The sequence below is a fragment of the Hippopotamus amphibius genome, chromosome 3 (assembly GCF_030028045.1).
Source record: "Hippopotamus amphibius kiboko isolate mHipAmp2 chromosome 3, mHipAmp2.hap2, whole genome shotgun sequence".
NCBI lineage: Eukaryota > Metazoa > Chordata > Mammalia > Artiodactyla > Hippopotamidae > Hippopotamus > Hippopotamus amphibius.
The window spans coordinates 178,453,228-178,741,585 of NC_080188.1; the positions used below are offsets into that span (position 1 = coordinate 178,453,228).

Consider the following 288,358-nt stretch of genomic DNA (forward strand, 5'->3'; position numbering starts at 1 on the left):
ACCCTTTACCCCATCTTGCTCCTGCCCCCAAGTAAATACTAGCTTTTTCTCTATATCTGTGAGTCTGTTTCTGTTTTATTATATTCATTCACTTACTTTTTTAGGTTCCATATATAAGTGATATCATGCAGTATTTCTCTTTCTTTGTCTGACTTATTTCACTTAGCATAATGCCCTCCAAGTCCATCCATGTTGCTACAAGTGGCAAGATTTCATTCTTCTTTTATGACTGAGTACTATTCCTTTGTATGTATACACCACATCTTCTTTATCCATTCATCTGTTGATGGACACTTAGGCTGCTTCCATATCTTGGCAATTGTAAATAATGCTGCTATGAACATTGGGTGCACGTATCTTTTCAAATTACTCTTTTTGTTTTCTTCAGATATACACCCAGTAATGGAATTGCTAGATCATATGGCAGTTCTATTTTTAGTTTTTTGAGAAATCTCCATACTGTTTTTCACTGTGGCTGCACCAATTTCCATTCCCATCAGTGTATTAGGGTTCCCTTTTCTCCACATCCTCACCAACACTTGTTACTTGTGGTCTTTTTGATGATAGCTGTTTTGACAGGTGTGAGGTGATATCTCATTGTGATTTTGATTTGCATTTCTCTGATGATTTAGTGATGTTGAGCATCTTTTCATGTGCCTAATGTCAAAAAGTGATAAAACTTCTAGAATAAAATATGAAAGAATATATTCCATGACCTTGAAGTAAGCAAAGATTTCTTAAATTAGATGCAAAAAGATTAACCACAAAAGAAAGTTTGATAAAATGGACTTCATTGAAATTAAGAGCTTCTGCTCATCAAAAGGCACCATCAGAGCATGAAAAGACAAACCATGGACTGAAAGAAAATGATAAGAAAACATATTTTTTAATGCCCACCGCCTTGATTAGCATTTCCAAAACAGTGTTTCAAGGCACACTAATGTTGCATGGGATGTTAATTAGTATATCGTATAAAAGGGATTCCATGTTCAAACAGGTGAAAACTTGTGTTAAGCAAAAATAACCCCCAAAGAAGTATTTATTGCAAGACTTCTCAGAGCTTTTTTACATAAAACTTAGGGGAAATAGATCTTAGCTCTAGCGTGAGTGTAACATAGTTGTTCTACAAAACAGTTTCAGAGTTGCTGACTTGAGATAACACAATTAAAAGTATAACTAGATTCCAGGAAATCAAGGGAGTCATGATTCTGATATTGTGTCTATGGGGTCATTCTGTGAAGCAGACTCCAAGATGGAGTTAGAAGTGCAAGAGGTTTATTGGGGGTGATGCCTGTGAAAGACATAGAAAGGAAGGAGCAGGAGTGAGCTTCCCATCACGAGGGTTGTGATGGCGAGACGAGAGGAGGAGGAAAACAGACGGGTTAGGAAAAACCCCCAACTGTTGTGCAGCTCCAAGAAAGTCTTGGCCAGCCCAAAGGGGAGCTCGGGTGAAAGAGTGCGTTTAGTAGAGTCCCAGGTTGGACAGAAAGAGCCATTCCCTGGGACACTGGCCTTTCTCTGTCATTGGCTGGGGGCTTCCAGGGAAGAGCATGGCATTAGCTCAAACACTGCAGCTGGAGGCTGAAGCTGGCCTCAGAGCTGGTTGGCAAGTCCTTTCTTAGAGGAAGATCCAAGTGGCTTATTTCCATGGTTGTCACAGGAAGCCTCCAAGGTCTTTAGGAAAGATGAAATTTCCTACTACTAAATTCTAGGAAGAAAGTGTGACATGAGCCTTTTATAAGGAACAATGAAAAATACAACAGATACAGAAGGAGACATTGGAGCAAGGCGTTATTTGGTGGTTTAGTATAGAATTTGTTTTCAGCTTTCTAATTCACCTTGCCAAGAACCGTGTCAAACTGAACGAAGGATTCCCTTGCTATCAGCTAGGGCAAATCCTGTAAATGTAGTCCTTGACGTCAATTTGGAAAATCCTTCCCACAGATCCTTTAGCACCTTCCAGCACTCCTGCAAGTACAAAGCCTTCCAAAGAGGACTTACGTGACAGGGCCACCAGCCACATAGGGCTTGGGGCCAACACTGGCTTCCTAATGTCACAGCTGGGGGTTAATAAGTCCATGGGAGCCTCATGGGTTCTGCAACCTCCAGTCTCCAGAGCCTCCACTATACATTCACACATGACCACTCACTTCTGAAAGAAAACATCTGGAGTCCAACCCTCACACCCATGGTTTCCATCTTCTATCTGATGAAATCTTTCTCTTTCTTCAGGAAAATTGTCTCCTTTCCACCTTCTCTTACATCCCCAAACCATTATTCCTCAGAATAATATCTATATTATATGTGGAATGAGTCCTGGGTAGATAAGATTATGATGCCTCATGTAACTGATAAAAAAGAATCCTATTGAAGCATAAAATAAAAAGAATGATACGAAAATAGAGAAACAAATGAATACTTGAGAAATAGAGCATTTGGAATGGTAACTGAGTATGCTGAATGGAACTTAATTACAGAGGTAAGGTTGTGAAATGTTCAGGAAAATTTATTCTGTTACATGTGGAAGTAATGAACCATGAATCAAAGAACATGTGATTTCCGCTTCAACACCAAATTTCCTAATATATCCCTCAAACGATATGGTTTGCTTCTTAGACTTCAAGAATTAATCCAAGTTGGGCTTCCAAATGCACATTTTGGAAAAACTGAATAATAAGGAAAACCCAACAAATTGCAAGTGTTCCTTTTCTGGCACAGGAAAACATATCCACTGCTGAAAGTCACCAAGTAAAGTCCCCAAGGGTTCCACCACCCACAAATACTTTTCAGTGTTCTCATGTGGGTGTCTTTCCCTTGGGGTCCACCCATATATACATCCAAGAGCACTGGGACACTTCTCCCCAGGGGACTTCCTCTTCTATGTGGAAATGTTCCCAGGCTACCTGATTTCTTGTTTATGGACAGGAGGTCATCTTCTGCATATGCAGGATGCCAGCTGACCACCCAAGATGCTGCCACTGCCCCTGAAGCATTAGTCTGGAGTCCAGAGGTGTCATTTCCTCTTGGGGTGCAGTGGGAGCTGAGCAGGTATTGACTGGGAAGGGGCATGAGGAAGCCTTTTGGGGAGCTGGCAGTGTTGAATGTCTTTATCTGCATGGTGATTATATCTGCACAATGTCACTGAGCTGTACACAAGATTCATGCACTCAAGTTATGTGACTATCTCAAAAAAAAAAAGTCAGAAAAGAAAAAAGCAAGAGAATGGGAAGAGATGAATGGGAGATGGTGGCAAGGAAAGACTCTGTTGTGAAAATTTTGCTCTAACAGGAAGCAAAGAAATACGTCAGTGGCTGGAGGCAGATATAGATGGGGTTAAAGGAAAGTTGCTTAAAATGGAAGATACTCTGGCATGTTGCTATGCAACTGTAAGGATCCAGGAGGGAGGGGATGGTGATGTTGAAGAAGAGAGTGGGCTCAGTTGCTGAGCAGAGAATCCAGAACAGAAATGCTCCACTCCCAGGGTCTGGCCTAGGAAGCCCATTGGAACCCCCCCCAACCCCCCACCCCTCCACTGCCTGGTACATCCCCACCCCTGCCAGGTCATCGCTGCAGACTCTGCCCCCTATTCCTGCAGCTGTGGGAGAATGCCATGCCATCTTCCCTTTCCAGGCCTTGAACAACAGCCTGCTTTTCCTGGGGTTGAAGATCTGACATAGTATATACTCTTATCAGCCCCTCCCTCACCCTCGAATAGAGGCCAAAGGTGAATGTCTCCTGATGGGCCCACTAGGGAAGCAGATTCTATCCCCTAAGGCTTCTGAGGTTGTCTGGCATAAAAACAGTAGAAAACTGGTAGTAAAATCCTTGTTTGAATTATGACCTTGGGCCACTCACTTCTCTCTCCGTTTTCTTCTCTGTAAAACCAGCTGGTTTCCAAGGTCCTTTGAGTTCTGACATTCTGAGTCAGTGAGTCTAGGAACAGATGTGCTTGGGTGCCATGGAGGTAACAGCCTGAGTCAGCTGGTGCTGCATTTCTTGCCTCTCTGGGTCTCTTTGCCGTGTGGGGTTTGCCACACAAGGAAGACCAGCCCGCGCTTCTCAGAGGCCCCTTCAGGGCCTCCCAGGTGCGGAATCAGAGCCCAGGATTTACTAAGCATAATAACTAGTTGATAGATTAAGAGCAGGGGACTCACAAGTGTTTGTGAATAAGGCGGGAACCTGGCTGAATGCTGACTAACGTGCTGGAGGCCTACGCGGTGGAGAGAGCCAGACACACGACACAGCCGAGGCCCAGAGAAGGCTGGCCTGCACTCAGGCAAACACACCGAGAGCCAGTGAACCTGGGCCTGCCAGGTGGGGAGGAAAAGTGAGGAAGAACTAAATGGGGACTTTATTGGGTGTTGGGCTTAGGGACTGTTTTTGTGTGGGATCTTGTCATAAATTAATCCTCCACGTAAGTGTTCCCAAAAGAGAACCCAGGAAAAATATTTCAGTTTTAGGCAGCAGGATAAAGCTCTTGGTTTCCAAGGCCCGGCCCAGCTCTCCTCCCTCTCAGGCTCCACTTCACCCACCCACCCTCCGTCTCTCTCTCCCTGGTGAGATGCCCGGAGTGTGAAGACAGGACCCATTGTTCCCGGAGAGAGAGGAGGTTGGAGCAGGAAGATAGGCAGTGATTATGGCTGAGGGAGGCAGATAAACCCTCTGTTGGATCTGGCTGTGCTCGCTCAGCCCTGGTCCCTGCCCAGATCCTCCAAAATAGAACTGTCAGACCCATGGAAGGAAAAGGACAAACAGTAGAAATGCGTGTAAACAGGTTGAAGGGAAACCTGAGGGAGGAGAGATGGGTTGTGCCAGACTGTGTGGCGAGTCCTCTTCCTTCCTGCCCCTCCTCCCACGAGGCCCAGAGGGCACCGAGCACGGGAGCCTCTCTGGCGTGTCACAGACCCCACAGTGGGTAACATAGGCTGGAGCCACGCCAACTGGTTGGAAGTAGAAGCTGAAGTGGAGGAGTTTTACGAGTGACATCCCAACCAGGGCCTCCACCCTGTCCCCGGGGGAAGCCCTCTGCAGGGTGCATCAGCCACTGCCCACATCACAGCCACTTTCTCTTTGTGCCAAATGAGGCCTAGTGTCCCCACCACCTTAGACAAGAGGGCTTCCTGCCCTGATACCTGTGCTGTAGAGGACCCTCCCCTGGGCTTCCTCGAGCCGCAGTCCTCCCCATGGTGCAGCGTCAATTTGACCAGCGGGATGACCCTGCCCAGAGCCGATGACCCTGCCCAGAGCCGATGCCCTTTTAGAAGCTAGATCATGCTTGGCGGACCCAGGACCGCCCCCCTCAACCCCACATTTCCTACTTAGATGGTCCTGAGCTTCTTCTAGGACCTGCGTGGGACTCTTCCCCTGGCCCATCTCTCCCAAGGAAAGGCTAAAACACAGTTATTTGTGGGAGATGGAAACAAGGTAAGACCCTGGGCTGGAGTGGAGGAGGGAGCATGCGTGTACCTGCAAAGCCCCACAGTGCGGGACAGGAAGAGGTTGAGAAGGGAAGGGGATGGGCTTGGCCGGCTCTCTGAGCAATACTCCTTCTGGCACAGACACCAAAGAATTCAAAATTCAAAATCCTGGCCATCCAATTGTTATGAAGGTATATTTGTCAAGGTTGGAAGCTAGAACACATTATAGTTTATGGTTTGTTGGCTTCTCATAACTTTAAAATATTTAGACCTATGGTATGTGGGCCTCAGTGTGTGAGACTCTTGCCCTGGGTCCCACAAATGAAAGAGTAAATCTGCCTAAAAATGAGTAAAAAATCTTCCCTAGAGTCAGTTACACCCCTTTGTGTGGTTCCTCCTTCTGCTTGTTCAAGGTGTCAGATTAAGACAAAAGAGATTCTTCGAGTATGAGTTTGTGTGTGTCCAGAGAGACATGAATTTGATCGCGTCGTGGTGTGCTTACAAACTTCCAGTGCCCCCCGTGTCCAGACAAAATTCTTTGGAGTAGCATTAAGGCCCCTTTGTGTCCGCTTTACCTCCTCAAACTCCCCTGTCAGCTTCCTCTATACACACTCTAATTCCCCTACTCGCTGCCCTCACTGTCCTGTTCCCTCTTGCTTCCACAATCGGTTGGGTCCTCTCCCCCTGTTTCTCCACCAGGCCACTTTCTCTTTGTCCTTCCTGACTGAGCTGAAATGTCACCTCCTCCAGAATGCCTTCCTGGGTTGGGTGCCCTCTCTGGTTCCTACAGCACTTCTCGCCCAGTGCCCCAGAAGTTTCTCAGTCTTTCTCTCTCCCAAGACAAGTGCACCTGGGGAAACCATGTCGTTATTCCTGCACACCAGGCCTGAGTGCACAGAGCAGTCATCCAAAGCCTGCTTGTAAATGAATGAACACATACCTGAACAAATGTCTGGGGTACATGTGCACAAACGGACTGGGAGTTGGGGGAGTTCAGTTCTAGATTCAATCTGCGACAAAGCTGGAGGAGAGTTGCATCTTCCTAGGCCTGATTTTCGCATCTTTAAAATGGCCATAACAATGTGAAATGTCTAACATCGAAGAGTATGGGTCTCTTGCTGTTCTCCCTGCCCTAATGAGCACTTGGCTTTCTCCCTTGGAACAGTATTGTAAGAACCAAAAGAGATCAAAGCAACATATCAAAAGCTCCATAGAATGGTCCCAAATGATGATCTGTGTGTGAAAAAAATACTCTGATACCCCACCCCTCACCATGGGCAACATCCTTCATTCCACAGCATTCAAAAACCAGGAGTCCCCAGGGAACAAGGGTCACTCCAATGCACGGGAAGCTGTCTCACCAAGAGATAGGGCTCTGGCATGCTCTTGGGGAATTTATAATCAGAAGCACCAAAAAGATCTCCATTAATTGATGTGAGCTGGCTAACCTGGAAGGCACCATCAAGCCTCCAAGCTGAGGAGCATAGCAAGACCCCAGGGTACTTTGAATGCATAGGGCTGGTCCCTGCTTGCTTCTCCCAACATGTCCAACCAGATCACAGTCACTCTAAGGATACCCACTACCTGTGGCTTCCATACAGACTCTAGCATGGGGAGTGGCATGATCTGTTAGGCTGAACTTGAGACAATGCCATCATATGGTCAAAGAGTACTTCAGTCACCAGAGGACATGTCCCAAATTGGCTGCCATGTGGCCAGTCCCAGAATCCCCTCTTCCACACAGGAAAGACCCCAAATATTCAAGCCCAGTTGTAGAAATGTATGAAACAGGTAGGAATGCAGAAAAATGGGAGAAAGCAATGCCAAGGAATTCCAGGAAGAGTCAAGAGTCAGAGTCACTCCACTGATGGTTGATTGGCTCATGGGCTCCCAGTGGCCTTGACAAGCCTACCTTATACTGCACAAGGTCAAGGACACTTCCATCCAACTTGCCTTCCACTCTGCTTCACTCATGGTCACACTTTCATTGTAGTCTGATGACTTGCCCAGCCTTCTCACTCCCCTCCTTGTTTTCTCTCACAGGCATTCCCATAATAAAATATATGCATGGCTAATCCCATCTTGTCACATGCTTCTCAGAGGCCCCAGACTAACACTCTGAACTTGGGTAAGTCATTAAGCATCTCAAGACCCATATCTCTCATTTGTTGTGTCAAGAGAGGGTATACCTCTAATTCTCATACTGACATAAAATGAACACAAAGGGTATGTACCAGACATTTTATTTAATTCACTAACTGATGAGGGAACCAATATGATGCTACTGGTTCAATATGCATAGGCAGCTAAAGGATGCTGAAATGAATTTACAAATAGATCCAAAACAAGTCAATAATCAGTTGTGTCCTACGGTACACAACTAATTTGCTTTTTTGTAGACAAAAAGAAAATCATTTATATATTAACAGTTTTCTACAATTTACAGAGATATGAAAGGTACAGGATACTCGGTAATCATTTGTTTACTCATTACAGTCTTTCATATTTTTTCCTGATAGGAAAGAACAGGATTGGATGACATGATCGCTGAAGTTCTCTGTAGCCTATGTGACTGTGCCCTAAAGGCTCATTGTCATAACTGAAATCTGGTCATTTTGCAGTCTCCCAACCTGGGGAGAATCAACGAGTGCTCTGGCTCTGAGCATGGTCCCCTAATTAGGAACTGGCACTCTGTGGGTTTGGAGTTAAGTGTTAATTGGTAATTAAAGATAAATAATATGGAGAGTAGTCATCCTTTAAAATTGAAAGGAACCTTACAGGTTGTAAAGCACTGGTCAGCGTTCTATGTTCCAAACAGTAGAAATGACCTCCACTTAAGTAGAGAAGGGCCAGTAGCTCACAGAATCATGGAAAGCCTGGAACACATATCTGCCCAGGAAATTAGAGGAGGGGGAGATCCAGCCCAAATGTAGTACAGCAGCCAGCAGGACCACCATAATCATCCCTGCATGCTTGTCTTAACACTGCTGGCATTAGCTGCTAAGCTGTTAGACTCTCCACAGCCACCAATAAAAAGAAGCCTCTAACTGATCTGGAGTCTTTATTTACTTCTTCAAAATTCAGATGCAGCAGCAGGAGTTTATGAATGACTGTGCTTAGGGGACATCTCCACAGTGAGCCCTTTCCTAGTTTCTGGTGGTTTGCCAGCAATCTTTGATGTTCCTTCATTATAGGTGCATCACTCCAATCCTGTCTTCCCATGCTTCTCCCTGTGTCTCTCTCTTCATATGGCCATCTCATTAGGACACCAGTGACTCACCCTACTCCATTATGACTTCATCTCAACATAACTAATTTAATCTGCAATTACTCTATTTCTAAATAAGGTCATATTCTGAGGGACTGGAGTCTTCAATACTTCTTCTTTGAGGGCACACAATTCAATACCAACAAGATTTTCCTGTTATGTGTTTTTCAATCTTTTCCACCCATGTCCCATTTTGACAAACATTAAATCTCACACCTTCTTTTTTTTTTTTTTTTTTTTGAGAAACTTTAAGCTAATCAGTGACAACCTCAACAGCAAGTTGAAGCCTTCTCCTAGATCACTTTTGCAAACTACAAACATCCCCACCTCCTTCATTACACACACTTCTCCTGGTTAGAAACAACTTCTTTATTAAGAAAACAAAGCCCAGAAACCAAGTGACAGAACCAGGACCTCACCCATAACTTCTGACTCATTTTGATCGCTGTCTTTTCATTACATCACAGAGCCTATGGCAAAATCACACACCAAAATCTCTTAGAGACAGAAAATGAGAGAGAAAGAGCTATAAGACTGACTCATCGATGGCTTAGTTCTTCCTCAAGCAGAAGTGCCTCCTGACTGTCAGTTCCCTGCATCAGTGGGAAGGCAGGTGGTGAAGGCTTTGGGAACTCAGGAGGGGCACTTAGCATGCACTGATGCACTAGTAATGAATTTCTCCACAGTCAAACCCACTTGAACATCAAAGCCTGAACAGGAATAACCAGGCCTATGGCCAAAGTAGCTGAAGGGGATCTATCTTTCATAGCCCCTGGGCCCCTTCCCCCACCCCTAGGGGCAGCAATTTCCAGCTGAGGCAGAAGGCATCTCCAGTTATCCTGGGACTGAAGGGCAAGTTTGGATGTAATTGACCTTGCATTCTGGGACCCTTCCCACATTGAGGACTCTTCTCCTTCCAGCCCCCATTTAATAGCCTCTAGAGTTCAACTGACTGTAGAGTTGGAGTAGGCTTCCAAATCACTTTCTCCTAGGAGCACAAAGTGGATAGGTTTGCAGTTAGGAGACCAAGTGTTTAGTCTTCCATCTGCTGCCAAGCAAGCTGGCCCTGAACTAGTCCCTGGATCTTCAAATGCATCTTCTCATCTGTCAAAGACCTTACCTATGACATCTTTATAGATTATAGCTACTAAATACTTTGAAAAATAGAAAATGAAAATAGTGTATCCTTACTGTTTATGCCATTACTGCATTTAGCACAAGAATAAAAAAGGACATGAGTAAGACTGAGGGTCTCCCCCATAGAGTTTCACTACAGTGTATCCCAAAGTAAATTTATCTTTATTTATCCTGCTTATGATACATTATTTCCTGAATCTAAGGATTCATGTCTTTTATCAATTTGGAAACATTGTCAGAAAAGCAAAAAAAAAAAATCTTTTAGAATATTGCCTCTCTCCCAATCTCTATCGTCTCCTTCTCGAGCTCCAATTATACATATGCTAGATCATCTCATAACCTCCTCCATGTCATTAATTTCTTTTTCATATTTTCCATCTCCTTTCTTCTTTGCACAAACTTTTGAGTAATTTCTTCAGATTTATTTTTCTTCAGTAATTGTCTTTTTATTTATAAATAATTTATTTTTGGTTGTGTTTTTAAATTCCCCTGGCTATTTATATTTATTTATAGAAGTATTTTTTCCTCAATTGACCTGATATATTTTTCAACATAGTAACTTTGTTCTTTTCTCATAGTTTCAATTTTATTTTAAGTATTTATAATAATTTTAAGCATATCTATTTTATAGTCTACACTTGATAATTCTAATATCTGATTTTCTTGGGGATTTAATTTTTCTGTTTGTTGTTTTTGCTGATTCTTGTTTTTGGTGGCTTATTTTTTTAGTTTGAAAGTTTTGAGCTCATATTTTTAGGCTTTCTCCAAGGGACTGTTGGCTTGGGGTGAAAGCCTCATCCTTCAGAAGGGGTATGTGTTTGTTTCTATCAGGCACCCCAAGAGCATTACCCACCACTAACATTTTTAGTTTTAGTTCTTAGAGATTAACAGACCACATCTTCCCATTTCTCTCATTTCTTAATGACTGAAGTGGAGTCTTTGCTTATGTCACTTTTTAACTTTATATATGTTTTTGCACATGTTCATTGATTTGATTCTTATAGCATCAAAGAACTTAAAATAACCTAACTATCCATTCTAGGAGACTAGTTAAGTAAATTGTGGTATATCCATTGGGTGGATTACTGTTCAGTCACTGAAAAAGTGAGATGGATCTATATATGCTGATGTAGAACACTCTAAAAAGTTATGTGAAAAAAAAAGAAAACAAGATGCAGAAGAGCCTTATAGTTTGCTGACATTTGCATTTCAAAATTATATTATATTACAATGTTATATACTCTATTATATTATATAAATGTTCCATGTATATGTATGTATATATATTTATGCATGAAAAATTTCTGGAAGAATGCTTTTGTTACTGGTAGTTAAATCTGGGTAATGAGATTGAATGGTTGTGGGATATTTGAACTGACTGTTTTTTTTAAATGAGAATATATATTGTCTAACCTAGGGATTTTTGTTCATTTATTTGTTTGTTTAAAGATGAAAGGATGAGAGGAGAAATATCAAAAGAGAAAAAAGACCCGTTTCACAGCTATATCACATGGTTGCTTCAGTCCAACATTCGAAGCCAGAAATGAAAAATAGGAACTGGTACCAAAGGAAAAACCATAACACATCTCAACAGAACACCTGTTCCCTGTACCCCCCCACCCCTGCCCTCACCCACCTCAACATCTTTACCAAAAGTTTTATTACTTCTCTAATCATTCTCCTCACAAGATGTTGAGAATAGGAGTAAGAACAGGTATTCTCCCTCTTGGGGGGCGGGAAAGCTTTTACAGCTCCACCTAGACAAATATCTCACTTGGGGCTTTAAGAACTTCTGAGAACAGGCTTTACCCTGTCAGTCATCTTGTGTCCCACACCTTTGAGAGAAGAGCAAGTCCTATTTCCAGGGCAGCCCTAAGCACCCTTCCACTCAAAGCTGGATGGCAGAGAGCTCTCAACATACTCTAAATTCTTGCATAGATGTCAGGCATAATGCCTGTCTTCAGGACAAAATTAACCCCCTGACCTTCTCAAGCTTGCTCAGATGCCAGTAAAGACACATGTCAAAACCAGCAGTAATAAACCCCAGTCTCTGAGCACGTGGCAGGAAGCAGACAGATGAGCCCTCTGCACGCCACCCTCCTCCTCAGGCTTTACCACAGGCCATGTGTTCACTCCTCCAGGTGAAGACAAAAGAGTGTGAGGGAGACAGAAACCTCAGCCCTCATCCTGCTTCATGAAGAATGACCTCTTAGGAAAACTGCTAAGGAAATAAATCTCTTGTTATTTCCATGTGGAGATATTACTGTCCAGGTTTTCATGGCATTTGGACCTTCTCAAGGTAAAATCAAGAGTCATCCTTGATGCCTTTGTTTTTCACCTCCCACATCCAATTCATTTACAATCTCGTCAGTTCTGTGTCCAAACGACTTCCCCAGTGTATGTGCTTCTCCCCATCTCACCACCACCTGAATCAATTCACCAGTCTCTCTCTCTCTCTCTCTCTCCTGCACACACACAATCAAGTCTCCCACCAATAGCCAAAGTAAGGTTTCAAACAGGTAAGTCAAGGTACATCAGAGTAGGTCACACTCAGGGTATAAGCCCTCCTAGGAGTTTCTCAACAACACTTAGAGTCACATCCCAACTGGGCACATGGCCTCCCATGATCCGCCCTTGCTGCCTCCCTCCAGGCTTGTCCCCCACCCCCCCACCCCCAACCCAGCCATTGCTTTATGACTCTCCAGCAACACGTTGGGCCCTTTCTGTTCCTTGAGCATGACATACATGTCCAAGGGCCTGGGATGCTCTTTCTGACCTCTTTTCATGGCTGGCTCCTTGTCCTGATTCCAATCTCAGCCCAGGTCCCCTCCTCAAGAAAGGCCCTCCTCGGCCACTCTTTCTGGTCTTCTGTTGCCCCTATACACCCATTGCCCAGTTTTCTCTTCCTCAAAGCACTTAGCAGTGCCTGCAATTAATGCATTATTTTCTGTACCTGGGTGTCTGGGTCCCCACAAAGGTAAGCTCCAGACAGCAGGAAACTGCTCTTGTCTGCTTGTTCACCTTGGTGTCCCAGAAAGCTGGATAGTGCCCGGTCACACCATAGGAATTTGTTCAGTGAGTGGGCTATCATTCCAGGAGGGGAAATGGCAAGAATGGAGCCGTCCACCTCCTCTTGCTGCTGGGTCGGGATTGGTATCTGCACTGGGATGGGATGACCTCTTGTACAAAGCTAACCAGCCAATCAGGATGTGGCCTGATTACCCTCCACCCAGGACATTGTACCAGTGAGAGGTCTTGTCTATGTCAGACACATACAGATCCTCAGTGTGGGGCAAAGAGAGCATGGAAAATCATGTGCTGGCTTTGGAAGCTTCTGCCTGACGAGACACAAGTCACCTCCACTGACAGCTCATTGGCCAAAGTAAGTCACGTGACCACATCTGAGCTTCGCAGGGCCGAAAGGACTAATCCTCCTTCTATTTTTCTGTACTTTACTGTGTTCCCTGTTTATTACTTTTATAGTCAGAAAACAGAGCTCAGTTGGATAAAGAATTGTGTGAACCCCTCCCCCACAAAGACCGGGCTTTGTCCTTTCCTTTAGTTTTCAAGTAGAGGAGCCGCAGTGGGGAGATGCCAGATTTGGGATTTAGAAAATCCTCGCTGCTGATTGGAGGGAATGGATGGGAGTGGGAGAGTAGGAGATCAATTAGGAACTGACACAGCTGTCCCGGTAATAAGGAAGGAAAAGGCCTCCAAGGATCTGTTTTTGTCAGTTGAGTGAATAGACATTGCCCTTCCCTGAGATGGGGACAAGGGGAAGTAACCATGTGGGTGCATTGAGAGGTTCCACCAGCACAGGTGCATAAAGCCACCTGCATTGTCGTGTGGAGCCAAAGGAGCTCAAGGTACAGCCAGCAGGGCCAGGATCGGGATGAGGTGAGTGAGGTACAAATTTTAAGGAGGTGCTCACTCCTGGGTCTTAAGGTCCTATGAGTGCAGAGTTGGCCCTGAGCGTGACGCCTCCTTAAATTTGGCAACCACTCACCTCCCCCTAATCTCCACCCTAGCAACCAGAACACGATGGGCCTGAGACACTCTTCCCAGGACCCTGTGAGCACCATTTTCTACCTGCCATGTCAGACTCAATCTCCACGGGACCCCCTGTCTAGTGGGGTGGCTGGACACTGACCCAGCCTTCCCGGTCCCCACCACCGCTCTCTCCAGAGTCCTATTTCATCCACCTCTGACATCTTGTAGATTCTTGTGCCTACCTGCCTGGTCCTTACTAAGCAACCTGGACATTACAGGTCTCTACCAGATGCTACACATTCCTCTGGGCCCCACAGACCCGGCCTTGCAGCTGTTCCAGGGCCCCTGCCAACCATCACAGGTGAAAGAGCCCTGTGGAGGCTGCCAGCCATACAACAGCCGTCTGTGAGCATCTCAGGAAATTCTCAGGGGCAGCAGATGCCGAGCTGGGCCCTGGGGCCAGTCCCTGTCCTGCAGCGAAGGCAGTTACATGGGTGAGCTGCCATCCTTTCCTGAATCTGGAAATAGGTCTGTCTGGTTACAGGAATCCCACAAACATAGCAGCGCAGAGGGAGGTGGGACCGGGGGCGCAGAAGCCTCCCAGTTTTGTCTGAAAGCAGAAACACCCAGTTGAAAAAGCCACAGGGCAAAACCTGCAATCACTCCCTAAAAAGCTGCAGAGGCTGGGTTTCCAGGAGAAGGAGGAGCAAAGAGAAATTTCAGATGATTCGAGGGTAGAGGCTGGAAGTGCCCTGATCCCCTCCTCCAGGGCCCACCAGAGGCTGCTCTGGCTCAAACAAGTAAAAGCACCAGGGGCTGACATCTCCAGTCTAGACGCTCAGCCCTCCTTCACTGGCCCTGCTCTGTCCCTGGGACTGCTTCCCTGGCAGGATGTGGGAGGCACACACAAGGCCTGGGCCCCCCTCTTTGGGTGGCACTAACTCCCTGGCTCACCCGGAGTGCACACCCCAGAGGTCAGCCGCTGGACACCCCCTCCTCCATCGTCTCTCTGAGAAGGGACCCAACTCAGGGGGCGGGGGGAGGAAGAGGCACTCTTTCCACCCCTGGCCCTGCCTGCTGTGGGAGCTCAGCCCCCAGCTCTCCTGGCCTGTGGGTAGAACTAGACCAGGACCAGGCTGGACATGGGGGCCCCCCTCACCCTCCTCTCTCAGCCCTCTCTTCCCTCCTCCCCTCCCACCCCAGCAGCTCTCCTTCCCTACTCTCCTTTGCTTCTTCCCTATCTTTCCCTGAGGTTCACCTCCCCACTGGACTTCTGGGGCCAGGGGGAGGGGAAGGGGAGGCAGGGCCAGAGGGGCCAAGTAAAAGGCAGGACTCCCAGTCAAATTTGAATATCAAATAAACAGCAGATTTTTTTTTTTTTTTTGGTCCACATATGGCTCAGCATATGTGTATTTGCTTGTATTTACTAATCAGGACCTCAGCCCCTCTGCCCCACTCAGCCAGGTGCTTGGTGACAGAGGCTGGATGATGTCTGTCTACCAGTGGACCTTCCTAGGCAGCTTGTCACGGTGCTCTTTCCAGAGACGAGTGAGCAAGGAAAACAGGAGTAAGATGGGGAGGGCAGGAGGGCGGGGGTGGGGAGAGGAGCACCTGCAGGCTTCAATGTGGGAGGCGGGGGGGGGGGGAACCCTATGAGCCGTGCACACAAATCCAGGTGCAAAACCCAGCGCTGGCTCTGGTTGTTTCTGTCTTTAAGGAAGTGGTTTAACCTCTCGGAGCCCTGATTTCCTCATCTGGAGATGGAGATTCTGTTGCCTAGTTGAATAATTAGAAGCAATGACTATAAAGTGCCACGTGCACAGAGACAACGGACAAACAGTCGCTACCGTCGTGTGGGTTGTTGGCTCGTTAGCGGTCACGTGTGATGAGCGAGGTGTCTGAGACCCACCAGCACTGTCCCTTCTCTCGAGGAGTTGACGGGCAGCGGAGGCATCAAGCGAGTACCGCTCTATACGGTACTTTGCTGGGTAAGCAGCCCTGGAGCCTGGCCTCGGGGACGGAGGGTGACCAGACCTTGCTCTGGAGCCGGCTGGTGTGGGGAGGCAGCCCAGAGCCATCGTGATTGCCCGGGAGACCCCGGGAGGTGTGGGTGTATCTTTCATGCGGTCCACATGGCAGGTGCTGCCCTACACCCTCACACCCCATCTCTCCTGACCCAAGTGTTGGTCTGGTCACCAGGGAATCCCAGACGCACGGGAGCTCCTAGCAGGCTGGGAAAGCCAGCCCTGGGCTCATGGATGGAGCCTGCTTGGGTCACAGCCGACCGGACTGTGTCTCTCCCAGCCCGAGGCCTCAGGGAAGGCAATTCCACCACCTAGAAGCTTAGGGAGAATGAGGAGAAATAGTTGTGATGGCGAACGCCTCTCAATGGGGTGTCCTTTTGGGGTCCTGGCTCTGCCTTTTGCGGGGAGGGCTGGCCCTGGAGGTGAAGGGTCAGGCCAGCCTGCCTGCTCCCACGCCTGGGGCTCCTAAGGGGTAGCGGAGGTGAGGTTCCAGTCGCCCTTGCATCTGTTTGCCCCAGGACTAGATGTGGTATTTGCAACAGTGCTGAGAAGGGGCTGTGCGCCTGCCCCGGCGGGTCCACGGTGCTTTCATTCCTGTTTCTGTGGAACATGACCTCTGTGCCCACCAGCCCTGCCGGTGGCTCTTCTTGGCAGTAGCTGAGGTCATTTCCCGATAGAGCAGCCAATTTGAACTTAGACAAGCAACCTCCCCTCAAAATGCTTAGTTATTATGTTCTTTCGAAATGGGGAAGAAAGTCTTCCCAGCCATCTGAAGTCCCTCAGAGGAACATAGAACAGACCAGCAATTTAGTGCCGTGAACTTGAGTCCTGGAAAGTCTGCAAGGGGCCTGGGTGTGCTCAGCCCAGGACTCCACCTGGGAGAGCCGGGTGCCCGCTTGGAAGTCTCGGGCAGGCTGACATGGTGGACGATGTGGCTTGGGTCTACAAGGCACAAGAATGTGTTTGTCCCTGGGCGCCCTGCTCCCTGGCCACCAGCTCCCTCTCTCCACACCCCTCCACCCCCCTGCCCCAGCCCCAGGGCAGAGCTTGACTTTCACTTTCCACAATAGGGTGAGATCATTTCCTTCCAGGAAGGAAGGGCCACCAGGATATGAGGTTTAAAAACACAACCTTCCTCCCGTCCCCAGGGAGGAAGAAAAATCCAAGGAAGTTACAGGAAAGAAAGTGATCAGACTCCGTGGGCCACTTGAATTTTTCCAACAACTGTTCGTGACAGGCTTGGTCTGGGCCCTGGAGTCAGTGGCGGATTCTCTGTGACCTGAGCACGAGGGGCTCTGCAGGAAGAAGCAAAGAAAGGCAGTGCCCTGGAGTGGCCACGTCAGCCACGTGAGGCCTCACCGCCCACATCACGGCCTGAGGACGCACCGGACACTCAGGGATGCTGAGTGTCAAGAGCAGGCTGATCAGTCTGAGGGGATTCTGAGCCCTTCTCTGCTGCTCGTCGCCAAGGAGGCAGAACATCTTGGATGTGGAAGGGAAACTTCCTGACCCCCTCTGCCAGAGAAGTGAGCCCATGGCTCCCAACCCACGACCGCCCTGCTCCATGTAGCTCAGGCCAAGTCTGGAGACCTTTCCCACTGGCCAGTTCCGCTCTGGTGCCATTTCCCATCTACCACAGGCTCGAATAAGTGGATCCCGTTGCCTGCCCCTGCCCCAGCCTCCCAGATCCCAAACCCATGACCGTGCCCATGCTGCCCCAACTCCCTCTGTGCCCATGACCCTGGCCTTGAGACACAGCGCGCCCTGACCTCCCTCCTGACCACCCCCACTCATGAGGCTCACTGCATTGCTTTGGGGGCTTTAACCTTTCTATGCGTTGTGCCCTAAAATCTGTCCCCTGCTTCTGTTCTCTAGTCGTTTCTGGTGATGCTTGTGTTCCACGCGTGAGTGTGAAGGATTGGAGTGTTCTGATCTCCCTCCACCCTCTCGCTGCTGAATCAATGGTACTGTTCAAACGAAGGAGTAAGAAAAGGTACAAATGAGTCATCCAGCATGAATGTCATCTCCTCCAGAAGGATTTTCCTCTAGACCAGTGGTTCTTGCCTTGGCTTCATGTTAGAATCTCCCCAGGATCTTTTAAACACCCTGATGCCAGGGCTTCATGTTGACCAATTCGGTCAGAATCTATGGGGGAAGAGCCGGGCACGTGTATGTTTCCAAGCTCCCGGGCAAGATGGAGAACCCACGAATCAGGCAGGTACTTCTCAAATGTTACAGGGTGTGTGAGAATCCTGTGGGGATCTAGTTAAAAGGAAGATTCTGAATCAATAAGGAGGAAATGGGACCTGAGATTCTACACTTCAAACAGGCACCAAAGGGGTGCTGCTCCTGCCAGGTCCTCAGGTGCACTTTGAATAACAAGGCACTAGATCATACGTGCAATTTGGGGGAACTGCCGTGTGTACAGCGCCAACCCTCTCACACTCGGATTGCCGGCAAGGTCACAGCCTCGCTCACCACTGCGCTCCCCCACTTGTAGCACAAGGTAGTGTTCAATCACTGCGTGCGCGCAGGCATCAAGCGATTCACTGAACAGAATGCATTTCAAAGTGCCCAAATCCATAGTCCTGCATGTGCTTCCACCCCAGACAGACCCGTGTGCCTCTTGAATGTTGGCAGCACCCAATATCCTCTCCGTGGACAGCCCAGAGCCCACCTCGCCGCCTGAACCGCTGGCCACGTGGGGCCCAGAGCTTCGAGGATACGAGACTCAGAAAGGCACGTCCTACAGCTGGAACCCACACCAGCTGCGGCAGCCTGGGTCTTTCTAAGGAAGGGTGGGCCCAGCACAGATGGGAGAGAGGAGAGGAGCCGGAAGGAGGAAAGGGCAGGGCTGAGGGCTGGCCCTGGGGGAGATAAGCCTCTAATGACGGCAGCATCTGAGCCGCCTCTCCTTCCTGCGAATCCTAAATCATAAGAGTGTGAAATCTGAGCAAGTGTGAACGCCTTAGGCTCCAGCTGTTTTTTGTGTCAAGCCGCAATCCCAGCCTGTCACAGCAAGAAGCCCCTGCTCCGGGGATGCAGCGGTGAGATGCTGCAGGGCTGTGGCCCCATCCCTGCAGCAGGAGAGGAAGGACACCCCGGGCTGGGGTACACTTTGGGGACCCCATCCCGGTCTCTGTTGCCTAGCTGCCACCGAGGCCCTGGGTGGGCCCCCTGTTGCTGTCCCTCTCTTTCCCCTTGGAGCCTGAGGACCGGGCAGGAGCAGCACCCCCTTGGCACCTGTTTGAAGTGTAGAATCTCAGGCCCCATTTCCTTCTTACTGATTCAGAATCTTCCTTTTAACAAGATCCCCAGGGTACGCGCACGGTAACATTTGAGAAGCACCTGCCTGAGAGTGGGTTCTCCATCCTGCCCAGGGAGCTTGGAAACATGCATGCCTCCTCCTGCCCCTGGGGGCCCCCAGTTCTGCCTTCCAACCCTTGTGAATTTCCTGAAGCCTCTGGGATGCCAACCACGCAGCGGGGGATGGACCGGGCAGCCGCCTCCCTGGGAAGCGGGGACCCTGAGGAGACGGCCAGCCCCAGCAAGTGTGCGTTCTGAGACAGACCCCGGCCAGGCCAGGTGACAGGCCAGGGAATCCCCTGGAGGCAGCTCAGCTGCTGGGGCTGGATTTTGGAGAGGCGACAACCAAGGCAGTTTCAGGCGGATTCGCAAGCACACAGATGGCCTGGTCCCTGAACCAGCCCGGATGACCCTCTAGGAGGAAGTGCTTGGGGACATGCCTGCTGGCCCCAGGTCAGAACCCAGTGCTGGGAGTGCTGGAGGCCGGTGACCTGTGGTGGCATTCAGTCCTTGAGCAGGGGCTGGGGGAGTAAGGGAGCAACAGGCCAGGGCAGGGCGCTTCCTGCTGCCCATAAAGAGAGGCCAGGCGGGACCACCCACCTGCTCAGCCCCCGTCAGGGCCCAGCCGGTGTGCTGGCAGGTAGATGCAGGTAAGCGCTCTGTGATTTTAGAGCTGAAAGGACGTTGGAAGCTTCTGGTAATAGACCCCTTTCGGTGTCGCCGCCACAGCCCTCCTTCCCCTGCTGCGCTCCCCCACGCTGCCCGGGCAGAGGCCAGCGCCACGTCCTGGTGACCCTGCTCCCCTCCGTGGTGCTGCTTGAACACGAGGGCCCACCTGCCCTGGAGGCCGGGCTGGCCCACCAGGCTGTCAGGTGTGCAGTTTGACCCTGGGACTCTGGGAGCCCAGGGGAGGGAGTGGCTAGAGCTGTGGACTCAGGGCAGAAGGCCCCGTTTTGGAGCATCCCTGCTCGGCCTGTGCAAAGGGCAGAGGAAGAGGATTCACACCGAGAAAGAGGAGAGATGGAGAGAGGCCGACACAGAGACGGACGATCGTGTCGCCCCACAGACGGAGGTAAAGATGGAGCCTGGGGGAGAGCAGTCGTCTGGTTGCCTGCCCCCGGCGAAGCCTGCCTGAGGGCTCTGTGAGCCACCCCCCCCCCCCAGCCCTCTCACAGAAATCTCCCCGCTGAAATTTTTTTTTAAATAAATTTTATTTTATTTATTTTTATTGTCTGTGTTGGGTCTTCGTTGGTGCACGCGGGCTTTCTCTAGTTGCGGTGAGTGGGAGCTACTCTTTGTTGTGGTGCGCGGGCTCCTCATGGCCGTGGCGTCCCCTGTTGCGGAGCACGGGCTCTAGGCGCGTGGGCGTCAGTAGCCGCAGCGCATGGGCTCAGTCGTTGTGGCTCACGGGCTCTAAACTGCAGGCTCAGTCGTTGTGGCTCATGGGCTCTAAAGTGCAGGCTCAGTCGTTGTGGCGCACGGGCTTCGTTGCTCCGCGGCACGTGGGATCTTCCTGGAGCAGGGATCGAACCTGAGTCCCCCGCATTGGCAGGTGGATTCTTAACCACTGTGCCACCTAGGAAGCCCATCCCCACTGCATTTGAAATCGATGGAACTTCTGGTCTGTGCAGGCATGTCATTCCCTGAGGTCAGGTGTGGGGAGCAGCCCAGGCCTGGGGAGCAGCTTGACAGCCCTGAGCCAGCGGCCTGGCGGCTCCACGATGCCCAGGCGGCTCCACGATGCCCAGGCTTCCTCGGTTGGCGGGCGACCTCTCATCCCTCTCCACGTAGGTGCTGGGAGCCGAGAGGAGCGCAAGGATCACAGGCTGACCTGACTTTGGTCCCAGCTCCAGGGAGGCGTCTGGCTCCCATGAGGTCTGCAGGCTGCCTCCTCCCTCAGGAATCCGAGGCTTCCTTTGGCCCCCTGACCTCAGCACCTCCCCAGTGATCAGAGGGATCAGAGGAACTCGTGAGCGGTGAGGCCGCCTGCCGCCTCCCGGTCCCGCTCCTTCACCACATCAGGGAACAATTGTGCTTTGGCCCTGGACTAGGCCAATATCCAGTTTCCAGGAAGGTGGACTGCATTATTTGAACCTGAAACACACCAGGGGTAATAAGATCACTCTGAGAAAGCTGAGAAGCCTATAATTTATTGAGAAGCTCTTGGCAGACAGAAACAACCAGCCTCCACAGTGACCCTGGGGAGGGGGCGGCGCTGGGATTAAAGAGTCTTCTCCTCACTGCAAAGTGATTCTGTCTCACTTGGGAAGCAGGGATCTGGGGGCCCCAGAGCAGGGCACAGATGGTTGTCAGACTTCACGACAGGACCCAGACTAACCCCACAAACTGCTGAGACACTGCGGCCATTTCTGAGGTCCTGGGGCTCCAGACAGTTGCTGCTGGATTTTGAGGACGCTTGTCACCCCGACCTCATCCAGATACCCTTGTCGAATGCCTGGGGCCTCTCCAAGGCCTTCGGGGGTATTTCAGACTCCCTCGATCTACCGTGGTGAGGGCATGCTCTCCAGCCTCCTGGAGAAAACCCAAGTCAGGACTTTTCCCGGTGCAAACCCTCAGTTTACCTGCTAAGCCCTTTCTTATGAAAACCTCGAAAGTTCAGAATTCAAAGATACTGAGGGGCAAGTAGAGACAGTGTTCATAATGGACTAAAAGAGGATGCTGAGTGGTGGTTCTGTAATCTAACGAGAGGTGTGTGGGGAGATGCTTAATTTGCAGGGGTGCTAGTGCATGGGAAGGGACCAGAAGGGAGCAGGGGATTGTGGGAAGCAAATAGGAACCTGCCGTTATTGGATTCCACCATGTGTCACTGAACCCTTGCAGATGTCTCGGACTAAATGTTACTACCCTCCTTTTCAGATGAGGAAACCGAGGCTCAGAGAATCACTATGCCCATGGTCACAGGTCTGTCTGACTCCACCACCCAAGGCGGAGAGGCCACAGTCGGACCTCCCCACCCCAGCCCTCCACCATCAAGCGTGCACCACAGCCGTTCAGCACTCATTGGCCTGTTCGGTTAGATTTGCAGAGAAGAATGGAAATTAAGTGATGGAGGGGAAGGAGAAAGAAGACAGCGACAGAGAAGGCCGGGGCCTGGGGAGAAAGGAAGGAAGGAGAGGGGCAGATGGACGGTGGCCCGAGTCCGTCGGACGGCTCATCACCACCCCCTCAGGGCCTCTCTCCCAACCTGCAGAAACCCAGCATTTGAGAGTCTGCTTTTCACCGAGCTGCTTGGGTGCTCATGTTTATGAAAATTTTTGAAACATCGAGGCCTGGGCTGGACAGTCCACTGAGGCAGCTGCTAGCCATGCACAGCCATTTAAGAGGAAATAAATTAAAATTCAAAATTCAGTTCCTCAATTAGCTGAGCCACGTTTTTTGTTAAAGATTTATTTATTGATTTATTTTTGGCTGTGTTGGGTCTTCATTGCTGCACATGGGCTTTCCCTAGTTGGTGGCGAGCGGGGGCTACTCTTTGTTGTGGTGCACAGGTTTCTCCTTGTGGTGGCTTCTCTTGTGGAACGTGGGCTCTAGGCGCCCAGGCTTCAGTAGTTGCAGTGGGCTCAGTTGTGGTGGCTTGCGGGCTCTAGAGCACAGGCTCAGTAGTTGTGATGCACGGGCTTAGTTGCTCCGCGGCATGTGGGATCTTCCTGGACTAGGGCTCGAACCCGTGTCCCCTGTATTGGCAGGCGGATTCTTAACCACTGCGCCACCAGGGAAGTCCCATGAGGTATGCTTTAAGTGCCCAATAGGCACCTGGGGCTGGTGGCTATCAGGCCTCGCTGTCCATTTCCAGCTCTGCCCTGTTGCCCAGACACAGTAGAGGTCTTGGGGTCCAGTGCCAGGCGGTCCTCTGGGTGTCCTCAGAGGGTCCTTTTGCAGATTTGGCGGGGGTCTGCGTGTGTCTAAAAGGGACTGGTGATGTGGGCCGACTCCCAACTGGTGTTCCCCAGCTCCACCCAGGCTCCAACCCAGACCTGCAGTTCCTGGTCACCAAGTGGCCACTATGTCCCTTTAGGCCCTGTGCTCCAGGGTCTCTGCAGAACAGGGACCAGTGTCGAGAGACCAAGTGCCTTGGAACAGGTGGCCCCATTCCTGCCCTCACAGTCAAGCTGTTGCTTCTGAATGACAGGGGAACGAGCCTATGGGGGTCCTAGAGGAGGTCCACCTGAGGCCGAGGTCACACACAGCCTGAGAAGGCAAGCAGCCGTGTTCCCGCTCACTGTCCAGACCCAGGTAGGCAAAGCGATGGGCTTCAGGTGTCACTGGTGGTGGGGGAGGGGGCGGCCTGTCATTCCCGTGGCTGGGGCTCTGCTCCTCCAAGCCTGGCCTGGGAGCATCCTGGCCTTCGGGTCACAGGACAAAGCCTGCGTCCCAGCCCTTCCTCTTGGGGGTCTGGAAAAGATGCCTAGCAGGGCCCATCTTGCGGATCAATGTCAGGATATCCCTTCCTTCCAGTTAAAAAGAAATACCGTGCTCAGGAATTTCCAGGGCCGGGGCGGCCTCCTGTTTACTCCTCTCAACCTGCTCCGGACCACAGATAAGGAAGAGCCGCCCATTCTCTGCCCACGCCCTGCGTGTTTCCTGCCCGACTCCAGGCAGCCACCTCCCGGCGGGTTTTTCTCAGGGGGTGCGGTGGGTGCCACAGGGCCTTCAGCATGAGAAAGCAGGGGACAGGGGTCCGAGGGACGTACCAGAAAGCAGGGTGGTGGCGAGAAAGGGCCGAGGCTGGGCTGGCCCTGGGCACCCTGTGAGATTGAACACACAGTAAACCACTTAACTTTCCGCAGAAGACAGGCCCCTTCTCCCCATCCCATCACCTCTGCACTTGACGGCAGCCCGGATAAGAAGCCAACCAACACTGCTGGCCACCCAGCCTGCGGACACCGTAGCAGAGAAGACCAAACCTGACTCGATATTGGATCTATTCCATTAGCTCTGACCCTTGTGCTCTGTTGACTGTGCCTAGTCATGCTGCCTCTGCACCTTTTGTAAAAGAATGTTGCCTATAGCCTGAAATATACATGATAGCCCATTGTCAAGGCTCTGACCTTTAAAGGTATAACACTTTTCCATTCCCATAGAGATAATAAGCTGCAGAAAAGAGAATAACTGTCTTGTTGCAGGTTTATAGGAACATTGTGACCAGATCTAAGTGGACAGCCGCAAGAACAAAGGATTCCTGCACCAAGAAGTTTGCAACAACCAACCACACTCCATCCCCTTTTAGTATAAAAGAAGCCTGAACTCTAACTTGGGTAAGATAGTTCTTTGGGACACTAGTCCACCATCTTCTTGGTCTGATGGCTTTCTGAAAGAAGTCACTATTCCTTGCCCCAACAACTTCTCTCTTGATTTTTAGGCTTATGGTACAGTGAGCAATATTAGCTTGGACTCAGTAACAACACCAGGCAGACTCGGGCAACACCAGATGGCCTGCCGGCCTGGCGCCTCCCAGATGCAACAGAGACAGATCCCCCCCACCCATGACTCCAGGTGGACACTGAAGGCTCTGCCTCCTCCGGCCAGCCCAGTGCTGCCCCTTAGGCAAGCCAGTGATGCCAGTCTTTGCTTTCCGAACGTGGCACAGAGATAGGTCACACGCTGTTGGCCTAAAAGATCTACCCCATTTCTTGTCCTCTTACCTTGTCCTCCAGAGCCTCAACTAATGAGTTGGGTTCCCTACTGGACAGTAAAACTGTCCCACTCAACATTCAATTGTTGGTCTCTTAGTCTTTATTTTTGTTTTAACAAAATTTTGCTCATTGTGTAAAGAAAAATAATTCTGCCTCTAACTCCAAAGAGGACTGAGATCTAGAGCATCATTTACTCACAAGACTGGCCTCACGTGGCCTCTGTGGGTTAATCCCCCCTCCAGGCCCAGCAGACAGGCTCAGCTCTTCTAAATTGTCCTCGGCAGAGGGGAATCTATCTCAGGGTTTTTTCCTTAAGACACAACTCCCCTAGGGCACAGAAACCTGCAATGAATCTTCTTTGTATGTCAGGCCTCTGAATGCACCTCCTGTTATTAATGTGGAGGAAGAAGAGCCCAGGACAAGCCCAGCAGGCATTGTGAGCTCCAGCAGGACGAGCTCCGTGATGTTTTCCCCCAGCTCCTAGCACTAACAGATCATCTTCTCCAAAGGAAATCAAAGGACTTTAATGGTGTCTCTCATCCCTCTGCCTCCCTTCTCCTCTGCTCACATTCTTCTTTTTCAGGTGAGCAAGTCTCACAGGGAAGTTGCTGGGGGAATTAGGCACAGCCCTGCCTTCATCCCAGCAGTTATGCATTTGGGTGGAGTTGTTTCCACTGTTAGCATTTGCTGAGGGAGTGAATGTTTCAGAGCTCTATGAGGTCCAGACATTATTACTAGAATATTTAGAATACTTGTAAATATATAAAAGACTCAATGGCTTCTGGGTAGAACTTAAAAAACACCAGCGTAAATCCTGAACATGATTGGAACTCACTGACCTCAGGGACATGAAGACAGGTGTTGGCAGAGAGACTAGTACACCTTATGTTTATTTCACTTCTTGCTGTTTCCTTATATGAAGGTGAGACTGATGAGATTGTAAGAAACCTTTTCCTCTCCCCTTAGAGTTCCCATGTTATGTCGATCAGGGTTGGTTCTGAATTGCAGACCACAGAATCTATTCTAGCTGATTTTCAGCAGGTGGGGATTTACTGAGGGATATTAGAGAACTCACTGAAATGTTGCAAGGGCTGGAGGTACTTGTTCCAAGCTCCCAGGAACAACTCCTGGGCGCTCACTGAAGAATGGTCCTGGTAAGGAAGCTACTGTCATCTACCAACCCAGAAGCACCTGCATTTGCAAATAAATGTCCTGATCCCTGCTTGTGGCATCACTTTCAACCCTAAATCTGATGTGGTTACATTGGATTGGTAGAACCTGTCACGTCTCTGCAGCCTCGTGGCATGGGAGGCTGGGAATCAGTGTTTTGGATGCTATAATAGGAAGCTAGACCCACAACATGGGGGAAGCTTTCAAAATATAGAAATGCTGTTAAAATCTGGGGTACCAATGAATGGCCGAAGTCCACTACACATGCAGAATTCCCCTTTTTACTAATCACTGGGAGAGACAGGAAGTCTAGATGCAGATTTGCATTTTCTTGTTCTGCCTTCATTTAGAGGCCCCTTGTTCAGACTTTAATTTTCAAGGAAATGAGGAAGTCCATTGAAAAAAAGATTTTGATTTTGTTGTGACTTGTAGATTCTGCCACTCGTTAATAGTATTCCTGTATCACGTGTGAGAAATTTTAACAACCATCCTCAGTTGTTAGAGATGGTCCCTTAATCAGACTACATTCTTTTAAATCAGCTCTTGTCTGTGCAGTTTCTTCCACCTAGGCTGTAGCTGTCTCCTCTGGTCACCACCCACAATATCTGGACCAAGCGTTCCTGTGTGGGTCTGGGAGCCTGCTAGACAGACCTGGTTTAAAATTCTAGTTCTGCTGCTATGTAGCTGTGTGACCTTACAAAAGTGTCCTGATTTTTCTTCTCAATTTGCACATCTATAAAATAGGGATAATATTGCTGACTTCAAAATGTTATTGAGGGGGACTTCCCTGCTGGTCCAGTGATGAAGTATCCACCTTCCAATGCAGGGGACATGGGTTAAACCTCTGGTTGGGGAACTAAGATCCCACATGCCACGGGGTAACTAAGCTTGCGTGCCACAATTACTGAGCTAACCTGCCTCAGCGAAAGAGCCTGTGCACCCTAGAGCCTGCGCACCACAACTAGAGAAGAGAAAAACCCTCACACCACAACTAGAGAGAAGCCCGAGCGCTGCAACATAGAGCCCGAGTGCTGCAGCTAAGACTCAACGCAGCCAAAAAAATAAATTAAATACATCAGTATAAAAAATAAATGGTTATTGAGGGATTAAATAGATAATGAATGTAAAGGGGCTACATAGAGAGTAAACCTTCAAGATTCCTTTCTCCTTTCCTTTCTTCTATTTCCCAAGACATTTTGTACACACCTTGATAACAGCACTTATGCTGAACTGTGCCATCTGGACACAACGATTTTCTTTTCTTCTTCTTCTTTTTTGCCCTGCAGCTTATGAGATCTTAGTTGAACCCACACCACTGCAGTGAACACGTGAGGTACTAACCACTGGACCACCAGGGAATTTCCCAATTTTCTTATTTTAAAAATATTTAAAACAAAGTTAAAATCACCTATATTATAAGCATATTGAAAAAAGTATATAAATAACATGAAATTACTCCTTTGTTAATAATTAGTCCCACATTAGACTCTACTCCCCAAAGGAAGCCTCTGCTAAAAGATCTGTGTATATCATTCTAAATACTTTATTTGCAACTCTTTTTTTTTTCCCCGCTTAACAATATAACATAGTTAGCTTATAAGTATCAGCATCATTTTTTTAAGGGCAATACAAAGAATTCCATAGTTTTGTTTAACCAGGGATCTATTGGTGGACATTAAGTTTGTTTCAGTTTCTTGTCACAAACATCTGAATACATGTTCATGCTGTCTTTTCTGGAGAAAAGATTCCTAGAATGGGACTCTTGTATCACAGACTATAAATATTCACAATCACTGTCAGAATCTGCTCTTTCAAAATACTGTGTGGATTTTTCACTCATCAGAACAATGTCTCTTTCCCCACATTCTCTCCAACACTGGACCATCCATCTTTAAAATTCTGGCCAACCTGATATGTTAACATGGTAAATCATCTAGTGAGCAGATTGTCCATTTATATTCCTCCTCTGTAAAGTGTTTATTTATATCATTTGCCCATTTTTCAACTAGGGGGTCCTTTTCGATTTGTATGATAGAGATAGTCATCCTCTGTCTGTTACAGGTGTTGTAAAATTTCTTTTCCTCCAGGCAGCCACTTGTCTTTTGTAAAGATTTGTTTACTCCTCTGGGCTCTTGGAAGGCAGGGACCTTGTGTCTGCAGGCACGGATCCTGAGACAGTAGCTGGCTCAATGCAGGATCTCAGCAAGATCTGTTGCATCAGTGAGTGAATCTATTGCACAATGGATGGCAGGCAAATCAAGGAAAAGTCAATCTGTGTTACTAAAAATTCCATGTTTGGAGATTTTAAAATAAAATGTGTCTTCTGAAAAATCTGAATAGTGTTTGTCCATTTTTGGAAGTTTTCATCTTCGGTTCAGTTCATTGCAGAAAATGGATCTTGAGTTTTGTTTTTCAATTCCTCAAAATAAATATGAAATAAATTTTATGTGGCAGTATTTACATGTATAGATAGTAAATAAAAAACTACCTTGAATAAGAACTAAATAAAGATTAACAGGCTAATGAATAATTGCATGATAAGACTGGTCATACAGACTGTTGAAATCAACATAATACCAAGGGATGATTAGCTATTTGAAAAAATGACTTAATCATAGTAGGTTGATCTCCTGGAAAAAACCCTGGACTCCTAGCTTGACATTTGTCAGTTGAATGATGAAGTTAAGTCCCTTAACCTCGAGTTCATCTTTAAATAGGGAAAAAATATCTGCCTAGACTATTTCAACCACCCATCTGTAATAGGGAAGTCAAAACTGACTTCATATTGAATCTGTTTCTTTTACTTTAAACTTTGTATTCTATTGCTTTTGCTGCAAGTTAAGAATGTTGCCTGTAGCCTGAAATATACAGGAGAGCCCATTCTCAAGGCTCTGACCTTTAAAGGTATAACATTTTCCATTCATATAGAGAGAAAAAGTTGCAGAAAAGAGAAAAACATTTGTCTTGTTAGAGGTTTACAGGAACATCATGTCCTGACCTAAGTGGACAGATGTAAGAACAAAGGATTATTGCACCAAGAAGTTTGTAACAACTAAGCACCTCCGCCCCTCCCCCCCCCCCTTAAGTATAAGAGAAGCCTGAATTCTAATTTGGGTAAGTGGTTCTTTGGTACACTAGTCCACCATCATCTTGGATATGATTTTCTGACTAAAGTAACTATTCCTTGCCCCAACAACTCATCTCTCAATTTACTGGCCTGTGAAGTGGCAGGCAATATGAGTTTGGATTGGGTAACCCATGCATCCAACCGACCATCCATCCATCCATCCATCCTTTCATCAGTTTACTTATTCATTCATTCATTCAAAACTTAGCAGACATCTCACAGTGTAAGTTGAATTAATTTAAATGAGGATCATGCAAAGGTAAGTTACAAACTATAAACGAATACTCTGCAACCATAATATAAAAGATAACTTTAAACAATATAGGTTATAAAGTTGAGGTAGAAAATGTCTCTGTGGTATCCTAAGAATATAGTGGATGAAAACATTGATACAACTTTTGGAACATAAGTAAATACAGTGATGGTCATAGTGAGACAGAGTGGAGTGAGATAAAGTTTTTATTATATTGAAGAATTTGCCCAAATATATACACTGAAAACATGTATGTACACACATTTATATACTCTACAATATACACAATAGTTGCAGTGCAGGCAGGTATATAGATGGCATCTGTGTGACACAGAATCAGCTCACCAAGGATGGCGCTCAGTCTTTGCAGGTTGTGCTCCAATGAGACCAGAATGACATGATGGGCATAACAACACCTGGGACAGTGATGTCTACAGGTGGTACCTTTTCCAGGTCTCCTCTTATTTCATCCTTGCAACCCTGTGAGGTAGGTATTATCAGCTTTATAGATGGGGAAGTTGAGATATTAGAAAGTGGCTGGTCTTGTTCTTCAGCCTAAGCCTTTGGTTTTGAAACTCCAAATCCCTTGATATGTTTTAAAGCCTTGCTGCTTCATACCAGGATGATTCTAAAATGCTTGAGACTATTTGAATCCTAGTTTCAACATTTTTCATATCTCCTGCTAAAAAAAAAGTCTTACTTGTGCAATTACTTGCTTTGCAAATTCCTTTTTCTTGGGGGGCATCAATTTTGCTTTTTAAGGATTGTAGCTTTCTTGAAAGCAGAGGTTCTATATCATTAGAGGCCCTCCGCTGTGCCCTGAATGCAATGGACTTTGGGTAAAGTTTTGTTACTTCAGCACAGCAAGGTGCTGAAGAATGCCTGATCTCAAGAGCTTAGTCTAGTGAGAGAGACAGATATCAGACAATTATAACAGCAAGTGATGGGTGCTGATGGCGAACCGTGGTGTCAGAGAGACTCCCTTACTCGAATGGAACTGTGTATTTCGAGCGAGGTTACCTGTAGTTCCTTTCAGAATGGCCCAAACTACTTAAAAAGATTGATTAGTCTGATTTCCCCAAGATGCAAATATGACATCAAAACACAGAATATAAAACCTTCCCTCCATCTCTGAAGGGGCTCAAGATGAGTTCTCCCAGCCCAGTGTAGTTTTAAAGAAACAACCGACAAATGAAAAAAAATCACAGTTTTTGTTCCCAAGGCAGGATTTGTGCCTAAATTAGTTTTCTGAATCATAGTGATTTAGAGGAAGGATTGAATTTTGTTTCAAAATGGGCTTTTCTAACCTCTGCTTACTCTGATGGTAGCGTGTAGATATTTACCAAAGTGCTATATAATTTGTCATGATTGGCAGGGAAGTCATTCACTGGAGGACATTTACCATACCTGCCAATCACAGCCTAGGGTCCTTTTCAGGGTAGGGCAAAGAAATTCAGGTTGGGATCTGTGAAAGGATTATTCAACAATTCAAGATTATTCAGTGTCTATCTATCCCACCTGATATATGCAGCTAATAACACATACACTCTTCAGAAAACCAAAGGTAAAGGGATCAAACTGCAGAAAAGAACAAACATCAGTGAACTTCAATCTGAGTGAGGACGTTGCCAGAGATTTGCGTGTTTCTCAAAGCCTTTCCTCACATCTCTGCAGGAAAGGAAATTGTGCCGGAGGGAGGACAAAGCTTGTGGCTTTACACATCCCATCCTTTAAGGCTACATTGAATTAAGCACTTGCTTGCTGCCAGAATGCAGAGAACTAGGTCACTGCACAGACCAGAGAGCTTCCCAAAGTAGAACAATGGATCTCATTGGAGTGCGGAGCATCCAACTAAGATCACATTTAACACTATTTAAAAATAGATGCTATTTGATAGTCTCAACTAGTATTGAAAACATCTGGTAAAGTTTTGCCTAGAGATACTCCTACTGGACCTTGTTTTTTTTTAATCAATGATATTTGTAGATGATCATGTGATATTGCAAAGGCAGTAACACTACAGCAGTTTTTAAACTCTAGAGGTTTGTTTTCTTAAGCAGGCTGAACAGGCTCTTTGCAATCTTGTTCAGATTACTGATTTATGTAGCAAATCCTTTCCCCTTTACACAGTGGAAAGCTCAAGTCCATTCATTGATCAAAAACGGCTAACTAGTGGATACAGGTTGAACAAATTTTACCCTGATTGTTACTTTGTCGAAAATTAAAACCAGCTTTTATAAAAACCTTACCCGGTTCCAAAGAAAAATATCTCTTGCTGCAAAGAAACTACCCTTCACTTTTTAGGAAGGTGTAGATTACATTACAGAAAGTTACGTGGAATAAATATGATGAGAAGCGTAAATGTCACAGTATAGCTCTTCCAGTTGATTTGAGGATATCGAGTGTAACACCAGTTTCACCGTGATAGTCATGGGATCGGGGATACCACATAATCATTCATAATAAGCACAAAATCATGAAATATATCCAATTTTAGGTGTCAGGCGAGAACGGTGGCAGTGTTGACCAGCATTTCAAATGTTAGCTTAAATCCCTTAAGAAGATGGCATGTGCTATACAGTGTTCCTATCAACAAGTTGGGCCACTGACTCATCTTCTTACTCAAGTTAAAAAGATATGGTTCCCAGGGTTCCCTAAAAGAAAATCCTCGAGGAACGTCTAGGCTTGGAAGAGCCATTTCTTATACTGTGACTTCTGAACTCAGAACATCATTGCTTTCTTTCCTGTCCCCACCCCTAACTTAATATAGCACTTTCATGCCCCAAATCTCAGGAAGTCAGTCTTATGGGCAACAAACATCCATCAGGCTCTGCTGAGTTAGGAAACCATGTCCTAGTTGGCAGTTGGCACTTGTGTTGTCAAGTTCACGTTCCAACTGATAGATTAGGGGAGTTGAAAGAAACTGTGTTGATCTTGGTTACTTAATGAGTTGTTTTTAAGTGTGCATGCTGTGGTTTCTAAAGCTGATGAAAAGAGAAATGACACCTTTCTTTTTTTTTTCCAACGAAAAATCCAAATTTAGGGCAGTTAAAACATTGTTAAGAACAAAAGGAACAAGAGTGCACTAATCAACCATGGATATTCATTACTTGTCTTTTTTTTCCCTTCTATGTATTTAATGCAAAGATAGGAAACCTCTTAGTGTACAAAATCAAGCGTTAACGAAAGTGGCTGTTTTACAGAAAAACATTGTAGATTAATATAATACCTGGTGATAAACAAACTAAATGCCAGCAAACATTTTGGAAAGATCCACTAGGGTATAAACAGTATTTGAACATGATAGTTCTTTCTGCATTAAAAAAACTATCCCATGATTTAAAAGATTTCTACTTTCATGGCTATGTCTGAATCTTATGAAGAAATTCCAATGGAGTCTTTGGATTTTTTTTTTTTTTTTTTACCATAGGCTTAACTTTTTCTTCTAAAATGACTCTCCTCATTATAGAGAAAAGACACAGCTGTTCTCAAAGTCATTGTTTCCTCATATTTCCTTCAGAATCTGTCCTAACTGCTGGCGGAAGGATGGTTTCCATGTGAAACAATGTGAACAAGGAACATTTCCTAATCTCCTCTAAAACCACATTTGTAAAACTATTCTTCAAATCACCCGTTGCAAAAGTTTTTTTAAAATTGGGAATGATTAAGGCTGGGGCATAGATTATCATAATGAAATGTAACATAATAACAGCTTAGCAAAACTTTAAAGAACACTGGTTTAGGACGATGTGCATTTTATAGCAATTATACACAAGAAATGAATATACACAGATAAGGCTGTGTAGTTTATTTCAAACAATACAGCTCTTCTCCATGAAAAACTGTGCTCTTGGCTTCTTCCACTTTTCAATCAAGTAGGGATTTAAAAACTGACCTTGCAAGGAAGAAGTTAGGAACAAATTTGGTAACAAGGAATCAAACCTCAAAGGTGTGTTCTGTTGCAGTAACAGAGTAAGAACATCCTTTTGATAAGCAAATACCTTCCAAATTACAAATATTTCACAGAGAAAGGACTGTTTTCCCCTACGTACAATTTAGCTTCTTCTCCACTTTGCAGTCTCTCTAGAATAGGACAGTGGATGAAATGTCTCTGTGAAATGGAGCAAGAAATAGTAATTCTTTGCTGCCAGCTATAAGGAATAATTTTTTTAAAAAAGCTTTCTAGTCCCCACTAACAAATTCTTTAGAAAATTCCTGCATGAAAAATACGGTCAATTCAAAGTCCAAAGTCTGTAGATGAAATCAGCGTAGAAAGGTCCTAGCCACATTCAAGAGTGTAATTAAGCAGAGGGGGTGGGGGTGGGAGGGAAGACAGGCCCACCTGGCCTCTTGGAACCAGAGCAGGTACAGAGCAGATCAAGAGCAGCGCCAGACTGAGGCCCAACAGAGAAGACAAAGGACTTCTCCTCTCCTCCTCCTAAGTCCCTTTCACTCCAGTTTTTATTTTCTAAATGAAATGACAGCTCACCTGAAAGTTTTTCAGGTTGGACTCTCTGTAAAGAAGTTTGCTTCTCCTGTCGCCCTTTAATTCAATCTGTGTCTATGCTCAGGAAAAAAAAAAGTGCCTTTGGATCGCTATATTCTTCACTGGTCAAGTTTATATTTACGTTTCAAAAGAAAAGAAGAAAAATAAAGAATCTAGTGATCTAGTGTTGGGGATTGTGAATCCTTTTTCAAGTGTTCCCTTCTCTTGGATTTTTCTAACAGAATTAAGTGTGCTAGGGATGCACATATGATCCCAAACGTCAGGGTTAAGAAGAAACTGGTCCAAAAAGGCAGCTTAGCAGCAGTATGTACATGTGGGAGAGACCTAGTGGGTTGAGTTTCCTCGAAGCTGCATGAGAGGCAGCTGTTAAGGCTTTAGCCAAAAGGTTTTTCCATCTCTGAGTAAAATACCAGAAGTACCATCCTGTCTCCCTAGGGCTGGTCCTCCGTCCTGTGCTGTATTGAAGTCTGTTTTGGGTATCGCACTTGGGGAGGGAATTTGACAACCTTACTTATCCAGAGACCATAATTGCTCAATCAGTGTTTGAATTGCTTAAAACCTGGTCATGAGAAGAACAGTTGAGTGAACTTGGGATGTTAGTGGGAGGACACGATTACTGTTTTCAAACCTCTTTAGGACACGATTACTGTTTCAAACCTCTTTCTGCCATCTGGCAGAAATCTGAGAGATGTGTGTTTTCACTTTAGAGAACAGAATGAGGACTAAGCAGTGTGGAAAAACTACAGGACAACAGTGTTGGGTTCACCCAAAGTAGTCAGGTAGTAAGTTTCTTGTCACTGAAGTATTCAAGCAAAAGCTGGAAAGCTACTTAACAGAAATGTGGTTTGGTGGAGGTGGGCTGGAGTCGAAGACCCTTCCAAGTCTTGACAGCTTTTTGTAAGGTCCTGAGTAATACGTAGACCTAAGCTGGAAAACCATTCTTAGAAAATAATATAACTTTTGGAAAGAATATTTAGAAATATCCCCTCCAGTTTTCTTCAGAGGACCAAACTGGAGACAGAACCGAGAAGGAAGCAGAAGGCAGTGGAACTCTCCCTCTCTGGGGCAGGAATGCACACAGTCAGATGACACCCTGTAAGGAGGCTATGTCATCTGAAGAAGTACCCAGATAGCGTGCTCCAACAGCTCCAAGACTGGAGCTTGATCTAACGCAAGATATACGAGTGTCATTTAAGATGCTGCCTGCAGGCTTGGCATTTACAGGTGTTAGCTGCACAAGAAAATCATGCATGCACATCCTGAGACACTTGAACCCAGGAGAAAGCAGCCATCTGAACACGTCCCCTGAGGGGCAGAGATGGAAACAAACCTGCACAGAACAAGTTCTTCTACTCTGACTGCTTCAAGCGGCTGGGGCTTATCTGACTTGGGGCTGTCTTGGTCACGATGCAACAAATCTTAAGAAGTGTAGCATTGTTTTAGGTGATCACTTCTTTGCATCTGTGCTCTTCCTTCTGTGGCACTAACATCACCGTCACCTGACACACATGATGCCCATGACTCCTGGGTGAATAGATGTAACCGTGGAACAACTGTGCACTTTGGCTACCGTGAACAGAAGACACCAAATTGGATATAAATGGGTCATTGGCTTCATGTAAAGTCTACCCGTGCAGACAGATGGAATCACTATTTAAATGCTTGGTGATTCATTTCTGAATGAAGCCTCACCCACAGTAGAAATTTTAATGTTGTTTAGTTCCTGGAGCCCAACTGAAGTAGCTCTCTTAAAATCAGTATTTGTTTTGAGCCATCAAAAGTCTTAATTACTGACAACCAAAGGCACCTGAATAAGAGAATCAGGTAAATACAACTGCCAGGGAGAAATGAAAGTTCTAGACAATTCAAACTTTAAATCTCTGACTCCCTGCTATGAGAGGGGAGAGAGAGAGAAAGAGAGACAATAACTTTTCAAGCTGGGTTTAAATGTAAAAAGACAACTGTACTTTTTGAAAATATCAAATCCAAAATGGCCAACACTCATGAGATGAGCTGGTTGATTGTTCATATGCAATCTAAAAATATTTCATGGTTTTTGACAAAGTGAAACATGCTTGTTCCTGTATTTTTGGACTCCCTTTCTAAACTTCTGGATTTTACTTCCATTTCAAAGGAACAACTGAGGCACTGGTTTAATACTATATTTATTAAAGTGTTTTTATTAACAAACTTTCGCCAGAAAGTTCCGAGTGTGTTAATACAGCAGGCACGTTGGCTTCAATGTTTGGTATTTGACAGTCCACAGAATTGCACTTAACTCTCACCATTCTGCCACAACTTGGTGGATTATTTGGGCAGGATCTATAATCAGCCTCCCCCATTAAATGGTTAAATATACATTTGGGTTCATTCTGATTTAAGTGTTCTGAGTTCACAGTGACGTCAGACTGCGACAAGCTCGGCTCCCCCTGTCTTTCTGCCTTGTCGGTCTGACTCCCTGAACCGGAGTCCTTGTTTGCAGCCCCTCCACTGCCCTCCACGTTCCCGATGTCTCTGTTTTTACGGAGTCCCCTTTGGTGCATCTCAGGATCACAGCAAGCTTTGTGTAAAGCTCCAGCGCTTCTGCAGACCAAGGATGATGGCTCTGCCGTCTTTGGAAGATGCTCTTCTAGGCTCTGAAGACTGTGTCCGCTGGTCTTACCAATTTTCTCTTGGGCCTGAATGTGCTGCACCGAGTGGAGGAAAAAACTCCTGGGCAGAGAATTCTGCATTCCAGGCGGTTTCACTCTGCCCTGTAGGCAGGGACAGTGGTGGATGTGTGGGATCGGATGTATGAAGCCCTCGGGGGCTGGGTGTGCAGCCTTCAGAGGGGCCAGGCCATTCTGGACGTGCACAAAGCTGCTGGCAGTTGGAGTGCACTGGTGGCACAAGCAGTCACCCATCTGCTGGCAAGAGGGTGGCCCGTATTTCAAGTGTTTGTAGGCGTTTGGGCAGCTACATCTCTGATTCAGAGAGAAGAAGTGACACAGGGTGTGCGGTTCAAGAGACGGCTGCAACAAGGCAGAGCTAGTTTCATTTTTGGTGCTTTTGTGGAGTTCGCTGTTGTAAGCTGCATGTACCGGCATCCCTAAATTCTTTGCCTGGCTGTTGAAAAATTCAGAGCAGATGTGGGTCTCTTCATAAGTGGTCTTCTCAGAGGCCGTGCAGCTGTGGGCTGCCAGAGGTTCTAATTCGTAAAACTCGTGCTCCATTTCAGCTTTTTGGCTCCTGGGATCTAAATGATAAGCATTCACGGTATGTGTCTTGCTTTGTCCCTTGTCACCGGGACTTGTGGACAAGGCATGGGAGAAGGCACTGCACTGGAGCTTTTTAGGTAAAGGAATCTGACCACAGGTACCCTGCGGCCCAAGGCACCGGCACATGCATTGGAAAAAGAAGGTGGCGAAAGCCCAGCTGACACACATGATGAGCATCATGAAGGTGCCCAGCTGGGTGTATGCCAGAACCGTGGACGGCATCATCATGGCCCCCGCCACGAAGGTGGTCAGCGCGGCCATGGCGATGGCAGAGCCCATGCGACTCAGAGAGAAGATCACCTTCCCTTCTCGGTCGGCATCCGGGGCCAAGCGGTAAGCCACCCCATAGTGGACGGCGAAGTCTACAGACAGGCCGACCGCAACTGAAATGGTGACGGACTCCAAAACGTTTAGCTCCCAGCCTAGCAGGACGAGAGAGCCAACAGTGACAAATATAGTTCCGGCGATCGACATGATGGCGTAAAGGCTGATGATGATGTTCCAAGTGGTCAGAAGCATCACGCTGAAGGCCACGGCCACCGAGAGCCCCATGGCGATGAGGGTGCCGTCAGAGAGGCTGTCCTGGAGGTCGTAGAACTCCAGATTGCTGACAAACCAGCCGTGGCTGAGGCCCTCGGGTGCGGAACTCAGCTCGTTGGAAATCCATGAGTCCACCTCTTTATAAAACTGATGCATCTTTTCATAAGCCAGTGTGAAGAGGTAGGTGCTCTGGAACTCCAGCACGACTGCCCTGATGGTATCATTGATGTCAAACCTCGGCCCTGGGGTTTTGCTGTCCAAATGGTAGCCTGTGCTCCTCTCCAGCTCCATGATGGCTCTCTTGATGCACAGTTCGAAAATCTCCTGCTTATAGGGGAAGCTCCAGTGGCTGCAGCATGGGTACAGGGCAGGCTCATCGCAGTCCTGGTTTTCCATCCACTGCTTGAAGGTCTCAATGAAGCAGCTGGTGAAGTCCTGTTCGTCGGTCTGGTGAAAGAATGTCTGATTTCTCAGTTTTTGACAGAAGTGCAAAATCCAGACCTGGGAAGCAGGGCTGGCGATGTTAAAGCCGCCGTCTAAGGTCAGCCTCCCTTTGCTCTTAGGGTTTAGGGGGTTGCCGTTGTCTTCGGGGGACACCCCCCAGATCACCGTGATGGGCATGTGCAGCTCCTCTCCGTGGTGGACGCGCTCGAACATGAAAAGCTTTTTGTACTCGGCGTCGTAACGTTCGAAAGGGTGGGACGACCTGAACACCTGGAACTCGGACAGCTCCAAGGAGGGCAGCTTCATCTTTGGGTTTATGCAGACGATGTAGGCCCCGCCCACAGTTAAGGCCAGGAACCAGACCAGCCACAGGTAGCGAAACTTAATGACGACGCACGGCAACACCTTTTCGAAAAAAATTCGAGACGCTTCCGAAATGGCAAAAAGGACTTTGTGGCACTTCTGGCAGGCCACCGTCCAGCAGCTTTTGTTATCGTATATTTGCTGCTGGGGCTTCTTGAAGCAGCTGAAGATGTTGAGAAGATACCGCTCGTGCAGGACAACCACCGCCGGAAGCCACGTGACCATCAACACGTAATTCACCAGGATAGCCGTCCCCGCGTACACCCCGAAGCATCTGATGGCCGTGATATTGCTCACGTAGTTGGCGTAAAAGGCAGCCGCCGTGGTAAAACTGGTGACGAACATGGAGAGGGCGGCGTGCTGCAGCGTGATGCTCACTGTCTCCGAGGTTTCCGCGTGGGGCTTGTCAAATTTGGTGTAGTTCCAGACGTCGCAGAGGACAAACGCATCATCCGCGCCGATGCCCACCAGAATAATGAGTGCGGTGAGGTTCATAAAAGGGAAGAACTCAAAGTTAAAGACCACGCGGTAGAGGAAATAGGACACAATCAGGGAGCTGATGATGGCGAACATGGTCATCAGAGTGATGAACATGGACTTGGTGTAGACACACATGACTAAAAGGACGATCACGATGGCGATGGCAGGATACACGGTATCCATCAGAAGATAATCCTGAAACAGGCTGTGTTTGATCCCAAACTCAATCCCGGTGATGGTGGTGACGCCGTCGGAAGCGTTCCAGTTTTCGAAGTTGTCTAGGTAGATGTTCATCATGCTCTCCCCTTTCTCTGTGGGCGAGAAGAGCATGCTGTACTTTAACGCGGGCGTGTAGTCGGCTGTCCTTGGGGCCATAAAGTCTTTGTCCACCAAGTAGTGGAGGATCTGGTACACGGCGTTGTACTTGGTACATTTCCGCGGCACGTTGGTGCACTTGAGCTGGTCCTTCCTCCGGGCTGCCATGTCCCAGCAGTCTGGCTCCAGGGTGCCGTTCTGGTAGTGCTTGGCGCAGGTCCGAAGTAGCTTCAAGGTATGAGAGACATCGCGCTCCACGATTTTCTGGCAGGATGATCTGTTGTTGAGAATTGCGATGTAGTTCCCCAGCGTCCAGCTGGGGCAGCAGGAAGCAGCCGTGGTCCTCTGGCAGAGATCGCCAAACTGGGGATGAGATCTGATCTGCAGAGACAGAGACACGCGGAAGGACTGACGTTTAAAACCAGTTCAGGGAAAGGTCTGAATGCGGGTGGCCTTGAGGGACAGCAAAGTTACAGAAGTTATAGGATCATCCTCTGAGTTAAGTATCAGTTTGAATACAAGGTGAGATTTCCCCCCAGATCTGCTCTTTTCTGTTGCAGAAGGCTCATTAAGTTACTTCATTTTGAACAACAAACACCTATTTGGGGATGACATATAAGTGTGAAACAATTTCAATCAATGTCACCTTGGTTTCAAAGAGGAGGTAAAATTAACACCTCTTTAGTAAACAAGCCTTTTCAAAGTCACTTTAAAAGGCAATAAAATGGATAGGCTGTGAAGCTTATGTATGTATACCTAGGGGATTAATTAAGACAACAATTGTCCAATTGATATATAAAAAGACTTTGTGGCTTTGCCTAAAATTGCTGGTAATCAGGATGAAATTTTTGGTGACAAAGGTACTATATATATTTCACTTAGTTGGAGGCAAAGATGATATTCTCTAGAAAACTGTCGGTGAATCAAAAAGTGATTCTGGTAATATCAGAAGCAATGATGCCATAGACGCATGAAAAACTAGGAATAAAATTGTTTCCTGATATATGAGTAGAAAGGGGAAATGTTTCTAAATTAAAATTATATCTATGATTTTAAATTAACATATACAAGTAGTAAAATACTTAAGTAGGAATTTAATTATTTCTTCTACATTCTTCAAAGTTTATTCAAGTTGGCAAACTCTCGTTTTGGGGGAACTTTCTGTTTTGGTAAACCGGAGTCTGCTGCATATTAGTAAATATAACAATTCTGGATTTAATGTGGATAACATTTCATTTAGGACACTATACCTGGAGAAGGCTTTCCTTCTTATGACTATTCTTGTTATGGAAAATTGAAATTTGTCCCAGTGTCAAAGCTGCCATTGCTAAGATTAGAGTGAAGCCTGCACGATTCCATCCTCTTAAAAACTATAAATTACATGAACGGCCCCTCTATCCTGAGGGAGAGTAAGAAATATCTCCCTGCTCTTGAGCCTATCCAGAGACTTCTCTGGAAGCGCCAGGGCTAAAGGCGACTCACTCTTATCACTTTCCCTCATCTCTGTTTACCAAAGGTTGTTACAGGGAAGAAACTCCAAAGTTCAAGAAGGGTGTGAATGTTCTTTTTTTCTAATGAGATTAAAAACACCCTTTCCCTCTTATTAAAGTAGGCTTTATCAATCATGCATTGAAATATTTTCTCAAAGGAAAGATGTTGGCAGAAATCATCTCTTTGGAACTTAGACTTATCCAAGAACCAAGTTGCTTGTAACTCACTAAGCCCTGGCTATTGAAGACAGTTTACTGAGACTTTATCCTGCAGGAGCAAGGTGTAGATGAAAGGAGACTGGCCACATATTGGGAACTGCTGAGGTTGGGTGACCTGCATATAGGGATTTCTTCTACTATTTTACTTTTGCATCTGTTCGAAAATTACCATAATAAAAAGATGGTTTTTTTTTTTTTTTCTTAAGATACTCTATTGGGGGTAAAGAAAAATGAGTCAAAGGGTTATTATACAAGTGTACTAAAATAACGTTGATTTTAACAAAGGCTTACTTTTTAAGCTCATTTTTAAAGAGCAGTAATTACTTGACATTTCATAAAATAGGATAATTAATATTAAATTGTTTCTAGGTAAAAACATTCACATATACTAACTCAGGGGAAACTGAACCACCTAATAAATAACAGGAAACCCTGGAATAGCATCTCTCAGATAACCAGTTTTACCCTACAAAGAAATGATAGGCAAGTCCCTGGGGTCAGCCTGGTGAATTGAAAGAAAGGTAATGCAACCCCAACGTCTGACAGTTTTCAGATGGAAGAAAATGAACTGTATCCATTACGTAACCCACCATCAGCTGGAAGGAACATATTGGTACTTGCTCAAATAACCAAAAGCCAAAGATAAAGGAAATAGGGCTGCCAGCTAAAACTGGAAAAGAAAGCACAGACTTCTGTCCTTGAATAACCTTTTCAAAGAATTGCAGGGGTTTTTTATGTGTGTATCTGACTAAAGATTAAAAAGTTGGACATGACAAACACAGACCAAATATTACTTTGATGGCTGCTGTCAAAAATAAATGCTAATGAGCCTCTGGAGGGCCAATCCTCAAATTCAAAGCTGATGTACAGCCTTTGGAAAACGTTTTTTGAGGACTCTTTTACAGAGTAAGAAATAAGGACAGATAAAAGACATTTATCCTGAGTTGGATGCCAGTGCCTTGAATCTAAAGGAATGGAATTCAAGGACTGTCTGGGTTTTCAGGGAGTATGTCTTCATCTATCCATCCATTCATCTATCCATCCATCCAAAAGGAAAAATACTTATTGAGCACCTATCAAGACAAATAAGGCAAAGTGGCCCTGCCCTCAAGTTGCTCACAGTGAGGCAGGGAAATCAGATAAGAAAACAAACCATTACATTTCAACATGAGAGGCAGCATAGTATGTGTAAGGATCTATGTGAACTTGTGGACAGAGTGCCAAAGCCTGTAAGTGTGATGGGGTAGCGGCACAACTTAGTCATCTGGGACTGAGATAGCTTAACACAGAGTCATATATCATATCGTGAGGCTTACAGACCTTGGGAAGCAGGTGTATCTTTATGCAGAAGGCAGCTGTATCTTTGCCATATTGTTGGGAAAGGGATTGACAGGAATGATTTTGAAAGCTTTGAAGTTTATAAAAATAAGGATGGAGTTAATGAGAACAATTTCTTGCAACCTTTATGAGGAATGCTCTTTTCATTCTAGGTATTCATGAACGGATTTTTAGGGATCATTTTGCTTATGTGGTGATAAGACGTCTTTGTACACTTTCCCCAGTTAGATACCAGGGATGGAGTTGGCCTCAAATAGGAGTAAAGGAAGAGGAGGGAAAAAGAAGAGACCAGCAGAGTTTTAAATGATACCTTAACTTTCAAAACTAATGGCCAAGTTGGACATATGTTACAAGTTTGAGAAAAGAATAAAGGGAAGAAATTTAAGCCCTTAATACCAGGTTCAGTCAACTACTGGACCCTCCTTCCCCACGTGACCAAGTTTCTCCTGTATTAAAAGTTGAAGGGAGCCTAGAGAGGAAAGAAAAAGCAAGGGCTCCACAGCTCTCTTTAAAACAAGCAGCAGGAAACACATCTCTGGGGTCCTCTAAGCTTTGCGGGGAGCATTCCAGCTGTCCACAGAGCTACCCGAGTAAAAAGGGTTTTAGGCACCACATTTCACACCGCGTCTACAAGCTGATTCCTCTGAGCTCCAACTTCTACAACGTGCAAAGACTAAGCAACAGAGTAAAGGGTTTCCAGCAGAGCCGAGATCAGAGACACACACTTCTTTGTTACTAATGACTCTGGGCCAGCGCGTCCCGCAGGAATGTCAAAGCGCAGAAAAAAGTAATGAAGAAGATCAGGGAGTCAACTGAGGCTCCCTTTGAAAGAGTCTAAGAAAACAAGCATTTCTGTGAGGAGGTAGACGCAGCATCAGAAACAGAAGCTCTTCACTCTGGAAACCAGTGACAGTCTGAAATAGGAGTGTAAGTGATTCATTTAAACGGGATCTGGTGTTTGAACTCAACGTGCTATCAACACAGGCAGGCAACAATTGAAACACCTGGTCTTGTGGCGACATTACACTGATTACCAGACACTTTCTGGAGTCAACCCACCAACAAATTGAGCTCTTCTGCTCTGTATCATTTGGTATGTGTCCCATTCAACTTGATCATTGTTAATAACAAAGTGCTTACTTACAATAGCTAGAATTTGAGGGGGGAAGAGGGGAAGGACTGCCAAGTAGCCTCAGGACACAGTTTGCTCAAATCAACAAATAAAAATCTTCAAAGGCTCCTGCGCGGGGAGACTCAAAAAGGTACAGTAGGGGCTTCCTAGGTGGCACAGTGGTTAAGAATCTGCCTGACAATGCAGGGGACACGGGTTCGATCCCTGCTTCAGGAAGATCCCACATGCCCCAGAGCAACTAAGCCCGTGCACCACAACTATTGAGCCTGCGCTTTAGATCCCATGAGCTACAACTACTGAAGCCCACGCGCCTAGATCCCGTGCTCCGCAATAGGAGAAGCCACAGCAATGAGGAGCCGGCGCACCACAACGAAGAGTAGCGCCCACTCACCGCAACTAAAAGAAAGCCCGTGCACAGCAAAAAAAGACGCAACACAGCCAATAAAATAATAAATAAATAAATAGATTTATATATTAAAAAAAAAGTACAGTAATAATCTGAAACCTGAACTGTTAACCAGTAAGTTATTATTTAAGATGTCACTGAATATATTATCTCTATGAGAAACATATGTTATTCTGGGTTCATTAGCTGAGTTTGAGGCTAGAATACAAGGGCATTTGCAATTGGCAAACAAAAGTATTTAATTTAAAAAGTTAAAAACAAACAAAAGAACTCAGACAAGCAGAGTACATCTATTCTTTTCAATAGTCTACATTTTGCAACTATATCAAGCCAAACCATTAGAAACTACCTATTTAGCTTTCACTGCTTTATCCCTTTTAGAAATGCTTCTGTGATAATGTTTTCCTGCTACCGACCTATGTGAGATATGGTTAACAAACCAACTAAGAATCAATACTGTACCTTTCGTAAACCTGCTGTTAAGAACTTTCTTCACAACATCACACTTTTTTTATGAAGCCTATGGGAACAATCCTTTCCTGCCTTAGTAGGAAGAAAAAATGGGTTTCTTCTAAAAAACAAACTTGTTACTCTATTTAAGTGACTTTTGTCTCTGATCATGAATTCCTTTTTGGAACTTCTGGCCGCCAGGAAGGTGAGAGACAAGTCTGAAGCTCACCACCACTCAGATACACAGAACTGTGGGGTATGCATTATTGTACGTTCAATCTCAACCTCAGCTTTATCATATTCTTCCCATTATTGTCCCTTCATGTAATTCATTCAACTTATCTTATCCTTTCTGTATACCTGTTTGTAAGCTACCTATTGATGCTGATTTTTAGCATCTGAAATATATATAAAATAATACACTGTGTTCACCTATGAAAGCTATAGTGGCACAGTACTGCTTACTGGCTTTCGAGTCTTTGAGTCCATTAAGAGTCTAACACGTACTCACAGAATAAATTGCTAGCTTTTTTTTTTTGAAGTACTTATTCTAGGCCATGATGATTCTTTGAGGGCCACCTGAGTGGGAAATGGCATATACAGAAAACAAGGCAAAACACAAATGGCAGAGGGAGTGACATTCTGCTTCATGGAAGCATGAAGAACGGTGGGTAAAGGCACGCACTCTGGAAACAGACTTGGCTGGGTCCACATCCTGCATCTGCCACTTACCACTCGTGTGAACTTTCCTCATCTATAAAATAGGCAAAACAATAGTGTTTCATTCCTGACACTGTCATGAGGATTAAATGAAATAATTCATTAAAGTGTCTTCCTGACAAATAACAACACTCAGTAAACATCAGCTATTAATCACTTGAGTGAATTCAATCACTTTAGTGTCTTCAAGGGAGGGAAGGTCTCAAGATGAACTGTAAGAGCAGAATAACAAAGTCTAAGAGGTAATAGACGTTAATGAACTCTTCTCATCCAAGGTGTGATTATAAAGTAACCAGACCGGCTTAACTTCTCTAAGCTTAACTGCTCATCCATTAAAAGGTGCTATTCCAAGGTCACAGGCCCATTGTGAGGGATGTAAAGTACCCAGCATAAAGCTTTGCACATAGCAAGTGCTCTACATGTACGCTACTTCAGAGTTAACTTTCTATGTGAGAAGGGCTGTAACCCACAACAAGAAGTATGTTCATAGCTTCGAAATAATCCACCGACAGATATAGAACAGAAGAAAATATGACTAATAAAAATTGACCACTGATGAAGAACCTTTGGGCTGTTTGTAGACGGTTTGTGACTTTGGTCTACTTGGAGTTGCACACAGACAAGATGGCACCCACAGAAAATCCTGGTATCCTAATCAATGCAAAAGTTATTTTCAAAATATATAAATGGTCTTGCAGAATAAAGAATAAAGTCAGGAGATCTGGGACGAGCCAACTAGGTGACGTGGATAAGTCACTCAGTCCTCAGATGGTACTTCTAGCAGCACAATGAGAGTGCTGGTCTGTGGTTACCTCAAAGAGCCCTTTCTATCTCTTATTCCATTAAGAAACCCTATTGATAGAACAAATAATTACACTGGATTGTCAGGCTAGCTCTTAGCAGGGCATGTGACTAGATTTTCAACTGACCAGTGGTTTTACGTTTTAGAATTATTCTAAGAATACAAGTTCCTCTTTTGCCTGGTTACGGTGCTTGGACAAGGCCATTAGTGACATCAGACAGCAGTTTCTACTTGGAGGGACTACCTCTGAATACATGAAACTGACAGCTCTTCCAAGCCTGGTAGGTGACTGTACATTTTCTGGTGCTGACAAATTTGGCTCCAGAGGAAAAGCGCCTGTTTTCTTGCGTCCTTCTGTCTTGTAAAGCAGCAAGGTGTTTAGAGTTCAGAACAGCCTGGATTGGGTTACTTTGGCCATTTCCATAGATACTGTATTTATGCCCTTTGATGTCCCCTTTCCTAGCCTATGCCCTAAATTTTCCTTTGAGGTCATCAGCCCAAATGACCCATTGATTGCCAGAAAGGTGAGCATTTCGTTGAATAATTAAGATGCTGACAACTGCCTCAGGAGGGAAATGGAGTGAACAATGAAACTAGATTAGGAGGAGAAAATACCACAAAAGAAGAAAAAAAAAAAGGCTTAACTGTTATCCTGAAAGGAAATAAGCTGTGAAATAATACAAAAGACTAACATGGACAAAGAACGTGAGTGGGAAAGAAAAAGAGTTCTTTATTAAGGAAGATGGTATGTTTTAAAGGTGGGGAAACAGACACTTTGATCCTGGAATCCGAAAGAATGCAAAGCCACTCTGCTGCTGTTTACTCCTCAGTAGGTAAGCCACTTACGTGCTTTCACCTGATCAGGCACCAGGGTCAGCAGTAGAAGGAGTTGCAAAGGTATAACCTTATTTGTGCTAAACATATTTCAGTTTTACTTTACATACCCTTGAATTATCTACATTGCACATTGATTTAATTGCAGGTAAATTCCACAATGTCTCCCCTCCAGCTGAAGTAAACACCACTCTGGAATATCGGTCACCTGGTGATAGGAGAAGAAAAAAAAAAAAAAAGAAAAGAAAAAGGGTTATAAATTATTCATTTATTTCAGAAGACAGCATTCAGAAATAATTCAAACTGGGAAACTACATGGGCAATTCATTAGCAGTAGGGAATCCTGTCTTTCATTAAATTCCAGGAGAAAAAATGTAAAAAACTTTTTAAAAGTAAAGCTATAATATTGCTTTAGCTCAAAGCCTTTGTCTACTTGCTATATCTTAAAAATCGTGGCAGTTATGTAACAAATCTAGTTCTGATCAGACTGTAATCAGGAGTAACGATCCATAAGAACTTTCAGCAGAGAATCAATTGAACGCCTCCCTCTTAATTGCACAACACAGCATGCCAGTGGTATATAAAATCAAAGAATGGTACACCAGGGACTATCAAGAATGGATTATAAGGATGTTCTCTTTGGCAGCTTACTAGAGAGCAAAGATGGCAGGTGATAAGTTTAAAAGCACTGAAAACAGTCAGCTAAGCACAGAATGCTGGCCAGGATCACAGACAAACTCCTCATTCTGGTTGAGTGTTCAGAGTTCTAGAAAAAATACTTTTAAAATCATACTAAGACAAAATATATTTTTGAATACAGGAGGTTGTGTGATATGGTCTTTAGAGTGAGAACTGGGTGTAACCAGGTTCTGTCATTTACTAGCTGGGTGATCTTAGGCAACTAATAATTTCTCTGAGCCTTGGTTTGGTTCCTCATCTGTAAAATTAAGACAGCAACACTTTCTCAAATAGGAATGAGAATTAACAAAAGAGGTGAGAACTGAAAAACAGATGCTCAATAAGCACTGTTTCTGTTTCCTCAGCCATTAAAAAAATTAATGTGAACCAACTGAAACAGAGTAGGTTAGTTTTATATGATCTAAAATGCCTAATGGTGCTAACAAAGAAAATTAATTTGCAAATTTATGAATAAAGCTTTATTACATGAAAAACTTCATGATCACAAAGTTTTCTTTAGTAAACTCTTATCTTCTAGACAAATAAAGACCCTGAGGTTTGACAAGATCTAGAAACATCAAAGACCCAATCAGGTCCCCTAGTGATCTAAGAAGACAGGAAAAAACATGTTAGAAGGATTTTCAATAACAACAACAACAAGAAGCTGAAACCAAAAGAGCTTCAATGTCAATATTCACTTAATCAGAAATTGGAGTTATCACAATTCCTCATTCGTAACCATGCGGGCTAATCAATGGCTTACAAACTTAAACGTTTCCTTGAGGCTGTGAACTCCTCCTTTCCTGGCAGCTGCAGAGAGACCAGGCTGACTCTAGGCTACAGCAAATTTTGTTTAAATGCATTTGCTGCTAACATTTAGAGATCTGGTGATTCCACATTGAAATCTGGATTCCTGGCCTCTGGGAATTTCTTAAATATTTGGGCCCTCATTTTTTCAAGGCCACATGCTGCTGCTTTCACCCCAGTCACCATCATTTCCTGCTGTCTTAACCCAGCTCACTTTTCTCATTCATATATGAGCTAGGACCCTGAGGCATTCAAGCTTTGGAGCTCTGAACTTTATTTTGTTTCTCTCTCTACCTGTAATGCCTAATGACAAGGTAGGCACAAGAAGGCTATTAATATAGGTTTTTTTGAATTAATCAAAAATTTAGAAATAAGAATTTTAGAACCAAAAATTTATTTCTAAATTTTTGATAATACAGTAGATTATTTCAGGGTTCAATCCAAAAAATGTGCAAGGAATTTTTTTAAATGCCTTGAGATTTGGGGCAAGGTCAAGAATTTTCTTAGATTTATATCTTTCTTAAAACCAAATACAACTCAATCATCTCTTTCTTATTAATTTTAAATTATAGGTAAATAAATTCAGATTAGTGGTTGACTGACCTAGAGAAGTAAAATTACAAGTTAATTAAGCTAAACTCTCTTTGAGCACGACAGAAACAGTGAAGCTGTGTGACCAGCCACATACTCCTGACAGTCCAGGTTATCAATCACGTTCAATCCCAGGAAACTCTGAGAGGTTTGTCATCCACGATGCCACTCACTTGGAACGTCGCAGAAAAAGCTGTCCTTGTGGAAGTTCCAGTCGACGTCTCTTTTCTCTCTTTCATAATGATCGTCTGACCATCTATCATCCCGATGGCTGAAACGGAACACAAGTTGATCTTCAATCAAGTCCTCACTATTTCAAGGCTGAGAAACCTACTGGTAACAACACAGCCTCAAGGTCATGACCTATTTAGCGCTTGATATTATTAAGTTGAAGGATGAACATAAGCAACCAACATTTATCTTCTCACTTCTGAAAAAGGAAAAAAAATAGAAAACAAAAACCCCAAACCCTCACTAATATACAACAGAATCTTAAAAGACAGTGACAATTTCAACAAATTCAGTGGCAGAGACTTTGAGCCACACATTTTAGATGTAATCTTTTTGCTCAGGCAATGTTTAAAAGTGGAATTCATTAGCAGTGTTTTGTCTAAAAGTTAATAAATGATTACCTTTTGGCTTGTTCATCTGCATATTTAAAGGGGTAATTTGCTAATGTTGCTTTGTATCCTGTATTTTTCACCATGTTATTCCATGTGACCAGTCTCTGGCCTATTGCAGTCCCTCTTGGTTCAAAACCCTAAGGCAAAATATTACAAATTCCCATTAGTGTACTTCATTCCAGGCCACATATAGTTGTAACAGCTTGGGAAGGCAATGTCAGGGTGATGTATAGCTTTCAACAGAAAATATACACGTTCCTCACAGATACTCCAGAGGTGAACTGCATTTAAACAAGATGACTTGACATAACAATGATCACCTAGTGACTGTGCAAAATAGTTTGATTCTTTGGTATGTTACATGTCTCAGGAAAAAGGAAAAAAAAAACTTATCTGAAGTTTCTCTTCCAAGTTCATACCTGGCATTTAGTAAATACTTATTTTTATGTTATAAAAAAATCACAGTCAAATTAAATTATGTTATGTATGTACCAGTGTTTTACAAAGAGTTTATCATTATCCTGATTCATACTTTCCTCACTATTCCACTCTCGAGGGACATTTACTTAAAAACAGACCCTGCTATCTCTGAGCAATACTGAAATTCCTTTAACTTCTTCAGGAAAAAGGTGACATTCAGTCTTCAAGGGTTTATGAAGATGTTTTTACAGTCTGCAGATTCTCCAGCTTACTGCTTTTTAGTTTAAATATGGAGACCAAGAAGCAAATTTCTAGATTTTTGATGGTGAGCAAGTTCCTTGGCCTCTTTTAAGAACCTGAGAATACAGACATGTCTTTACTTTTCAGAAAGAGCGTTGTATACTTACTGATGGCTTGAGGAGGTTTTAAAAGAAATGGGATACGATATAAATAACAAAATGCAACATGTCTTAAAATACTTAATCTTTTCAGACGATTGCGGGCTAAAGAGAATAGATAAACAAATTCTACTGGTTCAATTCTCCTTACCAGCAATGGATCAGAGAAATCAGGAAGCTCTGGCACTAATACTCCAACCAAGGCACAGACCACGATGAACACTGTGCACATGCCCAAGACGACCACAGGCCAGTCTGCTATCAGGGCTGCATAACTACAAAAGCAGAGAGAGATCACAGAGAAAGCCTCTTAGAAGTAAAGTTTTTTTGCTATCTAAGAGAGCAATTTGTTAAATCTTCCTATTTCAGACCTACTACAGGTATTTATCAAGAAAAGATCTAATGAGATTATAAGTATTTATCCAAAATTGTAGTAGAAAAGTAGAATTTTTTTATGATGAAGTAGCAGTGGTCATATGCTATAGGCTATTGCCCTCTCATTTTTATGATAAAGTAGCAGTGGTCATATGCTACAGGCTATCGAGAGTCAGAATAATGTTCATTTCTGACAAATAATATTTCATTGCTCTATCTGTGCCTGGGAAAAAGAAGATCTTAACTCTATACTTTCTAATTGGAAAGAAATATATTTTAACAGAGGCTCCATCCTCCTTGCAGTGTCTTCCAGAACTTTTGTTTCTCTAGTTATTCCTTTCTCCTTACTTTTACTCCATCACTTCTTGAAAAAGAACTCAGTCCATAAACAGGTTCATGTAGTATAAATCTTAAGAATAACCAAACCAAACCAAAACCTCCCCATATGTGTATTAACCTTCCTTCTAGCTAAAACTATAATGAATTTATGCACTAGACTGTGAGCTCCACTGAGGGCAGAGACTTTTGATTGAGTGATTGATTGATTGGTTGACAGTGCAGTATCAGTTGCCTTAACAGTGCCTTTTAAAAGGTGCTTGGGAGGGGGCTTCCTAGGTGGCGCAGTGGTTAAGAATCCGCCTGCCAATGCAGAGGTCATGGGTTCGATCCCAGCTCCAGGAAGATCCCACATGCTGCGGAGCAACTAAGCCCGTGTGCCAAAAAAAAAAAAAAAAAAAAAAAAAAAAAAAAAAAAAAAAGGTGCTTGGGAGGGACTTCCCTGGTGGTGCAGTGGTTGAGAATCCGCCTGCCAGTGCGGGGGACAGAGTTCAATCCCTGATCTGGGAAGATCCCATATGCCGCGGAGCAACTAAGCCCGTGCGCCACAGTTACTGAGCCTGTGCTCTAGAGCCTACAAGCCACAACTACTGAGCCCACGTGCCACAACTACTGAAGCCCATGTGCTTAGCGCCCGTGCTCCACAACAAGAGAAGCCACTGCAATGAGAAGCCTGTGCACCGCAACAAAGAGTAGGCCTCGCTGGCCACAACTAGAGAAAGCCTGCACTCAGCAACGAAAACCCAATGCAGCCAAATAAATAAATATAAATAAAATAAAAAAAAATAAAAGGTGTTTGGGGGACTTCCCTGGTGGTCCAGTGGTTAAGAATCCCTGCTTCCAGCGCAGGGGGCACAGGTTTGATCCCTGGTTGGGGAACTAAGATCCCACATGCCACATGGCATGCTGTGTGGTATGGCCAAAAAAAAAGAATAAATAAAAGGTGCTTGGTAACTACTGATTAGATGAACAAACACCTACCCTCCCTTCACTCTCCAATCACCACCACCTGGCTTTAGTTTCTTACTACACCTGAGAAACTCCTCCCTGTTACCAAATCCTACCATTAAGCTATTTCTTCCAACACCCTTCCCACACCCTCATTCACCACCTTCTTCTGAAAGATCTGTTTCTGGGCCCTTCCATAAGATCCTGGGCCATGCCTTCCTAACCTGACGCTTCCAGATCTCGCTAAGAACCGAGTGCTCCATAGAGGATGACTAAACTGAACTTTCTAAAAGTCAAAATGTGTTCTCCCAATGTCAGATTTCTTGGATTTTTATTAGAGAAAAAAGAAATATTTAACTTGTGGACAATTACTCTCAAATTCTCAACAGTGTTAGCTTGTTGGGCTGCTGTGATGGCTATTTCTGGCTCATTTGAAATAGGCTTCTTGCTCATATATTTTGAGTTTTTCTTTAAAGTCATGCTAGCAGTGTAAGAAAGCTAGTGGCTTTAACCATCATTCTAAAAAAAGCTATTATATGTCTCTAAGAATAAACGGTTGATTTTTATATTCTGATCTCTCAACTTATAGATCTGGCTTTGTGGAGATATTCACATTAAATTTTAATAAGGAAGTTAAAATATAACATAATTATGCTTTAAAGGAGCACTTGCACAGACATTTTTCATTATTGTTCTTTTAAAAGCAACCTTAGGAAAATAAAGAATAATAGCCTGCACCTACTAGGAGTTCCAGTTGCTCTCATGCTTTACATAGATTATCATCTCATGTAATTCTCACAACAACTTTATGAGATGAAAGTGAGGCACAGGCAGGTTAAATAACTTGTTCAAAGTCACAAGCTGGCCCAGCTCATAAAACAAGTACGTCTTGGGGATGTAATGTACAGCACGGTGACTATACTTAATAATACTATACTGTACATTTGAAAATTGCTAAGGGAGTAGATCTTAAAAGTTCTCATTACAAGAAAGAAAAAAAATTTTGTAACTATGTGTGTTGATGAATGTTAACTAGACTTGTGGTGATTATTTTGCAATACATATGAATATCAGATTATTATGTTATACACCTGAAACTAATAGAATGTTACATGTCAGTAATATCTCAGGGAAAAAAAAGTCACAAAGCTAGGAACCCAGGTAGTCTGGTTCTTGAGTCTGGCCTCTTAACCACTATGATATCATCTCTTGCTTCAAACACAAGAGAAACAAAAGACATCAGGAATAAGTCAACAAAAAGATGCCTCCCCAAATTGTCATTTAAAAATTAAATTCTGAAGCCACACTAATAGTTAATTTCTCTATGCAAAATCACCTAGACCCAAAGGACTTCAAGTTTGAACATTATTCACTAGACTGTAAATTCTGCATTTAAAAACTCATTAAGGAAAATTTATGCTAGATAAGATGGAATAACTTTTTAAGAATAACTCTGAACATAAGGAAAACACATAAATCACAATATGCTGATTGTAGTTGTTCAAATGTAAACACCAAGTGGTCATGAGCATTCGTATTTCTAGAACACACCCAAAGCTTATATTCTCTATACTTTATTTCCTCCTCCACCAAATGCAAACTAAGATGAAAGTAACTGGTTTGAAGCAATAAAGTCTTTTGTCAATAGCACATTTGAGACTTTCTGTTCATTGCTTCAGACTTAAAAAGAGTCCTTTACATTTTAGACCTTTAAAATATCAGCCCTATGAAATGAAAATGGCCCCAGGCTTACACAATTACTCATTATACTTTATGTTAAACAGATCAATTTTCTTTCAAATGAACCAGAAGTTATGCATTTTTACCTACAAACATGTTATCAATAGAGGGCAGTGGGCCCCACATTGCTTAGTTTTCATACTGTGGTTTAATTTACTCATATAATGACTTTTTGTTTGTATTCTTGAAAAATCTGCACACATGCATAGCGACCTTAAAAACCTTGTTCAATAATTGCTTTTTCTTGCCTTTGAAAACATTTGGTTTTGATTTTACAGCACTGCTCTATACTATATCCGTGCATTGACTACATATGGAAACTTTATGGCATTAGTGATTTCAGCACATTTCTTCCAAACACGTTTAACCTTACTATATTACAGGTCTACTTCCTCACACAGCAGATGTTTCACATGCTAGCCTTTCCTAGAGACAACTGTTGGCACTTAAGAAATGGAATCACCATCCTGAGGACATAAAGCACCATGGGGGAAAGCCCCAACTATTTTGAGTAAAGGTCACTCAGGCAAGGGTTTCTCCTAAATACCACAAAATTGCTGAGGCTATTTCTGCTTCCTGCTGTCTATTCTAAGATGTCATGTAACTATGGGCACCACATGGGAAACAAAAGTTTCATGTATAATACGAAACCCAGACAATGGTTGTAATATTAAGACAAAAATCTAATAAAGCAGGAAAACTGGAGAAGAAAAGGAAATTAAAAATGACCTATAAATCTTACCTCTATATTTTTTTGCTAATTCCCCTTATGTGTGTCTGGGTTTAAGGTACATATTCTAAGTTTAAATTCGAATAAAGTACCTGCACATTCTCTTCTTTGAAAAGTCAACTACATGTGCATTGGAAGAATTTTCCAAAGGATCACTCCTTTTACTATAATATGTTCCTCTGCCTACCATGCAGTACTTGTCTTTCATCTGCCTGATCTAATTTTGTAAATCTTTAGACCACACAACATAATTGTAAATGTAGTCCACTTCTGAAACTCCTGGGTGACAGCAGGCAGTCATTTTCCAGTGACTGACCAGGTGACAGTTTTCCTTGAGGCCCTACTGCTGCACGAGCTGCTTAGGTTAGGCCTGCAGTCGCTACCCATTGCGCTGCTGTATAAAAGTGCATCCATGGTACTTCTCAATAGGTTAAGTCTCAAATAGCACAGAGATGAAGGACTCAGAAGGAGCAGGGTGAATGGATTGTGTTTATGGGTGAACCGTGGATCTGAGTGAGTGGCAGGCTGCTTGGTACCCTGGTCCAGGCCGTTCCTGCCATGATGGATTTTCATGAGGATCCAATGGGAAGTCCCTCAAATATACTCATAGATGCTCAGCCACCTTATTATTGGGTTTATTCTGGAAAAAGATCAGAAATAACTGTTAAAACAAACAAATGAAGTGTCTTAACAGGGCTCACTTATGCCCTAGTGACATTATATGGGGGCCTGTTTTAAATGGGCCATTTGTATTACAATAAGACCCCCCACATAAATTTTCCTCTCTTAGCTTACAAAGATTTTTTTCTTTTGCCCTTTGCAGCCTTTCTGGAAACACTCTCCTCTTTCACCCCTTCCTTTCTGAGCAGAGAGCTCGGCTTCAGAGAGTATGAGTACCTTGGACCTGAGGCCTCCTTTTCCTGACCAACCACCCAATCCTTAACCCCCAATAGCCTGGCTTTTGCTCTCATGACTCTTCTGCAACTGCCAAAGTCAACTAACTGTCTTGGATTTCATCTCCTTTGACCTGAGCAATATTTAACATGTTAGCTACTGCTTGCTTCCTAAAAAATCTCTTCTTCTGCAGTATCTTCCTTTCCATTTCCCTTAATATCTCTTTCTTATTCCTCTTGTCTTTTAAGCATTTCTAAGTGTTATTAATCATAACTTTTCTAGTGACATCAACTATCAATATAGTGGGAGGAATGATCGAAGCTTTTGGAATTTCTAGAAGAAAACAGTACAGAACCCTTTCTTTCTTGTGAAGTAATATACTCATTCAATAATTAGCATTACATAGTAAGGAGGCAGGCATTCTGGGAATAAAATAATAGCAGACGTGATTATTATCATCAAGGAATTTAGAGACTAACTCAGAAATCAGACAGGTACACAAATACCTACAAAGCCAGGTCAACACAGGTGTGTTTTTAGAGAGATACAGATAAAATGTTTTGTGAATTCAATGAAGGAAGAGATTACTTCCAGTGAGGGGGGAAAGGGGAATCATAAAATGCTCATTTTAGGAAGAAGTTGTACTTATGTGTGTACATATTGAAAAGAAGAAATTCAGACTTTTAAAAATACCAATCTATTAACAGAGACAAAGATATATGAATCGTAAAATATAAAACTTCTGGTCACTTAACAAGACCCTATTATTGCTAGAAAAATGGAAATTCATTTTCTCCATATGCCATATTTACTTGTAAAACCTCTTTTCTTCATCTTTTTCCCATATTTTTTTGCAAAATTAGGTAAATAAAATGTAGTATATACATACAATGGAATATCATTCAGTCTTAAAAAGGAAGAACACGCTACGACACATGCTAGGACATGGATGGAACTTGAGGACATAACGCTAAGTGAAATCAGCCAGTCACAAAAGGACAAATACTGTACTCTTCCATTCATATGAGGTATTAGAGTAATGGAATGCATAGAGACAGGGTAGAATGGTGGTTGCCAGGAGCTGGGGGGAGGAAGATATCAGTAGGTACTAGTTAATGGGTATAGAGGTTCAGTTTTACAAATTGAAAGAAGTTCCGGAGATGAATGGTGGTGATGGTTGTATAATAATGTGAATGTACTTAATACCTCAGATTTGTACACTTTAAAATGGTTAAAATGGTAAATTTTATGCTAGGTCTATTTTATTACAATTTAAAAAATAATATTTTTAAATGTAAAAGGAATTTACTAATTAAAATTTATGCAGTAACTTTACTTCAAAGAAAGGATAACTCTCCTGAGGTAGGCTTCAGAGTTATTAGCATCTGAGTTTCTTTAGCAAATGAATTTCAAAAATCACTAACAATTTCTCAAATAATATCATATCTGGAACCACAATGTACAAGGAGATGTGATGAGACAATGCTTTTTCTGAAACTCTTGTCCATTTAAAATTTTGCTTTTCTACTAAGAAACTAAAAATTTCCACATGAAAGAAATACCTCCAACTTAACACGACAGCAAAATTTTTAGAAACACAGACAACGCAGCTGAAATAAACTGCCATGAATTCAAGTCATGGCAGGTGGCAGAACAGTTTCTCTCTTATCAGTAAGTAGGACACTGAGAAGCCAATCCAATACAGGAAAGAATTCAGAACAATTATACAAATATAAATGATTAAACCCAAATAGCATTTAAAGGCTAAACGTCTACCTTGGGATTAAAACCACTTCTGGAGATACAGGATTCCTTAAGCAGCCAACTCAGAGGAAATTTAGTTTTCCTTCACAAAATTACGAACGAGGAAGGCGAAAACAGCAGCAAAATGTAAAGAAAATACTAAAAGGGGAAAGCATATACTTATTTAATAAAATAATCCAGACTACTTTACCTTTTCGGTAACTTGAAAGGTCTGGATGATCTGGAAAAAAAGCAAAGGAGAAACAATCAGAAACAAGGCATCGTAATATAAACAAATGCGTTATATATATATTTAACATTTTACTTGTATCTCTCTTTGTGAAAGAATCCTGGGAGGATTAAAAAAGATTCTATTTGAGAGATTTTGGATTTAGCAACAAATGTTGACCATCTTGTACACCAGTAGGTGGCATCTTCCCAGACTCTTATCACACCCTCCTAAGGGAATCAGTCTTACCTTGTAACGTTCCCCAAACCTACAGCTACAGACTCCCTCATCTCTCTCACAACAGGAAGCCACATACCTATCTCCAATCCAAGCTGCTTTTTACTTATCAAGGATCCCCAACATCTTTTTTTTTTTTTTTTTTAAAAGCAGGACATCAACAACTCCTTCAACTAGAAATATTATATTCCTTCTCCAGCTACAATTCCCTACTCATGTTTCACCATTGTGGAATACAGCGGTTCTCACAGTGTGGGATGAAGACCCCGGGAGTTCCTGAGATCCTTGACAGAGTTTGTGAGGACCTCCCTTCTCCAACTCCCATACCAGTTTAAGGCTGTGTGTTCTCCATAAATTTCAACAGAACATCAGACGGCAGTAGATTCACTGCAGAAGCAGGTATAAGAATCCTGCCGTCTTCTATTAAGCCACACATCAAAGAGACTTGCAAAAATGTGAAACAATGCTAATCATCTCACTGAACTTTTTTTGGTTTGTTTTGGAAACGATAGTATTTTTCATGAAAAATATTATTTATGTTAACATGTGAGGGCTTATTGTCATTATCTTAAGTTAAATTAAAAATTTTAAATTTCTGTTTCAATTCCAACATGGTACATATCAGATATAACCCACATAAACAAAATACCTTTGAATCCTTAATAATTTTTGAAATTGTAAAGGGGTCATGAGATCAAAAACTCTGATCACCATTACACAAATACTGAGAGAGTACTTAAATATTTGCTGAATAAATGAATAAATTTCCTATCTGTGTACTCTCTCCTAACCTGAAATCTCCCACCAGGCTGTCCCACACTCTGAGGAAATAAAACAAAATGAAAACTCTATCTTCTGGTCTTTCTACTTCAAGCTATTACTCTTCTAGTAGTGAGAGCCCTATTTTAGAATTTCTTTGAGATCTAAAGTTTCCTTTCATATTTTCCATCTCCATTACGTCTCACTAATATACATGTATTCATTCTTAAAAAAAATATTTAACTCCTGTGATAGCCATGAATGACACCAACAGGGTTCCAAACTTCATGGAACTTACATTCTAGAATGCCTGTTGCCTTAATCTGTTTACATGAAAGATGCATATGTTCTAAATTTCATGCTTTATGTACATGTCCTCATTAATGAGTGAAGCCCCTTAAAAATACTACACTCAAGGAGCTGGAACAACCCCAGGGACTGCAGGTACTGGTAACAATGTTAGAGAAGACACATTCCAATTTCATCCCAGTCCTGTTTTTAGAGATGGGCCTCAGTTTGCCTTTGGTCATTCAGGGTCTTAGGAGCAGAGCTGTAGAGAGAACTCATGTTTCTTGATTCCTAATTTGCTGTTCTTAGTCCTGTGTGTGTCGGTCTGTAATACCACAGGGGAGAAAATGACATAGGGATAATCATAAAGTATTCATCTCTCATACAGGAAAAGAAGTATTATTTCTTTTGGGAGATGTGGAATTGAAAGTCAGAGTTTCCAGTAAGAAGAGCATAAGAGAACTTGTTGCTTTACGAACAATTATGAGACTGAATATTAATAACATTACTAAAGAAATCCCCCCAAATTGCATTCTTCTTATATATGTACAATAAAGAGAATTCATTTTTAAAAGCTAAAAACTGACATTAAAAGCATACGCAGGGACCAAATCTAATTTGTGTTCACATCTCCATAACCTAGTAGAATGTATGGTCCTTTGTGTGGATGTCAGATCAGAGTTTGCTGGATTAATGAATGAGCATCTTTTATTACTTTTCTCAGGTTCAACAGCTTTGAAGTCAGTAGTCAATGGATAGCAAGAAAATAAGGACATAAATATCAACATAGGTAAACTTAGTTTTATTTTCTATTTATCTCTCTGTTATACACACAAACATGTGCACGCGCGTGTACACACACACACACACACACACTCTTTGTAATTTCAGCCCATTCCTATCTGCCAATCCTAAGCTCCTTTACCACCTTACTACATTTTCGAAGTTTTCACTTGCGCCTCTAAATCCTATAATAGAGGCCCTCTTACTCTTCCGTGCTGCAGGAATCATTAATTTGATGGCTAATCAGAAAGGTTAGGGAATTCCCTGGTGGCTCGGTGGTTAAGAATCCACCTGCCAATGCAGAGGACATGGGTTCGATCTCTGGTCCAGGAAGATCCCACATGTCGAGGAGCAACTAAGCCTGTGTGCCACAACTACTGAGCCTGTGCTCTAGAGCCTTCAAGCCGCAACCATTGAGCCCTCGAGCTGCAACTACTGAAGCCTGCACACCTAGAGTCTGTGCTCCACAATAAGAGAAGCCACTGCAATGAGAAGCCTGCGCACTGCAATGAAGAGTAGCCCCCACTTGCCGCAACTAGAGAAAGCCTGGATGCAGCAACAAAGACCCAACATAGCCAATAAAATAAATAAATAAATAAATAAATAAAAATAAAATAAATAAATAAATTTGTTAAAAAAAAGTACCATATACACTCCTTAAATATCTAACTGTAACTTAAATTTAAATGTATACTCAGCAGCCACTCTTTTCTTACTTATCACACTGCGTTGTCTATGATTTCCAGTTTTGGAGGATTGAAGATACTTGTGAGTATCCTGAGTACACACAGTTACAATATATAATCTAAGTTTTGGTGATTTTCCCTCAAATCTTTTACAGTTGTTTCTCTCATGCCTAATTCAACATCAGTTTTGTGGATGTAGTAGAGCCAGGCCATCTGAGCACAGAGGGAAGGACCAGGCCCACAACCCCAGGAGCTGGTGAAGGACTTGCAAACATGTTCTACACAAATGGGGCTTTCAATAAAAATGTCTGCTACTGAAGAACTCATGAAGAACACTCATTTTGGGAAGTAAATCTACCAAGGGAAAAACCCCATAATCTTCTCAAATATAACTGTATACTGATTTTTAAAATATACGTTTTATTGAGATATAATTCACATACCATATAATTAATCCATTTAAAGTGTACAAGTTAGTGCGTTTTAGTACTTCCACAGAGTTGTGTGTCTATCACCACAACCACACACTACTTTTTTTTTTTAACCAAAAAAAAAACCCAATTTATTTTCATTCTTCTTAATTCACCTGTTAATATGAAAACTCAGTAGGCATTTAGATGCTAATATTGATTTTAGTTTTCTATACAATGCCCATTTTAAAACTTTATATTTTAGATTTATTACATGATATATTTACTTGCTTTCAGTAATTTCTAAAATTCTGTAATTATCTAATGTCTGCTCAAGTGGAAGAATGACTTTTCATTGGAACAGGTTAAATGTTATATCATTTTTAAAATGTTATATCATTATAAAAAAGAACCACATGATGGAGAATCGATTTTTTTTTAAATGAAATCAAGTTTCAAGGTATCTCATGTTACGTAGGTAGAAAGTAAAGAGGCTGGGGATCTACCCCAGGTAGGCCCTCCCGATTCCCAAAGACACTATGCCATGTTGCCTTCTCCACAGAGGTTTCCTGACATAAAGCACATCACATGAAAAGTCTGCATTTTTTGCGTGAAATTTATTAAATGTCATTCTGGGAGTACCCCCTTCCCACATAGCACTCATCATCAAAACGCCATAATAGTTTAGTAATGGGATTGAGTGCTCTCTACTGATTATCTTTTCAAATGAACCACACACTGCTTTTTAAAGAGCATGCTATCTGAACATCAATGACGAAGCTAGTAATGAGCTTTGCAAGAAAATTTGTTTTTTACAGAGAGGCAGAGTAAGACACTGACCAAAGAAGCCGATCACTTACCTTGTACACAAAGCCCTAATTTTTTATTCCCAGTTTTCAAGTTATACATCCTCAAAGCTACCTCTTGAATTTTCACAAGAAGTTAATTAATAGATTTTGCTGTCTTTAGACCCAAGGTGACCCCAGAGCCATAGCTCTGGGCTAGATCATACCAAGCAGTTGCAAAAAAAAAAAAAGAAGAAGATATTTTATTATATACATTTTGGGTTGTAACAAATGTAAATATTCTTTTTCCTCCTACTCACCCCCATTAACATTTTTTTTAACTGAGAAATTCATGGATCTATGACTAGTTTGCTCTCAAGAGACAGAAACAACTACATATTCATCACATTCTTTCTGCTTGAGTAAAGACCTCATTTTATGTTAAATTTGAGACAATAAGTAGAGATTGTTGACATCAGTTGAAAAAGAAAAATTGAGGTTACCACAAAGATACCTCCTGGGAAAACATTAGTTCCCTTTGAAGTTTTTATACTAATGGACACGACAAACAGATGTTTGAAACACCAAAACCGCAACTGCCCGTAAAACATGAAACCTGTTTGATTCATGGTTTATGGTGTTGCCATCTTGAATAATTCTGCCCTACAATCTCTTTTTTTAAATTAATTAATTAATTAATTAATTTATTTATTTATTTATTTATTTATTTACTGGCTGTGTTGGGTCTTTTTTTTGCTGTGTGCGGGCTTTCTTTAGTTGTGGTGAGTGGGGGCTACTCTTCGCTGTGGTGTGCAGGCTCCTCACTGCCGTGGCTTCTCTTGTTGCGGAGCACAGACTCTAGGTGCATGGGCTTCAGTAGTTGCAGCACATGGGCTCAACAGTTGTGGCTCACGGGCTCTAAAGTGCAGGCTTAACAGTTATGGCGCATGGGCTTCGTTGCTCCGAGACACGTGGGATCTTCCTGGAGCAGGGATTGAACCCGTGTCCCCTGCATTGGCAGGTGGATTCTTAACCACTGCACCACCTAGGAAGCCCTCTGCCCTACAATCTCTTACCAGATCGTAGCTGTTTAAGGAGGCAAGCAAGGGAGTCCACCACCAACTTTCCTGATCAAAAATAGTCTTCCTCCATTTGTACCATCTTTCTGATTTGCTACTTTTAATAGCTATCTAATAAAATCTGCAGAATGATTTTTTCCCCCTAACCTCAGTCTTATGTTGCTAAATAACAACTGGTCAAAACAAACAAGAGAGAAACCATGTTTTTCCAAGGTTCATTCACGTTTTAATACCATCTGGTCAAAACCCATGCCAAAAAAACAAATAAAAAATAATAAGCTTAGGTGGGAACATCTGCTTGTTCTTTGGTTAGGGTTGTAGCTTTTTTTTTTCTGCTGAGAAAAAGCCCCAAGACAGATGACATTTGCACGCTCCACGACATACTCCCACAGGCTGTGGCATAAATAAGCTTGGGCTGTGCTCAATCCCCAGATGACTAGTTTGGCTATCACTCTCTCTCCCACTCAAGAAAGCATTTCTGTATGCTAGTGGGTGACAGTGACATGATTGTAGGGGTTAGCTCAACGCTTTCAAAAAAGAAAATAAAGCACTTATAAATGCAGTACTCATAATAAGTAATTAACTGCCCCTGGCACTTCACACTTGAGCACTGTAACAGCAGTTGAGAACCTTGGCTCCAGCTCTGATGACCAGTGAGCTGTGGTATGTGCACATATATCGGTCAAGGGACCAACTAACGAGACTGTAAAGTTCTCAGAAGGAGGGAGGGTGGGGGGGTGCCGAGTGGGGCAGTCCTGACAATGGGGGTTGGGAGAGAGACAGAGGCAAGGAAGATTTTTTAAAAGGTAATAATAAAAAAAAAAAAGTATGGGAGGGAAAAAGTTAACAAGAAACAAAAAGAAATGTAGAAAAGCTACAGATGTTTTTTTTTTATTTTATTTCCCTCACCTTTTCTCTTTTTTTAGATAATTTTTGGGAAGAGAGTAGGAGATTGTAGGGTGAGGGAAATGGGAACACTAAAATTTGAAAACATGCCACCCATCTAGAGAACTCAATTGTTGACATAGCTGCAGAATTAATATCACAACTTTGAAAGGGACAGCATCAAGTTTCACAAATTCCAAATAGCTCTTCCTAGCATTCAGGAAAATCAAAGCTATGGAGAAAAAGAGCTTTGTATATTTCTGAACAACTAAAATGCTATGAAGGAAATATATTTTCTACTTCAGGGTAGTAACCAAATTTAAATAAGAAAGTGCTTAAAGTAGCACATTTTAGTCTCAATAGTCCCATATTTTAGTCCCATTGGACAGTGCCACATTGCCTTTTGGTAAAAGGGTATTCTGCAAGTAATAACTTCAGTTCAATGCTGGTATGTTAGGAAGAAAGTATCTGAAAATAAAGAATTCACACTTTGATGAGCATTCTTTAAAAGATTTCCAACAAAAACAAAACCAATCTTCATCACTAAGTATTTCCATGAATCATCACTGGCACACTTGGGGTCTATCGTGAAGATGAAACAGATACCCTGTAGACAAGCTAAGCTTGGCCTCTAATTCATCTTCATGCACCAGAGCTAAATGTTTATGGTCTGTGTCAAGTGATTTGAAGGATAACAATAACCACAACGACTTCCACAATGCATGTCCTGACTCCTCAAGAGATGTTGACTCAAAAGTACTGGTCATCTTGCTGTCTCAAGCTGTTGTAACCGACCAGAGTCCCACTACTACACAAAATATAAAATAAACTAGGAGGGTGAGGAAATGGCTGCGAGTGGAGGGCTAATATTTAAAGAGCATGTAATAAATACCAATCTCTTTATAAATGTCAAAAAAGAAATTCAGCATAAATTAAATAAATATTTGAGTGTGAGGAAACTGTCTTTAAGAAAGCAGTGAACTTAGTAATCGAAAGAGGTGAGTTAATTAAAATAAACAACAAGGACCTACTGTGTAGCACAGAGAACTATATTCAATGTCTTGTAAGAACCTATAATGGAAAAGAGTCTAAGAAAGGATATATATGTGTGTGTGTATATATATGTAAGAAAAAAGATGTGAGTTAAAGTCTGGGCCCTGAAACTCATTAGTTGAATGATGTGAACATTTTCTTTAACTCCTCAGGATTTGTGAGAAATGGATAATACCTAAAAATGAGCTGTATGAATAACAGTATTCTGTAAACTGTTGAGCATTATCCAAAGAAAAAAAGGTTTAACTCCGCTTCTTCTTCCTTCCCTGCCCCCTCCCCCTCCTCTACTACCATCACCACCATCATAACTAGTGGTTCATCTGGAAATGGCCTTTGACCATCAATTAAGAAGTAATGCAGAAGACTAAGGAGGTGTTAAGTGCAAGGCTCTTTTACTCATAAGCACTGTGAACCTTTATGATTTACTTTACAAGATTCAAACGGCACTTGCTACTCGTTGAATATAATAAAAATAAATGGTATCACGCCTGCAAGCCTAATTAGAACAAGAAATTGTTAGAACTATAAGGAACCCTGAAAGTTATCCCTCTAATCTTTGTTTTCACGTAACAAAGGGAAAAAAGGTCCGAGATCACAGAGCAAGTCAATGAAGAGCCAGGTCTAGAATGCAAATTTTCTAACTTGATCCTGCCTGTACTTTTTGGCCACAACCTGGAAGAGAGTAACACTGATGCAGGTTATGACATACTGCTTGTGAACCAAAAAAGGAAAGGAGTGCAGAACAATAGGAAACCCTTATTTAAGACCAAATGGGGGGCTTCCTAGGTGGCGCAGTGGTTGAGAATCTGCCTGCCAATGCAGGGGACACAGGTTCGATCCCTGCTCCAGGAAGATCCCACATGCCGCGGAGCGACTAAGCCCGTGCACCACAACTATTGAGCCTGAGCTTTAGAGCCCGTGAGCCACAACTATTGAGCCCATGTGCTGCAACTACTGAAGCCCATGTGCCTAGAGCCCGTGCTGCGCAACAAAAGAAGCCACGGCAATGAGGAGCCTGCGCACTGCAACGAAGAGTAGCCCCCACTCATCGCAACTAAGAAGAAAGCCCGTGCACAGCAAAAAAAAGACCCAACACAGCCAATAAAATAATAAATAAATAAATTTATAAAAAAAAAAGAGCAGGGGGCTTCCTAGGTGGCACAGTGGTTAAGAATCCGCCTGCCAATGCAGGGGACAAGGGTTCGATCCCTGCTCCAGGAAGATTCCACCCGAAAAAAAAAAAAACCAACTGAAAAAAAAAAGAGCAAATGGTGCATGTTCACAAGAGTGAATAGGCAAGGATGTTCACTGAGGTGTGGTTTATAATAAGGAAAAAAGTGAGAGCAACCTAAAGGTCCATCTGTTAATAGAAGGATGCTTAAATAAATGATGGTACATCCACACTATGGAGCACTGTACAGAACGAATACACAAACATACACATACACATACACATACACATACATACACTAATATGAAAAGAGCACCAAGACAAAGTGAGAAGTTTCAAAATAATTCATACGGCATTTATGGGGAAAACAATATACAAGATGAATAAATGTATGTTAAAAATTCAGAAGGGAACGTGGCAAATCAATAGCCTTGTTTATCATGAGAGAAGGAGTCAAGAGTGAGTTTTACTTTGTATTTCTGAATTCTTCATGAGAATGTATTCATGAATTAGTTGTATAGTTAAAAAGAAGTGAAAAAGAACTTCGTAAAGGGAAATTGCACTTTTGTTCATTTAGGTACATGTGACTGAAATATTTTATTTGAAAATTTCTCTCACTGATATGGAATTTGGGGAGAATGGGAGCATTCCAGCTAATTATATACCAGATGAAAATAGGTAACACTATACAGAGATCATAAATTTTCAAAGAACTTAAAATGAAATACATTTAATACAAAATCTATAGTTAATTTTGTTCAATTCAAATATTTACTGCACAGTTTAAAGGACACCAAGTAATTTGGTCTTCATTGGAATTACCTGGGTAACTTATTTAAGAAAGGGATTTTCAGGGTCCTCCCCAGGGATCTGGTTTAGTAGGTCTTGGAATAGAGCCTACACAGTCAGCGCTGAACCACTGCTTTGAAAAATTTACCAGGAAAATGTGACTTCCAGACAAGAAACAATTAGAGAATAATACAAGAAAATAATTGAAACTTAAAGGTACAGTACAAAATATTAAGTGAATGGGGAATAGGGAGATAATATTGGAACAGAGTATTCCAAAGAATAGCCCCTGAACTAGACATAAGTAGAATTTGAACTGGGTCTTGAAGGATAGATTTCAGACAGATAAACAGGAGGCAGAGAGAAAGGAAACAAACTTTGTGCCAAGACCTATGCTAGACACCTTCCCATAGCAGCGTGAGCAAGGTCAACAGGACTTGTGAGGGAAGAGTGTGGAGGCCAGTGTATTGTAGTAGGCGGGAAGCAAGTTATAGAAATAGGAAGCTGCTAAAGCTTCTTAAGCAAGAATGGATATGATGAAAACACTATTTTGGGAGGAATGATCCAGTGGCAAGGTGCAGGAAATACTGAAGATAGGAAAACCAGGTTGGGAGCTAGTGCAGTGTTCTAGGTATACAGTGCTGAGAGAAAAAGAAATGGCAAAGACATTAATCTTCCTTTAATGATTCAGAGAACCTCTGATAATCTTATACATACATATGTCAATCAAAATATGAGTATCTATTCTCATCAATACATAATTATATCAATAACATAATATATTATTAATTATATATAATTAATATATTATTTATATTTACAATATAAATATAATTAAGTATATAATTATAAAATATAAATTTAATATATCATACATAATTAAATATATAATTAATGATATTTAAATAAATATGTGTATTACAAGAAAAAATTCTGGTGAAATTTTGGATAAACCAAGGTTTATATATTCTACGTATAACACACTTCTATACTCTTGGTTGTTTAATATTTATATATAATGATGTACTTTAAGTACAATTAGCAATGCCTAAAACTACATTAAACTTATCTTTATATAATGAATTAAAATAGTACTAGTGCCAACTGAAATGAAGTTAGTGATAATCTGAATTACAACACAAAGAGGTTGTCCAAAAAGTCTGGAAGTTGAGGGCATAGTTTTATTTATTTATTTATTTATTTTTATTAATTTTATTTATTTATTATTTTTGGGGGGATACACCAAGTTCAATCATCTGTTTTTATACACATATCCCCGTATTCCCTCCCTCCCTCGACTCCCCCCCCACCCTCCCTCGAGTCCCCCCCACCCTCCCCATCCCAGTCCTCTAAGGCATCACCCATCATGGAGTTGATCTCCCTTTGTTATACAACAACTTCCCACTGGCTATCTATTTTACACTTGGTAGTATATATATGTCTGTGCTACTCTCTCGCTTCATCTCAGCTTCCGAGGGCATAGCTTTATAAGTTCATTTTGGAGGCCAACATCAAGCCTGATTCAACAAATATATTTCATTACTTCATAAGATAAGAAAGATACACAAATATTTCTCCACTCTCAAAATTTTACAGATCTTATCTGTAAAAAAGTAAAAATGTTTTGTATTTTCATTACAAAGTATACAAATTATACAAGTAAGGGTTTGTATGTTAATTAAAACCTCAGTAAGGTCTATTTGCATTCCTGAAAATAAGTTATCTGTTTTATTAATAGGACAAGGCCTTCATCAATTAGACTAAAGATCAAAAGTATAAACATAATCATAATTCACAACCTTGCCAATTATTTTTTTCAACATTGCTGATCTTCAATTTTTAGTATAACATGTCTGCATCTTGTTCAATGTAAGAACTATTATTTGAGCTCCACACTACAAGATTATTAATCTTTCTTAAATTCATTTCCCACATATTTTGAATAAGTTTGGCCCCCACAAAATTATTCAGGATCATACAAGTTTGAGTTTGGAAGGTTAAAAGTCACACCTGCTATCAAAAAACTTTGGGGGCTGGAAAAGTTAAAAAAATAATAAAAATCCACTGTATCAAAATGAATTCCAACAGTGTAACCAATACCTTGCAGCTGTTGTGATATCTTCATTTTACCGGCCAGGAGGATAGATTATTCCCTCAACTGCTATAGAAATTCTTTAGTTATGCTTTTAAGAAAAATATCATATAGTGAAATTGATTTTTCTTACTTAACTAAATTCTCTCATATTTATCCTTTAACTTAAAAGTCAAATTTCTATAACTCAATGGTCAGAAGCTTTAGTAAAAAAGATCAAAGCAAAACTCTAACACTGTTTTTATAAAAATAATACTGATAGAAAAGGGTTTTCTTCTCAAAGCTTGAGGTTAAAAAAAAATCAACTATGCTTAAAAGAATTAGACTGAGAACAAACAAGAGTTTTCTGAATAAAAATGAGGAAAACCCCAACATGGTGCGATGACATGTTCTCAAGCTGTGGTGAGGTCCTTGTTACATTCTGGTGCTAAGGCAACTAGGCTAAAGCTTTAAGTTCACTGTATTTAGTTCATAATGGTGTAGATTCTGCCTACAGCCCCAAAACCTATCATACCAAACACCACGAAACCAGCTTGAGGAACTTATTCTGAGAATAATGTATTAAAAAGACCATAGTGAGAAGTAAGAAGACCTGTTATTAACTAGGGATTAATCTTGGGTTTTAACCTCTCTGGCTTCAATTTCCTCATCTGTAAAATAAAGAGAGATGCATTAAATTATTTCTAAGTTCCTTTCCTGCTGTGAAATTCTGTTGTAGTCTCGTGTGGAATTTCGGAGAATTCAAGTCATCACATGTGTATTCCAACACTTCACCACAGCAGAAGCTGGGAAGTCAGCTTCCCTGCATCAGAATTCCATGTTGAATACTTCATGTGAATAATCAATAAAAAACAACCCCACCCCCCACCCCCCGCCATAAGGCAGGTAAGAAGTAGTAGTTTAAAATGCTTTGAAAGAGAATGCTGGCTCCTTCTGTGACTAGCTTGAGAGACTGGCTTTCTAAATGTCTAGATAAAAGGTTTAGTGAAGACAAGGGCTAGGTAGGAGGATGGGGCAGAGTTCCCTGGGTTAACGTGAGATGAACACCAAGATTGGTGAACTGTGATAGCAGTAACACATTTATGGCTAGTATGTGTCAAAGGAGGGAAAAACGCTGTAGGAAATCATGCCCGGTTATCAAAGACACTGGTAGTCAGAAATGGTCAGGAATCTAGTTCACCAACCTAATGAGTTTTACCAGAAGAGCAAACATGAAAGAGTGCTCAAGTTAAAAGGGTTATTCTGAGGAGATATATTTTCTATTTTGATGTTACTTTTGTTTTCTGTAACACACACTCTTTTAAAGTCTGAAAAATGCAGAAAATTACGAAGAAAAAAATCAGCCATATTCTTACTACTCTGATCTAAGCTCTGTAATTCTTTTTCATCTATTTCCTTTCAGTATTTTATCCTTTGTGACTAAAAATACACCTTAACTATGCACACAATTAGAATCATATTGCATGCATAAAGTGTTACCACTTCTGATTATGAATTTCTCTCATGTAATTAACAACTTCTGAAAACATGATTTTTAGTAGCTGTATAATGTTCCATTATGTTTCCCAAATTTATTTAACACATGCACACAGTTGTAATCACATTAATATATTACTTTATATCTCTTTTGCTTATATATATCTTTCTTCTTTATTTATAAGAGAATTAAAGCTTCAAAATGTTAAAATTTTCCTAGTTTGTGGTATGTTTTTTAACATGATTTTTTGACATGCATTCTAAAATTTTCAATAACTGTACTTTTCCTTTGTAATTTTGGTGACTACTTTTACAATTAAAGAATTATCCTTGATCCAGATGCCAGTTTTTCCCAATTTCACTTAGTAATAATCTAGGCCAGCCCTATTTCTTTATGATGCTTCAATTATTATTTTCTGTAAGGCCTCACTTTAAGGGGAAAAGTAGAGTCCAAAAATTCACTTTTATAAAATATATAGCATTTGATATTGTCAGACTAACAAGCCAATTATGGTGCACATGTTCACTAGGAGACTGAATTTCCATAATCTGGGTGAACCATCCAAACATCCTAGTACACAATTTGGCGTCATCTAGTAACAGTTGTTCACTTGGGTTTAAGTATCAATGGGGACAAATGTGGATTTGGAGGTTGACTGGTCCTCCCAGGACTACAACAGTGGCAACAGAAATCTCACAGTTAGTTGGTGCCTGTTTTTGTTAGCCAGATTTGGGGAAACTGGGCTGAGAGATTAATGGAGATCCACTTTCTGCCTCCCCAATTCCTGAAAGAGGGTTGCCTATGATCAGAAGATAAGAATCTGAGTCTGGCCCTGTTTGAGAATGGGGGTTAGGTGGAAGTCAGGAGACCACTGAGTTTTTAAGGAGTTTTACTTTATTAAAGTTTTTTACATACTAGGGTCCATTTTATCTGTTCTAGTGGATCCATTGATCCACTTCTTTTCACAGAATCACATTGTTTTAGTTACTTTGGCATGAAGATAGCCAAGTCCCAGGATGGAATATACTTAGGAAATCCTAATTCTCTTTAAAGAACTAATAGGTTTACAGTGTTATTCTTGTATTTGTAACTTGAAAGCAATTTCAGTTAGTGAAAGATCAAAGGAGATTATTAAATGGGCCCCCAACCAAATACAAGAACCTTAACTCTCCAATGGCATACACATGCTAATTATAGTCTGGAACAAAGATTCTAAAGGAAATTTTAAAAGTTTTTCAGCTCATTCAGAACAACTTCATTACAAGACAACTGTGTGAACCTCAAGGGCAGTATTACAGCAAGTTTCCCATATGCTTTCCTCGGGCACAGATATTTCTTACAAAGTAAACTCACATTCAGTTTTAAGTCAACTGAGCACAGTAAGTTTTCCCAGAACCTGACTTATGTCATAGGCTGAAGGATTTTGGAAGAAAAGGCTTACATATGTAGAATCCAAGGGCTCTCTCTTGTTATAAATGTTAAAAACACCCTTTCTTTTCCTTCTTCCTGGCCCTAAATCTGGCTCTTCCATATGGAAAACTTAAATCTTTTTATAATCTTGGCTTACCTCTATCATAAAATCTTTGGCAGAAGGATGGGAAAGATGCGTTATTACCTTCCCTAAGGAAGGCTGCCTACGGACAGCCCTTTATTTTCTCAGCATTACTAAATCATACATTTTGTCATCTCTTCTCCACCCTTGAAATTCCAGTTCACTAGGCACTTTTGAGTAGTAAAAAGTAAAAATACAATTTCTACTTTCAACTACCAAAATAGGAAGATGAGAGGCTGACAGAAGATGAAAGTGGAAAAGCAAATACGGCAAGATGTGTGCAAAAATGTGATTATGTCACAGAATACTCTACTTTTCAGATTCTGAAATAAAAACGCAGCTCATATATTTAAAATAAATAACCTACGAGGACCTACTGTATAGCACAGGGAACTCTGCTCAACATACTGTAATAACCTAAATCGGAAAAGAATTTTAAAAAGAATAGATACATGTATACGTATAACTGAATCACTTTGCTGTACACCTGAAACTAACACAACATTGTTAATCAACTATACTCCAACGTAAAATAAAAATTAAAAAATAAAATAAAAAGTGTGTAAAAGCTCAAAAAATGTAGTTTAACTTTGCTATCTTCAAATCAAGGAAAAGAATATACACATATTTAAACAGCAAGGTGGTAATTCAGAGTGGAGCTTAGTTTATTAAGAAACTGCCCTGGGAGGAGGTGAGTATGCTAGCCCTTAAGCCTTCCTCCTGCCTCTAACCTCCCTCCCACTGCATAATCAGGAGTATAAAAGTTAAGAGAATATTATCCCTGCCTTCCAAGTGTATATGGGCTGGCCAAGAAGGTGAAAGGATATTTTAGAGTTAAAGGGGAGAGATTCTTAAATCCCCTATGTCATTCTTTAAACCATTCCTATTTCACCAACTCTTCAATAAGAGGCACAAAGTTTACGTGTTTAGCTTGATGGATTTTACATCCATGTAACCACTGCTCAGATCAAGATATAGGACATTTCCCAGAAATCCCAAAGGCTTGCATTTGCCCCTTCCAAAAATAATCATAATCAGAAGTAACCAACACCCAGGCTTCTATCATCATAGGTTAGTCTTGCCTAAAGGATCACCCTTTTTAAAACAGCCAAAGGTAAAAGTTTAAGTAGAACTTTAAATAACTAAAATTCAGGCTAGCTTGAGTTTAGGGAAATACATAAAAAGGAAGTCCCAGTAACATTTTAAATGGGTACTCCTAGATGAGTCTTAATTAACCTTTTCTCTTGAAGTTTTACAAATATCTGTCCAAATGACTTATAGAGATCTTAAATTATCTATAAAAGGTCTTTGATGAGCAACAGAACTTTGTTGATCTGCAGCAAAACTAGTCCTGATACTGTTATCTGTCATCATGTTACTTTTGAATAGATCATTTTTAAAAAATCCATATTGTTCTGCTTCCTTACATTTTCGTTGCTTCCAAAGTTCAAGATCTTTCCTGAGTCAACAATATCAGTTACAGTAAGTGGCTATGTTTACTTACAGTGCAAGTGCTTCAGTTGAAGGATTACAAACTGCTCTTCCTCTGATACTTTGTTTGGCAAAATATTTAAATAAAGATGTCCTACATGCTATTGTGAATTACAGGGATATCCATTACAGTGAGAAATACAGGTAGGAAATGGGGATCTGAAATTTTTAGCAGCTGAGAGCGGGTAAGAAAAAAAAAACAGTGAGCAAAGCATTATGGAAATGATAGTCATGTGAAAGGGTGGTGCTCTGTCAACAGTGAGAGAGGTCAGCAGTGGTCACAGCACATCGGATGAGAAGGAAAAGCATAGGGTCGTGAAAAGCATAGAGATATGAAAAGCAAAAAAGAGGACAGCTTAAGAAGGAATGGTAAATGGGGATTACATGCTATTGAACTAAGAAGGAGAAATGAGATGAGTTTGTCAAAGAGGTCACTGACCCCAGTATCACCGGGAAAGGACTGATGATAAAAGTTAGACTGCAAGGCATTAAAAAGGAAAGAGGTCATACAAAGTAAAAGCATTAAGTACACTAATATATTAAAAATAATAACAGTCAACATTTACAGAACTTTACTATGTGCCAAATACTGTCCTAAACACTGACATATATTGAAATATTTTTTAATTCTTAAAACAATCCTATGTAGGTAGGTATAGATTTTACAGATGAGGAACTGAAGCACAGCAAGGTTAAATAAACTGCCCAAACTCACAGTTGGTAAGTGTTAGAGGGAATTCTCTGGTGGGGCAGTGGTTAAGACTCTGTGCTCCCAATGCAGGGGACCTGAGTTCGATCCCTTGTCTGAGAACTAGATCCCACATGCATGCTGCAACTAAGGAGTTCACCTCCTGCAACTAAGACCTGGCGCAACCAAATAAATTAATTAATTAAAAAAAAATTAGTGTTAGAGGCAGGATTCAAACTCAGGCAATCTACCACAGAGCCCACACTTTTAGCCTCTATGGTTTACTCCTGCAAAAGTTTCAGTTGTTTCCATAATACAGTAGTAGGTAGTAGGTGATGCTGCCCTTGGATCAGGGGTTGAGAGAGTAAACTATGGTTTGAGTAAACTAGAGATGGAGGAGCACATGGGAAAAGCTGCTGGAGGAAGTATGTTTAGGAGTTAGCAGTGAGGACTGAGCTATGTCAGACAGCATGAAGTCATAATAAGGAAGGTCTACAGTTTCCATCTTCTTACAGTGAGCATTATTTGGTAGCCTGGGAGCAGGAGCAAAGGCATCCAAAACCCTGAAGATGACAGCATGGAGTGTGACATTTAGACTAGAGAATTCGATTTAGACACAGCGGAAATATTACACCTAAAATGAGGAAAATCTATTTCTTACTACTGGCATGTCCAAGAACCCATTGTGTGTCCCCACAACTAGTGTTTAAGTACACGATGGACATGGAAAAAACAGGTGGGAAAAATCAAGCAGAATTCTTCCTCGGGGTCTGTGCAAGGAAGCCCTGTGAATAAGCCCGTTCGTTGATCTAAAACGGACTTGGGTGGCCTGAGGCAAGTTATCTGTGCTTCTCGTGATTATCTGTGTGATCTGTGATCAGTGTGATCTCAGCTCTGAGGTTTCAAGAATGAATTTGCACAAGTGCTTACTATATAGCTAGCACCCAGGAATTGTTTCTTGAACTACTGCTAAAACTAAAAAAAAAATAACAACATAAAAATTCATTCTCTTATGTTTGAGCAGCACAGAGATGTGACTAAGAGGAAAGGCTCCACAGTCAGACCAGGACTCAATTCCAGGCTCTATTGCTTATTATTAACCACTAATTCATCTTTTAAACACTAATTTTTTCAAACCATAGTTTCTTCAACTTTAAAATGGACATGATAGTAATAGCTCTAAATTCCTTGGGTTGTTTTCAGGATTAAATCAGAGAGTGCATGTAAAATATAGCACAATGTCTGGTGCATAGTAAGGGTGCCAAAAAATCATTAATACTGTTAATATCAATTTAATTGAGACTTTATGCTATTAAAGTCCATTTTCTTTACCAAATACAGGTACAGTGCATGACCAAGTTCCACTTTACAATTAAAAAAAAATTCTTTACACTCAGAGATGATTCTTCATTATTTTAGAATATTTGTAATAATAAATTACTATTAAAATTCTTAACAGAAAGGTTATTTTGTTATAAAATTACACAAAAGAGATACTCATGTGATAGCAAAATAAGAAATAATTTAAATGTGATCTGAACTGCAATGTTGATGGAGAATTAAACATTCTTAATTGCTTATGTGATCAGATATAGTCAAGCACATCATTAACACAGAAGCGATTTCTGGGTGATTATATTTTCATGCAAAGCCTACATCTGTAGGAGAGAAGAGGAGATATAGCTCTTCAAAACGTTCTTCATCACTTCCCACTTTGAAATCTTGATGAAACATGTATAATGTTCCATTTAAGTGTACTCTGTAATTTAAAATGTATAGACTTAATTCACAGCGATGAATTGTTTTTCTCTGAAATCATGATTTTTAAATAGACTATCTGAGATTAGTTATTTTAACTAAAGAAAAATAAAATATTTAATTTCTAAACGATGTAATACTAAAATCATACTTAAACCCATGTTGAATTTACCTCTCAAGATATATCTAGACGCCTGATTATGACATTCCTACCTTCAATAATGAATGTCTACACATTAAATATAAATATTTATGTTCTCTTTATAACTGACAGGAACATGCCAGGCAGAAAACTGCTGACATGACCATGGATTACAGGCAGTCCTACTGCTGAATCTCCTTTGCTGTCTTTCACTTCTATCTACTTTCTCACTTAAACAATCAGTGGCTGATAAGCTAAGAAAAACTCACCTCCAATTTAGCTGTTAAATAATTTACAATTTCCCCCAGAGACATTAAGAATACTGCAGAGATGTGATAAAAGACTGCTATGAACAATGATGAAAATGTGCATTTTTCACATATTTATAAACCCCCAAGCCAACTTCGCCAAACTTGCTGGCAAAAGAAAAATCCCGGACATTTAGGGATGTCTATCCAATGGGAATGCTGAGAGGCAAAACTGCATACTTGTCGGATCACTAAACGTTACCTCAGCTAGTGACAGAGCCTGGTAACCCATGAAGGCATTTTTGTGCGATGTTCCATAAGAAAAAGATGCTTTGTGCCTGACGTACAACATTCCCTGTTTGCCCCACTCAGACTCAAAACCCTGTAAAGCTGGAACAAATCAGACTTTCATGTAGCAGCTTGAGTTTTGATTTAAATTAAAAAGAAATTTTTCTCCTATTAGTGGAGCCTGGCCCTAAGAAGCAAGCAAGAAATTAAGTTATTTTTCCCTCAGTTATTGAAGTAAACAAGAAAAGAACTGTCTTATACAAAACTGGGTGAGAGTAGGGAGGGCTGTAATTTCCTCTTATATAATTTAATAATTATTTCTTCTTAAGAAGATAAGAGTTCCAGGCCTAGCAGATCAGTAGTCAAAGGGCAGCTATTCTGCTGTTCACTGAAAGGTGAGGGAAGCAGGGCATGGGAAATTCATTTTTAAATACATTGTCTCTGCCACTTATGGGGGGGGGGAGGGGAAGTGCTGGAGGTCAGGTCTCCACGTGGTTCTGGTCCTGTGCAATGCACACCCCAAAAGAGGAATCTAAGAATGACTTCAAAACAAAACAAAACAAAACAAAAAACAAAAAAAGTTTAAAGCAATTAGCATTCTGAAAAGGACAATTGGTTAATTAAAAATATTTATAATTGGTTGAAAAGTAGCTTTGCTTAAAAGAAAACATGCTTCCTCAGCCCATGAGGTTAAATTTGCAGAGTTTAGCTGGAGGCTATAAACCAAATAGCCCCATGTGCTACATTTTAAACTTATACTAGATTATAAAGCACTTGCCCTTAAATCCAAGCCTTTCCATGCAAGACTGCTGCTGTGAGCCGTGCGCAAACCATGCTAAATGAGAGTGTAATATATACTTTTCTTAATAAGATGTGAATAATAATCACTAATAGGAGATCCAAGAAAAGCTCATAAGAAAGCCAAAAAAATCTTATTAAACTTAACTAATTTAAGAGGCTGGAATGCTGGAATGAAGTTTAAAGTCCTCAAGCCAAAATACTCACCAGATACCAATGCTGCTCACTTAGAATTTTAAGCTTTGGGAGATGGAGGTCAGGGGTGAGGAGGTTAAAAAAAATTAATACAATTTGGAGCTCAGTGTAGGGTTTAATTCTGCATTAGACTGAGACCTTTTAACAATCAAATAATACGTTTAAATAAATCTCTCCAGGGGATTGCTTCACAATGAAGTAGTTTTAGTTTCTGATAGCCAATAAGGTAGGCCAATGGCTGACGGCTAAAAAATAGTCTCAGAATAATACCTAAAAAACAAAGACCCAGGATATTTAGTGTTGGCCAGGACCAAAAAAATTATCTGAGTCTAATTCTTGATTATATATACGTGGAAATGAAGATACAATAATTAATCAGATTTCTGTTTAAACTTCTAAAGTGTTGGGGGAAAAGCCTGATACAGTAATCTTATTCATTGAGATCTGTCACCTTGTTCCTGACCAGGGCTAGAAGATTCCTCCTCCCTGAACCACCCTTCCCTCCCCCACCAAACACACTCCATCCCTTTGAAGGGACTTTTCAATGCCAGGTCAAGGAGTTTGGGGAAACCATGGAAGATTTCTGAGTGGAGGCGTGACATAATGAAAACAGTGTTTTAGGAAGGGGAAGGTGGGCAGGCCTGAGTGACCACAGACGTACAAAGAGGGTCTGAAGGAATGAATGTGTTAACTGTCCATCCTTGCTTCTTACTAGACATACAAAACAGTGTTTGTTTAGAAACAGTAAACTGCTCACATTCCTGTAGAAAGCATCATGCTTGGATCTCAGGCTATTTGATAACTATTAGAGTCCTGTACCATTCAAATGGGAAAAAGAAATTGATTTACCTAAACCAACAACTCAGCAAATTCACATAGACTAAGGCATCAAATCTTGCCCTGCATCCTCTTGTTTTATTCTTTCCAAGTCATAAATACATATGGACAAAGAAAAGCCCAAACTCTTATTTAGGAATTTATGTTTCATCCACCAGTTCTACAGTCTGCTGACTGCTTATAAAGTTACTTATGCTAGATTTGCAAGTATCCTGGAGGGGGCCAGAGCTGAGCAAACGGAAAGTTTATTCTGGGCTGACTCTCCCCAGTGCAGAGTCTCCTGGCCCCTCCCTGTCTTCCTCAAAGGGCTCTAGAATCATTTATGAAAGAAGCTTAGGAGCTATGGGAGTGAACTAGTCTCTACCTTTCCTTTCTTAGGTCTTCATGAATGAGGTTGTAATTTTTTTCTAAGTTAAAAACCAATGCATGTGGGGGTGGGGTGGGGAGGATTTAAAGGACAGGAGGAGCTACCCCCCCAAATAGACTCAAACAACAATGAATAAAACAGGGTTTTTAAGGGAACAAGACCTTTTAAACCGTCTCCCACTGTCTGGGAAATATCTTACTCCAGGAGACCAATGTGCCTGATTTTCATTATCAAAGTAAAACATCATAAAATTGAGCTCTGCATAAGAAGGACTTGACTGATGTTCAACCATTTATTCATTTCATTCGACAGTTTCTGAGTGTTTACTAACTGCCAGGCACCTTGGTAGGCCCTGGAGATACACAAAAAGCAGTACAAAAGAAACGGTTCCACAAGTAAGCCCACGGAAATATCAATGAATCAAAGGTATTAGAACTATGTAATTACTGCATGTAAAGTACTTAGATACTTAATAGGTGCTTTATGATGATTCCACAACATTCGGAATCCACTGTCTCGGGGGAGCAGTCTTCTTTGACTCACCATAGCGTATTGTTCTCCAAAAGTCAAATAAGATGAACCCAACAGGCACGATGCCCTGGGCCGCCTCCTCTGGGCTCCTCTCCAGACAAAGGGCACTGCTTGCGAGGCTGCCTCACACTTGCTGCTACTCCCGTGTCTTCTCGGCCTCCTTTCCCATATTTCAGGCAGTTGGCCTCCTGTCTGTTTTTGAAAGACTCTTTCATCTCCCATGGTGCTTTCTCTAAGCTCTCGGATGACTCCATCTCCATCTTTGGGACTCACATAACCCTATAAACTCTGACTTTGGTTCTCAGAGACTGTGGTTATTTTTGCCCTGATCACCTCTTTCCTATTAGACAATAAATAGCTTGATGGCAGTGAGCAATCTGACTCTGTGAGATTTAAAAAAAATTTAAGCTCTGGGGACTTCTCTGGTGGCACAGTGGTTAAGAATCCGCCTGCCAACGCAGGGGACACAGGTTCAATCCCTGGGCCGGGAAGATCCCACATGCTGTGGAGCAAGTAAGCCCGTGCGCCACAACTACTGAGCCTGTGCTCTAGAGCCTGCATGCCACAACTACTGAGCCCACGCGCCACAACTACTGAGCCCACGCACCGCACCTACTGAAGCCCATGCACCTAGAGCCCCTGATCTGCAGCAAGAGAAGCCACCTCACTGAGAAGCCCGAGCACCGCAACGAAGTGTAGGCCCTGCTTGCCGCAATTAGAGAGAAAGCTCGTGTACAGCATAAAGAACCAATGCAGCCAAAAGGAAAAAATAAATTTAAAAAAAATTTAAGCTTTGTCAATTTTTACAATAAAAAATAGCTAGTGGGAAGCTGAAGGGAGCTCAGCTCGGTGCTCTGTGGTGACCCAGACGGATGGGATGGGGGTGGGTGGGGAGGGAGGTCCAAGAGGGAGGAGATATATGTATACATATAGCTGATGCATTTCATTGTGGAGCAGAAACTAACACAATATTGTAAAGCAACTATACCCCCATTAAAAACAAAACAAAACAAAACAAATGTCCTGAGAATTTGGAGGGGTGGGGGGTGGTTATCATTCATTTGACAAACATTGAGTTCCAAATATGCCCCAGGCACTAGGCTGTATTTCAAATTCCAAAATACCAAGCCGTTGACTCTCTGGTTTGTGTTTTTTTAAAAAAGACATAATTTTGTAGAATCAATTTTATTGAAAAGAACACAACATAGTACAGCAATGAAAACTCTCCTATAAATGTTAAGTTCTATAAAATCTTTTAAATTACACCTAACAATCCACTTAAGTTTGGGAAGATGCAGAGGTACAATTGGTTTTTTCCTGAAATTAGAAATGTAACTGATCCATAACAATATCTTTTTATGTTTTACTGTTTGCTGAATACTTTACCTTTTTAAACTTTTTTTAATCCAAAAGAAAAATTTGAAGCATTCCTCTTTTTTCCTTCACTCTCTAGAATCTGCTAAACAAGTAGGAGCACTACAGAAAGGGGGTAAAGAATATATTTGCTTCATTCCAAAATGTTATATTAATTTTAAGAAATAAAGAGGGTATTGTTTCCTGACATTTATTATTAAAGTAAAAGATGACCAAGGCTCATATTCTGAAATGTATTACAGACTGTGCAATGCATTCCATGAGGCATAGCACACTCTAAAATCGGTTCATTTATAGTATAAAGAAGTCTCTAAAAGAAGTCCTACTAATAAAATAGGCCTTCACTCAATCTGACTGCCAAACTGACTTACTTTGGCAAGCAAGCTTGGAACATTTTAAATTTTACAAACATTATCCTGTATTAAAAAGTTAATTTTGACTACTTTAAGGAATGTAAAAATAAACCTTGGGTTTCAGTGAAATCAAGATTAAATCTTACCGGACTTCTAAAATTAACTGTCATAATCAGATTATACAATTAGTATAAAGTATAAAGGTTCTGAGTCTTTGGGGCTGTAGAGGCCCATTTATTCTCAACACCCTCCTTTTCCTCTTCTAGAAGGCAAATTAGTGCCCATCCTTCCCACTTGCTCTTTCCTGTAGGTCAATGGGGTAGAAAGTATGCAATTTATAAATAAGAATGAAAAGCAATCCATCATGTATTTATTTAAATCAGGAGTCAGTAATAGCTTGATTTCTGCAGCAATACTAACAGAATTAAGTGCACGCAGCAAACAGCAGCAACAACAAAAACTTAAGAGAAGAAAATGAAAGGAACAAACATGGAAGGAGAAGAAAGAGGAGACTAATAATTTGGTTCTAGGCACTATGCTATCTGAAAAAAATAGCCACTGTTACTCCCATTTTTACAGAAACAGAAGCAGAAAGTAAGGCTGAGAGAGATGCAGTATTTATCCAAGATCCCAAAGCTATTCAATGCACAGCCAGGATTCAAGCACAGGTATCCCTTCTAAAGCCAATATTCTTCCTACCTCATGTTGTGTAGTGAGCAAAGGAGGAAGGATTGAGGAAATAAAAGTGAGAGCTGCAATGTAGCACCAGCAATTACTTCTAGAAGCTAACTGTACTTATTTTTCTACCTTTCAGAAAAACTTTGTTTGGACATTTGTGCTTTAGATCTACTTACAAAAAGCCCAGGCATAAATCAACTACACTTCAACGAAAAACAAAACCAAAAACACCCCCAAAGCCCAGGCAACTAAAAATTCAGTAAATTGTTACTTTTGCTTTTAGACTGATGTGCAGTAGTTTTTGTAAGATATAACTGTGGCCTCTAGAAGATGTCAAAGGATATTGCCTATCTGCTATGGTTTTTTATACTATAGGGCTTTAGTTCTTCAGATTTTTGAAGAAAGGGGATTTTATTTTTTGTCATTTCTTTGTTTTCTTTTCTTTTTTTTTTTTTTTAAACATGGGATCTTCCGGGAGCAGGGCTCGAACCTGTGTCCCCTGCATTGGCAGGTGGATTCTTAACCACTGCGCCACCTAGGAAGCCCCTCTTTGTTTTCTTTTAAACAAAATACAAGCGAATTATACTCCAATTAATTAGAATTATGTAGACCAAAAAGGGTATTTACTGTCAAATCCTGCTGTTACTCTACATCATACGTGCTCCATTTGCTGCTACAGAGGTTGAAAAAGGGATCTCATTTGCTTTCACAGAGCCAAGAAAGATAGTCCTGTCCAATGAAAGTTTCTGCAGTGGTGGAAGTGTTCTATGTCTGTGCTGCCCAACATGGTAGTCACTCGTCACATGTGGCTACTGAGTACTCGAAATGTGCCCTGTGTGACCGAAGAACTGAATTTTTAATTTTACTGGACCCTGCTGAACAGCACAGATCTAAAGAATGCAATCTAACCATTTCCTCCTGCCAAAGACACTTGCCTCGTAGTCCTGGCTAGGTTACAATTTATGGTAACTGTGTATAAAGGCAAATGATTATTTAGCTATTAGTAACCTTCCAATGGTAAGAGAGGAAAAGAGGGAAAAATGAATTTATAAAACGATACATAGTCTGGTTCTCCTTTTGTATTAATATACAAACCTGGCTTGTGCCTCTGCAAAAAGATCTGATATTTAACTTCCGTGCTCCAGAGAATACAGCAGCTTTGCAGTCAATATTTGTGGTTCAAAGAAGGCTATCCACTTGAGGTCAGCTCATGCTGAAACCTAAGTATCTTAACCTGTCTACATCACCTCTACATCTTTGAAACTGGGGGCCATGCTTGCAGTTTTTACCTCTGCCTCCAGCACTTTACACTTAGTAAATATTCATTAAATACTTGCTAAATAAAGGAGTCACTAACCTTGAATTTCTCCATTCATTGCTCCAACATCTTAGAAAAGCCATTTGAGTTGAGTCTGGCGATTTGGGCAAATCAGAGACTCTGGGATCTGTGTCAGTGCCGAGGTTCATGCTTCACTGCTGATGAAGTGTTCAGAATGATTTTTGGTTCAAATTTCCTCACTAACTAAAAGAACACAATTGCCAGGGCTCAGGGAAGGGGGAAGGGTGGAGCACTGCAGGCCAGGTGCAGCAAAGTAAGACCCTTTGGAAAATGACGTTCAGGTCTATAATTTACCCGTGGACATTATGATACAACATATACAAAGGAACAAGATTCCAAGTGGTAGATTCTCCCTCTTTAAATATAACACAAGAATTCTCCTGTCTTACTTTTTAGGAAAAAGAGTTCCCTCCATTGAAAGTAACTAGAGTCCTAAGGGAAAACAAAAAGAAAACCTCTGAGAAAAGTGAGTCTGAAATTGGAAAACTAATAAAGAACCCAAGGAGAAAGGAAATATAGGTTACAAAAATTATATAGTCACAGCATGTGGGGAGGCAGGGACAATGTTGATTTAACCTTTCAGGGACTGAGCTAGTGTAGGGTCCCATGGTCCCCTCTGGGCCAAGCCTTCTTAACTCGGTAGGGCTCTACCTCCTCCAGGCTGCCACAGGGAACATTCAAAGTGACCATATGACTACGAGATCACCCTCAGAGACATAAAAATGCATTTGGCAGGAACCCAAAACTATCACAGGTTCCCTACCATGATAATGAGTCTGTGGCCACTGCCAAGTATCATTTATGGAGTCCTCTGTTACAATCAAGAACATTTTTTGCCACACCAAATTAAAAGGTAAGTATAGTTTGGATAAGAAATCTTGTATGCTATTTTTGGACGCAGAGCTCCTTATTCATTGTGTCATAATACTATTACCCTTCACTTTAATATGGCAGTAAGAAGATTCCCAAATGAATCATTCAAAACTTTGCTTCGACCAGCACACATGGAACGTGACTGGCTCCCGAGAAGTATTTTCCAGATCTTTGTAGAAAAAAGAGCAAATCATTACCATGCAGCCTTTTAGATGACTTGACTGTATTCGGGATGTAAAATTAGGAAACGCTGTCTCTCCTGACCATCCAAATGACCCCCTTCACTCTGGCCATCCTGTTCTCTCTATTCTTCCTTAAGTATACTTTTATTTTTGTACACTTTCCCCTTCCAACTTTCCCCCCACCTTCTACGTTCTGCCTCCTGCAGGCAGTCCCTTTATCATGTCCTGGTCATCCTTCAAGGGTCACTCAGGTTCTCTTTTCTCAGTCAGCCTTCCCCTAACCTTATGAACCTCCGGGATCCTTCCCACCTCTGAACTCTTGAGTGCTTTACTGTTTCTACTGCAAGAGAAACTTCTCCTTCTTATTATCATACTTATTTTATTCTTTAACCCCCCTGGTGATCCTGATGATCAGCTAGGTTTAGGACTTGTGGGTACAGGCTCTGTCTCATGGTAGGGAGAGACTACTTTCCACCTTTTTAAATTCCTTAGTGTTTTCAGTTAGTCACACTAATTAACAGCTGAGTGACGGGTATGAGGCTAGGAATCTACAGATGAAAAAGCCAGAAGGTTTAACATGAGATCTATGTGAACTACTTAGTATTTGGTGATAAATGGAATCACAATACTAAATGTGATCCTTGCAAGGATCTTAATTTAATCAGAAGATTGAGAGAGAATTTTAAAAAGCAAAAAAACATACACAAGTGATTGATTGTAATGAGTCTTTTAGACAGACTTATTACAGCTTAAAGAGTCAAGAAGGGATGAAAGAGAACCTACTATAGTACAGAAGGTGGGAAAAAGAGAAATGGGAATATGAACGACTGAAAGAGGTGGCAAATAAGCTGAGATAAAATTATATTTTCTATTTGATTGACTCTTTAAAACATTCTCTATGGTTTAAGTACTTTATAAACAAATAATACATTTAAAAATAAAACAAAATACCAACCAGGTGGGCGCGTTTGCGGTGTAGGCGCCAAGAGCAATAGCGATTGAAAGTACCTAGGATCTTCCGTCTGTACACAACTTTACTCCAAGGCCGTCAACCTTTCAGATACTCTTTAAGTGACGTGAACACTCTATATTTTATCAAGTCATGAATGCATCTTAAACATTAATTGAATAATATTTCATTAAATATTTGAGATTATCAATTTTTTAAAAAGCAACCTGCAAGAAATCACGAAAAGAAAATAGAAGAGTTAGAGTTAACATTCCTGGTAGAGATCAACCTCTAGAACCTTTGTTCTAATAACTTTCCTAAAAGTGTTGGGTAGAATAGCTAATAAAGGGCAGCAAAGTATCATATGACATCCTCATTTTCAGAATTTCTTAGTGAGGTCATCCCACGTAACCTATCCCAAACCGCCCTGCTCTCCCTTACATAGTAGCTATATTCATCTCCACATCTGCTTCGGTGGCTACCTTACTGGTTTGGGAAAGCCAGACATAGCATCTGGCTTAGTGCCTTGCGCAAAGCACAATTCTGCACATAAATGCACACTGGGCTGAGTCTAAGTGTTACGGTTTTCATCCTAGGATAACCTCCAACAGCATTGTTACCCTCAATGTGATTGTCATGTATTACTCAGCATCCTCTTTCTTTCAAGACAGCTCAAAGCATCACACCCTTCCACTGTTACTGCCCCCCCCCACCCCCAGAAGCTCTGTTTGCTTAGAGTTTTTCTGTCCCCTCCATTGTAGTGATTGGCATTATCATCTACCCACCTGGATGCTCAAGCCAGGAAACTGAAAATCAGTTGTGACTCTTCTTCCCTTCCTCCCCCATATCCAACTGTTCACCAGATCTAGTAGACTCTACCTCATAAATCTCTACAGCATGAAGTTATTTCTACATCCTGGACCAAGTCACCACCAGCTCTCAGCCAATTTACTGCAACAAGCCATCTAACGGTCTTCCTCCCTACAGCAGTCCTGACCCAGTTCAATCTGCTCTCCACCATGCACGTTACGGACCTCTCTAAAATGTGAATCTGACAGTGTTTCTTCTCTGCTTAAAAATCCACACCCATTAGGATGGCTATTATAAAACAATTTAAAAAAACCAAACCAACAGAAAAGAACAAGTGTTAGCAAGGATGTGCACAGCAGCTGTGGAAACAGTCTGGTGCTTCCTGAGGAAACTAAACATAGAATTACCATATGATCCAGTAATTGCACTTCTGAGCATACAACCAAAAGAAGTGAAAGCAGGAACTGAAACAGATATTTGTATATCCATGTTCATAGCTACATTATTCACAATAGCCAAAAAGTGGAGCAACCCAAGTGTCCATCGACAGATAAGTGGATAAACATAATGTGGTGTATACATACAATGGGATATTAGTTAGCCTTACAAAGGAAGGAAATTTTGATACATGCTATAACTTGGATGAACCTTGAAGACATTATGATAAGTGAAATCAGACAGTCACAAAACAACAAATACTATATGATTCCACTTATATAAGGTACCTAGAACAACCAAATTCATGGAGATAGAAAGTGGAATGGTGGTTGCCAGGGGCTGGGCGAGGGAAGAATGGGAGATTATTGATTACTGGGTATGGAGTTTCAGTTCGGGAAAATGAAGAATTTTCTGGAGAAGGGGATGTTTTCACAGCAATGAGAATGTACTTAATGCTACTGAACTGTATGCATACAAACGGTTCAAATGATAAATTCTATGTTCTGTATATTTTTTCACAATAAAAAAAAGTCGTGCACACACAAAAATCTCTACTGCCTCTCCATGGGCCTCAGGATACAGTCCAGAGATCTCCTAAAGTGATTCACAATGCCCCTTAGGATTTCGTCCCAATATACCTCTCCCCTTGCTACTACTCTTTTTCCTCCAGGGTCTAGCCATACTCAACTATGCTGGAGCTGGGCTTATACTACGTTTTAAGTCTTTATATAAACTATTCCCACTGTCTACAAGACAACCTCCTCCTCATTTGTGACATTTTTCATTTTTATCCCTGCATGTCCCTTCTTGGTATCTCTTATCACAATATTGTAGCTGTCTGTTTGCTTTTCTGTCTCCCTTCCTACTAGCTTTTAGCTCTATGAAGGCAAAAAAAAAAAAAGTCTCATCTCATTTAGAATTACATCTTTGGTGCCTGGCACATATAAATATTCAGTAAATACTTTGGCTATATAAATACATAAATGTAGCAGATAGGGAAGAATTTCTAGAAGCACACATTTTACAATAAAGTATGTAATATATACAACTGGACACATACCATTCCTTCACAGGCATCTTGAAAAGATTCTATGTCTCTTACAGTTTATCAAAAGGCTCAATTTCTTGAGATAAAATTCTAATACGAAAAATTTCTCCAGTTTCTTCTACAACTTTCCCTGATGGACAAATATGGCAGTTTTTTTTTTATCAGTTTGTTTTTTAATGTCATTCTCTTTAAAGTTGTAGGTACATAGGACTCTCAGTCCTTTAAGATGAGGTCACTGAGAAATGTCATTCTCTTTAAAGCTGTAGGTACATAGGACTCTCAGTCCTTTAAGATGAGGTCACTGAGAAATGTCATTCTCTTTAAAGCTGTAGGTACATAGGACTCTCAGTCCTTTAAGATGAGGTCACAGACAATGCCTATCTTATTGAAACAGATGGTTACGTATCCATTGTTTCACTATTTTGTGAAATTTTTTAAAGGAGGAATCAGCTTCAAAATGTAGAACTATCTACCTCATCTCACATTCCACAATCATATAATTTATGATTCTAAAATATCAATATTTATGACCATATAATTTTGAAATTAACCACCTACACCATTTCATTCAAAGGGGAAAGAGTCTAAAACCGGCCATGTGGCATAATGCTGTCAGGCTCAATCTTCTAAGAAATGGCTCTGGTGAGTGTTTTTATTATAGTTCTATAAACTAAAAGACTCTCATATCTGATACGGAAAAATGTTTTCAGAAGCACACTGCAGAAGACTTCCCCCTGCTCCCCACTCCTTGTCCTTTTCCCCATCTTTCTCTTCCTCTCTTTTCAAAAGAGTGAAACCAGATAACCTCAGCAGCATCTAAAACTTGATGAGCGTGAAAAGTATTTATTACTTAAGTCCTGTCTGGGTGTGACTTTTTAAAAAACTGAGATATAATTGACGTATAACATTATATTAGTTTCAGGTGTACAACATAATGATTTGATAGTTGTATATATTGCAAAATGATCACCACAATAAGTCTGGTTAACATCCACTACTATATACATTCACAAATTTTTTTTTCTTGTGATGAGAACTTTTAAGATCTACTCTTTTAGCAACTTTCAGCTATACAGTACAGTATTATTAACTATGGTCACCATGCTGTACATGATATCCTCATGACTTATTTATTTTAGAATTGGAAGTCTGTACTCACTCTTTAATTAAAAGTGAATATGCTATATGCATACAATGGATTACTACTCAGCAAAAAAAAGGGAAACTAATACATGTAGCAATTAGATAGTCTCAAAAAAGTTATGAGTCAAAATTGCCAGACACAAAAGAGAACCTACTATACGACCCCATTCATATGAAGTTTCAGAGCAAACAAAATAATTTGTGGTAACGGAACTGAAAACAGTGCTTCTGGTGAAGAAAGAAGAAATGACTAAGAAGTGGCATAAAGGAATCTTCTGGGATAACAGAAATGTTCTACATCGGACCGAGTGTGTATTATACCAGTGTATACATTTGTCAAAACTGATCAAACTATACACTCAGATATATGCATTTCCCTGTATATAAATTAAACCCTAATTTTAAAAGAGGATGTTGTCTTCTAGCTCTTTTAAGACTTTTTATTACCAAAACATGTGAAATAATTCTTGGTCTCTTAAAGGACTTAGTATTTTATAAAATATATTATCACTGCTCACCTGCAGTACATGTGACTTAACTTACCCACAAAAAAAACAGCTGGAAAGCACGTATCAGAGAAACTATGGCCTGAGATGGGAAGGAGACCTACCAATGATAGAGACTTTTCTAGTACTTTTCAATCTACCAGATCTGAACATGCTTTACAAAAAAATAGTTTTTAAAGTCCTATGCTGCAGATTCATAGGTTTTATCTGCTATGAAAGGAATTGTTGCTTTTGTATGATCTCAACATATTACATAGTCACCCAAACCATATGAACAGAAATTGTGAGTGTTCTATACTTCTTTTTTGTAAATGTGGATCACTATCAATAATAGCAAATTAAGACTCCTATCTAGGCAGCCTCATCACAAATATATCCCCCATGTTTAATAAGAGAAATTACTAACAATAAAAACTTTTACTGAACTTTATAATTCAAAGCCTAGCAGGGACACCTAACCAGCTCACAGACAGGGAAAAAGGAAGGGAGGGTTTAACTGACTAAGAAGTCAATGGATAAAACAGATATAATATTATTTCATTTGCATTTCAGTAGGTGTCACAGGATCCACAAAATATGCATTTTCATTGGTTTCCTTTCCCTGATATATTTTTCTCTCCTCCTTCTGGAGAAATCAGCACAAGCAGTCACATTCATGTGGAATTAGCTGAATGCTAACGTCCAGCAAAACTTCCAGACCACTCACCTTAGGCTGGCTATGTGCTGCGGCACAGGCTGATGCTGAAAATGCTCAGGCCACGGATGATGCAGGCAGAAGGATGGAGAGGGCTGGAGACAGCACGTTGTCTGATACACAGGCGAATGGTTTGGACAGAGAGATGCAGAATACTCTGAGTGTGGCTGCATGCAACACGAGGCCAAAGCGGGAGGTGCTGCAGGGCCAGCCTCGGGATGGCACTCTTGGTGACTGTCATGGGTAGTCAAAGGGTGATGGTATGGGCAAGGATGGCAGCACTGGGATAACACTTGAGGCGTTCTTTGGTTGTCTAAAGGCAGAAAGGATGATTTAACTGTGCCATTAACTTGCAGGCATCCATTTGGACTCACTTTTGTTCTGGGTGCTTCTTTGGGTGTGAGCTGCTGGGCTGCAGGGTCTCCATCACAGGGGGTGAGGGGACTAGGGCTGGTAGCACTGGTTGCAATGCTGCCGTTGCTCAGAACCACAAAGTCGTTGTTTCCATTGCTCATAGCCATGCTCCAGTATCTTGGCCCTAAGAAAGAAAATGATATAAAATCATCCAGTTACAGTCAGGCAGGCAATTATGAAGAAAAGACAGGAAAAATATTTTAAAACAGCTCTTTGAAAACGAGGGTTCTTGCAGGAGTTGTGAAAATGTTGGGGGAAGCCCAGCACACCTGCAAGAGAACCAGCCTCCTCTTCTTTCCTCCCAGCTACACCATGCACCTGGAGACCCCTTGCCTAGCCCACTGACCACTTCTTCCCCACCCCACCTCTATTTCAGTGCCTGTCTTCTCATCCTAGATGTGCAAGAATCAGTTAAGAATTAGAACATTTTAGGATGGGGGTGGGGAGGGGGTAGAAGAGACTGGGGACACCAATATCATTCTTTAACTTTTCAACAGTATCATGCTTGGGGTGTTCTGATATAGGAGTAATGGGCAAAATGAAGGCTACTCTGAGGGCAATTTGTTGTGTAGGTTCAGATAACGTGAATCACCTTGAGAATGTCTTATGTCTTTGAAAAATGTCAAGAAAATATGATTTTTCCTCTAAGTCACTCAGGTCCTGGAATAAGAATAAACAAAAGAAAACAGAAATTAACGAGCTAAGCTAAGAAATATGGCAACCAAGATGTCAGACGCAAAAGTTTTATCCTCTAAACCAATGAATATAATGCTACAAAGATAATAAACATGCCACATAAGTTGCCATAAACATATTAATTTGTTTTCTATGTTATGTCCTCCAGGTAGCATTGCTTGCACATATGAAAAATAATACTATGGCTGGGATTTGCTTCAAGTGAGATTTCTGTTATTAATTTTTTCTCCTCCACTGAAGGGTCCAGGCCTTCAATGTAAAGGAAAAATTAATGCTCAAATTACCAGTAATAGTCTTCTGTCCAGTCAACAAACAAAAGCAAAAACAGACAACCTTCTTCCTCTCCCCTTGCCCACTTACCGCTCTGACCAACAAACACACAAAATCTGGAAGTGCGCAGTAGGAAAAATGGGTCATCAAATGCTATTGGTCTATTTAACCCACACATGAAAGCCAACAAAAAAAGAAAACCACTGTTTGGCATGGTACTCTTCTAGAGTCAAAACAGCTTCTGGAGAAATCTTTCTCCAGTCTCTCCCCACTTCTGGCAGACACACAGGTACCGGAAGAAATCATCTCTTTTCATTTTGAGTACAAGGTAATGACAAACCTGGGTCACCTATGACGAAGATTCCTATGCATATTTTCACCCAATTTATAAACTACTCAACAGGGGCATTTCTGAACAGAGAATGCCAGAACAATGCATAATGTTTCAGTCTGAATACTAATATCCAAAAGATACAAACTGTACTAGGATGCAAATTTACCATTATAGACTTATTTTCCTTTTGGATAGAGCTCATCAAACATTCAAACAGACACACACACACACATACACCTATATAAACATCAATGCTATAAGAAATGTAAGAATTAATGTAGACATTAAAAAATTTCTTTATAAATTATTTTAGTAGAAAAGATAAAGCATTTATAAGTATCAAAACATACATGTAAATGAAGTAGATGCTACTTCTCTCATCAGCCTTACCATCACATTTGAAAATAGTCTGCCAAAAGATACATGTACCACAATGTTCATTGTAGCATTATTTACAATAGCCAGGACATGGAAGCAACCTCAATGTCCATCAACAAATGAATGGATAAAGAAGATGTGGCACATATATACAATGGAATATTACTCAGCCACAAAAAGGAATGAAATTGAGTTATTTGTAGTGATGTGGATGGACCTGGAGTCTGTCATACAGAGTGAAGTAAATCAGAAGGTGAAAAATACCATATGCTAATGCATATATATGGAATCTAGAAAAATGGTACTAATGAACCTAGTGGCGGGGCAGGAATAGAGATGCAGATGTAGAGAACGGACTTGAGGACACGGAGAGAAGGGGAAGCTGGGACATAGTGAAAGAGTAGCACTGACATATACACGCTACCAAATATAAAATAGCTAGTGGGAAGCTGCTACAGAGCATAGGAGGATCAGCTGGATGCTTTGTGAAGACCTAAAGGGGTGGGATAGGGAGGGTGGGAAGGAGGCCCAAGAGGGAGGGGAACTGAGGATATATGTATACATATAGCTGATTCACTTTTGTTGTACAGCAGAAATTACCATAATACTGTAAAGCAATTATATTCCAATAAAGATGAAAAAAGAAGAAGAAAAAAAAAAAAAGAAAGTAGTCTGCCAATGCCAACTTCCTTTTTTTTTAAGCTCTTTATTGGAATATAATTGCTTTACACGGTTGTGCCAGTTTTTTTTCTGTACACCAGAGTGAATCAGCTGTATTTATACATATATCCCCACCAACTTCCTTTTATAATGACCATTAAGAAGGATTTTTTTTTTTTTTATGGCCAACCCACATGGCATGTGGGATCTTAATTCCCCAAACAGGGATCAAATCCATGCCCCCTGCAGTGGAAGCATGGAGTCTTAATCACTGGACTGCCAGGAAAGTCCCCAAGAAGGATTTTGAATTGTAGTAAACACAGATTCTCTCTTCTTCAGTAAATCACTCTTGGGTATAAATACCCACTATAAAACATTCAAATGATATCCCCAAAACAAAGTATTGGTAGTTAAATGTATTACCCAACTAGTGGGAAGACACGGTAGATAAACCGGATAAACAGACCCAGGAGGCACAAACTCTAATGTTTTCTCCATCACTCTCTTTTAACTTGCCAGCTCAGCAAGATGTCTCCCCTAAGCTTCCGTTTACTGAAGGATATATCCTCTCTTTTGTTGTTAACAAAAGAAAAAGCTGCATGCAAATGTTCTGAAAACAATAAAACATATTAATCAAGGGCCATCTAAAAAGGCACCAGACTTTTTAAAAAGTTAATCGAAATTTAAAATGTTTATTTGTATGGTTAAGTGAAAGACAGTCTAGAAAATGTAAGTAGCAATTGCTTGATGAGACAAATCTAGTCATTTCCCAGAATTAGAAACTCTCACTGCAGAAATACTCCACAGACATCACGGAAGGCACATGCTTTTTCTTGCCCCTAGCCATGACTCATGTTCCCAAGCCTCCTCTTCAGACCTCACCCAAGCTATGGGAGCTGATGCGATCTGCTGAGCTGAATGGGAAGATCAAGACCTCCTCTTGACCCTTCCATCGGGATAGAAGGAATACTTTTTTCTGGTCTGTTGGTTTGTTCTGACCATCCTAGGTTGGTTAATATCATTTTTGGTGTTTAATTCAATCAGTCCTGTTGATGCTAATCACAGCCTTCGGGTGAGTTATGCTAGTGAGAAGTATCTAACAAAAATCCTGAAAGTTTTCAAGTGAAATTGGGCTTAAGACAGAGCGCCATCAACCTTGAACACTCGTCAAAGTACCCTTAAATCCCCTTTAGACTTTCCAAAATGTCATCTGTTTCCCTGTCTTCTATTGAATCTGCTTTTCGTCAGGAAAAATAATTTTTCTTTTTCTTTACAACAAGGATTACAACTATCATTCTCTCTTATTTTTATTGCAAATGTATCATTTTGTAGTTACATAAGCGTTAAATAGATTTCTGCAGGCCAGCCAAGGGACCTAATCACCATTTATAACATTTTTTCCCCAGTGTGGTAAAATGTAGTTTAAGTGCCAAATAACTGACTTACAAATGAATTTTTGGAACACAACTTGTTTTGTAACTTGGAGACTTCTTATAATGAAGCAGGTATGAGTGGACAGTAAAGAATAATTTCAACTCTAACTTTGGCTTATATTTGAAGTAAGTCAAATGAACTTTCTACAATTCAGTTTCTTCAATCATAAAATAAAAGAACAATGAAATTGACTTTATAAAGTTGTGGATTATAAGTAAAAAATAGGAAAAAACCAAAAGCAGACAAAAAAAATTGCTCTAAGAAATGTTTACAGATTAAGTTCAGTGGATGTATTTGTGTAAGAATTCAGGTGACCAGGAGAATAGCAAAGTATCGATCTGAAGCCAAGAGTTGACTTTAAGGCCACACGGAGAAGGACCTTATTTCTTTAGAACTGAAACAAATGAGAAAAAAATTTGGTCTAATCCAGAGAGAACAGGGAAAGAGATGAACTAGAGGAAGATTCACCATCATAAAAAGAAACTATTGTGATAAATGTAATGCTATGTGATTATAAAAGCAATGATAATAGTATTTATGGTGGAAGTTTAAAGTAAGTTTTGGATCAAATATAATGAACAACTTTAGAAGAGCTATGTTGAAATCACCTGTTTTCCCCAAGGCCGTAACACACAGGGACTGCCAAAAGAAAGCTATTCTTGAGGCACTGGCTTGAGGTGTGATGGAGCCCCATGGCCAGATATTTTAGTGTATTTCCTGTTGTTCATGAATATAACATACCAATATCAATACATCCAAAGCCACTAATCTCACACCCCCTATTTCACCTTCTCTACTAGCATTTTTATGTCTTGAGTACTTTAGCTGTTTGGGGACTATAAGGCCTTTGGCCAAAGACCATCTTTTGATTACATTTTAAAATTTAAGTCTTTTTTTTTTTGAGCCTCAGTTCTTCACATGTATAAATCAGGATATGAATAAATGTCCACCTCATAGGATTACTATGAGAATGTAAAAATATTTTGAAAACCATAAAGGGCTATGTCTTTACAGTGGCAGAATTATTATTATTGCTTGATTGAGTGATGAGAATATAAAAAAATATGGAATGATGCTTCCTAGTTCCAAAGCCAAAATGTTTTATTTTTCTTTCTTTCTTATTTTCTATTTTTTTATTATCTTCTTTATTCAAAATTATGTTTTAAAATGGCATTGGAGGGGGACTCGAGGGAGGGTGGGGGGGAGTCAAGGGAGGGAGGGAATACGGGAATATGTGTATAAAAACAGATGATTGAACTTGGTGTACCCCCCAAAAAATAATAAATAAATAAAATTTAAAAAAAAATGGCATTGGAGATATCTGTAGCTTAGAAGAAAAGGCCTGAATTTGAAAGTTGACTGTACTAGTTACTTAACTTTGAGAACCTGGGTCAAAAGATGTTGACTGCACCACTGCTTATAACAATGAAAACTAGAAATGATCTAAATGATCAATAGGGGACTTAAATTCTGTCATATCCGTACACTGGGTATTCGGCACAAGAAAGCATGAGTTAAATCAGGATTATTGCTAGGGAAAGAAGTCCAAAGTACATCTTCACGTGTGAATAAAACCTAGCTGCAGAAGTGCCCAGGTGGTATGAATCCATTTCATTAAAAAAGCAGGGAGACACAAATATATGGTTAGTATATACACAGATAATTTCTAGAAGGACATAAGAAAATGTTAACATTGTTTCCTGCTGGAGAGTTGGACTAGGCCATTTGGAAGGGTAGAGAAGACTTTGCATTCTACTTTCTGTACTGCTTACAACTTTTACTATAAATGTGCCATCTTCAAAGCAATAAAATATTAATGAAACAACATATAAAGTTTCTATTACAGTGACTAATAATGAACAGAAGATAATTATTATTAAAATGCAAAAACAGAAACAAATTTATTTTACCTTAAAGGATAAATAGTCATCTATTCACTGGATGCATTTTAAATTGTTTATCTACCAATATATATTTGCTCTCTTATAATAACCCCCTACATAATATATCAAATAATTGGATAAAGCAAGAAATCAAAACGAAGCCAAGGAGCAAGCACAGATGAATACAAACTAATCAGAAAGAAGGTTTTCAATATCTTATCTCATAGCTTCCAAATTATGCGAAACATAAATTATTATTTGATGGGCCAAAGCTATCTATGAACCAGAAGTACCATGAATAGTTTCATAAACACAGAATACAGAGGAAAATATAGAGGCATTTCAATCATGTTGACATGTAAAGAGAAAAGTCATCAGAGTTCCTGTGTTAGATATATTCTACTCTGCTCTGGGGCTCAGGACACTTGCACCTATAAGATAAAAGGAAATTACCCTGCTTCAAAGACTGAAAAGTAGTATCTCATAGAAAATGCTATCATATAATCATAGTAGGAACTATTGGAATTATGGAAATTTTATTTGTCAACATATTAAATATTATATAGCATAACATATGCTAATGGACACACAATTTACCCAAAAGATGCAATCACACTATTTAGGTGGCTCCACATCTAAAAAGTGTTACGAAGATCTCATAGTAGCCCCTTGCAGTTGGAAGCCAGAACTGCTGCTGTGGCCAGAAAACTGTCAAGTTAAAATCTACATGTAACGTTGAAGAGAAGACACAGACATGTTCCAATCACCACAGTAACCACTCAGCAAAGCCGTCACTATCCTTGACAAACACAGGGCTCAGATAGCCTGAAGCAACAACATCTGCATCCTCATCAGCAGTCACAATGGTGCACCTCCTTGGGGGTGCCGAACACTTCCACACACGTGATCTCACTTGAGTTGATCCTCCTAATAGCCTCAGAAAAACAGGTGTGGCAGGCATTACCGCTCTACTTCGCAAAAGAAAACTTGAGACACAGAGTCTCAAATGGTTAAGTCCAGGAAGTCTGAGGACGAGGTTTTGAGGGCTTTCTGCTAAACTACATTCCATAAGCTCAGATATTGTATTCCAGAGTAACCCTTTGCTTCATCAGATTCGTCACACCACACTGAACAATAAATGGCAAGACTAGATCAAAAACAAGACCTCATATTGTAGTCAGTCATCTTTTCCAGAAGAGTGATGTTCCCTATAACACAGTTTCGCTAGACAAAATACAAAACACTGATGCAACGTTTCTCAAACATAGGGATCACCTGGGGATGTTGCTGTATCATCACCTGGATGATACAGTCCATCTGGAGTGGGACAAGCATCTTCCAACAACAAGCCCATACTGTTGGTCCTTGGAACACACCTTGTGTAGCAAGGCAAAACCACAAACTAGGTGGGAAGGCTGTAAGAGAATCAGGCGTAAGTAATGGCAAAATGATGCCCAATTAAAGCAGAATGGATCCGACAAGTGAAAAGTAACAAATTTTAATAGTAGAGGTTCTAATTGATAATCAAATTTAATTATGGCTTATTTCAGAACTCCTAAACTGTTGTGTACACAGAAAAAACAACCAATCAGATTTTCATCTTTTTAGTGTAATGTATACGGATTGAAGCACTTTGCCCAATTAACTGGGTGAGACAATCTTTTTCTCTCCAGTAGTACTAGATATGGGAAGATAAGTATCTAAAGATACCTGAAGTCCTTTTCACACCAGATATAAAGGCAGTTTGGGAGTACTTGTATTCATTATGCATCAAACCTGTTTTAATATGAAATCAGGTTTCCCCTAAAATTGCTTGATGCTTATCCTAAAATGATGGTCTCAGTTCTTATCACTGTACCAAGATGGTCTATTAATATTTAGTGCTATGGACAGAGAATAAATAGCTTCTTTAAATGCACCAGAGAGACTGACAAAGAAGTACATCTGAGGCATCTTCTATAGTGGGACTATTAAAGCTGGATGGTAGAAGGACATTAGCCAGGTTTTGTCTCTAGGAATATATTTCTCCTCAAAGGGTTATTAAATTTTTTTTTTTTTTACCATTTCACTGTCAGACACTTTCCTCACAATACCTCTATGAAGATCTTATTAAACCCATTATAGAGAAAACTGAGGATCAAAAATATTACAGTGTAACTAATCCAAATCACATGATTGGGATTCCGTCTCAGACCAGCACGCCTCTGAAAGTAAGGCTTTTCTAACAACCTCAAGAGGCTTCTAGGGCAATGCCAAGTTCAACTAGCTTTTATAGGACCACTAGAGGCTACTGATAAAAACTTCAGTTTGAAGGTGCACATGAAAAATAGCCTCTGAATTCAATATTTCCCAAGACAGTTTTAAAAGGTACAATTTAGCATTCAAGAGGGTCAGAGACATATTTCACTGAATTAAAAGAAGTGCTATCTTACCCATGTATCATATTATCCGAACCTGAAAAGCAAGGCAGTGCATTGCTCTTTGTTATCGTGCAGTATTTGGACTATTTCAAAATACTGTAATTGTGACCTGACAGCAAAATCTGTATCTTTAATCAAAGAATCACACCCTCTTAAGGAACTAAAAAGTATAGTCTTTAATAAAGAAACATAATCTTCTCCCATCTGAGACAAATTAAATTTTTTAATTTTTCTTTGAGTTCATGAACTTTCTACAGTTAAACTCTCCTTCAATAAGGACACTTTAAATATCTTCATTTAATCACCTATAAGCAGTTTGTATGTTGCAAAGAACTCTACAGAAATAAGGTATTATTGCTATCATGCCCCTTAATCATAAACTGCAATAAATTAGAAGACATTTTCTCAAAGAAACAATGTTATACATTTGAGAATCTATACCACTAAATAAAACATTTCATAAGAACCCACTTGGTATTGCTGTGCTTTCCATCACACCATGAGAAAGCAAACTGATTGAGCTGTAAGAAATCGGAAAGTAAGGGATTCTTTTACAATGAAAACTCACTGTTGTCTATTAAATTCATATTATCAAGAAGGTAGTTTCAACATAAGATAACAAACACCATCTTTGAAAATGAAATATACCTAACATTTTTATATAACCTCTTTTAAATATGATTATACACAAGATATACATGGGTAAAGGTGCCAATAAACTATAAATGTTATATGTTTCATTTTTACAAAAAACATCCATAATATTTACAAACAGCTTAATGATACAGAAGAAAAATGAAAATTGACAGATACAGTTTCCCCCTTGCCCAGATTTACAAAACTATATTGATAGATAAGAGTTAAACAACGTTAGGAAGATATTACAGCATACTTGTACCATAGCAAATCTGAAGACCCTGAATTTGGAAAGCAGTCTTATTGCTAGATATGAATTAGGTTGTCAAGGTTGAGATTTATACCTATAGGGGTGACTGATAGGAATTTCAGGGCTGTGGAAACATCAGTCTCATTTTTCTCATGTTTTATGTTTAATGTACCTTTAGTAGCAGGTCTATGTGGTAAGAGAAATTTGGGTGTAAAATAAAATATCATGTACAGTCTGGGATAAATAATAGTCGAGAACATTCTCTTTTTAGCATAAACACTTATCTACCTAAATATATATTTCAAGAGCACTGTCAGTATATTGCAGTTATTAATGCAGTTTTCAGAGATCTCTTTTCCAAGTTCATCCACCAAAATTATCATTCCACAAAATATTCACCACTTCTCCGCACAAGTGTATCCATAAGCACCAATGCCCTTAAAAAAGAAAGTATTCTTTTATCTTTGAGTTCCTATTTCAGATGTTTCAATTCTATTAAGCAGCAATAATTTCTTTTAACCTTAAGTCTGAAGAATTATGTTCATTTGCATAACTAAGAATATAGAAAATAAAACTAGAGAAGTTTCTATAATCAGAAATGTCGATCCCTGGTCTTTCAAAAAAATTCTAGAAAGCCCTCTAAAAAGTTGTTACCTCACTCAAGAACCAGGCGAGACATTCATTTGGACTCTGCTGCAAGTCTTGAAGGGAACACAATAAATATTCACAAAGTTCCAAGTCTATTACAGCAGTTTTAATCCCTTCCGCACATTAGAATCACTTCAGTAATATGAAAAAAAATTACAGACACAGGGCCCTGGTCCCTGTGATGATGATTATGATTTAATTCATATTGTAATGGGGTGTGGGCATTAGCACTGTTAAATGCTCCCCAGGTGATTCTAATGTGCAGCTAGGGTTGCGAACCACTGATTTATACTTTATTTAATTTATGCTGATCAATTTATAAGAGCAAGCAACTGCCACTCAAAATATTCAATACTGGTTCAGAAAATATTGCTTGAAATGCAGAATACTGCTGTATATTCGGAAACATTTGGACTTGGTACTCCATGTTAGGCGCGCATTATAGTATTTGGATTATCTTTACTTCTTTTGGGGTTACCCTTGAAGTTATAAAGGGTGGGGGCAAGGGTGCAAGGAAGAGAAATCCTTAATAAGACATTAGTGTGAGAGACAACAGCGCAGAATTCACGTGGAACAACGCTGTGGAAATACAAAGCAACTTGTCCCACAGTCTCGATCACTTATGGATCATTTGAACAGAGTTTAGGATATAGCCAATGTAATTAGCGAGTTTATTTAACCCTCAAGAAAAAATATCTCCCCAACCCCTGGTCAACCTCTAATGTGAAGTCCCAAGCCTCCCTATTAAAAGAACATGTTCCCTAAAGTTTTGTGCCAAAAAAAGAAAGGAAAGAAAGAAAGAGGGCGGGGGGAGAGAAAGAAGGGATGAAGGAAGGGAGGAAGGAAGGAAAAGAAAAAGAGGAAAAGAAAAAGAGAAAAAGAAAAGGAAAAAGAGAAGAAACATACTTCTGATTGCATTTTAAGCATTTTAAACGTTTCAATTCTATAATCAGGAAACCTCCAGACAGCAGGCCTCCCATATAGCCTCACATCCCACTAAAAACAGAATTAATCATAAGATGCTTTGGTACTAAACAGGACCCCCAAGATGTGATAGGTCTATCTTTAGGCCATAAGATTTCATCTGAAATTCTTTTGCCTCAACTAAAATCACAAAACATTGAGAAATCTATCTGTGTTGCTTACAGCTCTTCCCCAGTAGAAACACGATCATATGACTGAGCTTAACTCATGCTGTTGAACAGATCACAAGCATGTCTAAAGACACCACAAATGTTTAATACTTCACACATCTCAAAACCTCAAAAATCAGCAGCTCAAAGGAAAAAAACCATCACCAAGATAAATCGAAATAAGAAAATTCTACATCCACGTAACGTGAGGCAAAAGAATGTGAAAGAATTTTTAAAACGTCTTCCATAAAGCCAAAAACTGAGATCAATCACCATAAAGCACTTCAAAGTTGTTTGACTTAGATGGTAACCTGTTGTTTCTTCATACTACACTTAGAATTACCTAAGCTTTTCCCACCAACGCTAAGTATCTGACACCAGGCTCCACTCCCTGCTGTTTTGTGAAGTTTGAGAAGTAGCAAATCAAATTTCCTAGAGTAGCTCCCCAAATGGGTTCTTCCCTGCAGAGTCCAGCAAATCAAGTCTCAGGGGGATCCTTCAGTCTACTGTGCATCTTGGGAAACATATCTCAAGGTATTTGTGTGAGACAATTGAAGACATCCTTTTACTTAAGGGACACTGAGATTTACCTTCAGCTTAGAAAAACACCAAATTCTGGCTGTTTTTCTTACTTGACCTGAATCAGTAAAGTAACTCTTAGCAAGAGTCTGGGTACACTTTTTGTAAATCTTTGTCTATTCCTTACTTAAATTATCATTATAAATGCTTGTGAATTCTGCTGTTGGCTTTCTTGTATATATTAATTAGGTGAACTGAAATTCCATTTACATTGTTCAAGTGGGATTCTTGTTTGTTCACAAAGGTAATTAAATTGTATTTTTCAGTTAAATAGGTGAATGTCCTTATTTAGCTAGCATGTAATAAGCACCTATTGTGCTCCTTGTGAGTAGTTTTCTTGGAATCTAATATGTGAGCCCGAAATAAGAGAGCCTGTTGAATAGTGATTAAAATGATAAAATAATAGAAATTAAGAGAGAGAGAACAAAGGGCCGCCCTTTTCTCCAAGTCTTGCTTTTCTCATATATTTAGTTGCTTTGTTTTATATTTTTTCCAGAAGGCTGAGAGGTCAAGCAGTTCATTTGTCTTGATCCTAAACACCAAGTTTTATTTCCCGTGTTAGGATGTAATCAGGAATTGTAATTTTTGAAAAATTGGCAATGTTCACAGTGTGTCAAGGCGGTCCATCACCCATACTGAGCTATAAGACAGTGAAAAGAGTTGAACTGTTGAGGGTGCTCAGATCCAATCCCAGAAATCAAAGTAGTTAGAATGAAAGGTAAAGAACTGGTGCACAGCAAACACTAAAAAGCAGATTTCCCCAGCTGCCAAAAAAGCATTGAGTGGTTCAGTACAAACTAAAAAGACAACTGGAATTAGATTAAAATGTTGCATTGAACCCATTTTATAATACATATCATTTCCCAGACTGAGGCAAGGTTAACATGTATTTACTAACCTGCTTTGTAGGTCATTCATTTCAGACACTTAAACATTACATATGTTTTCATAATCAATGAAACTAGTTCATGCTCACAATTTTATAATTCACATCAAAGATGTGAGCTGTATGAAGCATGGAAGATACACAAAAAATACTCTGCCTTATCTTTTTTTCTTTTTTAGAACTTTCATTGAGATACAGTTAACATACAATAAACTGCATATATTTAGAGTGTACAATTTGGTATCCCAATTTCTCAATTCATTCCCCCCAACCCTCCCCGCTTTCCCCCGCCTTGGTGTCCATATGTTTGTTCTCTACATCTGTACTCTGCCTTATCTTTGTATACTAAAACAAAAACTGACAAATGAAGTATAATCATCCAATAAAATAATCTAATACTCAAGATTTGGCAATGAAAGCTAAGATAATTTATTAAGAGATATAATTAAAAAAAATAATGCCAAGACTATTTAGCATTTTAAAAAGTAGAAATGTGTCGGCAGACATTAAAACTATGGGAAGTAGTAAAGTCACTGTCTACCCAGTGGAACACACTAGTTTATAGAGTTTATTTACATAGTTCAGTGACTTTCCAGCCATCAAAGGGAACTGGACTTTTCTTAATTATAAATACTATCACCTAAAATAACGCTCTTATGGGTAAAAAGGACATATTCATTCTTTTCCTTTCAACAGGAATACCTGTTAAAGGAAATTTTAGCAGATTGTAAAGTATGCTCTCTATCTCTTGCATTATCCCCGAAGAAAGTCATTTACGATCAGTCAATGATTTGCATGAAATACCTTGGTTTTTGCAAAGTTTTTATCAACTTCGTTTTCAAAATTTTTACATTTTATTTAAAAACATACAAATATTTCACAAGCTAAACTAGTTTGAATTTTTCTACTAGTCACATATAAATTATCCATTCTAATTTTAAGCAAAAGTAAATATGCCAAATACATTCTCATTTTTACTTTAAGTAGTAAATCCAATTATAAAGTAGTTATCACTGCCACCATTCAAATGAATAATGCAACAAAACATTTAATCACCTCGAAAACAACTTGAGGGTGTATAGCGAGATGTGTATTTAAAATGAACGTTAATAAAAATTAAACTTGCCATGGAAGCTTAGCTCCCAAGTGGATATCTTCATGCAATTTCTCTTCTTATAAGCTGGAAGATGTTAATATTTTACTATTTTCTTACAATATTTAATTCACAAAAGTGAATAAAGTGATTCTTACAATTCTACATCTATTTTGCTACCAACTGGCAATGAGAGAGGCACATATTTTCCAACTTCTCTGATCTAGATAGTGGTTAAAGAAGAATCTCAAAGCATGAAACAGCTAAACAACTTGAAATCTGAGGTTCCTTCCCAACTTCATAAAGAAAGCACATTTAAGAAACAGCTTACCTTACCTTACTGTGCTAGACTATCGTTCAAAAAACTTCATAAGATTTTAATGCATTCAGATGCCATTCAAAGTTTACACTGAAAAAAATTGTGAGCTGGAATTTTAAATTCAATCCGAGAAGCGCACAGCAAAGTTCAGTTTTTAAATATATTTTCCCCAAATAACACATTCACAGAAGCATGAGTAAATGTATTACCTTTATGTTAAAAGAAGAAACGTCCCTGGTTCAGTTTGCTCTGCAAATGACTGCAGTAGCAACAGCCGAAACTGGCTGCAGGAACACAGCACAACAGAGAGCAACCAGGGAGTTGAACGAGGAGCTCCTCTGAGTGGCGGGACAGACCGAATGACAAGCACATGCAGATTGCTTTGAATTAGGCATGTTAGGGGCTGGAACTTTCCGTGTTTGCTCTCCTATAGGACAGGAGAGTTTTTCTCCTACTTAACCCCTGGGGGCAAGGTCTCAATAATGGTAACAGCTGGCATACAGAGGGGCTTGATCTGAGCACAAGGTCAGCAAGCCAGGATATGAAGGTGACATGTAATTTCTAGCCTTTTCCTGCTTCTACAGGGAAATTGCACGAAGGACTGGTTTTAGTTATAACTTCCTTTGATCTTTTGGATTTAAAGTTACTTAGTAGATTAAAGCCATGCTAGCTGATATTATTTGCTTGCTTAGGCTAACTTAAGTGTTACGGATTCAGTTTTCTGACACATAGGGCTACTGCATTTAAACTAACACAAATAAACACCAATGCGTGTTTATTTCCAAGTTCCGGGGATTTTTGTGTTCTTTCACAAATGGCTCTTGAGACTCTGCTTTTAGGGCGGAAAGTTCCTAGTTTTTAAAAGAGAGTCTTCTCTATTAAAAAGTAAAGTATTATTTAAAGCAGTTATGTCTTTCTCTTCAATTTTCCTAAACAAAAAGTTTGTTACACGAATTTGACACTGCTTTTTATAAATTTGTGGTCCTACTGATGCCAGTATTTAGAATTTCACAGCCACAACAACATAAAAGCTTTAAAAATACCTGCAAACACATGCTTTAAATTTATATATGACATTCACTAGCAAATAAGTGATAATTTACTGAATCCACGAAATCTAAGTTTTCATGACTTCTTTAATGAAAATGTGTAAACAACTCTTTTAACAGGCTGTACTGATAGCAATTTCAAAATTAAAGAAGCCAACATACAAGCAATCAAAGAAAAAATAGATAAAATTGGGTTCCATCAACATAGAAAACTTTTGTACATCAAAGAACATTATCAAGAAAGTGAAAAGAAAACCCACAGAATGGGAGAAAACATTTGCAAACCACATATCAGAGAGGCTAGTAACCGTAAGATATAAAATAACTTACAACTCAGCAATAAAAAGAAAAATAAAGCAATTTAAAAATAGGCAAAGTTCTAGAAGAGAGATTTTTCTAAAGAAAATATCCAAATGGCTAATATGCACATAAAAAGATGTTCAACATAACTAATTATTAAGGAAATGCAAATTAAAACCTCGAGAGACCACTTGATATCCACTAGGATAGCTATAATCAAAAAAAGAAAGAGGAAGGAAGGGAGGGAGGGAGGGAGGGGAGGAGGGAACAAACAAATGTTGGCAAGAATATGGAAGAACTGGAACATCATACACTGCTGGTGGGAATGTAAAATGGTATAGCCAATGTGGAAAATGGTCCAGCAGTTCCTCAAAAAATTAAATATAGAGTTAACATATGACACAGCAATTTCACTCCTAGGTACACTTGATCCTCACTATTTATGGATTCCGTATTTGCAAATTTGCCTACATGCTAAAATTTATTTGTGATCCCAAAATAACCCTCATGGTGTTTCTTGGTCCTTCAGATACGCACATGCACAGAGTAGGGGAAAATCTGAGTCCTCCAACAAACATGTTCCCGGGTGAAGTTGAACAAAGTGACACACTGCCTTCTTGTTTCAGCTCTCACACTGAAAACAAGTGTTCCTTTTGCAGTCTATTTTGGTGCCATGTTTTTCACATTTTCATGCTTTTGTTGGCAATTTCACTGTTTAAAATGGCCCTGAAGTGTCATGTGCAGTGCTGTCTAGTGTTCCTAAGCTCAAGAAGGCTGTGAGGTGCCTTACGGAGAAAATACATGAGTTAGATAAGCTTTATTTAGGCATGAGTTATAGTGCTGTTGGATGTGAGTTCAATGTTAATGAGTCAACAACATATATTAGATAAGGCATCTTTAAACAGAACACACACAAGGCAAGGTCATGTATTGATTGTATGTCAAAAATGTGACCAGAGTCTTGAAGGAACCCAATCCTGTATTTCCCTGCAGAGCAATGACTCAGTATTCACTAATGTAGTGTTTGCAGAAACTTTAAAGAGCATAACTACCACACATAAGGAGAACTGAATGTATATATACCCAAGAGAACTGAAAACATATGTTCATAAAAAACTTGTAATTAATGTTCATTGCAGCATTATTCACAATAACCAAGGAATCAGTTCAAATGTCCATCAAGTGATGCATGGATGAACAAAATGTGGTACCCACATACAATGGAATGTTATCCAGCCATAAGAAGGAATGAAGCACTGATTCATGCTACAACATGGATGGACCTTGAAAACACTATGCTAAGTGAAAGCCCAACACAAAAGGTCACATATCATATGATTCCATTTACATGAAATACCCAGAATAATCAAACCCACAGAGATAAAAAGTAGATTAGTGGTTGCCAGGGGCTGGGGCGGGGGTGGACACAGAGGACAGGGAGTGACTGCTAATAGGTATGGAGTTTCTTTTGGGGTGATAAAAATGTTCTAGAATTAGGTAGTGGTCATGGTTGCATAACTTTGTGAATACAGTAAAATCCACTGAATTGTATGCTTTAAAATGGTGACTTTTATGGTATGTGGATTCTATCTTAAAAGAAAAATAAGGAAGATATAAAATTCTAGCCACTAGACCAATGGTTCTCAAATTTGAGTGTGCTCCAGAATCTCCTAGAAGGTTTGGGAGGAGGCAGATTGCTGTGTCTCAGCCCCAAAGATTCAGATTCTGAGGTCTGGGGATGGGGCCAGAGAATTTGCTTTTCTGAAAGTCCCTAAGTGATGCTCACTCTGCTGGTCTGGAACTCACACTTTGAGAATCAGTATATTAAAGACAGTGTATGAGCTTCTACAGGGCAGGAAAGGTTCGTTTCATCTCTGTACCTTCTAAATTTACCTAGAAAAGAGCCAATCTTGGGGAGGAAAAAGACAGGAAGAGGGAAGGAGGGAAAAGAAGTATTTACTCAAGTAAATATACTGAACGATTTAGTCCCTGAAATCTTAGGGTATGCTGATTTCATGCCATATGTATGCCAAATGCTGTAATACCTAAAAATCCCTCAAAAAGAATTAAAGAATTAAAATGAAAACGAAGGTATTTTAACATTTTTTTGATCATCTGAATAGTACTTCAGTTTAGTTTATTAAAACAGCTAATCCCATTTCATGGTGCTTGTTACTGCAAGAGATATAAACAAAGGTTCTAGGTTGTGGATCCCATAAATTACTTCAAGAAACCTCAAATTAGTTAAGGTGTCACAGAAACCAAAGACCTGAACTCTTCAACTCAAACATGTAAATTCTTATTTCCATTTTTAGCAAAGGTACTGATTTGTACAATCACTTTATTTAAAAACGGGTCTATGTTAAAATACAATTACAGTGTAATTTAAAGTACACTTCTGATACTGTCACATGGAATCCATTATTATTTTATAGGTAATAATCAGGATTATTTCCAATCGCTTCATCCATATCATACATCATTTCTCAACATATTAGAGTGAAAAGGAAAATGCTAATAACCTTGCAAAGTTCTAATGTTCTCTGAAAACAGTATCCCTTTTTTTCTTGGATCACATTACTTGGGTATCTTTCTTCATTACCAGGAAGACAGAAGGGTTACAGGAGAGAGGCAGAGAGACAAGAGCTGGCCAGAGAGGCACCACAGTTGGTACTTTTTAAAAAGTGAAAACATGCTGGATCATAAACTTTCACAACTGAACTCAGTCCAAAATGTGATTCTAGATGTTGTTGTATGTGTTGACATTTAGAAGTCCCATCTATTAATCTATGCATGTGCGTGTGTTAAATGCCATAACGGTTAGGGATGGATAAACTGCTGTCTAAGGTAGATGGTAGAGTTCTGCTTCAGCAAGATTTTTATTTCCGTGTGGTCAAGTCAATAGCTTTGTCATTGGAAAGTACAAGTTCAGAAAAAGTAATTACAGGAAAGTTCTTCAGATAATATTCTACATTGTGTTTTAGTGTTTCTAGAGTACAGATTGTTAGGTACACACTAAAGACTTCAGCCCAGAACATTATGCTGCTTGAGTCAGAGCCAGAACTGGGAAATCAGTGGAGTCGGGAAGTGCAGCTTCAGCTCTGCCACTCACTAGCTCTGTAACCGTGAGCTAGTCACTTAATTCAGAGGCTAGGGCCTCCTATTTACCAAGTCCATACGTTAGATGAAACGATCTCACAGGTCCCTCCCGACTCTGAATTCAGTTTTTATGAATTTGGGTATCACTCAAATGGATAAAATAAATCCCAGTTTTACTATTCAAATTTGGATTAAGAAAAAACTATGCAAGTCAAAGTTGATTCAGCGAGTTTGGAGACCAAAAAGCAAGCAAATTGGAGCAGAGACAGAATAACTGTGATGCTAGATTCCTTTCCATGAAAGTGGAAATATGTGTATCAGTCTTACATATGCCACTCACCTGATAATTTACATTTTAAAATATTATCACTTCTTTTAAAATCTCATTTCGTGTTGAAAAGTCTACTTCCAAAAGCTACAATGCTTACCAATGAAAATGTTATGATCTCACTTATCTTCCACAGTCTGACATGTAAGGAATCCGCTCTTCACCCTCACAGTGACCTCCAGCCCTGGTGTCCTTAACCATGTCCTCTTCTAGTCTTCCTTGCTTTGCACTGCCTGCATACAGATCTTATGGTCAGCATTTATTTACAAGCCTTCTACTGTGCCAACCTTTCAAAGGTCTCCCCTAAACTTGCTCTCCCACTCTCTTTTTTTCCTCCCTGGTTTGGGAATGCTACAGAAAAAAGTCACCAGACAGGGAAGCAGAGACCTAAACCAAATGCAGACTCTCACCTCTGGAGGGTTCTCCGAGCTGCTGAGATTCCTCTCATCTATCACAGATTCTTCACTGAAATCCCCGCAGGGGCTGCTGGAAACCTTTCCCAGGCTCTCCACCTTAACCCTCGCTGTGAAAAATGCTTTCTATTTTATGAAAAAGAATGAAACTTTTTGACCATGAGTGCCTGCAAATATTACCATCTCTACCTCAAACTTCGTCTGGAACTCATCACTTATCTCTCACAATGTCCATGCCTCTTTCCTAAATTAACTACTTACACATTAGGTCTGTGCTACCCAAAATAAGGTGGCCACTAGCCACATGTGACTACTTATATTTAAAGTAATTAAAACTAAATGCAATTAAAATTTTTGCGTTCTGGTTGTACTAGTTGCATTTCAAGTGCTCAACAGCTACATGTGGCTTGTGGCTACTGCCCTGGACAGAGCAGAGAGGGAATTTGCCCACCACTGCGAAATTTCACTGGACGGCGCTCCTCTAGATCTACATGCTCCAGATCACCACCATGTTTCTTTACCTTGTCTCACGCTCCCTCCCCAAGTCCATCTATGTCTTTTCCTCTTTGCCAGCTCCTTCTTTATTTCCTTAGAAAAAATGTTTTGTTTTCCCAAAGCTTAAACAAGCAATCCTTCTCTTGGCCTGTTAGTGTTCAGGTCTATCTTTTCCTTTCGTTTCACTGCTAGGTAATACTCAAGCCTCACCTCCTCTCATTCCTTAACTTCTAACAATCTTACTCACCATCTAATAGAACTGTTCCTTCAAAAACAAAATTCAGTGGTCCTTTCTCAATACCCATTTTCTTTTTTTTAAATATATATTTTTAATTATTTATTTATTTTGGCTGCGCTGGGTCTTCATTGTGGCACACGGGATCTTTTAGTTACAGCATGTGGGCTTCTTAGTTGCGGCATGCATGTGGGATCTAGTTCCCCCCACCAGGGATCAAACCTGGGCCCCCTGCATTGGGAGCACGAAGTCTTACCCACTGGACCACCAGGAAATTCTCAATACTCATTTTCTTTACACTTCTTCACTTCTCAACTGCACCGGCAATCTCTTTTCTCCTTGCTCAGTTTCCTTTATTCTTACGCTCTTTACCTCTTTAACCTCTATGCCATTTTCTTGGCAGATCCTCTGAAGTCTCTTATTCCAGATCTTAGGCAATGTCCAAGGCTCTGTCCTTTGTCCTTTCTGCTCTATGCTTCCTGCCTATGTCATCACATTCAACCTGTTTCCTAAGTTCCATTTTTTGCAACTTTTGCCACCTAAGGACATTTCAATATCTAAGTCCTGCCAGCAGTTCAGAGTCGATAATGTACAATACAAATTATCTCATCATCTTCAAACATCTTCTTGATTTTCCTATTTCTATTTACTCAGTCACTTAAGCCTCAAATTTTAGCTTAAATATTTATTTACTGAACACCTGATCGGTACCTTTGACCTTCACACCACCATCTACCCTTATTTATTTGTTCTCAAGACCTAGCCATTGTCACATAAACCCTCCCTTACTTTCCCTTCCCTCTCCCACATTTTTTTTTTTTTGGAGTGTCACATCAAACCTGTGAAAAGGACATGTTAGTGTCACAGCACATCAGGCACATCCCACTTGTGTGTCACCTCACATTGTAACAAACCCTCTCCCACTTTTTATGTGCTGTTCCCTGGAATTACTGCAACAGCCTACTAGATGTGCCCTAATCAATGTCCCCTAAAATTCCAATCTAAGCAACACAAAGCTTCCAGAGTCATCATCACAGCAGATCTGATCAAGCTGCTTCTCAGCCCAGAAAATATGAATGGCTCCTCCATGCCACTAAGTAAAGTTTAAACACCTTACTTAGCTGGCACGCGAGACCCTCTGGGCCCTTTCCCTTCCTATTCAGTCCCTTTGCCAAACAAAACTGCTTTACTCCAAACAAGCTTGCGCACAACTTCTCAGTGCTTATGCTCTTTCTTCCACTTGCAATGCTCTTTGTTCATATTTCCAACTGCCACCATCCCATCCATTCTTTATAACACATGACAAACAACATACCTTCCATCAAGCCTTCCCTGATTGCCTAAGCCAGGAATTCTTTCATCCTCTTCTAAGTTATTGACCCTGAGAGCTCTCTTACGGCACTTAGCACGTGTTAATTTTTTATCATGGTCATTTGTATACCTCTCTTACCCTCTTAATCTACACATTATCATTTTTATATTCCTCAGGAAGATCTAGTACCTGGTAGGTACTTGACAAATACTTATTGAAAAAACGATTTTTTACAGTTTGTTACTATTACCTATATCCTTTGTTAAACAGAATAAATGTAGCTTTGGCATGTAGTCTGCAAAATAAGATTCAGTACACAAAATCCTATTTTCCTGCTGATTTATATGGACCCCAAGGACAACTTCCACTGTGGTTGTGAGAAAGAAACAACAGACAAGATTCAATATATTTTAAGTATGACTACAATATGTTGCACAATTCTCTGCTTTTAAATTCTGAATATTAAGTTTATGCAGAAGACTAATAGATGTCAGTAATTGGCTTTTCACCCTTTTCTCCAAACCAGCAGAGGTCACTCCAAAAGCTAATAAGCAAGCTTATTCCTGGGCAGTTTTTTAAATTTCTTTTTGTTTTGTTTCTAAGGTAGGATTTTTCTTGGCATTAGGGGAAAAATTTTTAAGCAACAAAAATAAATGAGTTTTCCCCCACAGTGAGCCATTCAATTTAATAGACAATAGACTTTCTGTTTAATTGCCAATTGATCTTATTGTAGCAACTATGATTCTGTGATAAAATGCCCTGGAAACAACTGAATCTGGGAAATCTTAATTGTTATTCATTACATCTTTTGCTTGATTTGATTAAAAACCAGGTAACCATATGCATTTTTTCAATAATCCAGAAAGCATTCTGGTCATGCAGAATGAAATTTACTTATCAATCTATACACTACCAAAAATTTTAATGACGATCAGAAGCTGGGATATATATTTTAAGCAAAAAGCAAAGAGATTAGTAACTTTCAGAGCAAAAGTAGTCTTTGTTTTCTATGAAGGAAAAAAATCTTACTATGCAATACAAAAAAAAAAAAAAAATGGGCAAAAGTTTCAGCTCTCCTAACCTAACAAAAAAATTGCTCTTAAAAAGAATTTTTTAAATGTGAAAAATAACTCCAGCAGGTTAGTTTATTATAGGTTTCACGTTGGTATTCTGGTGAACATCTTGTCTTGACATGAGCAGCGTAAACAGCATGCTGCATGAGAGCCTGTCTCCCACACAAAGCATAAAGAATGTTTTATATTTTAGAGGAGGAGAGGAGACTCAGATTTGATAGTTTTATATCAAAAACAAGCTGGATCATTTCAGCCATAACAAAATAACTAGACTATAGATCATCTAAGAATATAATCTCATGATGCATGATGATTTAAAAGCAAAGCACAATGCAGCCATGGGCTCTGGAGAGGTTCCAAAATATTTTTGGTTTGGAATATAGGATTTCAAAATAAGATATTTTATTTTTACAGTAGATGCTTCTAGCATGAAATATACTCCTAGAATGAAGACGTGTGTGTCTTATCTCTAACCTGATTAGACCACTATTTCAGTGGTTTCAGCTGCATTGTTACCAAACCTTAAATGAATCTAAATGAATGTGGTATGCATGTGTTAAGAAGGATTATGACCAATACACTGAAATTTTCTCTAAGTTGGAGAAAGTTACACTTACTTATGTCATGAAATAAAAATACATGCAAGTTAATTTTCCAAAAGTCAGACTTTATAGGAAAATATATGTGTCACTTGCATACAAACACTTGTCATCACTGCTAAAGGCTTAGATTAAGTAACACTATGACACATCACATGCTCTGATATAAAATGAAGTTGTATGGAAGAAAGTAAATGAAAATCCTAATCCTATTTTATTTATTTATACTTTTTGTAACATGTGGTAATATTATTTTTGGCAAGGAAATAAGCTTCAACTACCCAAACTCTAAGACAGAAGAAGTTTATTAGGATTAGATATTTCACAAAAGTAGCGGGAGTGGTTTTATATGTTGAAAACACACTCATTAGTTATTCAGAAGTTCAAGTAGTTCAAAATTATGAAACTCACGCTATGTCTGGCTTCAGAAAGTTGTTTATATGAAATAAAATTCTGTGAGATGGCTGTAAAAAGATAAGAAATAATGCAATAACAAATGGGAAAGGAGTAAGGATATATATTTCTATCAGAATATACAAATATGAGATATATACTAGAATATTAAAATATCCCAACATGGCAGTGTTGTCAGACTCAAAATATAGGCCTGGCTGAACGAATAGATTTATAAATGGGATACATTAGAAACTAGGATTAGTTACTACAGACATTAAAAGGTTATCTTTTTTTTCACATTACCTTTTATTTTTGATGTCTAGTGTTAGTAACGTGTATAACATCTACAGTGTTTTGTATCATATAAGACAATATTGATGTAAGTACTGACACAATTCATCTTGTAAACAGACAATGCAAACTTTCAGTATCAATAAATATATTACTGTACTGAAAATGTATTTTCTCTTCCTTATGATTTTTCTTAATAACATTTTCTTTTCTCTAGCTTACTTTATTGTAAGAATATGTATATAATACAAATAACATACAAAATAAGTGTTAATCAACTCCTTATGTTATCAGTAAGGCTTCCGGGTCAACAGTAGGCTCTCAGTAGTTAAGTTTGGAGAAAGTCAAAAGTCAGACGTAGATTCTCAACTGCACAGGGGGTTGGAGTTCCTAATCTCCACATTGTTCAAGGGTCAAGTGTAATTCTCTTCATATATTATTGGATTTAATTCGCTAATAATTCATTGAGTTTTTTTTTCATCTATGTTAACAAGAGATATTGGTCCGTAGGTCTTTTTGGTAATTATTTGTCTGGTTTTGGTATTAGAATAATGCTTGCCGCATAGAATGGGGCAAGGAAATATTCCCTCTGTTTCTATCCTAGTAAAAGGTTATCTTAACATATTTAACATACTAACTTAATAGCATGACAAATGCCTCTTCAAAAACATTGAAACAAAAATCATCACAATGATTGGTAGTCCTCAGGAACAAGGCATCTTTGGCACATTCATTGCAAACCCCCAATGCTGAAAGTCTAAGCAAGCCCTGGGTGGTCATTAGCATCTCTGAACGGTAGACCTTTCTGGGCTGTCAGCCAGCATGGACCTCCTGGGTATGTACTGGTAAATGCTCCAGCTTCAGTGCTGGGAAGTGTGGACACAACAGGGAAGATGTTCCATGCTCATACCGAGCCACCATGCGTGAGCTGGGATGTGTACTACTAGATTGTGGCATTCCCAAAAGACTCAAGATATTATAACCAGGGCTAGATAAACCTGCAGCAGCCAGCTGAGGCATGCTTAACCTTAAACATCTTTACAGAAGCAGATTCCACAACTTTCTTTGTTAACCTGTTCCAGGCACTAAAATAACCTAAGATCACAAAACGTTTGACAAAATGTAGGGAGAAAATTTTTAAAGTGAATTTAAACATTTCTATTCCTTTATAACAAAACTCAAAACACAATCGTATAGTGAAAATTACCACGATAAATATGTAACAAGCGCAGGTTCAAGCACTGCCTTTGCCAAGAAACACCAAAGGAGATGGGCATTCCGTTACTTGGAATACAAAACAACAGCAACATAATAAGCTTACACAATTCTTTATTAAGCAGGTCACTGCATCAGAGTTCCAAGTCATGCCAAAAACAGAATACCACCAATGCAACCTCTGCCTTCAAAAGAAACAGAGTACAGATATTTATCAAAATATTATTATCCAATATTTAGACTTCACAAAGATCTGTTACTGAAAGTGTTTTATACTACAGGAGAATGAAGGATGAAAAAAAAATTGAGGAGTCAAAGAAATCGAACTAGTTAGTTCTTTGTTTTATTCCTAAATTAAGGTATCTGCCTTGTTTTGTCACCCAACAGTCTTTGCTTTCCTAGATAGCTCAGTCAACGACCAAGAATTCCTAAGTATGTGCTCTAGTTGATAACCTCAAGTCACATTCCCTTACACAGTACACCATCAATACTGCCCTCAGTCCCAGTGAAGGAACATTACCCACTCCCCCGTGCCATCCCTATGGGATATTAGGCAATGCAGTGTTCATTCCTTTCTCTGCCAAGTGCAATGCCTTAGTAATAGGCATCCACGCCCTGCTGGCTTTGCAAGAAAGCAAACCCAGCATCGAGGATCCAGCTCAGATCCTCTATACAGAAACTAGAACTGTCACAAGTCTCTAAAACAATCCCTAATCTTGCATAAAGCTAAAACGTACCTTTTACTTAGATCAAAGAAGCCTCACTTTTGGAAATAAATGCTTTTCTTAGTCTCTGATTATATTTGCAGTGACGGTTACTGTTGATACACACTGACAACTGGTACTCAAACACAGTGTCCAGGACAGCTATAGCTGAACTCCGATTTTATAAAGCCAGGAGTATTTGAGAGATACTCAGTCTTTGCTACTGGATCTTAACTTCATTACACTTTTTGACACTGTCAAAGACTACATTTTACAGGATCTCTCATATCTCCTGAGAAGGGGACAGTATTGACAGTGCTTATTCTCACAGTGATAAATAACTCTGTATCCTTTTCAAAAGGGTAAGTGAAGAAAATGGTGAGGTGAAAAGATTGAAGAAGGAGGTGTCCGTGGTCATCTTGTCTCTGAGGGCAAAGCCCCTTGAACTGGTCCAAAGAAAACTTGAATCCAAATTAATAATAATGTACAGGCCTCACCAGGTCACAAGAAAAAAATTTTTTTTCTGATCCCAACTTCAAAGCATAAAACTAATATCCCATTGGTGTAATATATTTTGGAAGGCAATTAAGTATGTGTATAGTAATACACATTTTTGGATTCTGGTACTAGCATACTTGAAAGGTTCAATTGTGGGTTTCCACAAGTCTCCCAAAAAGAGTTTTTATTTTTAAAAAGTTCCTTTTAAAAAATTAAATCCTGGTCTCTTTGATCAAAACTAACTTCAAATACAGGAGCAAAGAATTTTATAACAGCCTGAAGATTTTAATGATTTCCTTTAAATCACCTGGCATCAGAGTAAGCCTATATTGGCGTGGGTAAGAGAAACATACAACAGTATTAGTTATACAAGCAGACCATACCCATTTTTTGTTTAGAATGCTTTTTAAAAAAAATAAACTACTCTCACTTTCAAGTACAAATTTGCAAATAAAACAAGTTATCCCTACTTGGCTCTGGAGTATAAAAATTATACAGAAACAAGGAATGTTTGAATCTCAGATTTCATAAAAGTTATCTCAAAAACAAATGCTTCCAGAAGGGATTCCTATTTTATTTTTCATCTACTCTTTTACTAAATGTTTAATGCTAACACCTTGTAGCTTTTTTTAAGGCAAAAGATTTTTAATAAAAGCAGAGGAAAAGAGGAAAAGGAAGACTATTTGGGGTAAAATCTTGTGCTAAGCAAATAAAAGAACACAGTTCAAGGAGTTTTAACGTGCTATGAACCAACTTCTTTTTCAAATAAACTCTCTAATGTGGAAGTTCATATTTTGGATAATATGGGTCTAACAGTAGCATCTCCACTCTTTTTTGAAACATAAAGCTAATATTTCAATATGTGAAGGTAAATTATCTTATCCATAAAAAATAAATTTAATCCATTAATTTATTTGCTTAATTCTATATTTTATAAAATGATTGTCTTAATTTTATATTTCACTTCTAGCTGTTTCATAGCTAAACTTTTTAAGAGAGTACAAGTGACCAAGAGCCAAGGAGAAAGGGTAGCAGGCAATACTTTTTACAACATTGGAGTAAATCTTACTGTACGAAGTTCCAGTCACTATTTTTTACGTTATTCTAAAACTCTGAAGTATAGTTTGAAGTTTTTTAATGTACAGTTTTGTTTTTGTTTTTAGCATTCCTGCTATAAAAACCTAGTCCCGTGGGTTGAGAGCCCTGCACATTGTCTCATATCCCAAGATCACATCACTGCGTATGGCGGCTATACTTCATTCTTGCTCCCACTACATCATATGTCAATACTCAGACATGAAAGCACTTCCCTATCACGCTGCTATTTTTCTAGCTCACATTCTTTAGTGAAACCTCAAATAACCAAATAAGTTCAACAAAAGTTTACTGAAGCTTATGAATGTAGGTGATTGCCTTTTGTTTTCTGCTGCCTAATAAGCTCTGAGAATGAAGTTAAAAGGAACAATTTGATTAATACATGAGTCAACCCCCTATAATTAACTTTAAGAAATCCCTTGTCGAAAACAAGTTTAACATATGAGGAAACTAAAGCCAACAGGGATAGAAGAGGAGAGAGTAAGGAGAGGAGTAACAGAAGGCAAATGGTAAAAGGAACGTGGGAAATGGAAAACAGCCGTAGTATCAGGGTGATAAATTTAAGACACACACATCAAATAATGGGGATGAAAAGAAGAAAGGCAGAAGCTGAGGTAGTCTCAGGGGAAAACTGGAAACGTGGGGGAAAGGACAAAATATAACACTGGAAATTGATAAGGCAGAAGAGTAATTAGCTGTTTTATGCTGTAATATAACACAGAATGGTAATCTTGGCTTTTAAAACAATTTATTAGGAGAAAAAACACCCACAAATGAAGAAAACGACAACTACGTGTATCTACAATTACTGCAAAGCTATGACTACGCCCTCTTGCACATTGTGGTTCTTCCGGAAATTCCAGCTGATTTTATTCTTATAACCCCATGTCATTCATTATAATTCTGGACACAGAGGTACTTGATTAAAGGACATTAGTAAGAGCTTATGAAAAATAGTTGACTACTGGATTTCCAGAAACAGGAGTCAGCCTCCTCTGGACAAGGTGCCACCATGCACTCACTCCTTGCTACTTCTTGAGTTGGCACCCACCACCTCATTCCCTCATTAAAATAATCTCTTCCATTTGCAAAAGAAATTAAAAGGCAGGGGATATTGGCACCCTTCCTTTTAAGAGTTCCTTAACTTTGCTCCTCACAGTTTTATACTTGAAACAAAGTAAATCCAGGTTCTCCCAGTCCCTTTGTTGCAAAGATTCCTTTGCCTCCTAGACAATTCAAATTGGAAACAGCAAAAGACTTTGGTTTAGAGAAGATATTCTCTGACACTGTGATACCCTTAATGTTTACTAACACCTAATCAGCATTTATTCTCTAAAGATCAACTATGAGACAAAATGAAAAATAGGTTTAACTGTAAGTTAAAATAACATAAAGAGATGGAGGCTTTCTAATGACCTAAACTGTCAGGAAAAAAGAAAACACAACTTGAGAAAACAGAATTAAAAAAAAAAAAGGAAAGCCCCTAAACCAATTACTCTTAAATCTTAAAAAAACATACACTTCTCATTTATAGAATACAAATACTAGATTTTGCCTAGAAAATGTCAGCTTTTTAAAAATGATGCCCTCTCATTTTTCTCAACAGAGGTACCCCCATGTCTACTGGAAGGGTTCCAAAAGGTTCAGAAGAACCTTCCCAAACACTCTCTTACATTAATCCTCAAGTCCAGCCAAACGATCCCCAAAATGAGTCTTGAACTTCATCACCTACATACAACTTGCTCACATTGCTCCTTCTCTCTCACTACTCAGTCTCCACAAGATCGACAAAGCCGAATCCTACTTAGTTCTTCAAGATACGGTAAACTTCCTTTCCTCTTTTTGGACAGCTTTGCCTCACAGAGATCATTCTCTCTCTTGATTACCAAACAACCAGTTTCTGTACCACGTGCTGGATACTTACAGTGTCTAAAGAGCATATATTTTTGTAGGTGGAGTAATTAATGTTCTTGCTGAACATAATCATGTTCACACATCCTCAAAGAAAAGATTCCTACACCTCTTTGACATATTTAATCAATTTCAGTATTATTTTGTATTTTGCCCACGCCTCCCCTCTGGGATAACTTTTCTTCCTGTTGAATGCATCTTTTATTTAGTATTTCCTCTGGGGAGAGTAGGTGAATGGCAAACACTCTTACATATTTGAAATTTTCTTAATTTTGCTCTTATTCTGGAATAGTAGTCTAGCACAGTACAGAATTCTATATACTACTTTTTTTTTCTCAGAACTTTGAAGTTATTAGTTCACTGTCTTCTGGCATCTATGTTGCCAATGAGAAGTCTAGGATAGGTCTAACTGTAACTCCTTTAAGTAAAGCCTTTTTCTCCCAATTGTTTTCGTATTTTCTCTTTTGTTTGATGTAGTTCTACTACATTGTTTCTAGGTGTGTATTTACCTTTATTTACCCTGTTTAGTACCTGGGTGTACTTTTGACGTGATGACTCATGGCTTTCATCAACTCTGGAAAATTTGAGATATTATCTCCTCTGTTCTTTGAGCATCCCAAATATATTTATTTTACAACCTTGGTCAAAGTTGCATAGTAGTGAATTCATGTTCTAATTTTTTTTTTTTTTTGGCAGGGAGGGGAGTTTTTTAACATGTGCTTTTGGCAGTTAGGTTTGCAGGCTCATTTTTTAATGGGAGTATTTTTTATTTTGTTTTAACCTGATTTTTCTTTCTTCCCTTCTTCTAACAACTGTTTTTGTAGTTCCCTGCACTTGCTCCCTCTCCCAGCCAGATTTTGAACAATTCTTAGCTCTATAACAGTCCAGATAATAACATCTTAAAACTTCAGCTCTATGGTGATATTAGGGATATTACAGAGCCAGCAGACAAAATGACTCAGTTTCTGGTCACTAAACTGGGTTTTTATCCTACTTTTTCTCTTTGGCTCACAGCTTTCAATAACACTGTGGTCCCCCAAAGTTGGCAGAGTTGGCAGCTTTTTAGCCTCCAGTCACAATAATGGAAATCAGATTGGAGGAATGTTCTCCTCCCTCCACTCCTTCCTTTAAGCAATGAACCTGGCTCCATTTCCCATCTCCCGAGGGGCAGTGGAGCAACTTTCTGCTTCTGGCCAGGAGCTTGGCAGGCTCACAGTTCCGGTCCTACCTACAACTTTCTATTTCTGATCACTTTTTGGTCATCTGAGCGGTTTGTTTTGATTTTGAGTCAGCTATGTCATTTTCGTTTTCTCTTTTATATTGTGTCATTGCCATGTGGAGGATGGTGTTGAAACAAGTCCTTTTGGAGCAATCCTGACCAGAACTCTCCTGTGTCTCTTATCTGAGCCTGAGTGCCCAGTGTGGTGCCAAATGCAGAATAGTTTCTTGATAAATAACTTTCACACAAAAAGTGCAAGTAAATGTGCACATAGGAAAACATGTCAATGGAATCCTGAAACACAATAGAAGAGCATTAACACATTCATAAACAAGCACGGTGGCACATAGGTTTTATTTGCTCTGATGAAAAATCATCATACTGTGCATGTCAACAACATGAACGTGATAACTGCTTGTGTAATTCATATGTGCTTGAAAAGGTTATACTTTTAAGAAAATGAGTGAGCTAATTGGTATAAAACACTAATCACAGTGCCTGATCTATCTCTCCCTGAATCCCTTTGTTCTCTACAAACAATGTATTACTGGCAATATTATTTTAAGAAAAAGTTACCTTGAATAAACTGAAATAAACATGAATCAATCCAAATCCATTTAGCACCTATCATTCTCAGAAGTAACCCATCCCAAGACGCTTTTTTGTAGGAGGTGTATACTACAAGGAAGAATAGAGGGTATTCCAAAGCACATGAACAAGATACAATACATTTACAAAGTGTACTATAATAATATCACAAAAAGGAGAGTTATAATCCCCAGAAATTCTAAAAAAAAAAAAAAAAAAAAAGGAGGGGAAGAAAGAAAAAGAAAAAGTCAAAGAATAAAAAAACCCATCAAGCGTCTTCAGCATTTGCCAAGAGAGAATGGTCTTTGATTTTGGAAAAGGTTTCAATTTATTTTACACTGAAATATTGCTATGGAGAAAGTAAATTCATTAGGTTATTGGTTTCAAAAGAAATAATGCTTAAGAATATCCAATAGCCTTTGATTTAATTCTCTATCCATCACAGAACCTCTTTGATTTATAATTTTACCTTCCAGGAGAATAAACACAGCAAATTGAAGTGTATTGTTCTGCTTTGAGCTAATTTTGTTCTCACCATAACATAAAAGATTGACATTATACTTTACATATAAGTCTCCAGTTACTTCTGCCTAAACTGATGTGTCCTTCCAACAGCAAAGCTGAAAGCCGGAGGTTACTGCACCAAAGTACAAACATCTCTATTTCATTTAAAACTCTGTACATTTAATGATGAATAATTTCTGCACAGCTACACGAAATCATCTCATCTTTATATCGTCCAGTTTACAGTTGGAAATGACCTTAATGGTCATCTCTTGTACAGAATCCCTAATCTCACGGTGGTTATCTACTACCTGATGAGCCTGCTGATATCAGAATTCCCTGAAAGGCGCATTAAAATACAGGTTGCTGGGTCTTCCCCTTCCCCAGTCCTCACCAGATCCTGATTTAGTAGTTTCAGGCTAGGGCCCTGGAATTTACATTTCTAACAAGCCCCCAGATGATGCTGCTAGTTGAGGAACCAACTTTGAGAACCACTGCTCTAGCTTCTCTCCCTTTTTACTCTATCCTACAGAGTTAATCAAATGAATTCTCCTCAGAGCAGACATTCATGTAATACCTAGAGCTCTCTTACTAAGGCAACTCAGTTTAATGTTAGCCCCTCTATAAATTAGATTCCTTTTTTATTCTGATCTCATCACTTCTCCAACCTAGCAAACCCTTTCACAATCCTTGCCACTTCTGTTCTCCCTCTTCTAGAAGGCTCTCCTTTTCTGCCAAGAAAATTTCACTATTTTCTTAATCAATATTTATTCAGTCACTAGTTCAATAAATATTTATGAAGTACCTGCAATACATTAGCCACATGCTTGGTGATGTGAAAAATACTAAGATCAAAACCTTCCATAATTAATCTCAAATCAACTCCAAACACCCCATGGCTCTATATCCACCTTAGAGATTAAATTGTTTAAACAATCAAAAACTACTAACCCCCCCTGCCCAAAGCATTTCGAACTGGTTTTTCTAGGAATGGAAATGGCTATTTAACGAACCTATTATATTCTCTTTCCTGGTCCTCTTATAAGTTAGAATCCTTTAGAAAGGCCTAAAAAGAGTTAAGCATTTAATAAAAGATGCCATTATGTATAAGCTGAATAGCTTTGCAATATCTTCCTCTCATGTAGTAGGTTTTGAAAAAGTCATTGCTAGCAATTACAAGTTGATGCTTGGTATTCTCTCTAGATAGAAGGAAACTGAAATATTTGAGGGCAAATAGAATTTACATCTTGGTATCTCTGGAGTTCCACAGAGCACACAACAGATGCTCAGAAGTTAGACAAAAGGATGAAACCACTCAAAGCCTGTTAAATTTTTCAGATAAAATATTTTTACAGATAACACTATAGCAATACATATTTAACAGTAATATTTTACTCACTCTTTTGAATCAAATATTTTTTAAATCCTCAAAGTCCTGAGTACATTTTAAAATTTGCTTTTACTCATGCTTACTTAATTTTTAAATAATATTTATTCACATTCTAGTACAAATCTGAATGAAGTCATACAAGTTATCCAAAACTAATAACCCCATGGAATAAATGAAATTATTAATGCTAAAAGAAGCTTTCACACAGACCCAATTAAATCAGTGTTATAATTTTATTAAAGTATGACAGAAGAGTCCATGTAAGTGCAATAAAGTTTAATGGAAACTCAGTCTGGTAGAAAGAGTCGGCATTATATGCAATGAAAGCATAAATTATAAATAAGAAATGGTCTTACAAGAAGTCTGTAATTCCTCAGAAATTAGCCAACATATACTTATAATCAAGTTTATGCATTCAGAGTTTGCAGATAGCTACAGTGATGCTATATACTGCTTGTACAGTCTGCATTTGAAAAATGAACTTATTCTTTAATTAGTTATTTCTATGCCAAAGTTAACGGTTGTTTGAAAATGAGGCTCGTTACATGATTCTGTAAATGTACTCTGTAATAACTAACATTACCACACAGCTGTATAAACATATTTACCATGACATATTCTTCTATCACAGGTGTATATTTTCCATTCTGAGCATTACTAATATGTATTTCATACCAGCCTGATTCAGAATTAACATTGAAGGGAAGAAATTTTTCTTAAATTATTTAACTAGTAAAATAAAATGTTAACCCAATAGAACACTTAATATGTCATAATCCATCTTATTTTTGCATTTTTATGCTCCAACTATGTTCCTAAAAGGGTTTTATGGTAGCTATTCAATTTCTTTTTTATTTTAGACATACTAACAATAAAATCTTCATCTAAAATGTCAATAAGATCAGCCTCAAAATAAATTATGATTTGCATTTCCCAGTAAACATCACTTGCAACATGAGTATACTTTATATTTTTCTAGTAACATAGTAAAATGTAGTTTAATAAGGTAAATAAAATATTCCAATAATATAATCAAATAACTAGAAATCACTTTATCAGGACATGAGACCCTGAATAAAAAGAAAGATAAATTTTCCTTTCTAAATTTAATATAAAGTATCACATTAAGAGAAAAGATTTCAGAAATGAACTTTCAGCCTCTTTTGAACATCAAGAATGCTGGTGTTAATAATGAAAATGCCTAGAACTATGTTAGTATAGAAACAACATCTTTGGTATAATTGAGAACAAATGGTTCAGTAATGACTTATCATGAAGTAATAGATCAAAGACTGAATAATCACTTAAGAGCAGAGGCTTAGGAAGCTCCCATAAATATATTCTGAAGATTACTTTTTAGTTTTGGAAAAATACAATAGATGAAAAACCTCACGTTGGCAGGTAATCAAACACCTTCCATGTTGCAAGTGATTTCTAAAGGTGTCTAAACCTTTACATAAAAGACATGAGAATATTTTTCAGCTGTTGTCCAACAGCTGTTAGCTTCATCCTCTCTGATCAGGGAAGGGAATAAGCAGACTACTTTTCTTTTCCATAAAAGGAATCTGAATTGCAGGAGTACACAGCAAATATGCTGGTTTTTATTTGATTCGAACACAAATTCTGAAGCAAACTGGGAAAAGTTTGAAATGTATTTAAATACTAATTTGCTATTTATTCACTCTGTCTCCTTCTAAGGGAATACCCCAAAGTAAGTCTTCTAAAGACAAATATCATATGATATCACTTACATGCAGAATTTAAAATATGACACAAATGAACTTACCTATGAAACAGAAACAGACTCATAGACATAAAGAACAGACTTGTGGTTGCCAAGGGGGTTGGGGGTAAGGGAGGGATTGCTTGGGGGTTTGGGATTAGTAGATGCAAACTATTATATATAGGATGGAAAAACAACAAGGTCCTACTGTATACTGTATAGCACAATGAACTATATTCAATATCTTGTGATAAACCATAGTGGAAAAGAATATGAAAATGAATGTGTGTGTGTGTGTGTGTGTGTGTGTGTGTGTGTGTGAAAATGAATCACTTTGCTGTACAGCAGAAATTAACACAACACTGTAAATCAACTATGCTTCAATAAAATAAATTTAAAACAAAAAGTAAAACAAAAGCAAAAGAGTAGATCTCTTCCCTCAGAGCGTCTCAGAGCCGGGGGCTGTCTTCGGTATCTGATAAATCAAGGACTTAGAGTACTACCATTCAGTATGCTTGGAAGCTAATGTCAAATATCCCTGGCACCTTCTAGTTTTACATAGTGTAGACGAAGGGCACACCACACCTCAAGTTTCTAAACCGTGACCAGAAAGGCAGTCTAAATAACACGAGCTCTTCAAAATCAGCTTACAGTGCTTTTTGTTTTCTCACTCATCCTAGAGGGAAAAACACAATAACTTATGCAACTTGATATAATAAACCCTATGTTCCAAATTCTTCACATTATTATATGAGTAGATATATTTAAATATACAACTTTACATTTTAAAACTTACTTTTTACAATGAATGCTTACTTAGACATACCAAAATATTTACCCGTTTCTTTGCTCAGATTGATTCTTGAATCTCACACTTTCCATCTGGGTTCACTTTCTTTCTAGTTGAAGCATATGATTTTGTAGCTCTTTTGGCAAAAATCTGCGAATAGTATACATTCCCAATCTCTGCAGTTCCCAAGTGCCTTCTTTTCACTCTTACTCTTAAATATTTCCCTCAGTACTTTGAAGATGTTATTCCACAGCCTTCTGGCATCTATTAAGAAGTCTGGGGTCAATCTTAATTCTCACTCTTGGTACGAAACCTATCTTTTGTCTCTGGTCACTGTTAATACTTCCTCATTTTCTTCAAAATGGCTATTTCATAGTTTTTCTTGACTTTTCAACCCTCTGACAAATCCTTTTCTATTCTCATGTTGAGCTCATGACCTGGGTATCTATTTCACTACACAAGCATTCAGAAGGTAACTTCCACAACTGCCCACCATCATACCCACTCACCTACCACCATCTGTACACAAATTTATTTTCTGCCATATTGCCTGTTTCTAGAGGTAAGCTGTTCTCATTTCTAAGGCTAACCCCTACATTTGTGTACTAGATTCCATTCCCTGTCACCTACTAAAGAACACTCAAGCAATTCTCATCTTTCTCATAAAATTTTCCCTTTCTACTGGATCATTCCCATCAGTTTACAAACATGCTCTTATTTTTCCCATTTTAAAATAACAACAAAATAAACAAAACCCTCTCTTGGTCCTATATCTCCCTGCCTAGGACTCCAGACAAAGCACCTAACTTTAGCTCCCACTCATTGTTCTGTTCACATAATTAGTTGAGATCATAATTTATTTACAATGAGATCATAGTTAACTTAATTGGAATCTTATTGTGATCAATTGAGATCATAGTTCACTACTTTTATCTTGATCTCCTATCTCTAATTTTTCAGGTGAGTTATCCTGCCTTAAAAGTACATTCTGGAGGGAACCAAGATATCTTTCAGTAGATGAGTAGATAAATGAACTGCTATACATCCAGACAATGGAGTATTATTCAGCACTAAAACTTAATGAGCCATGAAAAGACATAGAGGAACCTTAAATTCATATTAATAAGTGAAAGAAGCCAATCTGAAAAGGCTACATATTGTATGATTGCAACTATATGACTTTCTGGAAAAGGGCAAAGCTTTGGAGACAGTAAAAAGATCAGTGGTTGCAGGGGTTAAGTGGGGAGGGAAGGATGAATAGGCAGAACAGAGGTTTTTAGGGCAGGGAAAACACTCTGTGTAATACTACAATGATGAATACATGTCATTATACATTTTTCCAAACCCACAGAATGTACCACACCAAGAGTGAACTGTAATGTAAACTCTAGACTTTAGGTGATTATGATGTGTCAATGTAGGTTCATCAGTTGTAACAAATGTACCACTCTGGTGGCCGATACTGATAGCGGAGGAAGCTATGCATGTGGGGGGGGAGGGGTATATGGTAAATCCCTGTACCCTCCTCTCAATTTTGCTGCTAACTGAAAATTGTTCTAGAAAAAATAAAGCCTGTTTTTTGTTTTTTTTTTTTAAGGTAGGTTCTGGGTTATTTTGGTTGTTGCTGTTTTCATTGAAAGCTTAACTACAACTAAGTTTCAGTCTTTCAGACTATTCAGTTATGTATCATCCACTTTGCAGATTTGTTGAGGCCTGCTACTTTTCCATATTCTGACTAATCCGTTACTCTACAGCATCTCCAATAGAAGAAAGAAAACAGAAGTACTAAAAATCAACAAATTAAGTGCACAGTAAAGTCAAAACCACTCATCAACTAGATTTTCTTTTTCATGTATCTCATCTATTGAAATAGATAACAATCCAGATTAACTGGATCATGCGAGTTTGTATATATGACATAAATGCTTCACATATAGTGTCTCATTTAATCCTCATTCTTACCTGTAGAGGCAAGCACTATGATTAACCTCATTTTACCAACCAGAAAACTAAGGCTTACAAGTTGTCCCAAGTTATATGATGAGAAAGTGGCAGAATTGATCACCAAACCTAGGCAGTTTGAATCCAGAGCCTAAACTCTTAACCACTGTACTGTCAACCTCAATTCTCAGGATTAATGTTAATAAGTAAATGTACACTATCCAACACATGAATCCTATGAGGATTTCAGGAACTAACCTACCTGAATTTTACTTATTTTAATTAATCTTACTAATTTACCTAATTACACAGCACATATACTTTTTATTAAACTTTATTATAAAATTATTTAAACTCTTGAAGTCAGAAACCTTTGACGGTGTTAACAACAAACCACTGGTTTTCAAAAAATGTTTATTAAGGCAACAGACAGCTATATGTCGTACTTAACAATAAATTTCCTCTGGCTCTGGTTAAATAACCTCACTCCTTCAAGCAGGACAGTATAAACCAAGGCTCTCACCCTTGGCAATGAACACAATTAAAATGTGAACACATACTTCGCATACTCCATCCACATAAAAGCTGGGATCCAGTGTTCATAATTACTCTGAACCACTTATTTACTTACTATTAACCATCTCACCAACTTGGAAATCACAGATGATAACTCATCACTAGAAGACATGTTCTAACTTTCTTAGGCAGATTATGAAAGCAAATAATCTTAAAAACTGTTTTAAATTTCCTCTTAGCATTAGAATCTGAGGCTCTATTTTCTTGATTTCCTCCCTAAAATCAACAGGTTGAAAATTTGAGGAGACAGCACAATGACATGGAAAGACTGTATTAAACATAATTTCTGTGAACTTTGGTTTTCTCACCATCAACTGAAAAAGGCTATATTCAAATAAAGTGTTATTTTATATAGAAGCTGCTTAAAAAGGTATCTACAATTTATTTTCTAAAAAGACATTTAAATCTTTTATCCAGAAACATTAAAGATTAAATGGCATAAAAGTTAAACTAACTCACTATTAGGTGTGTGCTTAGAAAAACCAGATGCGGGCCCAAATACACTAACTAGATAATTTAAACTAGTCAAAAGCTGAGCTCAGACATATAGGAGATTGATGTAAGGGAATGAAAGTAATGTAATACAACCAAACCCTGATGCAACCTCACACATTATCTATTAAAAATGGAAACCATATCTTCCACAGTGAGCTGTTTTGCTGTGTAGGTCATATGAGATGACACATTTGAAAATGTTTTAAACCATTAGGCATTTTTAATTGAAAAAGATTATTACTGCTATTATTAAACTAAAAGTTCAGTAGGAAGGGTTTCAAGAGTTATAAATTATCTAAGAATTTTCCATTTGTTTTTCAACAGAAGCACTTTTACTCTTTAAAGAACACTCTCTACCACATTTTTAACGACAAAGTTAAAACTTCAATAACTGTGTTTCCTCCCCTGCTGTATGACCTCAGTCTTTAAAAAAATAATTCTCTTTACCACCTCTGAAAAAGAAATTTTGATACTGGCTTAAACTTTTATAATACATCAGCTAGTGTGGACTTTCTCCATTCCAAACAATGTTTATGTCCCTGTAGTTAAATTTCTTCCATATACAATAAGCTACAATCCCTGAGAAAGTGACCAGAACTTTACAAATAAGAGGATTTAATAAGAAAGCTTATGTTTTTTCTCAAAGAACATGGCTAGTGAAAATCAGATGTCAACAACTCATCTGCAGGACATCAAGACACAAAGCAGGGGGAAAAATGACAGTAAAAATGCACTACTGTGAAGATTTTAGACTTGGATTGAAAAAGATATATATTCTTATGATTCAGATTAGATATAGAATTTTTTTTTTTTGGGGGGGTACACCAGGTTCAATCATCTGTTTTTATACACATATCCCCGTATTCCCTCCCTTCCTTGACTCCCCCCCTCGAGTCCCCCCCACCCTCCCCATCCCAGTCCTCTAAGGCATCTTCCATCCTCGAGTTGGACTCCCTTTGTAATACAACTTCTCACTGACTATCTATTTTACAGTTTGTAGTATATATATGTCCGTGCTACTCTCTCGCTTCGTCTCAGTTTTAGATATAGAATTTTTTTGAAAGTAAATCCCAAATGGCATACTCTTGTGTTTAAGGCATGTGTAGTTTAACTAAAACCCCCAAATACCTTAGCCTCTGCAGAGTAAATATAATAAAACTGCTATGTATTTTTAAAATATAAAACATTCAAATGAAAGTGAAAGCTACAGATGTTAAGAAATGTTTCCTTAAGGGAATGGGGCCTACCTCATTATTTCTGGATTTAGCTAAGACTACTAGGTGCAAAATTAAATTATTTATGACAGGATCACTGCATTGCCTCCTAGAACGTTTATTAAAGCATCCTAGAAATACAGACCCATACATTTAAGTGACAAATGCTTTTTCAAAAATATACAAAACTAGATGCTAATATTTTAAGTATTTTAAAAACAGTTTCATCATATTCTTATTTTTGAACAACTGTATTGAAATATAACTTACACACAATACAATGTACAGATTTTAGTAAACAGGACAATGAGTTTTGACAAATGGGTAGATACATCCATGTAATGACAAACCCAATCAAGCTGCAGGACATTTCCACCACCACAGAAAGCTCTCTTGTATCATTTTATCGCCAATCTCCCCAGTGTACCCACCCTAGGCTACCAGTGATCTAATTTCTCTGCTCATACATTACTTTTGCCTGTTCTACAACTTTGTAAATGGAACCATATACTATGTACTCTCTTCTGCCAAGTCTCTTCTATTCAACATAGGTCTGTGAGATTCATCCATCCTGTTGCATGCATCAGTCTCTGGTTCCTTTTCATTGCAGAGGAGTATTCCATTGAATAACTATACTACAATTTGTTTCTCCACTCTCTTACTGATGTATATTTAGGTTGTTTCCGGGTTTTGTCTATCATGAATAAAGCTGATATGAACATTCATGAATAAGTCTTTTGTGGACATATGTTTTCATCCTTCCTTTTGGGTAAATATGAAGGTTTGGAATTTCTGGATCATAAGGTACATGTCTGTTTACTAAAAAACTACCTGTTTTGCAAGCAGTTATGCCATTTTACACTCCCAGGAGAAATGTTCCATTTGTTCTGCTTTCTCTCCAATACCTGTTATTCTAAGTCTTTTTCATTTAAGCCACTCTGGTGATTGTAAGTGGTATCTCATTATGGGTTTTAAATAACTGAAGTGTTTTGTCCAATCTTTGCCCATTAAAAAAATTGTCTTATCATTGTGTTCTGAGTTCTTTAAGTATTCTAGATACACGTCCTTTTTCAGATATTGTTACAAATATTTTGTCCTTTGTAGCTTGCTTACTCATCTTTAAAATAGTTTCTTTTGAAGAGCAGAAATTTGTAATTATCTTGAAGTCCAATTTATCAAAACATTTTTTTTAATCTTATGAAAAGTGCCTTCTTCTGTCCTAAGAAATTGCTGTGGTCTGAATGTATCCCCCCAAAATTTGTATGTTAAATCCTAACACCCAGCGTAATGATATTAGGAGGTAGGACCTTCAGGAAGTAATGAGGTCATGTGGGCAGAGCCCTCATGAATGGGATTAGTACCCTCATAAAAGGGGCTCCAGAGATATTCCAAGCCCTTCCCACCATGTGAGGATTCAGGAGAAGTGTATAGCCGGGAAGAGGGCCCTCATGTGACCATGCCGGCACCCTCATCTCAGACTTCGAGCTGCCAGAACTGTGAAAACTAAATTCCTGTTGTTTATAAGCTATCCCGCCTATGCTGTACTTTTTTTTTTTACAGCAGCCTGAATGAATTAAGACAAATCTCTTGCCTACCGTAAGGTCACAAAGATTTTGTTTTCTTGAAAAATTTTTGGTTTTAGGTTTTACATTTAGGTCTATGATTTATTTTTTGGTAATTTTTTGATAACCAAGCATCTTATATTGAAAAGACAGATTTTTCTCCACTGAATTACCTTAGCACCTTTGCTGAAGAATCAATTGACCAAATATGAGTGGGTTTATATCTAGACTCCCTACTGTTCCATTGATCCATTTGTCTATCAATAATGTTCTTTTAAAGAAATAAATTGTACATTATTTCCTGTCTTGCTATAAGGAGTCTAAAACCAGGGCAACCACTGATGCGTTCCCAACAACGCTTCATAAAGGAATAGTAACTCACAGATGGGAAAAAATGGCAGAAGTCTGAATTTCAGTATTCTTTAAAATGATCAGTTCTTCTTAAGACAATAAGTATAAGCCAAGGTAATACTAAAATGTGTTGAGTTAGTTTTGAGTTGATTGTTATGCAGTTAACTACTTGCATTTAGTACAGCAGCAAAAAAGCACCAAGGGGGTAGAAGCTGCTCTATAAAAGGCCACCAATAAGCCTTTCAGAATTTCCCCTTTATGCTTTAGTTGACCTTCAACTGGATCATGTTTCCTTAGCCTCATCCCTGGTCAGCTGTTCCTAACCATAATCACCCAACCCTGGCAACCTAGGTCAGCCTGTTTGCCCATCACAATCAAGAGGTATGAGTTCATTCCTTCTTAAGAGAGAAAAGGGACCACCCTTCAGATTTTGAAATTCATTTATATTTTCGCATATCCTTAGTTCCACCCCAAGAAGAAAGGATAAGAAAAAAGAAAAGGTCCTACTCAGATACTAATTTTTCTACCTGCATCCTTAACCTTATGCTTTGGGTCAAATTGGCATCGCAGGTGGCATTCCTCAGATTCAGAAAACAAGAAATTGAAATCCCCAGGAACTTTCAATATCATAAGTTATTCTGTATTTTTCATACACTTATTTATGTTTCTAAATAACAAGTGACAGTAATTATAAATACAGTGAATAATTTTTCCATGAAAGGCTTATACTGAAAGTTTCAGAGGTTTTCTATATAACACAAGAGATTTAATAATAAAGGTGTTGTTTATTATTATTATCAACCAAAATATACTGTGACAAAATTATACTTGCATATTTCAATAACATGAAAAATGATCTGTACATGATATAGATATCTAATACCAGAAAAAAATTAAATGAAGTGAACATTAACACAAATGGCCAACAGAAATCACTTGAAAATTGAAAGATAATACCACAAATATTGGATATATAAAAGTCACAATTTTTTAAATGAAAATTTTAAAACACACAAAACAGTGAGAGTCTTGATCTTTGTTGGAACAATGAAATTATTTTGTCTGCTTAACCTGATTTTGGTTTTGCCGTTAAAGTCAATAGCGCTTTGCTAATTCAGATGATAGATCAGTTTCTGATTTCATGTTGGAGTATTACACGGTCACATTTACATCTCTTTGCATTTATTCTATTAAAGTATTTACAAATAATCGTAGCCTGTGGCATATACCAAACACTGGAAACCTCTGAACATTATTAGGTAGTATGGGAATTACATAACATTTGGATCTCCTAGTGGGTTAATAACATAACATAGAAGCACATGTCCAAACTGCCAATTTAAGAACTTATCTGCTGTCAAAATTTGTTATTTCTTGGGACATCACTCACTGGAATCATACAAAGTGGGTGATGTGAGTGAACTTATTAATACTTAATTTGTTTGCAAGAATGACTCATAATTAATGGTAGACAGTGCAAGGAATGCACACTACTACATGGTAAGAGCCACAAGCAAGACTGTTTGTGAATCTTTTTCTCCTATGTGCTCCTATCCAGGTTCTCAGAAATGTCCATCCTAACCTGTGACTCTGTGTCAGTGTTTCCTGCTCTTGCGTTGGACTTGATATCAATGGATTGCTTTGAATCCACAATCTCTGCCTTGATAGCTACACTTTCATTCTTACAGGAGCATTATTATACTGTCTCCATTTTCCTGATTTCTCCACCACTTGGAATCTGGGAAAAAGGAAGCAAATCCCACATGGAAATACTTCTCTTAGGTATCTTTATTTCTGTACCCAGCCCCCAACCCCCTCCCCTCCACCCCCCAGATTTTATGCTCCTGGCTTTTGACCATACAATTTTCTATAAGTTTTGTGCCCCTCTACTTATCCCCTTCCCTTCATTTCCAATTCTTAATATATTTGATTATTTATAGTATAAGTACATAAATATACAGTGTGTAAATATATTTTCTACATTTACTCCTTCTGCTTTCTCATTTGCCTTTTTACTCCACAACACACAAAAACCTAGTTTCCGCCTTCACCATTCTGCAGAGTCTGGTCTTACTAGGTTGCTAACGACCTCAAACTGACAAATGAGATCTCTTTTCAGGTCTCATTCTACTTGATCTCCATGTAGTATTTGATGCAAATAACTAGTCCCTCTTTCTCAAAACTCTCTCTTAACTTGATTTTCTAAGTAGTATTTGATCCAGGGTTTTTATTATTATTATTATTATTATTATTACTCTTGCATATCACTTTTTGCCTTTTTGTTGGCTTTTTGTTCTGGCCTCCTCTTTAAATATAGGTGCTTTTCAAAGTTTTAAGTAAGTACCAGCCCTCTCATTTAGAAATATTCTTCCTCAGTCATTTTAACTAGTTTTGACCTAAATGCGGTTGACTCCCAAATGCTATCTGCAGCCTCAGCCTCTCTCTTGACCTGCAGATACAAATTTCTGTCTACTTGGTACCTTTACCTGGAAATGGCAAAAGCACTTTAACTCAACACGACTAGAGCCGCAGGAAGTTATCTTTGATTATTCCTTCCTTCACACCACATACAACTGGCCATGAGGTCCTATCTACCTATCCCACCTTCAAAATGTTTCTGGGACCGTCTCCCTCCGCTCTTGCTCTCAAGTTTCTATGCTTAAGCTACACTTCATTCCTTGAATGAGCCATGCTTGAATGAGCCATGCTTCTTTCTAACACACCTTCACAGATGTTGTTCTCTCTTCCTGAAAAAGAAGTGTTGACTCCTCCCCTCTTTCTCACTTTCCTCATTCCTAGTGTTATGAGTTGAACTGTGTCCCCCCAAAATTCATGTGTTGAGGTCCTAACACCCAGTACTGCAGAATAGGACCCCATTTGGAAATAGGGCTGATGCAGAGTAATTCGTTAAGATGAGGTCATACTGGAGTAGGGTGGGTCTCTAACACAACATGACTCGTGTCCTTATAAGAAAAGAAGAAAGTGTGGACATGCGCACAGAGCGAATGCCACATGAAGACAGACAAAGATCAGGGTGATGGGTATGTAAGGCAAGGAGCACTAAAGACTGCCAGCACATCACTAGAAGCTAGGACAGAGGCATGGAATAGATTATGCCTCCAAGCCCGCAGATGCAACCAACTACGGACACCTTGATCTCAGACTTCTAGTCTCCAGAACTGTGAAACAATGTTTCCGTTGTTTAAGCCACCTAGTCTGTGGCACTTGTTATGACAGCCCTTGGAACTAGTCATCGTTGAGATCTTAGCTCAAATGTCACTTCCTCCAGACAGTTTTCCCTGACTCTGTCAAAATGGACTAGTCCCCCCTCTCTCACTCACACGGTCTGACAGCACTCTTTACATTTCCTTTATGGCATTTATCAGATTTGTCTGCGTGACTAATTGTACTAATATTTATCTGTTCTATTAGTGTATAAAATAGATCAGCACACGTACACAATTAGTTCTCCCTGCATTACTGTCTTTGAAGCACTGATCCCCACCTGAAATGATCACGTCATCTACTTACGTTCTTTATCACTTGTTTCTCCCTCCATAGAGCACAACACCAGCTTGTAGAGCAGTGCTGGGTACGTGGCTGGTGGTCAATAGTTATCTGTTATACGAACTAAGGCATAAATAAACCCCATGAGGAGAACCCATGACCATTTTGCTCACTATTGATTGTATCTCCAATGTTCAACATATAGAAAGTTGGTCATATAGAAAGCACTCAATAATTATATAGTACGTTGAATAAATGAATGAATGAGCCCATTTATTAATAACAGGCATTTCATTATCAGGAAGCTTAAAAATATTAAAAGTTTGGAGACTAATCTTCCATATACTAAAGGAAATCTTTTTCAGTAAGAATATGTTATTCATCAATTTACCTCTGCTTTGAAATTGATACTTAGTATTTAAGAATATTTGTCAACAAAAGAACTCAAAAGGCCCAGCTCTCAGCTATGACTGATCTCAAAATGTTTTAAATTCATGGAATAAGATACAAACCTTTTTATCACTTTCTTCATTAAGGTTTCTTTTCTAAAACAGCAAAATGGAAAAGGCTTTTAAAAAGCTTTTTCAAGATTGTCAAAAACAAAAACTGTCTTCCTTTGAATGTTATGTATTGCTGAAGTAAAGCTAGCAACATTAAGACGTTTTAAAAAAGTATTTTCACCCATTATCTCATGTCTCTAACATAACAGGTATTTTCCTTTTTCTTTTTTTCTTGTAGGCTTTGATCCAAAGCATATATATGTCATGTAGCTGCATAATATGTGGCTATGACTGTAAGAAAAATAGTCACCTGGGGAAAATGATAAACCAACTAAAAATTAACTACATTGGGAAGAAAAACAGTATTACAAAAGCCAAGAGATAGTGTCCCAAGTGCTACTGTTTGTATTCTGTCATCTTTAATCTGAAAAATCTCTTGAAAGAGTTCCTTTTAAACAGGAATCTTTAGGAACTGCAGAAAAGCACTTACTGGGGGGAAAACAGATTCACCTATCATCAATCAGTTCAACAGACAAGGCATACAAGGTAACTGGACACCAAACAAAACCCTGGCTTTCAAGGGATTAAACATCAATTTATTTAATACTAGCTTCCTTAGATTTTGAGGGGTTTTCCTTCTCTCACTTTTAACCTTAAAAATTCTTGATCTCACAAAGGATCCCTACACCCTTTGCCAAGATCACGGTAATCTGAAATATAATACATACACAGTACTCAAAGTATAAAATGTACTTTAAAAATAATTAGAATCTCAAGATGCCTTAGAGGACTGGGGCAGGGAGGGTGGGGGGGAATCGAGGGGGGGGCGTCAAGGAAGGGAGGGAATATGGGGATATGTGTATAAAAACAGTTGATTGAACCTGGTGTACCCCCCAAAAAAATAAAATAAAATAATAATAAAAAAAAAAAAAAAAAAAAAATTAGAATCTCAGAAAAAAAGTATTTATCTTAAATGTTTCAAGATTAAAAAGAAGTAAATAATCAAATAAACTAAGAAATTTCTTGTCTTTCCAAAAAAAAAACCACCAAAAACTGAATAAAACCAGTCACTCAAGGTAAGGTAGTTAATAAAATGACATAAATAGAAATCTTAAAATTTTCAGTTCTGATAAAAGTTAACACTGTTGATGCTTCGGAAGATTTAGTTACTCTCTCCCAGTTTGTGGGAGAAAATAAGGATTATTTCAACACTTTTGGTTTATCTGCTATCCTCAGTGTGCAGCAGAATTTACCGTTATCAGAATACATTCTAATTGATAAAAACACTGAAAAACTGAAAATCTAAAATAGACTCTCCCATTACTGTGGACATTCTAATTTCATCATTTTTATACTGCCCCACCCTCAATATTCCCTTGTTCCAGAAAAAATTTACTATAAGTAGAACTTTAACTCTTTTCATTCAATAAAAACACCACAAAAATTTCTGCTTTAAAAATTCTTTCCTTCTTAAGATTGGCTTGTTCAACACATGTGATAGCTTGAAATGTTTACTTTTTAAAAGATGGTTTGTTCAATATCGATTGTATAAATTTACATGTAGAGATTTGCTTTATCTCATTCATGCCCATGTAGTAGCCAGCCTGTATTTCACGTGTGATGCTTATTATGATTGGCTAGTATAAAATTAAAAATTACTAATGGGCTTTTCTCTCCATTGCACACCCATTACTTAGAAGTGAATGGGGGAAACTCAAGTAAGGTCATGTTGTGACTATTTTGGGTAACTCTATAAAACCATCTCCTAGAAGCAATCTAAATGAAACAAGTAGTATGAAATGCCAACTTGTTCCTAACATTCAGGCACATCCACTTTGCAAACCCACCCAAAACTGTGAACTCCTTAAGGGCCCATAGTCAATATTCCAGGGATTTGCAGCCAAGGACTCAGAAGTGTCCCAATCTGAACCCAGGATCAGTAACTCAAATTAGTGACTGAAACAATCAAATGATAACGGGTCAGCAGTGTCACTTCTCTGCTATTATGACCTCCAAACCCTGTTTCAACCTGCTAAATTAGGACAAAAGCTGTTTCCATTCTCAAAGACATCATTATTTTGAAAATGAAAATATTAAAAACAAAACCATTGTGATATGTATAGTTACCTATTCGCTAGTTCAGGAAACTATTATGCCTGAAACTAACAAGTATTTTAAACCATGAATTTCAGCGTAATGGAGAAGAAAATACCTTGACAAGTTTCTTTTAATCTCAACTGCCTGAAAAATATCCAGATGCTCTGATTATGATCATAAGAACAGCCAATCAGAAAGATGACAAGCAAGCAGGAAAATAAGGGCTTGTACTTCAGGTATTCAAACAAGTATTTTAAAAATGTGCCTGTCTTAACAAGCAACATTTTAAGGTGTGAGAGGGTAACACACACCAGCTTTCAGTTTCCAATTTCCCATTAACCTGACATCAGGGGAGAAACCTGATAACTTGGTATCTCTGAAACTGGACCTTCAGCTTCTGTGATTTTTTTCTTCCCACTCAAAGTCCTTTTTAGCTGGTTTTTAAAAATATCTCAACTACACACTTTGTGTTTATGTACAGTTGTGCACGTATCAATAAACTGGCCCTTCCCAGAAATGCCCGCAGTTAAACATGCCGGTGCCCGAGAATTCTGAGAGATGCATTACATTGAACGGTAAATTCCCATAAGGAATCATTTTGAACAACTAATCCTCTGCCTTTAGGTAAACCAGATTAACTCCAAATGATCTCTCTGGAAACTCTTTAAGTAAACATGATGTTTCAAATCACTTGTAGCTATTTTCAACTCCCTTTTGGCAAAGGATTTTTCTTTCTAGGCTTTCTAGGTCAAATGATTGGCCCTATGTAAGCAAAGATTGCCTTGAGTCACTCTGCTTCAAAGGAAACTCAACAGAAGATGGTCTCTCAAAACAGTTCTGACATCAAAGTACGCTCCAGCTTCCTATACCTTTGGAATTGACAGGGTTAGTCTATGCAAGTTAAGGAACTTCAAAGAGTTGGCCCCCAGCCAGCCACATTTGTGCCCAGTTGCCTCTGATACTAAGTTAATCTTCTTTAAGGAAGAAATGCAGGTATTATTTACCAGAAAGATCTAAACTTTGTCTCTTTAGAGTCAGTGGAGCTTTGTCTGAAAGTAAGTTTGGGGGCTTTGTTGACTTTTGCAATGTAATTTTAAAGCACATAGTAAGTACTCAGTAAACATCTCGTGAATGCATGAATGCCCGCATCTGATAGCATATAAAACAAGTGCAAACTAACGGGCGTGGCAGCTGCTCCCATCTTCCGGAGTGTTACCTAATAAACCTCAAGATGTTGCTCCATTCCCCGCCTCAGGTGATCTCTCAGCACTCACTATTCAGATTTGCCACTGCCTAGAGCTCTCTTTGTCATCTGCATCAGAAAAACATAGAGGAGAAACATAAAAGGCATTTGTGTATCAGTGCCATTATCCAATTTGGAGAGGTATCCCTGACAAATCTTTTCCTTCAGCCTATTATCTCCCCATACCAGAGATGGCAGACTCTATATGCTGTATTAAATACATTGGTTTACTAAACACCCATCAATAGATGAACAGATAAAGATGTGGCACATATATACAATGGAATATTACTCAGCCATAAAAAGGAACGAAATTGAGTTATTTGTAGTGAAGTGGATGGACCTAGAGTCTGTCATACAGAGTGAAGTAAGTCAGAAAGAGAAAAACAAATACCTTATGCTAACGCACATATATGGAATCTAAAAAAACTGGTACTGATGTACCTAGCAGCAGGGTAGGAATATAGACGCAGATGTTGAGAATGGTCTTGAGGACATGGTGGGGGGTCGGGGTGGGGGAAAGCTGAGACAAAGTGAAAGAGTAACATAGACATATATACACTACCAAATGTAAAATGGATGGCTAGTGGGAAGCTGCTGAATAACACAGGGAGATCAACTTGATGCTTGGTGATGACCTAGAGGGGTGGGATAGGGAGGGTGGAAGGGAGGCTCAAGAGGCAGGGGATATGGGAATATATGTGTAAATACAGCTGATTCACTTTGTTGTACAGCAGAAACTGCACAACAGTGTAAAGCAATTACACTCCAATAAAGATCTGAAAGAGAAAAAAAGTTACCTGTAATTATAGGCTGATTAAAAAAAAATACATTGGTTTAAGCCTATACATCTCCTTCCAAGTCGCCCTCTACAAGGGTTTTCAAACTTACTCATATGGCAGCGCACCAGAAAATCATGATGCTCTTTATGAAATATCATGCTGACTCTTGGGAGATACCATAAAACATGATATGTTTACTTCTATCTTATGAATTAGGGATAATTTCATAGCAGATAATATTACTGCATATACATTTTTTAAAAAAACTGAAACAAGGGTCCATATATCACAATATAAAACAAGCTTATGAATTTCATGTGAGCAGCAATGATAATATGATTTGTGTTCATTTGTCTTGTCATCTCATGTTTACCATCAGAAAGTAATAACATGAAAACAGAGAAAAATTAAAAACAGAGCAAATTCTGTCCATTTGTCATTTTTCAGCCAACTTGGAAAAGACCACCTTCACTGAACGTAGCAGATACAAAAGCTAGGAGCTTGTGAGATACTAGAGTGCTTGAGAATGAAACTATGACACAATCAGGGAGAGGAAAATAGGGGGGATGGCTGCACTCCCAAAGCAGCCCCTAATTATGCCCCTGCCAAACCTCTTCAGAGAAGCAGACTGAGTCCTTCGGAGGTCCTGGACAGCCTTGGAGACTCCCACCTCAGCTTAGGAAGAAAGGCAACAAGCGGGGGTCCCAGAGACCCTTTCAGGGGATCTACAAGATCAAAACTATTTTCATGAAACAATATTAAATCATTATGTGCCTTTTGCACTCATTCCCTCACGAGTGTCCAATGGAGTTTTCTAGAGGCTATATGATGTGCAATATTGCAACAGATGGAGTATAAAAGCAGCCAGGGAAACCCAGCTGTCTTCTATGAAGCCAGACCTTAAAGATATTTGTAAACAATGTAAAACAATGCCACTACTCTAATTTTTTATTTTGGGAAATAGTTATTTTACGTGAAATATGTTATTTAATGTTAACATGCAATAGGTTTATTTTTTTAATGACTTAATGAATATTTTTAAATTGTTTAAAGATTGATAGACATTACTCATAAACAAAAGGTCCTTGAGGTCTTCAACCAACTTTAAGAGTATAAAGGGGTCTACAGATCAAAAAATTTTGAGAGCCTCTGGTTTAGAGAGTAGGAAATGACTAGGCATAGAGTGAAAGGACAGTGCTAAAGAAAAGAAATATATCAGAAACTTAGATGCGGGCTTAGAATAAATAAAACTGAAGCAACCTGCATTTCCACAGTGCCTGGGTGAGTTAATTCATTTACATTTATAGCCACATCCCTGCAATAATTATTTTGTGTCTTGAAGATCCCAGAACTCTCATTAATTGGAACTAGGACAATTTAATTCAATTAACGTAATCCACTAATTAGTCACTTAAAGACCCATTATCCTCTGTTGTGGGGGGGAAACAAGGGATCTTGTATTGCCATAAATATTTAGTTCCTAATGAATGGTGCCAAATTCAAGCTACACCACATGGGGGTGGTCATAAAGAGCTTCTCAATATCAGATACCCTGGAAATGCCCTGAGGAGATTTTTATTTAGTAGAGACGGCAGACTATTAACACCTGCCCTCAATTTTTTTTTTCAAAAGAAAGTCATCTTTTCTGTGCCACATAGTGGTAGTGTCTACACTTTTTCTTCTACTCCCCATGAGCAAAGCATTCTTGAGCACATATCCCCAATTTAGAATATAAATTATAGAAACATACTCCTATAGCAAGAAATTAGGTAAATTCAAACTCATACAAATTAGAAGTTTTAAAAGGACAGAGGAAGGAAATAATATATTATTATATTCTATTTTATTTATTAATGGTTTCAAAACTGTTTCACAAAACAATGTTTCATTATTTCTATATGAATACAGTAAGAACAGTGTTATATACACTTTTTTAAAAAAAATCTTGGCTTAACACTCTGTGATAAAGGGATTTGCAAGTCAGGTTCCAACTTCAATTTATTTAGGTACTTAGTTATAGTGGCTGTCACAGTGGGGAAAAAAAAAATCTCATAAATGACATACAGATCCAAATGGAAGAAGCACATCTTTAGCTGCATTACCAAATCATGACACTTATTTTTCAATTCTACCCTTAGCTGTTAGAGGTTTGTTTTCATGTACTGAGTGTTAATTTAAAATCTTAAAATGCCATAAGTGGTGACTTCAATAGCTAATACGTCAAGATACAATATGCACATAGAGTGAAATTAATCATTAATAACATGCACGTATCTAAGAAGTTGAAGAACTGGGTTTCAAAGCCAGGAAGTATGATTTCAAAGTCAGAGTTACTCAAAGTGTAATCCACACCATTGTATCTGCAGCTTGTTATAAATGCAGACTCTCAGGCCCTACACCAGATCTATTGACTTCAAATCTTTTTAAATAGATCCTCAGATTTGTATGCATATTATTTTTTTCATTCTTCATATTTTTATTTTCTAGAAAATAATGGCTACAGTTAACTTAGACTTAACAGTGACGTTTTAAAATTGTATGCATATTAAATTGAAAAGCACTGGGTGTGTGGCCAAGATGGTACAGTAGAAAGACCTTGAGCACACCTCCTCCCATTGGCACATCAAACTTACAACTACTTACAGAAAAACTAGCAATGAGAATGTGAAGACCAGTAGAAAAGATCTTCTACAACTAAAGATATAAAGAAAGAACCACAACAAGAGAGGTAAGAAGCAGGGGAGACATACAGTCAAGACCCACACCCCCAGGGAGGCAACCCACAAACGGGAGGATAATCACAACTGCAGAGGTTCTCCCCGTGAAACAAGGAGTCCAAGCCTCACGTCAGGTTCAGGCTACCCATCCTGGGGGTCCTGAATCTGGAAGATGAGCCCTCAGACTGTTTGGCTTTGAAGGCAGAAAGGCTTGCTTTTCAGATAAGGCAGAGGCTGTGGGAAACAGAGACTCCACTCTTAAAGAGCGCACACAAAATCTCACATGCTGTGACACCCAGGGCAGAAGCAGTAATTTGAAAGAAGCCTGGATCAGACCCACTTTCTGATCTTGGTGAGCCTCTCAGAGAAGCAGCAGGCAACTAGGACTCACCCTAACGACACAGACATTGGCAGCAGCCATTTTGGGGAGCTCGGTCTACCAGGAGGACACTGGTGCTGGCAAGAGCCATTTTGGAGTATGCCTCTAGCTTATTAATGCCAAGACCCAAACTCACCCACCAGCTGGTCAGCACCGGTCCTGGAGCCCCCTAGGCCAAGCAGCTACCCGCACAGGGACACAGCTTTAACCACTAGCAGGCCAGCAGGAGCAGTAGGCACTCCTGAGTCCCATAGCACTTGGGATCTCACCTTGCCTACTTACAGGCTGACAGCAGCTCTGGGACCCCCAGGCCTGCAGCCAGAGACCCTGGGACACAGCTCTGTCCACCAGTGGGTTGGTACCAGGACCAGAACTCCAGGCTGTGCAGCCAGGCACACTGGGACATGGCCCCACCTACCAATAGTGTGCACCAGGATCAGTACTCCCCAGGTCCCAGCCCTGCCCACCAGTGGGTAGCAGCAGTCCTGGGACAACCCCAACTCCAGACTCACCCACCAGCTGACCAACACCAGCACTGGGACCCCAGAACCCATAGCCAGCCACCCTGAGACTGGCTCCACCCACGAACAGGCCAGCCCCAGGACCCAGCTCTGCCCACCAGCAGCCAGCAGCCTCTGCACTGGGCAGGTCCTGGCAAGCTAATGAGCTGGGAACCAGTCACACCTACTAGCATGCCCACAGTAGTCAACCCTACCACAATAGAATGGCCCACACAGCCACATAGAGGTCCCTGCTAGAGAATATAGCTCTGGTGAACAGAGGGGAGTGTGCTGTTAGATGACATTGGACATCACCACATCATCACTCAAGGCCACTTCTCCAAGATGGGGAAACATAACCAACCTACTCAATATACAAATAAAAATAGAGAATCAGGAAAAATGAGGCAACAGAGGAATATTTCTGAAATGAAGGCATACAATAAAACCCCAGCAAAAAAATTAAACAAAGTTGAGATAAGCAATCTACCTGATATAGTGTTTAAGGTAATGAGCATAGAGATGGTCAATGAACTTGGGAGAAGAATGGAAGAATACAGTGAGAATTTTAACAAAGAAAATACAAAGAATAACCAAACAGAACTAAAGAATACATTAATTGAAATTAAAAATACAGTACAGGGAATCAGCACTAGATTAGATGATACAGAGGAACAGATCAGTAAACTGGAAGACACAGTAGTAGAAATCACTCAAGTTGAACAGAGAAAAGGAAAAAGAATGAAAAAAACAAGAGGATGGTTTAAGAGACCTCTGGGAAAACATAAAGCATACTAACATTTGCATTATAGGGGTCCCAGATGGAGGAGAGAGAGAGAAAAGTGCAGAGAAGACTTAATAGCTGACATAATAGCTGACATATTAGCTGAAAACTTCCCTAATCTGGGGGAAAAAAAAACAGATATCCAGGTCCTGGAAGCAAAGAGAGTCATACACAAGATCAATCCAAAGAGGCTCACACCAAGACACAGAGCAGCAGAATATACATTCTTCCCAAGGGCACATGAAACATTTTCCAGGATAGATCACAAGCTGGCCACACAGCAAGTTTTGCTAAATTTAACAAAACTGAAATCATATCAAGCATCTTTTCCAACCACAATGCAATAAGACTAGAAATCAAATACATGAAAAAAAAAAAAAAGCAAACACAAACTCGTGGAAGTTAAACTATATACCACTGAACAACCAATGGTTCACTAAAGAAATCAAAGGGAAAATTAAAAAATACCAGGAGACAAATGAAAACAAAAACACAATGATCCAAAATCTATGGGACACAGCAGAAGCAATTCTGAGAGAAGTTCACAGAGATAAAAGCCTACCTCAGGAAACAAGGAAATTCTCAAATAAACTACCTAACTTTACACCTAGAGGAACTAGAAAAAGAAAAACAAACAAAACCAAAAGTTAGGAATAGGAAAGAAGTAATACAGATCAGAGTGAAAATAAATAAAATAGAGATTGAAACAACAGAAAAGATCAATGAACCTAAGACTTGGTTTTTTAAAAATATAAACAAATTGACAAACCTTTAGGCATACTCAACAAGAAAAAAAGAGAACTCAAATTAATAAAATCAGAAATGAAAATGGAGAAGTTACAACTGATACTACAGAAATACAAAGGATCATAAGAGATGACTACAAACAATTATACACCAATAATGGATAACCTAGAAGAACTGAACAAATTCTGAGAACTGTACAATCTCCTAAGACTGAATCAGGAAGAAATAGAGAATATGAACAGACCAATTGCCAGTAATGAAATTGAATCAGTAATATAAAAAACTCCCAACAAACAAAAGCCCAGGACCAGATGGCTTCACAGATGAATTCTGTCAAACACTTAGAGAAGAGTTAACACCTATCCTTCTCAACCTATTCCAAAAAATTGCAGAGAAAGGAACATTTCTGAACTCATTCCACAAGGTCAGCATCACTCTGAAACCAAAACCAGACAAAAATATCACACAAAAAGAAAATTACAGGCCAATGTCACTGATGAACACAGATGTAAAAATTCTCAAAAAAAAAATTAGCAAACCAAATTCAACTCTATGTTAAAAGGATCATACACCATGATCAAGTGGGATTTATCCCAGGGATGCAATGATGGTTAAATATTTGAAAATCAATCAATATGATACATCACATTAACAAACTGAAGAATAAAATCATATGAACATCTCAAGAGATGCAGAAAAAGTTCTTAACAAACTTCAACATCCATATATGGTAAAAACTTCACAAAGTGGGTATACAGGGAACATACCTAAAGATTATAAAGGTCATATATGATAAGCCCACAGCTAACATCATACTCAATGGTGAAAAGCTGAAAGCATTTCCTCTAAGATCAGAAACAAGACAAGAATGCCCACTCTCACCACTTTATTAAACATAATATTGGACATATCAGCAATCAGACAAGAAAAAGAAATAAAAGGAATCCAAATCAGAAATGAATAAGAAAAACTGTCTCTGTTTACAGATGACATGATGCCCTACATAGAAAATCCTAAAGACGCCGCCAAAAAACTACTAGAAGTAATCAATGAATTCGTTGAAGCTGCAGGATACAAAATTAATCCACAGAAATCTGTTGTGCTTCTATACACTAACAACAAACTATCAGAAAGAGAAATCAGGAAAACAATCCCATTTATCATTGTATTAAAAAGAATAAAATACCTAGGAATAAATCTAACTAAGGAAGGAAAAGACCTGTAGTCAGAAAGCTATAAGACACTGATGAAAGAAATTAAAGACAACACTGAAAAAATGGAGAGATATACCACACTAATGGATTGGAAGCACTGATACTTTTTAAATGACCATACTACCCAAGGCAATTTCCATAGATTCAATGCAATTGCTATCAAAATACCAACAGAATTTTTCAGAGAACGAGAACAAATAATTCTAAAATTTGTGTGGCACCATAGAAGACATTGAATAGCCAAAACAACTGTGAAAAAGAAGAACAAAGCTAGGGCTTCCTGGTGGCACAGTGGTTAAGAATCCACCTGCCAGTGTAGGGGACACGGGTTTGATCCCTGGGCCAGGAAGATCCCATATGCTGCGGAGCAAGTAAGCCTGTGTGCCACAACTACTGAGCCTGCACTCTAGAGCCTGCGAGCCACAACTACTGAGCCCATGTGCCGCAACTACTGAAGCCTGCATGCCTATAGCCCATGCTCCACAATGAGAAGCCACTGCAATGAGAAACCTGCGCACCATAATGAAGAGTAGTCCCCACTCACCACAACTAGAGAAAACCCATGCACAGCAACAAAGACCCAATGCAGCCAAAAATAAATAAATAATAAAATAAATCTTAAAAAAAAAAAAAAAAGAACAAAGCTAGAGGTATCATGCTCCCTGATTTCAAACTATACTATAAGCTACAGTACTCAAAAGAGTATGGTACTGGTACAAAAACAAACACATAGATCAATGGTACGGAATAGAGAGCTCAGAAATGAACCCACACTTATATGGTCAATTAATCTATAACAAAGGAAGCAAGAATATACAATGGAAAAAAGACAGCTTCTTAAATAAATGGTTTTTGGAAAATTGGACAGCTACATGCAAAAAATCAAACTGGACTACTTTCTCACACCATATAAAAAGATAAACTCAAAATGGATTAAGGACTTAAATGTAAGACCTGAAACAATAAAATTCCTAAAAGAAAACATAGGCAGTATGCTTTTTGACATCAGTCTTGGCTATATTTTTTTGGATCTGTCTCCCTAGGCAAGGGAGACAAAAGCAAAAATAAACAAATGGGACTACATCAAACTAAAAAGCTTTTTTGCACAGTGAAGGAAACTATCAACAAAGCAAAAAGGCCACCTACTGAATGGGAGAAGCTACTTTCAAGTAATATATCTGACAAGGGGCTAATATCCAAAATACAAAAAGAACTCATATAACAAGAAAGACATCCACAAAACAAATAACCCAATTAAAAAATGTGCAGAGGACCTGAAAAGACATTTTTCCTACAAAAACATACAGATACCCAACAGGCACATGAAAAGATGCATCACTAATCATCAGGATAATGCAAATCGAAACCACAATGAACTGTCACCTCACAGCTGTCAGGATGGGTATTATCAAAAAAGACAACAGATAACAAGAGTTGGCAAGCATGTGGAGAAAAGTGAGCCCTCATGCATTGTTTGTGGGAGTGTAAATTGGTGCAGCCACTGTGGAAAACAGTATGGAGACTCCTCAAAATATTTAAACATAGAATTACCATACAAACCAGCAAATCCACTTCTGGGTATCTACCTGAAGAAAATGAAAACACTCATTCGAGAAGATATATGCACCCCTATGTTCATAGCAGCATTATTTGCAATAGTCAAGATACGGAAGCAACCTGCCTATCAAAAGATGAATGGATAAAGAAGATGTGGCATGCGCGCACACACACAATGGAATATTACTCAGCCATAAAGAAGAATGAAATCTTGCCTTTTGTGACAACATGGATAGACCTAGAGGGTATTATGCTAAGTGAAATAACTCAGACAGAGAAAGACAATAATAATGTAACATTTTTGTACGGTGACAGATGGTAACTGGACTTATCATGGTGATCATTTTAAATTGTACAGAAGTATCAAATCACTATGTTTTGCATCAATAACTAATACGTTCTGGAAGTATAACTGACCTACAAAACCAAACATACTCATAGAAAAAGAGGTCAAATTTATGGTATCAGAGGAGGGGTAAAGGGAGGGTAAATTGGATGATGGTGGTCAAAAGGTACAAACTTCCAGTTATAAGATAAATAAGTACTAGGGATGTAATGTACAACATGATAAATATAATTAACACTGCTCTATGATACATATGAAAGTTGTTAAGAGACTAAATCCTAAAATCTCATCACAAGGAAAAAAAATTTTTTTTTTCATTTTCTTTTATTTTGTATCCATGTGAGGTGATGGGTGCTCACTAAATTTATTATGGTCACCACTTCATGATGTATGTATATCAAATCATTATCCTGTACACCTTAAACTTATACAGTGCTGTATGTCAATTATATCTCAACAAAACTGGAAGTAAAAAAAATAAGATTTAAGTTCAGAAAAAAAGTCATGGGGAAGTGTTGTTAAAAAATAATAATAAAATAAAATAAAACACTGTTCTAAAAAACTACAAATAGAACTTCCATATGATCCAGTAATCCCACTACTGGGCATATACCCAAAGAAAACCATAATCCCAAAAGAAACTTGTACCATAATGTTTATTGCAGCACTATTTACAATAGCCAGGACATGGAAGCAACCTAAATGCCCATCAACAAATGAATGGATAAAGAAGATGTGGCATATATACACAATGGAATATTACTCAGCTATAAAAAGGGATGAGATGGAGCTATACGTAATGAGGTGGATAGAACTACAATCTGTCATACAGAGTGAAGTAAGTCAGAAAGAGAAGGATAAATATTGTATGCTAACTCACATATACGGAATCTAAAAATGGTACTGATGAACTCAGTGACAAGAACAAGGACACAGATACAGAGAACGGACTGGAGAACTCAAGGTATGGGAAGGGGTGGGGGGTGAAGGGGAAACTGAGACGAAGCGAGAGAGTAGCACAGACATATATATACTACCAACTGTAAAATAGTCAGTGGGAAGTTGTTGTATAACAAAGGGAGTCCAACTCGAGAACGGAAGATGCCTTGGAGGACTGGGGCGGGGAGGGTGGGGGGGACTCGAGGGGGGGGAGTCAAGGAAGGGAGGGAATGCGGGGATGTGTGTATAAAAACAGTTGATTGAACTTGGTGTACCCCCAAAAAAAATAAAAATAAAAAAATAAAACACTGTTCTAAAACACATGATATACATATAACTTGAATGTCTAGTACCTAAGAACACATTACCTATCTACAAGCACTCACTAGAAAATTCAACTTCAAATGATCTAATATCTATACATTTTAAAAACCCTGAAATGACTTATATTTGAGAGCCAGAGATACATAACTATATGCTTCTCTAGACTTTTTTTTTTTTAACCATGGTAGTTAGGCTTTCTAGAGAAAAGCTTCCACATAACCATGACTTAATAATAATTAATAATTAATTGAACATCAGTGTAAGAAACAGTTGTATCTTCTGGAAAACTGCTACGAGCCCCCTAAAAATGTGAACTACTCAAGGGCTTGAACCATTTCTTAGGTATTTTGTATCACTGGGAAACAGTACAGTGCTTCAGTACTTAGCAGCAATGTAATTAATATTTGCTAAATGGATGTATAAGAGAATAAATACAACTCACTCTTTGCAGGCAGTGTTATGAACACTTCATGTATATTTCTATATCCTCACAACAATCCTTAGAAGTAGGAATTGGAAGCTCAAAGAGGGAAAGTAACTTATCCCTTTACATACCAGAGAGAGTAGATTTAAATTCAGGTCTGACTTCAAACTCAGTAGGCTAGGCTAGTGGTTCTGAAAGCAGCTGAGTATCAGAATCATCTGGGGGGATTTTTCAAAAATAGATTCACACTTCTCTGAGGACACCTTTTTGTACTGCTCTGACTCACAGAACCATGATGCTTCACATAATCACAAAACAAATAAACAAATAAATAAAACCCCAAACTGAATACAAAGAGTAACAAGTAATCCTGAGTGAAGGGTCAATGAGAATTTTCTGTAAATTTTCTGAAGGTTTTAAATTATTTCAAAATGTAAAAAAAAAGAAAAAGAAAAAGTCCCCAGGCCTAGGTGAATGAGTAAGAATTCCAGAGGAAGGAGACCTAGGAATTTGCAGCTTTAAATAGCCCAAGTGATGCAGTCATCTGGCAGGAGTTTGCGAACCTAATTAGCAACCAGGATTTTGAGAAAAAAATGACAGATCCAAACAGTAATAACTTATGGAGACCCAACTACTCTCCAGTTGGCAGATGACTATGACAAGATGGGTTCTTGTCATCAAAGAGCTGTCAGTCTGGCAGCTTCCTTACAGAGTCCCTCTCAGCTTATAAAGCGTGATTCCCCTCCATTTTAGTACAGAAGGTGTATTTTGCATCCTGTCTACTTGTAAGCAAATGTAACATACTGTCAAGTTTCCTTGTTTAAGTAGAGAATTTTAACAGTACACATTGTATATTTCCAGTCTTCTATACATATATATATCCAATAAACCTTTTGCAAGCACATTTATAATCAAATGTGTATTAACAAATCCGTGCATGGTTACACTTATGCAAATATTTCTTGTAACTCTTGCATAGTCTGTCTCTAAACAATGTATGATCTTTATTATGGAAAATGTGGAATCTGTAAAAAGTAATGTTTCTGTAAAAAAACTTCATATGTATGTATAGCTTTGGTTGTTGTTGCTGCTTTCCTCTTCATTGTCTTTCAAATTATTTTCTTAGCATAAATTTTCATGCTTGGAATCACTGGGTCATAGGATATGAACAAATTTATAGAGCTTAAATTGCATTGTCAAATTGCATTCTACACCCTACAACCTGACAAATACTGGGCTTTATCATCTTCTTTAAAAAACAAAAAATGTTAGTTTAAAAGACATGAAATTATTCTCCTAATCTTATTTTAACTGGCATTTCTTTAAGTAATGGTACTTATTCCATAAGTTTCTTTCCTATATGGAGATTTACATTTTTTCTATATTTATATATATTTTCTAAAGCCTGGTCCAATCATAATCTTACATATTTCACTGAAGTTTTATATGTGTCAGACAGACTTCAGCATTGTTTCTGAAAATTTTCTTTGCAAAAATGTATCTTTTTAGCTTCCACAGTATTTAAAATTTTTTCACTGTATTAATTTCTAAATATTTACACAGATACACTATTCCAATGTTTAAGATATCCTTAATTATCATCACCATCACCATTTGTTTCCGGTAGGTTTAACTTTTCATAAGATAAGGAATTCATATAATTCCATCATAGAATACTTCCTCTGTTCTGTCAAATTCCATAGAAAAACAAGTCAGAGAAATGAGAAATGGCCTAAAAGTAAAACATATAATATAGGAAGTTTTAAAACTAGAACAAAGGAAACATTCAGAGAATATTTTTCTCCACTCATTCATAAATTACCAAGAGAAAAATTTACTTATTTTACATTAACCTGCAAACGTGCAATATTTCTTCTTCCCTCACTAGACAAAGATACTTTTAAATGTAGCGCAGGCGAGAAGATCCCACCAAACTTCAATTTCCCTCTCCTTCTCCCATTGTATTGGAGTTCTTCTAAATATTTGCCATTCCCAGATTACTAACATAGAATGAGAAACTGCTCCTTTGTAGTGCAGATGATGGACTAGCCCTCTAGAAGTAAAGAAAAATTCACACGCCTTCAGGGCGGAATTAAATTTAGAGCTTAAATTTTAAAAGATGAGACAAAATCATTAAAAAATTACTTTTATTTGCAATGTACATTTTACTTAAAATTATTTGCGATGTACAGTATTTACTCTTGATTATCTCACAATATGAATACACATAGTAAATAAAACATAGGGAAAAAATTAAGAAAATCTGAAACTTCATGTCAATTTCACATGAAAATTAAACAATTCCTGGTATGTTCATACACCATTTCCCTTAAAGATTTGTCAAAATTCCAATTCTATAGAAATGGAAATATCTGCTTTCTCTAAATGTTAATCATTAAAGTCAAAATGCATAACCTTCCCCACCTTAAAATTTCCTTTTTGTTGGTCCATCCTTGTTAACTGCCTTCATAAATGTTTTAATTTGGAACAATAGTCTTATTTTATGTGTACATGTTGGATACACAGACACAAATATATATAAAATACTCAAACATTTGTTCTAGTCCATTCTTTTTAAAATAGGAATATCCTCTGTGTTCCTTCCAAAATCTAGAATTAAAGATTGTCAAAGCAGTATTCTTCCTTTAAACCAAAACTAAAGCTATAAATGACCTGTAAAAACCTTCAAGCATAACATCTGAAAATATTATGTTACTAATTTTACAAGTTTGAACTATCCCTAATGCTGGCAGCCTTTTGTCAATAAATTCATTATGGAGCTGCAAACACAGCTCTTACTTCAACATTGTAAAGAGAACTGCAAGAAGAAAGAAAAAATAAAGCACTTATGCGAACATCTTGTTCCTTTATTAAAATCCATTAATGTGAACTGAAATGTTTATCAACAACGCTGAAGGAAATTGACAAGTTCTGCTTTAGTAGGATACAGTAGGCCTCTCAGTTTTCTCAAACAAGTTAAAGCCAATTTTCCTATACATAACACTTTTCCAGAACTCTTCTAGACATTACTTTTTAGGATGACTACCCAGCAAGTTACATGTGGTCTTTTCTCTCCACACTCAGCAAAGTCACACTTTCCACAGAACCATCTTTATTCTTGAGTGGTTCAATCAAAGAGGAAAATGTTGCCCTCTCTTTAAGAAAACAAAGTTCTTCCTTGTGATAAATAGCTTACCCCTTGGAAAAGGAATCTGCTACGAAAGTCTGGGAAGACTGCACTCCCTAGCATGGAATGTCATCACGCAAATAAATGATTTTGAGTAAATAATGTTCATTTTCTGATTATAAAAGTAGTATATGCAAACTGAAGGAAAACTGGACCACATAGAAAACCATGAAAAGTGAAATAATCGCTCATGAGCCCATGTCATGATCCTCTGAACACCTTGGCACAGGCATTTTCATTCTTCTTTTATATGCCCGTGTCTGTTTCTCTTTTTGAAATATAACTCAGATCGTGCTTTCTGCTTTCTCCCTGTTTAATATCACAACAATCGCTTTCTCAAGTTAATTTAAATTTTATAAATATAAACTGTGACAGTTCCATATTTCATCATGTGGATACTTTATAATTTATTCAAACATTCCCCCTACAATGAACATTTTGATCACTTCTGATTTTTGTTACAACAAAAAAAACCCCTCAATGAACACCTTTATACATGAACTTTTTGCATATTTATTATTATTTCCCTAAAACTCCTAGAAGCGGAGTCTTGATACATATTATAAAGTTGCTCTCTTGAATGTTCTGCCCATCTACATTCCATAAGCAATGCATGAAAGTTCAACAAATCTTCAACAACAAGGAGTGTTAAAATATATTTTGTAATCTAATAGGTGAAAACAGTATCATTTTAAATGTACACTTCTTTGATAAGTAGGGAAACTAAATCTTTTCTATTATATAGTAGTAATATATATGTTCTCTTTTGTGAATTGCTTTTTTGTCTATTAAGATTTTAGTCTTTTTCTTATCAATCTGTTTTTAACAATTTATATTTCATAGCTAGCAATCTTGTCATTTTTGATGTAAATACAGCATGACTAGCTTGCTTTCTGTCTTCTCCTTTTGCTTATAAGTTTTATGTCCTAAAAAAATGACTTTAAAAAACATCCTTAATCTATAGGGGGAAACGTAGGCAGTTGCATTTCACAGAAACTGAAGATTCTATAACATATGGATATTCCTTATATATTTTCAAAAATTTCTTCAGTCCTTCAAGTCATCACATGACATCACATGAGGTTACTAAAAAAAGTAAATAAACAGGATATAGTTCCCTCATTTCATCATTACCACTTCCTTCACCAACACAGTTACTCCACGCTTTTTAGCAACCATTGCTAAATATACTCAAGTGTGATAAATAGGCATCAAACTTGCTTGTTTGGATTTAAAGCACTTCAACATATTTTATATGGCAAAGGAAATGGAAAAGTAAAAATATTTCACTGAGTTCTTAAACAACTTAGCCTGGTGTCTTATCACCAGAGAGTGGACAGTCCCTTGAGATATTAAATAATTCTGTTTTTAAAACAAATGTTACAGCAACAAGTGCAATTAAAAAACTAAGTCTTCAAGAATCCTTCCTTGAGAGAGTCAATTTCAGGATAAAGTAAAACTACTAGAGTCCCTTGTTTGTTATAGGGTGGAGTCTTTAACTGCTCAAAAGAAGAAAAAACAAAAAACCAAGCTGTCACATAAACAAATGGTAATTAAAATGCTGCTTTTATTTATACCTCCAAAAGCAGGTTTTTACATTTAGTTTCCTTGCACATAAAATTGTACTGCTAGTGTATCAAAGGGCAGATCTTAGCTTTCCTGAAATTAATTTTTTAAGATTACAGACGTTCCCTTAAAGACCTTTTAAGAACTAAACAGAACATTTGAAGATTTTGCTTTCAAAGTAAATAAACTTAGAAAAAATATAACGTTACACTGCCACACTACTTTAGGGTTTACAAAAATTCATTATCCATAAAGTGTTGTAGCTGATAATTATAATCCCTATCTTTCACACAGGGCGTCTATGCTGACAAAAGTCCCTAAGTCCCCATAAAGCGAATCACAGAGCAGATCTCCACCCCCAAGACCTCTCTGTAACACCCACTGCACCTCCTTATCAAGCCAAATGTCTGTGAGCATAATGAAAGCTGCTGAGCACCTTGGAGCCAACCTAAGCGTTAAACCTAAGGACTCCCGGTTAGAAATGAATAATAAAAAGCACTATCTAAAAAAAAAAATGAACTGGCTAGAAATTAATAATAATAAATTAAAATTAACTTATTCATAACTAAATTACATTGGAATCAAAAACTTCAGTGCTATTTTTACTTATCACATAGGCTAAATTTAAGTTTGCTGATACCTCATACTGGAGAAGGTGTGGGGAAATGCACACTGTTGTACCTGTGGGAGGTAATGTGAACTAGTGCGAGCTTTCTAGAGGACAACATAGTAATTATTATTAATAGTTTAAAAATACACCTTTAAAAATACCTTTAACCCAGAAATCCCATTACCACAGGAGTTTACCCTATGACTAACATAAAAGTTCATCAAAATAACATGTACTAGGATGTTTGTGTTACCAACCTTTATTTAGTGAAGGAGAAAAAGAAGAAAAAAAAAAGGAAGAGAACAGAGAGGGAGAAAAGAAACAAATTATCCATCAACAGTGAACTAGTTAAACAAATTAAGGTTCATTACTGCAACAGAACGGTATGCAGCCATTAAAAATGTTTATCTTCATAAACATAAACATGTTTATCTTCTCCTCTATACTTTATAGAGTATAGTATACTTCTTCTCTATACTCTAACTTATACTTTAAGTTCCTGATTCTTTCTTTCCCTTTACTTGCCAGTTTTCAGAACAAGTTGGTTCCTTAACATCCTCTAAATGTGACCAATAAAGACAGATATTTTTTCTTTTTTTAACCTATTTTTAAAAACCAGCCCACATCCTCTCTCCTCTCCTCCAGTTTCTGGTCACCTCTTTACTGCTGGAGGTGACATGGAAATGTTTTAGAAACCAAGAGGAGCAGCTCCATAGCAGGGGAAGAGAAGTGATCTTTCAGAGTGAGAAGGAAGACATCAGCAAAGTCATTTATCAATCACCTGCCATGTGACACAAAGCATGGTGCCTTGGACATATAGTAAACCCTCAATAAGTGTTTAATTCATTAATGTATGGAAAAAAATTTAAACATTAATGTGCTAAGCACGTCAGTTGAAGGAGAGCTAAGGGTATGTCATTTTGGTAACTGGTTACATACAATGGAATCAATTTAGAATACTGTTAAATTCCTTGGTATTGGTTCACTATTTATTTTAGGCTCTAACTTTGTGTTTGTATAATACAGCATAAACTTAGAATCTGTACAACTGAGGGTTCTATTATATTGATATTTAAAGAAGATGACCATTAAGGTGAGCAATTATTGGCAAAAAAGTACTGGGTGACCAACATTCTTTTCTGATTGCATAAAAGTTAAAACAAACTACCTATTGATTTGTGGATGCAACTTCGGCTTCTTAATTCTTGTCTTCTTCTACAAGGCCTTCAATGCTAGCTCTGACTGCTCTGGGACAGTTTAGCAGACCATTTTCTAGGACTCCCTAACAATGCCACGTTGTTTTCAAACTGTCCTTCAAGCGTTTCTTCTATTCACCCTGATTTATGAAACTCTAGCTTAGTGGTCAGCATCTTCCAGTTGCTCTTCTCACACCCCAAATTACTCAACGGGGCCTACAGAGTTCTGCAGACCTGGCCTTCCTACTTCTTCAGCATTATGCGGCACCTTTACTCTCCCCTTGGAACCCTCCATTCCATCCCATTGGCCTCTTTTCAGCTCCTTCTAATGGCTGTGCTCCCTCCTACAACACTTCAGGCTTCTCCCTCAGGTTGGACCACTCTCCCCTCCCCTCTTCACTGAAGTTCCTGCTCTTTTTCTTTAAAGTTCAGCTCTGAGGCACTTCTCAGGGAAGCCTTTCATGACTTCCCCTTGTCCTAGTCAGTTCTGGCTGCTACAACAAGGATAACATAGACTGGGTGACTTAAACAACAAACATTGATCCCTCACAGATCTGGAGGCTGAAGTCTGATGTGAGGATGCCAGCATGGCTGGGTTCAGGAGAGCACCCCCTTCCTGGTTTCCTCACATGGCAGGCAGGAGAGAGGAAGCAAACTCTCTCAGGTCTCTTCTAAGAGCATGAATCCCATCATGCTGGCTGCACTCTCAGACCTAAGTATTTCCTGAAGGCCCCATCTCCAAATAACATCACATTGGGAATTAGGGTTTCAACATATGAATTGGGGCAGCGGGGGTGGGGTGGGGGGGGCACAAACACACATGGCCCATAATGCTCCCTATTAGAAAGACTCATAGTACCTTGCACTTGTCCTTTAAGACACAGATCACAGGTACCATCTGCTTTTGTTTGGGTGATTAATTGATCATTTATTTCCCCCACTAGACTCTGAGGTTATGTAAGGGTGAGGACAGTGCCTGTTGTTGTTCATATTTTATTCCCGGTGCTTGGCACTTCTGCATCTCAAGGACTTAAAAAGGTACTTTAGGTATGTTATCTGTTCCACAAAACAAACTGGGATGGAGATATTATTATCTTCATTTTACAGATGAGGTAACAATGTCAGAGAGATACAGCAACTTGCCTAAGGCTACAGAGGTAAGAAGAAGCAGGGAGAGGATAGACCTATGCCTCTCTGACTCCAGTGGCCATGTTCTTTCTCTCTCTTCTTGCTGCTTTTAGAACATCTTCACATGTCTATCTTAATTTGCATTCATGTGAAATACTTCCAACATAAGAGAAATACAAAGGCTAATATAATGAATATTACTTGTTCCCCAGCTTTAAAAAATCTTAAAATTTTGCCTTTTTTTAAAAAAAATAAAACATTACAAGCAAAATGGAGGCCCTGTGGATCATTCTGGAATCCTATTCCCTTTCTTCCCTCTGAAGAGGTAACCACTCTCCTAAATTCAGAGTTTTCATTCCATGCCTATCTTAAACTACTACATATGTATCTATAAATAATACATGTACTATTTTGCATGTTTTCAAACTTCTTATAAATATTATTATGTCATTCTGCAATTTTATTACTCAGTGCTGGTTCTGAGATTTATATTCACAAACACCTCTACTTCATTCTTTTTAACTTTTTAACAGTATAAAGACATCAAAATTTATTTACCTATTCTTTTCTGATGAACACGTAGGTAGTTTTGATATGTTACAATTACAGACAGTGGCTGTAACGAATCTATTTATGTATGTCTCCTGTACATACACAGGAATTTCTCCAGTATATTTCATTAAGAAATGCAATTGCTGGTAAGAAGGATTTGTGCACAGAAAATGCAAAACTGCTTACCAAAGTAGTCTACTTTCATTTTTAATCTATTTATTAAAGATTAAAGATATATCACATTATATACTCCAGAAGCTGAATCTTACTCTTTTCTTCCCTCACCATGACTGATCAGTCATACCTCTTCCTATACACACACAGCAAGCAATGAATGTTTATGAAATAAAATGAATATCCAAATCAGGTAAGAAAAGCAGTTAAAAATTTATTAAACATTTGTTCTGTGTCAGACACTATTCTGAGAATTTTAAATAAATATACCATTTAATTTTCATGAAAACCCTGAGGTAAATATTGTTATTATCATATTTTATTATCTGATAGATTAAGTTTCCCTTCATAACTCTCCTTTTCAAAATTTCCTTGGCTGTCTTCATTTTTTTCTTCTTCCAGGTAAACTTTAGAATCATGTACATATCTTAAAATACAACAGTAAGATCAAGAACTTTCAAATTTTAATTCATAATAAAAAGCATCTAATAAATGTTTTCTGATGTTATTTCCATCCAAAATACTCTTTGTCCCTCTAAGAGGTCAAGAGAGGCTCTGGCCATTTCCAACCTTTTTAGGCTCATAGTATATGGAAAAGGAACAAAAAGGCAAAATAGAGTTTAAATAATTTATAGTATATTTTATAGTTTAATGTTTTAACACATATATTAATTACATGTGTTATAGTGTGAGATAAAACAAACATAAGTCCCTCTAAGAGGTCAAGAGAGGCTCTGGCCATTTTTACTCTTTTCAGGCTCGTAGTATATGGAAAAGGAACAAAGGCAAAAGAGAGTTTAAATAATTTATAGTATACTTTATAGTTTAAAATATAGTATATTTTATAGTTTAATGGAAGCATATTTGATCATATGAGACAAAACACATACGATCACATATCATTACCTTATTTGGGGATAATATTAATAATTTAAATTTAAGTCCCTTCAAGAATGTAAGGCCCAAGCTCAATTAACCACCAGCCCCACCCCATTACAAGCCCAGAATGCTCTCTCATTTTCTACCTTCACCTTACCCCCTCCACAAAATTAGTAAACTAAAGTAATGGTTTCCGTTGACCTGATAATTATCTAATTTTCACTTGGAGTTAAAATAATAGTAGGTATAAGAAACGGTCACAATGGTTAACTTTAATGTTTCATCTGAACAGGAAACTATGTAAACTTATAATTTATAAAACTATGCAAATTTAGATGCCTATAAGTTACATCTCAAAATGTGGAAAAGATCAAGGAGAAGATAAGGTCCCTCTGTTTTTCTTTATAATTGTTTCATCATGCATAATTTATTTTGTTCCTTACTAGCCTGAATCAACTAATTCTTAAAGTTATCATGAGCTTTTAGATCAGATGCTCATGGGTTTCTGCAAGCTTTACTAGCTCCTCAGAGAGAAAGAATTCGCTTATTAAAATGTAGTGCTTGATTCAGATCTACGTTACAATTTTATGATCTTTTAAAGATATTTATTTGGAGCTACTTTAATGAAAAAAATAAAAGCTTGCTACAAGAGCAATTCATTATAAAACACCTTAACCAAGAAAAGGGTTAGTATTTTGTTTTCTCCATCCCAAATACACTTAAATTGTTACTGGTATTTTTCTTATAGTTTTTAAATTGACTAATTTTTAAATTTTATGTGAAGAACAGCTTTGTTAATGTTACATGAAACCTATGACTAACAGACTCCTGGTAAATATTTACATTCAAAAATATTCTTCTTTTATTAGTACCTGTGATTTAAAACAAACAAACAACTTCTCAGGACCTGAGGCATCTCTAATGTTGGAAAATTACAAGAGCATTTACACTTATTTAGAGTTATCGAAGGCTCAGAGCCTTAGAACTTATGAAACTACTCAAGATGCAAAGAGTTTATTTTGTTCCCTTTTTAAATAAAAACTTTAACTACACTACCTATACATTTCTTGGCCAAAGGAAGGTTTGAGTCTTAATTGAATCAAGGGCTTTATGAGAATTTTTTAGCCTTGGATTCACATGGAAACAATATTCACCTTTCATTTGTGAATATACTAATTTAGTCAGTTCACTTCTAAATACAAAAGATTTCAAAAATAAAATAAGATGAAAAATACTTAGCATTATGTAATTCAAGAATATGAGCATTAGAAAAGTTTGATCATTGGAAAAGCACATCTAAAAATTATCTTCAGGATGTTTCCCACTGTATATATGCTATTACTGAAGAATTTCAGTATATTAGAAACTACCAGAGTTCAGCAATTCAGTGGCCAGATAATCTATATATTTTCTTCTGTGGGAAATTCTATTAACTAACTTCACTATTACAAGTTCATTTAAAAAATCATAAATACAAAAAGCTATAGATTGATTTTAATTTTTGTTTATCAGAGCTCTTTAATAGCAGAAGTAATAGGTGCTTCTTGTAGCAAATTAAACAATAACAATAAATGAAGACACATTTAACCATTCCTCCACCAAATCCGACTCCATAAAATAGTAAATGCTAATAGCCTGGTTATTCTTCCACAGTCATTCAAATATATATAAACATCTCATCGTATATATATATGGTTTTGCTTTAATTTTAATGAAATAATATATATTACACTGCAACTTGCCTTTTGTACTACTATCATGGCTGTGCCTTCCATCAGAAGACACATAGCTAAACCAGTCTTTTTAATACCTACAAAAACACTGCACACTATGGATGTGCCATAATTTATTCTCCTCATAATCATTCTCCCTCCTCTTGACAGATGTGATAAATGCACAGACTCTTTCCAAGTGTTTGCCCCAAACTTAACATCAAAGGAGTCTCTTTTCCCTTTAGGTCTCCCTCTCATTAACTCCCTCTCATTAACTCCCAACACACTGGCCTGAGCACCATGGAAGAGAAAAAAGCTTCTCTTTCAAAATCAATTTTACATGTAAGGCTACCCCTCAGATTCCTATATTTTAACATACATGATTGCCTAGATAAACCTGCACCAAGAGACACTGTCTTATTATATTATATGGTAGTTAGAAGTCTATCATTGATAATAAAGAGATACTGGACAGGGAACCACGAAACCCAGGCTCTATTTCTAGCTTCACTGTGAATGACTGATGTGACACTGACAAGTCATTTAGCTACTTGGAGGTCCATGTCCTCCTCTAAATAATGAACTGCCTAACCTAGATAATTTCCAAAGTCTCTTCACACTAAAGTCAATGATAATTATATTGTTCAACGAATACAGACTTTATGGTAGCCCACAGAGAAAAGTTTACTAAAAGAATTTCTGTATAACTTCCAGAAAGGGTTTACTAACAAATTGATAGTACAAACAATATTAAAAGAAAAAACATTGAAGCTAAACAAGAAAGCAAATTTAAGTACCTTCACAAGAACATAATTACATATTTACAGACAAATAATACGCTAATCACAATTTTAATGGCCAATTCATTGAAGCAGTATGCCTAGAATTTTATAGTATTATATATGCTTGGCTTGGTTCCCATTATTACACATCTTAAAAATAAAATTAGTTTCTTTTAAAAATGTAGCAAGTGCTGAATGGCCATCAGGAGACTTAGGCTCTGCTTCTACCTCAGTCATTCAGTTTCTAGATCAAGTTTTTTCATCTATAAAATTAAAAAGTAACTCTCAAGCTTTTAGGATTCACTCATTCATTCAACAGATCTTTACCAAGCATCTACAATGTTCCAGGCAGACACTGTGCTTTTGTACTAGGGATACAGTTGTGAAAAAGAAACATGGCCACCTTAGGCTATTTCCATTGCTAAAACAGTATTAGTCTACTGTTCTGCACCTCAGACTATATTCTAATTCAAACTGGCCCTCACCTTCAACTTCATTTAGTTAAATTTTAATATATACCTTTAAAAAATTCATGTATCATTTTTTGCAAACATTCTGCTGCACTGTTAAAGAACAAAAAACACATTAGCTTCCATTTCAACTTGCAAAAAAAGCTTAGCAAACTGCAAATTTATAGGAAAGGGGTGGCAATGAGTAATTTAATTTCCATAACTATCTTTAGGTTACAAATGATATTAAAATATACATGGATTTTAATTTGGTTGATCTTTGACTCACTTAAAAACATATACAGAGGAAGGAAATACAAAAATATTCCAGGAATACCATGCACTGATCATATTTCTAAGGCTACTTTCTTCTGTAAAAGAAAGAAGTGAAAATAAAAGAAGCCATAGAAAAAGATGAGGTAAGAATAAAGAGAGTGAAGAACAGAAAATGGTATTTGCTCCAGACAAAACAACAACTGGAGAAAGACTAGGAAACACTTAAGTAAAAATTCATGGAAAAAACAGAAACATAACTTCGGCTAACAGTGCAAACATTTTTAGAAATATGCCACATATACCAGCCTCTAATAATTAGCAGTGTGTACATGTGTGGTATGAAAATCATTAACACTAGGCTACTGCCGGAACTACTTCTATTTATAGAGACAACAAAGAAAGGCAGCAAGGAATCTATGACATGATACCACCACCCACCCCAAAATACTTTTTAAGCAACAATTCTAGGATTTTAGCCTTACATGCATATATAAATAAATAAAAAAGATATAAATCCAGAGGAGTGGCCAAGATGGCAGAATAGGAAGCACTGAGCTCACCATCTCCCATTAGCACACCAAATTTACAACTATTTACAAAGCAACTATTGATGAGAAAAACCTGAAGACTAGCAGTAAAGTTCTTCTACAACTAAAGATATAAAGAAGGAACAACAATGAAATAGGCAGGAGCGATGCTAAGATGGTTCAATATTTGCAAATCAATGTGATACAAGACATTAGCAAATTGTAGAATAAAAATCACATGAACATCTCAACAGATGCAGAAAAAGCTTTTAACAAAATTCAATATCCATTTATGGTAAAAACTCTGTAAAGTGGTTATAGAGGGAGCACACCTCAACACTATAAAGACAATATATGATAAGTGCATAGCTAACCTCACACTCAATGGTAAAAAGCTAAAAGCATTTCCTCTAAGATCAGGAAAAATAAGGATGCCTTCTCTTGCCACTTTTATTCTACATAATATTGGAAGTCCTAGCCAGTAATCAGACAAGAAAAAGAAATAAAAGGAATACGAACTGGAAAAGAAGAAGTAAAACTGTCACTGTTTGCAGATAACATGATACTAAACACAGAAAATCCTAGAGATGCCAGCAAAAACTACTAGAACTCAACAATGAATTTGGTAAAGTCACAGGATACAAAATTAATATACTGAAGTCTGTTGCATTTGTATACACTAACAACAAACTATCAGAAAGAGAAATTAAGAAAACAATCATATTTACAACTGCACTGTAAAGAATAAAATACCTAGGAATAAAATCTAACTAAGAAGGTGAAAGACCTATACTTGGAAAACTATAAGACACTGATGAAAGAAATTAAAGATGACACTAACAAATGGAAAGATATACTGTGCTCATGGATTGGAAGCAATAATACCATTAAAATGACCAATCTACCCAAGGCAATCTACAGATTCAATGCAATCCCTACAAAATGCCAATGGCATATTTCACAGTACTAAAACAAATAATTCTAAAATTTGTATGGAACCAGAGAAGACAGTGAATAGGCAAAACAACTGTGAGAAAGAAGAACAGAGCTGGAGATATTAGACTCCCTGACTTCAAACTATGGTACAAAGCTATAGTACTCAAAACAGAATGGTACGGATACAAAAACAGACACATAGGTCAATGGAACAGAGAGCCCAGAAATGAACCCACACTTATATGGGCAATTAATCTACAACAAACGAGGCAAGAATATACAACAGAGAAAAGACAGATGCTTCAATAAATCGTGTTAATAAAACTGGACAGGGATTTCCTAGGTGGTGCAGTGGTTAAGAATCTGCCTGCCAATGCAGGGGACACAGGTTCAAGCCTTGCTTCAGGAAGATCCCACATGCCGCGGAGCAACTAAGCCCGTGCGCCACAACTACAGAGCCTGTGCTCTAGAACCCATGAGCCACAACTATTGAGCCCCTGTGCTGCAACTAATGAAGCCCACGTGCCTAGAGCCCATGCTCCGCAACAAGAGAAGCCACAATAATGAGAAGCCTGCACACCACAGTGAAGAGTAGCCCCCACTCACCGCAACTAGAGAAATCCCATGTGCAGCAATGAAGACCCAAAACAGCCAATAAATAAAATAAATAAATAAATAAATAAACTTATCAAAAACAAAAACAAAAAACAAAAACAGGACAGGTACATGCAAAAGAATCAACACTCTTTGACATAGGTCTTAGTAATTTTTTTGGATATGTCTCCCTAGGCAAGGGAAACAAAAGCTAAAATAAAGAAATGGGACTACATAAAACTAACAGACTTTTGGAAAGTGAAGGAAATTATCAATAAAACAAAAAGGCTACCTACTGAATGGGAGAAGATATTTGCAAATGATATATCTGGCAAGGGATTAATACTCAAAATATATGAAGAACTCATACATCTTGACAGCCAAAAAACAATCCAATTTAAAAACATGCAGAAGACCTTAATAGACATTTCTTCAAATTAGACATAAAGATGGCCAACAGGCACATGAAAAGATCCTCAACACCACTAATCCTCAGGGAAATGCAAATTAAAGCCACAATGAGCAATCACGTCACACCCGTTAGAATGGCTACTATCAAAAAAACAACAAATAACCAGTGTTGGCGAGGATGTGGAGAAAAGGGAATCTTCACACACTACTGGTGGGAATGTAAATATATAGGTCCACTATAGAAAACATTACAGAGATTCCTCAAAAATTAAAAATAGAACTACTGTACAATCCAGCAATTCCACTCCTGGGTACTTACCTAAAGAAAATGAACACACTCATTTGAAAAGATATACATACCCCTATGTTCATAACCACAGTATTTACAATAGCCAAGATATGGAAGCAACCTAAGTGTCCACTGATAGATGAATGGATAAATAAGATGTGGTATATACATATACAATGGAATATTACTGAGCCATAAAAAAAGAATGAAATCTTGCCTTTTGCAAGAACATAGAGGAAGGATAGCTTCCTCCACAAGACAGCAGACAGCAGTATCAAGCAGTATCAGCAGTATTTTGTCTTGTGGAACTGAAAACCACAGCCACAGAAAGAGAAAATGGAAAAGCAGAGGACTTTGTACCAGACGAAGGGACAGGATAAAAACCCAGAAAAACAACTAAATGAAGAGGAGATAGGCACCCTTACAGAAAAAGAATTCAGAATAATGATGGTGAAGATGATCCAGGACTTTGAAGAAAGACTGGATACAAAGATCGAAAAGTTTACCAAAGACGTAGAGGAATTAAAAAGCAAACAAACAGAGATATGCAACACAATAACTGAAATGAAAAATACACTAGAAGGAACCAATAGCAGATTAACTGAGGCAGAAGGGAGAATAAGTGACCTGGAAGACAGAATGGTGAAAATCACTGATGCGGAAAAGAATAAAGAAAAAAGAATGAAAAGAACCAAAGACAGCCTAAGAGACCTTTGGGACAATGTTAAACACACCAACATTCGCATTATAGGGGTCCCAGAAGGAGAAAAGAGAAAGGACCTGAGAAAATATTGGAAGAGATTATAGTTGAAAACTTCCCTAACATGGGAAAGGAAATAGCTACCCAAGTGCAGGAAGCGCACAGAGTCCCAGGCAGGATAAATCTAAGGAGAAACACGCCAAGACATAAAGTAGTCAAAGTGACAAAAATTAAAGACAGAGAGAAGCTATCAAAAGCAACAAGGGAAAAACGACAAATAACTTACAAGGGAACTCCCATAAGGTTAACAGCTGATTTCTCAGCAGAAACTGCAAGCCAGAAGGGAGTGGCATGATATATTTCAAGCGATGAAAGGGAAGAACCTACAACCAAGAATACCCTACCCAGCAAGGATCTCATTCAGATTCGACAGAGAAAGCAAAACCTTTACAGACAAGCAACAGCTAAGAGAATTCAGCACCACCAAACCAGCCCTACAACAAATGCTAAAGGAATTTCTCTAAGCAGGAAACATAAGAGAAGAAAAGGACCTACAAAAACAAACACAAAACAATTAAGAAAATGGTACTAGGAACATACATATTGATAATTACCTTGAATGTAAATAGACTAAATGCACCAACCGAAAGAAACAGACTGGCTGAATGGATACAGAAACAAGACCCATATATATGCTGTCTACAAGAGACCCACTTCAGATCTAAGGACACATACAGACTGAAAGTGAGGGGATATTCCATGCAAATGGAAATCAAAAGAAAGCTGCAGTAGCAATACTCATATCAGATAAAATAGACTTTAAAATAAAAATGTTACAAGAGACAAGAAAGGACATTACATAAAGATCAAGGGAGCAATCCAAGAAGAGGAGATAACAATTATAAATATATATGCACCCAATATAGGAGCACCTCAATACATAAGGCAAATGCTAACAACTATGAACTATGAAAGAGGAAATGCAAGGCAGAAATAGAGACACAGGTGTAGAGAACAAACATATGGACACCAAGTGGGGAAAGCAGGGAGGGCTGGGAGGGAATGAATTGGGAGATTGGGATACCAAATTGTACACTCTAAATATATGCTGTTTATTGTCTGTTAAGTGTATCTAAATAAAAGTTCTCAAAAAAAAAAAAAAAAAAGGGAACTCTCCTGCACTGTTGGTGGGAATGTAAGTTGGTACAGCCACTATGGAAAACAGTTTAGAGGTTCCTTAAAAAACTAAAAATAGAAAGAAAAAAAAAAGAACATAGAGGAACCTAGACAGTATTATGCTATGTGAAATGTCACAGAAAGACAAATACCATATAATTTCACTTATATGTGGAATCTAAAAAACAAAACGAACAAAATAACTAAACAGAAACAGTCATAGATACAGAAAACAAACAGGAGTCTGCCAGAGAAGGAGGGAGTGAGGGTGAGATAGTTGAGAGAGATTAAGAGGTAAAAACTTCCAGTTACAAAATAAATGAGTCACAGGTATGAAATGTACCGTGTAGATAATGGAAGTCAATAATAATGTAATATCTTTGTATGGTGACACATGATAAATAGACTTGTTTTAATAATCATTCTGTAATGTACAGAAATATCAAATCACTATGTTGTGTACCAGGAACTAACATAATGATGTAGGTCAATTATACTTCCAAAATAAAGAAACAGAAAAAGAGACCAGATTTGTGGTTACCAGTGGCGGGAGGCAGGCAGGAGGAAGAAGAATTGTATGATGGTGGTCAAAAGGTACACACTTCCAGTTATAAGATAAATAAGGACTAGGAATGTAAAGCACAACATGATAAATATAATTAGCACTGCTGTATGTTATATATGAAAGTTAAGAGTTCTCATCAGAAGGAAAAAATGTTTTTTCATTTTCTTTTTCTTTTTTTGTATCTATATAAGGTAATGAATGTTTACTAAACTTACTGTGGTTATCATTCCATTATGTATGTAAGTCATATCATTATGCTCTACACCTTAAACTCACACAGTGCTGTATGTCAATTATATCTCAATAAAACTGGATGGAAAAAGAAGCCCAAAACAACAACAACAAATAAGATAAACTTTAGACTGCAACAAAAACATAAACATGAGTTTAAAAAAAAAAAAAGAAAAGAAAAGGAGGAGAGGAATCCACAGAATTTTTAAATCCTTGCCCTCAACAAATCAATCTTGGGAAAGAAGACTGTTCTGGCAAACTGCTATAAAGTTTTTCTTTACAGAAGGCTTTCAAGACTGAGGTGCTTTAAATGTCTTGATTTTTCTATTCATTTTAAAAGATGCAGACTAGATACTCCTTATATGCATGGGGGAAATTTTTTAAAGTAAATGTTTCTATAAAGGGTTAAAGACACTATGTTGGAGAAAAACTTCTTTAAGACAAAAATAACCAATTCCTGGCCAATCTGGTGAAAACGTCATACTGAACATAAAACTTAACCCTCTGTTTCTTTCCTACTTTTCTGGTAGCGTGACATGAGAAATTATACATTGTGAACTCCATACTAGAAGTTACAGTGCATATGCTATATTTAACATACTTTAGTTAAACAGAATAACTAAAAATAGAATAGCTTTTAAGCAAGTTTCTAGGGATAAAGTAAGAGTTCATGTGCCAGGAGTTGTTAGCTTTAATTACATCAGAGAGAAAAATAGACCACATTTCCTGAGGTTTAAGGGGGGGAAAATCCACTTTAAGAGGTACCATCATTAATGGCTGTCCTAAATTGTAAATCTATAACCTTTGAGGGCATAGGTGAATGAAACCCTACTGTTTTTTCCCCAGATTATTCACAGAGTTAGTAATATAATTTGGCAATGAGTCTTAAGGTTATCACAAATTTCTAGTCCCTTGCTCATAAGTTATCTCCAAGCACTCTTGTTTATAGCAGCTTAATGACAAGCAGCAGTGAAATGGAAATTCTTTTTGCCTGACGGCCGGGGGTGTAGGAAGAGAATTCAGATGAAGAACGTGTTTCACATGGCCAGAGTTGACAAATGTGAAAAATGTGCCAGACAGACTCTGCAAGCTACAATTTTTGTAATTAGAAATGCTGAAACCTTTTCAATGGTGCTGCCCACATTTGAGGTTTTTTATATAAAACAAAGGAACTATTTTTCTTACAGAACTGTTTTATTTTTATTTGACTTTTTCTTATTGGAAAAAGGATTGATTTCATATTCATTGAATAATTTATCTAGATTCATGCTGTAAATTATAGAAAACAAGAGTATTCTTATGGAGTCATATCTCATCTTGGTTGAAAGTAAAAAATGAAGATACTGGAGAGGAGAGAACCATTTGTTCAACAAAGTTTTAATCAGCATCTACCTCATGCCAAGCACTGGTCACAGCCGTGAGGATATACAAGATAACGTGACAACTATTTAATATACTCCTTCATTTATTCAAATACTTAAAAGGTGTATTTATCACTTAAAGTCAAGGCTTGGTACAGATCAACCGGTTTGCAAGGTAGAAATAGACACAGGTGTAGAGAACAAACATATGGAAACCAAGCAGGGAAAGTGGGAGGGGGGTGTGGGGGTGGGATGAATTGGGAGATTGGGATTGCCATATATACATTACTAATAAGGAAAAAAATATCAACTTGCACACTTTAAATATATGCAGTTTATTGTATGTCAATTATATCTCAATAAAAGTTCTTAAAAAAAAATAAAGTCAAGCCTTGGACACTCGAGATACAAAACAATACCACAGAGCTAAGTTTCCCACTGTTGGAGATGGAGTTATAAATATAGGGAGAGATTAGATGTTGGATTTCAATCAAATAGTTAATATGAACACTTAGGCATAGAACTTTAATTTAGACATAGACACAGATCTATATGTACACACTAGCTCAGTCTGTGAGATCTGAGACTTGAGAGGGTCTGGAACCAAGGACACACTAGTAGCAATAAGCACACCAATAAACGAGATCTTAGCTTTTAAATACCATTCTCCACTAAAAGGATCCAGGGCAACTTCACAAAAGGCTGAGTCCAGGGCTGGGGCAAGGAAAGTACACAAAAAACCTAGGACATCTTGTTACACCAGAGAGTAAGAAATTCTCGAAGAATAATGAAGACATCAAAAGGACAGAGGAAACAGTTTGTCACACTGGCCAAATCCAGAATAATTCAAGCATCAAAATAATTAATGACAGTAATGCAATATAACTCCTTGAGTAAAATAAGAACCAATAAGTTTGAAATAATATAAATTAAAAATAAAGAAAAAGGAAGCTCTTCCTTAGAGCCCAATGCCAACTAATAAATATGGAAGGATGGAAGGATGGATGCTGACAGCTATTGGATGAAAGTTTGATGAAGAACAAGATATTCAGAGTTTCAAAGTTCTCCCCACAAACTACATATTAATTACAAAGGAAAAACAGTAATTGTACATTGGAGAAACCTAGTGGACAGAATTTAAACAAGTGAAAATCAGTAATATTTGTACAAACTGATATCTTGTGCTTACTGGTACTGAGAAGGGCACAACCTCTCTTCTATTGCTTTCCTGCCAAAACTACAAAACCTCAACCTAATGATGAGGACACATTAGACAAATCCAAATTGAGGGATATTCTACAATACAACTGACCTCTACTCTTTAGAATATGTTAAGGTCAAAAAAGGAAAACAAAGGCTAAAGAACTGTTCCAGATTAATGGAGGCTAATGAGACATGAAAATTACAGTTGACCCTTGAACAATGCAGGTGTTAATCTGCATATAACTTCTAGTTGGTCTTCCATATCTGCAGTTTCTCTGCATCAATCATAGACTATGTAGTACTGTGGTATCTACTATTGAAAAATATCCGGGGATAAGTGGACCCACATAGTTCGAACCCACATTATTCAAGGGTCAACTGTAAATGTAATGTTTGATCCTGGATTAAATAACAGATTGAGAAAAAAAAATAGCTACAAAAGATACCACTGAGGCAATGAACAAATTTGAATATGGACTACAGATTACAGAATAGTATTATATCGAGGTTAAGTTTCCTGATTTTGATAAGTGTACTGTATTTTATATAAGGGAAAGTTACTCTTAGGAACTATATACTGACATATTTTAGGGCACCATGTTGGCAACTTTTTCTCAAATGGTTCAGAAAAACATGTATATACAAAAAAATGTTACAGTTAGAAAACAATTGCTAAATTTGGGTAAACAGTATATGGGATTTCCTTGTACTAATTTTGTAACTCTTCTTTAAGTCTGAATTGACATCAAAATAAAAAGTTATAAACAAACAAATACACCAAGGGGGAAAAGCCGGGGAGGAGGGCAGTTGGGGTAGGATGAACTGGGAGATTGGGATTGCCATATACACATTAATATGTATAAAACAGATGACTAATAAGAAAAAATATACCAAATTGTACACTTTAAATATATGCAGTTTATTGTATGTCAATTATAGCTCAATAAAGTTCTTTTTAAAAGAAAACAAAAAACAAAACACTATAGTTTAATTCATTCATGAATGCAGTTGTTCAGTTAACAGTTAAAATTTTACTATATGTCAGACGGTGGACAAAGATAAGTAGAAAACAAGATTCCTATCCTTGAGGACATTCCAGTCTTAAAAGGGTTGCTCAGACTTTCAGAAAAACAAGTTGTAGAATTATCTTATTGCCACTCTCTTTTAATGTAGCCAAAATGCCTCATGAGGAAAATGTACTGTGAAGAACTAGAATATTTTCCCTGCTATACTAGATGTTATATAACAAACATTCCTAGAAATAAATAAATCTATCTCCTGAGAGACAGAATATTTTGCTTTAAAAAATATTTGAGTTGTAATCTACATGGCAATAACATTACTAAAGAATTGGGGGAAGGGTATAACACTTTATTAACGCCAAATATTATGCTTAAATGCCAAATTAATCATTCATTGTGATTTGAAAGAATAATATGATGATCAGGAACCACAAATGATGAGAAGGTAAAAATATATTTGTGAAGTAGAGGCCTTTAGGTGTTAAGTGGAAACAAAAATGATAATACTTAAGAAACACTTGGGTACAAAGAATAAAAGACAGAACTGAAGAAAGATACTCGAGTCGTTAACACTTGCTGAACACTTACAAGCAGGAAAAATTCTTACTTCACAACCAGATTGGATTTTTGAAAGACTGAGCAAATGGTAGTGATATCACTCAAAAATAAGGTAGAAATAACAATAGTGAACATTTATGGGGCACTTGCTATGTGCTAAGTACTTTAACTGCTTTATTTTACCTAATCCTCACAACAACCCCCATTAAATAGGAACAATTCCCCTTTAATACAGATGAGGAGACTAGGTTTGGGAAGAGAAGCTGAACAACCTGGCTAGTAAGTGACAGAGCTGGGATTCAAATCCAGTTTTGTCTAACTCAACAGCCATGCTCTTAAAAGACTACATAATCTGCTTTTCAATGAGATATGAGGATGATTTCGGTCACAGTTCTGAAGATCTCCTATATGCACATACTGTGATAGACACTGAATAGACAGTGAACAAAAGCAACAACATAATCCCTGATTTCACAGAATTGAGAGTCTACTGGAACAACAGTGAAAAATTAGTAGCTTTCTTTATACTGAAATGTGTTCTCAGCACTTAGAAGTTGCAATAAAATAACCATCAATGACTTAAAAGTCGGGGAAAAGTATCCTCAGAATTAAATGTAGTCACCACAAAATAAAGAGAATTTACAGGCAGAATATTCCTAGCCACTTGGCTATGATTTGACTGACTGTACTAACATGTCTAAAGAAATACATTAATTCAGAAGAGAGGTGCATCAGCAGTGGAAGTAGAAAACAGAAGGGCTCTGCAGAGAGAGAGGGTTCCTTTGCCTAAGGACATAGTAGCCCAGTGTTATTAAATTTTTATTTTTATAAAAACAATCCATTTACATGGTTTTTTTTTAAAAGATTTTTTTATGTGGACCAGTTTTTAAAGTCTTTATTGAATTCGTTACAATATTGCTTTTGTTTTATATTTTGGGTTTTTTGGCTCCGAGGTATATGGGATCTTAGCTCCCTGACCAGGGATCGAACCCACACCCCCCTGCATTGGAAGGCAAAGGCTTAACCACTGGACCGCTAGGGAAATCCCCATTTACAGTTTTAAAAGTAGTTCTACAAGGCACGTAATGGGAGAGAAAAAGTGGTCCCCTGCCCCATTTTTCTCCAACTATCACTTTCTGTTCTTTCTGCTAGTATTTCTAGTTAACACGCTTATAACTGCTCTCTACAATTTTATACTTCAAGCATTACATATTGACTTCCTGCTATAGACGATGTGGATTTAGCTCTCTAGCATTACCCCCGCCTTTTCTCAATACAGTTGTATCACAACTGTTGGTTAAATCAACATTGGCTGTTTTACATTATTATGACTGAATATTATTCCCAACTGAACCACTAAAAGAATGATGACTGGATTTCCTTTCTTGAAAAAATGTTTCCTTCTAATTAGCTGCCTCTGCTTTTGTTAATTTGCTCAGTTTTCTATATATCTCAATGATATGAGGATAATTTCAGTCAAAACATCTGGATCTATTAGGCACAATACTGTGATAATGAACAAGACACTATACAATCCCCGACCTCAAAGAATTTAGAGTCTAGAATGTATAACCAACTGGGACAACATTAATTTACTCCAAGCTCTTCCTGGAATTCCTCCTAAATTAGTCAAATATTAGACAGCCTGGCTTTCCTCTAACTGTATTTTCTTTTATCTTCTGTCTCCATTTTATTTACTATCTCATCATCTTTTTAATCTACTTTTTTGGAAGATAGTCTCAATTTTATCTCTCAAACCTTCTACGGAATTAATAATCTTTTAAATATTCAAAAGACTTTATTCTTTAAAGAAGCCTTTCTAGAGTATCCTATTTTTTTTATAGATATAGTATCTTTTCTTACCTCTGAGATTTTAATTACAAGTTTTTGAAATGCTTTTTGCTCCTACATTGTTTCTGTTCCTTTCACATTCTTTTTTTGTTAATTTTCCTGTTTGTTTCGGTTTCTTTCATGTTAAAGACTTTTCCTCTAACATGTCTGTTCAAGTTAAGCGTGAGACAATAAAAAGATGAGCAATAGCTATATGTAGATGGTAGAACTTACTGACTAATGGATTTCACCATAGCAAACCAGTTTTTTCACTGGGAACCCCAATGTCATTACATGTAGCTCTTCTTTCTTTAGCTGTTGTTTTTCTCTGGATATCCTCCATTCCCCTGTGTATGTTTGTTGGCGTAGAAGGAGAGAGGTGGTAATAAGCCTGGCAGCCTTCTGTGTGCTAGCCAGAAGAAGGCAGAGAGTATTACAACTCAGTAGGCAAACTCTGATTTTTGATCCTGTTACAACCTAAATCTGACTATGTTACCCCACTGATTCTGAGAACATCAAGTCCTCACAACAGCCAGAAAGGCCCCACATGATCTCTACCACCCACCCCACATTCCTCATCTCTCACCCCCAGCAACCAACTAACTTCCCTGTTGCTTCAGGCCTGTCTCTACATTAGGGCCTTTGCACTGGCTGTTCCTTTGCCTGCAACGCTCTCCCCCATGATCCCCATGGCTCATTCCCTCCCTGTCTTCCAAGTCATTGCTCAAATGACTCCTACTATGCCAACTCATTTTAAATACAACCCCTCCTACCCTGCACTCACAACCTCCCTTACCCTACTCTATTTTCTTTTTCCATAAGTATTTATCACCTTCTAACACACTATACAAATCACTATTGTGTCTACTATTTATTGTTTATCTCCTCTCACAAAAACAGGGTTTGTTTGGTCTGTTTTTGATCACTAATATATCCCCAATACCTATAAGTGCCAAGCACATAACAGGTATATGCCCCTGTCCTTATCTATGTCCAATTCAACAGTTCTAGAAAATACACCTTTAGTCTTCCACTAGAGTGGGAAAGGGCAGTCACCTGGCAGCATGAGGCAGAAACAGGAGCCCAGGAATCTTACTCCTCCTCATATAATTTTCAAACAGTTCTCCTGTTTTCAACTCCACCAGCAGGCCTGCCTTCAGAAATAACCAGTACCCTCAATTTGTGGGGTTTTCCAGGGCTCTGCTCTTCACTTACTTTGCTTCTTATTTGCTTCCAGCCTTCAAATGTTTAGGATTTTGTATTCTCTGCACTAATGAATCAGGAAGTACCGGTCCATCCACTTTCTTTCTTCCAAAATTCTGTTCAACTTTCTATTGTCGTCACCTCTCCATTCTACTACAGTCATTTCAGTGGGGAGCAGAAAATGGAGCATGTGGTCAATCTACCATATTTACCTTTACTGCTAAATATGTGACTCCTACAACCAACTCCCTTTCCCCTTGCTCCCCAAGAAATCTCCTGATGATGACTGCTTCTTACACAGGTATACTCCAGTGCTAGTTAGAAAACTCATTCTATTTATTCCCATTAGCAGGTAGTAATTCCATGTACATTGGGCTATGACTTTGGTAAAGTCTCTTCAGGAGAGAAATCTACTCTTAGGATGCTGACACACCACCAGACCAAAGTCACACTAAGATAACACAACCTTAGAAGCCCCTTGGGAGATATCCAGCAAATTTTTTGTTTTTCTATTCATTTATCCATTATGCTGAATATTTTCGTAAATATTTTAAATTTCAACAGATTAGAGCTGGATTAACAAAAAATGGAGAGGCCTAAAAAAGAACTAGAAGATAAATATAAGTAGATAGGCATGTGGACAGACTGGACAGAGATAATTTATAATAAATATATAATCTACCATTTGCTGAGTACCAAATATGCCCTCGGCCTTACATAGGTACTTTATATCTACTATATTATTAACCCTCACACCAACTCTATAATCTATTATCCCATTTTATAAATGAAAAAACTGAGACTCAGAGATCTTATATCACTGACCTAAGGTCACAGAGCCAGCTGAGATAAAGCCAAAACTGTCCAATTCCAAATTCTATGCTCTTTATTTTACACACACTGGTTTTAAGTATCAATTAAAACAGGTTAAAATGCAACATGATTCTGATTTTAACAAGATGATATCAGTGATAACATTTTGAATGTTTCTGAAAGTTCTACTCATTTTATAACAAGAATTCTAAAAAACATGAAAACATATTGTCTATCCAATTCAACGTTCTGTCCCAAAATGGCAAGCAGCATCAAAGGATATCTTGTAGTAGGAAACAGCTGCTTTCCATGACACCGACTTCAAAAACTTGGGGCAAATCCCTAATACATCCATATTTTCCTTTAATACCCTACTGTAAGCCTGTCTTCCATTGTATTATGTCTATCATCAAGGTCGTATCTACACTAGCCCTGAAACAAAGCCTAGTTATGTCAGTGTGAAAAAGGCCCACTATCTCCAGTTGCTGGAATTTCAGGCGCATTATCACCGGCTTCTCATGGGAAAAAGTCAAACACTGCCGTCAGGTTCAGAGAAAGAAAACTGAAAACAGTAAGCAGCCGTACCTGGATTAGTAATGAATGACAGCGACACAACCTGGAACTATTAGTTTCATCTGGGCCGGAAGGAATCTCAGTGGAGGAATTTTGGGCCGCAGCTCTGCTATTGGTTGAGAATTTTGAAAATTAAATACTGATCTACTAAAAATGGAATGTGCCTATGCTGATCACAGGAACGTGTAGGCAGTTGCAGCCAAAGGTTTATATGAGATCTAATAAAGGACTACACGTCAGAATAGTTTTCAATTTTTCCAATTGAACTCAATATAAAATAAATGACAGTGATGGGGCTCAAAATATTCACACCCTGGAGCTGCCAAGCTAAATAATTTAATATCTTTTTGAACAGAAAAGCCTTTTCCCCCAGGACATATTTTTCAAAATATTAAACGTTCTGTTAGTGTAGCTTTCCCCTTGCAAGCAGCTGCATTTTTTTTTGAAACTGGAGAATGATGGTCTCGCCTATCCTATAATTGGAGAAAAATTCCAGGCACATTAGGTAGGAAGCATTCAAATCACATACTATTATTACAGCTTAGAAATTATGGTACTCTTAATATTATGCAAAATTTTAGTAAGCCAAAATATCTTCAAAAGGTAGGGAGAAAAACATCTTTTGAAATAAAAAGGAGGAAGCATTTTACACTGCAAAATTAAGCAAGTCACCTCTCTAAATTTTGTTTCATTAAGCATGGAAAGCACTTAGCAACCAAGATTAACTGCGAAAAGCAGGATGCCCTGGTATAATGAGGACTTTGTCCTTGACTTAAGAAGTATGGTGACATGGATCTATCTACCGGTACATAATTACGATTTCCAAGTGCTAATCCTGTGAAGGTTAAGACTCATTATTGGCTAAAATATGCTGCTTTCTTAACAGTTCAGTGTGTTGGTTACATCCACATATATTCTTCCTAATGAAGGTAATATATTTTTCCATTTAATTAGATAATTTAAGAACATAACTTTCAAGGCTTTCAAATAGTAATTGTTTACATCTATCATTTCTAACCGGTATTATACAGCTCCCACAGTGTGGAAAGCTCAAGCATTGTATATCTTTTCCTTACTTTCCTTTGTACAAAGGGGAGAGGGGAGGAGAGCAGAGGAGGAATGGCAGAAGGAGAAAAGAACTGCGGAGTCCAGGTGAAAGGTCCTGATAGGTTCCTTTTCATACGGAATCCTCAAGGGTTGGTACACAAACCCTCTAACTCAGGAAGGTTTTATGACAATGAATTCATTTATTGTTTTCAAGTTCTTTGTTTTGCTTTGTATCTAGCAGGAGTAACCTAGTTAAGTGGAGTGGTGGCGGGGGGTGGGGGTGGAGACAGACAGAGACCTCTCCCTTCTTGACAAACCTACTCCCACTGAGAGCCCTGAGGGTTCTCTAAGGGGCCTCTAAACTCCAAAGACAAGTTTGAAAATGGTTTAGTCTGAATTGCCTCAGTTCCCCAGGAAACAACTAAAACTGTTAGTGCTCTAGAGAAGGCACTCTCCTATTCCCCCAAAGCTTGATCATCTCAAGAAGTTGGGTACCCCCGTTTCAAAGCATAATCTTCTGGGTAGCCATTTACAGTGAAAACAAACAAACACACACTGGACAGAGTATTAGGCTCCACAATAAGATCCTCCTCTAATCAACTAAAAAGAGGGCACTACAGCACTCTATCACCTGAAAAGTGAAAGGGTCAGATTAATTCTGGTAATATTAAAATTATTCCTTAGAGCCCAGTGTTCAGAGCTATCTCTAAAACAGGAATTCTAGGACATCAGCTTCTATGATTCAGCCTTGTTAAAGGATCAAGTAGTTAGGGAAACACAAAGATGAAAAATAATAAAGCTCTTCCAGTTTTACTCTCCTGTAAAGGCTGTGGCCAACATCTCTTGCATACATATCTACATGTTTTCATTTCCAAAGCAAAGTCTATATTTCAAGGTACAAATTTTTTTTTGGATGACGAGAGCTCCTTCTTTGTGGAACAGCCAAAAAATCATGGCCTGCAATCAACTTTATTACTATTATTAAACACAGAAAACAGATTAATCAAGACTAAGGGAAGGGCTCTACTTTTTCTACCGAATAATTATTGGTATATGGCTTTATAAAGCAAAATTTACTCCCTCCTCAGGCCCTATTCATTTCTTCACTGCACTTTTCAGTATTTGTATATGAACACAATACAGTATATATACATATATACATGCATATGCATATTTATATGTGTGTGTGTATATACACACACACACACATATTTGTTCTTCTCAAGTGCAAGAACCTTAGGTGCCATGTTTAGTACCGTATACCCAGGTCCTAGCACGTACTATGCACTCAGTTTATTTTTGTTACATATGTATGTGGCACCGTGTTAGCTAAGCTCCACACAGTTACGGTACTTAGTTAGCTAAGCCAGGATTGAACACCACTATTTTTTTTTAAAGGTGGGGGGGGTGGTTTGTGTTTGTTACTTTGGTTTGATTACTCCCCAGTAGAATCAAAGCCCTTGAAAATGGGCATTTTATTTTTTGAGGTCAGAATTATCAGCACAGAGATGAAAGAAGCACTATTTTCAAAGCAATATTTTTCTTCTCTAGACTTTTCCACATGATAAGATGTATGAAGAATGTGATACTTGGGTATCCCCCCTTCCTAGAGGACGTCTAAATTTTTCAAGCGGTCATGATGACTCATGTGAATAACAATTTTACTTAAGAAAACAACTGTGAGTTTTTGACCAACTAGAAAAAAATACACTAAAAGTCTACATAACTGTTTTGTCAGAGTTGACATGCCTTCCTTCAAAGGCTGAAAAGAAACCCAAAATGCGGCAATTTGGAATTTTTTTCCTAATGAATTTATAACTGATTCCAAATATACTGTTTTTTTCACTGTACAATTAGCTTTAAAATATTCAGTGCTATGTTTCCGGAAATGGAAAAAAATAAAATTAAATTGAGAAATATCTACTTTGTTTTAAATTAGCTGGCCATTTGTTATGAACACTTGAAATAAGGGAAATAACTTTATGGAATACATAATGTTGTATTTCTGAAACCACTAACATTTTTAAAAACAAAGCTGATGCATATAAAGATGAAATCACAACACAGTAATGCAACAATTAATGCATCACCTGGGAATTAAGTTCCTTGATAGTAAATAGTATGGTACAAATCTCATGTACTCTCTGAGTATAGAGGACAGAATGGGGAGCACCTTTCCGTGCGTAGAGAGATGCCCTAACCCCAGTGAGGCAACTGGCAAAAAGGCCCAACAAATCATCTGGGAGGGAGGGTAGTTATATTCCTTGGAGCAATGGTTCTTAACCTTGAAGAATCTGTGAAACCCTCTGAAACCCTGGTAAAGAACTATGGAAACTGTCCCTTAAAGAATGCTTCTTTACAAAATTTTGTAGACAATTTCAGGGGTTCTTCAGGCCCCCTGAAGGGCATTTAAGATCTCAGGTTAAGAGCCCTGGTGGCAGATAGGCTTATGAAGGGTAGAAAGTGCTGCCACTGAGTCTGTCAGACAAAGTAACAGGAATTGGAAAATGTCTAAAGATAATAAAAACTTGGGGTAAAGTGGGAGAAAACAGAGTTAAAAGAGAGAGAAAGAGTGAACAACAAAGGAACAAGTAGAGTAGAAAGAGAAGTGAGAAAATTAGAAAACTAAAGAGGAAGGGGAAAAAATAAGAGTAAGCAGAGGAGAAAAGAAAGTTGGAGCGAAAATGCATTGAAGGGAGGACGTCTGCTTAAAGACGCTGAACTCTATTGCCAGCGTTTACCAAGTGTTGCTCGAGTGCAAATAACACAGCAAGCATTTTTCGTGTATTTACTTGTTTAAATCTCACAACTACCTTCGGGGATCTATTTTATACATTTCACAGCTCAAGAAACTGAGGCACAGAAAGGTTAACTATACTGTTCAATGGACTAGTGGCAGAGCTAGGGTTTAAACAGACCTGTTGTTTGCTCCCAAAGCCAGCCTCTGCATTTTTATAGCAATACCCACTATACAACCTGTCTTTCTGGCACTCAAAAGGCATCCCTAGACCTCTCATATTTGTATTCCTCGTGAAAACAATTTTCTAATAATAAAGGTGACACTAGGATACATTAACTTTCTTAATAGACACTATACCAAAATCTAAATTACACTCTCATCAAGATCCGAAATTGTCATGATTTTCTTTTTTATCCCAGCTTTACTGTGAGATAACTGCCATATAATATTGTGTGTCATGATCGTCATTTCAACTGAAATGGTACTTTTACGTAGCTTTTTAATCTTTGGAAATTCCATAATTCCACTTCTCAAAATACTTCAAATGCATTAAAAGATTATCAAAAATGTAAAGAAATGTGGCCTGTTAACAGTCCACTAATATTTACTCTGAATACTCACTACGGTGATTTGAGTTCCATAGCTTCCTGGCATGGTATGCGTTTGTCAGATTGGTTGCCAGCTGTTTCACTTTAGTTATTTTTAACAATACAGTTTTGTTAAAGCTGCCTTCCCAAATCACGGATATTTTTTTAGCTACATTGATCTTGAAAGGTTTATGTTATACAGATTTGGTCTATTGCATCCCGGTATGGTTTTGATTTAGAGGGCCTTTTTTGTGTGAATACTACGTTTACAAGTAACTTCATTCTTCTCAGAATTTCAGTAATTGGTATTTTTCACATGGTTACCAAGCAAAAAATAGAACGTATACTTCAAAGCTGGGGTAACCTTTCCTAAAAATGTGTTTCTCTTTTACAAGTGAATGGTGAAAATCATCTTGTCACAGGTGTGGAACATATATAGAACAGATGCTTGGATTTTAAAATGCATTAATTTGACCTTATAAAAATATAATTTAATTACTTGAATTTAGTCACAGAACTAGAGGAAGCATTCAGAGAAAATAACATTAGAATGAGGTACGAAAATCACCATCATTTTGTTAATATGTAGCATAGTATACACTTTCACTAGTCAGAATTAAACATGGAGTACATAGAGTTAATATCTTTAAAAGCAGAAAATATACAAAAGATGCATTCCAAAAATGTGGCTTTTTGCTTTTTTGGTGGTTGGTATTATACAAGGATTTGGGGGGTAGGGGATCGGGGGACAAATAAGTACTTTGAGAAACAGTTCATGGGAAGATAGCATAAAAACACTATTTAAATACTCTCATCATCCCATCCTATGTTTAGGAAAATGTCTCACTGAATGTGCACGGTTTTGACATAAATATTTCCACATCAGTGGAAGGCAGCTAAAAATATCAGGGGGCGGGGTATACACTTTTCACATTATTCGTATTTGTTTATATGTGTGTTTCCCCAACTAGACTGTGAGCTGCTCAAGACTGATATTGTGTCCTGTTTGATGCTCAAGGCCTGACATACTGAGGTGCTAAATAAACACCTGTTAAATGAAATGACATAGTCACTTCCCTCAAAGAGCTTGTAATCTAGAACACCTATAATCCTGGATAACTGAACGTCATCTAATCCTCGTTGCATTTTTTAATATGACTTATCTGTATAAAAAGAATATGAGCTCTTGACATTTCTATAAACATACTATAAAAAAAAAGGAGCTCTAAGTTTTTATGGAAAAAAAGAGATGTCGGTATTTCTTACTATACTTTTTCCCTTTTTTTTTGCAATTTACTCCCCTACTTGGAGAAATGAGTGAGTACAGGGCTTAGGCAAGGAAAGTACAAAATGAGCCTAGAATATTTTGTTATGAAAGACTATAAGAAAGTGCCCAAATCATTGCAGGGACATGTCAAAAGGACACAAGAGTCAGCCTCAAGTAACCCGTTTTCACTGACCATTCCTCGGATAGTTAGAGCATCAAAATAAATAAAAGTAACACAATCTTACTTATGTGAAAAGTATGATATGCCTGCATATCTAGACAAAAACTGAAAGCATATAGTTATTAGTGGTTATGTTGTGATGGAAACAGGAGAGAAACACAGTGGAAATAATTTTTTTTAATCATTCTTATATACAGCAGATATAGTAGCTTCACTACAAAACTTTAATATTGTGAAGCCATAAAAATTAACATAATGGAGACTATGTAACAACATAGAAAACTGGTTACAGTGGGTTAAAGAAAGAAATGTTCTCACTAAGAATCTGGCTATGTCCCAACGTGTGCATGTGGACAAGGACTAAACGTCCTATCACATAATTCAATAGTGTGAAAACAGAACGCTTCTCCATTCATCATAAATCTTTTCCTTATCCTAAATTCCAGTTCTGGTCACAGGCCATACTATTTCCCATAACCATAAGCTTTAGTCTCATCTTTTCTCCCCATCCAATTCACGCTCACTCCCCATCCAATTCTATCTCTAAAATGCCACAGGCCTGACTTCTGTCCTAGTTCAGGTAATTATCAACTCACACCATCTATCTTTTCACCCTTTCACTGCAACCTCTACACTGTCACTAAAGTTGTCTCCACGTACAAACATTTTCAACGGGTTTCTATTGACTACACACACACACAAATTCATACTCAATCTACACAAAAATCAACTCAAAGTAGATTACAGACCTAAAAGTAAAAGCTAAAAACTATAACATTTCTAGAAGAAAATCTAGGAGGAAATCTTCAAAACCCTAGTCTGAGCAAAGTTCTCTTAGACAAGGTACAAAAAGTACAAACCATATAAGAATAACTGGTGAACTAAACTTCATCTAAGTGAAAATGTACAACCTTAAAAAACACCATCAAGAAAGTGAAAAGACAAGCCATAGACTGAAGAAAATATTCACAATACACATATCCAACAAACTACTTGTATCCAGAACATATGAAGAACTCTTACAGTTCAATCAGAAGAAGAAAACCCAAGTCAAAAATGGGCAAAAGATCTGAATAGACATTTCACCAAAAAAGCTACATGGATGGAAAATAAACACATGAAAAGATACTGATTCAAGCCAAATGAGACATCACCTCACATCCACCAAAGTGGCTAAAATTTAAAAGACTAACAATAAGGATAAGGAGCATCTGCAACTTTCACATACTTTTGGTGGGAATGTGGAACAGTACAACTCTGGAAACAGGCTGGCAGTTTCTCTTAAACATAAACTTACCATATGACCCTGCAATTTCACTCCTGAGAGACATGAAAACATATTTCCACACAATGAGTTGTACATAAATATTCATAGGAGCTTTATTCATAACAGCCAAAAAACTAGAAACAACCCCAATGTCCATCAACAAACAAATGAATAAACATATTGTGGTAGATTCATAAAACAGAAATTACTCAGCAATAAACGATAACAAACTGCTCACACATACAGCACGGATGACTCTCTGGCACATTATGCTGAGCAAAAGAAGCCAGACACAAAATCAGACGTGCTGTGTAACGCCATCTGTACTAAATCTGAAACAGGTAAACTAATCTACACTGACAAAAGCAGAGCAGTAGTTGCCTGAGGCCAGTAGCAGGAGGGGGAACTGAAGAGTATGAGGGCACATGGGAACTTATTAGGTGATAAAATATTCTATATCTTGACTGTGGCGGTAGTTACATGGCTATATAGATTTGCCAAACACCTAAAACTATACACTTAAAATGAATACACTTTATCATACACAAATTGCATCTCAATAAAGTTAATTATAAAGAAAATAAAATTGAGAGATTCAAAAATTTTCATTCAACACTGGTTACTGAGGTCATGTAATGTTTCTGACACTTCCCCAGCCCCCTACACTGTATTTGGCCACCTGCAAAATTTTGTTTGACAGTACAAAGTTCAGATGCAAATTATTAGTTCTCTTTTATAAGAGTCATCCTGTTTCAACATTGTTTCAAATTATTTTAAAATTTTTCTACACAAGATTTGTACACAAAACATTTCATTGCATTATTGCTCACATAAAAACCCAAGAATGAAAACAACTTAAAAGTCCATCAAAGAGGACTAATAAATTCCATCCATACATACACTGAAACCAAGCAGCTCTTCATACACTGGTATCTACAACCTATAATCCTCACTGCAGCCAGAATTATCTTTTAAAAACCTAAAGCAGATATCACACTCTTGATAAAACAAAACAAGCAAATAAACAAACTGTTAATGGCTTCTCCTCACACTTAAAATGAAATCATTTACTTTGGCCCTACGTGGCCTAGCTCCTGCCCATCTACCCCTCCAATTTTCATGCTCCATCTACATGCCCTTCTTTAGGTCCCTGGAGTCTCTTTCCTCTGATCTTCATTTGGCTGGTCCCTTCTTGTCATTCAGGTCTCCATTTAAAAGTCACTTCTTCAGAGGCCTTCCCTAAGCACCTAGTTTAGTTATTTTCTTAAACCACATAACCCTATTTTAGTATTCTCTCTCTCTCTCTCTTCCTCTTTCTCTCTCTCTATCTCCCCTAGTTGAATATGAGCTCCACAGGAGCAGAGATCTTGTCTGTTTTGTTCACTGCTGTATTCCCAGGATATATACTCGGCACTCAATTAACACCCCTTAAATACATGATCTCAAGATATGTTGTTAAATAGGGGAAAAGGGGATATTACACTGTTTTAACGTACTACAATTTGGATAATACATTGTAAAATAAAATATATGCACACATTACATATATGCTTGTACTTGTATAAAGTCTCCGGAAAGATATTTAAGAAACTGGTATTACCGGTTGCCTCCAAGGAGAGGAACTGGCTGGCTGAAGGGCAAGGTTAGAGAGACTGATACTCTACCTTTATTCCTTTCAAATTTTATACCATGTGCATATAGCATCTATTTTATAAAGTAATCTGATCTGAAATACATATAAGCCACTACCTATAAAACACAGTGATTTTTATCATAATTAGAAAATGAGATCATGTCCTCTTGTAGCTTTATAGATTTCTAGATTTACTGCACCTTTGACTAGAAAGTGTTAGAAATTGACACTAGTTCTTAAAATCTCCCATACTTGTTACCTATACTTATTCATCATCATAAAAATGATATTTTTATTAGTCAATATGTCAATGTTTACATCACTGAAAATGCTTTCCAAACAAATCGACCCACCTTCTATCTTTTTTTCTTTCTTCCTATCTTTTTTTCTTCCCATTGTTCTTACTCTACATACCAATCATACTGGCTAGCACAGACGAGAAAAATCAGAAGACAGCATTCACTCAAAACAACAGGCTCAAGAAACAACAGAAAATTACAGAAATATCACTAGGATGATTTTAAAAAATTACTCAAGCCTATCTGGATCTACTGACATTTTATTCTAAGAGCAAGCTTCTATCATGTAGATTGTGAACAAAATAAATAATAAATCAACACAAAAAAACAAGTTAATAAACTAAAAATTAAAATTTTATTTTTAACTGATGAATCTTTTCAAAATTAAAAATTAAACTGGTAGAAAACCAACATTTTTTCAAAGTGTCCTATAAATTCAACCTGACAAATTTACAGCTTATTAAGTAAAAATGCAGTAAGTCCCCTACACACGAACAAGTTCCGTACCAAGAGTGCATTCATAAGTCCAATTTGTTCATAAGTCCAACAAAATTAGCCTAGGTACCCAACTAACACAATCGGCTATATGGTACTGTTCTGTAATAGGTTTATAATACTTTTCACACAAATAATCCATAAAAAGCAAACACAAAAAATAAAGAAAACATTTTTAATCTCAGAGTACAGTACCTTGAAAAGTACAGTACAGTACCAGCTACATCACTGCTGCTTTTACACTTGCTTCCAGACATCCTGGACTTGAAATAAGGATACCATACTACTGTACTCTATATAGCACTATACATTAAAGTACACAAAAATACAACCACTTGTAGAGGATGCACACACATGACAATGTACACCAGACATGTGAACTAACTTACACGATTAGACCTGCTAACACACATTTGCATCTTTGAAAGTTCGCAACTTGAAGTTTCGTATATAGCGGACTCATTGTATCAGATAAAAGATAGACTAGTGGCTGAAAATTCAGCTTCATTATAAATTATTCTAAATACTGAAGGATGCCAAGTGATTCATACATTCCAAATACTACATCCCATTTCCAACCAAAAAGTTATATATCAGAGAGGAGGAAAAAAAGTAAAGAGTAAGGCTTCAAAATTATCTTATGATAGAATTGGCATTAAACTATCTAATTGAGGTCCAGATAAAGGCAAAATACACAAATACACAAAAACAAATCAGTTCACAGTCATAATCAAAATAATTCAAAACAACCTAAACATGTTGTTCAAATAATCGGAAACTCATAAAGGACTGTGTTAGGAAATGTTTATTGTCATAAGTCATAATGTGAATAACATTGTAAATTTACATAATGTTTCAAAAACACCTGCTGAAACCAGATCTAATAGTTATGTGATTTTTAAGCCTTTTATCTTACATTGAAAAATTACACTAATGAAAACAACTTTGAATTAAAAAAATCCTGATTTAAAAAAAAAAAGAGTTCTTGCAAGCAATAATGTCTATGGTTAAATGTCAAAACACATAAACTATTAGACTGCATTTACTATCAATCTAATTATTCTATCTTCCATTTCTTTTTTGTTAGGATGGCAAATGAAGTAGAAAATCAATTTCGAATGTACATACAACATTAACTGTGCCTTTCTTTGGCATTTACCACAAGCAAAGTAAATTATTTGAGTATTCTTTAAAAGCGCTCTTTTCGTCAAACTCTTTGGCTAGCCAAAAACAAGCAATAAGGTATCTTCAGTAAAATTTTACCTTTTGAATCACTAGATTACAGAAAGTCATTATTTTACCTTGATAGATAAATGATACTTAGCAGTTTTCTTGAAATATACAGTCAAAAAGTTGAAGCATCCCATTTTTAGCCAGCTCAGTTAGCTATAAATGTTGAGCTGAAGTTTCATTTGTCCAGCAATTCTTAGTCTTCTTTATATTCAAAACACCTCTTTCAAACAACTAAAATAAAGTGATTACTGAACACACTATAGAGAGTTATTCTAAACTCCGCTTCACAATATCTTAAGCCACTCACTTAGAAATACAATTATCAATACAAATCCCACTGTAATTGTTTCACTCTGTTTCCTTGCCACATGGCACAGTGCCACATAATGTATTTTTTGCATTCTGACATACTCAATGTCTTACTTAGAAACAGCTTTGAAAATTGGCTCATGGCCTATTTGCAATTGATACTATAGCTTAAATACCTTTCCAGCAAAGTTATACTAACTTCAAAATACTCTGGGATCAACCATTAAAATGTTTTTGTTTCGGTTACAACACTAATGAACACCAAATGTTAGAATTTGTTTTAACGATCTAATACATCAAGGATTTTCTTAAAAGGAAAGGCTGGATCAGCTATCCATTATATAATGAAAGGCAGATTAGTTAGTACTGATATAGATAATACTTGAAAGAGTTCATACTTAAGTGTAGAATCAAGCATTAAAAAGTTAAATTCAGAAAGTCTGCTCAATTAGCCATAATATTCTTTTCCCTATAAAAATACCAAACTCCTGTGCTCGCTTAGGCAGCACATATACTAAAAAATACCCAACTCCTGGTTTCTAAGCTACATTTGAAAGCCTCCTTCCCTCCATCCCTTGAAAAGCCAGTTAACCTTCGCTTTGATTTTCCCATTTCTACAAAATGGGTGCTTTACTACATTTTCTTATACCACAAAAGAATATAAAGTATCAAAGGAAGTAAAAAGGAGTGGGAGGAAATCTCAACACATGAGGTCTATTAAAGCCTCACAAGAACTTAACAAGATTTTAGGAAACAAATCTGTAAATGCTATTTTAAAAATACAAAAATAAAGAGTAGCAAATGGGCTATTCTAGATATATTATTGAAATGAATGCTTAACATGTAAAAAGATAGCAATTTAAGAGCTACTGCAATTCCCTGGGCTTCTTTCCTAGCCCCAACACCACACTTCAGCAGGAGTGTAATACACCAATATTTTCAGCAGAAACCATGACAGTGACACATTTACCTGTTTTTGCTGCTACTTTGGCTCCTTTTGATGCTAGCTCTTCTGGGAAGTGGCACCTGCTTTGAACCTCCCCAACATTTTTTTGATTGCTATTTGTGATTTAACACTTCTTGGCCTTCAACCTGGACTTTAACAGAACTCATTCTAAAATAACCTCAAGTATTTCAGAAGTACATATATATTTGCACCTGAACTAATTACAAGTTACTGTTATTTATTCTTTCAAGAATTTCCACCCGGAATCTTCCACCTAGAAATATTTTGTTAGTATAATTTTACATGAAGTGTTTACAGTGATAAAAGTGTACTTCTTTAAAAATCATTCTGTATTTTTTTAAAAATATTTTATTTGTTTATTTTTGGCTGTGTCGGCTCTTAGTTGCAGCACATGGGATCTTCGTTGTGGCATGTGGGCTTCTCTCTAGTTGTGGCGTGTGGGTTTTCTCTCTCTAGTTGTGGCGTGCGGGCTCCAGAGTGTGTGGGTTCTGTAGTTTGCAGCACACAGGCTCTCTAGTTGTGGCACACGGGCTTACTTGCCCCGCATGATGTGGGATCTTAGTTCCACGACCGGGGATTGAACCAGCGTCCTCTCCATTGCAAGGCGGATTCTTTACTACTGGACCACCAGCAAAGTGCCCATTCTGCATTTTTTACACTATCTTGGATTCACACAGATTCCCCAATTAGTTGAAATTAATGAAGTTTATCATTCTATCAAGTAGAGAGATTAAAAGTCTTTTGAAAGTAATGTCAATAAATGCAAGCTACTATAGTATAATAAATTCAGGGAAGACTCACTACACCTTAAGTTTCTAACAATTTCTAAATGCTACTCCCTAAAATCCATTTATTAACCATAAATGAAATAATAATGGTAGATTTTTGATGGGTCATTATTTTGAAACCTCATTAAAATAATATACTGTTACACTGTTATACTGGATAGCGTTATTTTCCAAAGAAAAGTCTGTGGAGTACAAACGGCATTGGACATCTAACTAATATTAAGGGGGAAAAAGAGGTTCTTAGTTCAAATAAATGTAGAAAATGTTGAGCTAAGCAAACAAAGCTAACAAAATTTTTATTACTACAGGACTTCCTGTATCATTAATATGTTAATGTATCCTGTAACTCCACCAAGCCCGCGTGCTGACACATGCATCTGTGTATGTTGGGAACAGTATTTATGCAACTGTTCCTCAGTTTATGATAACAAAATCATACCCTGGCAGATCATCTCCCAAGACTAGACCCCACAGGACATACTTTGGAAGATAATAATATTGATAGAAAACGGTCACTATTAGTTGCTGTTTTTAGTCTTTAACATAAAGCAATTTCTGCCAGATACTATATTTGTAAGAGTACTATTTATTTGGGGAAAGCGGGAAGCCATAAAGATTAAAAAAAAAGAAATGTAGTTACTAGTCTAAAACAGTTACTCTTGAAAAGACAAATAGTGCTCCCTCCATATTTAAGCCTTTTGCTGCAGCTATATTTGAATATGATAGATGATTCCTTTTTTTTCTAATGACAAGTTTTATTTAAAAGATATCACAGTGAATTCCGACTTTTTTTTCTTCTCCTTCCCGCCAGACTTTTTTTTAATGTAGGCTATTTGGGGACTTTAAACAACCAAAGTACTAAGAAATATACAAAAAGGCTTTAAAGAAGGGTTGCATATAACCACAAATAAAATGTGAACTGAGTATCTTGATTTGTGAAATATCAAACTCGACTAGAGCTTGAATCGTCAGAACTCCTTCCTAGATCACAGAACTGGGCAAGAAACAGAAACACTCCAATTCCTCAGGTATCAAGACAATTAGCAGACCAAGGGCGTTACAAGGTTCAAAATTCGTCTGGTACCTAGCACAGATGTCAAAATAATACCTAGGTGTCTATAAATCCAATCCTGATTTCATGCCTCCCATTTCTTCTGGCACTTCAAAAGATGTTTCAGGCAGAAAGAGCACTTTATCAACACCAACAGAAAGTTAAAGCACTCCAATAGTCACACATACACACATTTTGAAATAATACCCATTTACCACTATCAATATTTTATTAATATAAATATTACTAGGCATACTTTAAATATGTTTATAATAAACATAACTTTTAAAATAACAGCATACTCATTAAGTAGCTAGATAACAAGTACAGTGAATGTTGCTGTTAGAAAATTTCTATTTTAACAAAATTTACTATAAATAATAAGATAAGCCCCACTAGTATGGGCAGTCTTCTGGGGAGATGGAAATAATTTTTAGAGTTGTTATCTGTTAAAAACGGGAGTCTGCTTAGTGTGGTGGTTAAACACAGACTCTGGAATCCAGATATGGGTTCAAATCCCAGCTGAGACACTTACTAGCTGGAAAACTTTGAGCAAGTTACCTAACTTGTCAGTGCCTCAGTTTCCCCATGTAAATGGAATAATAATAACAACAGTAACCACCTCATAGGGTTGTATGAATTTTACATTACTTATGGAGAACAGCATGAGGCACACTGTTAGTACGCACTATGCACAATTGTGTTAAATATACCTTTAGTTAGTTGTTGGAATCCTATTACAAAAGAAAATTACTTTAAATAAAGCTTAGTAAGTTTTCACTTTTATTTATTTATTTACTTGTTGAAAGCTAGAGTGGCTTTATTAAAGTGAGACAAAGTAGACTTCAGAATAAGGAATATTGCCAGGGTAAAGAGACATAATACATAATAATAAAAGGGTTGATTCATCAAAAAGATGTAACAGTCCTAAATATGTACGCACGTAAAAAGTGAGACTCAAAACACATGAAGCAAAGTTGGACAGAAGTGAAAAAAGAAATAGACAAATTCACGTTTCCACTTGGTGACTTCAATACTTCTTTTACAATAATTGATAGGATAAGTAGACACAGAATCAATAAGGGTGTAGAAGATCTGACAACACTGTCGCCTGACTCCACTTGACTGACATTTATAGAACACTCAAAAGGAAGGAGTCAAACATCTCAGGAAAGCGAATGAAACATTATAGTTATAAAAGAAAGATTTGTAGATGCAAATGATATGTATCCCAACCCACAAATGAGTACATATTCATTAATTTAGTTATTCATTCATTCAAACATTTATTAATAGCTTCTTATTTGCCTAGCACTGGGCTAGGTGTTAGAGTTACAAAGATGAATACGATAAACTCTGTGACCCAAGATTACTGCTCACTTTTGCATTTATTAAGAATTTAAAGAAAACATGATACGTATATAGTATTTAACTAAATGGTATAGCTATGCACAGTAATGTAGTTTTGTTGCTGTCATTTTTTTAAGAACCTTTCTAAACATACTGCAAATAAAAGCTGACGGCTGGTGATACGGACCAACAAGCATATCCAAACACATTTTCTCCTTACTCTTCTCTTAGAACCCAGCAGCTAATTAAAGAATGTTGGAAATGAAAGCCTGGCTCTGGTGGCTAAACTGAAAAGAAATTAATATTGTTTTCTGTTATCAAATAATTTGATCACTCAGAAAAAAATGAACAGGAGTAATTTGAAGCATGTGATTTTCCTCTTTTCTCTGAGGCACATTTATGGTTGCTCTTAACATCTTCAAATTTTTGTTGTGGGTAGGCTACACTTTTCAACCTGCATCTCAGCATTATGATACAGGTATCTTCTTTCTAACTTGGCTTTAGATCGACTTAGCCTAATAATCTCTAGATTAGATTAAGTTAGAGACACCATGCACATAAAACTAATGGATACAAATAAATGGTCAAATGGTACTTAAAAGAAAACTTCTGTACAGAAATTTCTTAAAGATTTAAGTCTATAATCCTTTTAAGAACAGACAATAATTACCAAAATAATTCTCTCCCTTTGCACTGTCTGCAGTTTGAATCAGCAACATATTCCCAAATATTTAGGAAATGAGATAGAACATTCTTAGGAAAAGTCTCTCAAACTTCTAGACTTCTCTACTCCTTGCTAGACTACTCCACTGGACAAAACTAGTTGTATGTGTTTATCTTTAAATTGATTTAAAATTTTTTTTTAATTTTGGTAAAATAATACACATAAAATTTACCATCAACCATTTTTAACTGTATTGTTCAGTATTGTTAAATACATTCACACTGTATACAACCAATGTCCAGAACTTTTCATTTTGTAAAACTAAAACCCTACACTCATTAAACAATAACTCTCCACTTTATTCTTCCTCCAGCCCCCTGAAACCACCATTTTACTTTCCACCTCCATGAATTTGACTACTCTAGCCACCTCACATGAGTGGAATCATACAGTATTTGTCTTTTTGTGATTGGCTTATTTCACTTAGCATAATGCCTTCAAAGTTTATCCCTGTTGCAGCATGTGTCAGAATTTCCTTCTTTCTAAAGGCTGAATAATATTCCATTGTATGTATATATACCACATTTTGTTTAACCATCCATCCACAGAGGGACACTTAGGTTGCTTCTTTTTGTGATCATGAATAATGCTGCAACAAACATGAGTGTAAATTAAATGACTCATCAAAAGTTCATATTACCAAATTATTCAATGATGCATATGAAAGTCAACGAAAATAAAAATCACTTGGTTTTCTAACAAATGGTGCTAATTTCCATTCAATGAAATGGTACACAGAAACCAGCAAAAAGTCCATTTATTTATTTGAATTGTCACTAAGTTCTCTTTCTTTCATAACTAGTTTTAAAAGCCTACCAGTTCAATTGAACAATACCTAATTTTGATATCTAAAAGTAATATATGTCAAGGATTTATCATGTGGGAATCTCCAGAAATATTTTTCCGTGGCAAATACTCTTATAATTTTATGGGAAAGCTTAAAATGATGCCTGATTTTTTCCCCTGAAACATCCTTACCATCTCACTGACATTTTTTTCAAGGTCCATATTTCAAAGAGAAAACATAACATAATTTTTGACAAGCATTTAATCACATAATCAATGAAAGCTATCTAAAGGTTTAAAATATCAAGATGAGGAACTATTATTAAGTTTTGAATAATATTAAGTAAAAGCTTTTCTATTTAGACAAAGGTACTCATGAAGTGAACATAATATATATATGCACATGTCAGAGTACTCTCTTCATCTTCCAGTTAATATGTTATTATGTGTTCAATAATCCTAAAACCTTGAGTTTTAAGTTGTAACATTCAGTTTTCATACCAAAGTGGCATGACTGTGCAGCATTAGCTATGCTACCTTACAGTCTCGTTCTAAGGGCACTGCTCAACAAACAGCAAATGCATTGTGGGCTTGGTTCTCAAAGCCACTAAAAATCCATTCCTTTAAGAGGTTTCCAAATTGTTTACTCTGCTGCCACTGGAAAATATGCGGTAACTATGTGTATTATATGGAAAGAGGTATAAAATTCATTGTTTCATTAAAAAGTCAAATCACAAGACAATTCTGAAAAGACGCACAAGAAAATTTTAACAGTAGTTTTTTCTTGGAGTCAGACTGGGAAGGTAGGTAGAAAAAAGGATGTCTTATTTTCATTTAACATCCCACAGGGGATTTTTAAGGCAGTAAAACTATTCTGTATGAAACTAATGGTGTATATGTGACATTATGCATTTGTCAAAACTCATAGACTTGCACAACACAAAAAGTGAATCTTAACATAAGCTATGGACTTTAGTTAATAATAATGTAACAACATAAGTTTATCAATTGTAACTAACATATAGACTAATACAAGATGTTAGCAACAGGAGAAACTAGCCAGGGGTGGGGGGTGGGGTAGAGGTGGGAACAGAATATGGGAAATAAGAGAATTCTCTGTACTTTCACTCAATTTTTCTGTAAACAAAATAAGTACACTAAACAAAAAAGAAATCTGTACTGTTTCGTTTTAAATAAGTTCACTCATGCTAAGAAAAATTTTAAAACTGCTAGGAACTCTAAGTATTTTAAACACACAGCTTTCTATTCAATATTAGATATTTTGCTATTTGAAACGGGTCAGCATCCAGAATATAAAAATTCACAGTATATATGAACTAAGATAATAATCACCCTATATAGGTGGGTCCTGCTTTATAGTACTATCTATACACTATATACTACACGAGAAGTATCTATACTCTAGATCATTGTTTCTCACCATTTTTTTAAATTATCATCCCCTACTATGCCTTTTTAGACATTTTCCCCCTAACCATGCTCACCCATGAAATTTTAACGCCACCAATATACTCACTATTCTTTTATATTACTATGAATATCACCCCCCACATACATAGACTATATCATTAATTTCCTGTTTCTGTATCTTACAGGCAAAAAAGATGTACGCAACTCTAATCAGCCCCTTTAAAATTTTAACTGTGCTACTCCAAACTGTACATAATAAGGTTCAGAGAACAGGTACTAAAAGTTTGGATAAATACTCTCAAATCACTCATCAATGATTCTATTCTAAAACCTAACCTATCTAAAATATGTATGAATTATACTAGGAAGGGAAAAAAGGAGAACATGTCAATCATTACAACTTTTTGATGTTTTAGTACAAACATTTAGGGTTCATTTAGCCTAGAAAATTAAGCTAAAAGGAAGAGCATAAGTAAAGCTTCTACCAACCTTTATGTTTTCTAATGAAATACTTCCTTATCAAAAAAAGTTTACAGGAGGTAAAAAAGGAGAGGCACAGGAATGCACTCCAACATTCCAGAGAAGGGATTTCCTTAAGAAAATATTACTAAATATTAGAAAATGTACAAGTATGCCAGGAAACCTACTGATTATGTCCAGAAGTACTGAGGAAAAGTTGAGATTTAGGAAAGTATAACTTGTACTCAGCAGGGAAGGGAGGAAGGGGAGAGGGCGTTTGCATGATAAGGGGCCGCAAGGTACAGATTCTGAGAGGAGCCAGTAAGGACAGGATGCATTTACTCCTGCACCCAGCACCTCTGAAAAGTATGCTTCTAATAGATACAGACCTCTGCCTCTGGCCTTATCTTTCTCAAAGGAGCCAGAGGCTATCTGAATTATGGGAAAGAAACTAGATTAGAGCATGCCCTACCCTGCCTTCATCCTTAAAGGCGAATCAGGTTTTACCTTTGGGATTTCACTTATACACAGTGAAATTTTTCATGCACAGCCACTTAAAAATAACTTCTTTCCACTTATGCTTAAAATTTCTTTAAGATGGTAATTACTTTCCTATGATAATTATGGACAAAAACCATTTACAATGAAACTTTAAAATTTAAAGAAGAAAAAGGAAGAACATACCAATAGGTTCAACAGTGTTTTCCCCTTTATTATAGTGAATGTGTTACTTCTGCAATGGAAAAAAAAATTATAAATTTTTTTAAATTGGCTTGATCAAGCATTATCTTTCAAATTTTCTTACTAAAATACAATTAATCTACAATTGTAAATAACTCACATTAACTCACCATTCTACCAAAATTGAAAAGATGAGACTAGCGGTCTTGAAAGAAGATAATCACTAAGTAGAAACAGCATAGGAATGGAAAGAAAGACCAAGTTCACCAAAGACAAGTAAAAATGACTGCTACCAATGTCCAGTGAGAGAGCCAGAATAGCATAGTATGTTAAGAGTATGAGCTCTAGTTCTAGAATATATGGGTTCAAATCCCAGCACTGTTTCTTCATAGTTATAAACTTAGGGTATCGAAGAGAGGCATCTTGACTTCTCAAAGCCTCAGCAGCTTTATCTGCAAAATGAGGACACTAGAAGTCACTCTCACATAACTTGTTTTAAAGTTCAAATGAGACAATGCCTTTAGCATAGAGGCTGGCATATTATAAATACCTTACATATATTAGCCTAAAAAAAGACACTATTAATATGTGGTGATAAATTTGAACATACAGCTCTTCAGGAACACTTAAGTAGGAACACTACTACTGAGCTGTAGGGCACACAACTACAGAGTTCCATTGGCTTTCATGAAGATATCATCTGAATCATGACCAAGGCATTACAGATAAGCTTTGTAGGGGTTAACATTAATATTACAGACTATAAAAGAATAATCAGGAAACAGCCATCTAGAAATGCATGAGCACTGAAGCTGGCACAGATGTGAATCTGAATGCTATTCAACCTCTGGGTTTTGTTTTTCTTATCTCTAAAATGAAGATAATACCACTTGTCTGACTAGGCTGTTAGAATAACAGGGAATAATTCATGTGACACACTTAACACAGTATCCAACACATTACAAGCAGCCAACAAATGATACTAAGATAACAATTACGATGATGATAGGCCCTTTTCTTCTCTTATAATCAGATAACATTAAAGAAATGGAATTAGACTGTTCCATTTCTTTAAAAAAAATGCCTGGGCTGTTTGTTCCTTTTTGTAAAAAAAAAAAAAAAAAAGTCAAAACCACCACCCATTATTATTTTGAATGCAGCTCTGAGAGCAAGCTGAATATATTTAATATATAATTTCTCATTTCTAACCTGCAGCAAAGTCAATTTGAATGGATGAGTGAATGAATGAATCAGTGAATAAATTAAGTAAATAAATAAATCACTGAGATGACTTCATCTATTACTGATTAATTCATGAGACTGCTGAAATATTGCCACCTCAGTGATATAATATGGTTGCTATACATAACTAGACACCCTTCACCAAGCCACAGCTGATGGAGCAGTAGTGGCATAAAGTAGGGATGGTATCAGAAGAGTTTCAGCTCTGTTCGTTCTGCAATGTTCTAACTCTCTCTTATTATAAGAAAGAGAATTATTACTACGATTAGGATACAGTGGAATAAAAATATATTTGCTTTAAGTGAAAGAAGCCAGTCACAAAAGGTCTCACATTGTATGAGTCCATTTATATGAAATGTCCAGAACAGGAAAAACCATAAAGACAGAAAGCAGACCAGTGGCTCCTAGTGCTGAGGGGGAGGAAGGGCAAGGAGCAGGATGGGGGTGACTGCTAACGTGTATGGGGTTTCTTTTGGAGGGTGTTGAAACTTTTCCAAAATTAGATGTGATGGTTGCTCAACCAAATGTGAATAAACTAAAAACCACTGGACTGTATGAGCACGTTTTCTGACTTTTCTTTTTCATGAATGTCAGTAGTTAAAGGTGCAGGACTTGGTTCTGTAAAAAGTATTTTTTAAATAAGTTGGCAATATGACACCCTATTACAAAACTTTCTAAGAAAAGAAACTGTATCACCATCACCAAAAAAGGAGTAACTACCCTTTAAAGTAATAAATCAATAATGCCTAGGTTTATCTCAAAATCATGATCTCTCATTTCAGTGACATGATTAATGTTTTATACACTTTGAAAATGAAATTTCTGCTAAGATGAGGACTGAATGACTCAAAGAAATCATATCCAAACTTGTTACCTAATAAGAAAAAGAGTCCACATTAAGAATCTATGTTCTACATGCTTGGGCTAGCTTTTATTTCTGGCTGCACTGAATACTAAGATACTTGAAACCCTTCTGTAGTGGACACTATAGTTCACTGCCCAGGCTTTGTGCCTAAAGACTCGATCCCTCAGCTGCCAACCCCCCATTACTAGGGGGAGATGGAGTACTATTAGCCCCTGGCAGGTGGTAGTATGACTGTTAAAAACTTTCAGCACTAGTGATCCAGGATGAAACACCAGTAGAAGGGGAATGCACTGGTGCATATCATATCTCAGGCTTTGACAAGTTCGGGGAAAGCAGTAATTATAAGGACTACGGGTCAGATGGCTCTTGCTGGGTGCTATTGGGTGCAATGGGCAACTGATTGATTAATCACCAAAAGAAGGTAATGTACGAAAGTCAAAGGACCTCCCTGGCAGCATATAAAGAGCCTTTCATCATCATCAAAAAGAACAACAACAACTGAAGCTTGGGCCCAGGACTCACCACAAGGGTAGCTGAGTTCCAGGCTAGATTTTCAATTCCCTCAAATTAACTACACCAAGGTCAGGATCCTGATCAGAAAGGCATGGAACTCTAAGACTTAGCATGAGGACATCTGGGTGATACACTTGAAAATCTTGAATCTCCAGATTCCCAGGAACTATCTGATCCTGAGGAATTAGCACTTCTCTTTGCCTGAAGATGATACAGAGATTCCTACCTTACAAGACAACCTATGTCCTCCAGGATCAACCTCTACTGCCCCTCCTGGCCCCCAGACCAATCAAAAATAACCATGCTTGGGATGTGCCAAACATGCTCAGGAGGAAAGAGAATATATGCTGAAGGAGCTGCAGGACTTACTTAGCCAACAGGTACCCTCAGCAGCTAGAAAAGCACATGTATGGCTGGATCCTCAAAATGCTGGATCAAGGCAGATGGAACATAAAGTTGGCTAAAGGAGAGCTATCCAGCTGGGAGCAGGTATCCTCCCAAGATAGAGGATTTAACATCTTGACTAAGACCCTGGAAATGATACTACCCTACTACTAAGATGGCTCTTGAACGCTTGGAAGAAGAGAAAGCCCACAATAAGTGATGGGAAAATGCCAAAACTACTGTGGGAGACGGTAAAGTGAAGGAATGAAAGGTTTGGAGAAGTGGGGACCCCGGAGAGCCCATACCAGGTAAGGGTGAAAAAGCTGCCTTCTGATCATACTCCACAGGAGGGCCCAGAGGACATGACATTCCCCAAAGCAGTAAGGAATGCACTGGTGAGCAGGGCACCAGTATTGCTCAGTTCAGTGGTAGCTGTCCTCGTAGGACAGTCCGACCAGAGGAAATATTATTAGAGAGCAGGGTTCCCTGAGGTACAAAGACCTGGCCTTGTGCCTGGATCTGAGTATCTGTGAAGGTTGACCCCAGGTCCAGAGCTCTCAACAGATCTGAAGTCTTGGTTGCACCTGCACTACAGGTTAGCTTCTCCTGCCCAATCCTGCTTCACAATCCTTCACTTCCCTACTGGTGTTGCTGCCAAGAGAATTGCCTCAAAAACCTCCTGCATGCAAATCTCTGCCTCAAATCTCTATTCCCTGGAGTACCAGACCCAAGACAATCTTAAACATCTCACAATGCTGCACGAAATAAAACAAACATTCTCTTAAATACATAGAAGGAAATTAAGTTCTGAGAGGCCAAAAATAAGACAGAAACTGAAAACCAGAGCAGTAAGCATGAATTGATTGTGGTTGCTGTGGGGAGATATGCCAGTTTCAATAACCAAGAGGCTTGAATTTTAACACCTAACAAGCAGCTGGAAATAAGGCCTTAACCTTGAGAGACAGAGAGTTAGAATAAAATGCCCTCATAAAACCAAGTTCCCCAGCAAAGAAGCTTAACTATCTTGGCCAGGGTTCTAGAAGGACAAAAAAAAGTCTACACTGAGAACTTTACAGAGGTTTGAAGTTCAAATTTACACTAGCTGCATGGTTCAAGAAATCTGAGGCTCAGAAACTTATAAAAAGACTGGTTTCGGGCCAATAATACCCCTGGGATACCTAGCAAAAACAAATGTAAAACTACTCTGAATTTACGGAATTCCCAAAAATAAAGCCTCCTTAAAGATGAGCTTACAATCCAGGGGCTTCCTAGGTGGCGCAGTGGTTAGGAGTCTGCCTGCCAATGGGACACGGGTTCGATCCCTGCTCCAGGAGGATCCCACATGCCGCGGAGCAACTAAGCCCGTGCGCCAGAACTGTTGAGCCTGCACTTTAGAGCCTGTGAGTCACAACTATTGAGCCCATGTGCTGCAGCTACTGAAGCCCATGAGCCTGGAGCCCATGCCCCGCAACAGGGGAAGCCACGGCAATGAGGAGCCCGTGTACCACAACAAAGAGTAGCGGGGACTCACCGCAACTAAAGAAAGCCTGCGCACAGCAAAAAAGACCCAACACAGCCAATTTAATTAATTAATTAATTAATTTTTTTTTTTTAAAAAAAGGATGAGCTTACAATCCAAAGTTACAAAGCACATGCAGAAATAACACACCATGAGGGAAACAGAAGACACAAAAACAATAGAATTAGACAATAAAAACTTAATAGTACAGATAGAACTTATAAAAATAAGTATGCTTAAAATTATTTAAAAACATAAAAGACATTATAAAACATATCAAAAAGGCCAGACAGATTTTGGGGGGAAAACAGAGTTTTATAAGCACTGAAATGAAAATATACATTGGGTTAAACTGCAGATTAGACGCAGCTTAAGAAATCACTAATTTAAAAAAGAAAGAGCTTAGAAAATTATTAAGAATGCAGAAGAGAGAGATGGAAAATGAAAAATGCCATTAAGAAATACAGAGCATAGCAGTTTATTGCATGTCAATTGTATCTCAATAAAAGTTCTTAAAAAAAAAAAAAAGAAAGAAAGAAATACAGAGCATAGTATAGAAGAGCCAGGAACATCTTACAGCAAATCAAGAAGAGAAATGGGGACTTCCTAGATAGCGCAGTGGTTAAGAATCCGCCTGCCAATGTATGGGACACAGGCTCAATCCCTGGTCCGGGAAGATCCCACATGCCTCGGAGCAACTAAGCCCGTGCGCCACAACTACTGAGCGCTTGTGCCACAACTGCTGAATCCCACGTGCCTAGAGCCCTGCTCCAAAACAAGAGAAGCCACCACACTGAGAAGTACACGCACTGCAACAAAGAGTAGCCCTGCTCGCCACAACGAGAGAAAGCCCATACGCAGCAACAAAGACCCAACGCAGCCAAAAAAAAAAGAAAGAAAATAAATAAATAAATAAATTTTTAAAAAAAGAAGAGAATAGAGAAATCAATACTTGAAGAAATAGTAGGCGAGAATTTTCCAAAAATGATGAAAGGCATTAATCATCAGATTTAGGAACCTCCAACATAACATATCCCACTAAGACACATTATAAAGAAATTATAAAAATCCAAAGACAAAGAGAATATCTCAAAAGCAATCAGAGAACACTGTCTCAAGATGAAGAAACTAAATGGTATACTGCAAACTAAAATTAAACACAGTAAGACATTAAGGAGGCTCTACGCTGATATTACTGTCATTCAATAAGCACATCTAGAAAAAAGAAAGGGAGATACTAAAACAGCATGTGAAAGAAGGAACCATAAAACACTTCTTCCTCTCAGGAGACACATAGCTTGTCAAGCAGTAAAAATACATTTCTTTTGCTTCTCAGGCTTCACTGAGATGAGAGAAGGGAGGTAAAGAAAAATGAAAGAAAAAGGGAGGGCGGGAAACGAAAAGTTTTCTTTCTTTAGAAGAGACTATCAAAAGGTAGAATAAAAAAGTCTCTAAAGACTAAAGAATTACTGGGAGAAGAATTTTTATGAAACAAATTCTTAGGAAAAGCCTCTAGGGTGAAGACAAAGATGCTTTGTTCATGGGTAAGACCAATTAAATTTGAAGAATTACAGGAAAATAAATTATAAAAAGCATAATGATAAAAAATATAAAAATGATTACACAGTGATCAAAGCAGAGATATTAAAACTAAACACAGTAATGGATATTGTGGTTGCCTCCCCAACAAGCACATCCCCTACTTTGCTTTTGGAGTACTACTCCTGCTTCACACAACCTCTATGCTTGGGGGGAATACAACCACCCTCACTCTAGCAATGAGGCATAAGGCTCAGGTACAAGGTGTTCAGCGTGACATCCCCCACTTCACCCTGACATCTGGAGATGTTTTCTGGGAACTTCTGGGAAAGAACATCTCTGCTCTTCCTCTGTACGATGTGGTGTGAAATATGATGCCTAGAACTGCTGCAGCCATTTTGCATCCATGAGGAAAGCCAGCCTAAAAATAAAATCAGCATGAAGATTAGAGCAGAGGGGAGAGAACTACAGAGAAACAGAGTCAGCATCTTGATCAAATAGCATCTGAAGACTGACCTATCTCTAAACTTTCCCAGTTAAAGAAACGAAGTAAATCCCCTTTGTTTTAGCTAGTTAGGTTCCCTGTTATTTGCAACTAGAAACATTATCTGACATACATGATATAAGGTTAAAGCTCTATTTATCATTAAAATTTCCACTGATTTAGATTCAATACAGAAATTTAGATTTGGACTAGAAATTTATTAGATATCATACGGAAATGGCTTGGGGAAAAAATAAGAATATGCTTGACATGGGAGATTTTCAGCAGTCACAGGAATATAATTTGCAGGAGCCAGGAAAACCAAACATTCCAAACACCAGAGGCCCTACCTGTGCTAACACAATTGTGTAGAAAAGGGTAAAGATGCTGGAGCCAGAGAGAAAACAAGACATTCATTTGCCTCTGAAGTAATCCACAAAACATCAAAATACTTCCTCTTACCAGTCTTTTTGTTTTTATGATATTTTGTTTAAACTTTTACTATTTTTAAAAATTGAAAGATTTCGGGTTATAAGATAATACACGCATTTATCTCCACTCACTCCCAAAACTCCACTAAAAAGATAGTAATGGGAAAAATTTTTTAAGTATTAAACACTAAGGATAAAACCCGGGGGAAATTAAAGACAAAAGAGATTAATAAAATTTTGGAAGATGGAAAGCAAAGGGTTGAATATTTTCTGACTTAGCAGAACAGATGAAGTTGAAACCTATCTATCTATAGTTAAGAGAAGGATGCCAACAACAAAGTAATTCACAATAAAGAAGTCTAGAAAAGCACAGAATGGGGCAGAGTTATGAGTGGGGCTAAAATCAGGAGGATGACAGAAAGTTCGCATAAGGAAGAGCTAGACACTGGACACTCCTTTCCAATTCTCCAACTAACTCTCACTCTGGCAAGAGAAAAAGCACTTACTCTCTGGTAAAAATGGAATCTGACAGACTTGACTTAGGGACTAAAGGCACTGAGTGTGAGGATAAGACATTGCACTGAAAACAAGGAGATTAAATACAAGTGTACACATTAAGCAGTGAGATCACTGCCTTACTCCCCCACTCTCTTCTGCTCAGCTGTCAAAAACTGATGACCAGCCTTTTACTGCCTAGGTAGAAGGCAAGGATTCCTCCTTGGGAAGAAAAATCAGTCCAAGAGAAAAGACTAAGTTTTAAGAGTCAGAGATGTCTCAATAAAATAAATCTGGTCTTCAACAGCCCTAGAATGAAACCCATGCACACAGGGTTTCCATTAAGATTTTCAGCATTAACTAAACATTTGAGGAACAACTGAGAAATGATTCTATCATGAAAAAAAAGAAACCAAGTCAGATAGAAAAAAAAATTATATGGTACACATGAAAATTGTTTTTTAAAAACCAAAATTAGACCTTCAGTGAGATGAGATGAAATTGTATCCATAAAACAAGAACAGGGGATTACCTAAAGGAAAACTCATGAAACAAGAAAAAGCTTTTGAAAATTTTAAATTAGAGCAGAAACTTAAAATATATATGTGTATAATAAATAGTAAAACTAAAAATTAAGCTGAGGAAATCTCCCAGACACTAGAAACTTAAATCAAAACCCAGGAGATCCAATATTAGACTACAGAAATTCTAGAAGACAGAAAAAGGAGCAGAAGAAATTATCAAAGATACAATAAAAGAAACTGTCCCATAAATTCCAAGTAGAATAAGTTATGGGGAAAAGTGAATGCAATCATAATCATCACTTTGTGGCTCAGCTATGAATGATATATAATTATAATAATGAAGACAGTGATGAACCAAAAATTGTACTAACTATTATGGGCGAAGAAAGTTGAGGAGGAGAGGGAAAGAACTGACAGTGGGGGTAATAAAAGAGCTAAATCTTCACTTGCCTTATTAAAAAGTCAACCTATAGTGACTAAACTTGAAAAATTAAGAAATGAGATCATATAGCAACCTAAATGCCTATCAACAAATGAATGGATAAAGAAGATGTGGCATATATATACAATGGAATATTACTCAGCTATAAAAAGGAATGAAATGGAGCTATATGTAATGAGGTGGATAGACCTAGAGTCTGTCATACAGAGTGAAGTAAGCCAGAAAGAGAAAAACAAATATTGTATGCTAACATATATACAGAATTAAAAAAAAAATGGTACTGATGAACCCAGTGACAAGACAAGAATAAGGATGCAGATGCAGAGAATGGAGTGGAGGACACGGGGTTGGGGGGCTGGGGGTTGAAGGGGAAGCTGAGACGAAGTGAGAGAGTAGCATAGACATATACACACTACCAACTGTAAAATAGATAGCTAGTGGGAAGTTGCTGTATAACAAAGGGAGATCAACTCAATGATGGGTGATGCCTTAGAGGGCCGGGACGGGGAGAGTGGGGGGGGGGAGGGAGGGGATATGGGGATATGTGTATATATACAGTTGATTCACTTTGGTGTACCTCAAAAGCTGGTCCAAGAGTATAAAGCAATTATATTCCAATAAAGAGTTAAAAAAAAAAAGAAAAAGAAATGAGATCATAAATAACATTGAAGAATATGGAAGTAAATACCAGAAGAAACTGCTAAAAGAGAATTAAAAATAGTTGCCTCTGGCGATAACCACCCAAGGTTGAGAAGGAGTTAGCCAAGGATCAATCTTTTTCATTACACACTTTACCTCATTATTTGAGTTTTTAACATTAAACTTATAAACTAACCTTTAAGTAACATAAAAGAATGGAAATATTTTAATATTAAATATTTTAATCTCTCTACTCATTTTTACATTCTTTCACATCTTAATTAAATTGCAAATTTTTCTCATACAGGTCCTCTTGCCCATTTCTTATTATCTCATTCTAGATAAAGTATATTTTCGGTTACTACTATGAATGACACCATAAAAATTTTGTTCTCTAACTGGTTGTTGCTAGTTATATTACACATTTTTAATGGAAAGAACCCATGTTTTTAATTTTTTTAAACCCACTGATAATAGAAATCATTTTCATGATCTTTATATTTAGCACTGTGCCTCATCCACAACAGGTAGAAAGTGAATATTCAACAAATAATAGGAAACACTGACAGAGCACTTTATACTATGTGCCACACACTAAACTAGGCAATTTATATCTCTAGTCTTCACAGCCCTTTAAGGTATTATTTAGGCCAACTGTAACAAACTGTTAACAACTGTAACTAAGGAAAACAAAAACACAAGGGCTTAAATGAGATAGAAGTTTGTTTCTCACATAACAGTTAGAAGGTAAGTGAGTAATCTAGGGCGGGTAAGTAGCTCTGCTCTAGGGAACCCAGACCAGCCAGTCAGTTCTGCCATCTTCCTCATCTGGCGTCCATCTCTGGATCCAAGGCTTCTGCCTCAATTCTTCTCATTTCCCAAAGAGAAACAGGAAAAGAGGACATCCAGGGCAAATGGTTTTTTCTTTAAGATGACCCAAAAAGTTGTCCACACCTCTTCCTTTAACATCCTAATGCTCCAAACTTAGTCACAGGGCCCCTTGTAGGTGCACCTAGCTGAGAAATGCAGCTGTAGTTGGGTGGTCATGGCTGGCTAAAACTTGGGGTGGGACTGGGGATTCGAGTTCTCAAAGAATTTTTTTTTAAATGGCTCTTAGGGCATAGTTAGCAGTCTTTGTCACAGGTATGTTTTATAATCTCTACTTTATAAACGCAGAAACTGAAAGTTAGAGCTCTTTGCCTAAGGCCACATAGCTAATAATAATTAGGTCAGGATTCAACTCCATCTTGATCCTATACTATTTCCACTAAATCATGTTAAATAACAATAGGAATGTATACATATTATAAGATTTCTTGCTAAATGTGGCAGAACTGGATTGGTTCTAACCAAACAGTCCTGGGTGTCCAGCAGTAGAGGCTTCTCCACCCACACTGGTAGCAGCCTCTCCACCTCTGAGGGAATAAGCCCCACTCTGCCCAAGGCAACAGTAATGGTCTCCCCAGAGGGCGTTGCCATGTAAGACAATGCTGACTCACCTCCACCACCCCTCTTTTCTTCTAGATTTATTACCAGACTCAAGTCCCAGCAGGTCCCTAAAGGTGAGGTACAAAGTGTGACCCATGAGGAGGTGTGCTACATGTACTCTGAAAGAACTACTTGGGTTTTCTAATTTATGCAAGCAGAAACCCATGGAACATGTCTGGGAATGGATATTTAAGGGTATGGGATAAGGAAAAGAAAGTTGAATCAGGCTGAATTTCTTGATATGGGCTCACTAAGCAAAGAGTCTGCATTTAATGTTGCAGCTGGGGGCATTAGAAAGAGCTCTAACAGTTTGGTTGGTTGGGTGAAACATCAAAAGATGGCCCACCGTGAGCAAATTTAAAATACCTGACCTCTGGGTCCCCTTTGGTTTAATGCAGAAGAGATTCAAAGGCTTAGGGAAACTGGAATATTAGAGTGAATTGTCAATTAAGACCTACTCACCCACAGTGGGAGGGTCCAGAAGACACACCTTTCACCAATACTTTGAGAAATAAATTTGTGAGAGGAGCCCCAGCATCCTTGAAGAGCTTCCTAATTACTCTTCTCTATAAGCCAGACCTTACAATGGGAACTGCAACCATTCAACCAGAAAACCTAATGTAATGGGAGTAATTGGGTCCCAGGGTGGCAGGGGCCAAGTTGCAGCACTCTGCTGCCAAAGGCAAGGTGGGCAGTTACCGTAATGAACAACAGAGTCAAAGCAGCAATTAGTATGATTCATACAGACTTATGGTGTTGGCTAATCATGGTATTGCTAGAAGTGAAATAGACAGGAAGCTTACTAACTTCTTACTTGATCTGAATAAACAGAAAAGTCTAGGTCAAAGGAACAAAATTCTAACTCAAATCAAAAAAACAAAAGTCATGGCCCCTCAATCAATTCCTAGACTGGAACCAGTTTACAGACGCAGAACCCCTTAAATGAAAGGGAGGCTGGTTCCCTTGAAGAAGGACCCCAGTGCAACTACGTAAAATGTATACTGTTAACTGTTCTCCCAGCCTTCCCCAAAGGGACCTACAGCCTTTTACCAGGGTAACTATGGACTGGAGAAAAGAAAATAATGAGACCTTTTAGGGACTAATGGACACTGAACTGACACTGATTCCAGAAGACCCCAAATTACAGCCTTCCAGTAAGAGTAGAGGCTTACAGAGAACAGGTTACCAATGGAGTTTTAGCTCAGGTCCATCTCACAGTGGGCCCAGTGGGTCCCCAAACCCATCCTGTGGGTTCTCCAGTTCCAGAATGCATAATTGCAAGACACATGCTTAGCAGATGGCAGAATTCCCACACTGGCTCCTCCCTGACCTGTGAAGTGAAGGCTATCATGGTGGGAAAGGCTGCGTGGAAGCCATTACAACTGCCTCTACCTAGGAAAATAGTAAATCAAAAGCAGTACCACATCCCTGGTGGGACTGCAGTGATCAGGCCATCATCAGGGACTTGAAAGATGCAGGGGTTGTGATTCCCGCCACCCCCGTTCAACTCTCCTATTTGGCCTGTGCAGAAGACAGATGGATCCTGGAGAATGATGGACTGTGGTAAGTTTAACCACGTGGTGACTCCAGTTGCAGCTTACTAACTTCTTACTTGACCTGAATAAACAGAAAAGTCTAGGTCAAAGGAACAAGATGTGGCTATACTAGATGTGGTTTCATTGCTTGAGTAAGTCAGTACATCTCCCTGCTATGTGACATGCAGCTACTGATCTGGCAAATGCCTTTTTCTCCATAGTGTCCATAAGGCCCACCAAAAACAGTCTGCTTTCAGCTGGTAAGACCAGTAATACATCTCCACTGTCTTACCCCAGGGGGATATCAACTCTCTAGCCCTAGGTCATAATTTACGTCACAGGGCTCTTGATTTGTCTTTCCCTTCCACAAGATCTCACACGGGTCCATCACACTGATGGCACGACGCTGACTGGACTAGTGAGTGAGAAGCAGCAACTACTCTAGACTAATTGGCCAGACATTTGCATGTCAGAAGACAAGAAGTAAATCTGTCTAAAATTCAGGGGACTTTTACCTCAGTGAAACTTCTAGGGGCCAGTGGTGTGAGGCATGTAGAGATATCCCTCCTGAGGTGAAGGAAAGGCTGCTATATCCGGCCCCTCCCACAACCAAGGAGACACAAGGCTTAGGGGGCCAATGTGGATTCTGGAAGCAACACAGTCCTTCATTCATCAAGCGACTGGAACGGCCGCTGGTGTGAGTGGGGCCCAGAACTAGAGAAGGTTTACAACAGCTGTAGGCTGCTGTGCAAGCTGCGCTGCCACTTGGGCCACAGGATCCAGCAGATCCCATGGTGCCTGAAGGGTCACTGGTAGATAGGGATGCTGTTGTGTCAGCCTTTGGCAGTGAATCACAGCGCAGGCCTTTAGGATTTTGGAGCAAGACCCTACATCATCTTCAGATCACCATTCTCCCTTTAAGAACAATTTTTGGCCTGCTACTGGGCCTTAGTAGACACCAAATGCTTGACCATGGGCTACCGACTTACCACGAGACCTCAGCTGCCCATGGTGAGCTGAGTGTTATCTGACCCATCAAGCCCTACACTTGGGCATGCAGAGCAACACACCATTGTCAGGGTAAGTAGGGATATACAAGGTAAGCAGAGAGTCTAGGCTCCTGACTTCCATTACAGTGCTCTTTTCTAACCTGTTCTACCTTCCAGTGAAAGTAAGGTTTGTCCTGTCACAGGTGTAACAACCACCCAGATGTTAAGTGGTTTAAACGATCATCTTTTCTTCCAAGTGATAATAAAGCTCTAGTCCCAAGTAAATCCTAAAGTTTGGTCACACATTACTACTTCTCTACATTTACTGAGAAGTCATCAAGCAATGTTATCTTACCAACATAAAGCTAAAGAAGGAAAACTTCACAGTCACAACAGTTTCTCTGTACAAATATTTCTAAAATCTAGTATGTTCACTTACAAACATCATTAGAATAGAAGAATTTAAGCCTGATTTTTTTTTCCCCAATTGTGTTTACCTTCATGGTCACTAAAAGATCCCAGTACCAAGTTTGCTCTCAGAGAATGAAACACAATATTCCTTCTACCTCAAGAGTCAAAATTATTCATACTTTACTACAAGCTCTATTTGCTCTATTTGATAGTTTTTGCTACTATCCTAAATACAAAATACAAATCCAGAATGTCTGCTGAATTAAGCTAAATTTCTAAATAGATGCAAAGTTACCTAAAAGAAGTACAAAATTTACCACTGCACACAATTTCTTTCAAGTTTACCTCCTTCCCACCCCAGTAACAAGGTCCTCACTGAGATGACTCCAAATGTATCTGACGTTTTGTCTTTAAACAAGATATATTTTAAATAGCTTGCAAAAATTTGTTTTAATATTTGCAAGCCAACAACTTACTTACTTTGTCCATAACATCTAGCACAGTAGTGATCATTAGGGTTGGAAAATCAACTGTATTACCAAAGGTGGGCAGGGGGTGGGGGGAGTAGATGATAACTCCAGTACAGAGAGAAGATGCTATAACTGGTATATATTACAGCCTGACTCCATTTAGTTCGAGAGGACTATTAGTTATCTTTGTTAGCGATACAAATATAACCCAAGTAAAATTAAAGAATAAATGACCCTTTCAAAATTTGAAATTATCTTTTTTTCAATGAAGCTGCTTCTGATAGCTAATATACGCCTTTTGAGTTACTGCAAATAATTCAACAGAACTAATATGGTGTCTGCTCTCTCAGAAATCTATGAAAGAACATCATATATATTTAGTCAAAAAATAAACATTGAAACTCCCAAGAGTGATACTTGTTAGTGCTCATATCATATTAATGGAATGTACTGCCAAATGATATGCTAAAATAGTTACATATTAAGCCTAGATCAAAAAATAATACCCATCACTAACTGAATCCCTACTGTGCACCTGGCACTGTATTAGGTACTTTACATATTTTTCCACCCCAGCGACAACTCTGCAAGGTATTCTTCTATTTTACAGCTGATAAAAAATTCAAAAGAAATTGACTGACTTGCCAAATATGACATAGCTCACATGTAAAAGAGCCAGGATATGAGTAAATAGTTCACTTTTAGGAAAACTAACCTGAAGGATATATTTAGCTTACGAAAAAGAGTCATAGGAGCATGTCTTTAAAAATATAGTCTTAACGATCACTATCAGTATACAAACACTGTTTACATACATAAAAATACAGAGGGTAGCATTTTGAAAGCATGCAGCCTGGATGATGTGAGATGTGTAAGCAAAGTCTGCACTACGTGGCTGTGACAGAATGTCTCCATGGTTAGGCTTCGGGTACCCCGTTATGGTCTAGATCATCTTTCCTGGACCCAGACCAAACTCCTTGCCTGGATTCTCCACTGCACTGCTAAGCCTGTCTCTGTCTGTCTAGCTTCTACCCAAACATTTTTCTTTTCAATATGTGTGTCCTCCAGATTCCCATCTACTATCTTGCTCCTTCTTATCTGAGGTAGACAGAGAACCTGTTGTTAACGTCCTACTTCTTTAGGGATTAGCCCGCAAAGAGCTTATCTAGTCAACCATGAAACAGGGTGCTATGCTCTGTAACATCATGTTTTCTAAGATGGAGAAGGAATAATCAAACTTCTGAGGAAATGGGGAAACAAAAAAAATGATAAAAGTTCTTAAACTTAGAAATAGAGAACGTGAGATAAGCACAACTGTATAACACTAGGTACACAGCGCTGCAACAAACAAGGTCCTGCCCTCACAAAGCTCACAACTTCAACACCTGTGCCTTAGCACTGTAGGTACGTGTAACACACTGCCTGCCTCCAGAGACTCACAATCTACCAACAACACTTCACATTTCAATGGCTCTTTAGAACTTTATAAAATCCTCTCTTAGCATCTTACTTAAGCCTCACTGCAGCAACCTGCAATAGAAATAACTCTCTCTCCCTCTACTAAAGAGAAAAAGGATGAAGAAAAACAACACGTGTCGCAGAGTGACACAGATAGTTAAGAAGAGGAGCCAAGAATCAAGCCCAGGTCCTCTGGCTCCAACTCTGCTTCACTAAGCGTCTCTGAGGAGCAGTCTGGTGTCTGTCAAGTGAATTTAGACCCCAATTCATAACATGAAATGAATGCCTCATAACCCAACATCATTTCATAGTTTCACACGGTCATGGCAAAGCAGTGGTCATATGAGGAAAGTGGTCAGCAACCAAAGGGACACAAATTCTAAAGACTGAGGCACAGCAGCAGATCTGAGCCTTTCCTACTCCCTTCTTCTTGGGCAAACCCAGTTTACCACTCTCTGTTACAAGTCTTGCCATGCAGCTTGAATATGTAACTAAACTGTCCAACAGGGTCAGAGATCAAAAGGTGTGACCGTTATTATGGTCATAATAAGCGGGGTCCAAGAGTTGTGGGCTATCCACACATTAAATGCTGTGACCCAAGATCAGAGCCCATGAAGTGTCTTCGAACAAAAAAGAAGATAGTCTGAAAGGACCTACTTAATACCCACACTTTTGCCACTGTGATATAAGCTCCTGCGAGGCTGTACTTGTGACTTAGAAGTCTCAACTATCCATACCACTTCATTAAAGGTCTATTCTCAAGGACAGGGATCTATTCCACTCTCGGTCTGTACTGGGCTGTGGAAGCTATCATTCTGGCTGTCCAGCATGCTTTCCAAACTCACTTTTATGATTAAGAAAACAACAGCAATGACAAAAAAAATAAACATCAATCTACCTTGTCTTTGTGAAAATTATTCCCCACTACATATGGTACGGGTGGGGTTGTTAAACACAGAACCCTCAATGTTTCCATTCTACTCATAGACTGCTCTGATTAACTGTGATTCCTCAGAGGTGTTTTTGGCTTTTATCTTTAACTTATTTAAATTTAAACTTAAAATTTTAATCTAATTTATTTCATATTCATTTTCACTTTGAATTTAACTTAAAATTACTTCAACAGTATCAAAAAGAAAGCAAAACTGTATAAAACAATCCTTCATTTAAAAAATCCTCAACTAAAAAACTGCTAAGTAAAATAATAAAATTTTTGTTAGTGATAAGAAGATAGTTTTCTATATATTTTATGATCAGTAACCCAAAATGCAGGTTCTTTTTTATAAGAACTATTAAGACCTTGAAATTAGAAAATTTGATAAAATCAATGAATTGGTGATTTAGCAAATTTGTCATCACAAACCAACCTAGCCCTGTCAGAGAGGGTCCAGACACCTGTCCAAGGTTATTAAGCCACTGAGTAGTAAATCAGCACTCAAACCTAAAAGTTTAGGCGCTCCAGGGTCTGGGCTCTTACCCAGTACCCTACTCTGCCGACTGCTTAATGAATGGATGACCAATCATCCCACAATTTCACAAGATTTAGAGCTTCCTCAGGATGGTATTCAGTGTCCTACAAGTCCCAGCTCCAATCTTACCTTCCCTACTCCCTAACATGTGTCCCACACACCAAAACCAGCCTGGTCTCTCAAACACATCTGCAATGTCCCATCTTCACCCCAGCTCCCTCTACTGGGTATTTCCTCCTCTGCACCTACACCTCTCCAAAGCATATCTTCAAACCCCAGCCCAGGTCATTATGTCCATAAAGTTTTCTCTAATCTCTTTGTCCTGTGATAATATTTCTCTCATCTGAACTACTACAACACTTACATTCATCAAGTACAGCTGTGGGGTCTTTGGGAATAAGGGAAAAGAAGTGATGGCTGTTTACAAATTATATCCAGCTTCAAACACAGTCTATATGGCATTTAGCATATATCTGTTAAACAAATTTAAGATATCTTTATTATCAAAAAAATAAACACTGCGTCTGATATAACCTTCCCATTTTTTACCTAACTTTAATTCACAATTCCACATTTGTATGTATATAAATGCCAAACTGCGTAAATCTTAAAACAGAGCAGTAGCTTTTACCAGATAATAATGCTGAAATTCTCAATGTTGAAATAACCTCGAGTATTCCCTGGTGGTCCAGTGGTTAGGACTTCAAGCTTCCCCTGCAAGGGGCACGGGTTCAATCCCTGGTCAGGGAACAAAGATTCCGCAACCTGAGCAGCAGGAAGGAAGGAAGGAAAGAAGGGAGGGAGGGAAGGAGGAAGGAAGAAAGGGAGGGTGGAAGGAAGGGAAGGAAGGAAAGAGAGGAAGAGAGAGAGAGAGAAAGAGAGAGAAAGAAAGGAAGGAAGGAAGAAAAAGAAAGAAGGAAAGAAAGAAGAAAGAACCTAGTTTTTAAGGGAATAATCATCAGAGAAGCATTTCACTTTACCACAGTTGAAGGTCAGCATATTAAAGATCCTATACATAGTTGAAAACACTGCAGGTATCTAAATCCTAAAGATTCATCAGTCACATGTGTCACAACAACCTTGGCAGGTTCTTCCCAAACTTAGATATCATTCTTTAAGGATTAGGCTCCTTCTCCATTAACCCTGAAGCAAAAGGGCAGAGAGCAACTCTAAATAAAATGCAGAGGTTGCAATCTCACAGATGCTGACTTCCTGTCATCTCTGAAAGACAGCCACCAATTTCCATATACACTATTAGATTATAAAAATGTAATGGCCTATTAGCCCTGGCACAAAGCTAAATCTGCTAATAGCAGGGACCATGTGAGAAAGACCAACCAAAAAGTACTCTCTTTCCATTGAAACTTGCTTTAAAGAAAGCAGAAGAAAGGAAGAAGGGAAAGGAGGGAAGGAGGGAGGGAAAAAAGTTCCAATATGCATACACAAATTGCACAGTCTTCTTCTCATTGCAATGCCCCACCCCCCACCTGCCCCCCAAAAATGAAATCTCCTTGCAAAGAGTCCTTTAAAACAGCTGCTTGACTTCATGGTCAAGTTATGTGATTTGTAAGACTTGAAGATATTTAAGTCAATGATAAACACCAAATCACATGACCCACCTGAGGAAAACACGGAAATATCTGTCTGGAGTTTATAAAGGCTGTGCAAATGAATGTATTTAGTCATTACTCAACATCACCACTCACAAAGCAAGCAACTGTTTCCCTTTGAATGCTCATCTTTTCTATTAGTGCTAACAAAGTCACTGCCAAAAACATTAATACCACCCACTACAGAAATAATAACAATAAAACATTAACCTTAACCCATTAAAAAAATATATGGGTTAAATATCTTTTCAATTAAAATGTTATTTTTACAGTGTTTATCTAGTGAGCAAAGGAAAACACATACATCTTAAACACTGCCCTAAAGTTATTTTCTACTTCTAAATGTCCTCCTAATATTTACTGCTAAATAAGGAGAACAAGTAAAACATAGTACGGGCACTATTTTTCAAAATGCCTGATTTTTTTCACTTGAAAATGAATTAAAACACACAAGAGAAAAACTTGTCTTATATACATTTTTTACAAAAAAGGAAAAACTATTTTTGAGCCTAAAATGTAAAGAGAACTGATAAAGTATTTTATCATCTCTCTGAAGATTACTGAGGCCTCTGAAGATAAATCCACAGAACAAACTGCAAAATTCCAATACAAATAGGTTTTTACATGTTCATGGTAATTTCAGACTAATGTTATATATCTTCTTAGGATATCTGCTCCTACCTGAGCTTTACAAGTGGCAATCCATGCTCATATCAAGTAATCCTTAGTTCCTGTTTATCTCAGAATAAGATGCAAAAGAAAACAATACTTAATGCCCCATTAAAATAATTTGTTTTCAGATTTTCTTTTTTCCTTCCTTCAAAGGGCAGTCGATATAAGCCTCCAGTAAAGGGAGTTTTTTTAAATTTTTTTGAAAAGTCATTTGGTGGAAACTATTTGGTCTTATAAGAGAGGAAAAATATCTTTTCCTTCTACCCCTCTAAGTCTTCAGCTAGGTCACCATAACAAAAGACAGATTACCAAGAGAAATGAATACAAATTTATTCAATGTAAATTTTATGTAACACAGGAACCTTCAAAAGGAAATAAAGACCAAAGAAATGGTTAAGCCTGAGAGTTTTTATACTAAGTTTAATGAAGAGTAGAGAGTCATGGAAAAATATGATGGGACAAAAAAGAGTGTGAGCTAAGAGTAGTAAATAGGGGGAAACTTAGCAAGGTCAGTTTGTTCAAATTCTTCTCAATGTCCATCCACCTTTGGATATAAGGATGCTCCTTTTCCTTTCGGTATACGTAGGGCATCTCTCACATGAGGGTTTCATGACATGCTTCAGGGGAAGGTCAGAAAGTCCAGCACCTGCCATTTCTCAAATTCCTTCACCTTAAAATCGTCAACATGCCAAGGTGTCATATTTTGGGGTAGCATGTCCCAAACCCTGTCATTCTACCATATGAAACTTCCCCAAGAAGTTTCACGGTCCAGAAACTGAGTTGGTAGAATGTCACATAACCCACTGAATCAATCTCAGTCCTGGAAATCAGTCAGTCCATTCAAACAGTTGTGTCTCATTTCAGGAGGTGGTGGTATAGGTAGAAGTAAATGCCCACCTATTAGGTCTCTATATGGTGTGAGTAATCAAGCATTTAATAAGGGGCATTTCTATGGAAACAAACCAAAAAACCACAAAGGTTAATGGTTAGAACAAACATAAACTCAGTTTTGAGTCCAGAGGGCAGCCAGTTAAGACTTCTAGATGTTGGGCTTAAACCATCTTTAGATGGTAGACTGAGGACAGGCAGTAGCAATCTGATGGATTTTCCTGATTTGCAGTTTAAAATGTCTCTAGTGAGGTCATCAGGTGTTCCATGAACTTTTCTGAGTGGCCCACACAGCAACAGGCATGAAGGTTGCCCAAACATGATCTGTTGTAGTGATTTCTCTGAAGTTTAAATCAAGTCAGCCAGCCTCAGCTTCCGGGCTTCAGGAAAGGACAGTTTTAGTTCTCAATAATTCCAAGTCAGAAGGGTGGGAGAAAAACTGGAAATATTAATTTAGAGAGTTGTAGCCAAATACTGGAGGAAACTAGAAGAATTCAGGATCCAGCCACACCAATAGGTAGATAAAACCTTAAAAACAATGAACAGGGCTAGAACTATAGCACAAGGGTGTGCTATAGTTTCCCATTGAAACATTATTTTTCTCTCTATAGTCACCTCCATTTCTAGCAAAGACAATAAATGACTAATTTGTTTGCAAAATAAGCCTAGTCTTGTTAAATTTGGCCTGATATTTACATAAATGCAATAAGAGTAGTGACTGATGATACAGACTCTCTTTTAAGTTTGCTTGGCTGGAAATTTAAATAAGGAATCTCAAATTAGACTTTTAATAGCCTCTCAAGGCTGGATAGCCAAGCCAGAAACTTGCCAGCAGACTTTGCTTTCAATACCTATAGACTTGCATGAATGTCTCTCTTCTTGAGTTCCCAAAATATTTTAAGGTACCTGAGTCTCCCCTGAAGTGACCTTCCTCACTTATCTATAATGCTGAGTACCCTGTAAGCCAGGTATAAGGCCAGTTTTTTGTTGTTTTGGTGGGTATTTTTCCAAAATGGTTCATAAGCATTAGTTCCATAAAGACCATCTTAGTTCCTTAAAGCTGTCTGGTCATATATGATTTTATATATCATTCTCCAATGTAACATTCCAATTAAAGCCTTGGTAATACAACCAATGTTTTTATTATGTCCTATTACAAGGAAAACAGACTCTTATTGGATTTATGCAAATAACTATATTGCTATGAAAACAAAAATATTCAATAAGAGTTTCTGAATTCTGGAGGGATCAGGGAGGGAGAAAAGTAATCGTTTCATCTTTGTTCACAAAGGTATACTTGACTAAATTGCTGTAACTTTTAGATAGCTTAAGAAAAAAGAGAAAAACAAAACAAAAGAACCAGCAATGTTTCAAACAAAAATCATTAAAAAATAATTATCCTCATCAATTCATTCAATCTCATGTAATTAATACTTGTTCTATTTGATGTTGGGTTAGCAGTTTTGTGAATCCATGAACTTCTTCATTAGTTGAGAAAATTCTTACTCAGTTCATTGGCCTGGTCTCAAAGTTATTCAAGCGATGGCATCATGGAGCTGTCTCGCTTGTAGCTGACTGTAAACACTCTCAGGGAAGAATCAGGAGTAAAACACACCTGTCTGTGAATGACAAAAGACTTTGAAATGGTCACCATTAAAGATCTGATAAGAGGTCATTATCATGTAATTGATAAGGAAATTTGTTTATTTCAGCGACATACAATATTTTAACATAACAGAAATTATGACTGATAACATAATGCTGAACATATGAACATCAAGTATTTACAAATTTCTATGAATTCCATACCATTTCTGAAATACTTATATTAATAACATATACCCATACAAATATAACCTAAAGATTTATCATCACTGCCCATTTGACAATGCTTCCCATGCAGTTTAATATATCAAATAAACCTAATTAGTTTAACATCTCTCTTTTACAAGGTGAAAGACAAATCTTTTGAGATTTTCTGAGGACCCGCTGGAAAACCCCAAGTTAGTTTAAGTAAAAAAAGACTTTATTTAGAATTTGATTTGGGGAAGTTTGTCAAAATGTCAAAAGGTTTGAGCAGTTGATTAAACAGGATCACAGATGATTATAAAATAATAATTACCTATTTAACCAAAGTGACAATAAAAAATCTTAAAGGCAGATACAGAAGATTACACAGTTGTTAACAAACCCTTAGCTTTTTAAACTTGAGTAATGAGGATCTGATAAAGACAACTGTGAAGTACAGGAAATCATTCTGATAAGACACAAACTTTGGTTCTCCAAACAGATTACTTAAAAGATAAAGAGAAACCTTTTTATAATTTCTTAATAAGGGAAGACCAATAATCTGAGAAAACTTCGTCATTCTAGTTACACACAGTATACTTTTGATATTAAGGCTCACCTTTTTTTTTAACTTATAAATAAATCTATTTAATCTTAGAAGCTTGACCACACATAAAATTCCTTTTCCTCAAATGTTTTACATCCCCCCCGCCTTTTTTTTTCTATATACACTCTGTTTTTGTCCCACGCTTCTCCTCTTTCTCATTGTGGTACAGCCAGTCATTCTATTTTAGAATAAAACTACTTTCTTTTTCCCTTAACAAAAACACATTCTTCACACTGAGTATACTTTTCCTTATCAGAAACACACCCTATTTTCCGTGTATACTTTGGATACACAGATTTTTTTTTCTTTGTCCTTATTAATAAGAATTTTTAATCTTTAGTAATCCTAATTTTCAGTGAAAACTAGAAAGCATGGAACTGTGAACTACCTACCACATACTAACATTCTGTTATAGCTTTGCAAATTTATAAATACATCATTTCACAATTTCTAGAGGCATGTGCTTCCTCTAGCATAGCTTTTCAGTGTGGCAAAGAGCACGTTTGCTAACAGAATCAAATACCTTTGGTCACTACAAAATTTAGGAAGCCAAAAGAAGATAAGCTACATTCAGCAAATTAATGTTTCAGTATTTTATCTTAATTGGAAATGATCTAGACATTCAATGAATATCCATCATTCTAACATAACTTACTATAGCTCTAAGGTTTCGAGTTACTAAAAAGATTTTGGAAATTATTTTTAAGTAGACATATTATAAAATATAATTACTGTTGAAAAATTCACTTACAAACTTTTATCCTACTTACATTAATTCATTCTTAACAATTCTGCCTGACTTGCTAGTGAAAATTTCATGAGACATTAAACAAAGCTAGCCATCATTTTAAGTTATTTTTCTTGTTGACTAATCAGGCAAATATAAAACATACCACAAACGCAAAGAACCTAAAAAGTTAAACATGCTCCCCCCACCAAACCTGGTTCTTTTTTTTTTCTTTTTTACTGTTGTGCTTGACATACATCAAGCAATTTATTTTTATTACACATTCTGTTCTTAGGTTGGACTTACAATTTTATAATCTTAAATATCTATTGGAGATAATATAAACTTGTGTGACTAGTGAGCCTAGGTAGAAAAAAAAAATTGTATGTCTGTTATTATATTTAATGCTCACAACTCTGAGGACATACTTGTTTTTATTTTACCAAGAATATTATAACTAGCTTTATTTATCAAAGTTTATCCCAGATAATGTGAACTTAAAAAAAGTTTGGGTTAATTTCTATAATCTTGAGAATTTTAGGGATACTTAATTTATACAAATGCTCATTTATCTCTAAGCCAATTTGAACAGAACTTCTTTAAGGGATTTTATAAATTAATTTGGTAATACCTTCCAGAGATAGAAAAATAGCTCATATACATAGTATGCATGCACATACACATACAAACAGACACATGTAAAGATTTTATAGTTTTCATTCTAAAATTTCAGCCATGTGTCAGTAAAACATAGTAATACAAAATCACTGGATTTTATCCATTTATTTCTTTATCTGAATTGTGTTTCTGGCAAATGGGACCAGTTGAGGTAACTTACTCAATATGAGGCTAATGCTTTCTACCAATATCTGTGGAGAAGATTTTTTAAATTTTCGCTTTTCCTCATATATACTCTTATGGAGACTGTGAATTACATTTTAGGCAAGCTACCGAGGAGAATTCTAGCAGCTGTCTGGATGTCGCTTAAGTTCATCTGACAACAAAAAATATTCCATCGAATTAGCCTTTTTTCTTTTCAGCCTCAAATTGTTACTTTGGAGGGGCCCTGAGTCCCCTGAGAGCAGGAGCCTAGAGTTCAAGTAACTGAGGGGCTGGAGTGGAAAACGTCTGGCAGAGACGAATAGAGAGTGGAAGAGATAAAGGCTGGACGGGGGACCTATCAAAGGAGTCAAGGAAGCTGAACGGAAGATCGAAGGTGGCAAAAGGAGGAAACAGGAGCATAAGCAATGGAAGAAAGAGGTCTTAGAGGAGCCAGTTTGAGATCTTAAGTCTCCCAAAGAAGCCAATTAAGTTCCAAATTAACCTCAGCAAAACTGTGCCAATCAGATGTGAAGTAGACAGGAGATGGAGGATCAAGATGGCAGAGTAGGAGGACATGAGCTCACTCCCTCTTGCAAGAGCACCAGAATTACAACTAACTGCTGAACAATCATTGACAGAAAGACACTGGAACTCACCAAAAAAGACACCCCACATCCAGAGACAAAGGAGAAGCCTCAATGAGATGGTAGGAGGGGTGCAATAGTGTTAACATCAAATCCCATAAATGCTGGGTGGGTGACTCACAAGTTGGAGAACAGTTATACCACAGAAGTCCACCCACTAAAGTGAGGGTTCTGAGCCCCACATCAGGCTTCCCAACCTGGGAGTCCAGCAACGGGAGGAGGAATCCCCAGAGAATCAGACTTTGAAAGCCAGCGGGATTTGATTGCAGGACCTCCACAGGACTGGGGGAAACAGGGACTCCACTCTTGGAAGGCACACAAAAAAGTATGCTCACCAGGACCCGGGGGAAGAAGTGACCCCATAGGAGACTGATCCAGATCTACCTTCTGGTGTTGAAGGGTTGCCTGCAGAGGTGGGGGGCAGCTGGGGCTCACTGAGCAGACAGGGGCACTGGTGGCAGGGGTTCTGGGAAGTGCTCATGGGCGTGAGCCCTCCCAGAGACTGCCATTAGCGCCACCAAAGAGCCTGTAAGCTCCAGTGCTGGGTCACCTCAAGCCAAACAACCAACAAGGTGGGAACACAGCCCCACCCATTGGCAGACAAGCAGATTAAAGTTTTACTGAGCTCCACCTACCAAATCGGATTAAAGTCTTAATGAGCTCCGCCCACTCAGCCTTACCCACCATCAGTCCCTCCCATCAGGAAGCACACAGGAGCCTCCTAGATAGCTTCCTCCACAAGAGGGCAGACAGCAGTATCAAGCAGTATCAGCAGTATTTCATCTTGCGGAACTGAAAATCATAGCCACAGAAAGATAGAGAAAATGAAAAAGCAGAGGACTTTGTACCAGATGAAGGGACAGGATAAAAACCCAGAAAAACAACTAAATGAAGAGGATATAGGAACCCTTACAGAAAAAGAATTCAGAATAATGATGGTGAAGATGATCCAGGACTTTGAAAAAAGACTGGATGCAAAGATCGAAAAGTTTACCAAAGACGTAGAAGGAGTAAAGAGCAAACAAGCAGAGATATGCAACACAATAAATGAAATGAAAAATACACTAGAAGGAACCAATAGCAGATTAACTGAGGCAGAAGGGAGAATAAGTGACCTGGAAGACAGAATGGTGGTAATCACTGATGCGGAAAAGAATAAAGAAAAAAGAATGAAAAGAACTGAAGACAGCCTAAGAGACCTCTGGGACAAAGTTAAACGCACCAACATTCGCATTATAGGGGTCCCAGAAGGAGACAAGAGAGAGAAAGGACCTGAGAAAATATTGGAAGAGATTATAGTTGAAAACTTCCCTAACATGGGAAAGGAAATAGCTACCCAAGTCCAGGAAGTGCAGAGAGTCCCAGGCAGGATAAACCCAAGGAGAAACATGCCAAGACATATAGTAGTCAAAGTGACAAAAATTAAAGACAGAAAAGTTATTAAAAGCAACAAGGGAAAAACGACAAATAACATACAAGGGAACTCCCATAAGGTTAACAGCTGATTTCTCAGCAGAAACTCTGCAAGCCAGAAGGGAGTGGCATGATATATTTCAAGTGATGAAAGGGAAGAACCTACAACCAAGAATACCCTAGAAGAAATAACAGTTATAAACATATATGCACCCAATATAGAAGCACCTCAATACATAAGGCAAATGCTAACAGCTATGAAAGAGAAAATCGACTGTAACACAATCATAGTGGGGGATTTTAACACCCCACTTACACCAATGGACAGATCATCCACACAGAAAATTAATAAGGAAACACAAGCTTTAAAGGACACAATAAATCAGCTTGATTTAATAGATATCTACAGGACATTACATCTAAAAACAGCAGATTACACATTCTTCTCAAGTGCACATGGAACATCCTCCAGGATGGATCACATTTTGGGTCATAAATCAAGCCTTGGTAAACTCAAGAAAACCAAAATCATATCAAGCATCTTTTCCGACCACAATGCTATGAGATTAGAAATCAGTTACAGGAAAAAACTGTAAAAAACATAAACACATGGAGGCTAAACAATACGCTACTAAATAACCAAGAGATCACTGAAGAAATCAAAGAGGAAATCCAAAAATACCTAGAGACAAATGACAATGAAAATACAATGATCCAAAACCTATGGGATGCAGCAAAGGCAGTTCTAAGAGGGAAGTTTATAGCAATACAATCCTACCTCAAGAAACAAGAAAATTCCCAAATAAGCAATCTAACCTTACACCTAAAGAAACTAGAGAAAGAAGAGCAAACAAAACCCAAAGTGAGTAGACGGAGAGAAATCATAAAGATCAGAGCAGAAATAAATCAAATAGAAACAAAGAAAACACTAGCAAAAATCAATAAAACTAAAAGCTGATTCTTTGAGAAGATAAATCAAATCGATAAACCTCTAGCAAGACTCATCAAGAAAAAGGGAGAGGACTCAAATCAATAAAATTAGAAATGAAACAGAAGTTACAACAGACACAGCAGAAATAAAAAGCACCATAAGAGACTACTACAAGCAACTATATGCCAATAAAATGGACAACCTGGATGAAATGGACAGATTCTTAGAAAGGTATAACCTTCCAAGACTGAATCAGGAAGAAACAGAAAATATGAACAGATGAATCACAAGCAATGAAATTGAAACTGTGATTAAAAATCTCCCAACAAACAAGACCAGGACCAGATGGATTCACAGGTGAATTTTATCAAACATTTATCAAACCTTCTCAAGTGCTTCCAAAAAATTGCAGAGGAAGGAACACTCCCAAACTCATTTTATGAGGCCACCATCACCCTGATACCAAAACCAGACAAAGATACTACAAAAAAAGAAAACTACAGAGCAATATCACTGATGAATTTAGATGCAAAAATCCTCAACAAAATACTAGCAAACAGAACCCAACAACACATTAAAAGGATCACACACCATGATCAAGTGGGGTTTATCCCTGGATGCAAGGATTCTTCAATATATGCAAATCAATCAATGTGATATACCATATTAACAAACTGGAGGATAAAAAGCACATGATCATCTCAACAGATGCAGAAAAAGCTTTTGACAAAATTCAACACCCATTTATGATAAAAACTCTCCAGAAGGTGGGTACAGAGGGAACCTATCTCAACATAATAAAGCCATATATGACAAACCCACAGCAAACATCATTCCCAATGGTGAAAAACTGAAAGCATTCCCTCTAAGATCAGGAACAAGACAAGGATGTCCACTCTCGCCACTACTATTCAACATAGTTTTAGAAGTCCTTGCCACAGCAATCAGAGAAGAAAAAGAAATAAAAGGAATCCAAATTGGAAAAGAAGAAGTAAAACTGTCACTGTTCACAGATGACATGACACTATATATGAAAATCCTAAAGATGCCACCAGAAAACTACTTGAGCTAATCAATGAATTCAGTAAAGTTGCAGGATACAAAATTAACACACAGAAATCTCTTGCATTTCTATACACTAACAATGAAAGATCAGAAAGAGAAATTAAGGAAACAATCCCATTCACCATTGCAGCAAAAAGAATAAGATACCTAGGAATAAACCTAACCAAGGAGGTAAAAGACCTGTACTCAGAAAACTATAAGACACTAATGAAAGAAATCAAACACGACACAAACAGATGGAGGGACATACCATGTTCTTGGATTGGAAGAATCAACATTGTGAAAATGACTATACTACCCAAAGCAATTTACAGATTCAGTGCAATCCCAATCAAATTACCAATGGCATTTTTCACAGAACTAGAACAAGAAATGTTACAATTGGTATGGAAATGCAAAAGACCCCGAATAGCCAAAGCAATCTTGAGAAAGAAAGACGGAGTTGGTGGAAACAGGCTTCCTGACTTCAGGCTATACTACAAGGCTACAGTGATCAAGACAGTATGGTACTGGCACAAAAACAGAAATATAGATCAATGGAACAGGATAGAAAGCCCAGAGATAAACTATGGTCAACTAATCTATGACAAAGGAGGCAAGGATATACAATGGAGAAAAGACAGCCTCTTCAATAAGTGGTGCTGGGAAAACTGGACAGCTACATGTAAAAGAATGAAATTAGAACACTCCCTAACACCATACACAAAAATGAACTCAAAATGGATTAAAGACCTAAATGTAAGGCCAGACACTATAAAACTCCTAGAGGAAAACACAGGAAGAACACACTTTGACATAAATAACAGCAAGATCTTTTTTGATCCACCCCCTAGAGTAATGGAAATAAAAACAAAAATAAATAAGCAGGACCTAATGAAACTTCAAAGCTTCTGCACAACAAAGGAAACGATAAGCAAGACGAAAAGACAACCCTCAGAATGGGAGAAAATATTTGCAAACGAATCAACAGACAAAGGATTAATCTCCAAAATATATAAACAGTTCATGCAGCTCAATATCAAAAAAAACAAATAACTCAATCAAAAAATGGGCAGAAGACCTAAATAGGCATTTCTCCAAAGAAGATATACAGATGGCCAAGAGGCACATGAAAAGCTGCACCACATCACTATTTATTAGAGAAATGCAAATCAAAACTGCAATGAGGTATCACCTCACACCAGTCAGAATGGGCATCATCAGTAAATCTACAAACAGTAAATGCTGGAGAGGGTGTGGAGAAAAGGGAACGTTCTTGCACTGTTGGTGGGAATGTAAATTGATACAAGCCACTATGGAGAACAGTATGGAGGTTCCTTGCAAAACTAAAAAGAGTTACCATATGACCCAGCAATCCCACTGCTGGGCATATACCCAGAGAACACCTTATTTCAAAAAGATACATGCACTCCAATGTTCATGGCAGCACTATTTACAATAGCCAGGACATGGAAGCAACTTAAATGTCCATCAACAGATGAATGGATAAAAAAGATGTGACACATATATACAATGGAACATTACTCAGCTGTAAAAAGCAACAAAACTGGGACATTTGTAGAGACATGGATGGACCTAGAGACTGTCATACAGAGTGAATGAGTCAGATAGAGAAAAACAAATATTGTATATTAACACATATATGCAGACTATATAAAAATGGTACAAATCAACCCATTTGCAAGGCAGAAATAGAGACACAGATGTAGAGAACAAACATATGGACACCAAGTGAGGAAAGCAGGGAGGGTTGGAGGGGAATGAATTGGGAGATTGGGATACCAAATTGTACACTCTAAATATATGCATTTATTGTCTGTTAACTGTATCTCAATAAAAGTTCTTAAGAGAAAAAAAGAAAAAGAAAGAAAAAAAAAAGAAGAAGAAGAAGTGAAGTAGACAGAGCTGGTGGAACACAAAGTCAGCAAGAGTTCCAGAAGGGAGTTTTAGTCAATTTAGAAATTCCCATGGGAGGAGCAGGACTAAACAGAACAGAGAGGACTTTAAAAAACAAACAAACCAAAAAAACTCCTATAAAGTACTGAATATCAGCTTCCAATTATGCCAACTTCTGACCATAGAGCTCTTGAAAAAAATATATCCTTTCAAATATCTTATCATCAGGTTTCACACGAGGCAAACAGTAAATATTCTGAACTTTATTGTTTTTTCTTTTAAACCAAAGGTATGCCTATTTCAAGTGACTCAAAACTGTTGAGCCTTTTATGACTTAAAACCAAAGAGCCTTTTATGGCTCAATCATGGACACAAGAGGCTTCCCCAAAGAGGGTGCAGAAGATACAGACCCTCCCACAGACAAGTCATTGGCTTTTTAAAATTCAGTTTCCTGTTTTTTTTTTTTTTAGTTTCTTCATCTTTAAAAAAAGAGATAATAACACAAAGTTTTTAACCTATGACTTGAGTTAACGAGCAAACACACAATAGTAGCACGCCTCCCACAAAGATGCACAAATATCTTTTTCCTTAACCTTCTTTTCATGACACTGAAGCATATTATTCACTAATAAGCAGGAGGTCATTGTTTTAGCCTGAATGAGACTTTCAATCATGAATTCCACAACTATTACATAGAATTCAGTCATACTTGCCTCTTTGACTTTCTGTTATATTCCTTCATTATTCAGGACTAAAAAGCTTCCAAATAAAATTATATTATGTGTAGTACCTCCAGCTTATTATTGCTCCAAAACTATGCTTAAACATACTTAGATTTCTGGACGATAAAGTTCGATCTGAAGCAAATGCCCCTTCCATAGCAAAATGCAAAGGTTATCATTTCATATAAGATAAAGAAACTCAGTGGCTGCTTTATTAAATAGCTACCTACTCTTCCTATCCACTACTTGCTGGGGGAAAAAAATGACTATTATGTCACCTCAAAGATGTGGAACTCACTTTAGTTAATTACAATTTGTCGAAATTCAGAATGAGCATGTAATCCCAAAATACAATAAAATAACATCTTCTTGTATGAAGATTATTTCATGGATTTAGGTGTTATGCTTCCAAAATTAAAGCATTCAGTAAAAGCTTAGTCAAATATTTCCCAATAACAGTGTTATAAAAGTTGACACTAAGGACAAAAAAAATGTGAAAAACTTTTAATTCAACAGCCTATATACGGATTATCCATACCCTCACCCACTTTTTAAATTCTGCATGACCAATTTTAAATTCTGAGTGGATTTTTTTTTCCCTTCTGCACAGGATGCTTCCAGCATTTCCCCATCTGCACCTTTAAAGAATAAAAATTAATTTCTATATGTGTCTCAGATAAACTTCAAATGGCACATCTGCCCAAAAACTTATAATCCAAATAAAGTATAAATGCTTTCACTGTTCATTTCTACCAATACAAAGAATTGACTACCCCCAACTTTAAAGCACATATGTCAAATTGTCAGCAAGATGACACAAGCCTCTTACTTGGAATAAAAATGGTAAAAGCTTTAAAAGTTTTGCAAGAAACCAACTGGCAAGAAACTAAAACTAAAGATAAAAGTTTTATGAGAACAGAAATGGAAAATCTGTATACACAGACTCTAATAGGAAAAAACACGGGAGAATTTTATGAGTGTAAATCTTAATAATAATATGAATAAAACAGAAGACATCAGCTTGATATACAGTAGAGCAGTTAAGGGCTATAGCCCTGAAGTCAGGTGGCCCCAATTCAAATCCCAGATCTACTTACTGTGTAACTTAGGCAAGCTTTTTAGCCTCCATATATCTCAGTTTCTGTATCTGTGAAGTTGGCATAATAATGGCCCTTAATAAGATTACAATGAGGATTTAATTAGAAAACAGATGTAAAGTACTTAGCACAATGGTTGGCACAGGGTAAGTATTTAATAATTATTAGCTAGTCGTGTAATTATTATCCTCTTTCTAAAGTTGTTTTAGACACCTCACCAGCAGAAGTGTCAAAAATCACCTACATAGTTAAATAAAGAAATTATGTTCTCACTCCCTGATGGGAGTAGATAATCCTAATGCCCATCATACAACATTCTACAAATATAATAACCTGGAAGCCAACACCAAAGAACCACAAATTAAATCATTAAAAATTAGTAAAGCATAAAGGTGACTACTAATCTACTCACTTGAGCCCAGAGATCTAATTACTAATAATTAAATTACAGTATTAAGGGACTAATGAAATTCTTCTATACTATACTGCTGCTGAAATGATCTCGAGGTAGGAGATAAATGGGCCCCAGGCTCAAGAATAAGGACGCAGATGCAGAGAACGGACTGGAGGACACAGGGCTGGGGGGGTGGGGGGCGAAGGGGAAGCTGGGAAGAAGTGAGAGAGTAGAATAGACATATATACACTACCAACTGTAAAACAGATAGCTAGTGGGAAGTTGCTGTATAACAAAGGGAGATCAACTCGATGATGGGTGATGCCTTAGAGGGCCAGGACAGGGAGAGTGGGAGGGAGTCGCGGAGGGAGGGGATATGGGGATATATGTATAAATACAGCTGATTCACTTTGGTGTACATCAAAAGCTGGTACGAGAGTGTAAAGCAATTATATTCCAATAAAGAGCTTAAAAAAAAAAAAGATATGGGGAAAAAAAAAGGGCCCCAGGCTGAGCAGCTGGAGTTTGTCCCCTGTGGACAGATACTCCAAAACAGCAGGAGTGAGAGAAGAGCTGAGCCCTGTTCAGGTAAAAGATAGAGACCACATAGTTCTCAATCTCCAAGTCAAGGAGAACATCCTGACTATACATGAGCAGACAGGCTCCTTGGAGGTCAAAAAATGAGTGATGTCAACCTACCCAGAGGCCTCTTCACTAGAATCCATCTTGGCTAAGAGATGCACAGGCACATGTGGGAGTACCCTGAGATAAACCAAATATGGACTCAGAACCAGACAAAGCAAGACGAATGGCCAGGGGAAAGCTGGAAGAAATGCCCCATATAAGTGATTCAAACTGCCATGAGGGCGGGTCTCTCTCAGCCCACCCGTGTGTGTCTATTCACACATGCTCTTTTTCCTCCTAATAAACACTTGACTTGTTTCACTACTTCCCGTTTTTGTGGGAATTCATTTCTACAAAGCCGAAGGGCCAGGGCCTTGTCACTGGCCACTGGTGTAGTGGCTAGAATTAAACGCTCTCACTGCTGCGGCCTGACTACAATCTCTGGCCGGGAACCAAAACCCTGCTTCAAGCCACTGCAGGCCAAGCCCACCTGGGATCAATCATGAGGGATAACCATGATAAACCACAACAATGTCAAAAAGAATCAAAAACCATCAACTATTCTGTAAGCACAGCAATTCAATGTGCCTCCCTCCCCCAGCTTTAGCAGCTGGCAGGGAGGGCAATATATTTGAGATATTAGCTATTCAAAATACCTTAGTTTTCTCATGTTCCAATGAGTAAAAGGATCCACTGCAGATAATTTTAAAAGGTTGGTTTGCTTTTGACCTTGACAGCCTAAGAAAACCTAACCAGTTAGGGAAAGTAACACCTTTGTCTAAAACCTCTCAGTTGGGGGTGAAAAGGAAAGACTCTGGAAAATGCTTCAATGCTTACACTACCTCCAGGGAGAAACTATTTGAGACTGAACTGTTAACTGGCAGCAACCACTGTCAGTATCACCTGAACAGGCTTCTAGCCCAGGAATCTAATAACTGCTTATTAGGTAGCCACTAATTTACTCTTTATTTCAAAGCATCCTTTTTATCTAGGTTTAAAAAGAATGAAACTGTCTAAATGTCATTTTGATTTGTTTTTGTTTTTGTTTTTGTTTTTTTGCAGCAGATGGAAATACATTCATCATTACTCTCCATTATTCTTTTCAGCTGGCAAAAACCTGTGGTTGTAAAGCAAAGAAATAAAAGAATTTGCATGATTTTAATCAAAGCTTGGATTCTAACCCTGTCCTGCAGCGTGCTGTAATATGAGGAATGTACCTGCCTCACATTCCAAAAGAAATGATTTTTTATGTGACTACCCCCCTACGTTATCTGCCACCTCTTTTTGTTGTTGTTTCTCTCCAAGCAGCAAATATTAGGCATCTACTACTTTATGCTAGATGCTACATTAATTATAGTACCATCCTTGAAAAATAACATTCATCAGTAATAAAAGTTTAAAGTGGAACAAAGGAATCATAAAACACTTTTAGGAGTAGGCAGATATACAAAACAAAAAAATTCTGGACTCAACATGCTGCTCACACTCTCTAAAAAGTACTGTAGGTACAGGCACCAAAATATTTAAGGTGCTTTTGAAATGCAGAGGAGAACAGTGTATAATCAAAAGCAGATAGGCTTTAAAATTAGTTCCACCATTTATAAGTAATATAAACTTAGACAAATCATTTACTCTTTGCAAACTTTCCTCATCTCTAAAAGGGAAATATAAATACTTACATACGGGTTGTTGTGAGAACTGAATATAATGCATATTAATGCCCAGTGCAGTGCCTGTCATATAGTATATTATCAATAGATAGAGACTAGTATTATTAGAGACATTTTCAACAACAGGACACATTTAGTAGTGACTTTTACTCCTTGATGGAAAAAAATCCATCATGTGAATAGAACTTATAACTATTCTGGAAAACAAAGTAAGATCATAAGTTTCATAGAAGAACATGTAATTCGACAACATATAAATTAAGAGAATTTCTTTTGGCAGGTTGGGAGATAGGAACCTGCAACCAAGAGGTGAGTTATATTTCACAAAAAGAGTATTTTAATAAACAAACAAAAAATATATAGTGAGATTATGGAGGAAAGACTTGGAGAAGGAAAAAAGTCAAGAAGTAGCTATACCTCCTTGTCAAACTAAAAAGGTCCTGTCTCTTTCCCTTATTCTTTCTCCTCTAGGGAAGAAATACGTTCTCTTAGAGACTGGGAGTCCAAAAAAAAAAAAGGAAGTCTGAAATAACAAGGCAAACAAGCAATTTCTATATATTAAACCATCTGCTAATTCCTTGAGTCCACAGGTTTTTTTGTTTAGTCTTACAAATTTCACTTTAAAATACATATAACTTACATAATGTACCTTGGGATTGGTCTATCAGTCACTCCACCCTTACTATGAATTAACTTAATCAAATAATTATGGATTAGCTATCAGTTATGAGAGAAATGGAGATATCATTTGGAGGAGAGGTTAAGGGACAAAAGAAAGAGAAATGAGTGATTTTAATGCATGGGGCACTTGTGAGATGAGAACGCATCATTATCCAATGGAGGAAATAACAGCTGGGAAACGAAGAGACTGCAGGAGAGTGTGCACCAAGCATCAGAGAACAAACACTAACGATCAACACACCACTTACCTGTTTTTTTTAGAGACAGTAATTGCCAGCGTGTCTTACTAAAGATCAAATGTCAATATAGACTACTAATACTTATCAACTGTAGGACTGTGAAACAGAATATCACATAATTTGAAACACTGGGGTCTGAAAATATTAAGTTGTTCCATCTTATGATCAAACTACAGGAAAATCATTCAGAAAGCAATGTTTATTTAATTGCATCTCTGAAAAAAATATGGATCACTAGAAACATTCAAATTCACTTCTCTTTCAAGCTTTTCTTAACTCCTTCGCTTATGAATGTAGACATACACAAACTTCTCAATTTAAATTTAACCTAGCATACAAAATTGTGCACAGAAGCTCTCTTCCAGCTCTGAGGGTTCCAAGAAAGAACCCTGCTTTAACAGATCTCCAAGCATTGCAAAAGCTCCTTAGAATGATAACTAAGCTAAGTCACTCTAAGTCAAGTGCAAACTCTACCAGCCTTCTGAACACAAGTAAAATGGTTTACAGGTCTGGTTCAGAAATAGTCACACTAAAGTTGAGACAGATACTGTATGCCTCATATCTAGTAATCTCACTAGTGGATCCTGAGCCCATGGGACTTCCCTGGAGGTCCAGTGGTTAAGACTCCGTGCTTCCACTGCAGGGGGCAAGGGTTCAATCCCTGGTCAGGGAACTAAGATCCCACATGCTACGCAGCATGGTCAAAAAAACCAACCAACCAAACAAAAATCAACCTGAGCCCATACACTGAAAAAGAATCTCACTTGATTACCACTAAGTCTCCATTAAGTGTTTTTGTATTTTAAGATACAATTATCATAGAAAACATCTTTTTCTTTAACCAGTTATCTTTGGAGCTGAAATCCATCAAATATTTTGTTTTTTACTCAAACCTAAAAGGAAAAACCCTCTGAAAAGGAAAAGGAGGACTTACTTCAAAATCTTGTACTTTCCATTTCCCTTTCCAACCATACCTTCATAGTTAAATTCCAAAGTGTGTGTGGGTGGGTGGGTGTGTGTGTGTGTGTGCGCGCGCGTGCATTGGGGGAGGGGGGCAGGGGCAATAAAGTTAATCGTAGATAGTGCTGTAGTAAAGTACATCCTTTCAATTTGATGAAATGGAATTCTGCAATTGAAATATGGCCCCCAAAAAGGTGCACAGTTTATTCAAAAAGGAGCTGGCTTGAGGATCACAGAGGTAGAGAAGTACTATACAGAGTTAGAGATATGCACCTGCCTGGAAGTAGGAAACCTGAAGCAAAAAGCATGCTGAAAAGTTCCCTAGTGTTTCATTTCTGTCTTTTAATATAATTTTCTCCCTGTTGGGGGGATAATAAAAAATAGTTGAGGGGGAAGAAAAGCATGATAAAGAGCTGTGGAGGTGACATAAAGAATAGGGGAAAGGAAGTGGGAAAAAAAGGATCTTACTTTAGTGATAGCTTCTATAAGACCCTCAGCCAGCTGCCCTGATGTAATAATAATAAAATAAATACTATTGTTTATTGAGTACTATGTGCCAGGCATTATGCTAAGCACATTATATACACTATCACCTTTATCCCTATAACAACTATGTGCTTCAGGTATTATTATGCTTATTTTATAGGTAAGGAAGCTCAGATTACACCTGAAACCTGGCAACCTTCTAAAGGATCTATTTACATCCAACCTTTTCTCTATGCCCTATGTCCTTAAAATTCCCTCAAGAGGATTTCCAAACTCTTGCCCAATGTGGCTTACAGAGAGCACTTGAGTTTCAACAGCTACACATTATTCTTAACCTCCTCAACAAGGAATGCTCTCTCAGTAACTTTTCTTGGTCCATGTGTTCCCTACTCTTAAGGTCCTTTGGAATAACCCCTGTGAATCATCCAATGGCTAGCTTATACTTACCAGCAAAGCCTCTTCAAGCCCCAGGGGTCTCCCATGTTACTATGTGCCCGAATGAATACGTTGTCCATTTGGATGTATCTTAAGATATGCACATTTCACACTGTCCTTCCCCTCCCCCCAGTGTCATTGAATGGCATGAATTTCATATTCACTCCCTTAAATACTCAAAATCACCCCCTCTTCAGAAAACCTGCCCATGATTAGCATCATTTAACTGTAACCATTCTTATAGCAGAAAGGCCCTGGACTAGAAACTAGACCTGGCTAGATCTGGCTTCTAATCTTGGTTCTTTATTGATATGTTACCTGGGAAAATCACTGACCTTTTTAGGATTAGTTTCTCAACCATAAATGAGGGAATTAAGACAAAATAAGCTCAAGACTAATTCCCAGATCTACAAATTTTTTTATGCAAAAAGATTACCAAAAGCATTAACTTATGAAAATGGAAAAGTTGTTATAAACTTTTTAAACTACTTAAGGCACCTCAGATTTTTAAAAATTAATACACATTAAAACCATAAAAACAGAGAAAAACTTATAAATTTCAAAGGGTGACAAGGTTGATTAAATTGTCCATTTTCCATTCTTTGACATGACTGAAAACCCAGGTAATCCCTTAAAGACTACTAGGCTATGAATATACACACTTTCCTATTAACTAATTACTATGCACTATTTCAAGTACCACATATTAGTTTAATATACCAAAAGTATTCTAAATACTAACTGTGATGATTAGTCTTATCTGTCAACTTGGCTAGGTTATAGTACCTAGTTATTTAATCAAACATTAATCTAGGTGTTGCTGTAAAGGTATTTTGTGGTAAATATCTACAGTAAATTGACTTTAAACAAAGGAGATTAACCTGGATAATGTGGGTGGGACACAGCTAATCAGTTGAAGGGCTTAACAGCAAAAACTGAGGTTTCCCAGAGAAGAAGGAATCCTGCCTCAAGACTGAAGCATCAGTCTGACCTGAAGCCTGCCAGCCTACCCTATAAATTGTGGACTTGCCCCTCACAATGTCGTGAGCCAATTCATGAAAATAAATCTCTTTTAAAAAGCACACACATACACAAATGATATTGGTTTTCTTTCTCTGGAGAACCCTGACTGATACACCGACATACTGAATACTCAAACTGGTATTTTGTTCTTTTTGTAAGTAAGGATTAACAGATGTCTGTTTCTTGCAACCTCTTTAAAATATTAAAGCATTTGAAATATGCAACCAAGATGTTATTTTTTAAGTTAGTATTTTCTACACAACACCAACAATGAGCAATGCTATTATCTCACTGTGCTTTTCTGTATTAAAATACATAGGGAGAAAAAGAACACTGCTGTTTTCCACATTGAATTTTTAAGCTCCAAAACTGATTTCAGAAGATTCTGATATTCGTTTTTTTTTTCTCATTTTCATGGCTTCTGAAGTGTTTCATAACTAGCAGTTGGTATAACATGACTGTGAAGAAAGTCACTTACCAGTCCAATTTTAAAAACTAAGGAACCAGACAAAGAGAAACAGTAGACTTGCACTACTTTATTGAGTGGTATTTGCAGAATCAAGCTGGGAATTCTCCAGCTCTAAGTTTTACTGTTGATTAGTCCTCCATGCTACATGGACATAGAAAGAGATTTTAGAATCACAACAAACACAGAAACTATTAAGGACATAAGAATGACATATTTAGTGTTCAATAATATCAGTTCACATGCTGGTTCCATTCAGAAATTATTACTGATACCAGGTACTTATAAACTTTTTCTGTAAAGGGTCAGTAGTATTTAGGCCTTGCAGGCCATCAGGTCTCTCGCAACTACTCAACTCTGCCATTGTAGCCCCAAAGCAGCCAAAGACAGTACATAAACGAATGAGTATGACTGTATTCCAATAAAACTTTATTTACCAAAACAGACCAGATTTGGCCTCAGGGCCATAGTTTGCTGACCTCTGACTCATGAAATCATGGAGCTGGAAAAGACCCTGGAGGTCACATGGTACACTCCCATTCAATGCCAAAATACCTCTATATCCAGCGCAGTGACCACCTGGCTCAGAATAGGTTCCATAAACGGACTGTTTTCCAAGCTAGATTGGTTATTCCTCCCTGAGGGACTTTGAGCTTTTTGGATGGGATATTTTCCCACACTGTGGAACTAATCAGAGCATTGTGGGTCATTTAGCATTCCTGATTCCTGAACAGTAAATGCTACCTACGCAAATACACAACCCCCACTATGACAACCAAAATCTTCCCCATGTATTCCCAAATCCCATGGGGTAGGGGGGTACAGTACCCAATGGGTTAAGATATATTGAGCTATATTGAGATGGGATATGTGGCAGCTGCCCCATGCAGCCATTCCCCCTTCTACCTATGGCAGACATGACTAATCAATCACAATACTCTTTCCTACTGAGGTTGGACTTTGCCTCAGAATTTTTAACACAACACTCATGAAAATCGCCTCCAATGAATCAGAATTGTGATGTTAAAACATATTTGTCATCCCTCATCTAAAAAGGCAGTTCTACGCACACACTCTGAAAAGAAACTGGCTTCCTTTAAGTTTACAAAGCTGAAAAATAATATGGTTTAATTTTAAACCCTAAGGGATGTTTTGAAAGTTTGTGAAAATATTTCTTGGTTGTTGACAATGACTGGGGGCACTGAAGGCACTTGGTGTACTGAGGAAGGCCACATGCCCTGCAACACTAGAGACAGTACTGCACAACAGAGGATTATCCTGCCTCCCCCATGATGCTTTAATACCCCACTAGAAACAGATGTGGATGAAAAACCTGTTTAAATTATCTAAGCCTAGACTGTTACTCCATTTAACATATGAAGAGAAATTCTCTTTCTCACATTTTTAATAATCACTAAGTTCTCCCAAAATCTATCTGCTCTGAAAGTCAAGGCAAGACTGTACTTAACTTTTCTCTGAATTCTGCCAAGAGTTATTAATTCACCATTTTGGAAAATCCTCTCAACGACAGCAATACAATTCAGTGTACGTAGTACAATTTATCTGAATAAGCCTGCATTTGCAATGATTTCAGTCACAGTAATTCTAGACACAGGTACAAAAAGTTAACCACTTGGTACGTGTAGAGCATATACACATTAAAAAATACATTTATTGACTTTATTTTTATTTCTCGTTTATATTACAGTTAGAATGTTACATTCATTTCTTTGCAGTCAGGTTTGCAAGCAGTTACAGTATATCTATGAATTCATTTCAGGATAGTGAAGGAGGAACTATAAAACGTATGTTATTAAAATAGAGTGTTGCCTCTGACAGGTGAAGAACCACTGATCTAAACTAAGGAAGCCTTTTCAACCAAATTTCGCTAACACAGACACAACTCTTGCCCACGATTTTGAAACAAATTTAACGTGTCTCAAGGGTTCAAACACAACTTTAAGTGGCTATCTGAAGCCACTTTTACAGCAAAACACTAGACGTCTCAATGTAGGTGTAGCTACCATATCTCCTTTCCCCTTCTGTACAAAATATTCAAGAAATGGCTGTGAAAGCCAAGTGCTTAGGACCTCTAAGTCCTCCAGCACACTGGAGCTGCCGCTGTGATTACTACTACCCAATTGTGAAGAGAACTGGCAGTGATTAATAGAGTCAATGAAAGAACCCAGTTATCACTGAGGCAACTGCCCTTGAGCACCAGACACAAAGATTCTACACTGAGAGAGTCCATTTTCCACGTTAAATTGTGTCATTGAGAGCTGTCCTTTGTTTCACACAGAGTAGCTCTAGAACAGCATCCAAGAGGGCAGAAATGTTCAATATCTGCACTATGTAAGAGATTACTAGTTTAAAATTTAAAGGTTTGACATTGACTAAAAGTGGAAATAATCTCCACGTGTCTATTTTATATGTAATATATATATAATGGACTAAGGCCATTGGCAAGTCTAGTTTCCAAGAATATTAATTATTGTTTCCCTCTACAAGTCTTTTTTTGAAAGCTTTTTCCAGTTCATGGCAGTTTTTAAGTCTTTAAGGTGTGGATAAGAGTCCATATATAGTTCAAAGACTAAACTCCAGAGCAAAACCATAAACATAAGCAAGGTCACGTCCCAGATATTTTCTTTAAACCAAGTTTTCAACTACTCTAGGTTAAGAGGTGACATTCAGTTCTGAGAGCTAAGAGAGAGACAGGTATGTTGGAACATAATTCTAATGATTTATTCTTTCTAGTCTTCAGAGACATGCATGTAAAAGTGAGTAGTAGGGAGCAAACAAACAAAAAATAAAAACAATAAAGGCTTTGAAAAGGCCTGTAAGTAATTCTTGGGTCTCCCCAGGGAATAAGGCAACCAGGTCCAGAGAACTAGCATTTGCCATGCTTCTCTGCAGAAAACTTTGTATAAAATTATCCATAAATGATCTGCTTCTCAATCGTACAAGGCACATTAGCTATTTAGCTACAATCAGCCCAAAGCCAGCCCTGACTCAACACAAGCTTTAAGGGATAAGTATTATAAATGAAGATGAGACTGCTAAACAGGATAGTTAATAAGCAAACAAGAACATGCAGACCAAAATATATCTTTGTAGGCCAAAATGCTGGACTGCTAAAACACAGGCAGGAAAAATTTAATAGGGAGTAAGTATAAAGTCATATATTTCAATTTAAAAATCAGCTGTACAAGTACAGGGACCAGACTAACAGAGTTCCTGCAAAAACTGGGGGAGCTTTGGCTTACCAAATGCTTTATATAAGAGCAAAATGTATCAGCTAAAATATTAACGCAATTTTGGACTTCAATAATATTGAATATGCAATAACAGAAAGAATATGGTGTCCACCTTACAGGGAGTAATAGCCCCACTATTTGCTCCCTTGACCAGACATCTAAAATAGTGTAGACAATTATAGAAGCCGTATTTTCAGGATACTGACAACCTAGAGCACCCAGAACAAGACGATCAGGATAGTGAGAGATCTAGGTATTGGCATTATTTAACCTGAAGGAGAGATAATAGGAGACCATTATCTTCAAATATGTGACAAAATTTTATATAGCAAAGAGAAAATAGATCTATGTTTCTCTGAGTGATATAACTAAAACCAACAGATAAAAAAAATACCACAACAGATAATTTGGATCTATTTTAATAAAAGAATAACCTTATAACTGGAGCCACCGAACAACGAAGCAAGGTTGCATAAAAAACAAGTGAACACCTTATTTCTCTATGTATTCAGACAAGGGCCTAAAGTCCTCTGGGATAAGAAGTGTTATGAGGGTACCCAAACCAGGTAGAAGATTGGATTAAGGGACCGCTACAGGGTCACTCCAAATCTGCAATGATATTATTTTAAGGGAGGAAGAAAAAGTACAAGTTGAGTCAACAAACACTTTATTTCCCTAACTGCAAGTTATGCTGGTGAAAGAGGAGAAGAATTGAGAGGGCCAAAGTGATTCTAAGGTACATTTAAAAATACATGGTACAGGGGCCTGCCATGGTAGCACAGTGGTTAAGAATCCGCCTGCCAATGCAGGGGACACAGGTTCGATCCCTGGTCTGGGATGATCCCACAGGCCCTGGAGCAACTACGATAGTGCACCACAACTATTGAGCCTGCACTCTAGAGCCTGTGAGCCACAACTAATGGCCCCATGCTCCGCAACTACTTAAGCTGCTCGCCTAGAGCCCGTGCTCTGCAACAAAAGAAGCCACTGCAATGAGAAACCCATGCGCTGCAACGAAGAGTAGCCCCCGCTCTCCGCAACTACAGAAAGCCTGTGCATGGCAACAAAGACCGAATGCAGCCAATAATTAAAAATTAATTAATTAATTAATTTTTTAAAAATACATGGTCCATAAGGAACTCAAAGTGAGATGTAGTGGAAAAAGGAACTGGATTTAGGGTTAGAAGACAGGTTCCAACCCAGCCTAGCTCTGTAGGATGTAGAGCAAGTCACTGAACTTTCTGTAGCTCGGGTTTTTCCACCTCTGAAATAGGGATACCACCTGTCCTGCCCTAAGAATCAAATGACTGTATAAGAAAAGCACCACCTAAATAATTTACACATAAATTATCATTGTTATTATTCTACATTAGTCAGAGTCTTCTAAACTTTGTTCACCACACTTTAAAAAGGATATGAGGGCTTCCTAGGTGAGGCAGTGGTTGAGAATCCGCCTGCCAACGCAGGGGACACAGGTTTGAGCCCTGTCCCAGGAAGATCCCACATGCCGTGGAGCAACTAAGCCCGTGTGCCACAACTATTGAGCCCATGTGCTGCAACTACTGAAGCCCACGCACCTAGAGCCTGTGCTCTGCAACAAGAGAAGCCACAGCAATGAGGAGCCTGCGCACCACAAGGAAGAGTAGCCCCCACACCGCAACTAAAGAAAGCCTGCACACAGCAAAAAAGACCCAAAAAAACCAATAAAATAAATTTTAAAAGAAAAGGATATGAAAAACAGACTCTTAATAGATGAACCAAGATAAAGACTTGTGAGTTGACTAAAGAGATGGAAAGCACGTTTTAGGTAGAAATCCTCAAGGGAAAAAGACAGTCTTAGGCAAGGAAAGGTTTTTATTACAGAATAGGTTGCGTGTTCTTGAAAAGGATGTTGTTCAGTTGTATTCTATAGGAAGAGGAAACGAGATTCGGAAGAGGTGGATTTAAATGAATGCAAGGGAGGTTTCAGGTGGGTCTAAGGAATAACATTTTGCATGCTTGTTTTCATCAAATGAAAATGTATAAGCCACAAAGCAACAAAAAGACAAAGGAACCCTTCCTGTCAAGATGATAAGACCCTGGAAAAGGTTACAGAGGTTTAGAATTCAAAACCCACCTGTCCTGGATTGGTCAACATTTACCACCTTTAAGGGAGTCAAATCAGATTATCTCCCAAGGTCCTTTCTAGCTCTAGAACTCAGATAATTAGAACCAATAAAAAAAACTGTTTATTAGGAAAAGAAATTAAGTTAGCAGTTGAACTTCGGAGTATATTTTATATGAGCTTTCTACTTTAAACAAAAGTGCTCTTATTCTTAATTGATAAGGCAAAGTGGGGTAAAATGTTAAAAATAAGTGAATCTGAATAAAGGGTATACAGGTGGTTCCCTGTACTATTTTGATTTTTGTAAGTTTATGCAATTACTATGAAATAGTCATCATTTAGGTTTAAAATATTAGGAGCTGAACGATGCTCTTGTCTTTCTTGTGGGAAAGTCTAAAACTTGATTATATATCACTTCCTAGGGCCTGCCCTCCCTCCTCTGCTGTAATTAAGGCAAGTTCACTCATATACAGTGCTTGGTCTTCGCACATCTACAATGTTCTCATCAATCTCCATTACTTCATCCTCTCAATTTTGAAAATAAACTTCAATATTTGACTTTATTCACATTTCAACCTTTCCCTTAAACCTCTCCAACACTCCTAACTGCCATATAAACTTTGACTTACCAGCCTCTGCCAGGTCATTCTCACGAAGGTGGGAGAGGTGGGAGGGATTTCCTTCCCTGTCAGCTACAGCCAATGAGGGAACACACTGTTTGCAGGGTATTTTAAAACAATAATAAAAGCAACTAAAAGTCTTTCTGCTTTTTATCATCACCAGACCGTGGCAATTCAGAACAACCTTAGACACTCCTTCCAACCACTGCAAACAGCTCCAAACATTACCCCTTAATATGTCACCAGTAACAGTCACCCTCCCCAACCTCTGCCCAAATCTTTTATCCAACAGCTTTTCTTGTCCTCAGGATCTCAAATTAAAAACAAAAACAAAAACTACTAACAACAACAACAAAAACTAAAGGCAATTAGTGTATTTTCTACAGTATTTGTAACTGTGAGGTATATCATTAACACTTTAACAGAAAAGCTCATGTATAATTTAATGTGATGCCTCACTCAAAACAAAACTAAGTAGAGTCCATTTATATAATTCTGATCAATTATGATTTAGTATTAAAATTATTTTTCAAACAACAGTAATGTAAACAAGTGGTTCACAGCCATAACTTAATGCCTGGAGGCTGGAAAATTTGCCAAGATGTATGGGATCAGACTCAGCAGAATGGACAAGGCTCTACTAACATAACTGCAGTCCTTTTGGCTGCTCTGATCCCCTTGAGTCACTTTGACGGCCAGGTCATCTGAGTCTCTATGAGAAAAAAGGTCTAACTCAGAGAAAGAAAAAGGACAGAAAGAGACACTAAAAGAAGGGGTCAACTATGCGTCGGCCAGTCTTGTTGAGGGCCATCTTGCATCAAAGGCAATGCAGCAGCTGGATGGTAAATCAGCAGATCAACACTCTGCTTGGTATCTCCCTGTCCAAATGCTGTATTCCTCAGCTGTAATAACTCCTCCTGATTCTATCAAAAGGCAGGGAATGACTTTCTCACTACGGTATGCAGATAACTGAGAATGGATTAGATAATAATAAAATTGATAATCAGGGAGTACAGAACCAAAAAACTCAATACAGCAAGTTACTTCACATATCACAAACTGGTGATCAGAGAAAACAAAATGTGCTAGTATGTGTATATGAAGACAGTTTTGACTATAGCTGTTTTAATAGTTCTTCCAATGCACAGATACATATTTCACTGTAGCAGAAATAAAAAGAATTGTAAATCCATAAGAATAACTAGTAATTTGCTGCACCCTGATTTAAAAAAGGCCACTAATGGTCAGACTATAAAATACATCTAAATCCTACAGAATAATACATAGAATTTTTCAAGAGAAGGCTAAGAAATTTACTCAACAATTAAAACAAAGAACAAAAATTCCAAAGATTATCCAGAGCACAAGGCAACAAAATTTCAAACATATTACTCAGATATATGACAAGAAACTTGCCACAGAAGGCAGGACAACAATGAGCACTTCCTCAACTATGAACTAACATCTAATGCAGGCTTTCTCCCAAAACCAAAGGAAAAGGGGGAAGCACACATTTTAAAATCAAGATTATATGGAAAAATTAGATCAAGCCTTTTCAGAAAAGTGTTGTCTACTTTAAAGAAATAAGACTAAATTAAGACATATCGAAATCTACATGGTAGTTAATTCAATAACTTTAAAGATCAGTGTCATCTTTTCACTTTCTAATTTGAAAAACTATTCAATTTGCACACTTACATGCTACAGCACAGGCAATGCTTTTCACTTGTAAGTATCAGCTATGCCCCTAAACATAAGGAAATTATAACTATCTTTCTCAAGCATAAACTTTCAAGGCCATCAAGGGTTTACAAACTATAATAATAATACTATGTTGTATATTTGAAATTTGTTAAGAGAGTAGATCTCACATGTTCTCGCCACAAAAAGAAAAAAGAGAGAAATTAGTAACTATGTGAAGTGATGGTTTGTTAACTAGCTTGATTGTGATAATCGTTTCACAATATATGTGTATATCAAATCATCATGTTGTACACCTTAAATATATGCAGTTTTGATTTGTCAATTATGCCTCATTCAAGCTGGGGGATAAAAGAGTTTATAAGCTAGCAAGACACCAAGCCATCAATAAACATAGACTGTTCTAGTTTACTTGAATTAGTACAAGTCAGGCCACCAAATCAGATCTAAAAGATACCTGTACCAATACGGTAGTTTTAAAAACAAAAAATGTTAACACTTGAAATATGAAACAACCAAAAGATTCAATCATCAGATATCACCCTCCACCAATGACAATGTTAGAGCTCTCCCTAGGTACTTCGCCCAGTTTGTGACAAAAATACAAATTTGCCATTTAAAGCTAAAGCAGCCTTTGTAATCATGCAGAAGTGAGATATTATATGATGTAGATTAGGAAGTACATATTAACTGAAGTCAATAAAACATGAATAAAATGTAGACAATAACTAAAATGAATAATAATTACCTCTGGTAATGATAAAAGCAAGCCCACATACTACACAATGGCCAATAAGGAAAACTAAATATACTAATGTGTATATAACAACAGATCTTGGGTTATCAACATTTTTAAAAGATCTACCAATGGCAAATATATACGTTTTCCTTGAGGCATAAATAAAAAGTAGCAGTAAATCCTTAGGAATTGCTAGTTGGCTGCACCCTTATCTAAAATTGCCTTTACGGATTACACTCAAAATCTAAGCACAATAGGATAACTTTCAGTAAAAATATACTAGAAAGTTAGGAAGAAAAACAATGAACAGTACTGCAAACATGACGGCACTGGCTTTCCATGTAATTATCACTGTAATTCTAAAAGCATTTAGAAGTTCATTCCATGATGAAGGAAATAAGACAACCTAAACTCTGCAAGGTAGATACTATTACAAAAGGAAAACTTTGGTTGGCTTGCTGGTATGAACACAGCACTATCTGTTTGACAAAGAAATGCAGCATACGCTGGACCTAGGTGAGGAAGAGTTCAAGTTTTCCCTGGGAATGTAAATTCTTCCCCGAAATCCACACGGGTTTTAAAAAAAAAAAAAACCCACATCAAAAACCGAGCATTAATTGCAAATGAAGCAATACGAGTTCAGCATCCAATAGGTGGCTGGTCATCTTTCTGATCCGTTAGGTCAAGACGTCCTTCTCATGTACAGTCAGAGGACTGACTCCCTCCTCTCTCACCTCTCCTGGAAGCCAACCTTGGCCAACTCGTGCCACCCTCACAATCTGCCAAGTCCCGGGACACTCCCCCAAGTGGGACTGCTCTCCTCCAGGATGCCTCCTGTCCAGTGTCACCCGCCACCCTCCTCCCCTTCTCAGGGCCTCTTCGGCCTCAGGGTCCCCGATGCCTCCCTCCCCAACCCCTCACGGCTGCCCTCAGGGCTGCCCCGGTCCCCTCGACCCCCAAGCCTGGTCCCCTCCCTCAAACCTGGGGTCCCGGTTCTCCCTCTGCCCGCGCGGGGAGTCCCGACTCTCCCGTCCCTACCCGGTCTCCCCGTCCCGCGGCGCGGGGCAGCGGCGGGGCCAAGAGGCATCCACTGAGGAGACAAGTGCCTGGGGCTCTCCGGCTCCGATCCGGACCCGGAGCCGGGCTTCCGCCTCGCGCCGGAAAGCATTCGCGAGCGGGACCGGAAGTCCCGCCCCGTCGGCGCCCCGCCGGCTCCCCGCCTGCCCGAGAGCTTGCCCGGCACCGCGGGGTCGCGCTAGAGCGTGGAGACTCCTCGCCGGGTAAAGAGAGGGTCGCTGGCCCTCGGCTGGGAGCAGAAGGGCTTGCCCTAAAGGGCCGAGGCGCCAAAAATCTTTCTCCGCGCTGCTTCTCTTTCCAATGGATCGGGCATCCGACCTGCAATCGCTTGACCAAGGGTCTACTCTGCTTACGCCCAGGGAGGAACAAGATGACTGACACTGACCCCTGCCCTCACAATCTAGTTGAAAGTCCACATAAATATAAACGGAGGTTAATCACACCGCAAGGCAGTATTGCTTCATTCCTTAATCCAAGTTTTTATCACCTGCTATATGTCACTCATTAAACAAATAGGCTGTAAACAGACGAAAGCCCTACCTGGTGGAGCGCGGGAGGCACTCAGGGCAATGAACTAGGCAGAGAATAAACCAAACAGCGACCCTGTCCCTCGGGGAGCTTAGGGTAGCACAGGGACAGATATATGAGCAAACAAGCGCAACAAAGCCACTGAGCATCAGAGGAACTATGGCCGTGCTGAAGGCAGTGGTGGGGTGTAGAGAGCTGGGCAGACACAAGACTAGAGATAATGGCTCTTCCGTTGAGACCGAAATGAGTGATGAATAAGAGGTAAAGTTCAGACAAGGTGAGGAAGGGCATGCAGAGGAGAACAGTGCCAGAGAGAGCTTGGCTTAATCAGGAAGCTGGAGGAGGGTACAGTTAATTTCGCAAGACTGGCAATCGTTGAGGCAGGAGGAAGCACAGCGAGAGGAGGCAAGCCCAGATCAGGAAGACTGTTGTGTATTATGCTAAGGAATTTGGACTTTAGACTCCATGCAACAGGGAATCCGTGCGTATCTCTAGGGGGAGAGACAAAATACTGAGTTATGGGCTTAAATAGGATGATTGACCTACTCATCAAAGGAAAATAAGAACTTGAAAGATCGTGGATAGAACATTTTACCTGTGAGGGTGCTTTCTCAAACTGTCATACCCAGATGTAAAAACAATGGATGGCTACAACAGCTCTATAAAGGCAAGACCACCAGGGCTCAGACCCCTGGGGTTGCCCATTGGGCAAATCACCCCAACCAACTGAGCTGCCAGCTGAAGCCATAGAGAACCATGGAATGAATGGGCCGAGGAGGAAGAAACTTCATTACCAGCTACAGCAATGAGGGCTGTTGCCTCTATTTCCTTGCTTACTGCCACTGTTTAATAAGTATCCTCATGCACACCAAGCCCCATTTTTCCTTTTTAAAAAGAAATGGCATAACGGTTTTTTCCAATTGTTTTCCTTTGCCAGCAGCAAACTATGTAGCAATATATGGTGATCGGATTATGGTAAAATAATAGGAACACTGGACATCAAGTAGAAAGTCTGTACTTAGAGGGCACAGTATCCACTCTGGATAGAGTAGAAACACACAGCTTTGAGTTTTCTCCCTTTGAGGAGGTTAGCAGTCCATTTGTGGTGGTGTGTGAAATAAGCAAATCATGTAGTAGAGAGGTGTGTCTTTGAAAGAAAGGGAAGAAGAGAGTATATGTGTGTGGTGTGATGTATGTGGGGTTTGTGTGGGTGAGGGTGTGTGTGTGTGGGTGAGGGGGTATGTTTGTGTGTGGGGGGGGGCATGTGTGTGTGCTGGGCCACCGAGAAATAAAATGTAATAGACACTCCATGAGATGTTTCCCTGTAGCTCACCACAATTCCTCTTTTTGCAGGAATGGCCCCAACACATAGGGCAATCCCTTAAAGAGCTATATATTTATGCGCAAGTGATCGTTTGCCCAGGATTGAGAGGGATCTCGGGTTGCTGAATTTTTGGTGCTTAAACTGGGATAGTCCTGGGGAAACTGGCCACACTATCATGTCCCCTGTATGACAGATTAATGCAGATATGAACACATCCTAAACTAGGGCATTTAGACTCTTGCCTCAAGGAATTTCAAACACTGCATAGGGAAACACAGAGAGAAGATGGCCATTAGAGCTGAGTCACATAAATGGCACTGCCCTAAAGAAAAGATCTATTGACACCCGTTACCAAGGATCCAGGACCTGCCATATTTTCTTTGATTACAGGAGATATCCCTGTGTACTTCCAAAACCTTTTTTTTTTTTTTTTTTTTTGCTTGACTAGCCAAAGAAGATTTCTGCTACTTGCAACCAAAGTAATCTTGTTTAAGATAATCAGCTCCCAGAGCCCCTGTTGAATAGGCACTGAGCCAAATGATCCATGCTCATTGCCACAGCAAACTGGAGTGGATGTAGACATAACCCAAACAGGCTAAGAGGGTCTCTCATGCATGGATTTTAGAGTTGACATACAGCGCTCCAGTTGGTCTCTCTTTCGCGCTGAAATAGAAACGTCAGGTAACCTAGGATTGGGTTAGGCATGAGCAGGGTATCCCACCCTAGTAGAGAAAAAACAGGTAGGGGAATTAGAGGGAAGAGGAGAAAAAAGGGGTAAGGAAGAGAGAAAGAAGAGGAAAGAGAAGACAGAATTATTTGAGAGATGGTCATCTTAGTTCTCCCATCTTTTCATTTTTTTATTCTAATTCCTCGTGAGGCCCAGCTAAACTTTCTGTCCTTAAATTCTGTGAAAATTCTGTGTCCCTCCAGTAAATTTCCCATTTGACTTGGGTTAGTGTTAGTAGGTTTCTATTCCTGGCAATGAAACACCAAGACATCAATTCACAAGACACAAGGTTGCCTGCTCACTCTCTTTTCCTCATCAGTCTCTTCTCACCAGAGGTTTTGAGTCAGCTTCTCTCCCAGGCCAATGGCAAGAGGAAGATTTTCACATATCCATGGCTGCCTAGTCCCTACAGGAAAACTGTCGAGAGTTACCAAGGGGTTGATGAGTGGGGCAAATCATATAATCAGTATATAAATATGGAGGGAGATTTTAGAAACCAATATTTCAAATTCTTCATTATACAGAGGCAGGAGGTAAAGTCCAACTAGACGTAGTGGTTTCTCTAAGGTCAAATAGTTCAATGGTCCCAGAGGCAGGACTAGTTCAAAATCTTCTTTCTCCCAGTCCAGTTACCTGATTATCTGCCGTGTAAAGACTGCAATATCCCCAAGAAGTGGTTGTGAAAGCCTTAAAAGTGTGCTACTAGCCAGCCTCCTCCCCACCTGCCTCCTGGCCTTTGGAGTTTACACATATCTATATAATGGCATCAGCCTGACTGCAGAACCAGGACAGCAATTCAGGAGACACTTGTGAGCGACTGTGGGTAATAGACGTGTTCCCCTGAATCAGGAGAGAACATTTTAGGGAAAATTTTCCTACTTTTTTTTTTCAGTACTCACTGACTGGCTCAGACAGTTAATTAACAGAGCTAATAAGGTTAGATGTTTAAAAAGTTTACTTACACGTTCTACATTTGCTTTACTTCAAACATGAGTGTTTTTCTTATCTTTATTTATTCTTTTCACCACCAACATAAACAACAACATCATTAGCAGTTGTATCTGAAACCACATCCTCTTCCCTTTGCACATGCAGCGGTTTAGTAATTTGTGGCAAAATAGTCTATAGTTGGAGGCAATCACAACAGCATGTTCCCTGGGGTATAAATAGTCTGGTGTAAAATTATACGAGTAAAAGATTATGAATCAGTGATAATTAAGGTCATCCAGTGCTCTCCAATGAATAATTCCCAACTCTACTGCAGGGTACCAAAAGTAAGGTATTTTCTTTGAAGATCTTGTGTGATCCAATAATATTGCTTAGACCAAAATGAAAGAGGACTCATTACACTGAGGGTAGTGTTTTCTTCCTAAAGAGGGAGCTGCCCCAGAAATGTTTCAATTTAATTCAAATATTTAAAAATGTGACTTCTGATATTTTGGTTTAAATTTTTTATTGTGGTAAAATATATGAAACATAAAATGTCCCATTTTAGCCACATTTAAGTGCACACTTCTGTGTCATTAAGCTCATTCAAAATGTTATGTAACCATCACCCCCATCCCTCTCCAGAACCTTGTCATGTTCCCAAACTGAAACCCTGTACCCATTAAACAATAACGCCCCATTCCTCCTTCCCCTAAGTCTAATTTTGGGCTAATTTTATAGGTTTGTATATCCTATTAAAATATTTTCAACACTGATTCATACCCTCTTGAAGTAAACATATTTATAAATAGAAATAAAATAGTGTCTTATTCACCTCTTTTCCCCTGTGGAATTTAAATGAAACATGATTTCCACAGGGGCACATTGTATAATGATCAGATATTTCTACCTCTTTAAAACACACACCAATGGCAATTCCATATGTAAAAGAGAAACATACCAGGGAAACTCGACATGATACTCATTAACTGAAAGCTTGGATGGGTGTGTTTGGAAGGACTTTTATACAGTCAACGATTTGAAACTCCAATCCTTGTTTTTCTTTCTGCAAAAGCAATGGTCATTCCACACATCTGACTGGGGCACAAACCTCACTTTGTTTTCTTCCCAACAAAATCAAAACTAAGCAGGAATTCTTCTGCCAGAGAATGCTTCACCTGCTAAATTCCAACAGGACAAGGAAAACAAGCCTTTCCTCTTCAATGGATATTTCACTCCCTAGTTTGGTAACTGAAATAGATACACAGTCTACTCCTAACTTGAAAATCTCACCTCTAGGTAGAGTAGTGAATAGACTGAATTTTCAGCTCTGAACTTCAATGATACACACTATTTCCCAAGAAGAAATTAGCTACAGGGTGGGAAGATTGAGGCAAAACTTCCCCTGTGAAAACAATGGATGTATGTCTTAAAGACGAATATGCCTTCTCTATAGAAGTATCTTGATTAAATAGTAAGAAGTCAACTTCCTTAATTTTTAACCTTCTCTTAAAAACTTTAAAAATCAAACAATACTGTGTTGTATTGGATGTATCTGCCTTAAGTAGACATGACAGAATCATAGAGGGTTATTTCTGAGTCCTCTGTTTTTTCATCCTGAGACAGACCTTCTCCAAGTATTGAAAATACTCAACACCCAGGAAAATACCCTGAACATAGACAGTGTTGTCAGATAAAATACAGGACACCCACTTAAATTTGAGTTTCAGGTTATTTTTTCATGTAAATATGTCCCCAAATATTGCATGGGACACACTTCTAATAAATTATTTATTGCTTATCTGAAATTCAAATTTAACTGAACATCCTGTATTTTTTTTTTTTTTTTTGCTAAATCTGGCACCCCTATTGCACACAAGCAAGATTCATTAAATATTTCTAAAGGAAAAATTTCTTAAATACATCAAGGCCACTTTTCTCCCATAAAAGTATGAATAGAACATTGGACTATTGACACACTACATGACAACTATCCACCTTTGTATCCTTCTAAATATTTTATAGTAAAAAAGAGAAGCCAGACCAAAGATCTGTGATGAATATTGTTAAGAATTAAATGGAAAGTATGTAAGACTGAATCAGAGAAGCGATCTGATTTCCATTTGATTATAAACTAATAACTAATAGATTGAGTATTATTTAGTATGTGAGTCTAGGATTTTACCTGAGAACAGGGTGGACAAATGCTATTGAACCAGACTAGTCTTTTCACTGTAGTTACTTTTAAGGTACTTTCTGTAGGATGGGTTTGGTTGTTTTTGTTTGTTTGTTTTTTGAGTCATGTTCTATATTTTTTATTCTTTTTCTTCTTTAGGCAATCAAGTAGAAATTTGGTATTAGAGGAGTATACTGGAGAAATTTATGTGGCATTTTTGGAAAATGGAACAGCCAGACTACATTAACAAATAGATGTGGACTCTGCTGACCTCTCTGCCTCCATGCCTCTTTAACATTCACTCCAACAGAGGTAAACTGCAGATAGTTTCTGAGACATCGCTGCTGCCCTGGCCCAGGAACCTGTCTACATCTGTCATCTAAGATGCCAGGCCTTGAGGCTTCAACGTGAAGGTAGTTGCCAATGTCACCTCCCCACCCGGGTCTCACTCTATCCCCTGAACACAAAGAAACACTACTGAAATCATTTTGCAAATATAGTTTGTCAAACACAGCCTTCATCTTCTTCCTGCAACTCCTCTCTCTACATGGAAAAGAAATCCACATATCTAAGACACTGTACTGTCCTAATTAGTCTTTTTAAATCAGTCTTATTAGCCTTTGGCCCCATAACAACAACTTTCTTATTCTTCCTCCGCTAAGCATTCTTTCATTCATCTGTTCATTCAACAAATATCCAGAGAGCATACAGTTCTAGATTCATTGGTAAGCAAGAGAGACAGAAATTCCTACCCTTGTGGAGCTTGCATTCTAATTGGAAGGTGGGGGCGGGGGGAGGAGAAAGAAATAATAAAGCAATAAACAAATATGTTAAATGTGTTACAATTTAACATATTTATTTAACATGATCATAAAAGTTTATTATAATCTAACATGTTTATTTAACATGGTGATAAATACTTTAGGAAAAAAATAGGGCACAATAAAAAGGTAGGGGTTGTAGTTATAATCATCAAGAAGTGACATTGGGGCAGAGGTGTGAAAAAAGTGAAAAAAATGCATGTCTGCAGAAAAGTGTACCAAGACAGAAAGAATAGCCCGGGCAAAGGCTCTGAGACCAGAGCATTAAAATCAAATTCTGGAAATCCAACTCTCAAGCTGGCAACATGCTCCAATGAGCCCAGGTCCAGCTGAGGCGCATGCACCCTGGACTCCCTGCTGGGATCACTGATTTGTTTGCATTTCTGTCTCCTCGGGTCAGCTCCACATACATTTCTCCTTTGGCAGTTACTGTCTGCTAGGTTTTGCCAGTAAAGGGGATTAGAGGGAGATTGGAAACCTGGAGGCAGGGAAGGGACTTGGTCCTTTCTGTCTACTTCCTGTTTCCTGTCAGCATCATTTATGATGGCCCTTCACCTTGGAAATGGCTGTTGGAACAAGTTACCACCTTTTACCCAACTCCCAAAGCCAGCCTCATCAGGCCCCTCAGAGTATGGGCTACAGACATGCAGCCTCACTTCTGAGTCCCAGCCCCCATTTCTGCAGACTCTGCTCCTCCCTTTGTTTCCACAGCCCTAAAGTCATGAGCTGCTTCCTGCAGCTACTGTCTCCCTATGACTTCAGTGCTCCCTTTTCCCTTTTCAGCAGTCCATCACCCGTTTAATGAATTCCCAATACTAAATTCTCTCTGTTAGGATAACTAGTGTGGTCTCTTTTTCCTGACTGGAACTTGATTGATGAGGAAGCTAGAATATAACTTTCCTGAAGTCACAAACCATTCATCTCTGACTCCAAACATTGAGCACAAAACCTAGCATAAAATAGTGCTCAATGAAAGTTTGTTGAATGAATAACGAACAAATATATCCAATCACTGGCAAAATACATTGAGACCAATGCCTGGACACACGACACCCAACCCCAGCTATCCCCTTAAACATTCAGAAAATGGCCTTGGTTTACCTTGTCAGAGTAGACCAACTGTAGGGTCGTAATGTGAGCAGCAACACCCACCCCCAATTCCCATCCCCTACACAGAGAGAGTTTGTGCAGAATGAAGAGGGCATGGGCAGAGAATGCAGTCAGGAACAGTCAGTCCTTAGGCAGGCTACCACTAGCCCAGGGAGATATTGAAACAAGAAGAGTGTGTTTGGGTTAAAATTATTTACCAAAAGCATTATGTTTGGTCCACTGTCCACCAAAACCCTGCCAAAACCCTAGCCACTTACTGACAGGATTCATAGCAAGACACCGAGAAGCTTATTTTAGTTTGGTCAGAAAATATAAAAGAACATCTCTCTAGGAATACTTGTGCACTGAGGAAATACCACGCCACATTTTAAATGCTAGACTATATTCCTGCAAGGAAATTTAGTTATAAGAAAAATGAAGCAAATGATACCTGAAAGTAAAGCAAAGTTGCCCAGGGCCTTGCATGTAGTGAGCATGTAATAAACAGTTGTTAAATTCTTCTAATGAGATTCTTCATCAAGGTTGTAATCTATGATGAAATCATCCTAGAGAACTCGAGTGCTTTAGATCCCATAACTAACATGTGAGAGAGAGAATTTTGGCATAGAATCCTTTTGATGTACTTTTCCATCCAAGCCACTGTCTCAGTATAAACTCTCTTTTTTTGGATTATTATAATAGCCTCCAGACTGGACTTCTTTCCAGTAACCCTAGACCACAGTCCAGATTTCTCTAAGCTATTTTTCCAAAGCTCCCTTACTTAGTTCAAATTTCAGCTTTGTCACATCCTAGCTATGTGGCCTTAGGTAACTTAATTAACCTCTCTGTTCTTGGTTTCATCATCTTAAAATGGGGATAATAACAGTACTACCGCATAGGATTGGTATAAGTTCTGAATAAGTTAACAGATCTAAAAAGACAATGCCTGGTGCATTGAAACTGCAATATAGGTGAAAGCGATTATTACTACACTTGAAAACACTAGTTGGCTTCCTGTTGCTTATGGGATAAAATTCAGTTTCTTAGCAGATGTGGGTTTTCCTACTCAGAACCTCCACTCTCTTTCCAGATTCATCCTCTGCCTTTCTCCTGTCTCCTTTTCTCCATAATCACCGGTCTCTTCATCCCCTCTAACAAAACCTACTTTCCTGCTAGGAAGTTCCATGAGATGAACCTTTAACCACCACTATTACCACTGCCATCACCACTCTTTCCAATCTTCTCTTTAAGGTGTCTTTGCACATGTTTTTCTCTGTACCTGGAATGTCCTCCTTCTGCCTCTTCAACTAACACGTGCCCACTCAACTTCCAAGACCACATCAGATGTGACATTCTGAAGCCTCCCAATGCCCTCCAAGAAGAGATAATGACTCCTGTTACTAAAGGGCTTCATATCTCCGAAGAGTTAAGGACCACACTGTATGCCACTTCACACATTTGTATATTTGTCTCTCCCCACAGGAATTCAGACTTCCTGGGGACAGGAAATATATCAAAAAAGGTGACAATCTTTATCACAGCAGTGCCTTAACACAGTGATTGATGTAGAAAGTGTTCAAAAAATGATGAATAAATGAACAAATAAGTGAATCAATGAAATAAAAGCAACTTAGAACCAACAGAAGACTGACCTATTACTGCAAGCCTTCAAGCAGAAGCTGATTGACTGTCTGCCACCATTACTTTAATAAGAAATGGTGAGAGTTTGAACCGGTTAACCTAACTTCTGAGCCTCAGATTCCAAAAGGACTCCAGAGAAATGTTTGTTTGCATATGTGTAAATATATTTTGCTTGATGTAAGTGAACTCAAATTGGACTCCAATATTATCATTTCATCTTATCACTCAATTTTTAAACTAAAAAGAAACATGTATATATGTATGATATACTAAAAATTGGTTTTCTTTTTTTTCTTTTTCTTTTTTTTTTTGAGGGGGGTTGCTGGTCACACGGCTTGCGAAATCCTAGTTCCCCAACCAAGGATCAAACCCATGCCCTTGGCAGTGAAAGCACAGAGTCCCAACCACTGGACCACCAGGGAATTCCCATGGTTTTCAACCTAATGAATCTTGCAAGAGTTCACAGAAGGAAGAGCTCAACTATACTTGTATTACACACAAGGGGCCATTCTTCCAACTGGCAGATCTGAAAAATGCAAATTTAATCTCTTCCTATTACTAAAGAAAGTCAAATACAGAGAGAGAAGAATGATAAAATGGTAAAATGGTAGGTGAAGAAAAGTAGGTGCTACGAGGAGAGAGTTAAGGAATTGCCAGTGAGACTATAAGAAAAAATAGACACTCAACAGTAAGGTGTAAAGTGAGTGACTCTAGATGACTCAGAAAAGCTAGCTGTCAAACAGCTCCAAATCTAAAATTAATGTGTTTATTTAAATAATACATAAAATGAAAAATGTCAAGCAGTAAAAGCACTAGCAAATTTACCTCGATATACAGTATACATGGCTTGAAAAACACCACTTTTCATTTAAGAAGTAACTCCCTTTTTGAGTTGAGGACTACATACAAGTGTGACATGAATCATTTTGTAAAAAGCATACATGAAAGAATAAGCCTAAGAATAAAATCACTCGTAGTGACTTTAACAAAACAAGTGAATGTTTAAAATATTAAAAGCACTCAGTCATGATGTGAAATGTAGTTTTTTTTTTTTAATTAACAAAAATAATAAACTGTTTTGGCCAAATCAGCTTGAAACACTTAAAATATTAGGTTACCCAGCTACCTCAGTTTTCACCTTTCTCTTCCTGTTTATTCATAGACTAAAGAGAAAGATAAACCTTCTGGCTTTTTTTCTTTTTTAAGGTCCCAAAGAGATCTCAATTTACAGAGGCAGATAACATTCTTTGTATACCTCAAAAAGCATCAATTTCTCTGAAAACTGGACTCACTTCAGGACTCTCTGAGAACTCCAGGCCCTCACTGTCCTTCAAAACATCAAGAACAATGCACTGAGCCTTCTTTAAGAGTTCATCCCTAGAGGCTCAAATCAATTTATTACAGCCAACCATAACTTTTTCTTGAAATATACCAACTTAATTTAATTTAATTTTTGAATTATATGAAAAAAATAGAATCTTTTAAATAAAAGTCTTTCAACAAAAATGCCCAAATAAAAAGTATAATATTACCCCAAATTTTAAAGCAGTAGTTTTCCCACAAGTTTCAAAGGGAAGAAAAATTCTTGTCTCACAATTCACATGGCGTCCAGTCAGCAGGTCTAACTGGAGGCTGGGAAGGGTGTAACCCCGTAAACTAAATGGGAGTCAGCCACCTTTGTCTAAAGTTCACTCTAATCTCAAATATCCCATCCCATTATCCGTAAGTACACTTGGACTTGTCAAATCACTTGAGGAAATTTTTATTTCAAAAATATGATCACTGAATCTTTGACATCTAGGCCATTAATAACTTTCAATGTTGCTGGAACAAGAATTCTGAGAGAGATGGATTCCTGAGGCTCAATTATGAAACACACTTATCAGTCCTCCCATTCTCCTCCCTGTTTCCAACCCTTGTTATGGTCTCAACTCATAATCGAGGCGTTAGCCGAAGAAGTCTTGAACACTGATCCTCCCAGGGATATTTTTATTTCCCTGAAAAATATTTCTTTTTAAAAAATACCTTTGGGACTTCCTAGGTGGTGCAGTAGTTAAGAATCCGCCTGCCAATGCAGGGGACACGGGTTCAATCCTGGGTCTGGGAAGATCCCACACGCTGCGGAGCAACTATGCCTGTGCACCTCAACTATTGAGCCTGCGCTCTAGGGCCCGTGAGCCACAGCTATTGAGCCTGTGTGCCGCAGCTACTGAAGACTGCACGCCTAGAGCCCGTGCTCTGCAAACAAGAGAAGCCACCGCAATGAGGAGCCTGTGAGCCACAGTGAAGAGTAGCCCCCACTCACCGCAACTAGAGAAAGTCCGTGTGCAGCATCGAAGACCCAAGGCAGCCAATAAATAAATAAATAAACACATAATTAATTAATTAATTTTAAAAATATCTGCAAGAAATAAATACAAGAAGTAGTAACAGTGGGCTGCTACAGTTTACCTAGCCAGCGCTATAGCCCCAGGCCTTTCCATCTTTCCCAATAGGAGGTGTGAAGCTTGGTGCAGGCCCCACACTGCAGGATCCCTCTGCCAAACTCCCCTTTCCCTCTGTCCTGTCCTCCCTCCTCTGCCCCCAAGTTCCTGCAGCTGTTCCAGTGTTGCCAAGGATCATAAGTTCCTACCTGATACTGGATGCATTAAAAAAAAGATGTGGAACTTTGAAGAACAATGGCCTCTGTCCAGATCATAAACCAAAAAGACCTGAAATGATCAATCTATATGACGAGCCCCTTATCCTGTTCTTGGTTAAGGTCTAAGCTCATGAATTCAGCCAGGCCACCTCCCCTTCATCCACCCTCTGCGTGTTTTCTGAAGCGTTTACCTGCCTGTCCACAGCAGCCGTTTTCTCTTTCTCCAAAGGGCTTGGGTGAAAAGTCTTGACCTGAATGATTTGTGTGAGCCTGACAAAAAAAAAAAAAAAAGGAAATTGATTCCGGCAAATTAAGCTCAGAGTATTTAAAATATACAAATCCCGTCTTTCAGGGGCCAGTGACTCTGCTCCTGGACAAGTATTTCCAGTTTAATGATGCAGGACCAAGACCAGTTGTTGTTCCTTTCCCTCCACCCACACCTTTGACTGTCTTTGTGGGAGCATCCTTTGCTCTTGGGCTTCTTGTTATTGTTTTCTGGACGTCACCCAGAGGTCAGTGATTCTCAACCTAATTACAGACATGGCCCCTTCCACCAACATGATCAAAAATGTACACTTCTTCCCGCAAGACAAAGCACTCATACACACACACACACACAAATTTCATACACAATTTCTGTGTACTCATGGACAATCCTGTGGTTTGGATCTTATCTTCAGAAACTTTATATAGACAAAGTTGACCCAATATATTATAGTCAAGGAATATCCTGCCTTTATGAAGTCTTTGAAATGTATGGTTCAACCCAGCTCAGTTCATTTCATTAAGGGGCAAGTTTTGTGAGGTTGATCCTCAGAAACCCACTCTGTCTGAGCCAACCGAAGATGTCTGCTCACCTTAGGTTATTTTCAAGCTTTACAGAGCGAAAGATTCAGGTCTAACTCATTTTAGCTAAAGGAATGCCAATCAGTCTACAGATTTTTGCCTAGGCTCTATTTCTATTACCAAAATATAATTTGAATTAGTTCTTTCCTGAATAGTTCATTCTTCCTTCTCCAAGCCTATGCACTCCTCCTGCATCATACTTTTTTTTTAGAGGTGAGGAAGAAGGAAACACAATCAGGATAAGAAAATCAAATAGCATTTGTTAAATATCTGTGGTGTCACCAGTCACGAATTTGAGTGTAATTATGTAATGACCCGAGTTGTTGAAGGATAATAGTTACAATTATTCTCATGTAGAACAAATCTTGAGACGTGAAGAACTTAATGGTGCCATTATAATTACTGAGGATTATAACTACTTTTGGATTATGATTGTCCATTAAGTTTGAAAATGACAGTTTAAGTGCAGTTTGGCACTTTATGGAGACATTTTACATTTATATACTGAAATATAAGTATAAGGAATATAATACTTTAAAAAGCACTTTCAAAGCCTTCTTGATAGCATCTATTATAAACCCCCTAAACCAGTATTTTAGTTTCTTTGAGCTTGAAAATTCCTGAGTAAAAAGGGAGTAGGTGGAAAAGGAGACCAATAAGTAGGAAGAAATGTTCCAGCTTAAAAAAATGGTATTGTTGTTAATCGACATTTCTGAGCACACATACAATCTTACTAAAGAACATGAAAAGAGACATAGGCTTGAGCGATGTCTTTGTGGGCTCAGTATGCAGCCAGCCTGAGTACAATGGAGCACGCAGCTGTGGGACATAACTCTGGAACCAGATGAAGGGCTGCAGTCCTATCCATCACATCAGCCTCATCAGAACATTTCTGAAGGCAGGATGAGCGAGTGGGCTGATGCCTTGGGGAATGAGGCATCAAGGACCCAGGGCTGCTCCAGATTCCATTTAAAGGAGGGAGGCTCTGGCAGTGATCTGGTTAGATTAGGGCTGGGGACTTTTCCTGAAGCTGTTTCCAAAGCAAGCCTGTGGGGTTTTTGTCTTAAACAATAAAAAGCACTGGTCCTAGATAGTACTTATTTGGAGTAGCTTGGGGAAGGCTGATGGCGCTATGCTGTGAGGGTCCTCTAAATTCCTCTGTGGAGCTCCTCCTACATATGCTTTCTTGCTTCTCTCACCCTCCCTGTTCTTCTCTCAGAAATAAATTGCTAGCCACTCCCATCTACCCCTTGCCTGAGGCAGGCAAGGGTTCCCGTTGATCTTTATTCCCCAGCCCCTCTGTGCCTCCTGCCCTACAATGAGCCTCGTTTCACTGCTAACATCACCTCTGCCTGCAAGTCCTGATACTCTACTTCTGAGGACTTACCTTAGTGAAGCCTCATTTGTCATTCTTTCATCAGGGCACTTTAAGGCTCTTCATTAAGACCATTTAATGGGCACAATTTATCTCAGAGAGGTTATAGTGACTGTCCCCCATTATAATAAAAGTGGCTCACGTTTATTGATTAGTTTCAATTAATCTACTGTTCCAAGGACTTTGCACGAATCTACTCATCTAATCCTCATGATAACTAGAGATTCATTTTACCTATTCTTGAACTTCGTAATAATGGAATAATTCATTTTGTACTCTTTTAGTAGCTTCTTTTACTCAACATTACATCTCTGAGATTCATCTAAATTGTTGGGAGTAACTTTAGTTCATTCCTTTTCATTGTGGCGTAGAATTTCATTGAGTTAATGAGAACAAGACTCTCCAGCTTAGGTTTATATGAAGATTATTGTGTTAACAGCACAACAGAGCAAAACAGATAGCTTTTTTTTCCTATTTAATTCCAGGATTACTCATGCTTGAGTTTCTGAAGTGCTTTAGGGATATTTTAATTACACTTTTATTAAACTTTTATTAAGGCTTAGCTAAAAAGGTAGAAAAGAAGAAGAAAACATTTAGGGTTGAGATTTCTTGTTTGTGATTGAGAGTAAGTGAGGGAGTTCTGAAGCTGTTCTCTGGACTCCTTGAAGTCTTAAGGTGGAGGCTAGATCTTAAGGAAGTTTGGCAAAAGAGATAGAAAAAAGGTCTTCAGAAGCAGAGGTCAGAATTTTAAAGGATGGGAGAAAAGAAAGAATTAAACTTCTAGGTAAAATTCTCATTCTCCAGAAGCTTAACTTCCAAGGTAACTTCAATACCCAACTGTTTTTTAGATCTTAGAGATCACACTCACAGCGTAGTGTGCTGAAGATCAGCTCTGAATGTGTCTGTTTAATCCAAACTTTATCTAGATTTAGATAAACTGACAATTCTAGACTTAGAAATTTGAATAGCCGCCTTTATCCAAAGCAGGGTTGCTTTGGAAACAGCTTCAGCTGGATTATCCCTTTTAAATCTAAAGCCTTACTACTTTGACTGTGATGACATAGCTTTGAAGAACTTGACCAAACATTTTCTTCACCAATATTATCAGGAGAAGGAACACACCAAGAAACTGATGAAGCTGCAGAACCAATGAGGTGGCTGAATCTTCCTTCAGGAGATCAAGAGAACAGAAAAGAACCCTTAGGTTTGTTTTTATTTTTTATTTTTTTTATTTTTTAATTAAAAAAAATTTTTTTTTATGGAAAAGAACAAACAATATATCTGCATTAAAATGTCAAGAAAAAATGAATAATTCTCTGCCCCTCTTGTCCAAATTAATATTTATTGAGCACCTACTGTGTGCAAGTCCCAGTAATAAGTCCCATAAGGAATATAAAAATAAGTGATGGACATTTTCTTCTATTAAGGCACTTATAATCAAGAAGAATAGATAAGCCGAAAACACAGATTCAGAAATAAATCTGTGGAAGATGAAAACTATCAGAAAGATACCCCCACAATGGTATGGAAGCCAAAAGGAAAGGCAAATCAAATCAAGTTCAGAGCAGAGGAAGGACTTTGTGGAGAAGTTGGCAATGGCATTGGCCTTAAAGGATGGATAGAATTTTGGTAGTAGACATAGGGTGGAGAGGAGAGTATACCAAGTGAAAAAAATATATCAAGGGCAAAACCGTGGAGAGAGATAAAATTGGACATATTAGGAGAGCAATAATATAACAAATAATAATGCCATTGGGCTTACAAAAGAGAAATTAGTTAACTACTTCCTCCTTGTGGTCCCAGTATGCAGGCCAGTAATCTTCTTCCAAAAATATTTTGTATTTACTTATTTGAGTTTGCTAGCACAGCCATAATAAAATACCACAGACTGGATGGCTTAAACAACAAAAATTTATTTTCTCATCGTTTGGAGACTGGAAATCTAAGATCAAGGTGTCGGCAGGTTCGGTTTCTCATGAAGTCTCTCTCCTTGACTTGCAGATGGCTGCCATCTTGCTATGTCCTCACCTGGCCTTTTCTCTGTGAGGGTATCTCCCTGGTGTCACTCTCTCTTCTTATAAGTACACCAGTCATAATGGGTTAGGGCCACACAGATGACCTCATTTAACCTTAACTACCTCTTTAAAGGCCCTATCTCCAAATACAGTCATGTTCAAAGGTACCAGGGGGTTAGGATTTCAGCACAGGAGTTTGGGGGCGGGGCACAAGTCAGTCCCTAACACTTATTTAATAACCTTAGCCTGAGAAAAGGAGTCTGGTTTTGTTCATCTCTCTACTCCATGTGCCTTAGCCCAGTGCTGGCACATAAATATTTCTTCATCCACTTTTTGTTAATTTAGAGGTAGAGTGCAGATTATGTAGGATGGAGTCAGATGGAGAAGAGCTGTAGATGCTAAAGAGAGGTTTAAATATTTTAGAATAAAGAATGAAGGTGGGAGTTATATGATGAAGCACTCTTCAAGAAAATCAGTCTGTCAACAGTGTAGAGGATTTGTTGTAGGTAAGAGGAAAAGGAGACAGGAAAGCCAGTTAGGAGTCTTCCACTGTGGCCCAGGCAAGGGGGACAGAATACTTGAATGTTAGTGGCTTTGGGGAAAGAGATGAAGGGGAAAACCTGTTTCAAAGCTTGGACGTGACAATCAGTTTGAAGCGGGAGGAAAAAAGAGAAAAATGAAGTTTTTGAGCTTGATGACTTGACAGAAAATTTATAGTTCCATTCAAGTTGAGAGATGGTACTTGAGCTGAATACGATGAGTTTGAGATGCAGGTGAGCTACATGGATGCCACCGCGGGAGATTCTCAATGTAGGGACTAGAAGGACATGTGCATTTGTTTAGTTCATTTCCCAACAAAAGTTGGAAATGTGGATCTGTTGTCCAAGAAAGAGCTATCAGGGTAAGCCGCATGATGGATAAAACTTTTATTTACTTGTTTCTCATATCTGCAGCTCCCAGATCATTGCCTGGCCTATATGTAATGCTCAATAAATATTTGTTGAATGAATGAAATAGGGCTTGAAGAGTGATTTCCCTTGTAGGCAATGCAGTCAAACAGATCATTGCTAAAACCAAGGATGTGAAAAGAGGAAAAAGAGAAGTGACATCTAAGGATATTTCATCTCCCTCACTTGACTTTGAATTATTGCAGTGTAAATTATGGGAAACACAATGGGTTATTCTCAAAAATAGAGAGAATATTAGAGAAAAAGCAATCTCAGCACCTCTACAAAAAAAAAAAAAATACAGGCATTTTGGAGCCAGGGCAAAAGGTTAAAAATACGTTATCTTAACAAATAGCAACACCTAGTGACCAGTTCCAAAAACAACATGGAGACTTTTCAATGAGTTTCTTAGGATTTTTGCAGCACTGTCCCATGTGGAGAAGGAAAGTTTATAGTAATTGACCAGCTCTGCTGGTAGTAGTGACAATAGTAACTAATATTTGTATGGCACTTAATAATTTGCAAAACACTCTTGTATACTTTATCTCATTTAGTAATTGAGATAGATATTGCTGAATAAAATTGAGGCTGACATAGAGAAGAGGACTGGGGTCCGAGCTGCTTGGCATGGCTGGATACCCTTTTCTCTCTATCACAGAAATGATGCATGATAAGAAGTGGCAGACAGGAGAAAAGGAATGACTCACAGCCACCCCTCACCACTACTGGAATAAACAGCTACATGGAGAGCCACACAGTTCCATGCACGCACGTGCACATCCACACACGTGATTGTGTGCTCACAGGCCCACACAAACACATATGCACATACCCACACACATTTTTTACCCTTTAATCTCAGGTGGAAACTGAATCCACTTTGTCAAGCCCTCTGTTGATTTCCACTTGAATTCCCCACAGCAATCTTTCTAAACCTTTTCAACCTTAAAGCCGTGCGCTCCAGAGCCAGGCTGCTCTGGGGTTTGAATGCTGGTTCCAGAACTTCCTTGCTGCATGACCTTGGTTGCTTAATCTCTCTGTGTCTCAGTTTCACCATCTATACATTGGGAATAATCACAGAACATACCTCAAAGTCTAGTTGTGGGGTTTAAATGAGTTAATATATCTCAGGCCCTTAAATATGCCTATCTTCTAATAAGTGTTAGCTACTATTTTTCTATTACTGGATTGCAATTATTTATTTACATTTTCTGTCTCCTCCTCTGGTCTGGTTTTCTTGAGTATAGAGTTTTGTTCACCTCTGAAACCCTAACACTTATGAATGGCACACAGTAGGCTAGGGCAAGAAGTTAGTCTCTGGGATTTCAGAGGAGTAGCAGGATATCTGAACAGTTTTCTAGAACATGATGATATTGAAGGAAATCAGAATCTATCACCCCCAAATGTGCCACTTTGCCATGAGGATTATCTTGAATGGAAGGCAATCAAGAAGAAGCAGATACTAGAAAAGCTCCTTGCTTTGCCCCTGTTTGACTAAAGGCAGGACATAAATTTTCAAAGGTGTTTCTCCTCCATCTCTATCAGGAAAGACAAAAGGCAATCATAGACTCGGTCTGGAGATGGCACTAGAGAAATCTACATAACAATTTTTTAAGGAACGAGCACATTGTCCCTAACTTCCAAGTTTAAATAACTCCAAACTCTTCTCTTTGTTTCCTATGCCTTAGGGGTGAAGGAAACAAAGAGAAGCTGCTCCCTTTGTGTTACTTTAGTTCTTTTTTAGTTCCCCAATACCTAGTTAATAATTCTTTGTATTAAGTTGTTGCTTTTATTTAATTTTTTAACTTTTTTAAAACGTTCCCCTTTTTTAAAATATTTGTTTATTTATTTATTTGGTTGCGCCAGGTCTTAGTTGCTGCAGGCAGCCTCCTTAGTTGCGGCATGTGAACTCTTAGTTGCAGCACGCATGTGGGATCTAGTTCCCTGACCAGGATTGAACCTGGGCTCCCTGCACTGGGAGCGTGGAGTCTTAACCACTGCGCCACCGGGAAAGTCCTAAGTTGCTGCTTTTAAAGGAACTATTGTGGTTAATTTTTGTTGGAGATTAATTTTGAGGGAGGTAAGCTTTACAACTTAATCTTTAGGTAAAGAATATTCAGATTGGTTTGGGATTGGAGTTAAGGAGTAATTCACAGTGTCCTAACTGGATTCAGACAGTTATGCCCACCTCCACATGGCAACTGAAGGGCAAATTCCTCAGATTTCTCTGGGCTGCTCTCACTCAAGCCTAGACCAGCTTCCAGCCAGGTTCTCCACTCAGTCTACCTTCCTTTCAAATAGTGTTGCTTATCATTCACCCCAGAAGTCTTTGGCTCACTCACCTCATTTCCTCCTCTTAATGCAGTATCAGCAGAACAGTCGGCTGGGTGCCCCTGTTAGATGCTGTGGTGGGCGCTTTCATGCACCTCATTTCATGTTTTTAACTCACAGCTACCTTGCATCATCAGTTTCCTAGGTTTACCAATAAGGAAATTAAAGCTTAGGGAGGTTAAATGACTTGTCGAAGGTCACACAGCTAATTGGTCACAGAGCCAATATTCCAGCAGCCTCAATGTCTTTTCCAGCCTTATTTACCTGCCAAAATCCTACCCCCTTTCCAAGGCTCAGGATAAATTCCACCTACCCCATTAAGACTTGGCCAGTCCTCCCCTGTAGATTAGTCTCTTCTTTTTTCTGTTACCAAGAGCATTGCGTCTGAAACTTCTTTAGAGTTGTTAGCATGTTATCTTGCTTATGTGGAGTTTTCTCTTTACTATATTTTTATCTCCTGAGGGCAGCAGGTACCCTGACTTGATCATCCTTGTAGTCCACTGCCAGCACCAAGCATCATGACTTGTACGCTGTAGATACCCATAAATGCTGATGGCCTTGAACATCTGGGGAACGTTTAGGGAGCTTTGCCTCACTAAGATTCACTTCCCTGGGAAACAGCTAGTTGGTTACCCTGTGTCTTAGTCCCATCAGGCTGCTATAACAGAATACCATAGGCTGGGTGGCTTATAAACAGTGGAAATTTATTTCTCACAGTTCTGGAGGCTGAGGAGCCCAAGATCAAGGTGCCAGCAGATTTGCTTTCTGATGAGGGCTTCGTGGTTCATAGATGGCCATCTTTTTGTTGTGTCCTTCCATGGCAGAAGGGTCTAGGGAGCTCTGTGGGGTCTTCTTTATATAAGGGCACTAATTCCGTTCACGAAGGTTCCACTCTCATGACCTAATCACCTCCCAAAGTTTCCACCGCCTAATACCGTCATATCATACTAGGGGTTAGGTTTCAACACATGAATTTCTAGGCCGGGGGTGGGGGCGTCATAAACATTCAGTCTGTGGCACCCTGTGACCCAGTGTTTGACTCCTGGGGTCTCGTAGAAGTTCATGTCAGTACCGATACTCCTTTTTCACTGCAGCAAACATATATTGCCTACTAAGCTAACTGGAGGATCTCACATCTGGAATAATCACTCTTGGTTGGGTGACCACAGCCCAGGGTTTGGTTGCCTTGAAGTGGGAGACATAAGGCAAATACCAGTGTTTGATTCATCTGTTTTGTGTGGTTTCTGCATTTGTTGGGATTCCCTTGACAAGCCAAATGTTGTTACATGTTCTGAGGTGCTGAGATATACTATAGTGACCCTGACTGACCCCCTTATGTGCACCTATGGGACACTTTGCTGTAATGTGAGCAAGTGCTCACATGCTACTTCAAGGGCATCCAGAATAAGGCAGCAATGCATATCAAAGCATCGTGCTCTGGCCCGTGAATTTTTACCCTTTGTGCACTCACATGAGAATCCCATACATGCAGAGCTTCCTAGGTGGCGCAGTGGTTAAGAATCTGCCTGCCAATGCAGGGGACACAGGTTTGATCCCTGCCCCAGGAAGATCCCACATGCCACAGAGCAACTAAGCCCATGTGCCACAACTATTGAGCCTGCACTTTAGAGCCTGTGAACCACAACTAATGAGCCCGTGTGCTGCAACTACTGAAGCCCACGCACCTCGAGCCTGTGCTCCGCAACAAGAGAAACCACAGCAATGAGGAGCCCGCGCACCACAAAGAAGAGTAGCCCCCCCACTCACCGCAACTAAAGAAAGCCCGCGCACAGCAAAAGAGATCCAACGCAGCCAATAAAATAAATAAATAAATAAATAAATAAATAAAAAAGAATCCCATACATGCATAAATTTGAAAAGAACACAACACTGCCTTGCTTAAAACTCATCAAAGGCTTTCTCCCCATTGCACTCAGAATAAATTTCAAGCTCCTTCCCATGGGCCATAGGCCCTGCGTGGCGCGGCCTCTCTCTGCATGCCCCAAATCATTGGGCACTACTCTGTGTGTTGCTTACAGGCATCCTAGTTTTCCCAGGACTGTCCTGGCATAATTGTTAATAGGGCATAATTTCATGTTCAAAAGCGTCCCTGTCTGGACAAAATTCTATGGTCACAAGTATGGCGGCTCCCCAGCTCTAGTCATACCTGTCTTCTTTCCATGTCCTACTTTTTGCCACTTCAGGGCCTTTGCGATGCTGTTCCCTCTGCCTGAAAAGATCTCCCCCTCCTCACTTTTCTAGGTAATGATCACAGTGTTATCAGATTCTTGTTTTCATCAGGTGACGGTCCTGCCCTGGATCCTTGGAAGGCTTCCATTACCTGTGGGATCAAGTGCCAACACTTTAGCTGGGCATTCAGCCAGACCAGCCAGCTTACTGTGCTCTCCTCATCCCACTTTCTTCAAGACCCATTTAATTCATGGCCCTTGACATGTCTCCCATCTCTCTGTGACCAGAGCTGCCGTGTCTGTGTGTACAGGTTGTGCCCTGTACAAGCACCCAGCCAAGGGTCAAGCAGAGGCAGCAGTGCAGACTGGCCTCCACACACCATGGGGCTGCCTTTTTCTCATGCACATAAAGGCACTGTGAATGAGAATGACGGGTCCGGAAGCCCCATCGATGACCTCTCCCATCTTAGGAAGTTTTGACCCTTAATCAGCAATGGTTTCTAAAGGTCAGTCCATGGTCCAGCACATCGAATCTCCTGGGTCACTTACATCAAGAGATCCCTGGACTTTCTCAATTAAAACCTCTGTGTGTTGAGACCAGGGATCCATGTTTTTAGTAAGTCCCCTTGGGTGACTGATGCACAATCAGATCTGGAAATCAATGGTTTTCTTGGACTACTATTCAGCCTTTTGTGTGTACCAGACTTGCTTCCCTGCCTAGAGCATGGCTCCCTGAGGATAAGGATCCCATCATATAATACTTACTATCCGTTGAGCTCCTAGCATGAAACAGGGTGTGAAGGAATTCATAAACCACAGGGGTCTAATTCTTCAACAAGGAGAGTTCACACAACATGTAGTAAACCCACTTAATAAATGCTGCTTGATATGGAAGTTCCTCAGAAAACTAAAAATAGAATTACCATATGATCCAGCAATACCACTCTTGGGCATATATACTGACAAAACTGTAATTCAAAAAGATACATGCACCCCTACGTTCATAGCAGCCCTAGTCACAGTAGCCAAGACATGGAAACAACCTAAATGTCCACTGACAGAGGAATGGATAAAGAAGATGTGGTACATGTATATGATGGAATACTTCTCAGCCCTAAGAAAGAATGAAATAATGCTATTTGCAGCAACATGCATGCAACTAGAGATTATCATACCAAGCGAAGCAAGTCAGAAAGAGAAAGACAAATACCATATGATATCAATTATGTGGAATCTAAAATGTGACAAAAATGAACCTCTGTATGAAACAGAAACAGAATCATGGATGTAGAGAACTGACTGGTGGTTGCCAAGGAGGAGGGAGTTGGGGGAGAGATGGAGTGTGAAGTTGGGGTTACCAGATGTAAGCTTTTATATATAGAATGGATAAACAACAAGGTCCTACTGTAGAGCACAGAGAACTATATTCAATATCTTGTGATAAACTGTAATGGAAAAGAATAAAAAAAAGAACCTATATACATATATAACTCAGTCACTTTGCTGTACAGCAGAAATCAACACATTATAAATCAACTATACTTCAATTAAAAACCACTACAACTGAAAAAAAAAAAAACTTCTTGAGCCTTACTATGGGCTGGCCCTGCGCTAGAGATGGAGGAGACAGCTCTGCCCACACGATGTTTACCAATGTGCAGGCTTAGACAAGTAAACGGACAATGACAGCTGAGTGCCGAGGTGCAGAAAGGAGATGCGGGGAGCTCTGGGAGCACAGAGGAGGGGCAGCTTACTCAGATGCGGGAGGCCAGGGGTTTCAGAGGAGACTGGGGGTGAAATGGGAGAAATCGCCATCTGGGCGGAAGAAACATGTGCAGTAGCTTAGATGTCAGAGGGGAGTTCATTTGTTAGGGGAGGATGGAGAGTAGTCGTGAGGAGGTTGGAGACAGAAACAGAAGCCAGTTAATGAAGGGCCTTTTATGCCATGGTAGAGGGGTGGGGCCCTTGGCCTCAGCGTTGGGTGTAAATGTCCCCAAAACACATTCGATCTTTCACTTCCGGGCTTGTTTGGTAAGAAAATCCCACACCTTAAATCTCTCTGGCTGATCCTCATGGGGTTAGAGGCCCTCTCAAGAGGACTTCTGGACCAGTAACATCTCCTCCCCATTATGTCACTCACTGTCCTTCCATCCTTTGACTCTGGTAGGGAGTTAGGGTGTCGACCGGTAATGTATAGTCCTGGCCTTGGGGCTTGCTCCTTGCATGGAGTAAGGAAGGTATGCCGTGGATTTAAGTGAACTGCTTATTCTGGCAATTGTCAGGGCTGAGGAGTAGACTCTTGGCACAGGATCAAGAATACCAGGTGCCATGGGACTTCCCTGGCAGTCCAGCGTTTAAGACTCTGTGCTTGCACTCCAGGGGGCGCGGGTTCATCCCTGGTGGGGGTAACTAAGATCCCACAGGCCCCAGCAGTGAGGGGGTGGGGGTGGGGGGGAAGAATACCAGGTGCCAGGACAACTGGAAAAATAGATTAGGCGCTGTACTAGGAGGTATCACCGAATCAGTGTTAAATATTATGGTTACATAGGAGAGTATCCTTTTTTCTTAGGAGACTGTTGTTGAAGTGTTTAAGGGTAAATTGTCATGATGTCTGCAACTTAGTATATATCTATATCTTTGTATATGTGTGTGTACATATCTATATCTATGCCTATATCTAGCTAGCTAGCTACAGGAAAGAGAAAGTAAATACATAGCAAAATGTTAACAATTAGTGAACCAAGATAGATGAAGGCTGTAGAGGTACTCCGTGCTATTCTTTCAATTTTTTTGTAGGTTTCATATATTTTGGAATTAAAGGTTGGTAGACAAAGAAAACAAAGACTATTGTGTTCCTGGCCTAAGTCAGTTCTCAGAGCTCAGGTTTTCTGTCCTTCCTCTGAAATTCTGGGTGTTTGAGACCTTCCACTCACTTTGCTGATGGCCTGCTCACTTCTGCATCTTGGAGCTCCCAGAGGACACAAGATCTTGAATATCTGTTTTGAAGTAATAAAAGTACCATCCTTCAGAATTAAAGGACACACACCAAAAGATTAGGAAATCTTTCTGCCCACTCTGCAAGATTCTGTTGCTTTCCTGTGTTGGAAAATGATTTATACAAACTAGCTAGTCAGCAATATATTTGAAAATACCACACTCAGGAGTCATATCATGCTTTATGTTTTACGTTTCTTGGGATTTTGGTTTTCAACTACCCATTGAATTCTCATCTTAGGCACTCATGATGTATGCTGCCTGAAATAATTCATAACACGATTCTATCCTCTGTTACCACCATATTCCTCACGCCAGAGATTGACAAAAATGTGTTTTCAGTTGATTGCATGTGGGCTTAAGAAATATAGCAAGGGTTCTTTTGAAAGAAGAGGAAGAAAGTGGTTTATAACTAGTGAGTGTAATAAATGACACAAGCATGGGTGTAATAAGTGAAGAAAAGCTACATGCTTGGACAAACTGTTTATTCTGAACTTCAACAACCGGGACGTGATATGCACCGTTTAGGAAAGTGATTGTTTAGGAAAACTCAGTTGGATCAGAAATCTTTCAGTCTGCTTGTCCTTTACTATCTATTTATTCTGAGTATGTTTGAAAATATCCCTAAAGAAATATACCAGATAATCCTTCCGTTCATCAAGATTTTATCACACATAATTCATTCTTTTTTTATTGACGTATAGTTGATGGACAATATTATATTAGTTTCAGATGTATAAAATCTTGATTCAAAATTTTTGTAGATTATACTCCACTTAAAGTTATTATTAAAATATTGGCTATATTCCCTATGCTGTACAATATATTCTTGTAACATTTATTTTATATGTAGTAGTTTGCACCTCTTAATCTCATTCCTTATCTTGCCCCTCTCTGAGTCCCCTACACACTGGTAACCACTTTCTCTATGTCTGTGAGTCTGTTTCTGTTTTGTTACATACATTCCTTTTTTTTATTTTTTAGATTCCACATATAAGTAATAGCATACATTATTTGTCTTTGTCTGACTTATTTCCCTTAGCATGATACCCTCCAGGTCCATCCATGTTGTTGCAAATAGCAAAATTTCATTTTTTATGACTGAGTAGTATTGCATTATATGCATATACCACATTCTTTTCTATCCACTCATGTGTTGCTGGACATAGGTTTCTTCCATATCTTGGCTATTGCAAATAATGCTGCTATGAACATTAGGGTGTATATATCTTTACAAATTAGAGTTTTCCTTTTCTTTGGATATATACCCAGGAGTGGAAATGCTGGATGATATGGTAGTTTTATTTTTAGTTTTTGAGAAACATTCATACTGTTTTCCATAGTGGCTGCACCAATTTACATTCCCACCAACAGTGTATAAGTGTTCTCCTTTCTCCACATCCTCACCAACATTAGTTATTTGTGGTCTTTTTGATGATAGCCATTCTGACAGGTGTGAGGTGATAGCTCATTGTAGTTTTGATTTGTAATTCTCTGATGATTAGTGATGTTGAGTATTTTTTCATGTACCTGTTGGCCATCTGTGTGTCTTCTTTGGAAAAATGTCTATTCAAGTTTTCTGCCCATTTTTAAATTGGGCTGTTTGTTTTTTGATGTTGAGTTGTATGAGTTGTTTATATATTTTCGATATTAGCCTATTATTGGTCATAGCATATGTAAAACTTTCTCCCATTCAAAGGTTGTCTTTTCATTTTGCCAATGGTTTCCTTTGCTGTGCAAAAGCTTTTCAGTTTAATTAGGTCTCATTTGTTTATTTTTGCTTTTGTTTTCTTTGCTTTTGGAGACACATCCAAAAAAATGTTATGATTTATGTTGAAGAGTGTTCTGCCTGCATTTTCTTCCAGGAGTTTTATGGTTTCCAATCTTACATTTAGGTCTTTAATTCATTTTGAGTTTATTTTTGTGTATATGGTATGAGGAAATATTCTAATTTCATTCTTTTACATGATAAAACTGTCCAGTTTTATCCATGCTGTCCAGTTTGTCCCAGCACCACTTATTGAAGAGACTATATTTTTCCCCATTGTGTATTCTTGCCTCCTTTGTCATCAACTATTGACCATAAGTACATTGGTCTATTTCTAGGCTCTCTATTCTGTTCCATTGACCTACATATCTGTTTTTGTGCCAGTACCATACTGTTTTGATTGTTACTTTGTAGTATAGTCTGAAGTCAGGAAGCATGATTCCTGCGGCTCTGTTCCTCTCAATGTTGCCTTGGCTATTTGGGGGTCTTTTGTGTTTCCATACAAATTTTAGAATTATTTGCTCCAGTTCTGTGAAAAATGCCATTGAGATTTTGATAGGGATTGCACTGAATCTGTAGATTGCCTTGGATAGAATGGTCATTTTAACAATATTAATTCTTCCAGTCCAAGAACACAGTATATCTCTCCATCTATTTTTGTCATCTTCAATTTCTTTCATCTGTGTCTTAAAGCTTTCTGAATACAGGTCTTTTACCTCCTTAGTTAGAGTTATTCCTAGGTATTTTATTCTTTTTGATGCAATGGTAAATGGAATTGTCTTCTTAATTTCTCTTTTGTTAGTTCATTGTTAGTATATAGAAATGCAACAGATTCCTGTATATTCCTTTTTTACTCTGCAAATTTACTAAATTCATTGATGAGCTCTAGTGATTTTTTTGGTGATGTCTTTAGGATTTTCTATGTAGAGTAATATATCATCTGTAAACAGTGACAGCTTTACTTCTTCCTTTCCAATTTGGATTCCTTTTATTTCTTTTTCTTGTCTGATTGCTGTGGCTAGGACTTCCAATACTATGTTGAATGAAAGTGGTAAGAGTGGGCATCATTGTCTTATTCCTGACCTTAGAGGAAATGCTTTCAGCTTTTCACCATTAAGTATGATCTTAGCTGTGGGTTTATCACACATGGCATTTATAATGTTGAGGTATGTTCCCTCTATACCCACTTTGTGGAGAGTTTTGGTTTTTTTTTTTATCATAAATGGATATTTAATTTTATCAAAAGCTTTTTCTGAATCTCTTGAGAAGTTCATATACTTTTTATTCTTCAGATTGTTAATGTGGCGTATCACACTGATTGATTTGCAGATATTGAACCATCATTGCATCCCTGGAACAAATCCCATTTGATCATGGAATATGATCCTTTTAACATATTGTTGAATTCAGTTTGTTAATATTTTGTTGAGGATTTTTGCATCTATGTTCATTGGCCTATAATTTTCTTTTTGTGTGATATCTTTGGCCTCATAAAATAAATTCAGAAGTGTTCCTTCCTCTGCAATTTTTTGGAATAGTTTGAGAATGATAGGTGTTAACTCTTCCTTAAATGTTTGGTAGGATTCACCAGTGAAGCCATCTGGTCCTGGACTTTTGTTGTTGGGTGTTTTCAAATTATTGTTTCAATTTCATTACTGGTAATTGGTCTGTTCATATTTTCTATTTCTTCCTGGATCTGTCTTAGAAGAATATAAATTTCTAGGAATTTGTCCACTTCTTTTAGGTTGTCCCTTTTATTGGTGTATAATTGCTGGTAGTAATATCTTATGATCCTTTGTATTTCTATGGTGTTAGTTATAATTTCTCCTTTTTCATTACTGATTTTATTGGTTTGGTAAGTTTGGCTAAATAAATGAGTTTATTTATCTTTTCAAAGAACCAGCTTTTGGTTTTATTGATCTTTCCTATTTTTTTTAAGTCTCTATTTCATTTATTTCTGTTCTAATCTTTATGATTTCTTTCCTTCTAACTTTGGGTCTTGTTTGTTCTTCTGTGTAAAGTTAGGTTGTGTAATTGAAATTTTTCTTACTTCCTGAGGTAGGCTTTTATCTCTATAAACTTCCTTCTTAGCACTGCTTTTGCTACATCCTGTACTTTTTGGATTATTGTGTTTTTGCTTTCATTCATCTCCAGGTATTTTTAAAATTTCTTCTTTGATTTATTCCAGAGATCCATTGGTTGTTTAGTAGCATATTGTTTAGCCTCCCTTTGTTTGTGTTTTTTGCAGTCTTTTTCTTGTAGTTGATTTTTAGTCTCACACAAAATTCACTCTTGCTATGTCCATTGGATGGAGACCATTGTACATTTCGGTGCAATGAACTAGATTGCTGTTCTTCAAACTTTTTAAGTTTGACCCATGGAAATAAACACTTCATTGAGATCCACTATACACATATATCTATAAAACTGAAACAAAAATTTCACGAGACTACCTATCTTTATTACCTGATATCTGATATTTTATTTTTACTTCATTTCTTTAAAAAATTGATATTTCAGACTCATTTAATCAATTTCACAACTTATTGAGTCCTGACCCTGATATTGAGGAACTCGGAAATAGATAACTACCTTTTCAGATGCATCTTTCTAATGGAGAAATAAAACACTGAAATGGAAAGGAATAGAACACTAGTACATTGTTTGCTCCATAGAGTTTTGGACAACGGATTATAGTGTGACAGTGTGATGATTCAACTGTAAAATCTCCTAGCACTGTGCATTCTGCCTGCACATAGTAGGCTCTTAACAAAAGCCAGCTTATCACTCAGGGTCTGCAATCACAGCATTCCCTGCATGATGCTCAGAACCCCAAATTCTGAGTCTGCTTTTCCTTCAGATTGTGGTTCTTAGTCTCTCTTCTGAATTGTCATTGTTAGGTATTGCCATAGGCAGCAGTTTTGTTCCCGTTTTATTTTTTTCTCTTCATGCATCAAGAATCACAGAACTAAGATTTAAAATGTAAAAAAAGGATATGTTGGCTTATAAACCAAGAAATAAAGTCTTCCCTTGCTTTTCAAGAGGGGGAAAGAATTATCATACCCTAGTCACAATTTAACTCTACATAGATAACTGGAAATTCTCCTCTAGCCAGTAACACTCAAATTTACCTCTGTTTTTTTTTTTTCTCTTCCTTCTGGAGACTTGTGGAGAATAGCTGCCCTTAAGCAGCCTTCTGTGGGTGTGACAATTAGATGCTCAAACCTTCCCTCACACTCTGGGAAGACAGTTATAAGATCCTTAAATTATTAAAATAACATCAAAATCTTGTGCCAATTCTTACCTTGTCCTGAGACCAACCCTTTCTAGGGTGAGAGATCAGATCTCTCTGCATTTTAACAACACGATTAGATGAGAATTCCCTCAACTTATCCTGGCATGAATCCAGATTGCTCAGTCCTCCTCTGCCATCTTTCTTTAGGTTCCCAAGCTTTCTCCTCTCTCCTACTCCACCTGTCCCCTGGCACTGAGGCCCCCAAGGGAAAGAGAAAACCCTGTGGCTGGAGATTCCTATTCCATCTCATTACTGTCAATCCCAGTTCCTATGAACTGGAAACTCTCACTGCTGGTCCCCACCTTGCTTTGGATGGATAAGATTCTGCTCTCCATCTGGCATTATCGCTGTCTCTACTCAGCATTCCCAGAGCTCAGACAGTCTAGCCATCCAGGTCAGACCAAGTTTAGGTTCCTTCCTTGAAAAAAACCTGTGGAACTAAATAATTTTTGTATTCTGCATTATTTTGATATATTTTCCCACCAGAGTTCCTTAGTATTTTTCTCTTGAATGACTCATTATAAGTATAAACATTATATAATTTAAAAAAAAGTAATTTAAAACTGTATAATGGTTAAAATCACCCTAGCTATCAGCATTTGGCCAAGTGATAGCTGATAGAGTGAGAGTCTTCATCTGAACCCACTAATCACCTGGGCATGTTCCAATGACTGTGCTTAGAGGCACTCAAGCTATTCTCTTCAAAAAAAACCCAAAAAAACAGGGAAATTCTTTAGTGGTTTGTTTGCTTACTCTTCCTTCCTTAACCAAAATTTTACCACCTAGTATCTCTCCTTTCATACTTCCTTCATATCATACAATTACATACAAACTATACATACACAAACTTTTTAAATTCGTGTGTTTGACAAAAATGAGATCATATTATATATTGTTTTGCATCTAGCTTTTTTCACTTAACAATACATCATGGAGATTCCCACAGTCAAATGGTATAAATCCAACTTGTTCTTTGCAATAATTACTTAATCTTACCACAACTTATTTGACTATACTGAAGGGCACTTCCTCTAAGTTTTTGCCACAACAAACTATGCTGCAGTGAAACATCCTTGTACACGTCTTTACATACTGGTGATTTCCATACTGGATATTTAGCAGACAGATTTCTAGAAAGATTTCTGGGCCAAAGAGTATGTATATTTCAACTTTTAAAATATTCACAGATTACCTTCCATAGAAGCTGAAATAATCCAAATTTTTGCCAGCAGTGTGTGCTAGAATAATTTTCTTCACATCTCTATCAACAGTAGGTATTATTTGTATTGTCTGCTAATCTGGTGGATAAGTAAAGATATCTCATTGTTGCTTTAATTTGCATTTTCTCCACATTAGAGAATATTTTTCATTTGTTTGTTGGCAATTTGGATTTCTGTTCTACAAATTTCCTTTTCATATTATTTGTCCCTATTTCTGTATTTGTGTTTGCTAATCAATTTGTGAATCTTCTGACCAGTATGGATGTTCATTTTTCTTATATAGGAGTTATATTTGTGACACATATTTTTTCCCAAATTACTATTTGTCTTGTGACTTTGTTTTTATATATTGTTATATAAATTTTTAAATTTTATATAACCAAATACACTTATTTTATCTTTTATAGACTCTAGGTTTCCTGTCTTGGTTAAAAAGTTTTCTCCAAACCCCAGCTTATACATATATTCTCTTAAAATTGTTCTATAGTTTTTATTTTATATGTGAATTTTAATTTTTATGGAAATTAATTTTTATATATGGTGTGAGGCAGGAGTGCAACTTTATTTTCCTCTAGGCCAGTTGTGTCATAACCAATTTAAAATAAACCATTGTTTCCCATAATCTTGAAATAGCACTTTTGACATGTATTAAATCACCATATATATACTGGCATCTACTTCTGGGTATTCTCTCCTCTTCTACTTTTCTTTTTTGGTATATTACTATACCAATATCATGAAGTCAGCACAAAGGCCAGGAGGGAGGAAATGGAAGTATATTTTGCAAGCTTCTTGTACCATATGGTGAAGTGATATCATATCTTTGACTATAGACTGTGATAAGTTGAAGATGAATGTCATAAACATTAAAACAACCACTAAAACAACACGACAAAGAGGTATAGCTAATATATCAATAAAGAAGACAAAGTCATACTTAATCCAAAAAAGGGGAGAATAAGAAGAAAGGAGAATAAACAGATTTAAAAAAAGGTAGAAAACAAATAGAAGTTCAACCATACTAGCAATCATATTAAATGTAAGTGTTTTAAACACCCCAATTAAAAGACATAGATTGTCTTCAGACTGGTTTCAAAATGTAAGGCCTGGGACTTCCCTGGTGGGGCAGTGGTTAAGAATCCACCTGCCAGTGCAGGGGACACGGGTTCAATCCCTGGTCCTGGAAGACCCCACATGCTGCAGAGCAACTAAGCCTGTGCACCACAACTACTGAGCCCACACGCTGCAGCTACTGAAGCCCGTGTACCTAGAGTCCATGCTCCGCAACAAGAGAAGCCACTGCAATGAGACACCTGCTCAATGCAATGAAGAGCAGCTCCGGCTCGCCACAACTAGAGAAAGGGCATGTGCAGCAACGAAGACCCAATACAGCCAATAAATACATAAATAAATAATTTTTTAAAAAAGAGCAAAAAACAGCAAGGCCCAACTATATGCTATCTGCAAGAAACCCGCTTTAAATATAAAGACATAGATGAGTCAAAAGTAAACACATATAAAAAAATCCTATGCAAACTCTAATCAGAAGAAAGCTGGAGTTAATATTAGACAGAAGTGAACATCAGAAAAAGAAATATCACTGGGGTAAGGAGGATCAACTCACAATTATAAAAGGGTAAGTATCATAGGGTTTCATTACAGAGATTACATATTTTAATATCTGGAAAGGCAAGTCCCTCTCATTCTTCTTTTTCATAATTTTCTTTAAAAGTCTTTGACATTTAGCTTTCTAGAGAAACTTCAAGATCATTGTATCTCATTAAAGAATATAACAGTGAGTCTTACTCAAATGTATTATGTATGTCTATTAATATTTGGAAAATTGATATTTTTATAATATTTTCTTCTCAAATTAAAAGCGTAATAGTTTTTCCATTGTTTCTTTTTGATCCAGGAATGATTTAATAGGACATTTCTCAATTTTCACATAGAATAAAATGTAATTGTTATCTTTTGATTATATTTAATGTCATTGGATTTTGATGTTAAAATTTTAGAAATTTCTACTTTTAAAATTCTATTAAAGGCCTTATAGTCAAGGTAATAACACTTTTTGAAAATGCTTCATGGACAATGAAAAAAAATCTGTCATTATTCAATCCTTGTATGTCCTTACATTTTTGACTACTAGGTCTGTTAGTCTAAAAGACTAAATTAATATCTCTCAGAATAATTGCATTTTTATCAAATTCTTACATTTCTAATTACTTTTGACTTCATATATTTAATGTAATACCACTTTATGTATGCAAAATTATTATATATCTTCTTTGCAAATTGTGCTTCTTCTTATTACACCATATTCTCCTTTATTCTATTTCATGCTTTTAACCTTATGTTTAACTTTATCTAGTATTATAATTGCCATTCCTGATTTCTTTTTTAGTATAGTATCTACTTGTCTGTCCCTTTATTTTTAATATTTTTTGTCACATTAAGAGTGATATATAAACATCTGGCCTTTACTTTTGTTTTTTACTCTATCAGAAAGTCTATAACTGAAAGGATGAAATTATCCTGTTCATACACAGTAAAGTAACTGATGTACTTCTCATCACTTCCATTTTTATTTTTTATTGTTCACTTTGTTGTTTCTCCTTTTTCCTTTTCATTACTATTTAATTCATTTTTCTCCTTGTCAATTAGAAAGTTTTACTCTACCTTTTCATTTCTAATAGTTATCTTTTCTTCTGACATTCATAATCAAATACCTATATTTCTTGACTATTTCATGAAAACAATGTCAACTAGTCCCCTTCCCCACCCCCCGCACCCCTTCTCCGGGTCCTCTACTTACCACTGCTCCCAGATTAAATCTCTAGAATGTTATTAATTTCTCATTCTCCATACCCATCCCACCCCCAAACAAGATGGATCCAAGGGTTTCTTTTACTTCCTTTTTTCCTCTACCCTTCATTTCTAGGTTTTGCTGAGATAAATCAGTACCTTTCATTCCAACCTTTTATTAGATTTTTCTCTTGCAGAAAAAGATGTTTTGTTCCAAAAACCCAAATTCTACCAGTCACTGTATCATTATCCATCTAAATTTTAGTACATATTAAACGGTTTATTTATCATCACTGTTTTTATTTCTTCTTTATCTTCATTTCTCTTGAGATCTCTGTTTTGATTCTTTCTTATTTGACTTGATTTCTTTCTTAAACATTTCATCACCTGAGGTAACTGGGATGGTTTCTTCTCTGATAACTTTTGTTCCCCCATCAGGTGATATCTTGGCAGAAGAAATGGTATTCAGATACTTAACAGACACCGACCAATCAATAAGAAAGACCATTAATAATGCCTGGCACACCAATTAATCTCTGGTGTGCCAGACATTAACTTTTTGGTTGCTAAATCATGCAAAACAAGTTTGCAGGGGAGGGGCAGGAGGAGCTGGGCAGGAGAGAGATGCTCAGGGCCTAAGATATTTCCTATCCATTGTGGAAATATTTCATTATTTTAACAAATGTGGCTGAACAACTGAGTTCCATCTATGTAGAAGCCCTGGGTATCAGTCTTTTTCTTTCAGGAAATTGAATGTTATTTGACTATCCTTCAATATCTAGGGCAGCAGATGAAAAATCCAATGCTAGTCTAATTCTTTTTACTTTGTAAATAATTTCTTTTATAGCTGATATCTTCAAGATTGTTTTAAAAACCAGTATATGTCTAGATGTATGTCTTTTAAAATATATATATAACATCTTTATAAAACTTGGTGAACTTTTGAAATTTGCATCCTCAAGTATTTGTTTAGGTCACAGAAATTTTTCTCTATTATTTAAGTATTGTATTTTCCACATCTATTCCTTTGCATGCCTTTTTTGGGGCATCCTTGTTTTTGTTTTTTAATAGAGTGTTTTTAAAGGGCTGTTTTAGGTTTGCAGCAAAATTGAGCAGAAGGTATAGAGTTCCACATACCTGCTGCCCCCACTGCCAATATCCTGCACCACAGAGGTACTTTTGTTACAATTGATGAACCTATATTCATGCATCTTAACCACCCAAAGTCCATAGTTCACATTGGGGTTCACTCTGGTGTTGTACATTCTATGGGTTTGAACAAATGTACAATGACACACATCCACTGTTATTGTTGAAAGAGGAGGGAAGGTGGCAGGGCACAACCTTTGAAAGAATGACATAGCCTGAGGACGTGACATAAACTGATTAAAACCAAATGGGTCCAAGATGGTGAACAAGTCGAATTTCAGGCGCCATGACAGTTTTAAGGCTGACAATAAAGATAAAAAGTGGGTGTGGCCCAATTCCTGGAAATCCCCACCCATTCCTGAAATAGCTGGAATTCTCCTCCCACTCATTAGCCTGTGGAATTACCCACCCTTATAAAAACTGACAACCCCATACCTTGGTGCCTTTCTCACCTTCTGAGATGGCCTACACTCTGTCTGTGGAGTGTGTTTCTCTCTAAATAAATCCACTTCTTAACTATCACTTTGTCTCTCATTGAATTCTTTCTGCAATGAGACATCAAGAATCTGAGCTTCCTCTTTGCAGATGATGTGATATTATACATAGAAAACCCTAAAGATTCTACCAGAAAACTGCCAGCACTAATCGAGGAATTTAGTAAAGTAGCAGGATACAAAATTAATGCACAGAAATCTCTTGCATTCCTATACACTAACAATGAAAAAGCAGAAAGAGAAATTAAGGAAACTCTCCCATTTACCATTGCAACAAAAAGAATAAAATACTTAGGAATAAACCTGCCTATGGAGGTAAAAGACCTGTATGCAGAAACCTATAAGACACTGATGAAAGAAATCGAAGACGATACAAACAGATGAAGAGACATACCATGTTCTTGGATTGGAAGAATCAATATTGTGAAAATGATTATACTACCCAAAGCAATTTACAGATTCAACGCAATCCCTATCAAATTACCAAGGGCATTTTTCACTGAACTAGAACAAGATATCTTATGATTTGTATGGAAACGCAAAAGACCCCGAATAGCCAAAGCAATCTTGAGAAAGAAAGATGGAGTTGGTGGAATTAGGCTTCCTGACTTCAAACTATACTACAAGGCCACAGTGATGAGGACAGTATGGTACTGGCACAAAAATAGAAAGGAAGATCAATGGAATAGAATAGAGAACCCAAGCACATATGGGTACCTTATCTTTGACAAAGGAGGCAAGAATATACAATGGAAAAAAGCCTCTTCAATAAGTGGTACTGGGAAAATTGGACAGCAACATGTAAAAGAATGAAGTTAGAACACTTCCTAACACCATACAGAAAAATAAACTCAAAATGGATTAAAGACCTAAATGTAAGGCCAGACACTATAAAACTCCTAGAGGAAAACATAGGAAGAACACTCTATGACATCCATCAAAGCAAGATCCTTTTTGACCCACCTCCTAGAATCACGGAAATAAAATCAAGAATAAACAAATGGGACCTCATGAAACTGAAAAGCTTTTGCAGCGAAAGAAACCATAAACAAGACAAGAAGACAACCCTCAGAATGGGAGAAAATACTTGCCAACGAAGCAATGGACAAAGGATTTATCTTCAAAATATACAAGCAGCTCATGCAGCTTCATACCAAAAAAGCAAATAACCCAGTCCACAAATGGGCAGAAGATCTAAATAGACATTTCTCCAAAGAAGACATGCATATGGCTAACAAACACATGAAAAGATGCTCAACATCACTAGTCATTAGAGAAATGCAAGTCAAAGCCCCAATGAGGTGTCACTTCACCCCGGTCAGAATGGCCATCATCAAAAAGTCTAGAAACAATAAATGTTGGAGAGTCTGTGGAGAAAAGGGAATTCTCCTGCACTGTTGGTGGGAATGTAAGTTGGTACAGCCACTATGAAAAACAGTTTGGAGGTTCCTTAAAAAACTAAAAATAGAACTACCATATGATCCAGTAATCCCACTACTGGGCATATACCCAGAGAAAACCATAATCCAAAAAGAAACATGTACCGTAATGTTCATTGCAGCACTATTTACAATAGCCAGGACACGGAAGCAACCTAAATGCCCATCAACAGATGAATGGATAAAGAAGATGTGGCACATATATATAATGGAATATTACTCATCCATAAAAGGAATGAAATGGAGCTATATGTAATGAGGTGGATAGACCTAGAGACTGTCATACAGAGTGAAGTAAGAGAAAGAGAAAAACAAATACTGTACGCTAACTCATATATATGAAATCTAAAAATCGGTACTGATGAACCCAGTGACAGGGCAAGAATAAAGATGCAGATGCAGAGAATGAACTGGAGGACACGGTGGGGTGGGGAGGGTGAAGGGGAAGCTGGGACGAAATGAGAGACTAGCATAGCCATATGTACACTACCAACTGTAAAATAGATAGCTAGTGGGAAGTTGCTGCATAACATAGGGAGATCAACTTGATGATAAGTGATGACTTAGAGGGCTAGGATAGGGAGGGTGGGAGGGAGTCATGGGAGGGAGGGGATATCAGGACATACGTATAAATACAGCTGATTCACTTTAGTGTACCTCAAAAGCTGGCACAACAGTGTAAAGCAATTATATTACAATAAAGAGCTAAAAAAAAAAAAAAAAGAATCTGAGCTTCATTAAGTACTGAAACCAGGTTTCTGAGCTCAGTTGGAAGATCTTGGGTTTTGGCTGGGTTCCAGTCCCAGTCGTGTGGGTTTGAGTCCCAATCCGGGTTTTGGGGGGATTTAAGTCCCGGCCTCTTGGGTTCGAGTCCCAGTCTGGGTTTAGGTTGGGTTCAAGTCCTGGCACGTGGATTCAAGTCCAATCTGAGGTGCATGGTTTCATAGTATCATATAGAAAAGTGTCAGCGAGGAAGAACTCTTCCTCTACCCTTCTAGGGTCTTCCAACTGGTCTAACAATTAAATTGGCGTGAGAGATTAATGAGAAAATCAAACAAAAGTTTAGCAACATGTATACACAAGAGACACCCAGGAAAATGAGTAAATGCCCTCAGCTTAAATACCATCTTCTGCCAAAGACAGAAGAAAATGTTGAGCACAGTGGTTTGGGACTTCAAAGGGGAAGAAGGCAACTCACATGGAGATGGAAAAGCACACATTTGGTAAACGAATGTTATGCAAAGACAGTGGGATACAGAGAGGCATTTTAACAGGCTTTGCTAGATTCCTCCCTGTCTACACACCTAGCGCATACTATAGTGATCTATGGTGATAGCTCCCTTCCTGGAAAAGGTCCTCTATCTACATTCTTCTAGGCAGTCAAGGAGAAAGTCAACGTTTCTTCCTAAGTCTTTAGGGCCTTGATTGTTTTCAGCTCAAAATAATCCTCAAGCCAAAGAGATATTTTGGGGTGGCAAATTTTGCTCCCCTACTGCCCTGAAAATTCTCTGTGCTCTGCTTACTCATTCCTCACTCCGGGCCCTCCTATTTTTCACAAATAGGGTCTCTTGGATTTGTCCTCCAAATCTTTTATTTTTTTGCTCTATATTTTGATCTCTTTGTATTTTTGCTCTGTATATTAAGATACTGCTGTAGCAGAAACCAGTTGAGGTTATGTAATCCCTTATTCAGCCCTTATTCTCTCCACCTATTTAACCTACAGATTTTTTTTTCTTCCTCTCTTTCTCGCTTAACCGCACACTGAGAATGATTGCCCTCTAGCTAAGGTTGTACTATGCACCTGAGGTTTACCTCTCCAGACAGCCCTCCCTAGCACTCCTTTCCTCTGGGGGCATTCTTCATTTTAGAAGGAACGTCTTGGAGATAACCTCGAGGACCCCCAGAACCTGTTCTGGAATCACTTGACGCCAGCCCTAATGATCTCAGTGCCCCCAAGAGGAGAAGAATGCAAGAGTACATCAGTCCTGATTCTTATCTACAGTCCTATTTTCCACCCTGAAACTATAAGACCTCTTCCAACCCCCAGGGAGGGGTGCACAGTCTTGAGACCGTCAGCTTGCTGGGGCACCCTTTGCCTGGCAAAGTAATAAAGCTCTTCCTTTCTACTCCTCCAAAGCTCTGTCTCCATTTTGGTGAACAGAGGCTAGGGTTTTCCGGCAACAATAGTGCTTCTATTTGATCTTCCAGGAACCAACTTCAGGTTACAGCGGTTATTATTTCCCCCTAAATTTTTAAACTTAAGATATCCTCTTTTTCCATATATGACAAACCAAAAGCCAACATTGTTCTTAATGGAGAAAAACTGGAAGAATTCCCTCTAAGAACAGGAACAAGACAAGGGTGTCCACTCTCACCACTGTTATTCAACATAGTTTTGGAAGTGTTAGCCACAGCAATCAGAGAAGAAAAAGAAATTAAAGGAATCCAAATTGGAAAAGAAGAAGTAAAATTGTCACTCTTTGCAGATGACATGATACTATATATAGAAAACCCTAAAGACTCTACCAGAAAACTGCTAGCACTCATTGATGAGTTTAGTAAAGTAGCAGGATACAAAATTAATGCACAGAAATCTCTTGCATTCCTATACACTAACAACGGAAGAGCAGAAAGAGAAATTAAGGAAACTCTCCCATTCACCATTGCAACCAAAAGAATAAAATACCTAGGAATAAACCTGCCTAAGGAGGCAAAAGATCTGTATGCAGAAAACTTTAAGACATTGATGAAAGAAATCAAAGATGACATAAACAGATGGAGGGATATACCATGTTCCTGGATTGGAAGAATCAACATCGTGAAAATGACTGTACTACCCAAAGCAATTTACAGATTTAATGCAATCCCGATCAGATTACCAATGGCATTTTTCACAGAACTAGAGCAAGAAATCTTACGATTTGTATGGAAACGCAAAAGACCCCGAATAGCCAAAACAATCTTGAGAAGGAAAAATGGAGTTGGTGGAATCAGGCTTCCTGACTTCAAACTATACTACAAGGCCATAGTGATCAAGACAGTATGGTACTGGCACAAAAATAGAAAGGAAGATCAATGGAACAGAATAGAGAACTCAGAAGTAAGCCCAAACACATATGGGCACCTTATCTTTGACAAAGGAGGCACGAGTATACAATGGAAAAAAGACAGCCTCTTCAATAAGTGGTGCTGGGAAAATTGGACAGCAACATGTAAAAGAATGAAATTAGAACACTTCCTAACACCATACACAAAAATAAACTCCAAATGGATTAAAGACCTACATATAAGGCCAGACACTATCAAACTCCTAGAGGAAAACATAGGCAGAACACTCTTTGACATACATCAAAGCAAGATCCTTTTTGACCCACCTCCTAGAATCATGGAAATAAAATCAAGAATAAACGAATGGGACCTCATGAAACTTAAAAGCTTTTGCACAGCAAAAGAAACCATAAATAAGACTAAAAGGCAACCCTCAGAATGGGAAAAAATAATTGCCTATGAAACAACGGACAAAGGATTAACCTCCAAAATATACAAGCAGCTCATGCAGCTTCATACCAAAAAAGCAAATAACCCAATCCACAAATGGGCAGAAGACCTAAATAGACACTTCTCCAAAGAAGACATACAGATGGCCAACAAACACATGAAAAGATGCTCAACATCACTCATCATCAGAGAAATGCAAGTCAAAGCCACAATGAGGTATCACCTCACACCAATCAGAATGGCCATCATCACAAAGTCTGGAAACAACAAATGTTGGAGAGGGTGTGGAGAAAAGGGAACGCTCCTGCACTGTTGGTGGGACTGTAAGTTGGTACAGCCACTATGGAAAACAATTTGGAGGTTCCTTAAAAAACTACAAATAGATCTACCATATGATCCAGTAATCCCACTCCTGGGCATATACCCAAAGAAAACCATAATCCCAAAAGAAACTTGTACCATAATGTTTATTGCAGCACTCTTTACAATAGCCAGGATATGGAAGCAACCTAAATGCCCATCCACAAATGAATGGATACAGAAGATGTGGCATATATATACAATGGAATATTACTCAGCTATAAAAAGGGATGAGATGGAGCTATATGTAATGAGGTGGATAGAACTACAATCTGTCATACAGAGTGAAGTAAGTCAGAAAGAGAAAGACAAATATTGTATGCTAACTCACATATACGGAATCTAAAAATGGTACTGATGAACTCAGTGACAAGAACAGGGAAGCAGATACAGGGAATGGACTGGAGAACTCGAGGTATGGGAGGGGGCGGGGGGTGAAGGGGAAACTGAGAAGAAGCGGGAGAGTAGTACAGACATATATATACTACCAACTGTAAAATAGTCAGTGGGAAGTTGTTGTATAACAAAGGGAGTCCAACTCGAGGATGGAAGATGGCTTAGAGGACTGGGGCAGGGAGGGTGGGGGGGAATCGAGGGGGGGGGCGTCAAGGAAGGGAGGGAATATGGGGATATGTGTATAAAAACAGTTGATTGAACCTGGTGTACCCCCAAAAAAAATAAAAAAAAAAAAAAAAAAAAAAAAGATATCCTCTTTTTGTTCCAGAAAATGCTCTGTGTCCTGTAATTTTTTGTGCAAGTCCTAACAGTTCTGTTTCATAGATGCTGCCTCTTCTATATGTTCCGCCTGTCTTTTCTCTGCCTGCAGAACTCTGGGCCGTGCTCATGTCCTCCAGACCTCACCTGCCTGCCGGCCCGACAGGTGATGTACTCAGGAGGGGTGGTTGGTAGCTAGATTGGGGTTCAAAGGGGGCTAGCAGGCACAAAAGGGTATTCAGTCTCCTTTCTTCCTGCAAAAACTATTTAAATAATGCTTTGATTTACAGATTTTTTAAAAATCTACTTTTTCAAAAATGTAATTATGCAGTATTTAAAAAAAAAAAAAAAAAGAACTAAGAGGACCAAGAAGCATAATCCACTCCTAGGTGAATACCCATGTGGTGGTGATGGAGGTGCACTCTCCCTGTAGGAGAGATACTGCTGTAGGAAATACAGCTAGCTAACAGCCTCCAGTTGTAAGTGGCTTCAGGATCTGCCTCAGCTTTCAAGCCAGGGTCATGTGCTTCCTGGGCAGGTCCCAGGCAAGGACTGGTCCAGGGTATTTCCATTTTCTGGTCAGCAAGGGACTCCTCTGTGAGCAATCTCTGACCTAGAGCTCCTCAGTGGCTGGCTGAGACATTCTCATCAGCACTGCAGGAAATGCCTGACACTCTTCCTACCCAATCCTCTTTCTTTCTTCTTCTCTTCTCACAGTCAGACTTATGCCACAGGCTGAAGGTTCTCCCTGCCTTCCTTCTCCCTCTCACCCTTACCATTCACAGGTATTACCTCAATAGATCTTTTGTACTTTTAACTCTGTCTTAGCGATGGCTTCCTGTGGAAACTATCAACACCACACCAGAGAAATTCTTTCGTGTGAGCACTGGGAAACGTGCACAAGAATGTTTTTGGCAGAGGTTGAGGGGTGGGGGAGGGATGGATTGGGAGTCTGGGGTTAGAAGATGCAAACTATTATACATAAAATGGATAAACAATAAGGTCATACCGTATAGCACAGGAAACTATATTCAATATCCTGTAATAAACCACAATGGAAAAGAATATTAAAAAAGAAAGTGTATATATGTATAACTGAATTACTTTGCTGTACAGCAGAAATTAACACAACATTGTAAGTCAACCATACTTCAATCAAAGAAAAAAAAAGAATGTGTTTAGCAATACTGTTCATAAGAACAAAAACTGGAAGCCACACAACTTCTCAGACTCCACTGTAGCAAAGAGGTATCACACATCATTACTGACTTAACTGAAGATAAAGAACTGTAGGGCTGAAAGGGATCTTAGTCAAAGATTGCAAACTGGCAGCTTTTGGGAACAAATTCAGCCTACAAAAGTGTTTTGCTTGACAGACACAATGTTATTTTAAAAATTGAATGTGCTTGATTCTAACTAGGTTTAGCTTTCTCTAGCTTGCTATGGTCTCTCTCACAGGTTATTGCTACACTGGCCAAGTTGACACATTTATGTTACAAATTTGGACACTGTAGACATTTGAACTGCATCCCTCTTAGTCCTGGAAATTGAGACCCAGAGGTGAAGTGACTCACCCAAGTTCACATTCTTGAGTCCCTGGGTACCCCTCCTGACTTACATAGGAGGAATTCATGCCACGTGTACAGGTATCATTAAGTACTCTAAACAGGGCTATTATTGGACCCAAGGGAGCAAAAATTGGGTCACAGGTGTGGGCAGAAGTCTTGCTCTTTTTATGTATAAAGCACAGATATACATACAGTACATAAATATATGCAAAGTATACCTACAGTATTAAAATTTCACTGTGGGCATGACTCAGAAAAAAATGTCTAAAAAGACTCCTTTGAGAGGCAACAATGTAAAAAAAAATTGAGAAACACTGAGCCACACATTCAATAAATGTGTATGAATTTTTTCCTTTGTGTAAGTATTGCAGATACAACATTGCATAAACTATTCCCTGTTTCCAGGTGAGAGAGAGAGACTGAACTCACATGCCTAGATTTGGAGCTTCGATCTCCCACTCACTGTCTCTATGACACTGGGCAAGTGGTTTAACTTTTATTTGCCTTGTTTTTTGCTATATGTAAAATGGTTGTTGTTCCTAATAGTAATTTTCACATAGATTTAAGTGAGGATTAAATGTGCTGAGGTAATCAGTGTACCTGGCACATGACAAATAACCCATGAAGGTTAGCTACTAAGTAATAAATAAATATATAGTTTCAAATTGTTGCGACTGTGCCAGGTATCAGTTTGTTGTCTCTCAGTTCTATATTCACCCTTCCTTGCCTGCTCTGTGAAAATGGATCTGAGCCCTTTAACTTTTTTTCCATTGCTAGCTGGCAGTAACCTTTGTCAGGAGAGGGAGCTAGAGAGACATTGCAGATATGATATGATCTTTCAACAGGATCCTGCCATGTGAGCAGCTTTTGCAGCCTCTGCTCCCGCAGCACACACATGGCTTCCTCAGCATGCAGGTCTTGCAGCACAGACAGTGTCTCCAGCACCAAGCTCCTGCTGTGTACCCAGCAGCACCCAGCAGAGAGCAGCTTCCTCTGGCACCTTGCCCCCAGGTGGTTTTGTAACCCGTTTCTATGGAGAATGATGCCCTTCTCCATGAACAGCATTACCCAGCACCCTAGAGAACAGTTCTCCGGCAAATTTCAGAGGGCAGTTTCCCAGCAAGTTCCACTGGAATCCTGACACAGTAATTTCTCTCCCACTCTGTGAGCCAGGATGCTGCCCTCTCCAACAAGGCATGGATCTGAGCTGTGAGGTATTGGGGCTTTTCCTTGGAGGCTGTATATCAGCCCTAGAACAGCAAGCAGCTGCTTCTTATACCTGCTCTTCTTATATTCTTTAGAGTTCTCTTTACTTCTTATTAGACAATGCCATGTTATAGTTAATAATTCTTTATACTCAGCAAATCTTATTCAAATTACTGTGTGCTTTCTCTCTCCTGATTGGAGCTCAGGGGTCCTGAGACCAAAGGATTTGAGAACCAATGCTTTAGAACATGAGATCCACAGAATGTTATTAGTTATTATTCTGAGGTCAAATAAGTTTGGGACACTGAGTTAAACAAAAATAAAATAGGATTCTTTACTGCAGGACATCTTAAAGCTGAAATGATAGAGTAAATCTCCAAGAGGGGTTGTGATGTACAGCATTTCTCAATCTTATTTGACCATGATGTGGTGGTGGTGGTGGTGGTGGTGGTGGTGGAGTGTGTGTCAAAGCAGCATTTTATGGGACTGAAATTCTAAGGATCACACAATAAGAAACGCCAAGTTAGTGACTGTATTCTATGAATTTTGGAATCACTTATTCTGCTGTTTCTTGGAAGTAGCTCACCTTTCTTTAAATCCACTTTTTTCCCCCATACTTTTATACACTACATTATTATTCACTCTCTAATGTATGACTGCCCAGTCAAAGATCTTCACCTTTCTTCTGCTACGGCCCATGGCAAGTTTTTCCCCCATCAATTCTAGAACACATGTCCAGATGTTCACCACAGGAATCAGCCTGCAGTGAAATGGTGTGTAATATTTTTGTAGTTGAGTTCCTAGGCAAAGACAAACATCATAACACACTTCTTAAGTGGACTGGGGAGAGTGGTAATGGAGTCAGACTAACCATTGGAAATGGCTTGCTCCAATGGGTTTCATAGGTAGATGTGTGTGTTGTTTTTTCCTTTCAAGTAATATGGACCATTTTAAGTTTCTCCCTGCAGAAATATCAACTCAGAGCAATATTTTTTTTTAGTTGTTTGGGGAACTAAGAAAGATAGTGTTTGAGGAAAGCTCCCAACTCTACATAATAGTTAAAGTCAGCTCGCTAGATGCCACTATGGACAATTTCCAAGTGGTTATGTCTTCAAAAATATGTGACAAAAAGGAGAAAGTTAACTACTGATGATAAAGAATTGGCTTATAGTAGGACACTCAGAGCCAAGGGAAATTGTCAAAACCTTCATTCCCTCTTTAGACAAGGTAGAAAATATCCCTACCTACTTTTCACCTCCAACTTTTCTTTGAATTAAGTTCTTTCACACACCTGCTATTTGTACAGGACTTCTGCTCGGGTTTATAAGCAAGAACAGAGCAGAATAGCCTTCCAGAGCCTGAGTGGGAGGGAAAGGGGCAGAAAGTAGACGTCAACATAGCTCTATATGTAATGTCTTGGTGTTTGCATTTTAAAGTGATAGAGGAGAAAGGAGGAGAGGTGAACGAACAGTGGATGGGGAAAGAGAAACAAAAAGCAAGAAGGAGAAATTGGGAAGTTGACTTCCACTTAGAAGTCAGGGAGTAGAAGTAAGCCACATAAAACCTAGAGCTGGTTAAACTTCTCACACAAGTTCTCTTTTCATCCCCAGCCTTAAGCACTGCCTGTCACATGGAATTAGAGTTCTTGAGCTGAAAGACACATCACAGCATCATCACACTTCACCTCCTTTGACTTGCCTATTCCCGCGCTGCTGGCAGGAGCCATCACGCCGTCACCTCCATCACTCTGTCTAGTGTTTTTTTCCTCAGTGTGGTAACTACTAAGCAAGGAAGGGTCCCAGAAGATGCTTAAGAAAGCCATTGTGGG

The 288,358-nt window shown here is 38.6% G+C and overlaps 1 protein-coding gene across 6 annotated transcripts; it reads right to left on the reverse strand.

The window, feature by feature from the left end:
* Positions 1-36,007: 36,007 nt before the first annotated feature.
* DISP1 (dispatched RND transporter family member 1) lies at positions 36,008-242,524 on the reverse strand. 6 transcript variants are annotated; one of them, XM_057727293.1, is made up of 9 exons: positions 103,174-103,307; positions 89,938-90,005; positions 88,944-89,469; positions 57,138-57,167; positions 50,312-50,435; positions 49,352-49,479; positions 48,893-48,990; positions 46,754-46,851; positions 36,008-39,633 (listed from the first exon to the last, which is right to left on the reverse strand). In XM_057727293.1, the coding sequence occupies exons 3-9, from the start codon at positions 89,450-89,452 to the stop codon at positions 36,022-36,024; spliced, it is 4,599 nt and encodes a 1,532-aa protein (XP_057583276.1). In that variant the 5' UTR covers positions 89,453-89,469; positions 89,938-90,005; positions 103,174-103,307; the 3' UTR covers positions 36,008-36,021. The 6 variants fall into 6 exon arrangements, with proteins under 6 accessions (XP_057583276.1, XP_057583277.1, XP_057583278.1 ...); XM_057727294.1 differs by lacking the exons at positions 89,938-90,005; positions 103,174-103,307 and adding exons at positions 82,307-82,425; positions 84,299-84,519 and having other exon boundaries at positions 88,944-89,066; XM_057727295.1 differs by lacking the exons at positions 89,938-90,005; positions 103,174-103,307 and adding exons at positions 82,307-82,471; positions 84,299-84,519 and having other exon boundaries at positions 88,944-89,066.
* Positions 242,525-288,358: the final 45,834 nt, after the last annotated feature.

What these genes read in the sequence shown, in the direction of transcription:
- DISP1 (XM_057727291.1), bottom strand. Translation starts at nt 242,450, where the DNA reads ATGCCTCTTGGCCCCGCCGCTGCCCCGCGCCGCGGGACGGGGAGACCG. An exon ending in CTTTTTCTGCGACGTTCCAA is followed by an intron (nt 46,852 to 48,892) that starts GTGAGTGGCATC and finishes TCCTATCACCAG; the next exon opens with GTGACCGATATTCCAGAGTG. An exon ending in GCAATGTAGATAATTCAAGG is followed by an intron (nt 39,634 to 46,753) that starts GTATGTAAAGTA and finishes CTGTCTCTGCAG; the next exon opens with ATCAGATCTCATCCCCAGTT.